This window comes from Limanda limanda, chromosome 1 (assembly GCF_963576545.1).
Source record: "Limanda limanda chromosome 1, fLimLim1.1, whole genome shotgun sequence".
In the NCBI taxonomy this organism is placed as follows: Eukaryota; Metazoa; Chordata; class Actinopteri; order Pleuronectiformes; family Pleuronectidae; genus Limanda; species Limanda limanda.
Window position 1 is genome coordinate 38,235,163 of NC_083636.1, and position 288,358 is coordinate 38,523,520.

Genomic DNA, 288,358 nt, shown 5'->3' on the forward strand with positions numbered 1-288,358 from the left:
TAGTGAGCTATAAAGACATAACATCACCTTTGACCCTGTTTAATGCCTGGATTTGTTTGCCGTACACTGTGTAAAACTTTATTTTTAATAAATGATGTTTGTTAAAGACCTGCGTGTGTGTGTGTCTGTCTGTGTGTGTGCGTGTGTAACCAGCAGAGCCATTCAACAGTCAAAGACACATTGATGATGTGATTTCAAGTCCTCAAAACAAGTTTCCTGATGAATGTTGACTTATTCATTCACCGTGACACTTACAGCAAACTGTTCGTAAATGATCCTGAATAAATTCTTGGTGGTGAAACCTCTTAGGGGCTTTCTCCACCTTGTCATTCACCTTCTGTTAGCTGTGCATGACCAGCCTGAACAGCTGATACTACCACTGTAATACTTGAAAACACAATGGATCACAGTGCAGTGTTTGAAGAGCCCAGGAGCAGGAAAGCCCAGTTTTTGCATGAAGAAGAAGTAAATCTTGAAACAAAGAAAAGGTTAATCGTGGATAATAAACTATGATAAATCAGAATAAGACCTAAAACACAGTGAGGAAGAAAATGAAAACAAAGGAGAGGAGGGAATGAGGTAAATCTAAATAATGGAGGCCCTGCGGCTGATGTAACCTGACCTGCGGTCTGTGAACTCCGGTGTCAGGTATCAGAGCTGCTGCTGCACGGAAAACACCCGCTGCTCTCTGGGAAAACTTTGCATTTTACAACACAGAGAATAAATTTGCCAAAATACATGATGTCATACTATGTCATATTCGGATATTCGGAAGGGGAATTGGCACATTCAAAGTGAGAAAGTGATTTTAGGAGATCAAATCTCAAAGATTCCTCGTGATCATATACTGATAAAACAACTTGGGTTGTCAGGATGTTTCCTAATCAGGATGTGAGCTAACAAGTTTATGGCATTTACATGTGACGGCAAAAAATTAAATATATAATGTAATATTAACAAAATATTACCATTCTTTAAAAAAAACTAAAAGACACAAAGCAGGTCAAGTGAAACTATAAGTTATATTTCAGGAAAACAGTACATGACAGAAACACATTCTACATGTATTTACTGTATTTCACGCATATACTGAAATGTTGCCTCACCATGTTACATCGAAAGTGTGTTTACAAACATTTACATTCAAAGTAAATTATATGATTCAGGAAAAGTCGCTGAGAACAACGACCAGGCTGCTGGTTCACCCCGTTAGAAACCAGGAGAGGAACGTCAAGGTCAAACCTGAAACTGAAACATCCACCAGATTTACTATATGAGTGTAAAACTGAACCTGTGATGCATTCAGGTAATCACCAGCCGCAACAGTGTGTGTGTGTGTGTGTCGTGGTGAAACTTGGTCCTGGATACACCCACGGCAGCAGGAACAACTCGAGGTGCTTGTGAGTACTTTGGCAGGCGTTTATATGTCCCTCGACCTCTGGACAGATTTTTCACCCCAATGACGTCAATGTCGTTTCCTAATTGCGCACGACACAGTTACGGATTTTAGCCAGGTGTTCAGTTGGGATTGACACGGAGGCCAAGTTTGAAAAATGGGTGCGGTCAGACCCATGAGTACTGAGTTTTCATGTAATACCGTAAGTGCTCATTGGTTCGGAACGTCAAAATGTTCTCCTGTTATCTCAGGTATCATTGCTTATGTTCATAAACCTGTTATATTGACATTATTCAGAACATAAGCTACTGAGAAGCTCACCAGTGGTATTCTTATCCTTTAGATCTCACAACAAACCATTGCTACCGGTTGCTTTAACGGAATGTTTTGAAGTAGCAAGCGGATATACAAAGTAGAGACACCAAACGTAACGGTACTGTGTGTACACAACATAAAATAAATCTAACTTATTGCCCCCAAATGGGAGTTTAGACGCTGTGGTCAACTACAGAGCAGCTTCTGTGGCTGATCCACCTCAGTGACACTGACGTAAATGGGCTAAAAGCGATAAAACACCATGATTGTCAAATTTTTTTGTTACAAATTGTCCCCGGAAGAATTTAAAACGGACATGAATCACATGAAAAGCCAACACACAGTAACTTAAATAACTCCAAAGTCGGGAAAGCACTGAAGTATCTGTGCCCTGAGCCTGACCTCTGACCTCCTGGGACTGAGGGAAAACAGAAACCCAGATGGTTTCAGTACAACATCCCAAAAAAAGGAAAACAACTGCTTCTCTAAAACAAGCAGAGAAACACATCCAGTCTGAGCTCAGTTGCTTCAGGGTCATTCAAGGCACAAAGACACAAAGTTGTGGTGTCGTAAAGATATGACAGTGTTGTTGTCTGTGAGATGAAGACATTGCAAGTTGCTCAAATTTCAAGCTGTGATGAAAATCCGACCACTAAACAGAATCAACAGACTCAAATCTGCCCACTCTTCGTCTTTCAAAAACAAAAAAAAACTTGCACAATGTTGTGTCCCATCCAAACAATACTGAGCAGGTAATTCAAGTAAAAACAACACATAGAGATAAAGATAAATTCATCGAGTCCAGTTTTTCACTCTTTGTTAGATCCATTGTTTTAGTTTTGAGTGGTAGGCAGTGGAGACCTGCAGAGATCACATGACCCTCGAAGCCCTGGAACCAAGAGGCAGCCCAGGCATATTAAAAGCAGCTGTTTTTAATATCTCCGCAGTCCCGCTGAGTTGCCAGATGTGCATGCAGCGTCAGCAAAGTCCCAGTTACTGGTACATTCATCAGAGCTGTCCAGATAATACCAGAAGTTGTCATTCCACAGCCCAGTGGCCTATATTTTCTTTAATAGAGTTGAGAGCCCAGGATCCGTGACTTCACAGGTCTCCAAGGTGTTCTCTCTTACAGGTGTTCGCCATTACGAACGGACGAGCACATCCATCAACCCTCTCTTCAGGAATCCCCCCACCTCCCCCTCTCGTCCTTACTGGTCATCGTCGTATCTGTGCAGCGCGTCCTCCAGCTTGGCCGTGATCTTCTGGAAGAAGCCGATCTGCTGGCGGAGGTGATGCTGCATCTGCGAGCGGAAGTCCCGTACACGTGTGCGGTGGAAGTGTTGGATCTCGGCCAGCGTAGCGCAGGAAATGATGTTGCAGCGGTCGTGGAGGTCGCCTTCCTGCTTCGGACAGTCTTTCACCTTGGTGAGTGCACCTGGAAGAGGACGGGTGAGGGAAGTGGGTCAAAGAGAAGGAGAGGATTGAGAAAGTCGATCGAAAACCTTTCAATTTCTTGCGTCAAAATCACTTTGACGTTTGTAATGCTAAGAAAATCTATTCTTGTGCAAGCAACTTCAAATTCCTGACATGAGAGTGGTATCAATCTTCTCATCTAACAGCCCGGCAAGAAAGTGAAGCATATTTCCCAAAATGTCAACTATGTCTTTAGCCCTGTCCCTCCAAGCTCGAGACAAGTGGCTGCATGAGCGTGAAAAGGAACATCTGTAGAGCAGAAAACAGCAAATTCAGCTGAAACATTGGAAAGATGATGTGGATTATGGTTAAAACATTTTCCCAGCAGACAATTTCACTGTCATAATCTACTTTGGTCTCTGTCTTATGATAAGAGCAGCGCTGGACTGATTGAGGCTAAAGCCCAGACGGAAAATGAAACTTTCTGGCACCAACATAAGTCCTCGGCCCAAGTCTGGTTCATACATTTTCACATATGGCCGGATTCCAGCTTTTATCCTCCAGTGTTGGCCAACAGCCAGGGGGATGGTCTATGTCTCTGCCAGAAATTATCCAGATGTGGAAGTTGCATCTGACAGTCTGAATGTAGGTCAGACTCGGGCTGAACGAGGAACCTTCAGCCAGAAGAAACTCAAAGTATTTGTCAGGATGCAGTTATATTATCTGTGGCTTTTCTGAATGCTAGGAAATGAAGTGGTTGCTGGACTTTATTTTAACCATGAAAGATCTAAAGCTGAATATCAGGAAGCAGGACGGAGAGTGAAGCAGGACCACATCCTTTTTCTGAATTGTAGGAGAGGCTAGCAGCTAGCCCACAAGTTAGAGAAGCGGTTAGCCAACAAGTGATGGTAGAACTTTGGAAAGAAATGTATAAACGAGAGAGGAAATGAAAAGGTCATAAACCTTTAAATTAAGCAATAAGCTTGTGGTTCCTATAGTTAAAACGTCTGATTACACAATTTTTTTAAATACTACAGAAATTTGCTTATTAGAACAATTTCCAGCTTCTCAGTCATGTTGTGACTCACGTTTTTTAGTTTGGTGTGATAAAGTAGGAAGTAGGGCAGCTGAAGAGGAACTAACGTTGACGCTTGCTAACATGAAAGCATTTGGAGGAAATGACGAGTCAGTGAGTTGCCTTGGTACGACTCTGCTTTCTGACCTTGACGACTTAGATCTGTATCTCACACACACGTCAAAAACCCAAAAAGAACATGGCAAAATGAAATCTACACAGACTTTGCTCTGCTCGCTGCCGGGCGATTACAGAGCTGTAATCTGAACTCTTGTGCCGGAGGCCTGTGGGAAACTTCAGGGTCTGAACGCCCCCTCTCCCTCTCTCTCTCTCTCTAACACACACCCTCCCCTATTCTTTCTCCTTCCTTCTTCTCCTCAACCAGAAGGAAGAGGAAAAAAAAAAAAAAAGAGGGAGAAGAAAAGAGGAGGAGGGGAAACTAATCCTGCGACGGCTCCATTTTGCATTCCTGCAGTCCCAAGGCAACACAGTACAAGGGGCCCAGGAATCTCTCGCTCATTCAAATCAGATGTTGCCCTCGGACCTCACAGACAGAACGAGCGAGGACGGGACGATACTGTACTCGGACATTTAGGTCAGCAAACCTGTCCGCATCGAACTCCCAGCAGTAACTTCTTTCTCCAGCTGTTGTTAAATGCTGCAACGCTACCATGCCTTTTTAATTTGGATGCTATGGGAGAACCAGGCCCTGTGCGAGAGGCGTCTGTGAGAGGCGTCTGTCTCCTTCGATGTGTTTAATTAAAAGATTTTAATTCAACAGCTTGTTTAGTCAGAACCAGCTGAGTCGTCTTAACGAGGGCCCTTCATTGAATCCACTGTTATGGAAACTGTGACTAAACCGGCCATCTTCTCTAAAAGGTGGTTACGACAGCGGTGCAGATTTTAGAGGATTTGTTCACGGGCGTGATGACTCAGTCCTATGACAGAGTCTGAGCCCGGATCTCTCAATTTCCAATGATTCTCTTTTTGTTTTTAATACATATGTCTTTAGAGCATTTCAGCAACACCCTGCCACCTCTTTAGAAGATTTGCATGATAATGAAAAGCAACGAAAAGGGATCAGGTGTGTCAGGCATACAAATAATCACTTTAACCATAAACTACTTTTGTATTGGATGTTTTTGCATAAAGCAGAGGTAGAAGCAGTTTCCTGAAATGAAAACCATGCTGTTCCCAAGAATTTCGACAAAGCTTTTTGTGCTTTGAGAAGCAGAAATGATGATGCTGTCATATCCTGTGACACAACCGTGAAGATCTGCCTTCCAGGTTAAATTTGGGTAAAATTGCTTTAGTTTGAGTCTCAATTAGTTGGTATGGGTAAAGTTGTCATTGTGTTTCACTGAGTTACAGTTATAACTAAGAACTATTAAGTCAGGCTTTCAGGAGTGAAGGAGATGCTGGTGTTCTTCGAGGGCTGCGCTACACAGGGGACATAAACCAATGTGTTATTTGTCGATCAGAAGTAGGTGTAGTTCTGTCTGTCCCAGGGACCATTGGGTTTCAGTCTGTGTCCACAGTGCAGAGCTGTGATTGTATCTAGAGACCAGGGCTCAGTGCACTATAGAATCGGTGCCTCTAGGTTTTGGCAAACGTCAGGACTCTGCGTGCCAGGGGCGACTCCCTCCTCCCAACCTGCAGCAGACTAACAAGCTAACTCCTCTGCCATGAGGCCTTTTGTACATGTCTGTGTGTGTGTCTGTGTTTTCAAAACCGAGCGAGCACAGCCTCTCACAGTATCCAGAGTGTTAACAATGGAGCGGCCACGAGTTTCAGTTTTCCACCCAGATTGACGCTGCAGTTCAGTAAATGAAAACAGATGTTGCCTTTGGTTAGGAAACAGTCAGAATCTGGGTCTTTGTCTATTGTCTGCCTGTTAATGACGTGGTAACAGATAGGGAGGCTGTGGCCTAGATGCCTTTTGGAAAAATCAATAATTACCCTTTTTAATGCAAGTTTAAATAGTTAAATTAGTGAGTTATTTGTTCCATTTAATAAAACTGCCTGTCTGGAGAGAGGCCTGGATTCAAACCTCCACCTTTCAAAGGTGGTAATGTCCTGCATCTGATTTCTTGCGAGCATGATGGATGCTTAATTCATAACTTTCTTTTGAAGGATCTGCAGGATTTCTTTTTGCCTCATGTTTAAAAGGAAATATCATAAACAGTAAAGATAGCGTCTCATCTGTCAATCATGACAGCGAATGAAAATGTATGCAACCTTTCACATGTACAGTAAATACACTCACTGTCGCTGAGGCAGATTTATGCAAAATGACAAATTATGGTTTGATCTCGAACACACACACACATTCCCACCTTTCTGTACATGGACGATGTCAGGAAAATTGTCCAGGTGTCCCCTGTACAGGTCCAGCAGGTCCGAGATGGGATCCAGGTCCTGACGCGGCTGCTCGGCGAAATACTCTCCTATCGCCTCGTAGGTCTCTCCCGTGTAAGAGATGGCTCCATTCAGGCCGACTGAGTAGGTCTGCTGGTCCAGCTCGAACGCCTGCGCCAGGAGCTTGAAGGACTGTCCCACCTTCTGGTACTCTTTCTTGAAGCCTGTGATCTGTTTGCGCGCGAACTCGTTGATGGTGGTGTTGACGACGACAATGTTCTCGTCCATCCTCTTGGTGAAGGTCTTGAAACCTTCGACTTTGCTCTCGACATCCTGGAGGTCCAGAGGAACGGCAGGCGGGCTGAAGTGGGAGAAAGAGGAGGTTATGTTTCCATCTGAATTGTCCAACCACTGGACAGATTTCTAAAAAACTTGGGATTCAGTATTGGTCAGAGAACAAGCTCCAATTTGTTTTTGTGCTGATCAGAATGAGCACATCTTCACATTTGTTTACATTTACACTGATTTTCCAGGAATAATTATTTGATCATGATGATAAAAGTCAGAGATATGAGAGTTTTCAATTTGGTTCAATTTTATTTAATTTAAGTTGGTCTGCTGGGCCTTGATGGAGTTATGTTTCTTCTAGGTTTCAGACCTTGTGGCTTTATTTTAAAAATCCTCCATGATTTCTTCTTTCAGTTATGCATGACATCATCTTTATTACACAATCATGTCAGGGCCAAATGTTTCATTCTGGTTATCTCTCTTTCAGGACACTCCCAATGGTAAAACGCCTTAATAGCTACATTCCAGTGAAACAGGGAAAACTAGAAACTAATTTCTTACAATGTTAAGTGTTCTTGTTACTTTGTTAAATCCCTTTACCTCTTTAATTTGTAACATTTGGAACGTCATGTGAAACTCATTATGTCATTTATTGTGCGGTGCTCAGTCTTTCCCTCAACCCTCCGCGACTTTATACTCCAACCAGTAATTTCCCTTTGCAATTCCCAGTGCCTGTGCTGGACATTGATACACCCAGTGCTCAACGAGGACAACAGAGCCGTGAAAGTGATAAGTTCGGACAGTCTGTAAGTTAATGAGGTCAGCAGGCAGTGGCCCATGTTGAAAACCCACTCTGTGTTGTAACAGCAACTATTAAAGTGAATGTTTGCTGATCCACTTATCTACAACAGTTACTGCTTGTCAGGCTGTTGAACGCAGGTGGAAAAAGTGACTGAATAAGGTCGAGCTCTTGGACTCTGAGTGCCTGACATTAAACCTGGTGTTTTAAATTAAACATTACTGAACCTCAACCGAGACCCACAGCCGTCTCCAGCAGCTACATGATACATTACAGGCTATGGGAGCCATTAAGAAAAGCTGCATGCGTCTGTTATTTTATTTAACTCCACCAAGGAGGTTGTGTTTTCTTTGCCATTTGTCCGTCTGTCAGAAGGATTACTCGAAAACTACAAAATTGATTTCCTTGACACTTTGTGGAAGGGTGGGGGAGGATCCGAGGAAGACCCTGTTACATTTTGGAGCCGATCTGGATTCCTTTTGTTTCTTTTACATGGCGAGTGAGATTTTTAGCCTTGGTGGAGGTATGCACTCTCTAAAAGCCCCTCAATTTAAAAAATGCCTCTCAAGGGCAATCATAGAGCTCATAACTACGCCGAGGCCAAACTCTCCCCTGATCAATCTACATTTAAAGTCAGAAAAGCTGGATTTTTACTTGGATCTGCACTAAATTACGCACAAGGCAGATTTTTTTCATCAATATCCATGAGTTACTCTCTTGGAAATTAACTTAAAATGTGACAAACAATCTGATAATGGTCGGGATCCGCATCACAAATGGGGTTTTCCCTGTTTTCCATACTTTGCAACTTATAAAAACAAACAAAGATTCTTATCGAGGATTCCAACACACAATCTCTGCACCAGAGAATAACGATCTCCAACCTGATAGTGAGAAAGAAGTTGGCCCCGACCAGGTCGTCCCTCTCCGCCTTCCTCTTGCCCAGTTTCCAGGCTTTCTCGTCCGCCCCGCACGTCAGGAAGTGCTGGAAAACGTCGCAGCGCGCCAGCACGGGGTGGCTGCTCATGTGGTTCATCCACCAGATCAGACCCTTCCTCCTCTTGGAGATGAAGTCCTCCTCGAAGCGCCCGGTGGCCTGCTTCTCCGGCAGGCGCGGCACGGAGATGACGGGGAAACGCTCCACCAGCCGAGCGTAGAGCCAGTCGAAGTGCTTGTACCTGGAGGGATGGAGAGGAAGAGAGGGATGAATGAGAGGAGAAGGACGGAGAGGGTTTGGGAATGTGGTGGGTATAGGAAGGAAGTGAAAAAGAAAGATAAGCACATGTTGGTTGGAAAAGATCTCTGTTGACAAACCTGCTGACAGAGAAACAATGTGAAGATGGATGAGGGAATCTCAGGGAGGATTTCTGAGAACCCAGTCAAGTCTGTTTTTGCTATTTTGTGTGAATAACTGTGGCCACAGGAAGAACTGAGGAAACAATTATTCTAGGTCCCAAGAGAGGGAAGAGGAAGAGGAAGAGGAGGAGCCAGGAGGAGGGCGTGTACCTGCGGTTGACTCGTACGTTGGTGTGCGTCGGGGTCAGGCCGTAGGACATGTAGCTCTTCATGCCTTTGAACTTGGTCTGCCTGATGGGGTCGTCGATGGAGCAGGTGAACGGGTACGGATCCTCCTGCCACTCGGGCCCGCTCTCCCCCATCACCACACAGATCCGGTCCCCATCCCTCACCAGAGCGGCTGCCTCCCCGAGCAGGAAGGCCTCGCCTCCGGACTTGACGAAGGTGGAGAACCTGTTGAGGTTCCTCCCCACCGTGGCCGAGCTCTTGGCCTGCTGCTGCTGGTGGTGCTGCCTGGAGCTGCCACGCCGGGCGGGTAGGGAAGTGGTCACCGCGTACAGGGGGGGCGAGGTCCCAAGACCCTGAGGGGCGTCTGTGGCAGGCGAGCTGTCATCCCAGTCGTCGTCCCAGTCGTCATCACTGCCCTGACTGGTTTGGAAGCTGCCACCACTAACGCTGCCGGCCTCGGGACCCCTCTGGGACTGGGAGTCAGTGGACGTGAAGGAGGTCTGGGTGGGAGGAAGGACTTTGGTCTTGCGGGAGGAGACCCCGTTGTTGTTGGTGTTGGAGGTGATGTGGTCCTTGAGGATCTCCACATAAGAGGCAGGGAAGAGGCCTGCCTCCCCCCGGCCGTTCTCCCCCTCCAGCCAGCCATCCAGCTCCTCCTCGCTGAACAGAGTCACCAGCTCATTCTCGGTTATGGAGATCTCCCCTGGGTTTTCAGAGTGGAAGTCGTACAGCACTTTGGCCTTCAACGCCATAATCCCAACAACCCAATCACTAATAAACTCCCCCTGGTGCCTTTCTGTGCGTCTGGCTCCTCTTCTCACTGCAAAGTTGCCTCAGGAACTTGCTCTTCCCTTCCTGGATCAAACCCCTAAGATGTCAGTGGAACCTTAAATGAGATTTAGATCATGCCAAAAGTCAAAAACACTCATAATAATAATAACATTCAGGCGTTGTTTTTTTTTACACGACTGTCAAGCGCAAACAAGCTTGTGTCCGTGCGTAAAAGAAGCAGAACAGAATCCGACACGCACCTCCTCTCTCTGCGGCTTCAGATATCATCAGCTTCCAATGCAGAACTTCATCCAGCGGAAAATAAAACCTTTACAGGAACTTTTCACGCTTTGTCGGCTGCGCTGTTCCTCCAGCGAGGAGAAGAGCCGGGGAGGGGAGATTCTCCTTTTCTTTCCCCGAGATGCTTGTAAATTGAAGGCACCAGTCCGAACACGTAGCTGAGTAATGGAGGGTGGAGCCAGGAGCAAGTTCAGTCAAGTCACCGAATTTCAGACATGGAAAAAAAACATGGCCACATTTAAAAGACTTCACATCATCTGTATAGAGCTGGATTTGGATGATTTAATCTATCATTTGTTCCATCCGTTATTAAAATGTCTTAGAGTGTGTTTTCATCCCCTTTTATCGACTTTTATTTCCTCTATTTATTATTTATTACTATTTATTTATTATCGTATTTGTGTAGCACTCTTAACAAAGCTCAAAGACACTTGAAAGCAACAAACAACTGTAAATATAAACACACACAATGAGAATAGAAGTTACAAGTCATAATTAAAAATGAATTGTTAGCTAACATACACAAGATGATTTAATTTGTCATGTATTCCATCCGTTATTAAAATGTCTTAGTGTGTGTTTTCATCCCCTTTTATCGACTTTTATTACCTCTATTTATTATGTATTACTATTTATGTATTATCTTATTTGTATAGCACTCTTAACAGTGCTCAAAGACACTTTAAAGTAACAAACAACTGTAAATATAGAACACACAATGAGAATAGAAGTAACAAGTCATAATTAAACATGAATTGTTTGCTAACATACACAAGAGGTGCTATACAAATAATAGATCATCTTTGAAAGTGCCATTAAATCAATAATTAACTTATAATTAATCAGAATCCCTTATTTATTTAATAAGAAAATTCTAGAGTTTGAAATAAAACAGTTTTTAGCAGCTGCTCTTTGTGTTTCAAAGTTCTCCTCCATTCAGAAACGTGTTAACATGATGTAACCTGGGTATTTGCTGATGCAGCTTGACCTCAGAAGCTTGTTTTCACATGTTTTTGCAGAAGGAAGGAGAGTTTGTTGTCTAATGTACAGTTTTTATAAAGGTGACTGTGAACTTCACAGGCACATGTACCCAATCGAGACTTTACAGTGAAGTAGAAAACACTTGTTTACAACTTCTGGATTTTTTAATTATCGTGGATTCTTTAACGAGTAAAAAAAGCCAAACCCAAATTATTATTCACAACAGAATATTTTGAATTGTTTAAAAATACATGTTGATGAGCTCTGTAGTCATGGTTTTATGCAGATTTTGTTATAATTTTAACAATACATATGCCCATTTTAATTCCTGTTTAAGTTTAGTATTGGTTTACATAACACTGAACAGGCAATTCAGCATTATGCTTCTTTATCCAGCTCACATATTAATGCAGTGTACTTTAATATGATCCATTTTTCATGGTCAAAACTCCTAGACTTTACTGAACGCAACAATTAATTAATAATAGTATAATATAATATAATAGTGAATTGAGACAAGAATCTCCTCCTGTCCAGCTGGTGGCAGTAGAGGGACTTTCCTGTTGGAATGTGTTGATGTTAGACCGTCGATGATTACTGTTGAAATGGTGCCAGACATTCGACTGATTGAACTGTTGATATTGAAAACAATGTGATGATGCATGAGATGAATATTTGTATCTGTAATTCATATCCAGGGCTGTGGTCTACTGAACTTCTGGTCATATCATGCGACTGCATCAGAAACAAATCTTTCAAACACGCCTCTGTTCACATTTGAATCATTTTAAAACGGTTGGATGCAAACAATCAAGTTACAAGAAACAAGTGAGAAAGGCAATTTATCGTAAAACTTGAAAGTAAGTTAATAAATAAAAGTAAAAGAAAGCTGTGATTTAACACATATAACAAATTTATTATGTAAATATCAATTACAAATGTAAAAACCCAGAGAATTTAGTGGGGAGTCGGCAACAGAGCAGGATTTCTGTAGTTAGCCGTAGAAGATTTTTCTGTAAAATCTATTCTGAATGTTTTGAAAGCTTCTCTGTAAATAAATCTGACATGCACATGGTTTTGTCTCAGGCAGGGTGGAGGCAGATCAGAAGTGGAAGGTCACGACTCGGGCTCCAGGCGCGGGATGACAGGGAGGATGAGGTTCCCGAAGGAGGAGTCCTGAGTGATGAAGAAGCCCGAGGAGTGTATGTGCGCATGCTGCAAGAGAAGAAGGTTAGTTATAATCCAGAGAAAGAAAAAATACGACAGCTCTGAAGCTTCACACCTTCTTTTGTTTGTTTAATGTGTGTTTTTCTGATAAATACTTTCAGAACAAAGACAAACTGAAAAAAAAAGTGCTGTAAATAATATTTTGTTCAGAGGAAATTAGTAAATTTTAAGATCTCACTTAGTGACATTTATTCTGCAAGATCTCTCATGATACCTCAACACCTCTTTTGAAAAGTGACGTTTTTTTAGACCTGTTTAAATGACTCAGCCTTTATGACTGTGATTTACAATAAATGCTGCCTGCATCAGAAACTGTACAGAATTACTTCTCCACATCAGCCTCAACTTTAAAAGACCGGTCAAAAAAAGAAAACTCACCAAGACTGACTGAACATACAAGTGGAAAATTTAGAAAAAACTACTTTACTATAATAATAAGAAAAATAACTTGAATTTATATAGCGTCTTTCAAGAAACAGTAAGGACAAAACTTTTATGATTTGAATAAAATGTTAAATGTTGGTTAGTCAGCAGGCTTGCAGCTGCAGCTTGATTTAAATTAAAAGCAACTGTTGGGCCTTGGCTGAGATATGAGTTCTATACTGAGTTCCTTACTAGTTTGTCATGATGCTCCAGATGCTGTGTAGTGTATCTCACCTGCAGAGCAGCTTTCTGCTGAGCAGCGATGTGCTGCTGTTCTGCGTTGTCCCTGAAATCCTTCATACTCGATCTGAACAGAAACATGTGACAAGATGTTTCTCATATTAACCTCTTATGTGACGGAATACGCTGGCAAATGTTGCTCATGCTGGAAAACCATCAAACAATCAAACTGGTCTAGTTTAATCTGCTAAAGCATGAGACACTTTCACCTGAATCCCACTTTTGATAATGTAAAACATGAATTTATCAGAAGTAGATTTCCTTTGGCTGTTGACTGTGTACTGATCCCTGCAGTTGGATTCTCATACCTGCCTCCAGCAGCGTTCATGGATGGATTCTGCAGCAGCCGCTTCCTCTCCTTCTCCAGCTCGGCCAGGATAGCAACCCGGTTAATGTTTGGAAAGGCTGCAAGAAATAAATACATTAGATAATGAAGAAAACTGAAAGAATAAAGTGAGAGACATAATTAGGGTTGCAAAGGGGCCAAAAGTTTCCGGTAAATTAAGCTCTAGAATTTTGGGAATTAAAAAAAAAAAAAAAAAAACTACGCAAATTAAACGCTGAGCAATAAAAACATCATTCAAATCTCAATTTTAAAGATGTATGGAATGCAGCACATGCTGCACGTTGAGTTTCAACCCTCCACTGTGCATTCTTCCATCACATGCACAGATAACTCCCAGCATCCTTCACTCTACAGCAGGGCTACTGAGGCCTGCTGTAGTGTGCAGGACTAGTCAGGTAAGTTTCGATGATATTACTGGTATAAAATATATTAGCATGCTGATTAAGGATTGTTCATCTGTTCATCTAGCCTATTTCCATTCATTTATCCATCAATTGTAAAATATTTTTACAGACGATTCCAATTGTTTGGCTAACTATTTATATCTCTGGCATTGCATTAGTTGTTTTTTTTTACAAAATTTGCAAATACTGTGCAAAGACCTATGTTAAGAATGACACAACGATGCAGAAGCATATAGTCAAGTGCACAAAGTTTCCTCAGGGCTCAAATCAGCCTATGACAAAACAAAATGTTTATATTTATGTCTGTCAATGACAAGGTAAATACAGTTAGTATAAATTACCCACAACATTTCCAGTTTATTCCCGTTAATTCCAGTTATTTCCCGTTAATTCCCATCCTTTTAGTCGGTACTAAATCCACTCTACTCAAAGTTGACAGTTTTTCCCTCTCAATTGACAGCTCCATAGTTTCCCCCTCCCCCCAGGTAAAGAGTCTGGGTGTCATCGTCGATGGCTCACTCTCCTTCAAATCTCATATCAACATCACCACCCGCACCGCCTACTTCCATCTCCGTAACATAAATCGCCTCCGTCCCTCCCTCACCCCCCATACCACCTCTATTCTTGTACATATGTCACCTCCCGTATCGATTACTGTAATTCTCTCCTCTTTGGTCTCCCCCAGAAATCCCTCCATAAACTCCAACTGGTCCAGAACTCAGCTGCCCGTATCATCTCCCTCACCCCCTCGTTCCACCACATCACCCCCATCCTACAGCAACTCCACTGGCTTCCAATTCACTTCCGTATCAACTTTAAAATTCTTCTTCATACCTTTAAAGCCATCCACAACCTTGCCCCTCCCTACCTGTCTGACCTCCTTCACACTGCCACCTCCACCCGCTCCCTCAGATCCTCCTCTTCCATCCATCTAACTGTCCCCTCTGCCCGGCTTACCACCATGGGGAGCAGAGCTTTCAGCCGCTCTGCTCCCAAACTCTGGAACTCACTCCCACCTGACATCCGAAACATTGACTCCTTCCCTCAGTTCAAATCCTCTCTCAAAACCCACCTTTTCAGAATTGCATTCTCACTGTAGTTGCCATGCTGTTTTTACTTGCACTTTTAATTTTAATTGTTTTGTTATTTGTTTGCTCCTGTTTTGAATTGTAAAGCGTCCTTGAGTGACATGAAAGGCGCTGTGAAATAAAATGTATTATTATTATTATTATTATGGACAGTTTCCAACTTTGAATATTCCCGGAATTTTGCAACCCTAGACATAATCATCGGCATCAGCCAACATCATTCCCTTCATGCAGTGATAGGTAAAATTTGGAGCATATGGAGATTATTATTGAGTTAATTAAGCTTTGTTGCGTTGTGACAGGTAAATCCCTTTGTGAGCTTCTTTGAATTGTATAAAATTAATTGTAACTGCAGCTATTTACATTTTTTTATTTTATTGAATTATTTGGCTTGTTTATGAATGTCTTGTAAAATAGGGACAGATTATGTAAGATGCTTCTTCTTTCTGCTCCGACTTCATTCAAGAGAGTTTGTGTTTGCGTCTAAATTGTTTTGTTTAGTCGATAAATTAAATAAACTAAAACTACAGAGGCTGTGATACGTTCAGGGACACGGATATGTAGTTCCGCCTCCATGGATTCAACACAGTTAAAGACACAGAACTTCACTTTCAACATTAAGAACAACAAACAAACAGAAATATTGACCTTGTCCTGGAGGGTTCGCAGCCATGTTGGTGCAGCAGGTGAAGATAAACGCGGATCAGCAGCTGGAAACTTTCAATAACGATACTGGAGTCGTGAGAGTCAGAGAAAACATCTGTCTCATGTCCATGTGCCGGTGTCACGTCAGGCTGAAAGATGGATTATAAAGCGAAGAGGTCTCACTCCGCTCATTTATCCAGTATCCAAAAACGTCACGAGCAAGGCTAGCAAACTAGCAACATGAAGAACAGTTGCTGAAAATAATTCTTGAATGAACATTATGAGCCTTTTAATTCTTCTTAATAAGTTCATAATGAAACATTTTCAAAACAATGGTACAGAGTTATAACAAGATAAATACAGGACAGGAAAGAAGCCAATAAATCATTCAATAATACAACGTTAAAATCAACAAACAGATTAAAAGAACAACAGTAAACAGAATTAATAAATACATTTCCTAATTAGATAAGAAGTGACTGCAAAAGTCTTGTCATCATGTGCTCAAAGGGATTTTTCATACTCTGTTTACTGTACCACTTCCATTATTATGTTCATTTTTAAGTGCAATACTCATCTGTCATTTCCAATACTACTTTTTGTATTCATATTTTAGTCTTGTGTGTCATTTATTTCTCTATATTTGTATATTCTTTGTAACTGATTTTACTTGTATCATTATATATTTAAACACTGGCCACCAATTTTCACTTACTTTGAATGGTTTATTATTATTTATTATTCTATCTCTTATCTTTAATAATATATAAATTAAATATGAACAAAAATACTAATAATTAATTTAGAAATAATACATATTTACGTCATTCATACTGACTTTGGGTAGATAAGTATCAGAGTTGTCAGTTTTCTGCCAACAACTCGCTGCTCTTGTCAACAGACGATCTTTGGGCTTTTCCCCGATGTCACTTGTCCGGTGTGTTTACTTCCGGGTGGAGGGCTGTTTAACTTCCGCAGCTGCGCAGTGGGAGTCAGCTGACAGCAGCCAGCGGATGTCTCATCTCGATCACCCGCACTGAAGAGCCTCGTCCCCGGGTCCGCTCACCGTCGTCCCCCCGCCGCGGAGAACCGGACCGTCCGCTCCTCTTACCCAGGCCTCGGCCTCCCTTCTCCCGCAGGATGAGTGTCGGTGCTCCGAGGGCCCTGGCCAGCTCGGGGCAGAAGCCCATCGCGGACATCCTCCACCCGCTGTCCGCCGCCGAGGAGCAGCTGTCCCCGGGGCCAGATGTCCCGGAGGACGTCGGAGGAGACAAGGTAGGGACCAGGGGGGGGGGGATGGACAGGGACCGGCACTGGGACCGGGTCTGAGGTGTGGAAGCAAATCTAGAGTGAGAGAGAGGGACCAGCCCCAGTGTAGTTTGTTTACTGACTTGTTTACTAACCTGTCCCCTAACCTGTCCACTAACCTGTACACTATCCTGTCTCCAGACCTGTCTACTGACTTGGTTACTGACCTGTCCACTGACTTATCTACTAACCTGTCCACTGTCCTGTTTACTGACCTGTCCACTAACCTGTCCACTGACTTATCTACTAACCTGTCCACTAACCTGTCTCCTGACCTGTCCACTGACTGTCCACTGACCTGTCCACTAACCTGTCTCCTGACCTGTCCACTGACTTATCTACTAACCTGTCCACTAACCTGTCTCCTGACCTGTCCACTGACTGTCCACTGACCTGTCCACTAACCTGTCTCCTGACCTGTCCACTGACTTATCTACTAACCTGTCCACTAACCTGTCTACTGACCTGTCTACTGACCTGTCTACTGACCTGTCTACTGACCTGTCCACTGACTTGTCCACTAACCTGTCTCCTGACCTGTCCACTGACTTATCTACTAACCTGTCCACTAACCTGTCTACTGACCTGTCTACTGACCTGTCTACTGACCTGTCCACTGACTTGTCCACTAACCTGTCTCCTGACCTGTCCACTGACTTATCTACTAACCTGTCCACTAACCTGTCTACCGACCTGTTTACTGACCTGTCCACTGACCTGCCTCCAGTGTTTATTGGCTGAATTCAGAGCAAACTGATGGAAGTTTAACAGAGAAAAACTCACATCAACACACTATCTGCTCAGTGTTTAGTATTCAGGTTGTTTTTAAGGTTTCCACTGCACGTGACTGGAGTTTAGACCCAAACTCATCCCCCTGAAATCACTGAACGATAAGAAAAGATAACAAACAACACAACCTGAGTGAAACCCCTGCACACAAACACACACAAACACACACAAACACTACAATCTCTCACTGTGAACAATGTGTTATCACCACTTTACTCGTGTTTTGGTCAGAAAATCCATTACCTGACTTCATTACCCACTCAGGTGTTTACACAGAGATGATGAAGAAGAAGATGATGAAGAAGGTGAACACGGGACAAAGCTTTTTATTCCTCCTGCTGCTGCTGATGTTGTTTTTTTTAAACCTGGGAGTTTAACCTTAGCAGCCACTGAGTGATTCAGTTAATTATTACCACGAGAGACGCTACAACCCCACTGCCCTTTCTATCAGGTCACTCTGCAAACCACTTTACTTTATTCTCTATTATTTTCTAGTTTTTCTTATTTCTAACTTACATGAACCATCCAGAGGTAAAGTCTTGATTCCTTAAACAAACTAGAATGACACTGAATAGAGTGTTTACCACTGCAGAGGCCCAACAGTCCCCTTATAAAACCACATGTCAGTTATTTACATACAGATTTTTAATTGGATCTGAACAAATATCAGTCTCCTGAGCAACAAGATCCATGAAATCTGTGACAACAACAACCTGTTTGTGTGACAGGATATGAGACACGGATTTGGGCGTGAAAGTGAAAGTGTGTGCAGATTTTGTTTTGATTTCTAGGATGCAAATTTGTCATATTTTTTAAAACTTGTTTTTTAAAGCTCCATCTTTAACAAAAGAGGTTTCTGTAAAACTCTTTCTTAAAGATGGAGATCTATCTCTCTCTCATTGAGCTGCTCTCTTATTATTAATTTTTTAAGATATTTTTAGATCTTCACACCTGACGTGATTTGGGTGGTGAAGTTAAAATGAATGTTAAAAATGAATTTAAACAGTTTTATTTTGCAAATGAGACTTATTTAAACCCATTGAGTGCTTATGTATTTGCACACAATCCTCCTCATTCCTATTCTAAAGTAGAGATTTGGTTGTTTTTCAATCATGAACGATATTTTATCTGGTTCCAGGTATAAATAATAAAATGAAGTATGGCTGAATTCCATTTAGCTGCTTGGTATTGTTCACGCTGCCTCACTAAGTCACACTGGGACACACTTTAGCGGAGCAGAGCCGTTACTAATGTTGTTAGTGAGACCTGCTTCTCCCTCTCGGAGTCAAAGTGTCTTCTGCGAGACAGAGACTTTAAAAATAGTCGTGTGGATACGATGAAACAAGTTTTTCACCCTTTCTCAGATAAAACTGTGAAAAGGCTGAATCCCACAATCCTACAATATTTCTTATTGCATTCATAAATGTCTCAGCTCTGCATGAAAACAGATCTGTGAATTATCCTCAGCTTGTCCTCGCTGCCTGAGTGTGGTTGTGTGTCTGTGGCCCGGTTGTTCACACTGATGCAACGCAATGCAATTATCTGAACTGTGATTATCAGTGCAGGTTAGCACCACAGTGCAAGAACTCGTAATGTCAGCAGACTCGATAGTGAGACATAGACAGATTGTGTGTGATCAGTGTGTGTGTGTGTCTGTGTGTGTGAGAGAGAGACAGAGTGTGTGTGTCCCGTGGTGGAGGACACTTTGTCTGGGCTCTGATAGAAATCGAAAGTTGCATCAGGTGATTTTCATAAAAACTAAAAGTGTGTGTGTGACATAAAAAGTGATTAAGGTTGAACATTAACCCATTAACTTTCTGCAGTGGAGAAGTAGTTCCTTCCTGGTGTGTGTGAGGCCACAGACGACATTAGAAACTGACGAGAAGCTTGCGAGACATCAGGAAATTAAAAAAAACGGTTGTGTTCTGGTGATGCAACCCTGCTGCTGCCTCGATGTTTCCCTCAGCTTCCTGTTGCAGCGTTAGCAACGAGGTTATTGTTTAACTTTTAACATTCCGTCGCCTGCTCCCCCTGCTGCCCAAATAAATATTTATTCTCATCAACAGTTTGTCAAATAATATTAATGAAATTTGATAAAACCAAGTCTTTTGGTTGCCCTCAGCAGGTATAAAACTGGAAATCTCTTTCCCCCAGTTGGTGTTTTCTGTATTAAGCTTGTAGATATTTATCCCTCATTCCACAAATGCTCCATTTCTCTCCTCGTCCGTCATTCGATTAGAACTGCGAGAGCCGTGTCAGATGATGCAGCCTCAACAAGAGCTTCATTGATCGCCACAAACAACTGCAGCACCGTCAGCATCCGATCTATCAGCCCTTTGTTTTACATCTGAATTTGTTGTCACTGTGGTGCCATGTTTGTCTTGTTTCACGCAGGAAGCCGTGTTGACCAATGGCACGCCGGTGGAGACGTCCAGCCCGGCCTCGGCGTCCTCGCTCCTCAATCGGCTGCAGCTGGACGACGACCTGGAAGCTGACGGCCTCGACCTGTACGTCTCCACGGAAACACGCGACCTCTTCGTCACGGTGGACGACCCGAAGAAGCACGTCTCCACCATGGAGACCTACATCACCTACAGAGTCTCCGCCAAGGTCCGTCATAGCCCAGTAATCCCACTTTTGCTCTATTTGGCTGGGTTCGATTTTAGCTTTAAAACTTGGTGGTGTGTTCAGGGCACGTTTGACATCCAGGATTTAAGAGCTGGGAGGTAAACAGCAACTCTTAAAGTCCAAAACACGTCCGTATTTTCTTTCTCTTTCCCAGTCATCCATGTTTTTATTGAACTACAAATATGGAAGTTTTCAGTTAGACAAGTACTCTTTCTCTAGATTTCCTTTGAGGTTGCATGTGCACATAATATACAGGATCCTTCCCTCTATCCAATGATCGATAAGGGAGCAGCTACGAGTCCAGACCGGTCACGATGATCCAACAGAGACAGACATGCACAAGAATGTTTGGTGACATTCAACATGTAAACACTAAATATTTGTCAGGAGCTTAGCACACATCTGTGAGGACAGCTGCTCTATTTGCTTTTCTTTACACAATAATGTACAGACTCTTCATTCCTTTCTCACAGTGCACGATGGAAAATACACTGATATGTAGTGATACTACAGCATAGTTAATTTTACCTTTGCGCTTTAGGCAGTGTTGAAATTTTAGCAACGACTTCCCGCAGTAACCTGAGTCACGCAAGAAATGAAAACACTGAAGAAACGTATGACGATCAGATAAAGTCAAGAGGCTCTTTGTGTCTTTGTGGTTGTAAAGATCTGGATGTTGTGTGGAAAGTGAAAAATGTGTTTTGCTCCGAGTCGATTATCTGCTGCCACAAACCGGAGGAAACTGGATCCCTGTCGGCTCAGAGGCCGGAGACAAATATCACAACCCAACATGAACAGAAGTGTTAATCGAGATGTGTGTGTGTGTTTGCGCGTGTGTGTGTGTGAGAGTCAGAGTGTGTGTGTGTGTGTGTGTGTGTGTGTGTGAGAGCAGTGTCAGCTGTATTTCAAGGTCAATATCCATGTATAGTAATCCAATATGATCTGAGATGAACAGTGTAGTGTATTAAGCAAATACACAATACCTGCAAGTATTTTGTTATTTATACACAGTGAAAAATAAACCTTAATAACTCATTACTAATAAACTTATGATAATAATGCAAAGCTGCTACTGAAAAAAACACCAATGACGCCATTTTACACTCTGCAAATTAACATCCCAAATGTGTGTGTTTCCTTTTCCCTCCAGACTACACGGATAGAATTTGATCTGCCAGAATACAGCTTGCGGCGGCGCTACCAGGACTTCGATTGGCTGAGGATCAAGTTGGAGGACAGCCAGCCGACCCACCTCATCCCAGTAGGTCGAACGAGACACGCAGACCACTGAACTGCTTCCTCTCCTCTGCCTCTCATCACTCCTCACTCCTCTTCCTCTTCCCTCTTTTCCCCCAGCCGCTGCCCGAGAAGTTCGTGATGAAGGGCGTGGTCGACCGCTTCTCGGAGGAGTTTGTGGAGACGAGGATGAAAGCTCTGGACAAGTTCCTGAAGCGAGTCGCGGACCATCCCGTCCTCTCCTTCAACCCGCACCTGAACGCTTTCCTGACGGCCAAGGTGAGACGGCAAAGCACTGGGAAGTGGAAACAGCTTGTCCTGGTGCTGCTGTTTCTGTGTTTCCACACTGACAACCACATAATTCACGTCCAATGCAAATCAATCAAACTCATCGGGGATCTTCCAGTAAAATGCACGACCACAAACCGCTGAGTTCCTGCCTCTTAACGTGGATGTGTCGCTCTCCATGTCTGGCAACAGTCACAGATCTTCTCTCTAAGTGTCTGAGGCACGAGACTTTATGGATCCCTGTTTGGAAATGAGGTTGTTGCTGCACTAAAATAATTGGAATCCGAAAGTTGAGCCTAAGCACACAAGGATAAAATGTCAAATGGGTCATAAAACACTAAAGGTGATAAAACAGAGGAGAAGCAGTTGTGTTGTTGTTGACGGTTGTCGTCTCTGTGTCTGCAGGACCTGAACAAGCGTCAGGGTCTCGCTCTTCTCACCAAGGTGGGCGAGTCGGTGAAGCACGCCGCCGGCGGCTACAAGCTGCGGGCGCGGCCGGCCGAGTTCTGCGCCATGGGGGAGTACCTGGACACCTTCAACCAGAAACTGGGAACCATCGACCGCATCGCTCAGAGGATCATCAAAGAGCAGTCAGGTACCGAGGGAGGAGACTTGATATATAAATACACGCCTGTGTCTTCACGTAGTTGAGACCTGGGCTGGACGCGAGATTTTTAATACTAGATTAATTTATGGAGAAACTAGTAGTGACTAGGGTTGCAAAATTCCGGGAATATTCAAAGTTGGAAACTTTCCATGGGAATTAACGGGAATAAACGGGAATGAACAGGAATATGTGGGAATTAACGGGAATAAACAGGAATTAACGGGAATAATCTGGAAATGTTGTGGGTAATTTATACTAACTGTATTTACCTTGTCATATACAGACATAAATATAAACATTTTGTTTTGTCATAGGCTGATTTGAGCCCTGAGGAAACTTTGGGCACTTGACTACACAGCGTTTCCTTCTACATTGGATGGGGTGAAATGCCTCCACACATGAGATAGTGCACGTGGCATTGTTCGGTAGAATAAGATGAGAAAAAAGTTAGTAAAAAAACACTAATATAATGCCAGAGATATAAATAGTTAGCCAAACAATTGGAATCGTCTGTAAACCTATTTTACAATTGATGGATAAATGAATGGAAATAGGCTAGATGAACAGATGAACAATCCTCATTCAGCATGCTAATATATTTTCCCCAGTAATATCATCAAAACTTACCTGACTAGTCTGACTACAGCAGGCCTCAATAGCCCTGCTGTAGAGTGAAGGATGCCGGGAATTATCTGTGCTAAACTTCCCATGGAAACTTTCCGGAAACTTTCTGGAAATTTACCGGAAACTTTCCCCCCTTTTGCAACCCTAGTAGTGACGCAAGTGGTTATAAGCCAGTTTCCTTAAAGGACCCCCTATAAACTAGATGGAAATCTACCAATTCCAGGTTTTTATTTGGATCCGCACCAAATTTGACACACTCATAAATATCTGTCCATGTTTGATTCCCTAGGAAAACGGTGAAAGCCATCTTGCAATGTCAAAGAAAGTGATGAAGAAATTCCTGGATCCTTCAAGAAATTGAATGGGTTCTAGTTCAGCCTCTTTTTCATCCTTCCACTGAGTTTCGTGGAAATACGTTCAGTAGTTTTTGCGGAATCCTGACAAACAAACAGAGAAAACCAAACCTTACCTGTTCGCTAGCAGCTATTTGTACATGCTACATTGTGCTCGCTTAGCTTTACGTCCAGTCCTTAGTGGAGTGGCTGACGTGAGCCTGTATGATTCTGCAGTGTTGACTTTTCAGTCCTGCCGTGTTTGTTCGGAGAGGAAACCCCCCCCACAGACCTTTGGGCCTTGTGATTCTTCCGTGTGTGAAGTCCTCAGCGTCACCGGCTGTTCCAGGATTTTAGAGGCGCTGCAGCTCCGGCTCTGACAAGCTGGAGCTGAGAGGAAAGGTTCTTGTGTTCTGAGTGATAAGGTGAAAAGTCAGGGAGGGGTAATCAGTCGGCTGTAGATAATGAAGGACTCTGAGCTGTGTGTGCCGTGCCGGCTTCACTCAGCGGCCTGGTGTTGGGCCATCAGCCTCTTTGGCGTAATTTACAAATATAGATTTTGCAGTTGAACGGGCCAGAGCCTCAAAACCGCCTGCAGACTTTCAATCAAATCCACAGGTCATGGAAAAGAATGTAAACGTCAGCAGAATTCAAATTGTACAGCAAACCCAAAACCCGGCTTTTCTTTGTTTCTTTCTGGACCGTCTTACCTCTTTCCTTTTCCTCTCGCTCTTTCTAGAGTACCTGACAGAGCTGCGTGAGTACGGCACCCTGTACTCCAGCTGGGCCGCGTCGGAGGAGGAGCTGCAGCGCCCCCTGGAGGGCGTGGCCAGCTCCGTGGCGACGTGCGGCGGTGCGCTGGAGGATCTGAGTGAGAACATGAGCCAGGACGTTCTGCCTGTACTCCGAGAGTACGTTCTCTACATAGAGTCTATGAAGGTGAGATTCTCTTCATTTACTTTATTATTTCTCACATTTAAAAGGTATTTTTTGGGTGCAAGTTTAAGAAAATATGTCCTTTTTAACCATAAAAACACAAACTGTTCCCTGCTCCACCACGAATCCTTTTAGCCGAGTCACCTTTTACCCTGAATTAAGGAAGTGTTATCTTGGATTTTGCATGTGTCACATCCTGTCCCCACCACTCTCCTGCCTCAGCATCTCTCTTCCTCTTTCTCTCTTTAATATTTCTCATATGTCGTCAGTCTCAGTAATAATTAGGATATCTATAAATGAGGCAGTGAGCTGCACGTCTTCTGTTTGATTGCAGAACGTCCTGAGGAAGAGGGACCAGAGCCAGGCGGAGTACGAGGGACGACTAGAAGCAGCCGTGCTGCGCAGACAGGAAGACAGGACGCCTGTAAGCATCTCCCTGTTCAAAGCATTAAATGTGATATTTCCAAATCAGGTAGTTAATTACTTTCCCCTTTGTCTCATTTCAATGTGCAGCAGTTGTGCTCTGACAGATATTACACCTCTGTGACTCTAGTCCTGTAAAATGCAGCCTTCATGCCCCCTTACACCCCCTGTAGCTGTAGTTTTCTGTCTCTCGCTGTAGATGCCGGTGGAGGTGGAGAAGTGCCAGGACCGACTGGAGTGTTTCAACGCCGACCTGAAGGCGGACTGGGAGCGCTGGCAGAGCAACAAGCGGCAAGACTTCAAACAGCTTCTCACCGGCATGGCCGACCAAAACATCAACCACTATGAAAAGGTACGTTAGGTGGTTGTCCGCTAATCACACGGGTTTCCCCAATGATTTCACGATGTCTGTTTAAAATCAGTTGTGGCGTCACAAAGTGAAAGTGTCAGCAGCAGAGCACAGTCGCATCCGAGTGGTGGAGACTTATCACAAAGACAAACAAGGGCAGAGGTGAGGATTTGGGGTCAAATTTCCAAGTGCAGTTTGGGGGCCTGGGTTAGGAAGATTGAGTTCTCCTGGAGGTGCTGCAGGTTCGATTCCGACCCGACCCTTTGCTGCACGTCCACCTCGCTCTCTCTCCCATTTCACATGTGCACTGTCCTGTCAATTAAGACAATCTGCAAAAGAGTAATGATGCAAGTGACAACATTTGGAAATGCATTAAAAGATTGAAATCAAATCTGCAGATGGTGAGCCAGAACGCATCATTTCTTTAAAAATATAAACAGGATATTTACCACTGGGTCTTTAAAAAGTCTAAAGGAATACCAACATTTTACAACTTGAAGTTTAGGCCTTAAAAAGTATATAATATGTTAAATATCATGTACATTTAGGTAGCTCTTAATTATGTTAACCTTATGTTATTATGATATGATAGGATTGTGCTTTCACTTAGTTTAAGAGAAACGTTTAATAGCTTTTTCAAAGATACAAACAAAAACAAGACCATCATGGGACTGATTTCGTTAATTGTTTGTCTGAAAAAGTTAAACTTGTTGAAACCTGCGGAGGAACACGTCCACACTGGGGCATCGCTGTCACTCTGTAATGAAACTCTGCTTCTCCCTCCCTCCCTCTCCCTCCCTCCCTCCCTCTCCCTCTCTCTCTCTCTCTCTCTCTCCCTCCCTCTCTCTCTCTCTCTCTTTCACCTCCTTCATTTCCTCCGCTGTCCGTCCCCGACCTCAGTGCCAGGCCGGGTGGGAGTCGCTCATCACTCTCCTCCAGGACAAACAGACTGACGACAAAACGAGCGACACAAACTGAAACATGGCGTGTTTCCCCCCCCCCCACGTTCCTCCCTCACACGCCCTCATGCCAAGGAAACGCAGCGACCCGGGGCAGCAGCTTGGACCTGCTGGACATCAGCCCCCTGTTCGCGTGTGAGACGTTTGTACGGGGGGGGGGGGAGTCGTCTCTCGTGGGGACCTGACCTGCGAAAGAGGTGCGTTCAAGGACAGCAGGAAACGAGGAGAAACCTGCCGTATACACAGAAATGTTTGTTTTTTTGGTCATTGTTCTTATTGAATCTTTTCTACTTCATATTTCCAATTAACAGTTAATCGCTGAGGCTGTTTGTGTTTATTTAACTGCGAACTGTTGACCCCCCCGTTGTCACATTGAATAAAATGTGAAGGAAAAAGCTCCTGATTGATGCAGAAAACATTTTTTTGAAGGCGGATACTGATAATTTGAGTTGGTGTGAAGTATCTTGAAATAACAAACTATTTGGAGCATCCCCGAGATTTCTCTCCCTTTCTTTTTGTACAATCCTCCGAGAACACAACACAAAAACTCTCCTTTCTCATCTGTACAAAGGCGTCTTATTGGCTGTAGATAAGACGCCAGTATTTTATAAACCTTTCTAATTAGTTTTGCATGTTTCAGCTCATGAAATCTTGTATTTGCCATTTTTCATAAGTGCACAAACTTTGCAACTTTTTCTGCAGCCTTTGTTATTTAGAAATCAACTTGGACAGATGTGAATTAGCTGTAGCATTAGAGGTTCATCACTCGGCCTTGTGTTCAACCCGAGGACTGAAGGAATCAGCAGCTGATGTCGGTAAAATCACCATAGTTCTACAGAAAGAAATTAGTCTTAGGGGCAAAGCTGTATTCGACAGTGATGGCACCGATGTGCATCTGGGTTGAATATCGAGCTTCCTGCTGTTTGGTGATAGATGTGATTTTTGTAGCTACGGTGCAGCGGCGCCATCTGGTGTTCAAACTCGTTCCATTCTTTTGAAACTGAGCAACGCTGCCTCTGTTAGTTTCTCGTGGTATTTGTATCCACTTCTGTTCTCTTGAAGAAACAAAAAACTCAGATTTTGGATGCTAACAGGTATTTTTACCTTATGAAAGATAAACGAAAGGCGTTGAAAGAGAAGTCTCCCTCGGTACACTTTATTTTATTCCCTCAATCAGGTGTCTGTGCTTTAAAGAACATTTTAAAGAGTCAAATGTATTTTCTTGCAGATATCTGCCTTTGTGACTCTTATTAATGCTTTGGGAACATTTGGTATCGTTTACCACACTAACAACATTTGTTTCGGAGGCTGGATATGAGCAGAGAGTTTAGAGCTGTCAGGTGAACATCTGTCTGTTTTGGAGTTGGCTGCAGTTACCAAACCCCGTCACTAGGTGCCACTAAATGCTGCACAGAGAACTTTTCCAGTAAAATGTTTGTTTCTCCAACTCTGACATATTTTGCAATTTGGTTTTGTTAAATACCCTGGAGCTCGTCTGCTCGGCTGTGACTCACATGTGTGTGTTGTACAACAGCTCAAGTGACAACATGTTTTCTTTTGCGTCACATCGGTTTCCTCTTCTCTTTCTGTTTAGCTCAAATGGTGCTGATGCGATTCCTGCCTTGAAGAAAAACTATAATTCTGAGATATTCAGACCATAGATGGAGCAAGTGCGGTAACCAGAACCACATTTACAAAAGATTTATTTTTCTGTGGCGTAGGTTTCACCAGCTGTAGCCTGGTGTGGTTTATTTGTCAGTCACATGATCATAGTTTTTGTTTGAGGAGTTTCTTTCATGAATAAGGTTCAGATTTTGGGCCCGTGACAAAGCAAAAACGCTGAGGATTTATTAAAACATTAAATGTCATTTGCTTCTTTTAAGTGGTGTCTTTATATCCGACCATTAATACTGAGCCTTCTGCTGTAAGACGGTGATGACGTCTGATTGTCGGTTTTTTAGTTGTCAGCTCTCGCTCTAATGTTCTTCGTTCTCCTTGAGCTTTGAAACGAATGAGCTACTGCCTCCTCTTGCTACCAAACGTCAGCGATGAAGAGTATTGTTTGTATTTGACTGTGTGCATTGGATGGAGGGAGCAGAAAAGCCGTGGTTCAGTGTTGAGGCAGCTGCAGCAGAGAGAACTATGGATGCACTGATGCTAAAAAAGCTTAATCACTGTATTTATATGCCAGAAAACCATAATACTAAAATCCTGTATTAAGAGCCAGAGTCGTCGGGCGGGGGCTTCTGATTAGACCGGCCCATTCACAAATACTGTAGAAGAAGAATAAATTTAAATCCTCAATCTTTAAAGGCACAGTTTGGCTCATTTTTCCTAAACTTCCCATCCTTTTTTTCATGTTAACTATCGTTATTTGATTTTTTTGTATCAAATAACTAATTCAAACATACTGGGAAAATGAGCAGTTGAACAAACAGACTTTTGAAATTTGCTCCATCTCTCATCCATTAACACGGAGGAGGTCACTGTAACCCAGGTACATCTCCATATACTGAATTGATGAAGAACTGAGGCAATGTCAGAAACATGAAAACAGTTAAAGATGAAGTGATTGGATATAAATAATAACTTCTCTTCGTCTTCGTTCCGTTTAGTTTACGTCCTGAGATCGGTCCCTGGTGTTTGTTTACTGCTTCTCAACAGAGGCGTCAGTGCGTCTGTAGCCCTTCCTGCTCAGCGTTGTGTTAGTACCTGCACCGACCTGATTCAGTGACCCGAGCACACACAACTTCCTGAAATGTCTTTTTGCTCTCACAGCAATATTCTGTACATTCAATATCCCCTAGTGCACATCTGAAGAGTGTACGCCACAGCTGAGTCTATTTTTGTACAAGACGCAGATCGTTGTTGGGTTCCAGCGAGTATGTGTGTGTGTGAAGATGAAAGCATTTGAAAAAGGGATTGTGGAAGATTTGTAATATGTAAATTTGGCACAACCAAAATATGAGGAACGAAACTTTTTATTTTTGGAAACGCCGGTGATGAGTTTCCGTCTCTTCTCTCACAGCCACTGTAAAAGCCCCTTATTCTCCTGTGTGCCTGCTGATTTCTTTTTGCACTATTTACTGTATGTTGCTGCAGCCACTGGCAGAACTATCTGCTGAGAAGAAAAACCAACAGAGAACTAAATTTTCTTTCTGGTGTCAAATTATTTTGTGTTTCAGTTTGAACGTTTTTTGCTGATTCAGGTTAAATCACCAAACAGGGACGACCACGACGGCTGCCACTGTACGAGCCCGTATAGAAACGAGAATTGTATTTTTCCTTAAGATAAAAATCCAATGTTTCTAAGCCAAATGTCCCGGTTTCTTCCTCCTGTCTTCCTGAATCTCATCTGCAGCTCAGAGTCAAAAAATCCAACCCTGTACGAAAAGGTTAAAGTTTCACAAATCGTTTGAATCCATCTTCGTTTCTTCTTCTCTCTTTTTTCTGTTCTCCTAAGTGTGTACTGTTTACGTTCAGAGCTCCTAATGTACATATGGATGTGAATAACATCTTGTTGTAATTACAAATAAGCTTGTATATTGATGTTGTTTTTGAAGCAATTTATCTTTACCTCAAATGATTTTTTGGATATATTGGACCAATAATAATAAAAACTAAGATTTCATTTGATTATTCTTCGGCTCCGGTTTGATTTTTTTCTTCTAGTCTTTTTAAGGTTTTATTTGTTTTTACTCATTTAATGTAATTTTAATTGCAAATCTCTGCCAAATAAAACAAACAAAAAAAATTTAAAACAAAAATTCCACAGGAAGGCTTGGTCTAAAATGCAATATACCTTAATTCGTAAAACCTTTTATATTTGCAGAATTAAAGTAAATTTTAGAATATGTTGCATCCAGTTTCATAAAGATAAATATAAAAAATCAGTTTTTAAAAATAAAAAGACAACCAGACATTAAAACAATTTAATTTACAGCTTGATGATACATTAACAAAAATATTTTCCCTTCATCGTAACCTTTACTACACCAGCATGAAATTTAAAAAATCTAAAGTGTAAAAACAAGAATAGCGAACCTTTTGTATTTGTGCCACATGAACCCATAAAAGTGCAATAATAAATCAATGCATACAATAAAAATAATGTTGCATCATTTTCTAAGAAGTACCATTCAAATAATGCAGTTTATAGTGCTTTACAACTAAATAAAAAATTTAAGAAACTAAAACTATCACAAGTGTGAACGAAAGCCATTTTTTTCTTTGCTCAAACAATACACAAAAATAATTTACAACAAAGCACAAACTTGGGTGAAAACAATTAAACCCAGAGCAATGCATCACAATGAAAACTGATATTCTGAAGTGTTGCTCCCAAATGAAATCCTAGTATCCATCTAGTTTTAGGCCTCTTCTTACCTTCCAGCAGGAATTAAATATATTCGATGTAAACTTAAATAAAGCGATAGTATGAGTTATATTGACTCGTTTCACAAAAGCAAACATGATCTTTCCCCAGAATAAAAAAAAGGGACTTTTCATATCTGATGCAATCCCTGAAATCTCTGTGTCATGTTGAAACCCGTGTAAGAGGTAGTGAACATGTCACGGATCCTTTTGAGGAAGTTTCATCAAAGTTTTCCATGTTTGATGAAATCCACTGATCCATGACGTTCGGCCGCATCAGGGTCGAAAGTTCAAAAACAGCTTTCCCCAGTTTGTCGTACTGGTTTGAACTCATTTCAAGTGCAGTGAGGGGGAAGGAGTGTTCAGCTGCAACATGCAACTCCATCACTAAATTTGTACACACTGAACCTTTAAGTGTTTTACACGTATAGAATCAATGTGTCTTTTACTGAACTGAAACACAACTGAAGGGGGGGGGTATTACCCATGATCCCCGGCTTCCTGAACCAGTAGATCTGCCGCTGAAACAAATCCACCAAATTTTTTTAAGAATTCTTCATATTTAATAGTTTCCTGCTGAACATTGGAGATAAACTCAGATTTTTAACGACTTCTGAGTCTCTTTATCTGATCTGCAGTTCAGCATCACCCTTGAATTTGATTCAGTTCCACACTTATCACGGTGGGAAGCGAGAAAAAAGAGTAAACATTCTGGAACCGCTGTTTTAGGGTGAAAAAGATGGACAGTTTTGCTTTAAGGTCTCGTAAAATGCTCTTGAAAAAATTAAACGTATGCTTCCTTGTGTAACAGCATTACAACAAGAGTAGGAACTCCTTTCCTGCATTGCCTCCAGTTACAGGAAGTGAGTCTCCTGCATCTCACGTTTCAGTTCCCGTCGGCCTTGTGCTGATGTTAACTCTCTGCCGGTGAATCAGTCGCCCTGAACCCGTCTGTACCGCTGACTCGACTCAAGTGACCTGCAGCCCAAGATACTGGAGAAAGGAAACAGGAGAAGTTTGTGACTCAGGGTTTTATCAGAGGATTTTAAGTAAACCTTAGATATTCTGAAGTGCAGCAGCAGTCTAACCTGATGGGTATCATCCCCAGGACAGTAAAGATGCTGGAGAGCGTGAAGATGAAGCCAGGGAACCACTCCAGGGTTCTCTGGTAGATCTTAGTATATGCAGGGATGTAGGTCAGACCGGCGACCTTCAGAGTCAGCTGCAGGGAGGTGAGAGTGGTGCCTGATGGGAAGGGAAGAGTAGTGAGGAATAGTTTGACCATTTGAAGAAATTAGCTGATTTATTTTATTTATAACTATCACTCTCATGTCTGTGCAGTAGATATGAAGCTGCCATTAACAGCAGGATCTCAGCTTGGAATAAAGATGAAGTGTGGTCCCACTAAATATTGATTTAATTCACGTGTTTCCTGTTTACTACACTTTATCTCAATAAATAATATCTATTGATTTTTAAAATCATCCTCATTCTGTTTTGGGCCTAAAACTTTTACCTCCACTAGGGATGTTATTTTTTTGTTTCCTTGATTTTCAGCACGATAACGCAGAAAACCAAAGGAAGTATTTCCTCTAACTTGGTGAAGAGACAGAATATTAGCCAAAAAACAACATATTCAATTTTGGTGTGAATCTGAATCTTTAACTTTTTGTTTTTTCACCAGTTTCCCGAGAGAATAATTCACGGATCTTGAAGAAGAAAATGTCATATTTCGATTTATTATTATTATTTTTATATCTATGAGTGTGTGAACTTTGGTCGCACAGATATGAGCTCTACTGAGAGGGAATTTTATTTTCCTTGTTTGTGTGTGTGGACAGGAAAGAGATCGGTATTTCAGGTGTGTATGTTTGCATTGAAGTGAGATCACCTCTAAGCAAACACATTGGAAATCCCCCCCGCCCCCCCCCCCCGATAATAAATAACCCTGGTCTTATATTCATCAGGGTGCGTGTGAGTGTGAGTGTGTGTGTGTGTGTGCGTGTGTGTGTGTGTGTGTGTGTGTGTGTGTGTGTGTGTGTGTGTGTGTGTGTGTGTGTGTGTGTGTGTGTTAGAAACAGGAAGCATGGCACTGACTTGTGGGTGAACAAGCTCTTTAAAATAGGTTATGATTTGAAAATAAACTGGTTTGACTGGCCCAACAGGGATATTTCCATTACACACTACTCCTCTGTGTGTGGACTACACTGCTGAAACACTCTTAACACAAGAGCTGCAGAGTAAAACTAATGGTCACTTGATTAAGATCTATATGAAAATTAAGAGATGTCTGTAGTCTGAGATCAGAGGGGTTTTACGACTGAGCTCCAAAGGCCTCTTGTCCTCCACCAATGGAAAACCCCAGTTATTCTTGCACATGGCAGCGCAGATCAATGATGGGCGTTGTAAAAGGATAATCTATTAAACAGATTTCACTATTTTGGGATGTAAATTCTGAAATATTTAGATTTGACCTCCACAGAGGAGCTAATGTTTTAAAACCGTCCCTTTGTTTGGTTTGTTTTATAACAAGATGATGCAAAAACAACACAGGATGGATTCAGTGAAACTTTGTGTAAGGATGTGGTTCAGCTCAGAGAAGAACTGACCACAGTTTTTTGGAGCCGCACCAAAAAACTGTGGTGCGTTTCCCGGGAACTGTTTTTAAAAAAAAAAACCTTTCTTTAACATTGATTCTCAGACGATAACTCATGGATCTTGATGTGAGTGAGATCTAGTGAGTAAGAATGTGGTCTGTGGCCTTAGCAGAGGAATGTGATCCAGTGCCAATTTTAAAAGTTTGTTCTGCCTCACGTCTGCTGCTGCTGTGTCACCGAGCTGCTCCTTAAACACACTTAACACCACACATTGATAATAACAATGTAGGAGGATCATTGTTTTGGATTATTCATGTGAATTTTCCTTTTTTTAAATCTACTTTCCAACCAAAGAAATAGTTCTTCAAAAATCTCTGGGTGAAAATTAGTTATTTGTCTTTTTTTTTGTAATTTAAATGGCCGGACCCTTTAATAATGTAAAACTGTTTGGAACTGTCGGTAGCAGCTGTGGCTCTAAATCCAAAACACACACACACACACACACAGACACACACACACACAGACACACACAGGCTGCAGACTCACCATATGAGGAGGATGGAACCTGCTGTGAGAGCAGGGATCTGATCGTCGGCAAGGGGATGAGAGCGAAGAGGGTGAGCGAGCGAGCTGCGGACAAATCAACACTCAGTCATTATTATTCTCTCCCCCCCCCCCTCCACAATGTGAACAAGATGCACAATATGAACCAACACTGGAACAGGTACAGTCTCTGGTTCTGGTATTAACAGATTAGACATTTAAGGAAATGACAAGCTTTAAGTGTATCGAGCGCTGGGGGAAGAATAAGATGTTTATGGCTTCTACTCACTTGCATTTCCTGATCTTTGTTCCTATTTCTAAGGTTTTTAACGACAACATAAATCCTCTTAGAACCGTTCATGTTTGATTCAGACAAGGAACAATTTGAATACACTTCCCCTTCCTTACTCTTCCTCCACGGCTGTCCAGAAACGTCTGGCTGTGAGAAACCTATAGTTACCTCGACCTTTAACCTCCAATTTCATATCAGTTTATCCTTGAGTCCATGTGGGTAATTCCAGGCATTCCTGAGAAATCACATCAACAACAATGGGAAAATGGACTGTCACTGAACCTGAAAACCTGAATGTGTCCGTCCCAACTATCACCAGCAAAGAGGCTTCATAACTCTGATTCCAGCTTCTGCAATAATTTGTTGTGGGTTTTGTAGCAAAGGAAATGGAATATATTTGGGATTTAAACTGAAAAACAAACAAACTGAAGACGTCACCTCGAACTCTGAGATTTGGATCCATTCTTTTCAATATTTTCTGACTTATAGACTAAACTTTTTAAAGTTTTTAAAGTATACGCAAACTTATGAAAAGAAGTGCTATTATTATTCCAGGATTTAACCTGATGAATCAGTATAATCTGATAAATGTTAAGGAGGTGATGATAGATAATGCTTCTGTTTTATTTATCGAAGTAAAACATAAGGCATGTACACAGGTCGCCATCACAAACTGTGTCCCGGTCTCACCGAGGTAGAACATGTAAGTTGCTGTGACGAAGGACATAAAGTAGATTCCCGAGGCGAAGGACAACATGCCGATCAGGATGAGCGAGACGTCGCTGAAGCAGCGGCGAAACAAGATGACGCCGACGAAGCTGGTGAGGAAGATCGTGCAGCCGGCTGCGTTCCCGTAACCGACCTGGAGGAAGAAAAAGAACAAAAGATAGTGAACGGATGAGAAAATATGAAAAGATTAAAAAAAACTAACAAAAATTGGTAAATGTTACCTGAGCGGCTGTCCAGCTGAGTGGCTCTTTCAACACGAACACGCCCAGTATTTCTATGGCTCCGCCCACAGCAAAGTCGTACAGGAAGGCAGCGGCGAACAGCAGAAAAATGTTCATCCTGTCGATGCCGCCAGGCGCCTCGTCAACAGCCAGGAGGTTACCATCCTCTTCAGACTCGTTGATGGACACTTGTTTAACCTTTAATCAAGATGGAGACACACTTAAAGTTTCAGTGTGTAGGATTTAGTTACACCTAGGGGTGAAGTTGCATTTTGCAGCTAAATACCCCTCACCTCACCCTCCCCTTCCAAACATGAGAGAGAACCTGTGGAAACCTTCAGTTGTCATAAAAACTGAGAAGGTGTTTAGTTTGTCCAGTCTGGGCTACTGTAAAAAGATATGGCGGCCTCCGTAGAGAGGATCCGCCCCTGATGTAAATATAAAGTATTTAAATATAAAGGGTTCATTCTATTCAAGGGTAAAAAAAAAAAACAATTAGTGCAACTTCACTAGGGATTATTTAATATTCAATTTCTGCCAATAGATCAAAATCACCTAAATCTTACACACTGGACCTTTAACATCTGCACCCTCAACATCTGTAACATCTGTACACTTCTCAGGGAAATATTAGCTCCCTGATGAATTTAGGGATAGGAATATCACAAGTCACACTTTCACTTCCTCTGTAATATAACAAACACACACACAGACACACACAGACACACACACTGACCTGCAGCAGCAGGATGGAGTGTATGAAACACAGCAGGTTCATCAGCGTGGCTATGATGAGCAGCACGACTCCGTTTCCCAGACCGGAGCTGCTCACCTGGAACAGATGACCCGAGATCAAGCTGCCCACCAGACCCGTCGCCCCGTACAGCAGCTCCACCCGCATCAGCGCCTGCACCACAACACACAGCTGGTTTCAACACCACCCACACCTCACTTCCAAACTGTACGAGTTTCTGCAAACGCTACTGAACTGATTTCCACCAAACTTGTTGGAGGACAGAATTTAACACTGCCACATTGGGCGTATTTTAATATTGTTTAAGAGAATCCTGCTTCATGGGAAGAAAATCTGCAGAAATGACAGAATAATGAAAACACTTTGTGTGATAATTCAGTTTGCTAGATATCAACTAACATCTGATTAATCTCATCCACTGGACGTGTAGCTGTGGAGTTACATTTTTGTCAAAATGTAAGAATAACGAGTTATGATACATGGAGCTTATTAAACAAACAAAATATTTATCATCATCTTTCAAAACTTACATTAAACGTATGACTTTCCCTTTATCATGCTTAGCCATTATTTATATTTCCTTTACTGTGTCGTTTTGCCATTACCTATAAATTATGTATTATTATATTGTTGTTATATTTGGTAACATATTTTTTTTCATCTTGGTTATTTTTGTTTTTTTTGACGTTTTGTATTACTGTTTTTATTTGTCATCTTTGTGATTCATGGTTGTTTGGAAAAGTTATTAATATTATTAATATTGTTTGTATATTACCTATTTTGAATAGGTTAGACAGCACCACTGTATTGTCATTAAACATTTACATTATTAAAGTTGTGTCACGCTTTATAACAAACTATAATTTAAATGTAATGACATGTAAATTAAATTTACCTTGGAGCGGTCGGAGGCGGAGGAGCCCAGCGACGCCAGCGTCATGATGCCGGGCCAGAAGGCGCAGTACCCGCCGGACAGCCCGAAGAGAACCGCGGCCCCGAACATGAGCTCCAGGGGAAGCCGGAGGACGAGCACCAGGAGCAGGGCGAGCCGGGACACCACGTACCCGGCCAGGGGCACCACCACCGGGGCTTTCCTCCAGCCGCGGTCGCTCAGCTTGGCCAGCAGCAGCGCCGGGAGGATGGGCACGAAGCGGATGATCAGGTGGTAGGTCATGAAGAAGTCCGTCATGGCATTCTGCCGGCTCGCCTCCCCGGACTGACCCGGGTCTGAGGCGTTGGAGCTCCGGTCCCGGACCACCAGCAGCAGCGCGGTGTCGAAGAAGCAGCTGCCCAGCTGCTCCAGCACCAGGATGGGCTCGATGTGATGGAGAACCGCCGAGACAGCTTCACACCAAGCCGGGACCACCATGGTTCTCTCAGGAGGAGCAGGGGGAAGTGTGTGTGTCAAGCCCGAGGAGAGAGGCTGGAGTCCGGGTTAAATCTGAAGGATGTTCCAACACATGAACCAGAGACTGTCACACCCACTTCCTCCTAATGGTTAAGCACGATAAAGTGAAACAGTCTGTGGTCCAAACTGAAAGTAACTCAACATCTGGAACAACTTTCATGGTGACTTGAAGTCTTTTATTCCAAAGACAACTCCCCTCAATACGGAGGGGTAAAATAAATTAAACGTGTGGTTTACTCAGATGAAAACTATGAATAAAAGGACTTTACTCAGAATCAGAATCAGAATTCTTTTATTTGCCAAGTATATTTGCACATACAGGAAATTGCCTTGGTGTCATTGGTGCACTTAACATAAAACAACAATATAAAAACAACAATATATAAAAAAATAGAATAAAATAGAATAAAAATATATACAGTAACAGAGTTATGGACACGTGCGGTTGATGGCCCGGAACTTTTTTCCGGAGGGAAGTCTCTGGAAAAGGTGGTGACCGGGATGTGAAGGACCAGCAATGATCTTGCCTGCTCTCTTACTGGTCCTGGAGTGGAACAGATGTAGGAGAGCCGGCAGGTCACAGCCGATGACCTTCTCAGCTGACCTTATGATCCGCTGCAGTCTGCCCTTGTCCTTGGCAGTGGAGGCAGCGAACCAGACGGTGATTGATGAAGTGAGGATGGACTTGATGATGGCCGTGTAGAATTCCACCATCACTTTCCGCGGCATGTTGAATTTCCTCAGTTGCCGCAGGAAGAACATCCTCTGCTGGGCCTTCTTGATGATGGAGGTGATGTTCTCCGCCCACCTCAAGTCCTGTGCAATGATGGTCCCCAGGAATCTGAAGGACTCCACTGTTTTAACTGGGGAGTTGCACAGGCTGAGGGGGGGCGGTTTGGGCTGGGCTCCTCCTGAAGTCTGCCACCATCTCTACAGTCTTCAAAGCGTTCAGCTCCAGGTGGTTCTGGCTGCACCAGGAAGCCAGGCTGTTTACTTCCTCTCTGTAGGCGGCTTCGTCCCCATTGGTGATTAATCCGATGGTCAAGCCCCAGGTGGTCGCCAAGCAATTCGCAATGGAGCCATCATACAGACCATTGGGAGTGATGAGGACTCTGACCTTGATATATACCTGTCTCCTTGCACTGTGTACCCTGTACAACACTCCGCTCCATATACACTTACTTCACATCATATGTGATATGTGTTCATATAAACCATATTGATATTATATATCATTTTATACAATAATATTGTCTTTTGAACACTCTGTCTACATATTCTTACACTCATAGTATATTATATTACCTATTGTATAGTCAAATACTTATATTCATACCTCTACTATATATCATATATTATATCATACTCTCTGTATATTCTTTGTATACATGAGTCTATATACACATATTTATACATGTGTACATGTTATAATTATTATTATTATATTACTATTATTATTATTATTATTATATAAACTGTTGCTGCCATTATTACTATATACTGCTATTATATTGGTATAATTACTATACTATATATACTGTACTATTTTTATATACTGTCTAACAATAACATTACAATCATATCATCAGCACTATTACCATCATCTTGCCACTGCAACTTATCTACCTATTTTATTTTATTTTATCTTGTGCTTCTGTTTTTTATTCTTTCTACCTCAATATTTTTTATTTTATTCTATTGTATTGTATTTTATTGTATTCAAATATACCGGCTGCTATGATAACTTAATTTCCCTTCGGGGATGAATAAAGTACTCTATCTATCTATCTATCTATCTATATGGACTAGAGCCACGCTATCTTAAATATGTTGTATGCTTGTGAATAATGTACCTGCAGTCTGCATGGACAATACGTCATTCATACATATTTATGCGAACCCCATGTGATAAGGGACTGAGCCAGATTTGTCATTTACTCTTCACACAGCAACATCCAAGAAACACTGAAGCAGAGTGAAGAGTAAATGCACAGAAATCATGGTCCAGTGGGCGTTAATCATTCCATGGTAAATATGATTTATATTTAATGATAGTAACAATAGCCATTATTATTATCAAGGGCCTGTTGTTTAGCACGGTGTGAATGCTGCATATGTAGGTTAAATATTTTGTTTGAGATCTGACTGTCAACTATTTATTTGTTGTGTTAAGGAACCTGTGTGTCGGATCTAGTGGCCTCTAGTGGAGGGGTTCCAGATTGCAACCACCTGAGTACACCTCTAATCCCCCCTTCAAAACGCTTGAGCCAGTGTTTGACTCGTCCTCTCTGGGCTACTGTAGAATGTGGTAGTACAACACAAGATGACTCTCTTTATGTGGACATATTCTTAGTTTCAAGTGATCTTGCACAAGAAAAAACCTTATTTATTCTTACATCCCCCTAAATTCTTTCACACTGGTCCTTTAAAACACACTTCTCTGTTTTTGATCCACGTGCATCCACTTTCTATCATCTGTGTCACTGTCGAATACGAAACATTCAACAATCCTCTGACTTTAAGTTCATTTTATAACTTTTATATGTGCTGTAACATTTAAATTACTAAGAATAATAAAGTTTAAAGTCTTTGTACTCAGTGCCTGCTGCATCTTCATTATCAGAGTTGTGAAATAATGCTTGAATAATAAAACTAAAGCAACTGCAATCAATGTGTCGTGTGAAAGGTCAGAGCCCCATTTCTTCCTGATGGTGTTTCAACACAACTGTCAATTTTCAGCATCTGTGTCTGTGTAAATATCCATAATTTACTGTTCTCTTGCACATCCACTATACAAACTTCATGATTTGAGATTATTGTCATAGCTTCTCCTGCTGCCCCCATGTGGCCAAACAATTATATCCACAATGAGTGGTCAGTTAATTCAACAACATATGAGCAAACAAAAAAAGTAACACACTGAACTGCCTGAGTTTGCCATTTATTGTATTCACAGATCAGTTCAAACCAATAGTAGTATCTACATTTTTAAAGCATTGGTTCTCCTTGCTTATTGATTCCTAAAAAAATATACACTCAACATATACATATTTTTTTCTCATTAAGTTACAATTTTACTCTCTAAATATTACAACCTTGTTCTCAAAGTCTCTGCTTTATTTGTTCATAATAACCTTTATGCAATGTCACACTAGACATTTTCCGGCACCGCGGTCACCAGCGAGATGAGCTCGCTCTGTGTTTCCGTCATGTCGAAGACTTGAGGCCCCTGTAGGTGATGCAGGCCTGCTTCGCTATCTTCTGGATCAGCGGAGTTGTGTTGTCCCGCGGCATTCTGGCTGCGGGTGCGGACGGCAGCCCGGTGCCCTACTCTCGTTCGCACGTGATAATCGCGCACGTTGCGATTAGGAAATCGCGTTTTATCATATCGCGATTTTATCGCAAATGCAATTAATCGTTCAGCCCTATTACTTAGTGGTGGTCAGTTCTACATAATTTCCCACAAAGCATGTCCTCTCTAATGCTTATTAATTTCATCGGCGGTGTTTTCTGATTTAAGTTTCTTTGTGAAAAGTGCCACATACATAAAATAAGTTGTTATTATTTGCCTGAGATTTGAAGGATGATCCGTCTTAGCTGAAAATCAAAACGTTCACAAGCACTTCTGCTCACTGTTGTCATCACAGGACAAATATGTGAGTACCTATTCATCTCATTAATGTCAAAATAAAAGCGTGTGTCTGTGTAAACGAACCACTCAGAGACCCGACATCTACATGTTTTGTTTTTAATGAGAAAATATTCATAATATGTATAGTAGGTGTATAACTGTGAGCCTTACACGTGCTATAAAATAACAAAGCAGAGTATGAGCATACAAGTGGTTAACATAGGGACAGAGGTTATACACGAATACGTGATCGATTGCTTTGTCATACACTGAAGCTCGGTGCGACAACAAGCTACCAGCGTCTTGAAATGATAAATAAATCTCCTCTGCACCGTCAATTCAAACGACAAAAGCATAATAATAATAATAAGAGTAAATCACACAGTTATGAATCCTCTGGGTGTTTGTGATGTCTGTTACCTTTTCAAAAGTGTTTACTGAGAATCGCGGCAGGTTTTTTGAAGCAGAAATTATTTCGTGTCTGTTAATAATAATAAAAAACAAATTGTGCTGTGAATACAGTTTTTGAATAGGCCACAGTAAAACAATCATTTATCACAAAGGAATTGATCCGTTTGTCATCCTGGAAATATAAGCTCACATTTCCACTATTTCTCTTTGGAAAACATTAAGAACCACAATGACTAACATATGCATTTAAAAAAAAAGGAAGATGTCTGCAAGCTTGAGTCATGTCTGGAAAATCCCACATAAGTCTTGTGCTAAGAATAGATCTCAAAGCAGGATCAGCAACATAGCACTTCCTTGTTGTACACTTTCCTTTACATTCTCATAAAAGAAACACCCTTGTCGTTTATCATTAAATACTTATTTCCCCTTTTATATATTATTAAAAGTTTATAAAAACAAGAACAAGGACGATTCTCTGGAACCAATGGGAATTTTTTTTTCTTTTTGTTTCAGGGGTAAATGTTTGCACTAAAGAGGCAGAAGTCATTAGTTTTCACTTCTGGTTGGTGAAGCAGCTGGCACACACGTTTGGCATAGTTTGCCAACTGGGAATTTTCCTTTAAATACAAAACAATACAGATTATTATTATCTATTATTCTTCTTAACATTTTGTGCAATATTACCTCAGTGTTCTTTTGAATTTCAGACATTTATTGGAGGGTTTTGTTCAGGGGGAGCAGACAGAGAAGTCTGGGACTTTGCTGAAGGACACTTGATCAAAACTTTAACCTTTGATTTACAGAAAAGAAAATATCATAATCCTGGATAAAAAAAAATCTGGATGGCTTCAAAATGAAGAGTGAAAAGTGGTTCGCAACACCGCATCGACATTTCTACTTTCAATCCTCACTCATTTACCGATTGTGTTTGCGTGTTTTGTGATTTCATTTCAAACAGAAACATAGTTTTCTGCAACGGGACATTCCACAGTATCATCAGTCTCTTCTTCGTCCATTTTAACAAAACAAGAAAATCACGTCATCCTGCAAAATCAATATATTCGCTTTGGAAAAAATCAACAACCCTGACTTGCAGTGAGTAAAATGAAGATCTGCTGAGCCCGTTGCTACTGATCGTCTGTCTGCGACTTGTCGTGTCAGGTCAGGAAACGAGTGTAACGCCATGAACACAAGCTGTACTTTTATTTTCTTAAATAGACTCAAGAGCTCAGGCCCACACTTCGTTTCTCTCTGAATATCAACATTCGCTTTTGGTATCACAACTTTGATATAAAAAGCTTTTTTTCCTCAATATATTTTTTTTTCATCAAACTTTATCCTCAGTTAGATCATTTATCAAATACACAGTCCTACCTCGGTATAATACATGAAAACAAACTGCTTACATCAGAAAAAACAGGTTCGATGAAGCGGTGAAGGTAAAATAAGTGATTTTTTTTTTTTTAAAGAATATAAAACCCTGGACCCAGCCCTTTCTTTATTTAACACATACTGACACAAACATAACCTGCAGCTAGCTTCCCTCCCCCCCCGGCCTGTCTCCTCCTGCACACTGAAGAATAGTGATTTGTTTAGATGGGGCTGTGTATTCTCTCTAACGTCTACCGAAAACGTAGTAATGCAGAATAGGAGAGGATCAAATACATCACGAGTGTGAAGCGTTCAACCTTGAGCTGACAGGTCAAAGGCAACGCTGCACCTCGATGCTCGTTTCGCAGGTTCCTCCCTGACGCTGATGCTCAAGGGCTGCTGCACACGAGAGGATTCTCAACTCTTGACTGATTTAAAAAACGTGGGAGACCACAGTCATGATCATAATCTTAGAATCTTAGAACGCATACACCTGATGATTTGTCCAGAGGCGATTTCCAGTCTTGAACTCTCACAGAAACTCCCAATATCTTCTTCTTCACTTATTTTATGGCGGTTGCAAACTTTTTGGCCACCACCTCCTGAACTTGAGTGTGAAACACTCGTGTGAATATACGTCACTTCAGAAAAAAAACAACATTTTCTCTCTCTCTGTTTATCTCTCTCTCTCATGCTATTAAGGGGTTTCTGTAGGAGCTGATTATCATAAAATATATAAAACGATCTCGAATCGATTCGAGATCATGGAGACTCAGACTCAACTGGATTATTTTGTAAACCCCTCACACTTCAGGATTATTTGAGCAGATAATCGGCACCAAGTGACCTCCAGGCGGAAATGACCCTGCGATTGTCGGAAAGGGCAAATTGGGTCTATAATCGCCCTGATCGTCCTCGAGTGTGCAGCAGCCTTAAAGTCGCCACTTGAGATTAAATGCAGGAGCTTGAAGAGGAAAGCTCAGAGCGACATGTTGTCTGTGTGTTATTACTGGGCTGTGGCAGCGCAGGATACAGACCGTTAAAACTTTGCAGGTTCAGAAAGTGATGCTTGGGTTAGAATCCTGTTAAACATCACATCCTCTCTGCAGTAGCATCAAAACCATCAAAACCAGTATCAGCATACACCCGCTCATCTACTGCATCATCTTCCCACACATTCTAAAGCTCACATTGCCAAAACCATCATTCTCATCAGGTCTCAGATGACCTGTCGTAATAAAATCTTTAGATCTTAGCCCGCATGTCAACAAGAAAGTGAAAAATCCTATGAATACTTAAGTCATTCAGCGTCTACCAGCCAGTAAAAAACCTTCTGTCCCATATAAACCTCTGCAGAACGTCCTTAAACCATGAAACCCTTTCAAAGTGTCACTCACTGCAACACTTCAAATGTCTCTCACATATTCTTCGTCTTTAAACTCCTCTTCAGTCGTCAGGTCCAAAAATCGATCTCCTCGGTGAGCGCCATCGGTCAAGCCGGCGGTTCACGTGATCATCAGAATACTATAAGTAAAATAAATACTGTTTCCTTCCTTTCTTTGTCCTTTCTCCTCCTGTTTGCATTTCTTCCTTCATCCTCCTCTATCTCCTCCGACCAAGTCCCTTCACCGTCTCGCAAAAGGAGCCGATTTACTCTTCCTCTTCTTCCTCCTCCTCCTCTTCCTCCTCCTTTCCTTCCTCATTGGTGTAGAGGCCGGCTTCCCACCTCAGCGCCATGTCGCTTTTCCTCCTGGTGACACGAGTGGCCTCCAGAACCTGACGAACACAAAACAAACAATCAGACATTCGTATTTCATTTTAGCTGCGAGCTAAGAAGTGGTTCACACCCATGCTTTGTTCCGTCACAAACAAAACACACCACAGTGACTTTAACGTGCCGTGCAGTGGATGTCAAACACTGAAGGAGCGCTTGGTTAGATCGTCCTGCAATGACGGTTTCACGTCTGACATTTGTCAAAATAAAACAGTGAAATGAAGCGCACCTGCAACATTTGACAGTAAATCAAACACACCTTCAATATTGATAATTACAACAAAAGATTCATGCTTGAACACCAGAACTGTTTCATAACTTAATCCTCAGACACTGTCTCTCCCTCTCTCTCTCTCTCTCACACACACCAACACACACAGTTTTACAAACACCCATCCTCACACACGGGGGACATTTCTCTTTTGAGCAGGATTCAGGGTGAAGGGGAAGTAGATGCGGGTAGAAGCTGCGATGCTGAGATCTGACATAACAGAGGATGATGATCTAAAATGATGGAGGAGGACGTTATATGATTCTCATTAGACTGAGTCCAGTTATGTAGCTGGAAACAGAAATAAGACCTGAAATTGATGATAACCAGATTGAAATGGATATAAAGAAGAAGCTAAAGAGAATCCAGAGCGTCTTGATCGCCGCCTTTTGGGCGGCTGCAGTATAGTTCATAAATCCTGCGTCCTGGTCGAGAAGGTAAACATTTGTGTGTGTGTTGGGGGGGGGAATCAAAGCTCACACACACAAATCAATGGACAGGCACATGCAGCACCACCACCACAGAACAATAAGCAGTGACACCACAAGCAGACCTGGGACCAGATAGAAACAGATTTAGGTTTTATTTACATTCCCATTTATATTATATGCACTAGATTCAATTCTAGAAGAGTTTGGATTTCTTACTGTTGACTCGTCTACCATGACATTTAAGTGTAAACTAAAGACATACATGTTTTCTCAGACTTTTAAGAGTCTTTAAGTTATTTCTATTCACTTAACGCCCTATTATTCTATATTATTCTATATTGTTTTGTGTTATCTCTTTGAGTCTTTCATCGTCCAGCACTTTTGCCAACTTTGGATGTTTTAAAACAACACTGTGCAACTTTTTTTTTTACGGTAAAATAGCAGTTTCAAAATTTGTTTGATGGTGGAGAATGTGGAGAGTGACACAGTGTTGCTTTAAATGTTCTTTTTATATATAAACTTAACATGACAATACAAAAATTGCCATGGAAACAACTTTTTACACATATTCAGATCACCTGGATTAATGGTTCTTTCAATTAGATGCTAGGTCTTGGTATATGAAGCTACTCTATTATGGGATTTAAGGGTTTTAACTGTGCAGAAACAATCTTTCTTCGATTGGAGTCTGGCCCAGGTCTGTGGATGTAAACAGAGTGGACGGAGTGAACAGGTCGGGGGAGCGACAGGTACCTCGGTGGTTACCTCGTTAGCCAGCAGCAAACGGGCATACTGGCCGACCAGCAGGAGAGAAGCAACAGTTACACAGAGTCAACACATGTGATGTCATCATGGAGAAACAATCAACAACAGCAGCAGCGAGAAAACACAGAGCACCGCAACATGATCAGTTCAAAATACATCCAGGAAAATATCTTGAAAAAGAAATTAACACATTAACATTTTTATCTATTTTGCAGTTCATGATTTCTTGGTGAACAGATTCATTGAGGAGAAGTGAAACTGTTGATTTTTTCACATTATGGGAAAATCCATGAAACAAGTCAATTTTGGGTTGAATCAAATTTCTTTAAATATTTACTTTAACAGTTAAGTCAGACAAATCCAACACTTATTGTCAATAGACACTTAAATCTTAATAATGACTATTAACAGACGTATTCAGATACACATTTTCATGTCCTGTTTCAGAGGGGGAGATTCCCTTTGGTGTTGCACAGAATTTGCTCATACCAATGAGTCATGGGTATTCAATATATGCTGACTTTACAGAATCCAAATGAGAGGTCATTTCAGGCCACTAACAGTGAGACAAGCTGCTTTGTGCTACTTTCACTTACAGAGAAATATTTCAACATCTAGGTGGAAGGTCCAGATTTTAATCACTCATCAATTTTGTGGGGACGTAGCAGTGTTGTTTCTTATATTTTCAAGAATAAATGACAAAAATAATGGTCATAATCCTGCAAACAAAAATGTATTTACGGTGATTTATTGTTTTTTGATGGTTGACAGTTTTGAATTTTCTATTTTCTTTAAATCTTTGATGGAATACTTACACTGTTGTCGTCTATCTTCTCCCTCCTCTTCACCTTGCTGGATTCAAAGTCTTCCATGAGCGTCTGCATGTAGTTCTTGGTTCGTGACCCCCCGGAGTCCTCGCTGCCGGCGTCGGACAGAGCGCCCTCTGATGGCGAGGGCGAGACGGGCGGCACGGGTCGAACCTTCTCGATCTTTCCTGTAAACCACACAAAAACACAAAGAGTCAGACAGCTTTGTTGAAGTGACACAATCACGCTAAGTTTGGTGGTTTTTCAAACAACTAACCCGGTGCTGTCTTCGCTGTCAGAGTGAGTCTAGTTGGCAGACTGTTGCTCTTCATCTTATCTCCTGGAGTGATGGTGGTTTTCTTCATCCCTGTCCTCACAGGGCCGTGGCCGCTGCTGGACGCGTTGCTGGAGCGAACTTTAACCACAGGCACCGTCTCCCTCTGCTTCTTCAGCTCCTCCTCCCTCTGCTGAGCCGCTCGGATCTCCTCCTCAATCATGGACAATGTTCGCTGCTTCTTGGAGCGCAGGCGGAACGGGCCGCTGGCCGCCGCCTCCGGCTCGGGGCATCGCGCCGCCACAGCCGTGCTGCGCAGCTCGGCCGCCTCGGAGTACTTACTAAAGTAGCTGAACTCCGGTTTCTCCGGGCTCGGAGGGGAAGGCGGGCGGTAGACTGGGGTCGGCCTGGAGACGGGAGCGGTTGAGGCAGGAGCTTGAGCCGGAGATGAGGAAGCAAGCGCTCTGGCGTAAGAGGACTGGATTTTGATCCTGGGGCCTCCGTTTTTGGCTCTCTGTGGGGGGGAGACGGTCTGAGATGGCGGCGGTGAAGGCGTCTGGAGTTGTGGCGGCTGAGGCTCCAGGAAGTCTGAGGGTTTCTCTGCGTGAGTGACTCTCACCTCTGGATACCTTTCTGGCAGAGGGGACGGGTTAGATGGAGCTGGACTGGAGGACACAGGCGACTGGAGGCTTGGAGCTCCACCAGAAGACTCAGGGGAGAAGGAGACTGGCACTGGACTACTGGTTGAAGCTGAGGATGGAGACACCGGAGTGCTGTACTGGGAAGAATCCAAGTCCAATGGCTGCCACTCCCCGTCGTTCTGAGCCGCCAGGGCGTTTTGGATGGCGTTTTGGACGAGCACCCCGGCGTGGAACTCCAGCTCTTCCTCTGTTGGACTGCCATTGGTCTGCCCGTTGACTGGTGTGGTGGGCTGGGGGGTGGGAGGTGACACCGGGGTCAGTGGCAGCGGGGTGGGGGGCAGCGAAGCCCCGCTGTCGGAAACATTATCCAAGCTGAACACCGTGGTGTCCTGAGAGCGGACAGACAAGTCGTCCAATCCCGAGTCTGACTCCTCGGGGTTGTAGGTCGGCAGGAAGTGACCCCTCCCTTCCTCTTCCTCACGCAGGATTTTCATGACGGCTCGTTCGCACGTGAATTCACCTGCGATTCCTTCATCAGACCAGGTCACGTGACTCTCTCCGGTGTCAGCGACGATGTCAGCGCTCCCCTGGCTGCTCCTGGTGGTGGCTTTCGAGAAAGGTTTGGCCGAATATATCTGAGGAGCTACGTCCTTCCTGGTCGTCTCCCCGAGCAGGAACTGGCTCCTGGCAGAGGAGAAGTCAATCTGCTTCTCCAGAATGTCCTCCTTCCTGGTCAGCTCGGGGTCAAAGGTCACCACTGACGGAGGGCCTGACACCTGTGGCTGTAAATAGAGATGGAGACAGAAAAGTGTCAAGAAAAGAGAGAAAGTAATCCTCATGGTCAAAGTCTGTGTGTGTTTGTGTGTTAGCTGTGTGTATGTGTGCGTATGTGTGTTACCTGTGTGTATGTGTAGGTATAATTCTGCCTCTGCTGTTTCCTCTCCTGGTATTTCTTGAGCGACTCGAGCTGGTCGGTTTCCAGCTGCTCCTCCAAAGGAACCTGGAAAGAAAAGAAAAAACAAACCAACCAAAGGAACCGGTTTGTTTGTCAGTCAGTTTGTCGGGAAGCAGCAGAATTCAAACTGAAATCAAGGATTGAACTGGAGCCCACCTCTTGAGGAGGGTTCCACCAGCGCCGGGCGATGCCTGGGTTCTTCTTCACAGCCTGGTCTTTGATCAGCTCCTGACGCTCTCGCTCCAACTCGTGAACCTGAGCAGAGACAAACATGGGGGAGAATCACCATCAAGGATCCAACAGTAAACTTTAGCTTTTCAATTCATTTGGATATGAAAGGAGGTAACACCCATGCATACTAAGTGTTAAAGTATCAATGTCTGTTCAGTCCAATATGACTCAACTGAACATTTGATCTAGTTTTCTAAAGGATTTATTTTGGATAAATGAAGTCTGTTGATTTAAAACAGTTTCCTTTATCGTTGTCCATCTTTATTAATACACTCTGTGGTCTGCTGCTCACCTCCTCTGTGGGCCGTGTCCTCGTCACTCTGACGTGCTGCTCCTCTCCGGGGGTGAAGAGCTTGGCGGGCCGCCTCTCCTCCTGAAACGCCCTCAGCTCAAACTTCGCTCCGCCGCGCCCCGACTCCTCCCCCTGCACGTGCCCGTTGGTTCTGACGGGGGAGTCGTCCTGGTGGACGAACGTTGTCTGTCTGTGCCCCTCCACGATGATGTGCTGGTGATTGACAGGAGGGGATGCTGACACACAGACAGACGGGGGGCTTCTGTCAACGCTGATTGGTGTGTGGTGATCTGACGGACACGAGGTTCCATTAGTGGGTGTTTCAGAGGCTGCGTCTAACACCTGGTCGAGGTAACGGATCTCCTGTGGACACAGCACATGGTCAGGCTGCTGCAGTGGACACATTTTGCACAATATTTGTCAGCAAACACTTCATACTGTTAGAGCAAGGGTGTAAAATGTTATTTGGATGATAAGCCATAAAAACTGTATATAATTGTGTTGTTTTATCGCAATTAAAATGTAGGGGGAGCTCCTCTACATGCATATTCACCACATTTGAGGTTGGACGTTCAGCAAAAACCATAGATTCTGACAGAACCAGTTCAATTACCACTCAAAAAGAATCTGAAAACGTCAAAGTTTTCGATGTTGATTTCTAAGAATGTGACTCTGAGGACCTGCGTACCTGAGCCACCTCGCTGTCGGGGGTCTCCTCTTCGCCGTGGGCTCGGTTGTTGGGAGTGCCGAGGCAGCCATGTTGCATCTGCTGGCTCTCCAGCTCCATGCTTGCGGGCCTGTCGGTGATAACGCTGACCGATTCCTGGAAACTGACGCTCTTCAGGGCTCGCTCTCTCGGCGTTGAGTCACTATCATCCTCGGCTGCCCGCCACGATTTCTGTGTCAGCAAAAAAACACACAAACAGACAAAGGGCGTGTGGGTTAAGAGATACAGTACAGAGGGGCTGCACACTACAAATACAATGTTTAATCAAAGACAGAATTAACAACCAGTTTTAGCACAGAAAGATCAAAATCTGATATTCTCTTGACTAACAATCTCTGTAACACACACACACACACACACACAAATACATATCTGTCTGCATTGCAGTAGCACAGTGTTTTGAGTTGAACCTCTGCAGCAGGAGTGTGTTCTGACTCGTTCCAACCACTAGAGGGAGCAGTACACAAGCTGCTGCTTTATAACTACTACGAACAACAACTGGTTCTTAAATTTAAATTCAACCACTTAAAAAACAGTCGAAACCATTTGTGTCTTCATCACTTCAATATGAGACGTGTTCTGCAGTTGTGTGTCGCCGACAGTGGAAATGTTAGAAGAGATGTTTCAGGTTCTGCAGCTGTGAAGAAGATTTTCTGTCACGCACTTTCAGTCCCTGTGTCTTCCCAGCCTCAGCTTTTCACTGAGCAGCCTCACTGGTGCGTGTCTGGATTAAGTGCCTGGCTCAAGGCCACATCATAAGCAGTTGTTAAGACGACGAGAATGTGTTTCTTCCATTTCCAAAATCCCAATGACCTTTTCTTACAATTAATCGCATAACTGCTAGACAGAGTTTTGCACTAAAACATCCATTAAAATGGCCTCAGAAATAAATGTGATCATGTTATTGCAATACACTGCGCATATTAAAACAAACAAGTGACTTTGACAACATTATATGTGACAAACAGTCACTAAATATGTTCTTATATCATTACTGAAAAGTGTGTTACACCCTTTTGAATCCCCATTTAACACAATAGTCTTCCTTCCTTTCTAGTTTCTAAATCTTGGAGAAAAAGTCAGTCTATTTGTGTCGTATTGTTATTGATGCTACTATCTCTTTCCTTTCTTTTTCAAGATAATGGTGTATTGTCAGCCTGTGTTAGGCTCTGAACATTATGTGCATGACACAATAATAAAAATCAACCGATCAATCAAATCCTTGTATTTGGTTTTAAGGCTCTTGAAAGACTCTCAGGGACTCGTGTTTATGGGTTTGGATTCGTGTTTTCTATTCATTATCTTGTGTTACCATCCTAGTGACCTTTTGTCATCCATCAAGTTGTCTCATTTCCTGTTTTATTTTGAAGCCACTTTCCTCATTAGTTCCTTCCTGTCCTTTTCCTGTTTCCTGTCCTTATGAGCACCTGTCCTCATGTCTTCAAGCTGTGTTCAGTTTTCTTAGTCTAGGTCAGTTTCCTCAACATGTTTTTGCTCCTTGTGTGTTTTTAAAAAAGCTCATATTGTGTTTTTTTATTGGCCAAATGATACATTGGTTGGGCACTTTTTGTGATTAACGCATTTTTCATCAAGACAGAAATAAAGCGTCATGTCAAAGCACACATTAGAAAACACGCTGGCCTGCAGGAATCAAACCTGTGACCCTGTCTTCTTTGTGAGACATCTGTCCGACACATTGTTCTCCAGAAGCTTCACGTGCACGCTCCTGTCTTTTATTGACTTCCCATGAAACAAACGCTCTATTGGCCTCACTGTTTTACTGCCTTGGGCTTATTACACCTCCACTCTGAGGGTGTGTTTACTTCCATGAGGACCTGTTGGCCCCGAGTCTTTGTAACATGCCAAGTGTGTGTGTGTGTGGAGGGGGGGGGGGATTTAATGAGGGTCACTTGAGTGAATAAGATCCCTGTTCAGTTAAACACACATAAGGAGGGAGTCTTGACTTTTTACATCCTTCCACACTTAAAAGATCAGACTGTCTTTAATGATGTTTATAGTGATTTTAGTTAATTTATCTACCCCTCTTTCTCTTCTCTCTCTCCTTTGGTTTTCTCATCCCCTCTATGGTCTTTGTGCATCCTTTCATTCCTCCCTTCCTTCCTCCCTCCGCTCTGTGAACTGTTCCATTGAAGGAACAGCAGTCAGAGAAGTCACATGGTGGATTATGACACCCGGCCTCCTTACAAAATCCTTCTTGTCTCTCACATACTGAGGCCACACTCTCCTCCACTCTTCTTCAGGGCTCTCTCATCCTCCTATCCTCATGTGTCCTCTTTTCTTCACAGAGAAAGAAAAGATATCGCCTCGGGCATTTTGCTGATCTGTCTGGCTCGGTCACATGCGAATTCCTCATTTTGCAAAGTTAAAACCTATAACATTTTACAGTAAAACATGAATTCTACGTTGTTGCTGTGTCATTGTTGATTCTTGTGTAAGGGATGTGATCTGTTTACAGCTTCTAAGTTTCTCTACTTGTTGTTTGAACTGCAGACGTGCTGCATTCCAGGCTATGTTTGCAGTTTGTTTGAGTAAAACCCTAAAACAGTGTTTCGGCAAGAGAGGAAATGAAAAAAGGGCCACGGACACAGACGACTAAACTAATAATACTCAGCACGGCTCGTCAGAGGTCTACAGCTATGCTTGTGGCTTTGTGGGTCTGTGTAATAATACAGATAAGTACAAGCCACATTATCACCTTTTAATTTCAGCTTGTGCCACTCCGTTATTACAGACATGGAGTTTGAGGGAGATTGAACTAAGTACACTGAAGTTACAGCATTTTTGTGGGTTCAAATTTAAACTTCCCATTGAAATTTGACCCCTGCTGGTGATTTGAGTGAATACAGTTTTCAGGGGACTCCTGCATTGGCTTCACATCCATTTCTATATGCAACCTATGCTAATGAGTGAGGACACACACGGGGTCTTCTGTCCACATCTATCTGACCCATTGTGTACATTGCATGAGTGTGAGTGTTGGAATGTGTGAGTGTGTCCAGCAGCAGGACAGTGCAGAGGGGGAGGATATCCTGTTACTGCCTCAGGAAAACAGTACTAGAGTACAGGAATGTCTCATATGTGATGCTATTCTCCTGCACACACATTCACGAACACACACACACACACACACAAACACAATGGAGTGTGTGTGTGTGTGTGTGTGCAGCAGCAGTGCATGCAAGCATGATTGTGTTCTTTCAAGTGTGTGTATTTGTTCCACAGGTGTATATTCATGTGTGTTGCATTGAGGTGAACTGACATTCCAGGCATAGCTGTCTGTCCTCAAGGTTGGACTTGTGATGAAGGACAATGTGTGTGTGTGTGTGTGTCTCATGCATGCGAATATATGCCAGTGTCCATCTCGTGCACCTGTGAATCACCTGCGTCTAAATGTCTTCGCCCTCAGTGTATTTTTAGGCTTTTCTACCTTTGACCTTGTCTTTGCTTTACCTGTATAAACTGCTTGGCTAGATACCGAACCTTATTTTGTCTCAGGGACACTTTGCCTGAGCCTGAGAGTCGTGCAGTCCAGAGTTTGTGCTTTAGTGTTGGGTTTTTAATCATTTAATGTTTTAGACGTGAGTTAAAAGCTAAAATCAGAGGTGGGGTTAAGGTCCTGAAACGAATCCGAAAGGAAATATTAGATTTCATGATTAGAAATATGATTAGGATTATATATAGAGACATTAGATGCCTACCTGGTCCTGTAATGCACAATAGCAGTTTTACTTTTGCTTTTTCAGATCCTTAACTTGAGGAGAAAAAGGGCAATCATTCTTCAACATGTACATAAGGCTGCAAAAGAATGTTAAATATTAAACTGTTGAGGTTAATATAAGGGGTGGGAATAATAAACATAGTGGAAAGGGAAAGTCAGAACTACATTAGTACAAATGTGAGTCTGTCTGAGTCATTTTTTTGCTGCTGTCTCATTTTCGGTCTGTCTTCACGTCCATCACATCTGGAAATACTTACTCTCCGACTGTGATGCACCAAAATCACAAATACACACACACACACACACACACTTTGAACACAGACACTTGGCCGCCCGCCTGAGACCGTGCGGGGGGGTAGAGGGGAGGTTCATAAGCCTGAAGACAATCACCCGAAAGACAATACACCCGAACGCTTCCTGAACGGGAAACCCACACACTCTCTTTATGTCTCACAAGCTCCATCGTTCAGTTTCACACACAAACTCATCGACCGAGCCTTTTAATATCACGTCACAGTCGTCTGCTGGAGCGCTCACTGCGGTCAGAACACATGGCAAACGTAAAGACGAAAGCCTGATGATATATACGTCCACAGAACACACACACACACACAGACACACACACACACACGCTGAGCTCCTGTTGTAACCCAGAGCAGTCTGTGTTTCCCCCTGGCTCTGTCTCCTGGCTAAATATGATCCTGTGTAGTAACTGGAGCCCGGTGCTCTCGTGTCCAAACAGCCTGGATTGTGAACCCAGGCCAACCCAGTGCTATCATGCGCTTGTTCAAGATTTCAGTGGAGACTGTTTGTAGAAGCTGAATAACAATGGTTACAACTGATAAACTAAACTAAACATGTGGTTAAATGGACACACAGGGCTTTATCTGACTGGAAGTGTCAGCAGAAAGGCAGGTGGGCTGACAGAGGGGGGGCAACAGCTGGACTGAGCAGAGGAATCGGTGTGAAGAGGGTAAAGGGCATCGTGTTGCAACCTCTTGATAAACTTTGACATGAATACTTAAACTCAACAGAAATATGACTATAAACAGTAAAACTTCTGGATTTTGGATCGGACTTTAGTGAATTCTGACACTTCCTCCTCCTTTTCCATTCCCAAGTTGCTCCCTACGTATAAAAATTTCACGGCTTGGCCAACAGATGAGGGGAAGTTTTTCCAAAAGAAACACACAGAATATTTTGCAACCTTTCTCCCATTTTTCTCATTCAAATAAAATCAATTTAATAAAAGAAAAAACTGCCACAAAATGCGTAAAACAGATGATAAATATGGATCACATGGGTGGTACTCACCTGTTGCTCTCACAGCTGGTCTATTTAAGCGACATCAGTAAATCCAATTGTAATATTCAAACGCAAGCCTCCTTTAGTTTTGTTTCGTTTTCAGAAGGTTTTATCCCATTCAGCTCTGTTCCCTTCAGCCTCGGTCCGTCCTGTTCCAGAAAGTGGGAGTGCCGGACTTTTCCCCTGGCCAAGCCTTTTCCTCCTCTTCTTCTCCTCCTTTTCCTCCCCTCCCGTCTCTTTCCTCTCCTCCACAAAGCCTCTCCTTTCTCAGTAACATTCCTGCTGGCTGCTCTGCGAGCTGTGATGTCATGGGCTGAGCGTGTGTGTGTGTGTGTGTGTGTGTGTGTGTGTGTGTGTGTGGATTTCTCCAGATGCCCTCACCCACAAAGACCCCTTCTGTACCGGCTCTCCTATACACACACACCAATAACATCCACCCTGTGACTCCCCACTCCTCCCTTCCTGTGTAGGACCAAACCCTCTTTTTCTCACCTCTACACGTATGTCTCTCGCCCCCTTTTCCCTTTATCCAGCAGCTCCTGTCAAAAACTGAGGAGACTGAGGGTAAAGGGCAGAAGGGGGGGCGATGATGAAGAGATGATGACTGACAAAAGAGGAGGAGGAGACGATGAGAAGGTCACATTTTCATCTCTCATCATCAGAGGAGGCTTCAGCCTTGTGTGAGGGTTGTATTCACCTTTTAATAAAAAACTAAATGAAATGAAAGCCTCTAAAGCTGCAAAGTATTTTATCAATAGTGCTTTTAGAGGACACATGATGCTGTTAGTGCTGTTACGGGGCTTGTTCACCTTGAAACAGTCAAACTCAATGGAGGACAAGGCAATTTTATTTATACAGCATCATTCAGACGTGCTTAGGAACCAACTATTGACTAAACCCTCAGTTTTTAACGTCTTGGCTCACACTAAAACTTCCTGCAGGTGTTGGTTCGCGTGTGTGTCTGTGTGTGTCTGTGTGTCTGTGTGTGTGTTGGGTCATAGGATCGGCCCGGGCAGAAACCAGAGCTGACCTGAGTCACGGTTCACTTTCTCGGCTCAAACATCAAGACGCAATGCAAGTGGAAACACTTTCCTCGAATTTACAAGAGCGATTAGCAATACTTTGTCAGCAGCTGCTAAATGATGGAGGATGGTGCCAGCGTGCAGAATGCATTTCAGAAATTAGAGCAATAAATTGTCATCTTTCTAAAAAGCTTAATAAGCAAACGACAAAGCCATTTTACAGTGGAATCTGACAGAAATATATATCTCTGCTCTAATTACCGACTTTCCTCTTCTCTACCGGGATGAAATATCACTTGTTGAGCTTTTCCTTTTTTAAACCGTGCAAAGAAATGAATAAACATCCCTAGATTAAATTAAATCTGAGAGGCCATCTGTGATCTGTTCGAACCATCTGTACATCTCATGTCTTATTGACAACCAAATGAATATAGAACAGCCCTCAGTAGAGTGTACACCTCCACCAAGGTCCAACGGTCCCCTTAAATTCAGTTAAGCCCTTCAGCTGCGATAAAAAAAGAACAATCATGACATCCTATTTCTCACAACTATTCTCTATTTCGTGGAAATTCGTGGTTTTAACGCATTCCTTCTGAAAACCAAACCAAAAAACACACAAAAAGACAGGCGTAAAATAAAGAGTAAGTACTGATGGAAGCAGGAGGGGACGAGCACGGTGGTCCAGAGGTCAAAGAGGTTATCCTACTTTGAAGCTGCAAAGGAAGCCACGCAAACACCAAGTGTTCCCATTATCAGCTGCCCCTCCTGTCACAGGGTAACAGATAGTACGTGTCCCACCCACTGCTTCTAAATATGATATTGCCTTTGGTGACAGTGACATCATTGCGATTCTAAAAATAAACCAACAAAAGAAAAATAAATCAGACGTGAGATGTGCCGCACCCTGTCTCGTTAAATTATCCTCGTTTCAAATGACAAATTAAAACGTCTTGGTGAGTTCCCAGGCCAGAAATAACCCAGAGCCCATATGATCAAGAGAACTCGGTCACAGACAAAATTGGGACAGTAACCCAATTACTGCAGTGGAGAGTTCAACTCCCGGATAGCGTTGTAACACACGAAGACACCAACGCCATTAAAACAGCGCTGGTGATTTACAGAGGGAAGAGCTAACGACTACAGGGTCCAGTTTTAACTGTGAGCGATGAAAAGAGATATAGTTTAAGAAAGAGTCAGAGACTGAGGGAAAACAGCAGGAGTGTGTGTGACGGTTAATTCATGGGCTTGTGTCTGCGTGAATATGTGCAACTGGGTCAACGCCATCGCATCAATACAAAGCAGCGCCCGCAGCCGTCTTACGTCATGGAATAATGATCATGATTGATCCGAAACAGCAAAGGACACAGCTGAGCACCACAGCAGGATAGAGACACATTAATGTTCAGCTGCACGACGCACAACATTCACACACAAATTAGTATATGTACAATTAAAGAAAAAGCTAAGAAAAGTCATTTAATATGTACTTAATTCGGTGAGACAGTTTTGAAACTTTTGGAACGCACCATGCAGACAAAGAAACAGCAAGATTGTGCCTTCCTCCATGAAGGAGCAAGCTATGAACTTTTCACCTTTAAAGCATTTGTCTTATAGGAGGAGGAGGAGGAGGAGGAGGAGGAGGAGGAGGAGGAGGAGGAGGAGGAGGAGGAGGAGGAGGAGGAGGAGGAGGAGGAGTGTAATTTTCTATTCAAAACAAACCAGCACTTCATTTTGATTTAGGCCGATCAAATATGGACAACTTCAGGTTTCACATTTCAAATGAAGCATAAATCTGAACCCGCCTGTTTCATGTTCTCCCACCAAACTGATTTTGGTGGATATTTGAGAAAGGGAGGAAGAGTCTGCGTTGAAGTGTAACATGACCGTCGTCTATTGTGCAGCGCAAGTTATATAATGTCTGATCTCAGGCAGACTCAAAAGACAATGTGCAACTTTTGAACAAAAGCTTCCAATGCTGAGTCCTTCAGAGCATTCAGTGAAGGCTCACACCCTCCTCAGATCTTCAGCCTCACACACACAGCTTTTAGAAACACTCCAGTCTCGCTGGAGGATAGTAACAAAATAAAAGATGGCACACTGATCACTGTTTAAGACATTTAAACAAATTGTGCTGCAGAGTAAAGGGAAGTGGCTGATTGGATAAAAGCCTATCAGAACCCACAGGTCAGCTAAACAGGAAGCCAGGAAGCTCCGCTAACTTGTATCCACGGAAATGGCCCTCGACACAGGATATACACCGAAAACTAGAGGCCACCTGCGCGGGAACACACAAAAAGACACCGGAGCGCTAAAGCATTTCAGCGGTGAAGTCAACATTTGGTTAAATACAAAGTTTGGAACAACCAGAGCAGCCAAGTTAATATGAAAGAATTGAAAAATTCACCCAGAGAGACTTCTGGGGTGTAAACAGTTGCAGCCAAGTCTTTCAGCATCAATAACGCAATCTCAACAGCTGCTGAAGAACGACCACATATACTCTCCACCCCTGACACACAACAACAACAATCATTCAAAGTGACCTCACACAAAAGAGTGAAATTAAAGGGGATTTCACCTACCCAGTGCCAGAGAGCCCAAAACAACAACCACACTGAAATCATGGTAAGTTGCCTTTTGAGCTTCGGGACTTTACAGAGGAATGTTCTGCATGTCGGGACTCATGGCAACAATTTGTGTCCTTTTTCAGAAGCTTCTCATGACACCGCTCGCACACAAGCCCGACCGTCTGAGACCCCTTCACAGAGCGACAACAAAGGGTCCGACAGGCGCTTCAGAGAGGCTCAGCAGGCTGAATACTAATGCTCCACTGACACACACACACTTGTAGTTCTATCTTTGTGAGGACAATCATTGACCAAATTGCATTCCCAGTCAATTACCACTAACCTTAAGCTAATTCTAACCTGAACGTTAAAACTGTGTCTTCAATCTCCAATTGCCAGGGGGCTTTTACACCCACTAACCCAGGTGCCTCAAACCAGGGTCTGGACCTACGGACTAAAACACAAAAAAACGAATTGACAACCTGCTGACGTCAGATACACGCCCATCTACAAACCAATTAATATAAAGTTAGACTCAGTCCGTGGAGGTACTTTCCCAAATCCTCCACAAGGGAATATAAACTATAAAACTGGTCCTTACAAAGATGGAAGTACGAGAACACAAAACAAACACTCACTTGCACACTCCCAGATGGAGGGCTCTTCTTGAGCAGAAAGGTCTGGAGTCAGAGAGTGTGACCACTTGTGTAAACACACACACTCTCAAGCCACAGGACCGAGCGACAGATTAACACTAGACCAGGACGAACTGACACAACACAGACGAGAACACACACTGAACAGTCACACAATGTTACTCCTCTTTCAAATTGGGTTCAGGCTTAAGCTGCTGCAATGCTTGTTTTTCTCTGGACCACAGATGTGCATGTGCAATAATATTTGATGACGAGTCTTACACGTGATGATAGATGCAAAACTGTAAGAATGCAACCTCACATATACATCATACAAACATTGCTTTTGGTAATGAGACATGGTGATTTCAGCCGAGGAGTTAATGTTCCCGTTGCCTGAATGTTCTGGTAAATGTCCTGTTGTTGTGAGTGTGTCTGACCCGGACTATCTCATGCTGCGTCCTTTATGTGAAAAATGAACTCGGAAAAATGTCCTGACCCAATTTTCTGAAGTTCATGCCTGAGAACAGCTTAACTACATTTGTCATAAGTTATCAGGGATATGTTTTTAAGTATTTGGAGAGAATTTTATTTCCTTCAGCCTGCCTTGTTATCTACAATTTTCCACCTACAGCAGGAATAAGAAGAATGTCACACCCTAAACTTCTTGCCAATAACTTTTTTTTTTAAGAACTGTTCCCTTTCCTTCCTTTCCTTCCCTCGGCCTCCCCCCTGGTTATATAACGGCACAGCTCTCTCCTGCTGTTAATCTAGCCAGGCACAGTACATGCTGTCAACCATCATTCCCTTTGTTTCATATCAGATCACACACATAAACACACAGTGATCACAACACAATACAAAACCAAAAAAACACTTAAACACAAGGCCTAATTCATCTTAAAGGCCTGAAAAACAAGTACTTCTTCTGTTCATCTGTTGCAATACAGTCCTTTGTAACCTTTAACTACAACACAAGCTGTTGATAACACACAGTGAGTAATTGCACAACAGGAAAATGTGAGCATGAAAAAAAACGTTCAAAATACGAAATAATAAGAAGGATTGTGCAGGAAGAAAATCTGCACTAGAGGAGGAGTAGACGACACTCGGATGACTGAGTTTGAGAGTTTCAAGTATTAAATGGTGTGTGCGTGTGTGTGTGTGAGTGTGTGTGTGTGAAGTAAAATTCACTGAGCATATAATTCTAATCCTTTCCCAGCATGAATCGGGGGTTTTCAGCGGTTCTCACAGCAGAGACCACACAATGGTTTCACAATACAATGTGTGGTCAGAGAAGCTAATATGGCCATTGGAGATTGCTGTGTTAACTTCTTCTTTTATATTAACAGCAGAGTAGTCCTTAGCTGTTTCCCATCCTCAGCCAATCACGTGCTGTTTTATCTACGGCTCCACATTTGATGTTACAGGTATTTAACTGTTAATCAAATCATCAGTTCAAAGTTAGCGTGGCCTCACATGCACAGAGTCAGTGTGGAGACTAGATTAGATTAGTGACTTACGCTGCAGCACAACGCTCACTTGGATAACAGCTGGCTATGTATAGAAAGCTGGACACACCCACCACAGCACACCAAGCTACTACAAGTGCAATACCAAATTGCACACATTCAAAAAGTCCTTTTTTTCAGCTAAATCAATATATTATCTGACAAATCAATAAAAAATCTGGACCTTTCTCCCAATGTTCTTTAAAGCAATTATTGGATCCACGCCCTGACCCAGATCTGCACCAAATGGGTAATTAATGGGTTCTTCCTTGAGTCATGATGCACCCCCCTCTACAAAGTTTCATGGAAATTGGTTCCGTAGTTTTTGGCATAATCCTGCTAAATAACAAACAAAATGCAGACGAAACATAAACTCCTTGGCGACGGTTAATATTCTGTAAAACACAATACACCACCACAGAAAACTATACTTAAACAATTAAACATTTCAAACTCAAATAGTTAAAACACAGCTACTGTGGTGAACTTATCAGAAATTGAGTCCAACCTTCTTGTCCATCACGAGCACACTCTTCCCTTGCATGAGTCGACTGATCATGTAGCTGGCTCCCGTGTGTACATGTTGATGCTGCATGGCTGAAGCTCAAACCAAGCTCACCAGCAGCATAAAAAACAAAAAAGGTTATTAATGACCTTTGGCTTTAAGGGTGTCTTCCCCCGATCATCAGTCCGAGCACATCAACACTGTCGTCCTGCGAGAGTGAACTGCTACCCAGTGGTAGCTTATAGCATTAACTAGCTCTGCTCTGCCTTGCACTGAGAGGAGCAGTGCCCTAATCACCTGTCTATTTCCGGAAGCCAGCTCATTAGCCGGCAGTATTTAGACAGAGGAAGGAGGCTGCACACAGGAAGACAACTGGCTCCAACTGCAAACAGGACTGAGCCTGATGATCACAGTCATTCTCATTTATTTCTCATTTATGCCACAGCTTGGCGCTTGTCTGGCTGTAAGTACTGCACAAATACACTGTCTCTGCTGATTTAGTTTCAGAACCTCTATCACTTCAGCTATAAAAGTCAAAATTCAAGTCTTCACCTTTACTTAACCTTAAAGGAAAACCCCTCAAACTCACGTCTGCCACATTCTGTGCATTCCACACATTACATCCCCATCAGCAGCCTGCAGGAACATCCATGAATGACCATCATCATGACACCAGCAGATACTGAGCAGAATGAAGTTTCACACGAGAGATGCTCACTGGAGATTTGCACGTAAAAGATTTTTCCTGTCTACACCTTTGCCAGCAAAACTTTGTCGGCCCCATCCAAAAGGAAATACTAGAATGGCCCTCAGTAGAGCTGCATACCTTAAATTCAATCATGCCGCACAAAATTGTACATACTCATAAATATCAGTTCCCAAATGTACCTTATTTTTATAGATCCATTTATTATTCTCTAACAAAACAATGAAAGAACTGAAAAACGCCCTGTTTCCCAATGTTAAAGAAACTTAAAAAAGTTGCTTAATCCGTCCCCTGATCTGGATCGGCCACAGAATTGAATGTGATCTTTCCTGACCCATTCTGCACATTTCCACCAAGTTTCACAGGAATGTATCCTGTTTTTTTTGTGTTTTTTGTGTTTATCTTGCTTGGAAACAAAAAACAACAAAGAAATAAACAGGGGTGAAAACATCCCCTCCTTGGTGGAAGTTATGTGACACATCTACCCCTGACAGATGTTTCCATGAACCAGTAGGAACTAAAAGTGTTTCTGACTCATTTCCCATAGTGACAAATCCTCAAGCACACTTCAAAACTAAAATAGACCCTTGAAGAAGCTGGCAAATATGACATCACCTTCTAAAAGTATCCTGACTTTGAGTGCCCACATCACACAGCTCTCACAAGATTACAAAAAAAAACCAGCAATGACAACCGCGCCCCCCTCCCGAACCTGCGCCCCCCCTCTCGTACATTCTGTAACACCTAGAGCTCAAATGGCCGGCTGACATTCCAGTCTCTGCAGCTGGAATGTGATAAAGAGACTTCTGCAGCGTTTCAGCACCAAAACACCGGGCTGTGTTGTGAGATGAGGCCCTGACATTAGAGGTCAACCTCCCTGCTGACTTCCCTGTAACTACAGATAAAGACTTTAGATTGTTTTGAATTGTACTTTGGGAAAAAAGACTAGAAGTACTAGTTGGAAATTAAAAAAAGTTCAGTTCAGATGCAGTTTGTAAATGTCCAGTTTGCTGTATTTTTTCTTTGTGTGCATGTTTGTTGTAAACATAGTAATTGTGCAAGTAGGTGGTTTGTGCTTCGCTTTGTGTTAAATGAATGACTTCTGTTGCGCGGCTCAACAATAGTCGGGGGATGTTTTGGACAATAGCTGTTGGCGGAGGTTGTGTAATGGTGGCCATCACATGGCTGCGTTGCTTTGTTGCATTTCCTGCATCCCTCCAGTTCTCTTCCTCTCTGGAGCTCAAATACCAAAACAGGACAAAATACTTTTCGGAAAATGGAATGTGACATAAAAAATGACTCCTTGACCTTGTTCAGATGTTTCATTGAACATTTCTCTGACTTCTTTTGTCCTTTTTCAAATCGATGAGTCACGACAGGATATGGAAATAAAAAGCCCTGCTGCCTTTGTGTCATTATGGGCTGGGCAGAGACGAAGGTCGAGGTAAGACATTGATGTTGACCTTTACTGTTCCAAACCCAACCTCTGCATCGACACGCTTGTCTCTGATCTTATCATATAGTCTGGTTTGGCTCCCCTCCCCCTGCGGAAACAACTGAGCCAATCGGAGCTTTGAAGGCAGGATCAAGATGAGGAGGTCACCGTCCTGTGCCACTGCATACGAAGTTTGGCATGGATGAGAATATTCTTTAGTTGACGTGGCTAAAAGGAGGAAACTGGTCCAATCAAATTAGTTCCTCCTGCTCACGTACTTCAGTGAGTCCTATAAGTTGGCATGTATGCTAGACAATATGCCCATCAGAGTTTCCAATAACAACAAACATGGCGACGGTGGACATTGTGATAATGTACTTCTCAAGAAAGAGGCATTTACTTTTCTCCTTAGTTTAATGTTTCTAGAAAAGTGCCATCATCTCTTCAAGCATTTTCCTCTCTCATGATGTCAAGGTGTCGTCTTCGTTCCGTACGATCAAAGAGGAAGTTAAGAGAAACACTTCAGCCGACACAACACTCAACTGTCCCATCATCTCTTCACCGAGCTGTCATCCACTCCCATGGGCCACACCGAAGTAGCCGCAAAGTGTCACTCACGCCACAAAGAACTGCTTAAAATTCCATCTACTTCCAGGCGTGCAAAAACATGAAGAGGCTTTGTTTTAAAAAAGACTGGGAAAATTATTTTCCAGCCTCAAGTCTAAGAGCTGGCCCGAGGACACTCACATGGTTTCCAGTGACAAACACAGCACGTGTTGGCTTTCTTGTCCACACATTGTCATCTGATAAGACCCACATTCGTGACGACATATTGTAGTTATATCATCCACAACAGGGCTGTAGTCATATAATCTGGAACAACTGAAATCAGGACAAACATGTGGATGGAGTATTGACCACATCTTGCTGTAAACCAGCATGTGGTTGGTCCAATCATTAGCCAGCCGTGTAGATAGGTCAGTTTTCGAATCTGAAATTTCTTTAGCATGACACATAGAAAAGTTATCCCTCTATTGTTTGATAGCATGCCAACTACTGTTTGCAAAGTTTACACGTAACTTTTGGGTCATCCGTTTGAGCCACTTGCAACGTCTGGAATTCGTCCAGAAACACAAGGCGGAGTATAACTCTCTTCCTGGAAATGAGCCAGTGAAGGAAAATCAACAGATCTGCCACTGAAAGGCCGACGGCCAGTTAATGTCAACAACACTTTGAGCCCAGTGAGGCTGAACAGACTTCCTTCAAGCATCCTCCTCACTCCCCCATGTTTTCCTCCACTCGCCTTTGCATCGATTGTTCAAGCTACGCCCCAAACACTCTCACCTGCACCTCCATTTGTCTCTCCTCGGGCCCATTGTCTCCTGTCAACGCGTCCATCGCTCTTATCTAGCCTCTCCTTCAGTAGCTCATTCCCATTTCCACCTCCTCTGCTCGGTCAGGTCAGCTCAGAAATGTTGGCATCATCAACCACGCTGCTGTTAGGTAACCTGTGATCGTTTGTATGCATGCTTTCTCGGAACAGGGAGTGGTTTGGAGGAAGAAGACATCCTTGATAACTTTGTTTGACCTGTCGGTGTTCTCACATAATTCACTACCACCACACACATACAAACACACACAAAGTACCTCACACACAGAAACCTTTAGGTGTAATACTAGGCGTTGACTGCCTCAATGGGACATTCAGAATGTGGCAGGTACCTCCTGTCATTAACCATCCAATCAAATCAGAGCACTGGCTGAGATTTTTTCTTTTTGTTTCTCTGTCCCCAGGCCCCAGCAGAGTTATTGGCAAACACTCTGTCTGAATTGGCAGTTTGTTGCTTTGGTTCGTTATTTCCAGAATCAGCCAGCAATTTAAAATGATGACCAAACAAAACAGCTAAGCACGGCTGATGAGCTGTTCTAAACAGAGAGGGAGAGCGGGCAATGAAAACAGACTTAAGCCTCCATGACGTTGTTTACCCCTCAGCTTCTATCTCATCTGATATGAATCCCACCAGCGGATTCTATCTGCCGGATAAAGTTTGTGTCCAAGTGGCTACTTCAAAATAAATCTTCTTCAAAGTGTCCAGACTGTGAACTGGATGCAAAACAGTACTGAGAAATTCATCATTCCTTCTGTATTGTACAGATCAACTGCACCCAAATTAAATGTCGGTATTGCAAGATTAATTTTCAATATATTTAACTATATTATATCTGTATAAATATGAGTTTGTGGGGTAAGTGGTCACGATGTACTGAGCTGAAATATCTGATTTAATCTCTGGTGCCGAGAGGACGATTAAAAGTCATTCGTATGCAGCAGGATGACGCTCGTCCCCAGTGGAATATGAACATTGCTAAACTCAAAACTTCAAGTTGCTTGGCAACAGCTGCGGGCAAAGAACAGAGAAATCTTGTGCAAACAAAAATAAAGACCAACACCCGGTTTGATCACATGCCTTTTTCTACTGTTTATATATAGAGGGAAAAATAAAAAAGTGCTTTTTGGCCGGAGTTGGGGCTGAGATGAAATCCATCGGTACTTGACAATTAAACAGTCTATATGGCAATATAATTTATAATTTTAATCAATAAGGGGATGAGGTACAACACATAAGTGGCTTTACTGTTATATGTCAGATTTGAACCACAGGAGCAAAAATCCATCTCAAAACTTTGAAGAAACAACATTGTGAGATTTATCTTAATACTTATTGATATTTGCTGATATAATTTGCCCACCCCTTAGACCCATTTCTGAAATAGATCATCATCATATTGAATCATCCTGATCTCACAGCAATTCTCACACGCTTGGACTAGATAATAAACCGAGAGGTGTACGTCATCCTAATGATTTCTCTGGTGGAAGAACATGACATGAAAACCAGATTAAGGTCATTCTCGTATCTGGGTTAAAGTGATGCAGAGGAGGAGGAGGAGGAGGAGGAGGAGGAGGAGGAGGAGGAGGAGGAGGAGGAGGAGAAGGAGGAGGAGGAGGAGGAGGAGAAGGAGGAGGAGGAGGAGAAGGAGGAGAAGGAGGAGGAAGAGGAGCAGCACAATGAGGCATGGAGGCTACACTGCAGCAGATAGCCTGGTCCAGTGACCTCCTTTGGGGACAGTGGACAGACAGTATCCTGTGTCCAACACTTTGACAGACAAACAGTGAGATTGCAGATATTACACACAGGCACAGAAACACACATAAAGCCACACACAACGGACACACACACACACACACACACACACACACACACACACACACACACACACACACCCTCCACATGCACACAGCCCATTGGATGAGTTTACTCCCCTTTTGCTAACTTAAATTAAAATCGATTTACACCAGTAATGCTATTGTTTTAATTCACTTTACCTGTGAGAGGGAAGGTGCAGCTTATCCCCCGGAGCTCCTTAACACCGACTAATTACCGGATAATAACCCGGGGACTAGTTTCTAACGGCGGAGGCGTATCCGACCTACTGACCGCTACTTCTCCTCCTCCTCCTTCTTCTCCTCCTTCAACGTGGCCGCAGATGGAGGCTGCTCCGCGGGGACGTTCACACCAAACACCCGCTCTGTGGAGCCGGAGGAGCGGATGCTAGCGGCGAGAGGAGCCGGTGACCGCAGCCTGGGACCGGGGTGACATTGAGTCTTTGCGCGCCAGCTTTTCCAACCTCTCTCTCTCTCTCTCTCTCTCTCTCTCTCTCTCCCTCTCTCTCTCTCTCTCTCTCTCTCTCTCTCTCTCTCTCCTCCCTCTCTCTCTATCTATTCCTCCCTCCCTCTCCCTCTCGTTCCCTCTCTCTCTCTCTCTCCCTCTCTCTCCCTCCCTCTCTCTCTCTCTCTCTCTCTCTCTCTCTCTCTCTCTCTCTCTCTCTCTCTCTCTCTGTCTCTCTCCTCCCTCTCTCTATCTCTCTCTCTCTCTCTCTCCTCCCTCTCTCTATCTCTCTCTCTCTCCCCCTTTACTCCCCCCCTCTCTCTCTATCCCTCCCTCCCTCCCTCCCTCTCTCTCTCTCTCTCTCTCTCCTATCTCTCTCTCTCTCTCTCTCTCTCCCTCTCTCTCTCCTATCTCTCTCTCTCCCTCTCTCCCCCCCTCTCTCTCTCTCTCTCTCTACCTCTCTCTCTCTCTCCCCCTCTCTCTCTCTCCCTCTCTCTCTCTTTTCGGTAGGCACGCGCTGAATAATGCAGGGCTGGCGAGCTCCCGGGAGGCTGTTCCGGCTGTTCTGTCTGTTCCGTCCCGTTCCAGAGAGAATCGAGCACAATGAGGCCGACCCGTGCGGATCAGGTTTCACTGCCTTTAGTTTCATTCATTCATTCATTGGGCTGCGAGACAATCTGCAGCCACTGAACCCCCACCTCCTGTCTCTCTCTCTGTCTGTCTGTGTGTCTTCCACCTCTCTCTCTCCCTCTCTCTATCTCTCTCAAATGTTCTCTGGTGGCACTTTCACCCAAACAAAAGTCAGAAAACTCCAGAACAGGTAGAACCAGATGTGGTGAGAGGAAGTAAGTTAATGTGACCTCTGGACAGATGTTGCCAGATGGGAGATGTTTGCTTAAAGGAAAGTTCACCCCAGAATAATTAAAACTCCCTCATTATCCTCTCACCACTTTGCCGATGGAGGTGGTGGGGGAAGTGTTCGAGTCCACAAAACACTTCTGGAGTTTTAAGAAGAAGTTTTGGGAGCCGTCATGTTGTCCATCTTGAAATACAGGCTATGCTTGGACCTACACACACATCAGGGGCTGCTGTGGCGTCTCTTCCCCATCTGCATGCCGAAGTGTCCTTGGGCAAGATACTGATCCCCGAATGGCCCCTCATAGAAAACCCATACATTCAATTAATTACCTGATTCGACCGTACCAGTGTGACTGCAAACTCCAGAAGGTGAAAGCTAAAACTACTACAAAAAAATCCTCGGTTGTTGTACCTTGAAGATCCTCAATATGTGATGTTCAGGATTTTAAGGAAGTCTTCTCTGCCCACAATCCCTGACCCAGCTGAAGTAGTTCAATTTATCAGCCTGAATGTTCTGAACTTCTGAGCACAGAGATCACAGACACAAGGATTTATCCAGTAGAAGAACTCTACTCTCAGCACTGCTGTTATCTGGTTCTCCTCGTGACTTCACATTTTTTCCATTATTTTCAAGGATTGAAAGCCCAAAAATACAGATAATGGGTGTTGCTGTTTGAAGGCTTGTCACAGGGTGAACAGATAGTCTCTTATAACTGCATCATGAAAGGTTTCCAGGCCGACGGAGCCGTCCCTCACTCCTCTGATGTCCGGTCTCGGTACATTATGTGATCATAACACTCTTTCATTGTCCATAAACGTCCGTACAGTCATACATTCAAAAACTCAGACACACTGTTTACTCACCATGGCAGTGTGAGGATGTTTGGTCGGAGCTTGATAGCCGTTCGTTGTTGTCAAGGCAACCTCGGGCGTTTTGATGTAGCCTGTGATAAAACAGAATTTTTTATTTATTTTTTTACCATTGTTTTCTTTGTTAATCAGCATCACCTCTCATAATAACTGGTGATCCAGCACAATATCTTGAACAGATTATTTCTTGGTCTTTGTCAAGTAAAGATCACGTTCGGACCTGCTTCTCCAAATATTGTGCTTTTTAAGAAATAGGAAAAAACATGAAAACACTCTGCACGTACGTCTTAGTCGTGGATTCTGAATCTGCTAATCTCATATTCTCTAAGCCAGGTAATATTATCAAACCTAAGAAGAGCCCAAGTCTTCACTTCACTGCAGCCTCTTCCTTGTATATTTAAAGTCTCGTCCTTTGCTGATTCACTGACCCAGTTCCACCTTGATGAGTCAAGTTCATCAGATTTTTATAACTTCTCATCCTCAACCTCCAGACTCCCACACTCACTGCAGCTGAAGACACGACGCTGCTGCCAAAGCAGAAAACACTGACATGAATCTGTCAGATCGGGTTTATACTGCAGCTACTACTGCTTTGACTAGCAAACAACCACTGATAGTATTACCTTAACTACGATACTGCTACTACTCGTGCCATAATGACATAATTATTATTATTACTATCATTACCATACCGCCCTCTATGCTGCTACTCTGTCAGTCACAGTATTTGGAGCACAAATAATAGAACTAAGTACTAGTGACAGTATTATAAATTATATTAGTAGTAGTATTAGTGGCTGGTATAGTAGCAGCAATATTAGTAGCATCAGCAATATATGTGATACTTGATCTCTTGTTGCACTGTAAATGTCCAAATGTAGGATAATTGTGCATCCAATCATAATTTAGCTGATTTACTGATTTACTTTACTTAATTTAATACCTCAAAAAGTTATCAATTTATACATCCATCCTTTGGCTTCACCACATTCACATATATGGACATTTAGACTCTTTAGACTGTGGGAGAAATCCAGAGTAAACTGTATTAACTATCACTGTGAATAAATCCAAAATATATCAAATTTGTATTAGTATTTATGTCCTATTGTTGTCACACGTCACATGAAACCTTATCAGGCCATAATGTCACATATAGTGAGATATGTTTATACTTGTTACGGCCTTGCTGTGTGCACATGCATGTGTGTTTATGGCTTCCATGCAGCCTTTTATTATCTGATGATAAACATAATTCAATTAGTGGTTGTTATCATGGGAAACACACCCATCCTGTGAGCTGGAAGTGACTGAGTGTGTGTGTTTATGTTCTCAGAAGTCATGACATCTCTCATATATTAATTTATCACCTTCTATTATGTCGTCTGGGGAAATGTGTGTCATGTTAGTGTGGCCGCCCTGCACAGATTAACAATAACACCCAGTGTGTCATCAAAGATAAACCTATCAAAAGAAAGATGATGTCGTACAACTGCTATGTACTGAGGTGCTAGTTTGCATGTACACATACAGTATGTGCCCTTTCTTGTGGTGTCAGTGAATAAATCCATGTGCATGCAGATTGTTTTTAAATCTGATGGAGGGTGATACATGGTTAATGGTTACAGTGCCTCAGTGTGGTAGGTGTGAAGTGTGAAGTTATCCCTGGTATCAGTAAAGTCAAGTTAGACGACAATGTTGAGCTGTAGCAGGATTTCTTGCAGTACCTACTATTCGCACCAAGGGGGCGCCTCAGGGCTCCTGCAAAACCAGAACAGTTGGGGTGTATAGATTCTGTTGATCTACTTTTTTTTTAATCTAAAATGTTTTCTCTTTCCTTCCCTACACAACATCCACATTCCCTTCTTCCCCTTTTCCTAAATACCTCATGAAATACTTATTTATTGCATTGTGTAAATTCATTAAATAACACAATCACGAGTCCCTCAGGAATGTTGCAGTAACATTCAACCTTTCCTTCCTCTGCACAGCTGTGTTTTATTTTCTTTTGAATTGAATTCAAATGGATTTCAACAATGGAAATTAAAGATGGTTACTCAGCATATTCCTTTGTGTCTTCTGGCCAAGTTTCTGGACTTCATTAATATTTCATGTAGCGGTTTATCAAGCTTGTATTTCATTATGTGCTTGTGAGTAAATATTATGACACCAATACTGTCCACATATTAAATTACTCACAACAAGGAAGGAGTTGCTGAATCAAAGCAGCTATTGTGCATCTCAGATGTTTTAACTCACAGTGACTGAGGTTTAGTTTTGCTCTAGTTTGTTTATGTGATTAAATGAAGTCTGATTTTATCAAGTGAAAACAGAACATAATGTGCTGGATGATAGAAAACGTTATGACTGTGCTTTGATGTGTGTTTGTGGTGCAACTTTGCAAAAAACACAGCGACCATCTTCTTCTTCACATTCAAAGTGACTTTAAGTTTTTTGCATTTCAAATTGATTAAGTGAAGATGTGGTGCATAGCTCTATAAAATAATCCCAACGTCCTTTTAACTTGTTTAGTTTATGAATGTAGAAGACACTACAGTCCAGTGTGTGTCTGTGTGTGTTTGTGTGTTAGTTGCAGTAGTATAACAGGTAGGGATGCAGTAAGGACAGCTTGTGATCTGTTTGTCAGCAGCCGATGAAGAAGTGAACGTTAGAGAGACAGATGGAAAGAACAACAAGCGAGAGACGGCAGGGGGGCACTGGAGAAACTCAGCTTTATTGACCAAAGAAGAAGATACAGACATCAGAGAGGAGGAGAGAGAGAGAGAGAGAAAGAGAGAGTGAGCGAGTGAGTTGTCATAACCATAGAAAGAAGAGGAGGAGGAGAGAGAGAAATGTGAACAATAGAAAATGGCTCCTTTTGTTTTTTTTCATTTTAACAGTCCATACAACCGTGAGGGCAGGCAGACATAGAGGGTCAGAGGAGCACTGCAGGCGTGGCAGTGAGGCTGGTAAACTCAGCAAGCCTGTTGTTCACCGACAGCTCCTTGCATTAAACAACACACACACACACACACACACACACACACACACACACACACACACACACACACACACACACACAGGCAAACTAGGTGGGTAAACCTTCCTCCTTCTCTTGAGATTGTGGCTGCATTTTTTCTTACAGTAAGTGCTTCTTCGTTCATTGCACATCACGTGTGTGTGTGCTATTCACACCTCGGGGGAAACTAACACTACACTTCCCAGAACACACTTCTCTGCATAGTAAAACGGTCATGCATTTAAAATTTGTTCCAGTGAATCGGGTTCACTGAACAGGACAATATCAGTGATTGTCCCCAAGTCTGTTTATTTTCAGATCTGTTACAGTTAAATTGAACCAAGAGAACACAGGGCTATTTCAAAAAGGGGCAGAGTGACTTTGCATTTTCCACAACTGGAATTGTTATTTAATTAATTCCAGTATTTTGATGTTTTTTTAACGTACCTGAACATGTGTCTTTGATTGACAAAAATATACCGGTCCCAGAAAAATTACACGTCAAGTGGAATTTAACATGTGACCCAATTGAATGGACAAAAATGGCTGCTGCAGGATACGCCATATATAGGAAAACATCCACACACGTGTAAAAAGAACCTTGTCGTGGGCTCCCGTACAAATCCCTCTGTATGGTTAATTAGGAAAAATGTCTCTGAACAAAGTTTCTAGCTCCTCGGATGCATGGTCAGCAGAGAGGGGGCGGGGTTAATCGTGAGACTACACACAGCAAAGCGGTGAAGTTAAGAGAATGAAAATGTATGAATCTATCATACACTCGTCATATATGGCGTAGCAGGACATCGGAACAACGTCCGATACCCAAAATAATCAGAACTATCTCTAGATCTCTCTATATATGTGGAAAATAAAATCATTGCTAAATAGAATATATAGTATTTACATTCTTTATCTACACAGGAAGTGACAGACCCCCGGTACGGCAGCAGGGGCCAGTCAAACTAAAGCTTGCATGTTCTGCAGTGTCAGCAAAGATTGGAGGTGAGATTGTATGAGCTGTGCACGGAGCCGTGTGTGGAAAGAACCTTTCAATGCTGGAAACACTATTTAACGTCAGGGATTATTGTTTTCTACCCTTCATTCTTTTTACGACTATTCCACAGTGGAGCTGTGGCACTCAAGGATGTGTTTTAGTCGATGGTTCAGGTCCAGTAAAAACAAAAGGAAAGAAAAGGCACTGCACTCTGAAAATAAAGGTTTTTGTGGCTGTTCAGGTCAGTCACTGCCCATTACATCAGGTTTGTGAAGCTTTATTCATGTCATGATGTGATTAATCACATTCACACCCAAGAAAAAATGGACATCACGACCACTGGATACAAACCTGAGCCACAAAACATCCCTTAAATCCCACTATTGTATCTAAAGAGCCTCACGGACCTGTTTTGTAAACGTGCGAGTGTCGTCTTCTATCGCTCGACTGAGCCATGTCACTTTATTGATCTTTTCTATAACCACCGGTGGCTCGCTGTAGCGTTAAATGTAACGTACAGGACACAGGAAATTAAGCAAAACTCCTAAACATCCATTATCACTCCACAGAATGAGCCTGATTACTGCTTTTGAGAGCTTTTCAATCTGAAAGCCAGCCTAGAAAATGACCTACAGTGTAATACCGTGTATATACGATGTTATAATGACACCCAGACCTCATTATTTGTAGGACCCTTGTAAACCAGGGTCTGGCAGGCGACTGTAGTGCGAGCTGGCAGTGTTGTTTTACTCTCTTTGAATTCTAAAGAGCATAATGGATCGGGGGTGGCCCTCTGAGTTTAATGGATAAAAAGGTGAACATGAATTTGCACATAATCTTCGTCGAAAAAGCTCGTAGTTGTACTTCAGGAGTGCTTGTTTATATTCATTATTCACGTCTTTGTGCCCGAGCTGTTAGTGGTGGTAACCCATGTTTTTTCCATAGCTGGAAATGTGTGTGTGTGTGTGTGTGTGTGTATGTGTGTGTGTGTATGCTCCCTTCACTGCCAGAGTGAACTCATTAAGCTGCCGTGAAGCTTCCTGTGCTCTCGAGCCTTTGGACACACTAGGAAAAAAAAATTTGGCGGCGTCGAACATACAGGCGGCCAACCTGTGCTCCACGGCTTCTCATTGGCTGCTGAGTTAGGAAGTACGAGAATAGGAGGAAGTGACCTCAGCAGTGGAATAGCTGGAGTTAGCGCAGGAGTTCCGAGTGAGAGAAAGAGGGAGAGAGAGAGAGAGATGAGGGAAAGGGGGTGAGAGTCGTGTTACAAACTACAGTGTCAAAAACCTCCTTTCCCCACGGAAACGGGCGTTTCAACAATTCAATGGCCATTTAAGTTTCCAAAAAATTTAAATAATAACAGCAAACTGAAATAAAAGTTGAATCTATCTCTAACTTTTGTTGTGACTGTCAATGTGGAAGAATGAAGAGGCACATAAAGAAACCAAGGCAACGAGTACCCTCCTCTCTGCCCTGGTCAGACAGAGTGTACGAGGAAGGGGTGTGTGGGTCTTTCATAGGTGTGGTGTGTGTTTTTGGGGGGGAGAGAAAAAAGGAAGTTGGAGGTGTCTGAGTAGAGAAATTAAAAAAATAACTGAGACTGTGTCTTATTGAATGTTTTATAAACCAGCTTATTCAAAGCAGGGGTCTGGTTGATTTCCCTTGGAGCCGAGCGCACGGTGGTTAGACAGCATGGCAACGTGTCCATAAAGCCCCCCTGCCCCCCCGAGAGGAGGTCTAGAGAACCTGGGTCTTAGCTGTGTGTGAAGAAACATTATTTTGACTCCATCTGTCTGTTGGATTTCACCGTACATAAAGCAGCATGGCGACAGCTCAGTTCCTGCATCGTGATGTGGATTTTGAATTTGTGGAACATACTGTGTGTCGTCGCTGGAGTTTCTAACCAAAGAGCAGAGATGAAGAGGTGATCATGTGACTGAGTAAAAAGTCAAAGGTCAGACAAGAGCGTGCATGTGTGTGCATGTGCGTGCCAGCCGATCAGAGTCCAGAGGAGGAGGAGGAGGAGGAGGAGGAAGGCAGGGCGTCTTGTTAGTAACCATCCAGAGACAGAGGAGAAGAGAGGGGTGTTGTGGGTAATAATAAAAGGGTGGAAGAGGGAGAAGATTCAGTCACATGAGGACGCAGCACTCGCAGCGTTTCCTCTTGTCTGTACCTGTGGCGGGGGTGAGGCCGGGCGGGGGGGCCGTGTTGGCGTCGATCGCGGGTGGCGAGGAGGCGCTGTCGGGGTCACGGGTGTCGGATGACAGTTCCGTGCTGACGGCCTCGGACGTGGCCGGCCGGCCGGACACCAGGTCGGCCGCCGTGCCGTCGATGATGGACATGTCGGTGACCGTCTTCTCCCTCAGAGACTTCTCGTCGTCCTCGTCGATCAGGACCACCTCGGCCTTCACCGCGCCGTCGAAGCCCAGCAGCCGCCTGCTCTCGCTCGTGTCCTCCACGTCCTGGTAGCCGAGGAACACCATGGTGATCGGGTGCTCGGCGGTGGCCTGAGGCTGGCAGGAGAGCTCGCCGCCCGGGGGGGCCGAGGAGGCCGGCTGGGTGGTGACGGGAGCGGAGGGGGGGATCATGCCCAGCCGGGTCTCCCTTTGGAGGATGACCTGGGCTGGTGGGCTAGAAGGAACGGATGGAGGGGCACAGGAGGGCGGAGACAGATCATCCATATCCGCCGGGGAAACGTAGGCCTGTGGGACGGCCGGGGTCACCCTCACCTGACCTCTCTCGCCATCTCCTCCTCGAGCAGCAGGCCGGGCGGCTCGCTGGATCAGCTGGTCCACCTGCAAGGAGCTCCAACCATTCTCCACACTGGTGGTGGACACGCCCCCAGAGGAAGTGACCTCGTAGACCACTTTCCTGCCGTCGTCGAAGACTTTGACGCCACGTGACGCCGCGTCCATGGGGTTCACGCGGTTGGCCGACAGGATGCGCTGCTCGCCGGTGTGGGGGTCGTTCTGCACGTTGATCTCCATGGCGAACATTGCTGTTAGGAAGGGAAGGGGGGGTGAGAGGGAGGAGAGACGGGGGGGGGGGGGGTTGAGGGGAGAAGGATTGGAAGGAAGGGTGAAGGGATGGGAAAGGAGGTTCAGTGGAGGGGGTGGGGGGTGTTGGGAGGAAAAGGTGGAGGAGGTGAAGCGTGAGGACGTTGATAAACTGCCATTTATGAGTTTCTTATTCAAAATGATGTAAAGTCAAGTTAGCAGTGTTACTTTTAGAAAAACAGATGCATGTGAGTGGATTAGAAAACAAACTCCACCTATATCTAAACTTACTAAAGTACTGAGGTTACTTCAGGTCTCCCATCTTGTGTTTTTACAGTGTGTCACTTAATGTGCTCTACATAAAAACACTTGATATTACTAAATGTTATTTAGATAACGTGTTGTTTCCCCAAGTTTGTTTAATACATTTCTGTTGACCTCAAACTCTTTGTTCTCACACTTGTCTCTGATGTGAAATCTGTCTGACTCATGTTGGCTCCAAAAAAAAGCTGAGCTTTTATTTTGTAGGGCTATCCCCCCCCCCAGTGCAAGGTCAGCAGCGTCAAATACAAAGAAAGATACTGAACTGAAACACGAGCCATGTTGTCTGTCAACAAATACTAATATAAAGTATTACAGACACTAAGAATAAAAACAATAATAATACAAATATCTAGAGTAAAACAATCACTAATATTTAACCCACTTATACCAAAATAAGGTTGTTTAAAAATACGGCACAGTATTAGTTTACAAAAGTTATATTAGTTAATCAACTAATGTTGATCATTTTAAGGATACTAATAAAGTTACATTACACTTTAAGATAAGTGATACATATGAATTAACTTGATATGAAAACTGATACTCATCAGGTTAATGTATCAATATATATTGAACCTGATACATAAAATACTTTACTTTAAATAACTACTAATTACAATGCTGATACTTATATCAGTAAACCATACTACTTCTACTATTCCTACTACTACTACTACTAGTACCACTACTACTATTACTACTTCTACTAATACTACTACTACTACTATTACTACTTCTACTTTTACTACTACTACTAGTAGTACCACTACTACTATTACTACTACTACTATAACTACTACTACTACTACTAGTAATAATAATAATAATATTTACAATAATAATAATTCATTTTAGAACCACAGTATAAATTGTAGGCTGGTCTAATCTGGTTCTGTGCCTGGTGTCCATGTGCTCACAGTGCATGTGGACACACACTGGATAGGTATGTGTCATGTTGAGTGTGTGAGTGTGTTGCCTGGGAGGTGGAAGATGTGTAACTTTTGAAGTTAACATGATATTTGACCAGAAGTGTGTGTCTTCACCTGTCCACTCTCCATTTGTGTGTGTGAGATTTAATCCAACTTGGCTGCGTCCCAAAACCTTCCTCTCCTCCCTCCCTCTCTCTCTCTCTGTCCCTCTCTCTCTTTCCTCCCCTCCCTCACCCATCCTGTCCTCCCTCCCTCTGTCTTACCAGGTCTTGGTATGGCGTGCTCTCCAGGGGCAGGTGGGCCGCTCCGGGGCTGCGTGGCCAGGCCGGGGGGGCTGGGGTCCGTGCAGTCCGACAGGGGGGCCGGCATGCAGCAGGTGGCATCTAGTGAGCAGGAGCACAGGGGGGGAAATGACACATGTTCAGGGAGGCAGAGAGGGACACACACACACACAAACAAACACACACACTCACACACACACACACACACACACACACACACACACACACACACACACACATGCACCAAGCTAAGTAGTGTGTAACCACACCCTGATACACACACACACGCCACAGCCCCCAAACAGAGAGACAAACCACACCCCTAATTGACCTTGCCCGCCCCTAGCCCCCCCACACACCCTTTAACTCTCCACTGTTTCTGTATCCACGGCAACTCTAGCACCCCAGAGGTCCAATGCTTATGCAGCAGAAGTATGTGTGTTTGCCATTGTCTATCTATTACACCTCTGTGTGTGTGTGTGTGTGTGTGTGTGTGTGTGTGTTTGTGTGTGTGTGTGTGTGTGTGTGTGTGTGTGTTTGTGTGTGTGTGTGTGTGTGTGTGTGTGTGTGTGTGTGTGTGTGTGTGTGTGTGTGTGTGTGTGTGTGTGATGTCTAGAACAAAGCTTCGGGGGCTTACAGGGCTTGTTGGTGAATAGGTGGGGGATAAAGCCAGCGGCTGCAGGCTGCAGAGTCATGGCCTTGTGTGAGTGTGAGCCTCAATAGTCTCGCTGACCCGGTGTGTGTGTGTGTGCGCGTGTGTGTGCATCTGTGTGTTTGTGTGCAGCTGTATTGTGTATGTGTATGGCTGAGTGTGTGTTGCAGGGGTTTAAGAGCGTGCGCTGGCCTGCGTCTCTCCTGTCTCAGCGAGACTATTATCCACACACACACACACTCACACACAGACACACACACACACACACACACACACACACACACACACACACACACACACACACACACACACACACACATAGACAAACACAAACACACACACACACAGAGGGACCCCATTGCTATGACAACAGGGGTAACTCAGGGGTATACACCATCCCAGTGAGTCGTCCGTTTTTAATGCATTTTGTGTGTGCGTGTGTGTTTGTGTGTGTGTGTGTGTGTGTGTGTGTGTGTGTGTGTGTGTCATTGCTCATACCTCCATCCTGGGCCATCAGACTCTGAAACCAAACAAAAGCAAATCTGTATGAGCCAAAGATCTTAATTTTTTTAATTATTCTGAAATAATTGTTAAAAAAACATATACTCATTTCTTATTAATTATACTTGTTAATAAAACAATTTTCAATTTTGAGTTTGGAGAATTTGATCACCAAAAAACATTTCTATTTTCATCTCATACTCATTGGTGCTTCTCCCCTCAACATGAAACGTCTGCAGCTAAATGACCAGTTTTAATCAATGATTTACAACGCAATTAAAACTTAACAACTCTGCTTTGTAAACACAAATCTGTCTTTTCTCCCTTAATTGATCCTGTTTCATGCACACTTGTGTTTTCAGTTAGCAGCAAAGAATCTATTCAAGGCGCCACGGCAGCTTTTATTTGCTCTAGCTAATAAAAAAAAACGTTATTAAAGTGTAATTAAACAAGCAGCTCAGAAATATACAGCAGGGGAGAGATCGCTGCTACACAAGAGGAATATCAGAGGATTTTAGTATAAGCAAACTTGTTTCAGAGTCTGTAGTTAGTCGCTTTCTGAGGTTCTGAGTAGTTCATGTCCTTTTACCTTCTGCAGGTCTTCTATCGAGCGCTCTGTCTCTTTCAGACGTTCTCGTAGAAGTTGCTCTTTGGCCGAGATCTGTGACTCTTCACTCTCGAGTGTGCCGATGTCAGACTCCAGACTGTAAACACGAGAGAGGGAGAGAAAAACTTCTGTTAGGACGACGGAGACATTGTGGAATCAAGAGGGACAAAAAAATCCTCTGTGCTCTTTGAAAATGAAACCAAAAAGTAAACATTAGGGAATCAATCGATTACAGGATCATCAGTGTTCTGTTGGTGCTGGTTTGGATCTAGATTAAGATTAAGATGTTATATTTGCACGAGTGAAAATAAACTCTGATTTAAACTGACGTGCAACATATGTCCTCTTTGCATGTTCCAGCTTTAAGAGGTTGCCTTCAGATTCAGAAGTATTTACACTGCACTGTACTGTACATCATCTGGTTCACATTCACCTCAGGCCACCTGAGTTCAGTCTGCTCTCAGCCTCTCTCGGGTGCACTTACACCAACATTTTTTCGAGTGTATAATTCTGACCTGATACAATCCAGATGTTTAAAACATGAAATGACAGAAATGGTGTACGGACATCTGGCTGAGAGCTTGGCCTGATGTTGGACATGTTGGAGTCTAGTAGTTTAATCGTGACGACCTTTGTTCAATGCAAATTAGAAATACTTTTACCGGTTAGGAAAAAATGAGGCAAAGTAATGGCAGTGAAACTCTGTAGTTCTGCATAATATGTTATTATAATTAACTGACTTGCTCTGTGATATTATTCCGACATGGAGACCTGATCCACACAATTCATCCTGCACTGCACAAATCCAACTTGCAGATAGTGTGAGTGTCATTTTGTAGTTTTGATGTGTTTCATTCATCACCTAAAAACCTGAACCAAGTTGAAGAATGAGAACCACGTCACGTCATTCTACATCTGCCCTGCTTAGAGCAACTTAAACACGACCAATCAAACAAAGTGTGTCATCTTTTCTGCAGCGGATCCTGAGATTAACACCTAAAATAGTCCCATGTACACAAAAACACACACACACAGACACGCACAGACAGATCAAGATCACACACATTCATTAGGACACAAGGACATTTAATGGATGGAAGTAGCAACAATACTAGGAAGCAGTCAGGGAGGAGGACCTTGGTTGCTTCCTCGCTGACTGCCAGTGCTCACAACACTTCAGAATATGTACACCCCTCTGGGACACAAGGAATTTGTGCGTCAGTGTGTGTGTGTGTATGTGTGTGTGTGTGTGTGTGGCCATGTGAGTGTGAGAGGGATATTATAGTTCATAACAATGCCATTAACAGCAGTCTACTTCCCACAGTGGTCCAGAATCAATAGGGTTCCCTCATCACATCAGCATTAAGCACCATGAGCGTGAACTAGCACACATTGCCCTGTCTGTGGTTGTGCTTGCTATTCAGAGGACGTTTATCTGGATGCACAGGTTTTATGTAGGAATTGGTCCAATTCATATGGCAGCTGTGATGATTTTTCCAAAGCACCAACTGCAATCTCTGAGGATATTATTGGATTTATTGGTGCTAAGAAAAGAAACCTGAAAACCTGGTGCTTTGGCGAGTTAAATCCACATGGGTCACACTTGTCACGTCACCATCTGCCATTGTTGTTCATCTCCTGCAGTGTGATGCTGGGATGTTGGACAGTTTCCTCATAGTATGGCACGACACTGCCATGTATATAACCCAAATAAGGTCATATTTGGAATAAGCAATAATTAAGACGTTGGGTATTTTGACCTTAGTCACAATAAGTAGACATGTATACGTCTAAATCTCTTTGTAATATCGACATGTACAAACATCATAATCAGGCTGTGCTCTGTAACATGTAAACAGGAATATGAATGGAATATTCCATAAGCGACTCATGCAAACATCATAATCACAATACTATCTTTTTACTGTCCATGTAAACACAGTTAGTATGTATGTCCTTAGGTATCTTAGCCAAATGCTATATTGTATACATGCACATGTCAGGAGCTGCTGTCGGCGTCGTCTGCATTAACAAGTAAAGCTTTTATTTGCTGCATCTGTCACTTTTGTTTGTCTCTGCTGAATGTTACTGTGCAGTTTACATGAGACAGTTGAATAAAGACCACAAGAGCAGTTTCTTATTATAATATTGACTTCATGTGATTCTGCCTTCAAACTATTGTCCTGACCAAAATGATCCCCACAGTCCAGGGTCATTCAGTTTACTTTTTACACATTTAAACGACAACAATTTAAAGGTCTACATTCTAAAACTACAATTAACTGTATTTGCTATTAATATAATAAATAAAGCAACATGCAGGATGACTATTGTCGAACCAAAGTTCATTCAGAAGACAGACGGTAGCTTATCAAGCTCATGTTTATAATTATTTTGTTCTTATCAATAATATACTACAGATTAAAATGATAAAACTTCTGCTGTTACTTTTTCATTTTGCGGTCTAGGATGAGGTCTGTGTATTTATATACAGTGGTTATTAATAAATACAGTAAAGCTGCACTGTACATCCTATATTTATCTCTAACCTTGTTGGTATGAGAAACAATTTCACAACCTTGGATTGAGTTGCAAAGAGCTGCAGCACAATGTGCATTCGCTTTATCTAAGTGGACCTCTTGAAATGTATTAATAGATGGATGGTGTAAAAATACCTTTAGTGAAAGTATGATGTGACAGGTAACATAGAAAAAAGCAAAAGGACTTGGAATACATTTAAGAATAAGAGACTATGATCACATTGATATTATAATGAATGTGATGCTTTCAGGGAATATTCAGAAATATCAGAAGTGAGAGAAAGGTCGAGTCCCAGGCCTGGACCTCACATTTTTCTTTTTTAATTATAAGGCATTACACACATTCCAGGCCACATGTTACATGCACAGGATGTGTGGAAGTACTTGGAAATAAGGCGATTAAATCCTTTAATATCCTTCCAATGTATTGTAGACTTCATAATGCTGATAACTTCTGAAATCATGAGGTGATTTACTTTGTGATCATTTTACTTTCAAAGTTATTTCCCAGTAAACAAACAAATTCGCCACTCTTTCATTTTATCTTTATCTGCAGGCTGCTGTTTGTACAATGCACGGGCTAACAGGCTAAATTATGAACTGAGTCTATTCCCCATCTTTAGTGGATTTATTTTTCAAGTCATGTTTAACTTTGGTGAGTTTACAAACCCACATTGGACCAATGATGAGTTGTTTTGTTAGTGTTTGCGCTTCAGTAGCTTTTCAGCAGTGTTGCATCATTCACTTCCACAACTCCTCTGTCGTAGTATAAACTGCTTGATTAAAAACAGAACGGTTCGCAGTTAAGAGGCAGCGTAGTCATTGATACAAAACACATTTTGAACGAATGATACTTATTGACTCAGTAATCAGTTTGTTTACCAGGAGCAGACATGTGTGCTGTTTAAAAAAAGTTGGAAAAAGTTTGAAATAGTACATGAGACCTTTGAGAATGTATTTGTCCCTGTTGAAGAATCCTCAGTGTTCCTTCTTCACCTTCACCTCTGTCTCTTTTCTAACCACGTCTCTCCACCGTTCCCTCCCATGTGGCTACTCTTCCCTGCTCTGCCCTATCTCATTTCCTTTTTTCTCTTCTGGCGGGAAATGGATTTTACTTCTGCTTCCTTTGAGCCGCATGAGGTCTTGCCAAAATGGACAAGAGGCAAGATTTGTGATGGCAGGAGGATGTATTTCATCCTGCCTCATTATTACTTAAGATGGCACGTTATAAATGTAGCTGTTATTTTATTGTTGTTTAAAAATCACTGACCAGGTAAAACTTCTGGTTGTAAGATATGGAACAGAGAACGAGGGATGTAAGGAACCAAAGTATGAGGCAAATATCCAAAGCAAAAGGATAATGTTCTTATTATAGGATAAAATGCAATCCTGAAGAAAGTACGTCATTATCTTATATTGTTTATAACTAGATGTTTCTGTGTTCTATTGCTTTATTTAGATCATCGTCTCTTGCAATAACTGTATTTTTTAGTTTTTATGTCTGTGAAGCACTTTGTAAACTTGTTTTTTGAAAAGTGCTCTATAAATAAAGGTTTATTACCTATTAATCCAACATCTCACAACAAATCCACGGTATCACAAGTTTCCTACAGGATTCTTACTTTCACTCAGTGTCTGTTTGTGATGGGATCACTCAGATGTTGATTTCAGATCTAAATGGGACCTTAGTCTGGATTTGATTAAGTGTGTATTTGATTGCATCAGCTCACTCGTGGTGTTGACAAAAGATGAACCCACTGGGCCATGCTTGTGTCTGGCACCCTCTAGTGATTAGAACAGGAGCACAGACAGAGAAGAAGCAACATGAAGGAGCTGCAAAGAAGTATAATGAACAGGGCCGGGTCTAGGCAGGGGCAAGAGGGGGCCTGGCCCCCTCAAATAAATGTTGTGCCCCCTCAAACTAAATCCCAATTTATAATAATAATAATATAATAAAGCACAATGCCCCCTCAAGATTTGTGGCTGCCCCCTCATACATGCCTGTCTAGACCCGGCCCTGATAATGAATACACCTTAAATCTCCTCTGTGGCTGTTTTTCCGTTTTGCAAAATAACACACATGCATGTGTGTGTATTGCGTGTGGGACTATTGGCCATGACCTCACAGCATTCCCGCTTCCTCAGAGGAAGTCTGGGAGTGTTTCAATCTCTGTGGCAATCCTGAAAGACACCCAGTGATGTCACCATCCCGCCTTGTCAGCCAACCACAGGACAGTTGCCGTGGATACGCCCGGGTGGGCAGCAACTGCTTTCCACATCACACAGGAGGAGGAAGAGCAGGCATCTGGTTTTGTGTGTGTGTGTGTGTGTGTGTGTGTGTGTGTGTGTGTGTGTGTGTGTGTGTGTTTGAGATACAGGGACAGACTGAGGGGATAAAAATATGAAGATGGTCTGAATTGTATAGACAAGTGTGTATTTATACAGTTTTACTCGTGTGTGATTCTAGTGATTTTGCTTTCTAGGAACAGTTTTTCTTGTACCAGACCAAGAGCCTCTCTGAAGATGAAATAATATACAGTCCAGACTGTAAATATTTGGACAGCTACACATGTTTCTGTCCTCAGGCTCCGAGCTGCAGCACATTTAGATTAAAATAAATAATGGATTCTAGACTAGTGCCAGGTTCCAGCTTTGATTAAAGTCCGTTCACGTCAGAAACTGCAGGTTTGAAAGAGATGCCCAAATTGAGTTGTACAGACAATCTGACACTTGAATGATTCCTGGGCAGTTTGTGTGTATTTTCAATGTCAATCTTACACAGATCAGTGTTGAGCGTGAGCTCACAAGGTGCTGGAGAATATGTTGTTCGTACCACAGCCACTAGATGGCACTGTGATTTGTCTGGTACCCCCTAGTTTGAGAGGCTCACCTGAGAAGGTAACAAGAGACAAAGCAGGAAGTGGAGTCTTTTGGTTCACTTTGTTGGTAATTATGCTTTTAATAGTATTTCTGTACAAAACCCTCTCCCATTGTTAACGCTTTAAAGGGAAATAGAAGTCAAATGTTATTTTTTGCCATCAATGGTATCTTAATTTACAGATTTGTTCATTCAGTCTAATGTTTTTAGTTGACACTTGGCGCTGAGAGGAGGGTTCAACAGGCTTATATTAGAAGACTTTATAGTCAGAGGATAAAAATGATAGAAGCCAGAATATAAACTCTCCAGTGTCCCCAAGAAATTATGAGACTTTTGTGTTCGAGGAAACGGCCGTGACGGTGAACTGTACCTTTTCTATTCCTCCGTTTACACAACCGGTTTCTCCCTGAAGATAATTGTTTTGACATCATGATAGAAACAAAATGTACGATGTTTCTGGTTTAATGGAAACGTGAACCCAGCTCCTACATTTCTTGTAAAGTGAGACTCCGGATCGGAGCCAAAACGAAACAGGAGGCTGTGTTTGATCTGATAGTTTAAAGATCCAACGTGACTTATGTTGTGTTTTGCTCTTAAATCCTGACATGGTGTGTTTCTCTGAACATGGATACTGGGAGTAATTTTACATGTCTACAGTTTATTTTCACTGCACTTGTAATTGGCTCAAGTCGAAATAGTTTCTGATGATGAGGTGTCGACTCCACAAACTACATTCACAACAAAAACTTCCATACTGATGATATTCTTAGATTTAATGGAATTATTGTGCATCATGCGAACAAATCTGCCACTGGGATAAGACAAGAAACTAAAATTTTAGGTGATGAAAGACCTTAATGGGCCTTAAATCCAAAGAAAAGTGCCAAAATTAAGCAAGATGTGCTTATTATATACTATGAAAACTTTATTTTGTCACCTTCATTAACGGTACACACAGGGGTTAAGGAAAACCCAATTCTTTTGCAGGGTTAGCACTGAGCTGAACTACAGCAAAGTGAACCGAGCTGCACTTCTCTGCACAGATAAAATCTCTGTGCTCTCACACTGCCACTGCAAAACCGAAAAGACAAATATTCTTAGAACATTATGTAACACGATACACAGCACTTCAATGAGCTGCTGGTTGCAATAAGTATAGTTTGCTTCTGGATCCCAGGCATCCTGCAGACTGCATTTGTCTCTGCAACATACAGTTTATAACTAAGAGGTTTTCTGGTCTGGTCACTGACCGACAGTTAGACAAGATTAGAGGAAATTGTTGCTGATTCCCTGTGGAGAAATAAGGTCACTGCAGTGGCAGGACTCGAGGGGAATAAAGAATAATATTCTTAGCTCACATATAAACAGAAAAAAATAAAGAGGATCCCTTTGTGATCATTTAACTGTGAAGAGCAGGGAACCGGCCAAGACTTCAGGACTTTACTCTGCTGGGCCAAGAGCCACAACCACCCACAACCATAAACCAGAGAAGAAGAGATTTGATGTGTCATAATTAAATCGTTATACCATCAGACTGAGCAAGGCTAACTGTTTAACCTCTGTTTCCAGGTCGTTATGCTAAGCTAAAAATAATCAAAACTCTTTTTTGCAAATTATAACATCAGAAAATATAAGACATAGTATATCAATAACTTAAGTTGATGGATGTAGATCTGCTTAAAGTACCTATTTATTTAAAGTGAGGTAACTACACATGATATAATGTGTAATTCATGCAGTATGCTGGATATTAAAGGGGAATCCCGTTATTTTTCAACATGGGCCCTATGTTTCTAAACTTGGTTATTAAAATTAATTGTATTTACAAAAACTTTTAACCAAGAATAACAATTTGAAGTTTTCCCTGCTGAAGAAAAGCACTTTTATGGGACTTTCGCAGTTGCCCCATAAGATTTTATTCTTAGTATACTTGCATATTTGATACTGTCCTGCTGCACTGGTCTAGTTTTTATTACTGCTGCAAAATACAACCTTAAAATACAAAGATGCATGTTTCCAATGAACCTTATTCCTAAATGAACAAAGCAAAATTATCCACATAACAGTCTCGAATGAGTTGAGAAATCTTTAGCTGTGTCTGTCCAAAAGAAAAACACTAGCCACACTGCTCCCCTGCAACGATGGCGACATGGACATGGAGCTGTCTGTGCAAACAAGCAACAATCCCAAAGTAGCCGAGTGCGGGAACGGGTCGGGTCAGTGCCACATCATGCTGCCGTTTCCCTCTCTCTGTTTACTTGACCTGTCCATGTAATGATAGGGATATCTGTAAAACTGCCACTGCTGCTGCTGCTGCTGCTGCTGCTGCCACTCTCTCTCTCTCTCATTCCTTCTGTCTGTTTGTTCTTCACACTCAGTTTCTCATCTCCTCCTTCTCATCTCCTCCTGGGCACGACCGCAGATATTTCTCCATCTCTCTATTGCTCTGCTCAAGTCGTGTTACAACAGAGAGAAGAACCGCCTCTATCCCCTCTGTCTTTCTTTCTGTTTCTCTGTCTGTGCTCTCTGGGCTCAATGACCTGAGGTTTGTGTGTGTGTGTGTGTGTGTGTGTGTGTGTGTGTGTGTGTGTGTGTGTGAGAAGTTGCCTGCACAAAGATCGCACTGTTGCTCTGTTTGCCCTTCACTTTATGTGATTTACAGTTTCAGGTCAACTGTAGGCCGGACTTACACATACACACAAAGACACTGCTGTTGTCGCCTCTTTTGTATAACGTGTTTTCCAGTAAGTTTGCATGATTGTGCGACCGGTATGAAGACGCTTTTGTCATTTTTACCTCCACCAAGGAGGTTATGTTTTCACCCCTGTCCCGTTTGTTGGTCTGTCAGTAGGATTACACAAAAACTACTTAACGGATTTCCACAAAACTTGATGAGGATCAGGGAAGATCTCAATACATTTTCCAGATCAGGGGGCAGATCCAGAAGGTTTTTTCTCTTTCTTTAACATTGTGAGTTTTTTTAAAATAATTTTTACCAATTTCTCAGGGAATAACTTATGGATCTTGATGTGTTGTGAAAAAACAACTGGACAGATTACCAGAATACTTGGTGGAAGGATGGGACATGGGCCAAGAAAGAACCCTGTGATGGGAATTTTGTATTTAGACATGTTCAAATGTAACAGATTACATTTATATAGAAAGAAGTTTACTGAAAGATGTATTTCTGTGTTTAAGACTCATAGTCAGAGTTTAGCTCAAGTTAACACTATGCATAATGCTCTTGAAGGGCCTTATAGACGTGGCCTTCTCAGTCTAGTGTGAACAAAAGGTTTCTCAACAGGGGCCAATTAAGTCTTCTGCAGCAGGGAGCTTTAAAGGCTAATAGGTGTGACCTGCAGAGACAGGAGATCTCTGAGAAACTCAAAGGGTCTGGAACAAGATGCGTTTAGCATCTTGTTCAAACTTCAAAGAGACCGCCAGAGACCAATGTCTGGTCTTCCTGTAACGACATGGAGAGAAGCTGATTGGACAAATGTATTTTACTGTGGAGAGGAGGGATCTGATTGTATAAATGGAGTGTACTTTTGAGAGCTCATTGCCATTGCCCTCACATCTGTCACCGTGATGTTTGAGCTCTGTGCCATTGAGGTCAAGTCTGTTGTCGTGACTTGACCTTTGTAAACCGTCCGCAGACGGTTTGAATTAAACATCCAGAATTGATAATTGCTTGTTGTGTCATGATATGTAATAATTTCCCATTACAACCCATAAAATGTTGGTGTACCTCCGGACAAAGGGTCAGATCGATTTAGATATAGAACTGTCATGCAGGGGCGTTGTTTTGTTGCCAAAGCCATAAGTCCTGATTGAATTCAAGGTGACTGTTGGGCCCTGGTGGAGGTTTGTGCTCTACTGAGTGTCATTCGAGTTTTCTTTGTACATTTAAAGCTCAGTTGGACTTGATTTGTTGTCCGTCGACAGTTGCAGCTGCTCGCTCTCTTTCCTTCTCTGTCCTCCAGTGCACAAGACGATACAATCATCTATAACAGAGCTGCAGCTTTGTCTTTGTCACTCTCTCTTATTAAACTGTCCACATGTGCAGGTGTTGTTGGACTAACCGCTATAAAATGGGAAGGACAAGACGTCCGGGCTTCTGTGCTTTTGGACAGTGAAGTCTATTTCAGAAATGTTTATAGGGGCAGTTTATGTGGAAATCCAGGTTTAAACATGATTGAGGGTTTGCACACGCTTCCAGTCAAACACACACACACACACACACACACACACACACACACACACACACACACACACACAAATAATCTAGTGAGTCCACAATCGTCCCAGCTATTCACCACTGTCCCTATCAGCAGTGGAAAGACTGTGGTTGCCCCGGGATACGGGATATTCTGGGATGGTGTAAATATAGATGCCACACCCTCAGCCTGCAATGCACTGGCACACACATACACACACACAAATAAAAGTTTTTCTTACCGAAGGTCAGTGTTTTGAGGTAATTTAGTTAAATCATTGTGTTTCAGATTTCAAAGTTTGAGATGTGTGTAACTGAAGCGTTTGTTAAGATACCACACACACATACGCTCTTGACTTCGTTTCCCAGCCAGAGAAGACCGTTTTCAGGGAAAGCCTCTAGAATTTAAACCCTGACAGCTGAGCTCCTCTTAAAGCAATTTCCAGCCAACATCTGAGACCCTGGTCCACAAAAGTAATTGCTTGGAAAACATTGCTGCTGCTTTTGTAGGCTGTGAACTCTTGAGAAAAGCGGCCGACTATCTGATCCCTGCAAAACGTTGAGACTGCGGAGACAGACACACATGAAGTGAACCGCAGAGTGAGTGATTGTGGTTGGTTTTCAAGATGGTGACTCATATGTAACCATTTTAATGAATAGTAAATATTGGCCTCAGTTGAGAAAAGGGTATCATTACTTGGGATTGTGCCCATAACACAACAAGGGATAGCTGAATCAGCAAGGAGGCATCAACTTCCAGAGAGTAAGACGTAAGAACGAGACATAGACTGTATCTAAGTATTGAAGAACTACCTACAATGACAGAAACCATCTTAGAATTTTCTTTTATCTTTCATGTACATTTGATGCTGGGTTTACAAGTAATACTGCAGCTAGCCACCAGGGGGCAAACAAGAAGATTTGGCTTCACTTTTGTCCATCATGTCGTCCATCTTTATTTACAGTTCATGGTGCAAACTGGTCCTGTATAAAATACAGATGGTCTGTTGTTAAGGGACAAAGCAGGACATTGACTTCCATCTCAGACTCTTTCAGTTTGCCTGCTTCTGACACACTGACCGACTGAGGCAGGATTTGGCTTCAGTTTACAGTGTGGAAAAAAAAAAGTGCAACCAGACCTCAAACAGAGTCGGCACAGTAAAGAATTATCCTTGTGGTTTGCCTTTGTAAGCAATTAAAGCCGCAAACGACACAATCTCCCCACGGAAAACAGACGTTGGGACAACAAGTCCATTCAGCGGCTGAAAGAAGCGACTCACACGAGAGCAGCTCCACAATCACAACTGTACTCGGGTCAACAATGCTCCCTCTGTGGCCGCTCACTGCCGTTCTGTTTATACCAGCGCGACAGTGTGAACCCCGGCCTTCACGTCGGCACATGATGTTGATGTTACTCCAGAGCCGGTGATACGTTACAGTCGCTGCCGGGCTCACACAGTGTCTTTCATGCACGGATTTGATAAATGAGGAGGAGGTGTGTGTGTGTGACTCACTGATGCCGAATTGACCCCAGAGCCTCTTCACGAGTCAAATTTTCTGAGCCGGCTCTGATTGCCATCGCTCAAGTACGTGAAATGTGAAAGGATAAATTCTGCATCTCATGTTGGATGATACTCCCACTGATGGAAACAAACAAGAGGCGTTTTTAGTCTGTCACTTTATTCACTCCACTAGAGAGATTTCTAAAAAGATTAAATGTAAAATATAGATTTTTCCCCCTGATGCAGTAAGTTAATTTGGAGCTGACTTTCCATCTATTCTCTTCTGTGCTTCTAGTTTCTAATCCTTTAGGCTGTGCTCTGAAAATCCAATTTTTCCCACTGTACTTTGAATTCCCCGCACATTTTAAAACCTTTTTAAGGAAATCGAAATGCAGATGCATACATTTTTAAATGTTGTTGATGTAGGAAATGAGAGATTAGCCGACAGTTCACCGCAGTGCAGACAGGATGCAATATACATAAACATACAGTGATCACACACACCCACACAACAAAGGCCCTTTCACTTTATCGCTGTAATTAATTGCTTTCGCCCTCAGGAGAAATTAAATGACCCTTCTCCTCGGACCAATCCAGAAAATCTTTCCTTATAGCAAACAATGCGTTTTGCACCCAGAGTGGAAATGTGAAGTTTCTCCATTAATCACATGGGATAAGTAAAGGCTGATGCTGGCAGATGTTAAGATCACCACTAGTTTTTTAGTGCTTATTAAATGCAACGATTTTTACTGCCCACTTTTGTTTATTCATAAAAGAGCAAGTTCATGTTCCACACAGATGTAAATAGATGAGTAGCCAAGTGCAAATGGTTAAAATAGCAAAAGGATATGAGTCATCAGGCCTGAGCCTTTATTCATTCAATGATCACATCATGTGCCAACTTCATCCGGGCAGAAGTGACTACCTCGCAGCAATGCATGATGGGAGTCAGGAAGCTCCTCCCAGGGACACAAACGCAGGAAGTGCACACGGAATCACATCACTCTCTTTTTCAACTTTCTCTTCATCTCCCTCTCTTCCTCACAGCCAGTCACACCCTGCTTTCACTCGCTCGTCTTCTCTCTTTTAACTTTCGGCTATTTTAATTTCCCCTCTTCTCTTCCTCTAGCTCTTTGTCTCTATTGTCTTTCTAGTCTTTCTTCTCCCTCTGATCTTTACTTCACTTCTCCCCTGTCAGCACTTGTCATATCTGTTTTTAGAGACTTTACACACACGTTACACACAGTAGCTCTCGGTGTTTGTTTTCAAACTAGAGCACATGAGAAATGTAGATTTTGGTCTGAGGTTACAGAACTGCTAGATTCCAGACCTCTCTCAGGTTACTGTGTGTGTTTTTGTGTGTGTGTGTGTGTGTGTGTGTGTGTGTGTGTGTGTGTTTGTGTGTGTGTGTGTTGAGCTGGACTCTGGTGTGATGCTTAAGTGGCTTCTAGTGACCTAGTTTTTTTAAAGAATTTGCAATTTAGACCATCTGGACAGGATGTAACGAAACAAACTTAGATGCAGTTTCAGTCGACATCATTTACTGGGACCTTTGCCCATGAAAATTAATCCTCTAATTTGTCCAAGTGACTGCAGACTTGAGATATCTTGTTCAAGAGGCCCAAATCATGTTCTTTGAGTTCACCTTAACCTTGATCTTTGACCAACTAAATCACTTGATCCGCGAGTCTAAGGGAGGCGCTCTTAAGATAACGTGTTAACGAGGAGAATACGGGTTTTGTTGAAGACACTGTGACCTCTGACCTTTGACCTCCAATTTCTAATCAGATCATCCTTGAGTCCAAGTGAATGTTTGTGCCAGATATGATGAAATCCTCTGTGATTTATCACATTGGCAAGAACGCGATGTCACTTCAACCTTCAACCACCAGAATCCAATCAGCTCGTCCATGAGTCCAGCCCAACGTTGGTGCCAAATTCCATTAAAGCAAATTATCGTCCTCGGAAGGATTGGACAGATGTGCGTGCTTATGGACAAACCAAAAACATAATGCCTCCGGTCACTGGCTATCACCCAGCTGATGAGGAGGAAAAGCCAAGGAAGAGAAAATATGATTGGTATTTTAGGAAATATCTCCATTCAGTCACAACTTTGCTGGAAATAAAAGCAGATGTGTGCGTAGAGAAAAACAGATGTGATTGCTATTGTTTCTCGGCTGCTCACATCTGTTCACTATCAGACTCATCGTACTGGCACTGGAAATGTATTACATCCTACAACCGACTGCAACACACTGGTCCAAAAAAGAGGAAAAAAGGAAAGACCCATGGAAAGCCATGTGCTGTACCTGTGTATCAGGCCTTCCAGCCTCTTCGCTTTTTCTTCATCCTGCTCCAGCTGTGTTCGCCGTACGTTCTCTTCCTCCAGACCCGTTCCCTGGAGGAGCCATCGCTCTCGCATGGCTTTGGACTGAGGAGGAAAAACAGAGAGACGCAAAAGATTTAAGATTACACAGGAATATATACATATATAACGGCTTTCATATCGAGAGTTGGATCAGGAGATTGTGCAACGTCACTTCTCAAGCTGCAGCTCATTGTGCTTCATGAGTAAGAAAGAAAACATCCTCTTCATCATGTGTCAGCAGCAGCAGCAGCAGCAGCAGCAGCAGCAACACAACTCCCTTCAAATCTCTCCTCTGTCCGAACCAGCTTGTGTCACAGTATTTTTAGACATTGTTAACAGCCAGTGGAGCTTTAATATGGAGACTAATATCGAAGAGATGTGTGAGGTGACTGCTGAACACAAATAAACAAACACATAGTACTCTTCTGCACAGTGTGTATGTTAGCAAGATGCACAATCTAGATTGGGCCTCACATGAGATCTCGGAACTTTTGATTCGCATCATGGTACCTTACATACATGCAGACAACCAGGGTGAGGAGTGCAAATCATCTCATCATACTGGGGTTGTTGGACATTAATGGGCTTAACTGTTTAAAAGATAAACACCAGAGACGTGTGTTTATGCCGTTAATGTCTCGTCTGTGTCTGGAGCTCTGTTTGTTAACACAACAGAGTCGAGCAAAGACACTCGGCTTCACCTTTTGGCTGTTTACTGTCAAACTGTTGCCTGGCTGTAGTTCAGGGAGCTGACAATTAACACACACACACACACACACACACACACGGAGCCCTGCAGAAATTATTCTTAAGCATTTACCGTCTACTGTCAGAATGTGGCAGCCGGATTATTTGTTTGTTTGTGCGGCTGCTGTCTGTGCACCGCACCCACCAAGCCAAGCTAACCTCAAATAGACCAGACAGAATTAACACATTCCTAAAATCTAATGTTACCACGACATTCAAGTTTTAACGTCACAAACAGAAATAGGTCACCAAAATGAAGGTTTTTGTGTAATAAATTATTCACTTATTGGATTTTAATTGGTCGAATATGGTGAAACTGGGTTTTATGCATAAAGAAAATGAAATCAACCAAACAATTGTTGAATACTTGACATCTTTGTTTACTTCTGTCATTTGCAGCTGTTTATTCATTCCCTGAATGAGCGATAACACATTTACAGCTTGAATCTAACAGTGGGAGAAGCATTGCATAAACACGGTGGGTGATAGTGTGTGAGAGACGCATTGCTCAAGACTTGTCATGTATTGAGTTTAAGGTTAAAGGTGAAGCTGAGTTCAGGTTATAAATTAGTGAGTGAATGCAGGGAATGACGATCACTCACAAAAACAGCTTAAACAAATGTGTGTGACACTCATCCATCTCTCTTAATCTACTCAATCCCTCTCTCTTCTCTTCCTCAACACAATTCCTGCCTTGACCCTAAATGTCACAGAGACATGTGTGCTGAACAGTTTGTTCTCGCTGGGTTTACACAAACATGCGTGTTTAACTGCTCGCGTGCACAAGTGAATGTGTGAGTTTCTGGCCGTCAGGTAGTCGATTCCATCTGAACGTCCAGATCTCCGTGCTTCCTGGCTGTGCAGACCTGTTAGAGCAGAGTTCCCCTCGGCTGAGCAGGACAGGTCTGGCCCTTTTCTTCTTTCCATTAAAAAAAAAACCCTAACTGCTGTTCAAACCCATAAACACATCCCCTAATGATCGCTGCCAACCAGAGCTGGAATAAGCCAAGAGCTGGTTTCAAGTAAACACAGGTTTGACGTTTCCAATGGTAAGTGCTGCGTAAACGGGGACAGAACAAATTCAATGTCTTTTAAAGCATCTGTAATTTATGTAGAGTTCTGGAACCTTTCAACGGATGAGAAATTGGACCATTGACCTCCCGCTCAAATCCCAGAAAACCACATGACCAGCGCTGTCAAGTGGAGACACACCAGATAGAGGCAACCTATACATTTTCAGCACTGATGCACCATGTCTCTTGAAATACATTCTACAAATGCTTCTCTCTTTGACGGAGAATTTGAATTGTTTCCCCAAGTACTGCACAGATGCCTGGTGGGAAAACGACTGCAGCTACCCATTCCACTACATTATACTACAGCAGCCAGTTTTAATATTTGCAATAAAAATACATTCCAGTCTCTAATTAGAGCCTTTAAACACATTTGGCATGAATGGATCTTTTAAGTGAGTCTAATTCCTGCACACTGGTGTTTTCCAGCTTTTTTAACACCCACTTACGGAAATATCAACATAAGAGAAACAACGATTAAAGCCATGTGCACAGTGTGTGTTGGGCCATTAAAGCATTGTGTTCAGTGTAGTGCAGCTATTAATGAAGGTTAAGCAGACATATGACTGCTGTACACTGGTTGGATCCCAGTCTTGAGTCCAGAATTTGTGCAGCCTGGACCCAGCTCCACAACATAAAGTAAACTAAACCTTAGTGTTGTGTTCACTGTCCTGCCACTGCTGGAATTTCCCCCTGAAACACTTGTCATTTTAACTTATATTCAACATTTTCATATATTCCTGTGATCAATGTCTTCTGTATTCTAAAATGCATGTCCTGAATATACAACTTTGTCCTTTTTGTGTTTAGTTTTTTTCATTTTTGGGCCACGCTGCACAGAAAGTAATAATCACGATGTCAAATTACACATGACATCAACTGCTGACAATTCAGTCTACTGCAGCAACTGCACTACACTTAGTCTATTAGCCTGTGTGATTTTCTGCAAGCGTTTTGGCAGTGCAGAAATTTAAAGGGGAAACAACAGTAATACATATTGACATGAAGCATTTTTCATACACATGAATGTCTGTTTTTAAAGATGACATATACCCTCTTTTTTTTGTTGTGTTTTCTTGACTTTGCAGAACTTTTACATGCACAAAACCTTATATAACACGCTAGGTGATAGAAAAACTGAAAACTCTTTTTTCTGATATTAAAGGGACTCTTACCTTTGTTGCATTTTTACACTTTTTTTGGATAAGGTTAAATTGGTATTAATAAGGTAATGACACTCTAAAATGCAAGACAGACCCACCAGGAGTAAAAACAAACAATTATTTCACCCTCATAATATTTAGTGAAAACTTCAACCAATAAAATTCTTCGGACCGAAGGACCTTATTGGCCGACAGACCTGTCTGTTTGCTGCATGGACATGCAGGTTTTCCGTCTGCTTCTTGTGGCGCATTCGGGCCCGCGTCATCAATGTATATAACTTACCGGTGCTTCTGAATCCAGATCCATTGCTTTGGTAAACAAAAACTCACGTGCGTGCGCGGAGGCAGTAGGTTGTAAGTCTGCTTGTAAATAAAGTTTCTTCAAAAAAACACCGCGGATGGGAACGAGGGGGTGGGGCATTGGAGGAAGGCGGGATGATTTGAATGTGCTGTAATTCTCAAATGCAACAAAGGTAAGAGTCCCTTTAATGCCTCTATGGATATATGAATTGATCAATAGCTTGTAGTAGAGATCAAAGGAAATGAAGAGTGAGCAATGGGTATAATAAGCAATTACTCCCTGTGAGACCAGGGACATTGTGGTTCATGGCAAGGTCTAAACTGGGAGGTTGTCCCACTTGGCTTCTGGAAGCTCCTTTTTTGGTGCACAGGAAATGACCAGCGTCTTTATCAAACTACCAAAGGCAACAGAAGAAAGTATTTGAAACTCAAAAGTCTTGCAGACAAATCTTGATCTCCTATAACCAATATATTTCAATTTCTGTACTTTCCAAGCTACACAGAGAACATTTTTAAAGTGCGACGTAGATAATCTGAATGCATCCTAACCTGAGCATGTGGGTGCTGTGCTCCACCGTAGAAAATCAAGCTCAGATCTCCAGAGCCAGTACCGCTCTGTTTAACCAACTCGAGATGCAATCAGCATCTGGTCACACAGTCCCATTTAATGGCCATTACCTCTGAGTGCCACACAGCCAAGCAGCATGAAGCCGCCTTTGTAGTCTGAATCTCCAGAGAGGAATCGTGGCCTGGGAGAGGAAATGGAGACTGGAGCCCAGCGATGTGATAAGGACCTGAGGTGCTGCCTGATCCAAGCCTCTCAGAATGGAGGCGTTGATCTGAGCCTAAAGGGCCGTCGGCGTTCTCCTCAATATATATGGTCAAGGTTTGATTTCAGTTTTCAGCACAGACCAAACACACCTTCTCTTTAAGAGCGTGGTCGTGTGTCAGAGCTCGACAGGAAATGGAAAGTCTGTTAAACAGCGTGAGAGAGAGAGCAGGGAGCCGGCTGGTTCTCAGAGGAAAAACAACTGGTCATTCACCCTCTGCAGCTTTACTCCTCTCTGCTTTGGTGACTGCTGAGATAATTATAAAAAAAACAACACGCCATTTTTAGTTTTGTAATCGCTCTTCATTTATAGATCTCAGCGGTAAAGAGTTCAGTGTCAGCTACAGGCCAGCGTGCTTGTCTGGTTCAATGTGGATTTCTTTGCTTTACATACAGAATACTGTCATGATTTTGATTTGACTTGAAGAAGATAGACTTCCCTTTTACCCAAAACTCGATACCTAATTGTACGACCATGATCTCATTGTATAGATCATCCATCACCAAACCCTTTCTTTTTCAGTTATGTAATTCAAAACTCTGTGGAAGTAGAAAACCAACCTTGAGATGTTGCAGCTGCAGCACCATGTCATCGAGCTGGCCTCTCTTGTCCTCGATCTCAGTTTGCCGTTTTCGCTTCTCCTGCACACACACGAAAAAGAAAAAGGGATGAAAATGAATCATCCACTCAGCAGATCTCATTCAAATCTGAAGGTTTCATGGTTGTGGCTTGATGTTTTCATTAGAACGCGATAGAGAGAGGAGAGAATAGAGATAGGTTGAGCACGACGATGCAGAGATGCTGTTGTATCGGCTGACGGTTTAACGTTAACTGCAGATCAAGTTTCCTTTAGGGGGTTTAATGTTTCATTAATTTGATTTTAAGAGCTCAATGCTTCTTATATCCATTTGTGTATCGTACAACTTTAAACTCGTACGGTGTCTGGGTGATAGAGGGAGGGAAATCTCCTTCTCAGCTCACTACACTGTCTCTGTATATACTGTATTCACTTCTTCATTCTGGAGAGACAGGGAGAAAAATGATCTGGGGGTGTACGCAGGGAGGAAGTGAAGTATTACAGGGGTCAGAGGTCAGGGCTTATTGAGGTTTGAGCGGGGTTAGGGTCTACAGGCTATTGATAGAGGAGGGATTAGGCCTTGAAGTCTTTAAACGGCCTTGAGGTTGAACTTGAGGTGCGGAGAACAATCCTCAGCTTCACGCTGGAGATGAATGAGGCTGATGTTTGGAGGCCGGGGCTGGGGGTGGGTTGGGGGGGCAGGCGAGCGGTGAATGAGACAAAAATACCAAACAGAGAGAAGCAGTGTGGAGCCACTGTCTTCGAATAAAAAAAAAAAAAAATCCAAGGGAACATAAACAAAGCCGGATCCCAGGACAACAACATTTAGGACTCAAGGGCATGAGACTCATCTGTGTCCCTCGCTCTCTCAGCGGGGGGGCACAACAAGGATTTCTGGGACATTTCCTGTTTGCTAAATATATAACCCTGAGGGAAAACCCCAAAATGGGAATAGATGCTCGAGAGAATGAGAGCTTTTTTTGAAAAAAAAATCTGAATTGAATAACAGGATTGTTTTACGAAAAAGAGTTGAAAACTATTTGAAAAGTTACAAACAATCAGGTTGAGGTTGAAGTGATAGTTCACTGTTTTTCGGCCCCATCACCAAAACCCCTTCCGGAGGTGCTCATGGGCGCATTGTGACCACATTGAACACACATGTGGATCCAGCTGCACCGTCAGTCCACATACAACAAGCACATGGGCCGGAAATATCTTTAATCACACACAAATGTTTCAAACCAAGCAGCTACTCCACATTGTGACCGGAAAAACAAGGATTATTACAAACAAAGTAAAACAGCTTGACTGTATCGGTCAGGAACACGTCACAGAAGCTGCTCACAGGCTGTGAAAACATCTGCACCAGACCTGAGGTCATGGCTCTGTCTCACACACACACACACACATGCGCACACACACACACACACACACACACACACACACACACACACACACACACACACGCACTGAACGACCCACACAGCAGAAGTTCCCATATAGCTTGTGAAGTACAGTAGAAGAGCCCGAGAGGTATGGACACCAGATGTCAGGGAGTGTGTACGGACATGTGGTTGAGGAATGGCCAACACACACAAACACACACACACATACGCACACACACACACAAAGGTAAATACACTGACTGTCACAATGATCTCATATGTACTCACAGATAAGTTGTGTGTGCTCTTTGTTGGAGAATCCTTGACTGTACAGAAATCCATTTAGACAAACAAACACACACACACACACACACACACACACACGCACACACACACACATACACACACACACACACACACACACACACACACACACACACACACACACACACACACACAGACGCTTGACTTCCTCAGATCAAACACGCTCTGTCTGTCTACCATTTGGCTTCTATCACTCTCCAGCAATACAACATATAGAGATAGAGTGGGTCTTCTCATTCACAGCAAAGCTTTGCTCCAGATGCAGTCAGGCCCGGGTAAACTGACAATGGCTCTGCGACAAAATTACACTCCACCAGTGACACAGCCTCCTGACTCATTTCACAAGGCAGCACAGTGGAGGGGGGCCGCCACAGAGGGATGTGGGAAAAAGGAAAAACTAGCGGAGGGGGTTCTGATTTTCTTTGCTTTGGCTCGATATATTTTCAGCAGTGCACTGCCCATCAGACAAATACTGCTCATCCAAACACTGCAGAATGCCTTGTGACATGCGAGTCATCCAATTTAACTTAATCTCAAGTATAGAGATGAAAAAGGATGATTATTGCTGCCGGTGAAACTTTCTAGAGTCGTACAGCCGTGCCTCAAAAGAGAATTAACCACTGTAGTGTCTTGGCGTTGATTATCCCTTATCTGTATAACAGCAACTTGGCATAAACGCAGTCTATGGTCATTTTTACACCTTAAACAAACTGTATACATATTCATGTCTCTTTTACTTCTTTTATTGTTTAATGCTGTCTCAACTTCCTGCAACTGGCCCAAACTATCTAAAAAAACTGAATTTTGGTCTATTGGTCCAGACTGTGGTCCGAGGCGCCTTTTGACTCGACTTCTACTTCTGAGAGTCTTACTGAGGACTAGTTGTCTCCCTGGAGTCACAGAGTTTCTATGAACAAGTGTCGGATCAGTTCATATACGTTCGACCATCAACTTCCTCCTCAAGAACAAATTGAAAAACCTTGTTTGCGACACAAAGTTCTTCAAAAGTTGACTTGAATCCCCAGTGTCCTGTTCTCTGTATTCTCCTCCTCAGGAGAACACATCCTCCTCCTCAAGGAAATATGCTGACATTCCCAGTGACACAGTCACGACTTCCCACACTCTGACTCACTTGGCCCCACTTGGCTTTTACACAGAAGGAATCGCTTTTCCCGCTACTGGTGATACCATCCGAGAAGCAGGGGCGCTAATCCACAGTTCTGGTTTCAGTGTTTTAAAGTTAATGATTTTGGCAATGGAGGAAGGATCTAAAAGTTACTGTGTCTACAGCTACAATCTTTAGTTCCACACAATCTACTTCTGTGGAATTCATCAACAGAAAAGTCAACTTTTTGTGTGGTTTACTGTTGTGTAATGTTCTTTAAACTTGTTCAACAGTGGACGGACAAACAACAATCAAACACAACTAGACTTGCAAGGAGGTGAACCAGGGTCCAAGTCATCTAGATTTCAAATGGCCTCATTTGCAACTAGACAAAAAATTGAAAAGCAAAATGCCAGAGCAAAATCTTAATACATTATCTCAAAGTTCTTCACAGAGAAAATACCTCATAGTATTTCGGAGAAACTGAACAGTTTCGACCATGACCAAGAACCTGACCACAGTGAAGAGGAAGATGTCTAAGAAAAAACTTTCATTTCGTTGTGTGTAGAGTTTGACTGACCTGAAGTGAACCTATGAATCTGAACTAGTGCATTAACACAAACTAACTCAGACGCCCGGTTGTAAACATCACCCTGCACTGTTGTGCCACATCCTCACACACCCAGCATGAGGTCACACAGACAGGATTATAATGTGGTGAAGCCGTGATGTAACCGGACCTGAGGTTCTGCTGATGCTGAGGCTGTGGACACAAGCATCACATGGGTCACATTCTGCACATGTCCACACGCCCAGCAGAGACATCTCACCGTGCAGATCATCTTCCATTCAACGAGCAGCTCAACCCTGAGAACATGGACTGACATGGGCCTGCGAGTTTAAATGTCAAGGGTTTGATTCTGCTTCTGGTGGAGAGATATTTGGATGATTGTAAATCAAAAAATCCAAATATCTTTCTACACCAGATAAATAATACGAAACTTTAGGATGTTTCTCAGGGACTTTCTGTGGGACTCGAATAATCTATTAAAATAGACCATGCTAATTTATTACGTGAACAGAAGTTCATGAACGCTACAACCTGGTGACTCCTCAGGCAGTGGCAGTAAATGCAAACCTAGCACATGCCGAAATATTTGACATATATCTCGCTCTGCTAAAACGACCTTTGCTTCACGCTCTGCATTGTTTACCGTCCAATTTAGCTCAAATGTATTCTCAAAATGATTTTTAAAACCAGCAGTGTCCACAGGAGCTGCATTCCAGCCTCTCGAGAATCTCAGGTTAACCTCGACCCCACTTTAAAAACACACAAACTAGAATGTCCAGTGGGTTCGAAGGCAGCTGCTGCTAATTTTAGATGGCATGTAATTCCTTGCGTTCCACCCCCCCCTAGACCCCCCACTACCCAACAAACCACACACCCCCTTCCTCCTCAAAATGACTTTGCCTCGAGCCCACTCCCCACCCCCCAGAAACTGGTAGAGTCCATAAACTGAGCCTCCCTAAGATGCCTATCCACTGCTGCAGGATCCAATCTGCTCTACTGGTAGATGGCAACTCCCACTTTGCCAAACTTTCCAAACTGAAGACACATTATATCTGCTTTGGTTAAAGAAATCAGTGACCTAGAGTTTGGAGCAATCTGACCCTTGAGCTTTCGTATCACAGGGCGTGACTACCTCGTTATTTGAAACCAGAGAATGAGCCGAAGCATGATCATTCCCCTTTGAGATAAAATTGCCCCCAAGTCGGAGGCTAATCTGTAACAAATGATTCACTGGAAAAACAAAGAGCTGCTTCTTTGCTCCGGGACAATCAGAATGTGTGAATTGTTTTTAAATTAGCATAACGTGAGGCCCATGATCTGGATGTAAAATTGCTACATCACGTCGAGCAGCGGAGACGTCAGAGAGACGAGAGAGTTGCACATGACTGCAGGCGGCCCAGCCCCCCACTCTATTTACCTCCTTTTAACGAAGCCCATTACCCCGGCCCTCTGCTGCATGCCACAGTCACAAATCTCAGCATCTGCCAAGGTCTGGCTTAAGCATCCGCACCCCCACTCCCTCGCCTTCACCCTGCCACATTCACTCTCCTGTGTCGTCGGACCTCACAAAGTGGATCTAGATCTGTCCGGCCTTCGGAGACGACCCTGACCTGCACAGATCACTTCACAGGGTTCAAGCAAAGGTGTCAATCTGTGGTCGAATTCAACAGAACTGTCCTTCTAAACAAAGAAGAACAGAAGGAACAGAACTTTAGACTTTGAAGTGAATTTGGCCTTTTTGAAATAAGATTTCTTGGAAAATTGTCGCTGATACTTTCTGTTTACGTTCCAGAAACCAGCAGCCATCAGTTCCTCTTTCTCTGTCATTATACCAAGCACACACACACACACACACACACACACACGCACACACACCAACATACCACCATCATCTCAATCCTCAAACACCACTTCCTTAGTCCCCTTAGACTTGGCTCCAGAAAATCTTGTGTGTATGTGTGTGTGTCTTTGTGTGTGTGTGTGTGTGTGTGTGTGTGTGTGTGTGTGTGTGTGTGTGTGTGTGTGTGTGTTTTGGGGGGCAGCTAAGAGTCCTGGGGGCTGAGGTCATCTGTGTAAACAGATCACAGACACTAGTCAATGAATGAGCACACGCACAAGCATACACTTTTGTATATGTATTTTGTCACGCCACTTGTGGTTGACAGGCCACACAGGCAACAGCTAATTAGAAAGATGACGCACTAACCGTCCATTGGCTGATTCTGAAACCACATGCAGAGCTTTGCTGAACACAAACGCATCTACACAAACACACACACACACGCATCTACACAAAACACAAAACACACACGCATAATCATGTTTTTCGAGAACCCCCACAAGGCCTCGCTCCATCCGACGGCTATAATTACATGTTAATAACATACCAATTACAGGTCTGGATTTACCAACATGACCTCACGACTGTACCCTAATCTGACCACTTAGTGAGATGGAAAGCTGTGCCGCTGGCAGCTGATGAGCCGTAATCACTATCAGACTGTGGGAATCTTTGTCTGTTTGTGTATGAGGCCGACAAGTCGACTAATCAGCTCACAGATTGGACGTTTGGCAAATGTCCGACCCTTTTTTTCGCATCATGAATCCAAACAAGTTGATCAGTGTTAAAACAAATGTCATTTGCACGACACTAAAGTTGCTTTTCGGATATGCGCTAAAGTCCAGATATTTTCTGGGGGAGGGTCTAAAAGTGAGAAAGCAAATATACAGTTCCTCTCGACATTTTCCTGAACTTTTCCTGCTCTGACCCAGATATTACCCTGCTGTACTCCTAATAGGTGAAAGACAAACTCGTGAAAATGTCTGGAAAGTTTGGTCCAGATTCATGTTTGAAAACTTAGATTGTAACTCGGAAGAAAGACATATTTTCTGCCAGATTAAATTGAGGTCAGTTATTGTCAGTTGTCTAGTCTATTAAAACCTTTCCCACTTTCTATCGATGATAATAATCATTTGGAGTAGTCGTCACATTTCTGTAATCGAACTTGAGTACAATCAGATTTTCGGTTTTGATAATTGAAACTTGCAATTACTGATTTTATGATGTGGTTTGAACAACTCTAAATATCGTCCTGATGCCGCACTTCACTGTCTCTCGGCTGCTGCTGTGATGGAGCGTTTGTTGTCCTTTCTCTCAACCTACGTGAAAAACAAAAGGGGGGTGGGGGGGGCTGGTGAATCACAGCCATTAGCGGCATGCTTTATTCATGAGCCACACAGACCTGCCTCTGCGGTAAATGAACATCTTAATGACTGCTCCCTGCCAGTGACTTCTAGGTGTGTCACAACCAATGAAACAAGGCAGAGAAGCCAATCTTTAGATCCATATTTATCAATATCAGTGTCAGACAGATGAGCTGTGTGTGTCTGTCTGTGCGTAGCTGTGTGTTTGTTTGTTCGGGCCGCTCAGGTGAAGAACCAGACCGGCTGAACTCTTGGCTCTGATTTTAGCGGAAGCGTCCAATCTGCAGGGAGATCTGCTGAAGTATTGATGAAGTCGGACACTGACAGTGATGACAATGAAATCAATTATTGATGGAATCATTAGCATGTCAGCTGCAGACCAGAGGCAGGGTGTGTGTGTGGGTGTGTGTGTGTGTGTGTGTGTGTGTGTGTGTGTGTGTGTGTTTGGAATGAACATCTCTCCAGGGGTTCAGAATATGAGATGATTCCATTTTTGTTTCAGTTTCGGTTTTGAGGAAATCACCAGCACAATTACGAAACACTTCCATTTAATTTCCATGTGACAGTCAGATGAGTTAACTATGAAGGCCTTCCCCTTTCCATGGACCTTGTGTAGCATCTGTATTTACACTGGACCCACATTGTATGGCCGTGTGTGTGTGTGTGTGTGTGTGTGTGTGTGTGTGTGTGTGTGGTGCACAGGAGATGTTAGCACTATTAGTGTAATAGTAACCCTTGTTCTATTTAAGTTCCTTGTCAGACTTAGAAGCCATTAGTGCTGTTATTGTCTCCGATTCTCACACTCAGCAGACACGAGACAGATGTTCCTCTAGAGGAGATGAAGAGGTTCCAATGATGATCGTGTATTCAATGCTTGACCCTCTTTGTGCTCACAGAAGTTAACTCCGTAGCGTTTAGCCGAAGCTACTGCAGCTGCCGACAGGATATTCTGCAGCTCTGCAAAACGAAGCTGCAGCTTTTTCTTGGCCTTGCACCAAAGCCTATTTACATGATCAAATAATCAGTGGTTTTCATAGCGTTTTGTCCAATATACAGGCAAGAATGATGCAAGGAACCGAAATGCCCGTTCCCCTCTCTGTTCACGTCAGGAGAACTTTCCACTCTCTCTCTCTTTCTTTAAGTGCCTGCCTGGTTTAAGCTCAAGCAGCCTGGTACAGCTGCCATGTTTTAACGTGGCCAGAATAGTTTCTCCATCTGCTGCCGTTCCCCCTGCTTGTGTGTGTAGCTTGTGTGTGTGTACGTGCCCCCGTGTGACGAGCGCTCAGTGTGTGTGGTATGCTGTGGTTCTTGCTGGCGCCAAATTTAGTCGCAGGCAGTTGAACCCTGGTCTCGCTGTTGTTCTGAAGCCCTATCAGCAGCGAAGCCAAAACACTTGAACAGATGCCTGATCGCGAAAAACACAACGACGAGGATTGACAACACAAACCCGAACACCTAGCACCTCTGAGATCTTTAGAAAGCAGCGAAAGATGAAAATAAACTTCTGGTCAAACAGGAAGAAAGGAGGAAGAAAAACTGATCTGATTTTCCGACCAACTTCCCTTTGTTGGTTTCCTCAAAAATACCAAAACATGGAAGACGATGAAAGCTGACATGAACAGACAGACAAACACAGCAGCAGTGGAGGCTGGTGAAGGAGCAAAGCACATTACAGTTTGTTTATTTTAGCTTTGGTTACCTTGGTTTGCATCAACCTCCCACCACAGGAGCTCAAGTGGGTGACAACCAGTGAATTACTAGTACACAGGGGACGCTGGACGTCAGTTGTGACTGTGCTTTGGCTCAGTATATGTTTAGAGTTGTATGTTATAAATCTGTTTGGCTTTAATAATCATAAAATCAACAAGTCAGACTACTGCACTTTCCTATTTAGGTTGTTTCAGTGCAGCAGTCACAGAGACGCTGAGCTCCTCTGTGTTAACGTCATGTGAATGAATTTACTAAACAAACTTGAATTATCTGCAGCAACAGTTGCAGATACTTTGTTCCCACCCTCCACATGTGAGAGAGAGAGAGACTAGATCCATTCTACCACGTTTTCAATCTAAAATGATCTCTGTCCACACAAGCTTTTTGGCTCCGTGTCAGTTTTAATCCAACCCATATCACGTGACCACTCGCGTACTCTGGGTATGTCTGTTCCGGTGTAAGCAGGAGGGCGTGTGTGCTGTTGGACACGTTTCTTGTCTCAGATTGCTCAAATAACATCTCTTATCCTATGCATTTAATTAAGCATCATCGCAAAACGCAGCATTGAACTGCACAACAGCTGTTAGCAAAGTCAAAACAGTGTCGGCAAGTTGCGTTTAACACCGGAAACCGAGGCTAATGCCGGTTGTGACCGAAAAGTCCCAATCAACAAGTGGTTGTGAGTGTCGACGCCATAGTTTCCAACCATCTCCTCTTCTGCTCGTCAGAACTAAAACGCAGCTTTGCAAACTAAAACTGGGCCAGGAGCTTATTCCAAACTTATTCTAAAACTCCAGAGTAGTTTGGTCTTGTCCGCAGCAGAGATGTAGTAATGTGGATGCAGCCTCAGGTTTCAGGGGCCGAGGGGTCACGGTGACGGCGAGTTCCCCCGGCTGCTGTTGTCACGTCACACGAAATGAATTGGCCAAACAAACTTGAACTTTGGAACAAAAGCGACAAACAACAGATGCAGATACTTTACTTTCCCAGAGAGAGAGAGAGATAGAGAGAGAGAAATTATGAAAGAGGCAGAGCAGCAGGAACCCTGTGAGATAACGTGCTGCGAGTGACAGAAAGCCCAGAAGTCAAGGTGAGACAACCCTGCTGGTTTAGAGTCAGTGGCAGACAGACACACAGACAGACAGACAGACAGACAGACAGACAGACAGACAGACAGACAGACAGACAGACACACAGACACACAGACAGACAGACAGACAGACACACAGACACACAGACAGACAGACAGACAGACAGACAGACAGACAAACACACAGACAGACAAACAGCAAAGCAAACGGCAAAAAGAGAGATGAGAGAATCCAGCCAAGCAGACGGAGAGGACTTTGACTTACCGCCAAGGCCTGCAGCCTCTCCTTGTGGAGCTGAGCCTCCTCACACGACATCCTGAGGGGGGGAAGCAGGGGAGAGGGGAGGTGAAAGGAGAGAACGAGAGGTGAGACCTGGAAAAGTCAGAGAGAGCCGGAGTCCCCTCAGCAGTGAGAAGGGGAGGAAAAGTGAGGGGAGATGAGGAGGAGGAGGAGGAGGAGTATCCAGAGGAGGTTGTTCCTCAATAATCCAAGGAGACAGTGGGAGAAGGAGCTCACACTGAGAGGAAGCAAAGATCTCTCATTCACTGGCCATGTGCCTCACACTCCGATTGCATTTTCTCTCTCTCTCTCCCTCAATCACCCACTCTTTCTTTTTTGCGCTCTCCCTGTCTCTCCTCCCATTTGTCCCCTCCCTCCCTCTCTTTTTTAGGCATGAGCCATGTGTGATTAAACAGCTGGGAGGAGCAGCTGAGAGAGAGAGAGAAGAGGAGGAGGAGGAGGGGGAGGAAGAGAGGAGCGATGGCATGAATGTGGTGGAGGGAAGAGAATGAGGAGTGAGGGAGAGAAAGAGGAAGAGAGGAATAGAACAGCAGAAGTAAGGAAACGGGAAGCAGATGAGTGGTTGCATATTTGAGACGTGACATTTGGAAATTTAACATTAACGGCTGGAAGAGAAATATTATTTTCTGATTCTATTTGAACTTAGTTTCTCTTATTTGAAACGGAGATAAGTCGTTAGATCAGTGATATTGATAACCAGTCATTAATCAGTTCTTTGCTTGAAGGGGACGTCCAATGAAATGTTTAATTAAATGGTCAGAATTCTTAAAAGGAGCCAAGATGAGGAACAGTTTTTACACTTTAACCGACTTCCTCATTTAACGTGACTAGAATAGACTTCACAGTTTCAGAACTTTTTTAATTCATTATTAACTTCAGTCCAAAGTCAGAGACACAGAATAATGTTTGAGCTTTAGACACAAAGGATGTTAAATATTATTCCTTGATCGCAACTTATCTTGAATCATTCATTCATCTTATCCTTCAATCCACTCGAGACCCAAGCTTTTGTTTGGTATGCATTGTTTTTTATTCCTTCTTGCTATTTGTCTGTATAACAAAGTTCTGGATTTGGGCTTTAGTGTCACATACTGTCAGAATGGACAGGTTCCTGTTCTGTTGACACATTCAGGAGGAGCCTGGAGAAAGCAGCCTTTCAGAATATGATCCATAAAAGGTCTTGTCTTCCACAATCTGTCAGTTTTCCTCATTTCACCTGATGTTTCATCATCAATGACGACTTTCAGATGTTTCCTCGTTTTAAGAAATCTGTCTCGTCTGAATGAATGTGCTCAGTGTGCGGTAAAGGCATTCAAAGATTGACAAGATTATCTGAGACCACAGGCGATGATGCTGCCCACACACACACACACACACACACACACACACACACACACACACACACACACACACAGACTCTGACATGTTATCAAACCAAAGAAAAGAAGGAGGATATATTGTGAACCTCGTGAATATGCAAATGAACGTCAGCGGAACATTTTTTGAAATACAAACTCTTACACACCTTTGTACACACACTCGCAAAATAACACAAAAGCAGAATGTGAGTAACTGGGTCATTGTAACCTGTGTCCTAACTTTATTTGCCCCTGGGTTTCATCCTTTCTTCTTCTCTTCCCTCACTTACACACCTTTTTTTACTTTCCTCTTTTCCTCCATTCTTCTCCCACACCCCAATATGTTTTCCTTCCATCCCTTTTTTATTTGTCCCCCATTTACTATGACCGATGCCTCCTCCTCTCTTCTCTCATTTATTTCTCCCTCTTCTTGTTTTCCTTCATGTCCTCCCCTATCTCCCTCTTATGATGCACGTCTGCCCTCCCTCCTTAATTCTTCGTCTCCTTTCCCAATCACCCCTCTTTCCTCCCACCCCATTTCCCCATTCTCTCTTTCCACTCCTTTCGTGGACTCTCATCCTCTCATCTCATCCCTTTATCCTCCTCGCCTCCACCCCACCTGTCCCTCCTCCACATGTTTCTTTCACTTTTCTTTTGCCTCATCTTCCTCAAATCATCTCTTGGCCTCTTTCTCTCCTTTCTTTCTTTCATATTTCCTCCATCCCTCCTTCCACAAGCAGACATCCTTATAAGGAGAAACAGCAGCAGCAGTCTTGGTTGAGTCTTTAGGGAATACAGAAGCATGCAACACACACACACACACACACACACACACACACACACACACACACACACACACACACACACACACACATACACACACACACACACAATGACACAACAGCCACTGCATGACTCCAAGAGAGAAAAAATTGCACAATAAATAGGTGCAGCTGCCGAGAAACTGTCCAGTGAAGCAGCTGCAGGACCAAACGAAGAATTAATCAAAAATGACTCATACTCGTCTTCAGTCTCAATATTATAGTAACATTTTTTCAACATCTAAAAATTCTTACTGACTGTAAGTCAAGTCAGACGTGTTGGTGATTTGACTTGTGTAATTGCTTCCGATTTGTTTATCGGAAGCAATAGGTTTGTTTATTAGTTTGTAATAGAGTTTTTCTACATTTTCATTATGGAAAAATAAATCTGGCATATTAATGGAAATTAAATAAATGTGTGTGTGGATTTTGATTGAATTTAGAGGCTTTGGTGGAGATGAGACAATGACTGTAACTATGATGTGCGTGGTGTCGCTAATCCAGACAAACCCACGAAGAAGCTTTACCTCACTTTGCAGATTCCTCTCTGCTTACATAGTGTTCAGGCTTTTATAGGCAAATTATTTTGGTTTTATTGTCCACATATCTGTTGTTTTGATTCTCACTCTCTCCTTTAGCTTATTTTCCAGATGCAGCTGTTTTCAGCAAAAATATCCCAATGCCCAGTGTTTGCTGCCTGTGTGTGACAGCAGCTTATGTTGTCCCGTTGTTAGAATCCAGCCTAGAGACAGTGAGAGCATCATTATTTTCTGCAAATGACATGTTTTCATGTTAAGAATCAATGGTGATTGTAGTTGTGATAGGAGACAGATGAATAATTAGACTTTTTCATGTTTTGGCCATTTGAATGCACAGTTAAGTTTCCCTGAAAGTATAATATGAACATGCTGTTAACTGTATGTTCAGTGTAATAGTTTTTTCTAACAACTTCTGGTTCCCCCTCAAGATACAAAATTGAAAACTGTAGCGTTTTATTAAAATATATGACTACATCTGTAATGTGGGCAGATGCAGGTTATAGACCGTGACCTGTTTGGAGGTTTGGTAACACACAGCTTATGAAACCAGACTCAGCTCTGCAGCTGTGTGACTTTACAGCCAGGCCAAGACTTAAGTGTGCGCTCTCTTAGAGGTTTGACCTGGATTTATATAATTTTGTGGCTGCTCATATATACTTTAATGTTTTTCTGCATCTTTTAAAACAGTTTAAATTTCATTTCCACTCGTTCTCTCTCCTCTGTCTTCAGCCCCCAACCCCTTAATTCTGGCGTCAGCTACGTTGGCTGGTTGTCGTTGGAGACAACAGCATCATTGTTCCTCTGCATCGCCACGACGACACGATGACCTCACTGCACAGCCAGCCCAGCCCCGCCTCCCACACATCCCCAGCCCAGAGGTAATAGCCTCCAGATGTGGAACCAGAGGTAGAAAAACACACACACACACATATGCTCACACAGCACACACAAATATAACTACATGCATATAGTGTGTAGGAGGCAGAGTAAATGAGCAAATATGGACAAAGCTAAAGTGTGTGTGTATGTGTGTGTGTGTGTGTGTGTGTGTGTGTGTGTGTGTGTGTGTGTGTGTGTGTGTGTGTGTGTGTGTGTGTGTGTGTGTGTGTGTGTGTGTGTGTGTGTGTGTGTGTGTGTGTGTGTGTAAGTTATGCCATGTCAATCTATTTTGCCCTGAATTTATTACACCAATATTTCAATTCTGCCTGAAATAACTGAAAAGCACAGATATAGCAACTCATCCAGTACAGTTTGGAATCTACTGCAGACGTATACGGTACTGTGTGTGTGTGTGTGTGTGTATGTGTGTGTGTTTGTGTTTGTGTGTGTGTTTGTGTGACAGAGAAAGAGAGTAAGGAGGGTAAAGGAGAACCCGTATCTCTGGCTGACAGACCTTCATCTCATTCATATTTTATACATCACTGAGGGAGATTTAGCTGTGTGTCACTCTGTCTGTCTGTCTGTATACATATAGTATATATATGTATATACATATAGTATATATATGTATATACACAGACAGACAGACATATATGCGCTATATCAGTGTATGATATGTGACTGTGCATACATTAATAACAAATTTTTAAGTGCATTTAGTCATTTCTGGCCTGAGATGCACAGATGAGAAGCAGATGTGCCTCTGGTTAGAACAACTTTACAATGTTCTTTCTTTTCTTCTGCTCAGTAGTTGGCACATTTCCTTTTATGACAAGTTTATAATTTATATTCTGGTCTTATCTTACACTCAAACGGTACATTCACCCGTTCACGCACACATTCATATAGTGCTTCCACCGGCAGTGGTTCAGAAGACACTAGAAGTGCCAGGGAACAAACCATCAACCTTCTGATTAGTGGAAAAACCTAGAAACTAGAGAACAGAAAGGTACACAGGAAGCCTAGTGAGCTTCTATTAGGAAAAAAGCATTAAAAAGCATATTCGTAAATGAAAATAAAAATATGACTGTATTACTTTGAGGCTCTTGCTATGTGGCCACCCTGTAAGAATGGATATGCACAATGCTTCCAATCAGTGTGAGCGTATCTCCCCTTTCAGACCTCGACAGTATGGATAAAAAGCAGCAGAGAGTGGGCCATCTGCCATCGTGGTGTCTCCACTCGACACGACCACAAGTGCTACCTCGTGTTTCTGCTGAATCAGAGAGAATTCAAACCGAGCTCAGGGGAAAACACAAGAGCAAAGGAAATGTCTCAGTTCTCCCAATTAAAACCATTAACTATTGATGCAGCAGCTGAAGCAGGTTCATGCCTCGCTGCACATTCTCCGCCCGCCTCATGGGCGTGGCCCTGCAAGAAGAGTCGGTCCACAACTTGTCACTCAAACTGACAAGAGCTGATCAAGACTCTCAGATCGACAGTAGGCTGCGAAACACCACGTCGGGTTATCACTCCCTCCAGGTGTCAGGATCCTCTAACATCTGCAGGGCTTTCAGACTTTTAATCCATAACTAAGGATGTTACAGGATGTGGGATCACCATGACAATAGAACACAACCTGCAGACACTGTGTAAGCGTGTATGCACGACTCATCAGCAAAAATACCATCTTCAGGCTGCACAGGCCTCCAAAACACACAGATTAAGCTGGAGCTGCATGAAATCCAGATGCATTTAGTCCCTCATCCCTCAGATCACTGATTTACTGTAGATATTCACACTTCATGTTGGATTTTTGTGTTTCTTCTGTTAAAAGCATATGAGTTTCTTTGCCACCAGTGGTTTCAGAATACAACACAGTACACCTACAGCTATGAATAAAAAAAATCGACTCCCACTCACCTGTTTGTACTACAGCATCACAGTCATAACTGCTCTACACATTGGTTCATATATCCAGCAGCTGAACGCAGGAGCAACAAACATCTGTCTGTCATGCAGCTGCTTGATTATTATTCGCCACAGAGATTAAGTTTTTGTTTGATTGCTTGTTACTGTCAGTGACACCCGACTGTGTCCACGTTGCTTAAGAAAATGTTGATGAACCACTTTCCATTTGCATTCCTCTGTGGCAGCAAACAATGTTACATGAGCCTGTGAAACCAACCAACTAACTCCTGCCACCATTGTTGGTGCAAGGGAAAATAAATGAGTGTAGCAATGTAAAGGCTACAAACAACCCATAATGCAACTGTCTCTAAAAGCAGCACATTCATCCTGTCACACCTATTCGGAAATTTTGTATTTTCCCTATTTTCTTCTTATTCTCTTTTATTTTGATGCCGTGGAAATGAAATACTGGGAACCGCAGCTGAAGCTTCAGATTGATTTGAATAATCTGCTGATTCGGTGCATTTCTGTGTCTTGAGGGAAGAAACATCAAAGCCTTGACAGTTGGCGTCTCATCAGCAACATTTCTCAGGAAGTGACTCGACTCTCAAAACATTTCTGGTGATTTTACTGTGACTCGTCTTTCCTGTGATTTCAGAGGATTTTAGTTTCAAATCTTTCAAAATTTTCCGAAATCAAATGTCACCAAGTTAGTTTTTAATTCATTATCATTATGGCTTTTCATGTGCACACACACACACACACATAATCACACACACACTCATGCACACACATACATGCATGCACACACACACACACTTGCAAGAAGAAGGGGTCTGCAGCATGGCGGACACAGAAGGTTGCACTGCAGTTTTTACATTGACTATGCTGAAACATGCCCCATTACACACACACACACACACACACTCACACACACAAACAAACACACACACACACACACACACACACACACACACACACACACACACACTGGCAAAACGACGAAGAAGGAGTTCAGGGCTGGTTTTTGAGTGAGAGAGTGAAGGCGTGAGGGGTGAGAGCTCTGCAGAGGGAGTTTGAGTGAAGCCAAGAGAGACGGAGAGAGAGAGAGAGAGAGAGGAGAGGAGAGGGAGGAGTGTACACCATGTACCGCGTGTCTCCTCTCCAGTCATGACTGAGCAGCAGCCTCACCATGACGGAGCTCCGGTTCCCATGACAACCCAGCCTGTCAGATGGAGAGGAGAGAGGTGGAGGGATGCAGGCAAGGAGAGGAGCCGATGGAGGGAAAGATGGACAGAAATAAAGATAGAGAGAACATTGACTTACGGTGCTGTTGCCGTGCCGTTCCTCTGCAAAGGTGTGTCTGACATGGCTGCACCACCCGAGTCTCCTCCTGCTCTCCTCCTTCCTCGTCCACCTCTCCTCGTCCGGCTTCCTTTTAACAGAGTTGTGTCCCCCTCCTCTTCTTCTTCTTCTTCCTCCTCTCCTCCTCCTCCTCCTTTCCCTCCTCCTTATCTTCTCCTCCTCCTCCTCTTTCTTCTTTCCTCCTGCCTGGTCGGTGTGTCCCCGTCACGCCAGGATGTGTCAGAGCAGATGCTGCAGCCGCTCCTGCATCGCCCAGCACTGCCTGCAGGAGGGGATGGGTGGAAGCATGTTGGCGTGTGTGTGCGTTAGAGAGAGAGAGAGAGAGAGAGAGAGAGAGAGAGAGAGAGAGAGAGAGAGAGAGAGGTCAGTTATGTATTTGCATGTAAGACGTGCAGGTTTTCTGTGTGTGAGAATGAGAGGATGAGCAGTAGGAAAGCCAGGAAGGTGAACAAGCGAGTGATGGGAGAGGAAAGGAGGGTGAGAGAGCAGAGGATGGCAGAGAGACAGCAGAGAGATGGAGAGATAGAAAGCCTTAGGGGAGAAACAGAATAATGAAAGGAGAGGCCAAGCTGCCTGGCTCCGGCTGCTACCCTGAGAACAAGCCTTGCCCTCTGAGACCAGGAAGGGATTCATTTAAAGAGGCAGAGAGGATACTCAAGAAGCCCACTTCCCTCCTGAAGCAGGCGTCATCAGGACAAATAAAGACCCCTGAGCTCAGATCAGTTAAAGGCCTTTGATGGAGAAGCATCAAAATGAAAGTATAGGATAAATCTTCATCTCATTTTGGTCTTCTTGTGTCTCTCAGTGGTCCTTTTTGCATCTTGGTCGTTCCTTTGTGTTTTGTTGTAGTCATATCGAGCCTCTGGTCATTTTCTAGTTTCATTTTTAATTATATTTTCGGCACATTATTAATTGGACAGAGTTTAAGAGGGAAGGAGTTAAGGGGAAGACCTTTTTATAAACAGTCTACGGGGAAGACATGCAGGAAAGGCCGTTGCAGGGTGGTGTCCACTCAACCAGGTCAACTGTCCGTTCTCCATCCTTTTCTATGACTTTCAAACAAAACCCACAGGCCTGGGACTCCCCCGACCTCTGGGGACCTTGGCAGACCAGTGATATAAAGACCAGCAGTGAGCGTAATCAAATATACTGCAAGATAAACGATATATGATGAAGATCCAGCTCATCCACAGTAATACATTCCTGGAGGTTGTGGTTTCACTCATGTCCGTTTCTTTGTGTGTTGGTTTGTTTGTAAAATGACTCAAGAACTACTGGAGACATCACCTGAGAGATTTAGGTCATTTTTTAAACATCTTCCTTGATTTCTCAGAGAAAATGTCATGGATCTTGATTTAATAAGAATCTGGTATACTTATGAGTGTGTGCAATTTGGTGCAGATCCAAATATAAACAGGATCGTGAAGATTTCAATGGGATTTCAAGGGGGCACCTTTGGGCCTTGGCAGACATATGCGCTGTACGAGTCCTTCAAGTTCAGTTATTCGCTGTCTTTGCCATTTTAAATCACTGTCCTGTCTGCTCGCTCTCTTTCTAGCGTTCCCTCCTCCCTCCTCCCTCACCAGGCCCTTGGCGTAACTTTTTATTGCCGTCTCTTCATCGTGCATTTCACTTTGTCGACTCGGTGCTGTGAGCCGCGACAGAACGCTCATCATCAGATGTGTGTAGCGCGACAGATCTTTCTCTTAAAGTGGTATGGGATTTTTATACGACTTTAAATAAAATCCTTGACAGTCAAACTGTGAGATATATTCAACGTGTCAAGGGGAGAAGCCTGGAAAAGGTAGAAGAGAGAAAGAAAGACAAACACGAATAAACTGCACAGACAAAGAAGAACAGCAGTTTAAATCTAAACAACACACATGCAGATTCCTTTTTTTTGTTCTGAAAATGGTTCGTGTCAGAAATGACAAGAAACCAGTTGCTACTGTGAGAACTGTTTAGTCTGTGGAGACTTTCCTCCGATATTTATCCAAACAAGAAGCTCAGCAGACGTTTTATTGGGTCTATAACCAATAAAGAGGTTTTAACAGCAGTGACGGAAACAAGACCTGCTCTTGTGTCCGTCGTTTGGATTTCGACAATTCCTCCATCCCTTCTTATCACATTTAAGTTTCTTTCTTTCCTCTTTCTTTATTCCCCTTGCTGTACCTCAATCAGTTTGCTTCTCTTCCTCTGCTTTTTCATCCAACTTCTTCAAGCCCTCTGTCCTTTTTCTCATCCTCCTTCTCCCTCCTGTTTTCTCCCTTACTCATTGGTCGTGCATGTTTCTCTTTAGAGACATTAAGTAAATATTTATATGTTCATTGTTTAAAGAATAATTAGTCGACCTTTTTAATTTGTTTTGATGCATAAACTTGATTCATCACCGCAGAAATGTGCAGAGCGGGTGAAACGAGGAAGGAGGGAAAGAGCTGCAGATTTGCAGATTTGTAAGAAAAGAAGGGAAGCCAAATGAGATCTATAGGAAGAGAAGAAACGAACATGACAACATAGCACTGACGGAAAAAGAAGCTGCATCTCTCGGTCGATGTTGTTTATATTACTTTGTGCGAGATGTGGAGGAGAAAACATGTGATTCTCAGGCTCAGAGGAGAAAGTGAAGGTCACATCTCTTCAAGTGCCAGAAGGTTTTCACATTCCTGGCTGTCACACATTTAGATGTTTACACTTGTAGAGAACGTTTCTTCTCAGCTTATCAGCCTCTCTCTCTCTCTCTCTCTCTCTCTCTCTCTCTCTCTCTCTCTCTCTCTCTCTCTCTCTCTCTCTCTCTCTCTCTCTCTCTCTCTCTCTCTCTCTCTCTCTCTGTCCCCCCCCCTCCCGTGCTAACAGCTCATGTTGAGCCCCTGGTTATCATGTTGCTCGGTATGCCAGTTATTCCGGAGCTGCTCCTCAGGTTTAGGTAGTGACCTTACATGGACATCACAGATGCAGCGATGTACCCTCCCTTACTCTCTCTTCTCTCACCCTGCAGGCCGTGTGTTTGTGTGTTTGAATAGTTGGACGTTTGTATTCGATCACACTGCTCGACCTGTGGCGTTATTATATATGTGAAGGGAATAACACATCAAAGGGTTGGGTGAAACAAACATTTAGACAAGATGAAAAGGCTCTTTTCAGTCAATATCAATCATTATAACGATAAAATTAACTTTATTATTCCGAGCTTGAGGACAGATTTTTGCTCTGTGAAGGTTCTGTGGTTTAAACCCTTTTTATTTCCAAATCTGAGAGAAATTATTTGTTACGTATATTTCCACAACCTGCTTGTACAAAGCAGAAGCAATATATTTGTTTTATTGCTATAGCCAACCGTGGATCTTGTTTCATTCCCCAAACATAAGACATTGCTATTACAGACTGATCAATTAGTTTGATGTCCCCTAAAGTAAATAATGAAACAGGCAAGTCCACTGTTTAAACAGGACTCTTTAAATAACTTATTATTAATATTGTTTAATATTAGATGTGAATGTAATGTAATGGTGTTTGAGATTAACGTTATACACTGTTCCTTAATAAACTACATGGACAGTGTGTCCTGTCTAATAAACCTGTGCTTCATGTGGAATCCATTCTAACTGTGACAGACACTGATGTCTCTTCGTGTATAGTTGAGTATACTGCCATCTGCTGGATTAAGGAAGCCAATTGAAAATCTATGACCAGTTATTGTGTTAAATAAAACACAAAAACAAATGTACCTCGATCTCTGTCTAAAAGCATATTGAGAGTATTACTTATCAAAATGAATAACATTTGACCCACTCAGATATAAGTGAACACAATCACTTATATAATTCCCCTGCGCGAACGAATGAATACAAAATGTCCCACGTATGATATGAGGAAACATATGACACATGTATGTAACGTTTGCGCCACACGTGTGAATAGTAATACGGAATAATACAGTCAAGTGTCTCTGTGTTTGCACTGCCAGAGGACATCCAGTAGAGGGCGCTGCTACTCAGACTTTGATGAGGATGTAATATATATGACTTTAAGTTTTTACCCTCAATGATTTAATAAGGAATACGTGGAGAGAGCAGTAACAGGGGGGGTTAAAGTAGTGAGTACTCTAGTTTGAGAATATTTAACAGTGACTTGAAACTAGTAAGAAACTGATCTTCCCATAATTTCAATAATTAAACTGATATATTACAAACATTCTTCATTGAATTTTTATGTGAAGTGATTATTTTAGTATTTCTTACATATCTTTCAAGGTAAACTCTTGTTACATTCATCTCAACAGATGTACGGTTTTCTGTGTTTGTCTTCAAAGCTGTAAAGTCAGATTCCTGCACGTACACAGACAGACAGTCAGACAGTAACACACACTCTGTAAATGTCGACACACAGAGTGAGTGGGAGACACTTTCTGCTCCAGTGGGTTTTGGTTGTTAATCCAGAAATTCTGTCAGCTCAGATGAACCAGTGATACACTTGGAAACCACATCTGGGATTCACTCTGACCCACTTCAGAAGTGCTCCACATTGTGTTAACACAGCACTTTTTCCTGTATGGGCGACAAATGGGGGGCATCAAACATGTGAAAACATTTTGACATAAAAATTTAATTTGAAAAAGACATCGCATTGTGTTTATTCAAATTGATTTGTTTTCTTCTTTACTGACATAAATCAATTTAGATACCTTTTTTCATTTCAACCATTACAGATACATATATTTCCCTGTAAGTGAAAATCAAGTCAATAAACATGTTTAAACTATTGGATGCCAAACAAGGATTGTGTCCTCATCGAAGCCAGTTATCACAAACACATATATCAAACTTGAGTGTGTCTGCGTGACCCACTTAATTTCCTCTAATTTGTGTTTGCCACAACAGAGGTGATAAACAATTCATTAGCATCCTGGGGAGGATCTGGACGAAGATGAAGGACGATCACATCCGTCTTGTCGGGGCAAAGCTATTAGAACAAATGAAAAATTCAACAAAAGAGTTCCAGTCGAGCTGCGGCTCCCAAATCCTCCTTTTCTGTTTGATTTTCATATCAAACTTGATGAGAAGTACAGTATTTCTCAATGTGGTATGTAATAAATGGTATAAAGATTCAAGTTCATAGTATGTGGGAAAGTTTAAAATCTAACTATGAAATCCATTAAAAAATCAATCTTTAAGGGACCAATTTAAAACGTCATTCAATCCACCTGCCACAGTTCACTGACTCTGCTTCACGCTGTTGGCACCAATCTATTCCTGCTGAATTTGTTCAGGTGAGCGAGTCACAGTGAACTCAGCTCCTGAGATGAAGTGTGAGCTTTTATCCAGCGTCAGCATCAAGCTGCTTTCCACTTGCAGAGTGAGAGGAGAATTTTTATTATTTTCCTATTCCAGTCCAGTGACTGACCAGCCAGCATCTGTGTGTGAGTGTGTGTGTCTGTTGTGTGTCTGTAAGAGAGACAGATATTAAAGAGATTTGTGCTCAGGGAGGAACAGATTAGCATTTAACAGGGAAATCCCAGCCACTGGTCTGGAGAAGAGGGAGGAGAGGGAGGAGAGGGAGGAGAAGGAGTCGTGTGGGAATCATTTTCGGGAGACCCCTGTGATCAGACGGATGAGGGGTGTGGCTTTAAATCCACACTGTAGCCTGTAGATGTGTGTGTTTGTCTGCATGTGTGTATGTGTGTGCATTGTGCAGGGAAATGTTTGTTTAATGTGATTTAATTTGTGATTTCTGCCGGTCTATTTAGGCTTGTACGTGATTGTGTGTTCTGGTATGTGTGTTCTGGTATGCGTGCATGTGTCTATGTGTGTGTGTGTGTGTGTGTGTGTGTGTGCGCAGCTGTGGCACGCCAAAAGAAGGCCAGGGCCCCCGAGACAAACGTGGCCGCTTACCCGCTTGGTTGCCATGGCGACAGGGAGATGGGAAAGGCTCTGTCGGAATTGCCATTAAAATGGAGAGCAGCACACCACTGCATGCCTTCACACACACACACAACACACACACACACACAAAACACACACACGCACGCACGCACGCACACAAAGCATTCAAGTGAAGACAAAGCAAGCAAATTCCTTCTCACGCACAAATTTGAATGTTAGCATGTGAACATACAGGATGTTAGGGTTCTATCAGTGGCGTTGTTGTTGAGTCGCTCAAATGAAATGTGTTGTGTTGAAACATGTGGTCGAACGACAACTACAACATCCATATGGGAAGTGTGTGATTGTGTGTTTGTGTGTTGTGTGTCTTCTTTGTGAGTTCCCTGAAACTGAGCATGTTGGAAACTGAGTCTTTAGACCTGAACTCACTCACTCACTTCTTTAAAGAAGTTCTTAAAGATGGACAAACGTACATGCAGCCATGTTCTATCATCTCCAGCGAGCTACCGTATTATGCTATCGTTAGCATCATTAGTGGGTTGAAAAAGCTGTATTCTCCATGATTCCTGCATTTATTATCCTGTGCTTAAAGTCAGAGGCCAAAGCCAGAATGTCAGTTGTTGTAGATAGAAGCAATGGAAACTGCCTTGCTTTCTTATTTCAGTCGAGCTGTATTTCAGTCAGTATGATGTAAGACGACAGAGGTAAGATTTGCTCTTTATTGCTCGTATTTGCAAACTGGATTTCACCGATAATGTTCCAGGATCTGTCCCTGAGGAGTTTCTGTGTTCTGTCTGTGTGTGTGTGTGTGTGTGTGTGTGTGTGTGTGTGTGTGTGTGTGTGTGTGTGTGTGTGTGTGTGTGGTGGGGGGGTTTCCTCCAGATACTCCGGCTTCCTCCCACACTCCCAAAAAACATGCAGATTGGGGTACGGTTGACACTTCAAATCATCTGTAGATGTGAACGTTAGCATGAATGGTTGTTTGTCTCTATGTGTTGGTCGCTGTGAAAGTCCTGCTGATCTGAGGATTGTCCCCGGCCCCCCTGTGGCCCTCAAAGGATAAGTGCTATAGAGATAATGGATGGATGCGTGTCAGAGTGGAATACTCTGGAGGATTAAGACTCAGTTTCAGGAGATCCGTATCAGCGTTCGGGGACAAAACAACCTGCGATCACTCTGGTGGACGGACTTGTTGAAAGTTCAGATTTGCCGAACGCAGCCCAAGCTCAAATTCTGTAGCATCCAGGAGGTAGAACAGACGAGGAAGCATTTTCAACTGACTCTGAAACAGATTGTTCTGGTTCTGAAGATTCTGTTTTTGGAGAGCTACGGTTGCACAACAGCAAGCAATCGATGCTGAAATGGAAAACACCGGCTGAAAAATAGCTTTAAACTTCATCAACTCTTGAATGTGAAGTTCGAATCAATTTTTAGGTGTTTTTAAATCAGAACTGCAGGTGTCTCGTCCCTCGTGGCAAATCCATTACACAAATGAACACATTCATGGGCTGTGATGCTGCAACCAGAGTCATTTTAACCAGTGATTAATACAAAAGTGAGCTCAATGCATTACCCTGTGGTTCCCTGCGTCAGTCAGTGTGAATGACACCACTGGACTCCTCTGAGGCTTGAATACATTAATCTCGCCGTCCTCAACGCCCGCTGCATAGAAAGGTTAAACTAAATGTTGTCGTAAACCTCAGGGGTGAACGCTCGGCTCCCGTCTGACCTTCATGTTTATTATATCAAGATAACACATTGAGGAACAGAGGATTTGGTTGGAGGAGAAGCAGAGTGGTTGTAGAGTGTGTGTCCATGACGTGTTTAACACAGTTTATAAAGGATAAATACTGTAAATTATGTTTTTAGCGCCACAGTAAGTAGGCTTCTCTCTCTCTCTCTCTCTCTCTCTCTTTCTGTATCTGTGTATGAGTGTGTGTGTGTGTGAGTGAGTGTGTTCTTCAAGGGGCTGACATAACTTCTGTGCTCAAATTCACGTTGTTGCCAAAGGCCAGAGCTGAGAAAAATATGGTTTCATAATACTGCTGCTCTTCCGACCGCATGTCTAATCCTTTACTCCCTTTTCCCGAACTGCCTTCATACATAGTTTTGTAGTTTTACTTCTCTCTACTTTATTTAGGCTGCATGTTTCTCCCAATTCCCTCTCTCCTGTTCTCATGAATTCTTAAGGAGAATTTATACAGTAGATAAATAGACGCACATCTCAGCCAGACGCGGGCAGGTGCTGCGACAAAAAGCGAACAAACACTAAAGAAAGAAAACAGCTTGCTCACTGCGGGACTCCAATTTTCAATTATTTATTACAACAAAAAGCCAGGTGACGTTTGAGGCAGCCAGACGTTTCTCTTCATCAGCCGAAAATACAATGCGCTCGATGCCGGCCGCATGCTGAGATCACATGGACGGGGTCTCTAGCAGGCCGTGCATTAATTTCACATTATATAAGCCAAGATAATAGGCATGTATAAAACTGGACATACACCATAGTTCACTCTGTAGAGTCGGGTCCTGAGATTCAATGGTTTCAGTTGACGACCACAAAAATAAGAAGTATAACCTTATTATTTCATTATTGTTATTGTTTAGTATTTATTTATTTATCTATATCTGTATGTCGTGTTATCTAAAACCGTTCTGGTATATTATACTGTTGTTAAAATGTTTGAAGATCTCTGGGATTGGTGGGATGGGCATGGGGTTATACGAAATGGAAATGAAATTGTCTTTGATTGTATTGTCTATTGCAAATGTGAAATCAATAAAAATGTTCGTAAAAAAAATAAAAATATATATATATATAGCATTTAGTCTAAATTCATGTATATTTTATGTATTTTTGTCTGATAAGAAGCAGTGGGGCCTGAAACCTTAGTCACTTTATCATATTCATGTTTATTTGACATCAACATGGTTTGATATATCACTCGTACAGTTCACATGCGTCTGTTGAGCTGAGTTCATTAGAGGATAGAGGAGATGATGGTGAGACATGAGCTCATCCAATCAGAATCCTGCACAGCAGAGCTCTGCATCATCAGTGTGACATCACCAGGAAACCCTTCGACTCAAGATGACTTCACATTTTGACACAGTGGACAAGCGTATTGCACAACCGGGTCCACACGTGCTCAGTCATGCGACATCTGAAAATCAGATATCTCCTGTGTCAACTGTCTCAGTTTCTACAAATCACTTGACTTTTCCCTGTAAAGTATACGATTCACAATCACTTCTTAAGCTGCTAATTAGAACAGGAAGCCATCTTTGCTCGCCGTGAGGAGGAAGCCGGTAAACAACGAGGCCTTGGTGGACTCATTAATCAACCGAGTACACAATCCCTTTGATGTCAGGCTCATCTTCAAAGCATCCGAAAAACAAAGAGATTTCGGAGAAAGCTTGACACTAAAAACACGAGCTGCAGGTTTGTCAGGTTCACTTTTAATTGAATTTATGCTGCGTTACCTTGTCACATCATTATCTAGACCTGAATTATTTTTTTATGTTTTAAAACAGATATAGAATCAAACATAATTTGCAGCCTGGTTCTATTAAAAAGGTTTTGATCTCAATGGCTAATTTCCCCCTTCGTGACAACAGGGGGAGGGATTTTTATTCACCCTTTTAAATTATATAAAAGTTTTAAATTATGCATCATTATAACGTGCGTTGCCTGTTTCACCTGAATTGATCCCAGTCATTGAACTTACGTGTTAGATGATAGTGTCTGTGCCTGGAGGAACATTTTTAAAACACATGAATAATATGGAACGCTTAAAGTCATAGTAGTTTTTGCAGCAAGCTAAATTCCAGTATTACTTTGTTAACAGTGATTAGCAGGTATCGACGTTTGGCTTGTTAGCTTAGCTCTGCTTTTCCCTGTCACCTCTACGGCTCCACAGCTCCATGCAGGCTCCACTGATGACACCCACAGCTGAAGTCATCAATCCACTGTGAAGTCTGCAAATCAGTGTTTGAATTCTGTTCCATCTTACCTAAAAGACTTTGTTTAAATAGTTCCTTGCAGGATGTTTGTGATTATGAATATGAACTTTTCAGAGTTAGTGCAGAGGTCGGAGTCATTTTATTCGCTTCAACCGCACAGTTAATCCGTGCATAATAACTTACACCCCATCTCACACTCATTTCCTGTAATTGCAACAGTGTTGACATTTGCGAGAGACCTAAAACTAAAAAATGTACCACTGCAATCAAACATTATGTTCGTATCAGTTCACAGCGTTGGTGATGATGACACAACACTGACCTTTGCAGGGTGCATTCCAGCCACTGAAGATAAAACCTCAAAGGGTCCTGTATGATATTATACTGTATTGCATTGTATACCACTGTGACTACTGTTGTTAGATTTGCATCAGATTTGTACTTATGCCGTGTGCACTGACCTGTGCGGCTCTGTGAATGGAGGAGAGGCGACAAAACACGAGGGGAGAGGAAGTGGAAGGGAAGGAGACGAGGAAACAAAAAGCTCCGACATTGTATTATTCATCTCCTGCAGATGTTAGTCTACATTATTCATCCTCGTGGGCAGCACATTTCTGCTCTGGCCGGCAATAAATTACTTTCTTGGTGTGGAGGATAGTTTATATCACACTTCCAGTCCTTTTGTGTGGGGGAGGCATTCTATTTGCTTACAATGCAGAACTGAATCAAAGAAACTGCAGCGTATTAAGTATTTGGGCATTTGGATATATTCACATTTATATATTTCTCAGCTGGACACTTCGCTGCCCCGAGCAAACTCCATTACTAATGTGTGTGTGTGTGTGTGTGTGTGTGTCTGTCTGTGTGTGCTTGCGTGAGCTTTCAGCCCATCTGTGTGTCTAATGGAGATGAATGCCGCCTCCTCTACCTTACAACACTGATTTAATCAAATAAATAGGCAACGCAACACACCGTTGTGTATCTGAACCTTGTTCGTGTTTGTCTGTGTATGTGTGTGTGTCTTTGTAATCCTCAGACCACACGATGCAGAGTTTCAGAGGGAGCCCCCTAAGGCCAGTATGTGTATGTATGTGTACTAAGGTGTGTAGTTGTGTGTACTTGTCTGTACTTGTGTGTACTTGTGTACGTCAGGATGGGTTTAACACATTTCCACACTTATTAGGACAATGTCCTCAGAATGCTGGGAAGCCTGAGAGGAATCTGTGAGCTGTGGACGTCCTGCTGCACCTCCCAGGTTTAGGGAGTTATTTTTGGGTCAGACTCTTTGCAGATTACAGATTAGAATAATGATTAATTTGCCCGAGGTTTTGTTAAAGCATAAGTGAGTGAGTTTATTAAAAAGATAAAATAACTGCGGGTTGAGGGTTTTAAATTGAGGCATACATTATTGAGGCTCAGTCTGAATTCAAGCAGGAAGTGTTGGGAATGAATTCAGGCCGTAAAGAAAGTCCTCAGAAAGTTTTTGTTTGTCGAGTTTAATCAGCATTGCCATGGCAACCGTTTGAATCCATCCGACGTCATAACCTCATTCATCCGTCTCAGAGAAGATCTGCTCCCATTCAGGTCAAATAGGAGGAGAGCTGATCGTCTTCATCGTCAGCGTGGTTTGATTCTGCAGCACAGACCCTATGTCAAGATGTAAAGTGAAGCCGAAACGTTACATTCGCCCCCTGGTGGTTGGTATAGGTCATAAACCCCTCCTCCTCCATGTTAGCAGATGAGACACGGACCAATCGGATGCTATTAAAATCGGGTGTTATATCATGATTGGGAGCTGAGACTGTATCACGATTGATAATATTTGATCATTATTTCTGGATAGTGGGAGGAAGTGGAGACGTGTTGACTGCAGTTGGAAAAACACGTTTCAGTGGAGTATCTTTAATAGACCAAAGTCAGCTTTTATCTTTATTTGGCTTTTTAACCGTCCCTCATGAAGGTCATAGCAAGTACAACATGTTTATCATGGGAATTAATATGCAAACACAGCCCATGGTTTGTCAAGCCAAACGCTCCGGTAAAAAAATCGCTGAATACCCAAGGACGAAGCCTTGTCTCCTGTTTCTGCTTCTTTTCAGTGTGAATTATTTATGTTTTCTAAATCTGTAATTGACTATTGACCGCTTTGAACTTTGTATTTAGCAAATGTGGCATCAGCAATTAGAACTGGCAAACATTGGCTTTACTAAAGGAAGCAAATAGAATATTCTCCTGAATCAAATGCTCCCATATTTTAGTTGTAGTTCTCACACTGCACTTAAAAGAAGAAATCTGAAATGTCAGATTCAGTAGCGGCCTGCCTCTCTTACTCCCGTTGTTAGAGAAGTCAGATACACTGAGCTGTAAACCAACATGGCTCTGAAGCCAAACTTTTAGCTTGATTGTATTTGTCTTGTGTTGCGAGAAGAGAAGGAAGAAGTAGGATCTCTCGGGGGGAAATCATCCTTCACTGTCCTCCAACGGAATATACACAGAGTGGAGACTTCGAAGGGGAGAAGTCGGAGAAATGGAGAGAAGCTGATAAATGAAGACATGCGTTGAAATGGGGGAGAAAGCAGAGGGGGGGGGGTTTTCTTCCGACTCTCTTTATGATCAAATGGATAAATGAAGTAGGGCAGAGAAAGAGAAACACCACAGAACGGGCTGTGATGATTTATGGCTGATGTGGATGAAAAGCTTCAGCTCCCTTTTCGCAGTATACACCAGGCTTTTGTCTTGCCTCACTAATCCCCTCCGCTCCCCCCTTCTCTCTCTTCCTTAAGCCCACATTTTCCCCAAACGTCCTCGGCCCCATCATCCCTCTCGCTGCTCACGTCTCTTTTCACACTTCTGCCCTTCACTCCCCTTCGACCCCTCCTCTCTAATTTGTAAACGTCTCCTTCTTCTCCGCTACATCCCTGCTGCCCTCTGCACCCTCCTCGGCTCCCAGCTGTGACCCCCCACCCCCCTCGCTCCCTGTGATCCTGTGAAAGCCTCCTGTCAGCATTAGTGTGTGTTCACACAGCGGCGCACCACATATGAAGGCAGACAGCCGTCGTGTGGGTACGGCTGTAGGAGGCAGACATGAGTCTAGGTCAGTGCCTGCATCGGTCCGGCGTGGCCAATAAAACGGGAGGAGGTAATGGTTTGGGAATCGTGTTCGAGCAACCAGGCCTTGTGCTTTTTTCCGTAAATTGCAAATTGGGAAAAGAACATGCCAGCGTGGCCTGAAGTATGTAGACAACATCTATACTGCTTATCCTTTAAGGGTCATGAGATGCTGGAGCCAGTCCCGGCATCCCTGGACGGGTCGCCAGCATTTCACAGGGCCGACATACACAGAGAAACAACCATTCATGCTCCCAGTTCTCAGTTTAGAGTCTTTGGACTGTGTGTACCTGGAGAAATCCTGTCCAGAAATGGGGAAAACATGCTTCCTGCTGTGCCACCCACACCCATAAGCTGAGTATCAGTCAGTCTGGATTCAGCCACTAAGGAATAAGTCAGGTTGGCACTGAAGTTTCCTTCGGGTCAGGTCAGGTCAGTCAAGTCCTTCCACCCCAAACTCAAAACTCAAGACTTCTGTAAAGTCATCTTTTCCAGCGCATTGTCATGCTGGAACTGAAAAGACTGAAACTTATTCTTTATTGCTTTCCCAAGACAAACTGTTATTCCTATATCACATTGAGGTGAAGGCAGTAAGGTGGTGCAGTGGTAAGAACTTCTGAGTGGTGTTTGCATGTTCTCCCCTTGTCTACATGGGTTATCTCTGGTCCTCCCACATACAAACACATGCACATTAGATTAGCTGAAGACTCTAAATTAAAAATTGTGAATTTGATTTGTTGTCTGTGTCTGTGTTGGCCTTGCAATACCCCAGTGACCTGTAGGGGTGTAATCAGCGACCCTCTGTAAATATGATGGATGGATGTTGAGGTGCATTTCAATATCTTCATAAAAAACACTGGCAGCAATCAAAGGACTCAAGGGAAAATCTAGTCTGCTAACTCAGCAGGAGAAAGGTACAGGAGGCTCTCCAAATGAAAACCAGCGTAGTTTATGAATGATATTCCAATTTGTTTTACCAATTTTAGGTCATATGACAACATTTTTACAAAATACTGACAAATATTGTTCTGTAAAGATTCTCGTTTCCTCTCTTCTGTCACATTTTCTCCATGCTTCCTTCTCCTCTTCCTTCCCCCTCTTCTTATTCATGCCCTTCACTCTTCTCCTCACCCTATGGTCTTGTTCTCATTCCTCCTGATCTTCCTCCAATCCTGTTTCTCGCCCTCTTTCTGATCTCCATTGTCTTTGCTGTCCTCATTCTTTTTTACTTACTTACTGTTTCTTAAGGAATCTTTTCCCATCCCTCCCTTCGTGTTCACGTCCTTCCCTCTTCTCTGCTCGTCCCTCCGCTGAATGTGCTTCCTCTTCCAAGGAGGAGAGCCTCCCCACCGTGGCATCAGTTTGTTGGTTGCCACGACAACCTCCTCAGCCAAGTTATTTATAGCAGCAGATCAGCGTGACTCCCACTCAATACGGTCGGTGTGGATGCATGTTTTGGTGTATTTTTTCTTACATATAATTACAATTAAAATGATTAATGATAATAACAATAACAATGAAATTTCAACGACCAACGGTACCAAAGAATATTTAGGGTTAAAGTTGCAATGAAGTCACTATGATCGCTTTATTTTATATTCACTTCATTTTACTTGACATGTCCTTGGTCCCATCTGCTAACATGGAGTAGGCTTGGTCTATGTTCTATTTTGCATCCAGCCACCAGGGAGTGATGGAGACATTTTGGCTTCACATTTGATGAGCTGTCCATCTTTATTTACCGTCCAGTAGAGTTACAAGTTGGCAGCGATGCAGACAGAGGTGTCAATGGAAGAGGATTGTGGTGAGTCCGATGGATCTGACACTCTTGGAAGACAAGACATAAACAAATAGTAAGTATCGGGTATCAGACCTCAGGGGATAAATTCCCTCCAATATGATATCTAGTGTAGTCTGTAGTTTCTGTTTGTGTCAAGCTGGAAGCCTGCATAGTTTAATAAAAATGGACTGAGGGCCCAGTGATGTGATGGATCTGTTTTCTGAATCTATTTCTCAATTATTTCATGCTGTGAAAATGAAAGAAGGACATTTCTACATTTACAGTTGGGTGTGTGTGTGAGAGAGAGAGAGAGAGAGAGAGAGAGAGAGAGAGAGAGAGAGAGAGAGAGAGAGAGAGAGAGAGTGACAGAGAATGTACGTTTGTATCATCGTCTCTTCTCCAGAAGTGCCGATCACAGCCAAGGCCGGTGCTCCGCGGCCAGCCTGCCACGTTGCCATGGAAACGGGCCCAGCGCTTAGGAGCCGCCGAGAAACCAAACACCCTCCGATCAATAAGCTTCTTGAATAATGGGGCCGTGGGCACACAGACACACACATTTACACAAAACACAGACATATGGGGGCTCGGTGCAGCTCGAGCTCCATTGATGGCCGGGGAGAGTCGGGCGAGTCCAGCCACTTATTCGGATGGAGTAGAGTTGCGGAGAAAGAGTGAGAACGAGTCTTTTGAAACCCACTGAGACACTTAACTGAGAGAGGAATCATGGCCGCCGGAAGAGCTGCTGAAGAGGGAGATCTGGAGTGTCATTTGTTTCAAGAGACTTTGAAATGCAGAGTACACACAATGGACATTCATGATGTAAAGATGAATAGATTTTGACGTAAATAGGATTATGTTGCAGTAATATGAACATGACGAACCAGATTCAGTTACTTTAAGGTCTGAATAAAATTGAATTTGTAGGTTCTAGTACAGTAAGTAGGTTGAGAAGCTGTAACTCCTTCATAAGAAATAATTCACTTTGGTCCGTACATTGTGTTGTTTTGCATAATTCTGTGACCCATTCAACATCCTTCTTTCTTTTATCATATCAGAGAAACTATGTTGTTGCATCAGAGCCGATGATCTTCTTTGGTAGATGCAGAGAATAATTCAGTGTATGAGATGACAAGCGTGTACGTACGTTGTGTGAAATCGGATATTCCTTTCTGTGTGTGTGTCGTCCCCAGAGCGAGCGTATGGATGCAGAACAAAGGGTCGGAAGAAATCAGATGACTCCTGCAGCTTGACTCCTTCTTGCTTGCATGCATCCAACTATGGACAATGTTAGGAGCAATTTAAGGGGGAAATGCGGATAAATTTACAGTTATTCCAATTTCATCAATGGCTTTAAAGGATAGACCCATAGTTTCATGTAATTTGTTTCATGTTATCACCCTGTTTGTTATGACTGACAGCCAGTGTTGGGAAGGATACTTTGAAAACGTATTCCGTTACAGAATACAGAATACATGCACAAAAATGTAATCTGTAACGTATTCCATTACATTAACTTATCTGAGTAACGTATTCTGAATACTTGGAATACTTCCGGTTTGTATTGCATTTTTTAAGTGTATGATTGCGGCGTTTTTATAGTCAGGGGAGCAGCAGCAGTTTAAACTCTCTCTCCACCGATGCTGCGGGCCGCTGGATGTCCGGCTCCCATCCACTCCCACCTCTGTGCCGGTCCCACCAGAGGCTGAAGGACCCCCCCCTGTGCCAAGGCTGCCTCGCGCCGTGCTACGATCGTTTCGGCGTCGAGTCTATTTTAGTTTGAGCTTGACGCGAGCGTATCGCTCCAGGAAACACACTGAAAAATGATTTTAAACGATATTGATGACATATTTTATATGATTTATAAGCATGCATCCCATAGTTTGTATTCCCCTTCTGTTGTCCTGGAGTTTTAAATTTACCAATTTGACCGATCACATTATTAAATGCCCCCCTCTGCCCCTCCATACAGACACACAAGCAGTCATAAAGATAAAAAGAGAGGGGGGGGGCGGAGAATACGTAATTTACCCTCCACACCCGACATTGAATGGAGCAAACAGCGGAGAAGTTCTTGAAGATGGATGACATTAAATTGGGACGCTGTTGCAGTTAATGTTGGAGCAAGAAGTGACTATATGCTTTTATACTACTGGGTCAACGGGTGATATTATTTTAGCGTCGCTTCAGCGTCCGGTGTGAACCCGGCGTGCCTCGCTGGCCTCCTGCAGAGCCATGACAGCAGAGCTCTGGGAGCGCAGGTCGGTCTTCTCTCATCAGGCGCAGGAAGGGCAGCTTGCGGATCAGCAGCTCCGTAGATTTCTGGTAGCGACGGAACTCTCTCAGAGCCTCGGTCCCGAGCCGGTCGCGGTGAGGCTTCTTCACGCCGCCGGGGTCCCGGGCGCTCATACGGCAGCCCTGGTCTCCAGCTGCTTCCTGGGGGCTTTGCCTCCGGTGGATTTACGAGACAGTGATTAAACTCGTGAAACAGAGAAGTACCGTCATGTAATCCACTGATTTCAACAATGTAACTGTATTCTGAATACCATCTATTTAATTTGTAACTGTAACGGAATACAGTTACTCATAATTTGTATTCTAAATACGTAACGCCGTTACATGTATTCCGTTACTCCCCAACACTGCTGACAGCTGTAATCTTCAATATTTCTTGTTAAAGAGTCAATCAAATGACACAGAATGACCCCAAAAGATCCAAAGCAACTATAAAAACACACAACATGACCATAAAGAGACGTGGGATGACCACAAAACATGCAAAATGGCCACAAAGAGTCACAAATTGATCATAAAGAGACATTTAATGACTACAAAGAGATGAAAAATTATATACCGACCTCAAAGAGACTTAAATTGAACATAAAGGGACCCACAAAAACATCCTTAGAGACAGGATTTGATAAAAAAGAGACAGATAGATGCAAATACCCAAAACTGATAAACTGACCACAAAAAGATGCACATTGGCTGCAAAGAGACATGAATCAATGGCAAAAACATGCTAAATCAAATGAAACAGTCAAAAGTGATTGATGAGACACGAAACAACCACAAAGAAATGTTAAATGTCCACCAAGAGACCACAAAAAGACATTGAAAGACTATTAAAAGATTTGAAATGAACATAAACAAACGTAAGAACCAAACAGAGATGCCTGATGACTAAAGAGGTGCAGAATGGCCTCAATGAGAGACACAAAACAAGCAAAACCTGTCTCTCTGAATGGGGGCGGGGGTCTTTACGTGCTGGGGCTCATGCTCGACATCCTCATGTGAGAAACTGAGAACAAGCTGCTATTCGATTGTTAGTGCAGGAAACAGTTTTCACCTCTCTGCTCTTTCTACTTTAAAGTGAGTGAGTAGCGATGCACTGGAACTGCACTGTCCATTATACCGAACTGCTTGTGAACATATGGTTTCCCCGTTTGTTTGAGTAACTCTCGTCTGACCTCTCTTTAGTAAACAAGCCTTTTCATCCCTCTCAGGACCACAGCTGACTGGAGGACTTCTCTCCCAGTTCTTTTCCTATCCAGAGCGAGGACAAGCCGGAGATGCTGGAACATCTGCCGCAAGAAATTACACTTCTTCCTCATCGGTTCACAGTCTATAAAGCAGCTGAGCCCTTTTAACCCCGTCCTGCTCATAGATTCTTTAGTAGCTTAATTTGAAGGACTCAAACAAGCAGAATATATAGATATATACGCTTGGTCTCATTGAATCCTTTGGCACGACATCACCAACGGTATATCTCACATGTACAGTATATGGGACATTTTCCACAAATCAACCCACAGGAACAACATGATAATTTCAGCGTGGGAACACTCTGCTGAGATTGCCATACAAATATTTGTAAACATAAACAACTTGATGATTCTTTTCCATGACGGAAATTCCTCTGGGGGATTTCCAAAAATAAAACTGCCCTCCCCTGATGAGACTGAGATACTATGAGAGGGAATTTGGCTTCTTAGTTCCAAAGTATTGGAAAGCATATCTATTGATGGATGGATAAGTATTATGATTAAAGATGGAGACTATACCATGAACTCAGGATCATAACCCTGGTCTCTGGAGTCCTGCACTTTGTACAACAACCACGTTCCAGCTCCCTTCAACTCGCATGTACATTGAGAATTAGACTTACCAGCAATAATAAGGAACACTGTATGTTAAAGTACTTTTCTAGACGTTATAAAGACATCTAATACCTGAGTGAACTCAAGCTCTTATTACGTAATCCTCACGTGAGAGAGAATAGGCAGATGGAGAGTGTGAGCTTCAGAGGGAAAATACACATTCATCCTGCTTTTGACAGGAGCTGCTCATTAGTTGTTGGAGCATCGTGCTGTTGCCAGTGTTTTATCTCTGATTGGTCTTTATCGGGCCAAAGATGGATTTGGATCGGGTCTGAATATCCAGTACAAATCAGATCTAAATGTTCCCTTAAACCAAAACATGCACAGTTTTGAGCTAGAGTTTATTTTCATGCTTCAGGTCTATTTGTCTGTGTTTCATTTTTGCAACAGTGGTTGTGTAGGCGGCTCTGAACGCTTCCAAAACACAGGTCACCTACAACCTCCCAATGCATCTGGAGAGGAAACACCGGAGCTGCTGCTGCTGCTTCCCCAACAAATGGATCATGTTGTGCCACTTCTGTGTCGACGCAGTATCGGCCAAATTAGCGGTGAAGCATTTTGCTAAAAAACAAAATCACTTTGGCAGCTGTTCCAGTTTGCTTCTGTCTCATTTACTCTGATAATATTCCATCAGATAATCTTGGATTTAACGCCAGGCAACCCTCTGGTCCTGAGTGTGATTGTCTCCCTCCAGGCTACAGCTGCCCTCATTTAGATCCAGCACAACACCCCGAATCTGGAACCACATTCAACCCTCCCATCTTCAGACCACTTCAGCACTCTACCGTTAATTATAACTTGCGCTGAGTGCACATTTTACGATTTTACAGTTGCCCGATGCCCCTTTTTTCCACTCAGTTTGCTTATTGTGAGTGAGGGCCGCGGAGGAGAGACGAGGGGAGGAGGGAGAGAACTGGGCTGAAAAAGCAGAGGATTGGAAGAGGGGGTGCCTGAGTGTAATGTAGCATGCTCTCTGAATCTAGTTCACTGAACACACCAGTGTGTCTTTGGCTCTTTCCTTCTTGCAGACATGGGCACCGTGGTTACACTGGCCCTGTCCCAGTTTTGGTGTCGTTTGCAGTGCTAACGCTACGGCTAACCATGTCACAGAGGTGGGGCGCTACATTTAGACAGTCCTGTGAGGAGAGGGGTGTTACGCAATGAGGCCCAGCAGCGACTCCATGAAGATGAGACGAGCGATGGAATAGAGAAGACGTTTGGAGAGATCCATCGGGAACAGGCCCTTAAATCCTGAGTGGGTGTGCAACACAAAAGTGTCTTTTGTATTTAAACCGTTTGTACTGTAGCTTGATTTGACAGCTGAAGAAATCCTCTGTGATAAGGAGGTTTTACAGCCTGTGTCCTGTTGTGGTCGGGTTCATTCTCTGTCCAATTCAACCTCCGGATGAGTCAGAAATCCTGAAATCTTTCAAATGCAGGAGTTATTTTAAAATCTAAAAACAGACCAGAGAGGTAACCGCTGGTATGAAACCGAGCGAAAGTTCAGGAAGACTTTCTTCTCGTGCACGCCCACCACTTCCTGCTGTCTTGAAGCTCCACCTACTCATTTGATCTCTGAATCCAATCCCCAACTCTCCTTGAGCCAATCACCTGTGACCTGTCAAAGTTTTAAAATGCTCTCTCTCCCTCCTGTCTGTCAGCTGTCTGTACAGTACCAGGATCAATGAGGGACCCCCCCTACACATCACCTCAACACTGGATACTCCACCACCAGCGGCTACAGGGGAAAAACTCCTACCCAAAACTCCCAGTTCATAGGACTGCTTCCATAGATTCAAAGTCGAAACACCAAAGTCTTATTCTCTTTTCACAATTAATTGTATTTTATTTTTATTTACTTATTTTCATTTAGTTGCGCCCTCATATATATATTCATTTACATATATAATTATAAAAGGGGACATTAACTAGCAAGTCACAAGCAAGTTTCTCAATTATTCAAAGTGTAGATTAGAAGTCAAACATTAATGCCAGAATCTCTTGGATTTCACTTTATTGAATTCTTGTTCTTATTCAGACTTGATTGGACTTTGTATCTTGTATTTAAAATTGCATTTACAAATAAAGCTATTATAATTATTTTAATTACCACCATCTATCCATTTAGACTGTTGGTCTCAAACTGAAAGAAATAATTATTGGAAACACATTTCTTGCTGAACTAAATTTTAATTAACATTCTAACTGACCAACATCTTCAATCAAACGCATATTTCATTTTAAAGCCCATCTCATGATATCACATTCATAATATCACATCCACAGCTCTTCCTCCCTGTGCATGTGACAATGTGGCAGCATCGTGAGGATGAGGAGAATAATGAAGAATAGAAGCAGTCGTTCCTGGAGGATGTGGAACTCTGTGCAGGGGGGGGTGCATGGCTGCATGGGGAACAACGAGGGGCGAGACAGGGCGACTTGCTTTCAACACAAGGTCTCTACACACAATTAACCACGCTCCACTGGAAACCAGTATACGCTGCTCCTTGTCCCCGCCCCCTCCGACAAGGCACAGCATCCATCCTCACACTCACACACACACACACACACACACACACACGCTGCGTGATCCCCATCACAAACCCAGAGAGCTGCTCGGAGCCCATGGAGTAGTAGTAGCCTGTTAGTATCTCTCCGCATTTCTTCTTCAATGGATTCGCCTTTTCACCGGATTATTGCCTCATCACACCGCGGTAAGTGGCGGAGAGACACAAGCAATGGGAGTGTGGTGTGTGTGTCTGTGTGTGTGTGTGTGTTTGTGTGTGGCCATTGTCTGTTGCTGAAGCAAGTTCGGACCGTAATCAACCCCAAAGCGCACCGGTCTTGATTTGATTGAACGCAGCCACGCGTGTGAAGAGGACCGGATCCTGTGCGTGGATCCGGTTCCGTCCTCGGAGAACCTGCGGACACTTAACGGTTGTAGAATATGTCGATATCGGTATTTTGAGACAGACACCTGTCTCCACTAGCAACAGTGACCGCCCTTATGTGCGTTTTTACGCGTAAATGTGACTTTTTAATTTTTTTTATCTAATTCGATTATGCGCCTCTACTCGTGCATATTCGTCTCCAAATCACGAATATTTGTGCAAACGTGTCGCCGCCGTTCAGCAAACATGTTTCTACCCATCTCCCCGCCCCCCCAGCCTCTGAGGCTGGCTATTCCTCCTCCAGCAGACCCCCCCTCCCCTTCCTCCTCCTCCTCCTCCTCCTCTTCCCCAGACATGCACCGAGCAGTGGATGGCTCTCAGATCACTGAAACACTGAGTCCCAGGCTTATTACGGTTCCTTGATGAGGGTAACCTTGAAATTAATTCTCCTCCTCCTCGGACTCACTCTCCGGTTATTATACTCAGAGACAAACGGTGCTGTGCATGTGCAGCCTGGGCTTCAGCTGGAATATCACAGCTGGATATGAACCTCCTCTTCCTCCTGGTGCCCCTGACAGAAGAAGAGATACTATGAATTGTCTGATTCTTATCTGACAGAAATGAGGGTGAACCTCTTTCTCAGCTGCTTCCTGGCGTCATATAATATATATTCTACTGCCAGCTTCAGTTTGTGTGCATGAGGCTGCAGATTTGGCCCATTAATAGTCACAATGCATGTGATATTATTTTCATATTTGCAGCTTGGAGGCCTTGCAGATGATCATGCATTGTTGCAGGATCCTAAATGAAGCAGAAGTCGGTGTTGGCCTTTATTTCTTGGTGAGAAGTGCTGAATACCTGCTCTCTAATGAGTGCACAGTGCTTCCTGTCTGCCTACGCCCCAAAGAAACAGGCAAACATCGCTGCTTTTACTTCCATTCTTCCTCTCTGCTTGTGTGCATTCAGTCCCCCCCCCTCGTGTCCCTCTGCCGAGAGCTGGAACTAAGACGCTGTCTTCCACCCAGAGGCGAATCCGAATCCTTCCACTGATCATTAGGAGCTCGGACCTGCGAATTTGTGCAGTTTGTGTGTTTTTTTTTTGCCGATTTGACAGTTGTATTCATGCTCGTCCCTGTGGAACTCGGTAGCAGGCAAATGGTTTTAGTTAGCAGACAGATGGCAGGTGGCTGGGCACCAGGTGAGCCCCCCCCCGCCCCCCCGGCTGACAGCAGGGTCGGCTGGACGCAAGACACCTCTTGGCACCCACACCCACAATGCATTTCTACATAAAGGCCCAAGTGTGGTGTGTGAGACGTGAGTGTGCACACAAGGTTTTGCTTGTGCACAACAGAGGGTTGTGTGTGTGTGTGTGTGTTTGTGCGTGAGTGTGTGTCTTCCCTTAAGCAGTTTACGTCACTTTTGATCAGTCAGATAAGAAGACAGACTGAGGTCGCGATGACATCATCACGCCAGGCAGTGATACACTACTGTGACGTTCACCTGTGACATCATCGGCAGCAGTGATGACACTGATGTGGGACTTTTTTCTAATGTCAGCTTCACATGTCATCAGATTTATCATTATTCATATTTTGATGTATTAATTTTGAAATAGTAGTTGAAAATGTAGTAGAACAGTCACTCCCTGTCCAGATTCATATAATTAAGTCACATTGAAAACTACAGTGAACCAACTTGCTTTATTTTCATGGCAAAGGAAGGCAACTCAAGTCTGGATTAAAAAGAAAGAAAGAAGTAAGGTGTTGGAAAGTAGAATTTGTTGAAAATTAAACAGTAGAAGTCAAAGAAGTGAAGTTTAAGAAAGAAAAGACGGAAGATAAGTTACAAATACTGTGGAATGATGATAGGCACAAACAGAACCATAAGGCTGACCAGCTCTGATTAAGATATGGATTTGTTTTGGTCATTAAAAAGCACAAGTTGTGTTCCTTCTGTGTGATGACGTGCTGGAGACCCACACGCCTAGTTTATATCAAACTGAGATTGTATAGCAAGAACATGCCTGTGTTGTGTTCCAGTTAAGTCTTCAAGTGATGGAGCTCCGGAGGCTTTATTCCAAACGCCCGGGGCGTCCCGTGAGATTTGTGGAAATTAAATTCAACTGCGGTGTCTGACGACTTCCTCACGCAGCAATTGATGAAAAAACACACCTGTGAAATTCCTCTCGAGCAGCGGTGAGGAGGTGCTCAGGGAGAGTGGACACACAAATGCGTGTTGTTTCAGGAGCAAACTGCTCTGTAGCTGCAAACACACAAAGCTGTTTAGGTCCACTTTAACACGTGGGGAGGGGAGGAGGTGGAGAAAAATCATATTAGCTGCAAGAGGCTGTTTTGAAATGTGTTACAGACGACAATAATGAAAGGGCGGGGGTGGAAACACCGGCCGCTGCGTTGTGTTGTGGAAATAAAAACATCAGGCAGATTTATAGTAGTAGTAAGGACGCAGGAAGCAGTGACCTCTGACCTCTAACGCCTCTTCTACTCCCACACACACAGACTGGCTATTGATCACATGCACACACACACACACACACACATACTCATACATACATACCCACTCAGACTACACACACACACACCATCATTGGTCCAGTGCAGGTATTTGATTACCACTAGATGTGGCAGGGGTGTTATTAGTGCGGTGGGGGGTGCGTCCCAATTGGAGCGGTAGATCTGTCACCGTGACGTCTCGGGGGGGAATGATTGGCCCCTGGGTGAGATAAGACCTGCCTCCAGGAAATTGAGCGGCCCCTGGTTTTATCAGCAGGAACGACCGATGCATATTCGGGTGATAAAGTGACAGAGAGGCAGGAGCGATAACAACAATAAGGCGGCGGCTTCATGAATATTTCTGTCGGGGTTTTTTCCAGAGGCAACGAAAGAGAGAGAGAGAGTGGTGTGAAATTTTGGCTGAGCGTCCACACATGTACAAGGAGGCTTGATTAATGTTGTTGCGTGTTGTCGGCTCTAATGTGTGTTTTTATAGCGAGCCAGAACACGGCCGGAGCTTCTCAGCGAACACTCGTGTATATAATTAGTCAGGATGTGAATGGGAGCTAATGGGGGAATAATTCAAGTTGTAGCCAAATATGCCTGCTGGCTGTTTGTGTGTCAGTGTGTGTGTGTGTGTTTTAAGTATACATGGTAATTGACCATATTTAAGGCTGCTGATCTTATTTAGATGTTTTCCATTATGTCATAACATAATATGTACAGAATTTAATGATCTGTTTAAGGAGGAGGTTGTGATTTCACCCCCGTCCATTTGTGTGTTGTATTTCTCCGTTTGTAAGCAATAATATCCGAGTACATCAGAGTGGAAATCTTGATGCCGGGGCTGGATTCAGGATTTTCCCTTTACGTTTATGAGATTGGAGCGTTCTTCAACATTTTCGTTATTTTCTCAGAGAATAATTCATGAATCTTGATGGGAAAATCTGGCGTGTTTAGGGAAAGGATTTATATGAGTTTGTGGAATTTGCAGTTACTGTATGTGCTCTACTGAGTGACATGCTGGTTATAGTGACTCACTCGTACTGTTGCTAGGTAGTACAACTCTTTATGTTTATCATTTTTGTGATTATTGAATGGTCCTTGAGGTCATGGAGCCCCAGCTCCTTGAAAATGTGCAACTAAACTGCAAATGGATGTCAGACATACTCAGATCAGGCATCAACTCCACAACCTTTATTTTAGTGACTTCTGATGTAAAGTTGTTAGAGCAGTTCCACCTTTCTTCATGTGTTTCTATAACCTACACGACCAGAATGAAATTACAGACATGTTTGGTTCAAACTCATGTACGATACTGTGATGGTTCTGATGTTTTTTGTTTTATTGGACTGAAAAACAGCTGAACACTCGCAGACCAAGAGCTCGTTTTTTGATCTAAATATAGACGGAGATGTTGTGAGGCAGCGTGAGACCAACTCGCACAGCATCACTCAGCACACAAAACCAAAACACAGACACTCACACACAGAAGCCTGTGAGCGGCCTGTGAAACTGCATTTTTTCAACTTTAATACATATGCAAATGTACCTGAAGCATTTGAAGATGTCTGCAAATGAAATTAGTTTGGAAGGAAAACAACAGCCAAGATTCCTGCTGGATTTATTCAGTGTTTATATTCAAGCAGCATTTTAAATAGACATCTTATTTTAATATTTGAAATAGTTATAAAATCTAATATAAGCCACATGAACAATCAATAAGTCAATAGGAGTAAATCGTAAGGAGAAGGAATCTCAGAGCAGAAAGGCTCCAACCTCATGAAGATGTTTATTTACCATTAGCCCACTTTCAAAGGGAGAATTTTAAAGTAGTAGCAAAGCAGCCGATAATAAAAACGCAGTGTTCTCGTTCGGTTGGTGAAATGAGCAGAAAGAGATATGACACTGCGGAGGAAACGATCACGACTCTGGCAAAGAGCTTAAAAGAGTTTCAGAAAAAAATCCCCACCACTGCTCTTTATCTGGGAGAAAAGACACGAGGGTGAAACTCAGGCCAGCAGCCGAGACAGAGCCTTGGATATTTGGAAACACAAACATGTTGTAGAGTAACTTTGAGGTCGTACGTGTTGCTCTTTACCAGCATCTGAAGGAATGAGCTTCATATTTTTCCTCTCCTCTTTGCTCCTCATGCTTCTTTATGTCTTCAAATCTTTCTCAGGGGAAGTTTTCTTTTTAAAGAAGTTCAGCTTCTTGAAAAAGGCCTGATCATGATTTACTTTTAACTTCCTTCTGTCTCTGATCTCAAGTTCCTCGTCTTTTGCATTTGACATTTATACGTCCTCTGCTGTTTATTGTCGCCGGGCGTCGGGTCGACTTTCCAGTAAAGCTGAAGGATATGAAACTCATTTCCCGAGAGAAGTCATTTCAAATCCAGACTGTTCCTCGTTGCTCCTGGTTTTTCTTGGCCATGTTTTTGTAGATGTTAGTGTCTTCACTCTTTGTGATCTTTTGTCAAATTGTGGGCAAAACACTCTTGCAACATTTGAGCACTCAGATGTACTTTTGTGCATCGACTCTCTTCGTCATGATCTTTAAAAAAGATATTTGAAGACATCAGTGGTTTTGTGTCTTTTGTGTTGTTTCTGGTCCGTGTCAGACTTTGGATACACAAACTATGTCTATGCAACAATATGATCTTCTGGGTACAACATCCTTGTTTTGTCTCAAGGGGTTTATATTTTATAGTTAACATTTATATTATAATATTACCATTGCAAAGGTTGGTTTAATAGCACAGGCCACAAAAGATAGAGTGAGCATGTCTGCAGTAATTCTTCGTGTGAGTGATCGCTCCGTGTTCCACACAAAACAACTTCGGTAACAACAGGACTCGTAGCACAACTGCAATTTCCTCATCCTCCCTTCACCCGTCTGACAATAACAGAGTTTGGCTGTTTACCAGAATGTCTGTTCAGCTGGACGTCCGCAGACAGCTCACTGTCCCCGGAGTTACTGTCGTGAGTCACATCCTCTCTTACTCTCCCATAATTATTTTCTCTGACAGTTTGCAGACTCCAGCCTCTTTGAGCTCATCATCTGTGACAGAAGTTATTCTCCGTCTGTTTGACGGATTTCTGTCTCTGGTTCCTTTCTGCAGTGAAGACGCATGATCTTTTCTGTGGCTGCAGTACACGTGACGGAGAAAACTGAACTATAGCAAACAGTTTAAAGGTCGATTAATCCAGAAAGAAGCATTAGAGAACACTCACTAGCCATATAGCAACATTAAGGCTTCAAACAACCCATAATGCAACTCCGTAACACCTGGTACTTGCTCTTTTCAAGCAAAATATCTACTGTATAGAAATCTTTATACAATCTAGGGTTAAGAATAATGGATATTCAGAATATTGTAGCAAGAGAACTCTCAACATCTGTGTCTCAGTTTTAAAACGGTAGAAAACGGTAGATCATAGTTGCAGCAGGTGCAGCAATCCCAAGGCTGTGTGCCATTAGTAAATATGTTTTTCTCAGAGCACTGTTTTCTTTGCTCGCTCTTTATTCATTCTACTGTTGAAGGTTTCTTCAGCGTGAGAATAAGAATCTTGAAACTCGTATGTTGAGTGCAGACAGTAGGTGTGATGTGCGGAGGCACCAGGAACTGTGGCAGCCAGTAAAAGAGAAACCATTTATAAGGACTTTGCTCCAGACTCCCACTGAATATGACAAGCAGCATTTTCCCAGGAGAAGTTCCCCCCCCCCCCCCCCCCCAATGAACCACCTGCTGAAATGATTTCACTCGATCATTTCTCTGCCTCCTCTGTAGTTTCTCCTCTCTTCGTCTTTCCTGTCTCTCTCTGTTCCTTCTGCTCTGTCCTCTGTGAGTCCTCGTCCCGTTCTGATGTGAAGCTCTGCAGGGAAATGCAGCGGGAAGTTATTTTATGTTAACGCTTACTTGCATTTGTGCAGATCCTTTACCAATAAGCAAAATCAAGAATCATTTTATACAGTACAAAATACAGAACGCTCTGCTGTGCAGGAGGAGAAGCTACGGGACAGTCCTGTGTTCATGGGAGAGTGTGAGGGGTTGATCAGTCAACAAACGAGATTTATACACATAGTTTACCATGAAACATTCCATAGTTTAGGAAGAAAAGGCTAATTTGGTGTATTTAATGTGAAAATAAGCATTTGATAATAGCAGGGGCATAAAAAAAAGGCACGGCAGTGGAATGTAGAGTAGGACACATGGGGAGTTGGAATCTTTCCCAGCAAACGTGTTCCTCAGTTCTTAGAAGAACTCAAAATAGCCCCATGTGCACGGAGCTTCAATAAGCCAGATAACAAGAGCACTCATAAGAAGTTCTACACCTGCCTGTAGAAAGAAGCTCTGATGATTCAGTTTGGTTCCAACCTTTGCAGGGATTCTGTGTGGAAGTTCAAATTGTCCAAAAGTGCAGTTGCCTTTTTGCCGCAGTTTGAAGCACTTTGTTGTAACGGATGATCCTCTGTTCAAATCACTGATGGTCCTCTGTTCAAGTGCAGAGGCAGAGAAGGTCACATGCGTAACTCTGATAACTGCAGGAGATGGTTCAATGCTCCACGGCCAGTTTGTCTGACTCGCAGCTCCATCACCGACCCGGTCGCAGTGACCGTTTAGTCACATTCAGTTAGTCATCGCGACCTAAGCTCACTCGGCTGGAGACCAGGAGATGGTCAATCCGAGGATATTTCCAGGCTCGATACTTCACACTCAGCTCTCGCCGTCTGAGCGGAGAGAGGTTCTGTCTAGACCGAGTCATCCTGAGCGGGGTGGAGACGCTGATGAATCCTGACAAGGCCTGTAGGCTGCTCCTTTCTTTCATGAGCTCGCCGCTGTGAAGACAATCTGATCACCTTTCATCTGACTGTGATTAACTGGCTCCCTGGAATTGGAAGAAAAATGCTCCTTGGTTCTAATCTTTGAACCACCTTTTGAAACTCGTCTCATCGGGGCTGGAGAAGAAGAGAAATCATGTCGAGACTTTTCCTGTGACTAAGTCCGATTGTTCGCCGCCGATCTGTGGGGCGGCTCCGAGTGAGAGAGAGAGAAATGAGTTAAGTGTGAGGTCTTTGCCACCGAGCGTTGCCCCATTAAATTCCCTCATTTAACTCATCTGTCACGGAGCGTCCGAGTCAAATCGTCAGGCTCACAGTCCGACTGCTAAATTGCCTGAGTCTTCGCTCTGCATGACTCAACACAGAACAGGACGGAAACAAAAAGTGTGGACCGTTTATATATAAAAATAGTCTGCGTGTGTCCAAAGGTTTAAGGTTCGGAGCCACTCACAAAAAATAATTGTCATTTCAAGCAATTACAAGTTGTGAGATGCTTGTGTAGAACTGAAGAAAGTTACTTCTTTGATTAGTTTAGTGACGAAACAGACTTGTTGCAGTTGTTCTTGCAAGATATTTCACTTTTTGATGCTGATGTGATTTGAGAACAGGTTGTTGTTATAGTTATACATCTGATTTCTTAACACCGAGGGACATCTTGCAATCCATCAAATACAAACGCAAGAGTAAAGAAAGTAAAAACGTAATGTCAACATCCACTAAGAGGCACAGAAACCTCCCATGTAAAAACACAACATTTAGGGGTAAAGACACAACCCTCCTCCCCCTGCAGAGCCAGACAGCTTCACTCTACAGCTACAACAGTTATCTCAGGTCGCACAACCACAGTAGTAGGAGGGCGTGGACGTTGTGCAGTGGCTGGAGCTGCAGAGAGAGAGAGAGAGAGAGTGAGGCAGAGGTGCTGCGTCGATAGCTCTGACAAATTCCAATTGCAGACGTCCATAATAGGCCCCGGGGGGGTTTCGCCTTCCTGCCACAAACGATTGCTGAGCCTTACGAGTGTCTGGAGGGGAAGAATCTCCCAAAGCCCGGCTCCCTAATTAGAAAATACAAGGTTTAGCAACAGTAGTCATATCATTTAGTTTGTGCAGTTCCTCTTAGATAACTAGGGGGGGTTTCATGCCTTTCTGTGTATTGATTACAAACAAACCCCACAACTAATTGATATGAACCTGTAATATCTTCAACATGGACCATTACTGTTAAATGATCCTTCAGTGGATGCTGCTTATATCTCCTCTGGTTTCACAAAGAGCTGATGGAGGATTTAACTGTGGATGAGTATGAGCAGCTGAGCCTCATGAGGACACACCTGAGGAATCTGTGAAGTGATGAAGACGACTCACTGTGTGTAATGAAGGACATGCATACACGTTGCTATAGTTACTAAATTATCTTGTATTGTTTGTGGAACGCCTGTGGCAAAGTGGGTAAGATGCAAGACAGATTCTATGATAACAACATAATTGATTTGGGGCTTTTGTTGAATGTCATCTTGTAATTTATTTTCTATTTTTTGGTATTGGAGAGATTTTTCTTGACTTTTGACTTCTATAAACTCACAGATGTATTATCTTCTCATTTATGTTTTTGACTAACGACTCAACTGCTGTGGGAATTACTTTATTGCTTTTATTTGATTGTGCAAGTTAACATAACTTATATTTCTCTCCGCTTGACTAATATACTGTTTGTGTTGGAGGCTGTAAATGATATTGAATTCATATAAATCAAATTTCCCCTTGATATCAAATATATTACAGGCTGATAGAACCCTGGTTCAGTGGAGCGAGCTGCCGACGTGATGATGAATAATTGATTTCCTGTTGGTGGTTGTCGAGAAGTGTTTAAAAAGTGAGCGTTTTGTGGGGAATCAGATGTGATCACAGCGTAAACGTGATTAGTGTGGTCATTTAATTCTCGGAGCTTTAACCACATTACAAACACGACTCTACTCTGTGGCTGATGCCTCTCCACCTGCAGTCATCTGAAGAGTCACTAAGTCACCGGAGGCCGATTACAGCGGTAATGCGCGGCGTGATCGATAGCAGGGGATGTTCAGCTGTAGCTTTCTTCCTTATGGGTTTACAGAAAGCAATTAAATCTACACGGCATGTACGACTTTCTCTGGTAGGTGGCTGCGGTTCGAGAGGAACCGAAGAGCGTCCATCAATCCTGCCTGACAGCCGCTCACTCTTCTTAAGTGAACTCTGACACCAGAATAAGCTCCACAGCCGACACTCGAGTGGAGGTTTGAGCTGATCCTCCTGCCAGAGGAGAGACAGATGAATTTTTATATTTTGTTTTTGCAGCCGAGGGAAGATCGGTCACCTGCAGTGATGCAACGTTCCAGACATCACGAGGCAGGATTTGAAGCCTTCGGTGTGTTTTTATTTACAGACACGAGCAGACTTTGGTTTTGCTGAACCCTGAGTGAAGCTGGTCAGATTGTGCACATGTTGTTTTGATTAGCCCGAGTGTTAAATGAGATTGGATAGAGACACTCGAGGACTGAGAAGAGCTGCCGGCCTCAGTGTCTCCCTGTGTCTCAGCCCTGCAGGGGGAGCCTGAAGAGTTTGGATTCTAATGGGCTGAAGAGTTTGGGTCAGTGCAGCTTCATGTGTGCAGAATGATATTTGCAATCTGCACTTATAATACAGCATCTACTCATGCTTTCACGATATCCTGTGCGTAATAATCTGTGAGCTGAACTAACACTTTATGATATGCAGCAAGTAACTTGTAGAAAGGTTAAAGGCGTCTTTTGACTCACTGTAGTTTATATTTTAAATGTGAAGATGCACATTAATATTTTCCTGGTTCAGTTGTAAAAAGATTGTTTCAGTGAATGTTAAATGTTAAATATCAATAATCAATGTCATGTTTTGGGATTCATTGATCAAATAGTGACTTCTAACAGGTAAAATCCATATATATAGATATATGTGTGTATAAGAGGCTATTTCAGACTGAAACACAAGCAGCATACTTTTATTTAATATTTATTGATAATAAATGATGCATCAGTAAGACTGACAGGGCCGAACAGACGTTAACAGTTGTGTCGTCATCATCAAATCTGATCTGCTGTGTGCATTGTAAGCCAATAAAGTCAAAGTGGCTGCGCACCATTAGACTGTAGTTTCTCTTTTGGATCTATTTGGTTTTGTGTCACATCCCCATTGTTGTGTCTTCTGAGACTTTGTCCAGTGTCAGAGTGAATTCTCTGAGATATGTTGCACCTTCCTCCAGCTGCTAATCTCTCTGACCTCCCCCCCTCAACCTTGGGAAGAGGGAACAGATAAATATGTTTGTGTTCGTCCAACATCATTTTCCTGTGTCATGTGGATAAAAGAGGCCAAACAATTAGACAAGAGAAGAAGAAACCAAACCAGACCTTATAGTTGGAAGTAGATTTCTGTTGTTTACACGGCTGTTGCCCCTGAGCTGTGAGAGTCTGACTGCTGCTGCTGTGATTCCTCTTATCGACTCGACTGTTGACTTGTTGTTGAACTTTGTGCTGCTTCGTTCAGATAAGAGTGTTGCTGTTTTTTTGTTTTTTTTTATCACAAAACTCCAACGACAGCCCATTTTATTTCTATTCAAGAAAGACGGCAGGATGTAGAGATGTTTGTGACGAGCAGAAGCTTCGCTAGAAGACGATAAAACAAGATGATGGAGGAAGAGCTCTGTGATGATAGATGATTTCGACTTTATCGCCACCTACAGGCTTGTTTGAGCATTTGTGTCGTTTTTTGTGTTTTCATCTGGTGATATTTTGTAAAACGAAGAAGATTATTTGGTAAAAGGAGGTGAAATTGTTGAAAATAGTAGTAGTATGTAGTAGTATGGCACACTCGCCCTCAATCCATCCTGAACAGCTCTTTGCCTTACAGGTGGTGAACTCAACGGGATATTAATCAATCTATTAATCAATAAATAAGGTGATAAACAGCTGCAGGTGCAACTATCAAATGCAACAGAATCTTCCAGTCCTTCTCCCTCTGGTGATTTAATCAGCCCTTTTGACTGAGAGGAGACTTGGGTCATATCAGAGCACCTGAATCCTTTAAACGCTTTTGGGATCCATCAGAGGGAATTCACAAAGAACAAGATAATTCATCTCTTACGCTCGTTCCTTTTCTGCCTCTGTTAACTCAGGATAAATGGAAGATGATGAATGGTGGTTCTGCCGTGTTTTTCACAGATGTATGCTGATAATGACGCGCCGATTATCTTTGTGCAGAGTAAATGAGCAGATTCGTTTTCATTCGCACATCCTGCTGGGTCGGGGGAAAGGAAACTTCACCTCCCTCATTATGTTTTTTGTGTCTTTGGTTGCAGATAAATGGGCAGGACAGAAAGTTCATCTGTCCTTGAGATATAATCATGTGTAAATGAAAACGACAATCTGTGTCTGTAGGCGACAGGTTTCCATTAACAGACCGTGTCGGTGCCGTTAATAATCCACTGTAATAGTTTGAGATGTCAGTGGTGCGTGTGTGTGTCATGATCAGATAATGAACGCTGACAGTTGATGTTCCCGTCTCCACAGAGTGAGCTGACGTGAATCCTTGAGAGGACAAGTCTCCCCGACAGGAGACAAGATGGCGTCCAACAACACCCTGCGCAGCTACTCCATCATCCCATGTTTCATCTTCGTAGAGGTGAGTCTGTGTGTGTGCACAAGCGTGTGTGTGTGTGAGTGCACAAGTGTGTGTTTGAGTGATAATCTGCACTCCTCTGTTTAAAGTAGAACATTCATGCATATGTGCATTTTAATCCTGTTTTTTGGATTGTACATAATGAGTTTGTGTGTGTGTGTGTGTGTGTGTGTGTGTGTGTGTGTGTGTGTGTGTGTGTGTGTGTGTGTGTGTGTGTGTGTGTGTGTGTGCGTGTGCGTGTGTGACAGCGAGAGACTATTTAACTGTTAACAAATTACCTCTTGTGGTAAATTATACACAGCTAACCAGAGCGTAAAGTGTTGGAATGAATCAAAAGCCAAGATAATGTGTGTGTGTGGTTGTGTGTTTGTTTGGTGTGTTTGTGTTTGGTGTGTGTGTGTGTGTGGTGCCGCTCCCTCATACTCCATATTTAATTACCATGTCAGCTGAAAGTCCTTAATCAGAGAGAAGTCTCTGGACGCGTTGCCTCAGCCTCTCAGATGAGCTCGCTCTCAATGTCTTCTCTTTCTGCCTCCGCCTTATCTCTCTTCTTCTTCTCCTCCTTCTTCTTTTTCTTCTTCTTCTTCTTCTTCTTGTTCTTCTTCTCTTTCATGTTCTCCTTCTTCGCCTTCTGCTCCTTCTTATTCACTGACCTTTGTGTCTCGCTCATATCGTCTGCCAACCATCCGTGATGAGAGCTTTACGTCACCGTGATTTTGAATGTTGCACATAAATGATCATTTCCACTTTGGTTCATGATGTTTTTTGCAGCAGCCTCAGTGGATATTGTTGTTTACTACATTATTTCTTATGTAAGAGTCTCATCAGCACAGTTTTTTTACACGTGACCCCTCAACTCAAGACCCCCCCCCCCCCGACTTATTGATTGGTCAGATTTTAATAATTTAGATGGATGGTTGATGACAGATGGCAACGGCCACTAGATTATTTATTTTTAAATTGATTTAAAAGTTTCCCGGCTCTGATTTCCATCGCTGTATTTTCACGTACTCCCCCTGTTCATCCTCCAGTTCTCAGAGGCATTCTCTCAATCTGCCTCCCTCCCTCCCTCTGCCTGTCCCTGTTTTCTCTCCCTCTCTTTCATGTCTCTGTCACATCCTCACGCCTCTTCCTCACTCTGTCTTCTCCTCTTTCTCACGGTGTCCCTGAGGCTCTTCCTCCCTTTCCACCACCTCTCACTCCGTCGCGTTGCCTGTCACTCTTCCCCTGCTTCTTTGTTTCTTCCTCTTCGTCTTTTATCTCCCTTTCTCTTACTCACCCTGGCCTGTCACGAACAGAGCGCTGTCACGTGACTGAAAGGCAGCGCCCTGATTGGAGCAGTTCGGCCCTGTTAGTTCAGTGCCGGAGGCAAGTCTCACAGGGAGGATGTTTATTTATGGTGATTTGTTTATTAAGTCACGTAGCTTGTTGCTTTCCCCCCCCTAACCTCTTGAGCTTCGTCTGTTGTTTGTGGGAGTGACTCTGGGATGGAAAACAGGACTGTGGGAAGAGAGGGGATTAAAAAAGAAGAATATGATGAGAGAACTGGAAGTGAGAGCAGCAGAGAAGGTGGGACACATGATCGGATGGGGAGGATGAAGACAGTAAACCAGGAGGGGAAGGAACAGTGAGAAAAGGAAGGCAGAGGTGTAAGGATGAGAAAAAGGAACGAGAAGAGAACTGAAATGTTCTTCTCCCTGTGTGAGATAATGTATTACACAAACCAGGCTGTCATCAATCTAACTATATCCACCTCCACTATTCAGGTGTTGTGTCTAAAAATAAAAAACACGCTCATATCCCCTGTGCCAGGCCGCAAATAAAATGATCTTCTTATCTTCTCAAAATTATGTCTTTAAACCTCATATATTCAAAAAAATGTATTCCCATTTACTAGTGTGCTGTAATAATGTTCGAGGAAGTAATTAATTTAAAAAGAAAAAAAAAAAAGCTTTTCCCACAGGAACGGTTTCTGTTTGATGTTGCTCCCTCACTCTTCTCAGCTGCACTGATGCAATGAGATTTTTTTTTTCTTGGGGGGGAAATTAAACAAGCAGCGTATTTTTTTAACGGGGGGAATCAATCACGTGCTCAATTTATTTTTGGAACAGCACGCACGCAGCCCAATTAAAGCAGCCACACTTTCGATAGGAAACGTGGCTGAACATCACACATGCTCTGAATCATTTTATCATAACGTAATGTGATATTAGATTGTTTTGAATATTGTCCTTATGTCACCACAAGTCTAGTTTCTGGTTTACAAAGGCTGCATCACAAGTGAGATGAGTTTAATCAGATTTTCCATCTTTTCTCCCATGCTCAGTTAAACATGAGAGTAAAAGGTTATTACTCATGATGCTTGGTCTAGTTACAGTGTTGGTCCAGTAAGAGACGAGGGATTTCTGAGAGAAACGGAAAAGCGATGGAATAAAATGCACAAAATACACAAAGCTTTGGGGTTTGAGAATCACATGTGTAGCTGAGACTTCACAAAGACGAAGTGGAGGTGATACAGCTGATGTTAGATGACTGCTGCAGCATTAATCCTGCAGAATACATAAACATGTTGTATCCACCTCTCAATGACAAACAGTAAGCTTGTAATTCCAGCCTGGTGTACCTGCGTGATTAATATGCCACGTGCACATCATTAAAAAATTAACAGGCGTGTAAACACGGGTGTCGTCCCAGAACAAAAAGCACAAAAGCTTTAGAAAACCTGGCCTCAGCTTTAAGACGGACCTCACACAGACTGGAAACCCTGAATGGCACAAGATGCTGCACTTAACATATTAATGAGCCGGGATGAAGAGACAAGCTGTCTTTGATATAACTGGGAGTTTTTTTTATTTTATTTTATTTAAGCCGATTTAATATGGTGGTTTGTAAGTGTTGTTATTATCAGGCTGTGAGTGGAGCAGGTCATGTGACTGAGTAACATTTACCTCACCTTCTTCATTCTTTATACGGCCAAAAATATGTTTTTCAAACCTTTGCATTATTAAAATGCTCAATGAGTTTCTTCTTTTTTAAATCATATATATGTAATTTATTTTTGTAACCTCCATCATAATGAATTTCAAAGGGAAATCAAGATTGACAATAAAGTAATAAATAATATAAATAGTAAAAATCGTAGCGTATAGTCATATGCACTTTGCCTTATCGCACTTCTATTAAATCAAAATTAAATTATCAAGAGTTAGCCTAATGCTAAATGGAATAACGTGTGCGGCCCCTCTGTTAAAAAGACATAGATACTGCTGCTTATAAGTAATCCAAATGCTTCCTTTTCTCTTTTTTTACCCAAAATGCAGCATGAAATGCGGCCTGTTATAACCTAACAGAGGCCGACGGCCGTAACCACAACGCCTCGCCGAATAAAAGAGGAGAAAAGCGACCTCCAAGGAGGAGACATAATGGCGCGCTGCAGAAACTTTGTGTAACCATTTTTACGACAGCCACTCGTCTCAGTCGGCCCTTCACTCAGCTAATGCAGCATGACGCCGGCTGTGAAGTGAATATAATAGAGCCGTGAGTTTGGAGGCTTGTCCAGGTGTAGAACTGTCACAGAAGAGTCGGAGCGTGGAGCCGCCTTCGGGGATTAGACTGCACCTCTTCTTTCTCAAAAAGAGAAAATAAAATATTTGAAATATTTGAGCTCTGTAAAGATCTAGAGGAGAGAATGTGTGTCGTGTGGAGAAGAAATTCTCCAGGACTTGCGTCTTAATCTGTCGCTTTTGGCAGCACCCTTAAAGCAACACTATGTAGCTTTAACTGAGCAACAGCGCCCTCTACAGCCACATGTGGGTGTGACCATCCCGTTATGACCTATGGCGCCGAAGTAAAACAATCTCTAAAAACCGAAGCGTTGTTTAAAGACGACCGCCTTAAAGTCCACAATTAGAATAATTTAAAAGTTTCCTCTTTGATAATCTGCATTAAAAACTAACTTTTTTAACTGATGTACAGTTCATCATCACTCTTGCTAACTATCAGTCAGTTCCATACTTGCATAGAGACATTCAGGCTCAGTGGGAATGAAGAGGAAACATTCTCCTTATTCCAAGTCATCAAACCATCCAACTCATTTTGAAGCTGCTATTCTCAGGTGAAAAGGAGTTCATTTAAATTTGGAGGCTGCTGCAGAATGAAGGCTGGTGAATTAACAAAAACTGTGATTGCTCCTGTAAATGAGTCAGGCAAGCTGCTGTCATTTTGATTATTTCAAATGCAAATAGGATGAAGGTCAAAGTAAATTAAATCCCAGTAATAATAATAAAGTTGTGCACCCTCTAGCGTTTATGTCTGATCCCTCTCCAGGAGTCTCCATGTAACCGTGACATCCTGAGGTGTTATGTGGTGTTTTCATATATTTAGAGGAGATCTATGAATAAAATTGGTAACAGGATTAACCTGCTTGAACTAGTTGTGGAACAACATGAAAACATGAAAGTCTTTTGGATGTAGAGTGTGGACAAGCTGCTTAAAGATGGAGGAGCAGGAGGATTTCAGGGTGAGGGGCTTTACTTAGTTAGGATTGTAACCGTGATGTGTTTAGGTGCAGTACAAAATTTTGGTTCCTCATATCCGTGGTTGTTTGTGCTGCACAGCAGGGTTCCTTTGTGTCAGGAGACAGCAGAAAATACTGCTAACTAAGAGTTGGCATAGAAACAAATAACACACAGACACACACAACACACACACACACACACACACACACACACACACACACACACACACACACACACACACACACACACACACACACACACACACACACACACACACAGACACACACAACACACACACACACACACACACACACACTACCTGGAATTCTTCACTCCACCATCTGCTCCTGGACTAGATCTGCCAACATTTCTCTCCTCTTCTCATTTGCTCTCTTGTACAGTCTGAATCCCATCAGCCATGTTGTGCTGTCTGGTTCACAAACACACCCTCCATGTTTTCTGTCTATTTTGCACTAAAGAAAAGTTCATTCTGTTTAGTTATAATTGCTCAGACATGATGCATCAAGTACCCAGGATTATATTTTAGTCATAAAAAGGTCACTGTGGTGTCGAGGGAGGAAAAGTGCTCTAGCTGCTTTTTACAGAAAACCAACAGCTGAGAGCTTTACTTTGAAAAGTTGCTTCCTTAAAACACAGAAGAATCATCCGTCAAACTAAAGCCTGTTTGGTCTAATGGGGAAGATTCACTCATGATTAGCATCTGACTGATTCAGGACAGAACACGTAGACTCTTATCAATAGGTCTGCAGAACCTCTTGTTTAATGGTGTCAACTGAACTTAAACTGAGGAATCTGACATTTCTCTAGTCAGTAATACTTTCTGCAATACACACAAGTATTTATGATATTTCTTCAGGCTACTTTTTGTAGAAATAGACGAGGCTGTTTTGTTTGAGCTTGAAGTTGTTGTCACTAACATCTAGTCAATAAGCAAACTTAAAAGTGGAATAATGATTCTGGGTTACATGTGGGATGTTCTATCGCGCATTACCAACAAAATTAAGTGTATATACACCACTTTAATATATTCAATACCTAAAATATTAGCTAGTGTACTACTGTTTTTATTTTTTTAAGTCTGCAGAATATGTTTGAATCAACTTTGTGTCAGAAAATGTCACTTTTTCTTAATAAAAACTGTCAAGTCAGGATTTGTCATCCTTTAAAGAAACACTGACTCTTTTGCAGTAGCACAGTGACACCTGGTGTTTGAGTGAGGTATTACACAGGGCTCTGTGAACCACTTGAACTATTCATATTCAAGGCATCACTTCTATATGATCTTTTAACAAACACAAACTTTTAGCAGATAGCAACGACCCCACACGAATTCTCCTCACATTGATTTAATACTCTGATGCTTATTAATCCCTTTAGAATGAATAAAGCATGTTTTTATTCTCTTCTTTCCCTCATTTCTAAAAGACGGAGAATTCTCTGTCACCGCTCTCTCAACTTATCCCTGATGTGACTCATGTTTAAATGCTTTAGCATGACTAACACTTCATATTTCTTCCACTTCTGAGGGGCATTTAGAGGCCTGTCTTTTCTTTGGCAGACACAGCCGCATTAAAATATAAAAACATCTCATCTCATTTCCTTTTTTTACTTTGATATAAAACCCCAGCTCAGCGCCAGAAGGTTGGTTATAGACTCGAAGTATTATTGGCACATTAGAGGCTGAGTGATATGCAGATGATTTTCCCAACCCCCCCTTCTTCCCATCAAAAAGCCTTGCTGAGCAATGTCTTACATTTTCTATTCCGGCGTCGGTTCGTCATCAGTGACTAAAGAAACCATATACAGGGAAAAAATAGCCTGCAGCCAGTTCTGGAAAGAGAGTGAAAGGAGGCTAGAGACAAAAGATTCTGTTAGAGGGATAAAAGCATGAGAGGGTGAGGGAGGAAAGGAGGTGGTAAGTGATGGTGGTGGTGCCTCGTCGGCGGCGGTGGTGGTGGTGGTGGGTGCTCGTACACGACCAGATTTAGGATGAGAGAAAGAGAGAGAGAAAGAAAGAGAGAGAGAGGAGAAAAAGAGATTTGGAGGTTTTGGAGGATTTATGCGGTTGTTGTTGTTGTATTCAAACCTGTCAGACACTTCACAGCTGACAGCGGAGCGCGGTGATGTTCAGGGATCAGCCGCAAAAACGTCTCGCTTCGGGAACCCCCCACTTTTTAACCTCCTGAAACGGAATCACCGGATCTTCCACTAACCCTTCTCCTTCCTCTCCTTCCTCCCCTCCTCCCTCTCGCTCCACCATGTTCTTCTTTCAGCTCGTCATCATGTCCGGCACGGTGTTGTTGGCCTACTACATGGAGTGCACGGACCTGTTCAGCGTGCACGTGCAGGGCTTCTTCTGCAACGACGCCGAGCTGATGAAGCCGTACCCCGGCACAGAGGAGGCCAGCTTCGTCCCCCCACTCATCCTGTACTGTGTGGTGGCCGCCGCTCCCACCGCTGTCGTGAGTAACACACTTTCCTTGTTTCTCAGCCGTGTGTAAACAGAGGTGATACAGATGTGGCCACATGTTCACTGCTTCTCACACCTTATTTGCTTCTTTTATAAATTAGAACCAGCAAATGTAACCATATGAGAAAAAACCCTACCTCACAATACTCCTGATATACACTAGTGCAGTGTTCTTCTGTGTGCTGGTTACAGTTTTTCTTTCTCAAACTGTAAAAGTGATCCTGATCCTGAAGCCGCTACACAAAGAGTTGTTCACCTGTTTATTCAAAGTTCAGAGAAGCTCGACTCAGCTCACAGAACCTGGAGAATCATTTGTCACGCTGATGAGTTCCAGCCCCTGCTGCTACAGAGCTGGTTGCCTGTTTATACCAAATTTATTAATATTGAACCAAATATTGACCAAATCAATCCTGCACTTCTCTGTGCCGTAAAAAATACACATAGGGATTGTAAAGCCGAAAAGATGAATGGTTCTTGAGTTACACAATGAAAAAACGGAGGTGTAACTTGAATGACTCAGTGAAGCTCATACTTCTCATACAGAAAAACATGAATGGATCCACTCTTCAATTTAAAGTGTTGTCCCCAGGCCAAGGTCCCATCATTCCTATAATAACCTCCTCCTGAATAATAATAAAATAAACAACCATTAACAATGACTGTGTTCCGTTGATGTGCCTGCATACAGAACACAGTGTTCACTGGTGCAGCTGAACGAGTGCAGTCCTCATTCATTCATAACATGCTCTCCTGTCACCTGCTGAGAGATGTGGGGAAAAGATCTGAAATCTTTATCTGACACTTCCCGTCTGAATGTCTAAGCTGCTAATTTGAAAAGCTGCGTGACGGCTTTAGATGAATCTGGGACAGTGGCTCCAGATGCTGCTGCAATTCCAATGTCACAGAGAAGTAGCACCATTCAGCCACCAGGTGTCAGTGGTGCTCCGTGTACAATGTGTCTCATTATGAAACCTGCCGTTTGCAAATTATGATGAATGAAATTTAATATTTGAAACAGAAGCCAGAACGCAGCTCTGACAGTAAAATGGGTCAGTTTGCTTTAAAAGGCCGTTTACGTGATTCTGTTTGAAATCCTGCAGTGAATTCATGTTAAAGGGGCAGGTCGTCTGATCTGAGTAAATGACGTGATGATACTGAGCAGCTTGAAGTGATGAACTGGACATAAGTGGTTTGAGACTGAGTTAAGGATCCAAGCAGAAATACCACATGTCTTTTGTCATTATCATCATAATTATAACCTAATTATCAGTTGTACTTTGAAGAAAATTCACCCGCATCAATGTCAGATTTGCTATAATGTACAAGATTCACATTTTGACTTATTTAACGCCAGTTCACTTATTTTTTTCAGATCCACTATAGCTCATTCACTTTAATTATAAATAATCTGAATGAATTTTAGTCTTTAAACAATCTTAGATATTTATAAATATTATGTACTAGGTCTTAAATGCATGTAGATGCATCTTAATTATGTTAAAGTTAATTTACCGGAACCTTTAAATTATTTGGTGACATTTATGTGTCATTGAGGAAGAAGTATAAAAATGACATATTAGTAGATGTAAAGATATTCTGTTACTCATAATATTCCTTCATATATGTCCTATTTGAGTCTTTGAAACCTGTGGAAACCTGTTGTCTCCGAGGTCTCTAATGGTGAGTCCACAAGACTGTTTGGCGTTTGAAGCAACACAGACAGGATTAAGGATTTGGTGGAGTCTTTCCACGCTGCCAGTTTCCAGCGTGGCGTCTTGTTTTTGTCTGCGGGACCCTGAAGCACACACACCTGCTCCAGCACCGACTCAGTTAGAGGAAAACTCTGCACAGAGGAGACTCTTAATGTTTTGTGATCTGTGTCTTCTGAAGAATGAGGCGACCGGAAGCGGTCAGCTGAATCTGTCTGATCCGATCGGCGACCTCTCCCCCCCAGTCACTGCCCTCAGTGCGAGCCTCGTGTGAAGCTGCATTCGCCTTCACATCCTGTTTGTGTTTTGCTTTATATAACTCTAATGTGTTTTTAATCTACCAAGAGCCTGACTCACTGCAAGGAAAGGAAGCAAATAGTCAAAACACAATCAGGCACGAAAACGTATTCGGTTTGACGGCATTTACGTGTCAAAATATGGTTTAATTCTCTTCCTGTCGGGATACCTTCTGTGTCCAGTGCTCTTTATAATGATCATCCTCCAGGATGCAGAGAAGTTGTCAGCGATAATACCTCCGCAGGCTTTTAGCCGTGCATTGTATGTGTTCCTCTTCCATTTCCCAGCTTTTACCTCCTTCCCGATCCGACAGGCTTACGATTTCAAGAGCCACTTAATCAGGGACGTGATCGTTAAAGACGTCTCACTCCTGGACGGACGCCACCCATCCATCCGTAACCAGATGAGATCTCAGCGGTCTGACGTCTCTTTGTGCCTCCTGCTCCAGTTGTTTATTATCCGGAACGTTTTGTTCTCTGCTGTCGGGCTCTAGACACCGAGTGCTACACAATCTGAATTATCGCCACATTTACAGAGGAAATAAAACACGTCTTCCTGCCGCTCGCGCTCCCGTCCTGTGACGAAATAATGAGAAGGTGCATGAGTTTCAAATCTGGAAGAGTGCTCTGATTGGACGGGAAATGCGGCAAACAATATTGTGCGTAGGGTGATTGGGTTGGAGACGCTTCTACTCTGATTACTTCACAAAATACATAAATAAATGTAAGAAGCCAAGTTAAGTGTCTTCTTACACAATTAACATGTCAATTGAATTATTTATTATATTGGCTTTTCTCAAACTGTCTCTGCTGCAGATCGCCGGCCGCCTGTTTGTTCCAATTTTTATTAACACCCAACGTATCACGTTCTTATAACACACGTTCTTTGGCCTTTAACAATACTTGTGCCCAGTTTGAAGTCGAGTTGGTCACGTTCCTTTGTCTCTTGCTGTGACAGTTGAATTTCTTATGTGGTGTTTTACATAAAACTCATTAAATCCTAATACGATTAATTCTCTCTTGTCTATGATCTCTCACACACACACACCCAGTGCTGTTTGCTGTGTCAGCACTTTAAGTTTAGTTTAACGCTGCCATTTCACCTCCATCGCTTCCCATCTTTCCCTCTTTCCATCTTTTTGTATATGTGGCCTTTGTCTCTTTATCCGTCGCCACACTCGCCCCAAACTTTTTCTGAATCGTACCCTTTGAGAGTGCTGCGTCAGGCGCTCGGCCGGGCGCTGCGCCGTAAATCGCTCCGTCTCCGCATGCGTCATAAACCCGAGAGGTGCATTCTCCAGCAGGCACAAAGCAGCATTGGAGTCCCTGTAAAGTCGTGTTTCTGTGAATATTGGTCCAAATTTTACTCTTTTAGCTCCGGTTTGGTCTCCACACTCTCACGGGGGGGAGGTGTCATCAACTCACTGCTCCACCTTTCAACATGTTCTTCTTCCTGTTTGATTACAACCAAGCAGTGAAGTTGTTTGACCAAAACAAAGAGCTGAGTGTGGTGACGTCTGTGGATCACTACACGTCTTTCATTCAAATGAAGTGAAGTTATTAACATAGTCAATACCTCTCCATAAATATTATAGAGCCTGAGTGATATGGATTTCCAAGGCATATGCCGATATTGGGGGGGGATTTCCATTACAATACATTGGATAATACATGTATTATATGTATTTCAAAATATTGCACTACAGCAATGTAATTAGGGCTTGATGTTATGAAGTAAAAAAAACAAAACACAATCTTTCATATGCACATGTTTTCTGCACTGCTAATTCTCTAAATTAAAAGTTTTCATATCGGCACATAGTGGAAACCTAAATGCAGAAACCAACTTGTGTGTGTCAGCTGATTGTTCTCATCGATATACTGAATACATTTGGATTCTGGACCAATCAGGTGGTTTGAAGTTGTTCTACTCTCTGGGATTTTGCGATGTTAATCATAGTTGTTGTCATAGTTTTTTCTGGTTGCACAAAGAGCAGTAAACTTAAATACGAGCAACAAATCTGAGCCCCTCTTAGCATTTATTCACAATCTGTGGACGCGAGTTGCTGCAGTGATGAACAGATGAATTATTAATCAATGATAATCATGAATTAAAGGTTGCACGGACGGAGAGAAATCCTTCCGTCTCGAGGGTAATTATCCACTCATGAGTTTCTGAGGGCTGCTTATGTCCAAGAAAAAAAACCTGACAACGATTTATTTTTAATGAAATTTGAGAAAATCATCCAACAATCTAAACAGCTTGTAAACTACAGCGTGTGTTGTGTTTTTGCCGCCTCAGGCTGAACAGTTGATTGTTTTCCGATCAGAACTGCGTCAGCTCTTTGGCAGCCAGGGGAACGAGTCGCACCATGAATCATTCATAGTTCTCCACAGGGCGCAGCACTCACTTTTAATGTTTGAGTGACAGAAAGCTTCTCCATGTGACTCTGTCATTTCCACGTCCCCGGTAAAGTTTTCTATCTGGTGAACTTCCTGCAGTGTTGTGGACCTGAGCTCCTGTTAGTGTGTTACAGTGGTGAATAGGTCAGATCCTACATGAAGCAGACGTCTGCTCTTTTGGTTTCATGTCGAGTGGAATCCCCCAGAGAACGAGGATCTCTGTGAAGCATTAGCATGTTCTCTCTTCTTCGGAGTCTTGTTGTTTGACCTTTTCACTTCGTGCTCAGACACGACCCGGTTGTTTCTCAGTTTTCCAACGCTGAACGTTCGGGAGGAGGCTTGTTTCCTGTCAGTTTTCCTGACATTTGTATAAAGGAGGCCGGCAGACACACGGGTCGATATGAGACAGTTAGTCAGTGCTGACTAAACTTTTCAGTGCAGGAGAAATACGCTAGTGAGACAAGTACCTCAAAGCAACGCTGGATAGGAAATGCCGCCAGGCCTTACTCCCCCCCCCGCCAGGCTAAGCGTTGCATGTTTTTTTTATTTAAAAAAAAAATAAAAATCCGTCATACGCGCACATCAACAACACTTCACTTCCTCATTGAGCCCCGATCACAGACATGGCCCCGATCCCCAAGCAACCATCCTATTGGTCCAAACAGTCACATGTCCCACCCAGACGCCTTCACTGACCCTCGGACAACAGAATGCTCCTTTAACACAGTGTTTTACTGAACATACGTCGCCTTCACTGATCCTCAGACATCAGAATGCTCCTTCAACACAGTGTTTTACTGAACACAAGTCAAAACCAAACATAAACCTAGTCCGTTACACGATTAGGCTGCAGCTATTTGGTTTTATTTATTTAAAAATAGGGTACTTCTTATTTCATACATTTTCCACAAATATGAGGAGGACTCAAATTGACCATTTCAATTCAGTTAATTTTATTTTGATAACAACAAACTGTATGTCACCATATAATGCAGCACAAAACAAAATGTAAACAAAGGCTCAAATATTAAAGTGCAAAACTGTAGGTTTAAACTAGCAACTCCAACGTGATAAAAATAAATAAAAAAGAGGGCTTATAAGTTAAGTCAGCAGTGCAACTCAAAAAGATATCAAAGTATCTATTTAACCCCTTATCAAAATAAAAAAGTTAGGTGTGCATATTAAACAAAGTGCAACATGTTTAGAGTATAAGAAACAATGGTGTCCAGCTCAAAATCCGACTCAACACCGTTTCGTGATCTGTTGTTTTGAAGCCACGAATATGGCATTTTGTCCAGTGTCATCTTGGTTTTCTTGACAACACACAGACTTCGTCATCAGCTCTTATCAACACAAACTCTCCTTGGATCTTCATCTTTCTCTTCTACGTGAACGACACTGCTTTTTTACCAGGAGATATTAGGCCAGGTGGATAAAGTCCATAGAATCTGCGGAGCGTCTCACTCAGACATCTTCTCACATGCACCTCCTCTGGAGAACACGTGGGAAACTGCTGAGTTGCGTGCATGTCTGAAAGCAGCTTCATTCTGACCCCATCCCGGGACACATCAGCCACATTGTGATGTTATGCGTTTGTACACGTTGTACTGGTGATCTGTTCTAACTGGCCTTTACCAAAATGCAGTTTGATTTGTCACAACCGCTGCTCAGCCCTAATAACCCACATGCTCCAAGTTGCCTGCCCTTTACAGTTTCCCTCTATTTGAAGATAAAGGTCTTCTCGGCTCCGTTGGCACGACAGATGTTCCTGCGTCATTAAACATCAAACGGTGGATTTCTCAGTCACGATGCATTTGATGATAGCTCGCGCTTCATGATTTGCATGCTTTATGTCACTCATCACGCGGCAGAAAACAAGTGTTTGAAAATATTAATTCAGCCTCTTTCATGCTGACAAATCCCGACTTGACTGGATCCAGTGCAAAGCTTTAAAAACCTTCATATCCAGTTTATGTGAGAGATGTCAGCTCCTCTTTCTTCTCCTGTTCCCAGCATCTCCTGCTGCTCACAGCCACAGAGAAAGAAAAAGGGAAGAGTTTTGTTCTGAGAAACATGTTGATGATGGAAATAAATAAATAAAACAACATTCACATGGGACGGAACAAAAACAAAAGAGTTTTGTCTCTCGTCCTGGGGCTTTAAACACACTCTTACAGAAACAGACACAAAGACAAAACCAGATGTGTGTACACGTGTGTACTTACGTTTTGCACACACACTCACACACTCGTAGACACACACATGGTTTTAAAGCAGCCTGTATCACCCAGGGCAGCGGGGGACGAGTTTCATTTTGTTTGTCCGGCAGCAGCTTTTCCATTAGACCTGATGTAAGGTCCACACTCTAATGGACCTGAAGAAAACCTGCATGAATACACAGTGGCTCGTGTTCACGGGTCAAACAGTAGCAAATCTATTCCTCTGCTTTAAACTCCATGATTTTTTGTTTTCTTCCTGGTTCCTTGTTTGATTTTGTGGATGTTTTTCCTGTGTGCAGATTTTCATCGGAGAGGTCTCCATGTATGTGATGAAATCCACCAGAGAAGCTCTGCTGGCCCAGGAGAAAACCATCGTGACGGGAGACTGTTGTTACCTCAACCCGCTCGTCCGCCGGATCGTCCGCTTCATCGGTGAGAGCGCTCTCATGTCCAATACTCAAAAGTACCAGAATATTAATGATCATCGTCCTCAGCAATATGTGATAGATAGCACGGGTACAAATCAGGGTTTGGTATCATTTGGGCTTTTACAGATAAAGGTGTTTAATTGATTATTTTAAAACAGTTCCGAAAAACAGTTTTTTGTTGCTAAGGCAAATTGGAAGTTGAAATTTACACGTATACAAATATAATTTAAAAATGCAAACATTTCATAGAACAAAATCAAATAATAAATAAAACCGCAATAATTCAACACTAGAAATAGTTTCAGTGTTTTCTCGGCTGCAGACTCGACTTCTGTAACTTTTGCACAAAGAGCCACAGGACAGCGAAGGACAAGGAAAATGTATTTCTGAACGGTTTATCCTTCAGGTGTCGCTGGGATAACTGGAGCGAATCCCAACTGACATTAGGAGAGAGGCGGGGGGGAACTCCCTGGAAAGGTCGCCAGCGTATCACAGGGAAGACATATGAAGAAAAACAAACCTTTACACTCACAGTCAATTATTATTCTCCGGTGAACCTAAACCAAAACCCACTGTGGGAGGAAGCTGGATTACCAGTAGGAAACCAAACCTGGCCGATTCCAAGACTCAAACTGGGAAGCCTGTTGCCGTCCGATGGGAAAGCCTGAAAAACATAATGTGCACTTTCTTTTTCTGCAGTTCGAGCACTGGATTAATGGCTCAGTAACTCCGACTTCTGCAACATCATAACTGTCCCTGTGACTTTCACAGTCTTTCGATAAGTGTTTAGGAGGCAGCTCGCTGTATATCACGGCTGACAGCTGACTGCGGAGGATGCCAGTCACCTGTGACTGCAGTTTCAACAGTAAACGATGATTCAGGACTTTCGGGAAGTTGGTGTTTAAGATAAAGTTTTTTCACATTTTAGACATTTGGCTTCGCACTCAGGAGAAAATCAAGGCTGCAAACGATTTAAAGAGTGGAGACCCGGCCGGAATCATCAAGCTCCGGATATATGTTTAAGTGATATTGGCGTAGGCTCAAAAAACCGAATCCGTATATTACTGTTATTCTCTTGGGCGATAAGTTCCGATAAACAACGATCATGACCATCAAGCAGCCAAAGTTCCTCAAACACATAATTTAACACAATCCAATTTTCAATATTATAAAAGATTGCCACTCCTATGAGAAGCGCTGCTCTGTCTCTTCCATTGAAGCAGGACGCCCGCCGGACTTTGCATACTCGGAAATGTATTGTCTCCCTCTTTTAAATAATATCCCCTCACTATTCAGAACACTCATCAGAAATTCATTAGGCAATTCATGTGATTTATATTTCCGTCTGTTCCCGAGCAATCTGTCACATTCAAGAGATCACCGAGGCTTTTCTTTTTTTCCACTCCCTCGCTCCCCGCCCAGCTCCTCTCCTCTCACCCTAATCCCCCCCCTTCTCTCTCCCATCCTCCCTCCTCCCTCTCTCTCTCTCTGCCCTTCACACAATCATGTCCCTGTGCCCCTCACAGGCCCCCCCACGGCCCTGCAGCCCCCCTCGCATGAGAATACAAAGCAGAGTAATTTCATGGCTAAGCAGGCCAGATAATCAACAGTCATATTTCACAGTAAAAGGAATTCCGACGCTGGTCAGGGTCGGCGCTGGAAGTGTCGGCGCAGTCATTAATTTCAGATGCCCCCCCCTTTTTTTTTCTCCTTTGTGTTTTTGTTGTTGTTGCTTTTTCTCTGTTTGCCGTCCACCGCATAGGAGCTATATGAACAGATTTAAATGCATGGCACAAGCCCATGTCCAAATCTGCTTTTGCATAATCTTGCTTACAGTCGTAGAAAATAACATAAACTCTTTGGCACAGGTATTTAAAAAGGGCCATTTCCTTTTGTAAGAGAAGCTTTTTTCAGGAAATACTGTTTTGCTCAGCCTAGCAGATCAACTGCATATGTAGGTGCATATTGATATTTTGATAAAGCACCTTAACGTGTGAGGCATTTAACCATTTGCGGTCATGTGTGGTTATTTGAACGCCTCCATTTAAATCCTCATTGTGCCCTCAGGTGTGTTTGCATTCGGCCTGTTCGCCACGGACATCTTCGTCAACGCAGGGCAGGTGGTGACGGGAGGTCTCTCTCCCTACTTCCTGTCGGTCTGCAAGCCCAACTACACGGGCACAGAGTGTCGCTTTAACCACCAGTTCATCATCAACGGCAACATCTGCACCGGGAATCCCATCATGGTGGAGAGCGCCCGCCGCTCGTTCCCTTCCAAGGACGCGTCGCTGAGTGTTTACTCCGCTGTTTACCTGACGGTGAGGAACAACCACCTGGCACTATTGAACCTGCAGGTTTCTAAATGCTGAGATTCTCTTTCACTCGCAGTAGGAGGTTCCCTTAGAATCCTTTATTCCCTGTGAAAAGATAATCCTTTGGTTTTGATATTTATTTCACCGATCTGATGAACGTTTTTGACGTATTTTTGTTTTGCTAATCAAGGGGAGCTTTGTACTGTTATGAAATAGTCAAATGTCTGACTGAGTTACTTTGCATGAGACGTGCTTCCCTCCCTGTCCAACTAAAGAGAGTCAGAAATAAAACACAATCTTTTGTATTTTCACATCTTTGAGTTTGATCTCCCCACTCTCCTCTTTTCCAGATGTACATCACCAGCACCATCAAGACCAAGTCCAGCCGCCTGGCCAAGCCCGTCCTCTGCCTGGGCACGCTCTGCTCAGCCTTCCTCACCGGCCTCAACCGAGTCTCGGAGTACCGGAACCACTGTTCGGACGTGGTGGCTGGATTCATACTGGGATCGTCCATCGCTCTGTTTCTGGTGAGAACAGCGAGCTAATGAAAAGTCCCGGGGAGGCGTGGGATCGGGAATAAGAGGGGAGGAGACCGAAAGAGAGGGTGATGCTCGCAGGTGGATTCTGGTCGTGAATTATGCTCAAATTATAATAACAATATCCAGCTTCCTCTTGGATCTGACCCAAACCTGTAATTAAATGATTAATTCGTGCTGCAGCGGCCTGGGTGTGGAGGCGTTTTAAAAGTCAGTCCCCATACAAATGTTAGTCCAAGAATTAGAACTGCAGCATGTTTTATTTGTAGTTCTACAACGGATTGTTAAATGATACGTTTTGATTGTAGAAGACATGGGGAATTAAGTGAGCTGGTAAAGAAAGTAAAATGAGTATGTCAGGAAGAGGTGATCGAGAGAGGATGAGAATCGGGATGAAGACGGGTTTAAGATGGGCTTGGAGGAGGTTCAGATGCAGGTGAATTTGGAGGAGAGGGAGAAAGTTGAGGATGACTGGGGGCGGGAGAGGAGAAGAGACGACAGGAGAGAAAGCACATAGGTGACACTTTGGTTTCTCCTGAGAAACTTTCAAAAGAGAGGTGAAGAAGAGGTAGAAGCGCCACAAGAGAGAAGAAAGTTTTTGGTTGTTTGGTTGTATTTAACTCAGAGGTGACGGAGGGAACCAGAGATCGTATTAATCTCTTTAAACCACATGTCACGATAATTAATAAACTGCAACTTGGACCTGTTATTTTCCAAGTGTGTTTAGTTTAAAGTCGAGCTCAGTCTCCTGTGATGTGTTGTCAAACAGCTTCCACGGAAAATTAAAAAGTCTTTGTCAACATCACGGTTTATTCAGAGTGGTGATTATAGCCGAGCCCCTCAAGTTGTTTTGGGGTTGAAGCGGGAAGCCCACTGAGGAGAGGAAGGAAGCCCCCCCTCCCTCGTCCCACACACACACACGCAAACAAATCAAAAAAAGAGAAATTTATTGAAGTGTCTCTGAAGCTTCATTACTTGTAATTGCCGATGGGCCCGTGTGTCAGAGCAGGAAGGAGTGTGAAGGAGAGGAGAGGCAGGAGGAGACGTGGAGAGAAGAAATCACTGGTTGGGATTTGAGCGTCGGCTGCTGGCGGCTAATGTGATGACTTATTGATTCGTAGAAAAGGAGCGATGTGAAATGCATTTACAGGAAAAAACCTGATATCAATCACAATTTAGTTTGTGGATGTTTTATGGGAATTTACAGCAGAAGCCACAAGTTACATGACAACAGCAAATTAATCTATTAGCAAGTTTTTTGACCAATATATCATTAAAACTTTGCTGTTTTGCGCATTTTAAGACAGTTGCAATTACCACACCTACTCGTTGGAAGCACCAACGGATTTATTTCAATTAGATTCTGAGAGATATCTGACATCAGAGTAAATAAAAATAGATTTTAACATTAGGAAATAACACCAACACAAGGGGATTTGCACGTAATCAACCTCTTCCTCATGATTTGTTGCATTAAAGCCAGTAGGTGGCAGTAATTAGTTGTTTGTGGTCACAAAGCTAATATCTGATGAAAAGGAAACAAGTCACTACAGTCCCTCACTGCTCTTTACGACTTGTATCCAGTAACAACACCTCAGGGGCTGTTTATGTTCTGGAATTTTCCCAAGTGTTGGCTACTTAGCGAGTGGGTAACTGCTGCTGGTGAATGCTTAATTTTTAGTAAATAAGTAAATAAAGTTATGCATATCTTGTTTCTAAGGCTGCAAGATTCTGGAATAAATAAAACATGGTGTTCTCTTATTCTGCATCACATGGGGTTAATGGCACGTTGTCATTGGCTAAGAGCAAAGATTTCTGAGGTGCTTTTGGATTTCCACCTAAAATCGAGCAGAATCGTTGTCAATTTGAAATGAGATCTTATATATTGATTTAAATCAAGATCACGACTTTTATACCACAAATCTTGCAGCCTTTCTAGTTTCTAACCCTAATCCCTTAAATTCAATGGAGGATAATCGGTTCAAAGTAGTTAAGGGTTCGTTGGTTACATTCACCCATTGTTAGAGATTTGAGGTTACAACTTATTGTTTGCTTAGAGGTTTGGACGCTGTGTTAAAGCAATTTTATATGTTGCGTGGTTTTCTAGCCCTCTGAGCCTATTGAATACCAGGCCTGAGTTTGCACAGACTGTAGACATCGTAGAGAACCCTGTTGAATGTTTAGAAAGTGAAGAGCAATAAAAAGAGACAGACATCTGGACTGGATGGGGAGGAGGCGTTCATGTGTTTTGCTATTTAGAGGACAAATTCCTGCTGGACCACAAAAGATGTTCAGATAATGGAAGATTCAGATTCAAAGTTGCTTTCAGGTTCCCTGTCGTGTCCTTTTTTACCTGCTCTTTGTCGTTTTGTTTTCTACTAAATTGGTTGTAAGGAGCTAGAAGCCAGTGATCTTCAGTGTCAACGTGGAGCAGCTTTGTCCTTGAGACTCGACGAGGTGGAGCAGCCAATGCACTCCACTCTAATGAAGATTATCATTTTCCAATGATTGACCTATAAAAATTGACATCTTTTGAGGCAGTGATCTACGGGGAGAAGAAAACAAGGAAGTCAGTCATCGCCTCAGCAGTTTTCAACTTGCTCATTTCCAGCGAATTAGCAGCAAACCATGAACCCAAGAACGGCTGCCGCTCCCCCTACACATGGACCTAATGGTGCTGATGAAGCCCATCAAGGTCTTGTCATCTGAGAACTGAGGCGGTTTGATGGACTGCTATCTTCAGGGAGACGAATTAGCACAAAGACGAGTAGAAAGCAGGTATAGCTCAAATCCCCGGGATGGCAGTGCTCACAGAGAGACAGGATCTCTGTGGGCTCATCAAACTGAAACTGCCATTAGTCTTATCAGAGCTTTGTTCTCCGCCCGCAGATTGAGGGATCAGGTCTAAACCGAGGGTCGTGGAGCTCCAGGATGATCCTGAAACCTGCTTGATCCCTGACAAATTAGAGGTCCATGCTCTCATCTGAGGCTGTTAGACCCCTTTAAATTTAGCATCCTTATCAACTTTAACTAGCAAGTTATGTAAAACTACCATTTTATGCAGGTCAAAAACATACGCATGGGGTTGGACTCAAGCTGGACCTGATAATATGGTGCAGGACTGGATCCTTTGTCCAGACAATTTGCAATTTGTTATTTCAAAGCTCAAAACCACTTTGTCAGTATCTCCATGGCAATAAGCTAATTTTACTTTGCTTTTCCCACCTGAGACAATAGATTCCAGATCGGTTGAGTCCGTCTTAGCATGAGTGACGAGACACAAGGAACGGAAAGAAACCAGTCATCCATGAACTTAGGCTGAAACCCAGAGAAATGATACCAGGATGTAACAGGATGGTTACGGCACAAAAAAGATAGGTCGCATCCCAAAGTAGATGAGAACAGTCTGGGGGGGGATAATGGAAATCAGTGTCAGAGTAGAGTCGAGCACAAAAGCCGGCCCCTTGAACATTTCCCTCTCGCTCATGCTGAGTCATTCTAATCAACTTAAAGTGTGGATTCAGTGTGACAGGGATTTTCATAAAGAATTCATATGTTTTTTTTGTGATGTGCAGCCTCTTTTGATTCACTCGTCTCCTCAGCGTCGGAAGCACTAGAGACACAAACTGCTGCAAACATGGAAACCTTGAGGATCCTCCAGCGGTGAATCGCCCGGCTTCATTTCCTCCTTTGCTCCTGCCGCAGGGCGTGATTGGCCCGGGGGTCGGGAGTCGAGGGTGGGAAGGATCTCCTCAGGCAGTGTTTTTTTGATTAGCTAGTCTTCGGAGGGGACTTCAGAAATGCAGCAAAGAAACTGACTGATGGGCAAAAGAACAAGAATTTACAAGTGAATGTAATTTACACGAAATTTAACAGACATATAAATGAAGAAACATGTCTGCTGGGCACAGATCCACACGGCGAAGACGAACAACCCAGGGCGTCTCCTGACTGCCTTAAATAATGGCTGATGTTGGTCTTAACACCATGTATGAACTCACAGTAATAGCTGTTGTAAAAAGTATGGACATATCTCTCCAAAAAATGTATCAGTTCCCTTTAAAGGGAGCTGAATATCTCAGTGGCACTGGAGTTGTTTGATTTAAATCACATTTTAATTCAAATGGATTTTTCCATTAGCCACAGTTTGAGGGGATTTTTTTTTTTATGGAACAAATAGCTGCAGAATGATTTGGCTAATTAGCAAATGTTTAATGCTAATACATTCAAAACTAAGAGGGTTTGCAAGTTCAACATTATACCAGCTATACGCATCTTAGCCTTATCATTGTGAGCATGTTAGCATGCTAATGTTTGTCTACGTACATTAGAGCCATTAGCATAGCTGTGAAATCCTCTTATAACATTACATTATTATTACATTACATTTCATTTAGCTGACGCTTTTATCCAAAGCGACTTACAATAGGTGCATTCAACCCCGAGGGTACAAACCAAGAACAACAAGAATCAAGAAAGTACAATTTCTTCAAAAATAAAGCAAAACTACAAAATGCTATCAGTAAGTGCCATTTAAGTGCTACTAAATTGTTAGTTTAAAAAATTGTTAGTTTTTTTAATTTTTTAATTTTTTTAATTTTAACATGTGGATGATTTTGTCATTTGTCAGTTTGGTCCATGTCCTGTCCACTAACACATGAGGAGACGGGATCTATGACTTATAATGAGGCCATAAAGAAGCCTGGCCTTACTTTCACGTCCTCCATCTTTATATCCAGTCTACCTCTGAAACTGACCAGGGTTCGCTTCTGTCATTCTCAACCTGTCTCACTCTTACAGTTGAACTGTCTCCACAGGGTCTATGTGTGGTGAACAACTTTAAAGGCGTCCACAGCGCAGCGGCCAAGCAGAAGCCGGAGGAGTACCGCGGTCTTCCTCTAATGACTTTCCCCCGAGTGGAGAGTCCTCTGGAGACCCTCAGCGCACAGGTAGCTAGAAACACTTAACCCGGGAATCCCAAAAAACTTTAATCTCCACAGTGTGCATTATCTTTCCCCATTAATTGGTAGAGCTCCCTCGAGGCCTTCAGCTTAAAAGACCTCCTCCCCCCCACCCTCCAGATACCTTTAATTTAGTCTAACGGAATTGGGTTTGTTCTGTAATTTGTTGTAATTTACTTTTTCTGCTTCAGTTGGTTATTTCTTAGAATTCCTGATAGAATTAATTGACTCAAGAGAGGGATTCAATATCAATCAAATATTTAGCTCACCATTTGTGTTCTTTCCTTCTATTCTTTCTTTCTTTCTATTCTATCCTTCTATTCTTTCTTTCTTTCTGTTCTTTCTGTCTATTCTTTCTTTCTATTCTTTCTTTCTATCCTTTCACTCTTCCACACAAAGCAATGACACACGCCCAGATGAATATACAGGCATGATATTTTGCACGCCCACGCTGTCCTCCCTCCCACACACGGACGCACATGCAGTGACCTCACACAGTGATCTCCTCTACCTTCTCCTCTCCACTCCCTTTCCCTCTCCTGTCTCCTTTCCATTTCCTTTGTCTCCCCCTCTCCACCTCTCCTCCCCCTCCCCACGTCCGTTCTCAGAACCACTCGGCATCGATGACGGAGGTCACATGACTAAGGGGGCAGCACCGGGTCACGTTTGCGTCTCCACAGCACTTCCAGACACAATGACGAGGACGCATGCCCACGTGGCGCCGATTGCTTGACAAGAAAAACATAAACGAACACTCCTGATATATCTGTTTCATTCACCTGGGGGATAGAAGACACCATGTTTGTAATGGTTCTCATCTAGTTGGGCTTTGGCCCAGTTCAACCCGCCGCGGCGCCCTGAGCGCATCCAAACTATCACAAGACAAACTCAAGCACAGTTGTTCTTTTTTTTTTTCCAGATATTTAAAAACCATTTGAAACATGGGATGTGTTTTCCCTCCATGGTGCGGTTTGTAGTTAGAGGACAGTGTTTTGTACATTTTTGTATGAGCGAGTGCTGTAGCCTCCCCTGACGGTGTTAAACCTGCACACTTCCTGTCAGCTGACTCACTCTGTTTTACATCACATCCTGCCAGGTCGTCGATCACCACATCTGTTCCTCTGAGTCTGAAAAATGTGCTATGGAATATGGAAGAAAAAAAAAATGTTGATGTTGTCGTTTCCGTGATGTTTGTCCTTTGTACAGGAAAAAAAAAGACAGAATCCTTCTTTTTATTATCTCTCTCTGTACATTACTTGACCGTGTCAGGTCGCATTTTGTAAAGATTTTTGTTAATCTGTATGACTATTATGATCCATTTGGACCTGTTTGCCTGCTGTAAACCTGGATATGTTATGGTATCAGTTTAAGTGTTTTGGGGGATGATCCCCCTCTCTCTCTCTCCTTCGGAGGAAATGACAAGGAAGAGTCAGTGACGTCCTCTGAGTCAGAAAATGGGGTTTGGCGCCCGCTGTGCCACGTTATCACCGACGACCTATGGAAATATCATCTGTTTAAATCCTCTCGATGGGTGTGTTTCACCCCGATTTCCTGATTCACTGTGATGTTGATAGAAATGTGCTCAGCAGAGATGTGGGCGGGGCTAGCCTGCACCAGATCTACCTGGAGTTTCACTGGTGCGGCTGTATGATTAAATTTAAATCCCGATGGAAGACGTTCTAATAAAATATATGTGGAAAAGAAAAAAAAAGGGACTGAAACTGATTTACTGAGGCGCGGCTAGCCCTCCTAATGGAAACCAGGCTAATGACTCCTGCTTCACTTTTCCTCCTGGAGGTGCCCCCCCCCCCTCCCTCCCCCTCCTCTTCCCTGAGCCACCAGTGGATTGTGATGCAATGTTGTGACTCCATTTCCTATTGGAAGATAACGCCCAGCATGAAGAGAGAAGTCAAGATGTTTTATAAATATTCATGATTTGAATTCTGGTCATTATCATTATCAACATCATCATCAGCGTCATCATTGTGATTATAATCATCTTTTCCTTTGAGAACAAAAAGAAAAGCGTTTCATTTGAAATGCTGCATATATTTTTTTCTTGGTTTTGTCCACGAATTAAATAGTCAGTAGCAACAACGTGTCATTGTGTGTTTCTTTTTATCATGGGTCGGAAATTCACCAACAAGCAGGATAACAGGTAAGAATCATATAGAGGCAATATTGTAAAAACGGAAATAACCAAGAGTAGAGGAAAGTCTTCGGATGATTCCTCACTGGTGTTGATGTGCAACTTTATGAGCAAATTCAACTGAGAAACCTGATTCTTGCATCTTAGAGCAATTCAGGAGAAAAACATGTTTTTTCTGCAAGCTTGTATTTAAACAGGCCTTCAAAGAGTCGTGTGTGAGTATGAATTCACTCTGTCACATCCTGTGAGGCGGCTCCTGCTCTCCACACCCGGTCCAGACACACACACTAAACCCAGACAAGAGATCAAACACGAGCGGAGATACGTAACAAAACCACAAAGCTCTTCTTTAGCTTTTCTGTTGACGCATCCTGTTACGACTGAATCGACTCCGGTGATGTTTGTGCCACCGCCGAGCGAAGGTGCACGGACACACACGTGCACACACAGGCTGACACAAAGGAAGCTGACGGCTCAGCCGGTGCTCTTTTGCTCCGTCAGGTTATTCATTTCAGCTGTGACAGCCTGCGCTTGCAGACACACTGGCTAAATAGATAGGTGTCGCTTGTGTGCGAGTGTGTGTGTGTGTGTTGCAGTAGTATTTGACCGTGCTGTGTGTTTTCAAATCGTCTTCCTTGGCTCCAGCGAGTTGGCCTCCCGGTCTAAATTGCTGTCCTCGAGCAACACGGGTGAAAAACGGTGCGACGACCAAAACCAGGTTTCAGGTGGTGTCCTGGTTATGAACGGCTGCAGGGTGTTTTTTTAAAAAACGTAATGGAATCGTTTTCAATGAGAGGAAAAGTACAACTGCAGGTGAATAGCAATGCCTCCTCCCTCCCCCCACAAAAAAAACATTCAGCAAATACATCCAGCACACGGTGTAATGTGATTGCTGTGGCCTGGCCGACAGCCATCGTCCCTCTGGTTCCACTGATTCATCTTTGTCTGACTTACAAGGGCTCATTACCCATCAGTGGAGGCAAATAGCTTTAATCCTTTCAAAAAAGTCCTGATAGGCGTTGAAATCGTCAAGCCTCTGCTCTTCATTGGAGTTGCATTAACTTCCTTTCATTGCCAGAACAGAAAGAGTCGCTGCGTACCCACCTGTCCCCAGTTGCAGAGGCGTACTAATTAAAAACAGAACTCAGGCTCCACATTTTAACTTATATACATATATATATACACACAGGAAATCGTGATGCTCATGTTGACCAAAGAAGAAAGGCTGCGATTTCGATTAAGTGCAAAGAAGAGAGGTAATTTTTTTAATAACGTAACACATCCAAACCCAAACAGAAAAGATGCAAGAGAACAGATCTCAGCACACAGGGATTGTTTCAGTGAATTCAGTTGTGACTTATTCATAGTTAAATAACCTGCCAGAGTTCAACGAGAGGTCTGCGTTTACATTAAACCTATAATCTCTTATATTTGACGGTAGGGTTGTACCAGAAATTAACTGGCAAAACCAAAGACCACAGGTATCACAGTAAAAGCTTTGTTTTGCTTTGGTCCCTGATTAAAAAAGCTGTCGTTTTCCCATTTCCTACCAATTTGTACCTTGTTACTTCTCCAGATCACATGTTGCTGGTCAGACTCTGACAGGTTAAATGATGCCTTGTAGGTGCTGCTTGTTTCGTGAAATACTCGAGGTGCATCCGTGAGGTGCAGGACAACATTGTACAGTGACCCATAAATAAGGTTTTGTATAGCCCACCACACGATGCCAACCAGAGGTGCTTGATGAATACAGAGGTGTCTTGCCATAACTTTATATCTCTTTTTCTTTTGTTTTTCTATTTTTCTAACAACAGCCCCACCAACCGATAAGAAATTAATGCCCAAAGTCAAATGAAACACTCATTGTAAAAGGCCAGGGACACTTAAACGTCAATGGTAAAGTCAACCAATCACCAGCAGTTTGTCTCTCGCCCACCGAAAGATACAAGGTTTAAGCAAGACACGGGGACATTAAGACTTAACTGGCCGGGTTCAACCACAGGTCACTTACACTCTCAATGAGTCTCGACGTAGGACTCAAGTGAATTAGCCCATTAAGCTTAAATACCAAAGTGTCTTCATATCTATGATCAAGGTATCATCACAGCAAGCAAATCTGTGCCCTTGAAGAGACAAAGCTTAGAGGGAAGGGATGAACGGGACAAACGTTAGAGGTGGAGAGGGGGATGGAATGGAAAAATCAGCAGGGGTTCGGGAAAAGGGTGAAAAGAAGGTGAAGACAATGGAGGAAAAGGATGTTGAGAAGAGGATGGGGATGCACAACTCTTCAGCCACGAGCGATGGAGATCAAATTTGGTTCGGGATCCCTGGTTCACCTTTGTTCAGTGCTTCTCGTCTTTTTAAAACACAAATCCCAGAGGTCAGGAAATGTCCCAAATGGAGATACAGAGCAGGATGTGACATCCTGGGGGAACATCTCAGTCGAGTGTTCAGGGGAACCACAGAACCTCGGGGAACATTTAACCTCCAGGAATCTGTGAAGGTTCCTACTCCAGAACTCAGGCGATTATCCGAGTAACCCGGTTCTGGAATCTCGTCCTGTGTCTAACCGGGTTCCTCTGGGGGGAAAAACACACCGAGGCAAAAGCTTCAGAACTCTGGGAGCGTGTTTATGTGTTGGTTAGTCTGTTGGTGGGACTGGGTATACTGAGCAAACTGGTTGGACTGGAGAGTGGAGGCCGGACTGGGCGCAGTCTGGTTTGCTTGCTGGTTTTCTGACTGGTATTGTTCTAGCTCTCTCTTCCTCCTCATGGCCGACTGCAGCTGCTGCTTGATGATGAGGATTTGACCCTCCAGTTCTGACAGCTCCTGCACCATAGGGTTCCGGCCCGCACAGTCCACCAGGCCCAGACCCCGGCACTGTGCAACCCCCTGGCCCGAGCCCCCCTGCCCGGACCCCATCACCCGGCCTAACAGATCGGAGCGCCCGTTACTTGTGGTCACTATGGGCATGCGTTTCTCCAGGAGGGGGAGAGAATGGTGAGACAGGGGGGACGGAGGTGGTGGATGTGGGAGGTCCTGGGAGGAAGGGTGTTCCAGGTCATTCTGCATCTCTTGTGTTAGGACCCGTCGCCTGTTGCAGTGGGACGACTCTGCAGGATTCCAGGACGCTGACTGGTTGTTTCCCTCGTTGCACCTAGAAATAAGACAAATAAACAGAGAAATGTAACAATGAAAATACATTTAAAACACAAGTCTTCCAATGTGGGAGAGATATTTATTGGATCTGAATCGGATGAATCCTACATGTAACCAGTACCTCAGATCTCCATGACTACTATACAAACATAGAGATGCTGTCAACCCTGCACGAACTATGATTATATATTCTATGCATGTTGACAAAGTGCAATGAATCGGGACCAAACAATGAACAAGAGAAGTGAGGTGGAAAAAAAGTTCCCTAAACTGTTGTTATTGTTAAAATGCTCACGTCGAAATGATTGATGGAATGCAACCATCATGATTACGTGCCAACAAACGGTATAAATGTTCTACTAAATGTGCCATTAAATGACAAATACCTCCTTTGTGTGTCCTGACGGTTATTTCCTGCCATTTTTTGTATATTCTATGAAAAGTATTTTCAAGTAATGTTTTGTCCATCGCTGCAGACTTTAGTTTTAACCAGAATCCCACCTTATCTTGTCAAAACAGCACCAGTTTAAATGTGTCCTCCACTTGTGTGGCAAGTACTTTGTTGTGATGCCACCTCTGTTAATATTAGCAAAGCTAAGTCCTCTTCATTTGATGGTCATTGGCTCCAACATGACATTTAGCTGTATTTCTGTAAATGATCGGTGAAATATAATGCAAATAAACACAGGATTTTAGATTTTTAATGAATAGGGCTCCACAAGCGGGTAAAAAGGAAAAAGAGGAAAAAAGACCTTGACTGTCGAGGCCTACAGGTGGAAATCAAATACGTGTCCAATTAATTTCCTCCAGCGCCAGTCCTGATCCCACCCACCTTCTTCTTTGAGCTAATGAGCACCAGCAGCAGTAGCATGGGCTGAGGGGGTGAGAGCGTCAGTGTGACACAACATCATGAATGTCATGTTCTTATTCAGGATTAAACGTATATCAGCCGACACTCAGGATCAAAACAAACCGTTCTCTTCACACCAGAGAGCGACGGAGGAGCCGAGTGATTCACATCCTCTCTCCATTGTGCAGCGTTTGTCCTGCCACCTCCTCAAATCATTTATTCTGCTTAATCCGGTTTCACAGAAGCACCGCGAACCAGGAAGGAAAATATGTGAACTTTCAGCTACTTCACTCGAGTTTTAGAGTCAGACAAACTGGGGGTGTGGGGGGGTGAAAGCACATGTGTCAGTTCATTTGAATGCTTTGACCATGAAAATGAAAAGATAACAAATTTAAAAAACTCAGACAGCGCTGTGAAAAGAGGAAGGTCAGAAGCAAAGTGGCATCTGCAACACATGATTGGTTGTTTCATGAGGCTGGTGTCAAGGTTTAGAGAGACAGGATTTATGAAATGTTTGTGCTTGAGTCTGAATAAAGTTATGACTGCAATGTTTGTCTTCTATATTCAATAGTAAAATATCAAAATTGTGAGGTTTTGGTTGGTTTTGATTAAATGTAATATTTCCTCTATGCACATTTACAGAGAAACAGACTTTTTATGGATATAAGTTTCTTACATACCCCAGTATATAAAGACCAATATGATATAATATATACTTTACTCCCTGTTAACTTAATGTATTCTGTATACTGCTCGTGATCTGAACTTATTTTTATTCTTTTAACCTTATAACACCATTTATATTCAATTATATTCTTGTAACCCTTCTGTCATCTGATCATTTAAATAATTTCATATCGTTCTAATTTATGCATTTATTACTTTGCTGTGTATAAATAAGTTTTATTATTATTTACTCATTATTTATAGGATAGAAAATATCATATTCATTTCTTAATCACCAAGTCAAACGAGGCACTTCAGGAATGAAAGGGCCTGAAAACTGAAAATCAAAAAACAAGAACATAAAATAATCTTTAAATCATATTTTCAGCTTTTGACACACACACGGCAGCTGTGAACAACAGCTTATTATACTATATAAATGTAGTTTACATTATCTGTTAATAATTCTGCTGAGCGTGACCTCTGCTCACGTTTCTCACGCCAGGTAAATCCCTCCAACATTCACACCTCTCAGATTCCTCCACCTCATTTCCAGATAAAGCTGCTCCGGCCGACTTCCAATTGACGGGGATGACAGACTCCTCTCATTAGAATATTCCAAAGGCTTAATTTACATTTTCATAAATATTGATTGGCTCCATATGCAGTTATGCACGTCCTTGCGACCAACGGCAGACCCAGACCTGATAGAGGCAAACCAAATACAGAATCCAAGGCTACCCAGAACTGCCAATAACTACACATACCTTTATTGCAGCTTATTTGCCACATTCTAAGAATTCAATTAGCAAAGTTTTACCGCTGACTTCTATTTCCCAGTCCATCTGTCGGTACAGATGTTGCCGGCGACAGTCAAAACAAGACGTGGATGCGGCTGCAGCCTTGTGAATAGAGAAGCTGTCCTTCAAAGAGCCGGACACAGGTGCAGCACACAGATATGAACCCTGCTGAAGTGTCCTCCGGTCTCCAGCAGCTGGGGGCTACAGATTTGTGCAGCTTCTTACCTGACCTCTTCATCACCCCGTGTAAAAGTTCAGTCTTCTCATATTAGAAATTGTTAAATATATTATTCGGAAGCTCTTATCTGATGTGAACACCTTAACACAGAGTTTGATACTAAACCAACGTGATCCCCTCGGCCGTCAGAGTGTTTCAGGGTATCGCAGACATTTTGTCTACATACTAAAAAATGAAATATGGTTCCATTGTTAATATCTGGTGGATACAGTGCTGCGACGGTAGCACTGAAACCCAAAGGACCTCTGGTGTATTTTCCCCCAAGCAGGATGAAATCTGGTCCTATTTGAGAACAGTTTGCAATAAACAGCAGGTTTCTGCAGGGACATGGATGTGGCTCAGGAGGTAAAGTGGACGAGTAGAGTGAGCACACAAACCAGATGGTTAGAGGTTCAATCCCAGTCTCCCCCTTGTGTCGAAGTGTCCTCGGGCAAGATACTGAACCCCAACATTTGGTGAGAGATGCAGTGTATGAATTTATGTGTAAATAGAAAAACTGTATTCTGAAGTTTTTGGAGTAAACAACACTGGAAAACGCTATAAAAACACAAACTATTTACCACGGACAATATGACACTGATAAGTTGTGACTAGCAAACAACGTGCAGCCATGACTCCAACGTGCTTTGCCTGAATATGCAGGAGTGGGTCATCTATCCTCATTACCACCGGCGTCCCTCACACGGCCTCAGCTCCATAATTATTACATGTACTTAATCCCCACTTTGAGTCCTCCACCTGTGTGTCCCCTCTGAGCGACCGCTGCTAAGCAGGAATATTGGTGAAGCAATTTCTCATGGAGGGTAATAAAATCTTCCGCTCAGCAGAAGGTGGAGGGTTGTTTTGATCTCTCTCCTCCGTAAGAAACTAGTCCCTCTGCTTCAGAAATTCTCATTCGACAAAGAGCAAGCTCCAGAGTGATGTTGGGAAACGAGCGGAGTGTTGATGAAAGTCGGGTGGGGGGAGGGGTGACACTGAGGGTTTATGTAACTAATCTGAATACATGCAACATTTGAAAAGTCACAGAAACTGCCCCAAAAAGAAGCTTTTTCCTGATTTACTAAATCTCCGGCTCACCCGCCCGCTGTGCCGAACAATACTCTGGAACATCAGCGTGAGATTATTTCCCCCGACTGATAATTAGCTTCCAGCTGATTCGACCATTCTTCCCAGTCTCTGATTCAAGCCGGGGCTTCTCATCCGACACCCGGCTGCTAATTGATGTCACTTCTTAGCCTGATGATTTGGCCGGTGGCCTGCTGTGAATGCCGGAGTCAATTTGCAGTGTGAATGGAGGCTACAGGTTAACATGTGATTCATAATGAGACCCCGTGATTCAGCAGAAGGATTTTACTTTATTTTTAGCTGTGAAAAGTGTAGTTCTTAATAAAAGTTTCTTAGTATTTTAAGTGCTATTTTTCAGGCAACATACAAACCAACCAAAAATAACACAGACAAGGGTGAAAACATAACCTCCTCCCTGGAGCTTATTAGAACTTCAAACAAACCTCGGTGTCATGAGAACTAAATCTTTGAGAATAGATACTTGTGACCTGTGCTGCACCCAGCCACTAGGGGGCGATCAACACATTTTTGCTTTACTTTTCGTGGTGGTGGGGGGGGCCTCATGTCTTCCACACCATAGATATAAACACTAGATGACTCGGCCGCGTTGCCGGCCAACGGAGGCGAACGTCACCACATGGCGGCCATCTTGCATCGGGCAGCTCGCTCACCCATAACATTGTGTTGGTAGCGGTAAATAACCATAACTTGCTCAATTTTCAAACGATTTTGAAACGGTCTGGCTTGTTATAAACGTCAGACCGAGACCGTTTCAAAATCGGTTGAAAATTGAGCAAGTAATGGTTATGGTAGGTGAGCGAGCTGTCCGATGCAAGAGGGCCGCCATGTGGTGACGTCCGGCTCCGTCGAACGAGACATCTAGTCTTTATATATATATCTATGTTCCACACACCCATGCTGTAGGTCCACTGGTGCAGACGCCTTCACCTGGTCTGAACCCAGAGCTGAGTTTAATATCTCATTCATTACCACTGACACCTCATGGTTCGGCTCAGGTTGTTTATGCTGCTGTGGCTTCACTGTTTCACTTTCATGACAAACATAAATCTGTATTCCAGTTTGCACTGTCTGTGTATTCACCTCGATGGGATATTCATTTATTTATTGTCAGGGTATGTGCAACTTTTGTGTATTTGTTTGTATTTGATCAATGTTTGAGTTCTTCTATTGTTTCTGTCGGGCACATTTTTACCACGTTTTCACCTTTTATTTGAAATATGATTGATTCCAGTGATTAAACCGAACCAGTCTCTGGCTTATTTAACTCTAGTGGTTTGAAGTGGTGTTGGGCTGTGTCTGATATAGAATATCTTTCACGTACTGGCCCACTTCAAAATGAATATATATAGCTTTCCTCCACAATTTATTAGTTGTTTCTTTAATGTATGAATGTAATTTCCCAGATCCTCAGAACGCAGCAGTGGACGTGTTTAACTCAAACCTGGTTATAGTTCTTCACTTTAGTTGAAGGATATTTCCCTGGTGTCTAACGTTCAGTGTCTCACCATATGTTCACCTGAGCGTGATCGATAGTTTTGAGTCACTTCTCACATGAGACTGGTTTTCTCAGCATTCGAGGGGAAACTGCAACGCGCCTGTTGCATATTCAGGAAGGCAGACTTTAACGCTCTCCTGCTTATTAAGCAGTTAGCAGTCATTTTGTTTTGGGGGGTGGCGGGGGGGATTAGCTCTCTCAGCAGAATCTGCACAGCTTCTTGGATTCGTCGAGGCCTCCTCAGCCAAATCCAACTGTAAAACCATTTGCTGTAAATGGTCTTTGCAGGTAATTCTCACAGAAGCTGATAAGACCCAGAAAGTATCCAGGACAGCCTTATTTGGCCCGGAGATATTAAATTCACACAAAGAAGAGTTTTTTTTCCGTGACGGTGACATTACCTCTTCTCCGGCTTGGTTACAGTCGGTATTTTGTCTTCCGTGAAGACTGTGTTGAGGGCCCGGTGTAATCTCTGGAAAACAAGCAACACGTAGCTGTCAAAAACTTAAATGTAAACGCGTAAATAGAATAAATAAATGTATTACTGGGTGTAACTGTAAAGACTGTGTGTGTGTGTAAGAGAGAGAGACAGAGAATATGTATCTATACGTTAAGAACTTCACCAGTACATGATGCTACTGAGATTTTGGACTATAACTGTTAGTGGAGCACTTTCATGTTCTCTAACAGTGATGAGTCCTCTGTGCTCGGCCGTGGTGTGACCTGTGATGCGTGCAGGTTCCTACCTGACTCGTGTGCAGCCAGTACTTGAAGCGCGGCTCCTTGACCCTCGGGATCACCAGCTTGTACACGATGTGTTCTGCTACCGTGGTCACCAGAGACATGGCCACGCCCACGCACAGCATCACAAACAGACCGGAGAAATGCTTGATGCCCATCTGCAGCGTCTGGGGGGAGAGAGACACGAGAGTTTTCAGATTTCGGTCCATTGTCTTCAATGGAGGAATAGTTGAGTGAAAAAGTTGAACTGTTAACTGGTAAAGCAGGAAGGTAAGCAGACAAAACAAAGTACAGGGAAACTGACACACTTGATTATTAGTTTTAATTCATAATCAGTCAATATTCATAATTATCAGGTTAAATGCCACATTATCACAAGATTAAAGACATATTTTCTCGTTGTGGTTTTAAACTCTTTCCAACAAAATGTGAGATCGACCTATTATCTTCTGTCCTTCCTCACTGTGCCTGTACAATGCATATTGATTTATATACATTGGACTTTTGTTGCATTGCTATTGCTATAATTATTGATATTGTTTCATTGCCGAGCCTGAGATCAAACCCCTAAATATCCCCATGGTTTGTGTATTTTCCTGTATACAAGCAAAACACTTGCATACTTGCAGCAGTCTAAGCTCAATGAATCCACGATGGCAATGACACTGAAATGTGCAGGAGTCTTATTTGTGTTTGTACTGCAATAAAAATAATAGAGAACAATACTGGGCCACAGCCTTATCTTCCAGAAGCAGATGTTTCCCATGGCAGGAGCTTTAAGTTCCTGTCTACAGAATGACTTCCGCAGCAAACACGGATGATAACACTACTGTAATTGTATTATTATAATTTTTTGCCATTATGTGTGAACCTAGTAACACGTTCACCACAGTCGGAGCGGGAGTCATGGGCAGAGATTGTTTATAAAAATAGCAATTACAATTTAAAAACAGCTTCCATCAGAGGGAAAGCTGCACCGAATTACAAATGTAAGGTGTTGTGGTGTTTTTTATAACCGTAGCTGTAAAAGATGAAACTTTGGATTCTGAAAAAGCGTTTTTTGTTTCCGAGGTTAGCTGGACATGCTCATTTCCATTTATTCTCAAACAAGGCAAACTGTGATAAAATACATACCACCAGACCATACAAAGAAACCATGAATAATACACAGTGGCAATTAGCTTGAAAAATGCATTAAAGTGGAGTTAAGTCCAATTAATATGTCAAGCACCGATTCGGACAAGGCATTGGACGACTAATTTGTACATGTGTGAATTCTAAAATTCAAAATCAAAGTTATAAGACACGTTTCTCGGACGTATAAATCAAAAATTTCCCTTAAATTGCTGACATTTTGACTATATGTTCCATCTCCTTCTCAAATCCTGCTTCGAAGAAAAACCCCTCACAGCCTTGTCCTCTGGGATATCACACTTCTCTCTGAGATTATGATTCCTTCCTTCTGTTCTGAACGCACCACTCACAGAAACGTGTTTTTCAGTCTACAAGTGTAGTCATCTCCCAGTGTAATATCACACTTTTCATAACCGACCACTTGCTGCTTGTTACTGCAGATGCACAGAGTTACTGCAGAGTCGGTGTCACGACAGCGCTCGCTGCAACGATTGCATTATACAGTCGTGTCGGAATGGAATACATGATGGATTCCAGACATCCTCGCAGTATTGTTGTTGGCGAGCTTGGGCGGTAATGAAATTTTGCGTGAGTGGTAGCTGATGATTCGTGGGAAGTCGTGCAGACATTAGTACCACTGACGTATTCTTATATGCTTATATATATATATTTTTGTTTTATTTTTATATATATATTTTTGTACTATCCACTCCAGCAGCACAATAACATTTTCCTACTGTACACTGACACAATCATTGCATTCTGTGCCATAGGGTCAGACCCATTCCCGTATCTGTATTATGTTCTCCCTATGTATATGTGATTTATGTATGTATGTCGGTGAGGTGTATAAGTGTATACGTGTATAAGCTACTGGATGACCTAAATTTCCCACGGGATTAATAAAGTATCTAATTATCTATCTATTTGACGGCTGGAGAATACAAACTGTATTGAGATAGGAAATTAATTACATTACAGTTGTTTCATCCTTTTAACAGTTCGCTCAAAAAAAAACATTTCTCACAGACTAGCACATTTTTGAACACACACACTCCCCATCTCTTTTTAGTTAATTGGTTAATTGGGAAAAATCTGCAGTGAATTCTTGCATAAATCCCACAACACACCTCTGATCACAGTATATTTCTCAGTGATGTCACGTTTGGCCCTTCTAATGATGGCTAATTGAATAACATTTCATTTATTAGTATTGATTGTATTATTCAGAATGGAATCAACTCCTCTGAGGGGGGACAGAGAGCTGGCTCTGTGCCAGCAGAGTTTGGCTGCCTTGCTGAAACCAATCCATCAAATATCTTTTTTTTCTTCCTCATCTTTTCAGGATCGGCTGCTGCTGCTGCTGCCGGTGTAGCAGTCAGTCATCGGAATAAAAGATTGCCCAAAAGAAAAAATGCTGAGCAGGACTAAAGCGAGCCAACCTTGTCAGTAACTCATATCCTGCTTTTATCACATGAATTTCCCGGTCATGTCCACCAGTGTTCAGTTTGACAGCTCGTTGTACCAGATATTCTACTACATGTGCAACACTTTTGTTTGACTTTCTATGTGACAAGGAAATGTGTGTGTGTGTGGGTTCCTCTTCCATTTCTATTCAAGAGCCCGGTGGCTCAGCATGAGAGCAGGACGTGATTGATTTCAGCTTCAGATTTTGTTTTGCTTTCAGTCGAAACCTTGTGCTTACACTCCAATAGGCCCTGCTTGTGCTTAGATGTGCTCTGATTTGTGTTTTGTTGCTTGCACCAATTTGGACTTATTAAATTGCCTCGGAATCTCAACACCGCTTCGAGACGTCGGTATTGAGCCTTCCATCCCTACTTAGGTACATACGTGAACAGAAGAAATGTGAGGAATAGAGCTGGAGCACAGGAAATCTATCAAAGCAACAAAATATCTGAGGGCAAGTGCACAGTTTGAGCCCAGGAATAGCAAATACAGGCTCTCAAGAGAGGAAATAAACCCATAGGTGTTAGGACCAATTTAAATATTATTTTATGATGCACATTCAATCGATTCCTAGTATCTTTTACATGAGAAATAAGAGTAAGCACAGACGTCCTACTGTGATTTCTGCAAGGCAGTCATCTTGATAGAAAATTAAATTACACTACACATGAAGCAATATACCTGGTGAGCAGCTTTCTCTGCCATCGCTGCCGTCATAATGCTGCAAAATGAAATGTACCTGGAGCAGTTTAAACGTCTGCAGCTGCATCTACAAGCCCGTCTTGCTACACAATGGAAAATGATTCACTTCAAATCGTGGCACTGCGATGTAGCACTTCTGTTGCTCTTATGAGCCTCATAAGTTGGTGATTTACATTTATGTGCCGGGTGCTTGGACGACGCTGTCATTCAGAGGCACACACCATGAGTGCTTCCTAATTAGATGGGGGTTATATTGCCTGTCACACCGTAGCTAAGAAAATAAATAATAGAGAGTAAAAGTAAAACCCCGGGAAGAACACGGGCCAGAGGAGGGGACGCGAATTTACTTCTCAACTCGGGCTTGAAAGTGGAGAGTTTGCAGTATGCGCTGAGCTCAGAGACACTTTTGGGGATTTCAGAGTCACAGCTGGGTGGAGAGATGGCCGGGCTGCTCGGAGAGCTGAGTGCTTTGTAACAGCAGTACGGATTGGACCACGGGGCCCGGAGTGCTTAGGACGGATGTGACGAGGACACAGCTTGGTTAGCAGCTGGGGGGGTCAGGGGCCAGGGTCTGAATTAGTAGGGAGCAATTACTGTACATAGAGGGTGGTGCAGGCGGCGAGTCGAGCCAGAAAAATGACGAGTCCTTGGTGTTTGAAGGGCTTTGTACAATAGACCTCCATCATAGAAAAGATAGCATGGACATGAAAGCTACTTCTATGCTATTATGAAACATTTGAAGAAACCAAGAGTGCATTTTTCGTGTAATTGGTGGCAAATCTCATTTTTTGTAAGGCTCCACTTGTTACTTTTATAGTTGAATCATATTCAAGGCTGGTAATGGAAAAACTAGCTGTCAAAACCCTGACACCCTCTGAAGTCTCTCCATCAAAAGAGAGAATACATCTGCCTGTGACGTGTGGAGGGTGTGGTGTCGTCCTACCTCGGTCACGGCGAAGCTGCGCTTCCCGCAGGGCACGACCTTGTACCACTTGTCATGCAGCGTGTCCATGAAGCCGTCGGACTTGTACTGACTAACAAGCTCCGAGAAGTTGGAGGTGAGGGGGGAGTTCTGCGGGAGGCCGATGCCGTAGCCTGCCGGTGGAAACATAAAACCACACAGTCAAGACTCTTCAGCAGCGATTCCTCTGTTACAACATGCACTGCAGCTGGTTTACTGCTGTGCACAAGAAAGGCTGATTCCTGCCAAAAGAAGCTATTTGAAAAAATGTCAGTGTATCTGGGGGTTTCGCAGCATGCCCAGAAAGTGTGACAGACTCAGCAACGGCCAATTACAGAAGTAACTGGCCTTGGAAGGAAGCGCACGGATTGATTTGAATTGTATCCTGGAGGCTTAAGAGGTGCATTAAGTAATTAACAACAATGCAGGAAACTGGGACTGTGGTGGCCTGTAATGGAAGCTTCCACCACAGGGGACGTTTTCACACGGAGAAGAAGAGGACACTCGCTAAATGGACCAGACGTTTAACGGTTGGCAAGGGAGACCAGTCGGCTTTTGAAAGAAGGCAGAAGATTAACTGACCTGCAAATGTTGAGTGAGTGATATTGTTAAAAACGCTCACGGCAGTTGTTCTGCAAAAATACCTCTTCGAATCAACACTAGAACATATTTGCAATGCCAGAAATCAGACTACAGTTTAAGCTTAAGTTAAATAAACATGTATAGTTTGACCCTAATGCTTGATAAAGAAACTAGTCTGACTTTAAACCATATACAGATAAAGGAAGATGGAATCTTGGCCCAGATATCTGCTGTTGCCGCCAAAGGCTCATTCGTCATCAATAGTCGATAGGCCCTATAGTAACCGATACTCTATTCATCAGCAAGATACATATTGAATATCATTATAGATCGTAAATGAGCAAATGATGAGAAGCTCTCACGCGTTACCTTCGATGGCAAAGGGTTTTCCAACCGTCAGTGTTTTGCACTCTGCGTCGATGGAGACCTCGTAGTCCAGCAGAGCTTTGTCCATGATGAACGCGTCCAGCCTCTGAGGGTCGGCCCTGGAACCAGAGACAAGCACAGTGCAGTGGGGGTGCAACACAAAGTCACACACTCCGCCTCATGCACTCCAGACCACAACAGTCTGGAGTGCATGAGAGATTTAGTAGAGATTTAGTTGCATATTCTGTTGTCATGCTATTTGCAAAAAACAACATTTCAGGCAAATAGGGGGTCTTTTATTTTGTCTTCAAACTATTGTAATGATGAAAAAGAGGCTTTGACCTGAGCGACCGTGTAAATGAAATGAAATCAGATCTGACCTCACTGACGGGTGACGTCACGCATCGCGGTGACAAATATAACCACAGCACTAACACAAATTGTACCTTCTGGGAATGAGCCACAGGGACACGCACACATTTTCAAACTCTAAAACTCACATGAAAAATTAACCTTTAACACCCAGGAGACATAAACTTAAAAGAACCTGTGCTTACTGCCTCTTTCCCTCCTGGGCTGCTACTCCTAACGTTTCTCTTGCTTTTGTCCTCACATCACTCGTTTCTGCGTCGGTTTGATTTTATGCTTTCCTCTTCATCAACACGTATTGAAGACGACTCGACTCAACATGAGGGAAACTGAAAGCGTGGGATGAATTGTTTTGCTTTGCGGCGGCGAGCGATTTTAAAGGACTCTTTCAGACGGGCACTTTGCAACAATAACAGGAAAATTAGATGCAAATGATTCAGTGAATTTCTCTTTTCAATATTTCTCCTCGTCTGAACCTCATGTTTCTCAGTCTCTCGTTTTCCTCCCGATCTCGTCGTATGTCATTTAAATTCCTGACAGCTTTTTGGCCAATTTATTCATAGTCTTCCCTCCCTTCACAGCAGAGCCTGTATTCAGAGGTGAGATATTAAATCAGAACGCTGTGAGGATCACTAACATACAACCAACAAAAAATGCCTTGACTGCCTGAAAGGCTACAAAGATTCTTATTTCCCGATATACTATATTTTTAGTTTGTTATCAAGGACGTATTTTAAGTCTATATCTTCTACCCACGAGCTCGATGTTCGTCATCACAGCTGGAAGGAGCGAGCAGCTTCTGACCTTGGTCTTTCCACCGAGTTTCGACCTGGCTGTGTTGGGTGTTTTATGATCTGCACCGGTACCCTGACATCAACCGATTTACGAATGTGATTAAAAACGCTCTAACCTTCTGCATCATCTTCCTGCAGCAATGCTTGAAACAGCAGTGAATGTGTGTATCAGCATCCCAACTGCATGAATTGAAAATGCCTCATATGACAGGGAGACGATTCTGTAGCGCTGCCGTACTTTATACACGGCGATGCAGGACGCAGCAGCTCCATTAATCTTAAATCTTTTGGAGTTGATCGGGGGAAAGTCTTCATCATGAAGTGAGACCCGTACGAAGCCAAGTTGAAAACGCTCGATAGTAAATTTGGCTTTGTGTTCAAGGCTGAGCTGTGGTGTGAGGAACTCTACGATGGAATATAAGAGCGGCGCTTCCTCCAATATCTCCTGCTCCACTTTAATGAGAAAGACAAAACGCTACAAGAGAGTTGGCTGATGCCTGATAATGCACCAGTCAGCACTCTTTCTCCAAATGCTCTAATTATCCAGCAGTTGAAGTCAGTTAGTTGTAGCTGGTATTAATTGCTGTTGTGAACCTTTTAACTTTAAATAGATTTTTGATTCTTTCTTCCAAGTTTCGTGGTAATCCATCCAGTAATTTGGGCGTATTCCTGCTAACTAACAAACACAGTTGAAACATGCTCCTTGGCGGGGGTAAATATTTACTAGAGTAAGGATTTGAGCTCATATAAAACTATGAAATGATTTGAGTCTGATTCACATGATACATGTTGCTCTCTGTATGATAAAGTAAGTGATAAATAAAGCCTGGTCCCTCTGGGAGTGAAGTGCAGAGTATTCAAAGTGGCGCCGGGCTACACTTGTTTGATGTCTTGTTCTCTTATGGTAATTTCCCAAAGATGACACTTCTCCTCTAATCAGCAATTTTACAAGCTCAGTAACAAAACCCTGTTTGATCCATTCAAATTGGGTCCTAACCAGCCTAGACCAGCATTCCAGCTGCCTGCTCTCACTATACTCTTGCTTTGGCTCCACGGGGGGGGATGACGGTTGAATGTTGAAGCAGCTTAAGGAGGATGACAGCCACGGCAGAGGAAGGAGGAGGCTGAGATCTGAATGTGAACGGGCAGAGTTGCAGCGGGAACGACTACAGAGAGGATGCATGTTTTTGTCAACCTAATTTTGACTATGTGCAACTTAAAACAGAAAGATCTAAAATGACGAGAGATCATTTGTGCAACCAGAGAGAAGATGGTTTTTAGGGGAATGGCGACAGCGAGAGAAAACTCTTTCAGAGATTCCCACAGTCTGATCTGTGGTGGCGGCTGCCAGTGGGTGCCGAGCAAATCGATCTGCCACGCAAAGCTTTACCATAAAGCAACAGAGCAAGACACTTTATGTTATTATGAAAACTGTCAAAGTTTCGGTTCGATACGGGACTCTGGTGAAACAAATTAGAACTTCGTGCATTCACGCAATTAAGGAGAAAATCAGCTTAGACGAGTTACTGAGTATTAGCGTATCAGAGTATATAAACCGCCATCTTACTTGAGGTGATGGATGCCGTCTGGCGTTGCCGGGACATTGTATCTCCTCATGTACTCGTGCATCTCGGGGAAACTTTTCTTGAGGTAGTCCTCCGCGCTGCTTTCTCTCACCGTGGCGAATCGGAATCCCTGAGAGGGATGGTGCAACTGCAGGAAAGAAGAAAGAAAGTGAGGTGCTTCTTCTAAAAACGCTCTCGACAAGCATTTAATATTGATCAATAGCCCGACTTCTTCTACTGTTCTGGCCGGTTTCTCGTATTTTCAGTCGGTGTTAAATTCCCGAAAGACTCCAGACTAATTTCTTTCCTTTCACCCAACTCTCAATATTCCTGCACTCTTGTGATTCAGAGAGTCGGTGAGCGGGAGAAAATAATTAATTACCTTACCCCACTTGCCCTAACGGGGTCGGTTTAATTAAAGGATATATTTTCTGTCTGATGAATCCCACACAGTGAGAAGAGTTATAATGGCTCATTAATGCTCAACATTAGATGCGTATATGGATATAAACAGAGCCTTTTCTCTGTACTCTGGAGTAAATTTCTTCCATATCTATATGAAATCTTTGATATAAAATAATCACAACTGCAGTTCTAGAAAAAGAAGGGAATCGAGAAGTTTTTTTTAAGGCCTTTCAATCTTGCACCTTTCTGACTTCTGTACCTTTGGGTCGTGAATCCCTGAAAGTTGTTCGTAGGTCTTCTCCCCGACCATGACGGCGGCCAGGTTGGCGGTGTAGGTGGACAGACAGAACAGACAGAAGATGGCCCAGAGGTTCATCAGCAGACGGCCCGTCCAGCACTTGGGCGTCTTGATGGCCACGGTCCGCCCGAACAGAATAGCGTAGCACACGTTGAGCGCCGAGGAGAAGGAGAAGACGCGGTGGCGGTTGCGTCCTCGCGGCGTCAGGCCGAACGGGCTGTGCCACTCGTACAGGGTGAGGAAGACGGCGGTGACGTGGAGGGAGACAAAGATGCCGAGCCACATGGACCAGTGGAGAGGCCACATGAAGGCTCCGATGGGTGCTGCTGTGTCACGAGTGCGAACCTAAGTGGGGGGGCAAAGGAGTGAAAACCGTATCTCTACCTGCTACAAACAGTATTAACATGGTGTAGGGTTAAAGAGTGAGAGTATGTGTTGCTGTTTTTGACATATTTGTTCATTAAGAGGAAACCTATGGTGAAATGGAAATAGAAATAAAAATACGACAGATAGTAGAGCAGACATCTACTGTGAATAAAGCTGTAATCAGAGGAGGAGAGTGTGGTTTCCACCGGCTCTTTGCCTGTCAACTGGTGGGAAGAGAGATAATAATTGCAGCCGTAGAGTCACATCACAAAGCTGTGCAGTCAACGGTTAGATTTCAGAAATGCAGGGTTTGCAGTGATTAACACCGACCACAACCAAACCAAGCGGAAAGAGTTGAGGTCAGTGACGGAGAACTGAGAAGGGATTGGGCCAAAGAGGAGAAGACGAGGGAAATAAGAAGTGGGGAAGAATCTGCATCTAATGAGGAGAAGAAGAAGCGAGACAGGAAGAAAAAGAGCAGCACTGACCAGAATTCCCAGGCTGGTGGAGAAGAAGGGTGAAGTGAAGTCGATGACTTGGCTTCTGGCTGAGTTGATGCTGAAGGAAGTCACGGCCAGCTGGGCAGCGCCGCTCAGCAGGTCGCCCACCAGGCCCGTCCAGCGACCGTTCTTGAACCCGCCATACTTCCCATCGCCCACGATATAGAGGTCGAAGCTGAAGCCCATGTCCTCCGCCAGCTTCTCCAGCAGGTCAACGCAGTATCCATAGCAACACTTCTTCAGCTCGGTGGGAACGGTGCCGTTGGGTCCTGCGAGGTTGTGGAACAGCCCTTCCAACACGGCAGACTCATTGCTCAGTGGGTCGAGGCACAGCTGGCCGGCGGGACACAGCCCGTCCCCGTCCACCTCGCGGGTGAACACAAACGGGTGCTCCACCAGCGTCACCACCCGCATGTGCAGCCGCGCGGACCGGCGCCAGTCGCCTCCGACCCCGGAGCCCGCGTGGCTCGGCCAGGCGCCCTGGTCCATCAGAACTCTGCCCCGGCGCCAGCGTCCCAGGCGGGTCCAGGTTGGCTGGCCTAGAGGGTCCAGCTGGAGGGACCAGATGTAGTGATGGGCCTCGGAGACCACATTCTGGCTGTGACGTTCTTTGGATATAAAGCCGCTCTGGCCCTCGAATGTTGTGTTGGATATGAATCTGAAGGGAATGAATGGGGAAGGAGAGGAAGGTGGTTGGAAGGAGGATGGGAGAGACAGAGGAGTTAGAAGAGATTATCCAAGTTTGTATCTATAATCTAGAAATGAGTGAAAGAAATTGTTCAGATCAAATAAAACATAAAACATAATTATCTTTAGAGTTTTAAAGGAACATTTGTCAGAGTTGTATTTGGGGTCAAGATCTTCAAGAACTCTTATAGACTTGACTCGGTGACAATGAGCTCGAATACATGCGTTGTTAAAACTGACAGCACAACTCAATCAATAACCATCTGTGCTCTACACTAAATTCAAAGTACTAAATAATAATATAAACATGGTGGACTTCAGACTAAAGTAGGCTTCTCTCACACCCCATACTCTCAATAGAAAATAATACACAGCAAACCAGATGCCACCAGATGCCTTGCTCAAGGAACAGTAGATTCACATTTTTACTCTCTTGCTAGGATTTCTTATCCTCGTTAACCTACAAGTTGGTAACATCTTTCATGGTTAATCAGCTGATGACGGTGAGAGGACTTTATTCACTACTTGATTCAGGCTTCAGAAAGACCAGAACTTGTTGTTTGGGTCAGTGGTCGTCGCTTAAACTAGAATTATTAGGTTAGAGTTGGTGGAAGTCTGTGGTTCTTGCTGATGGGAGGGAAGCAGCTGCAGACATCCCAGGCTGGAGATAACCAGTGGACCATGGTGACCTATGTGTGTGTGTGTGTGTGTGTGTGTGTGTGTGTGTGCATGCATGTGGACACCTAACACCTAAAGGAAGAAATTCTTTCAGGTCTTTTACGACACTTGAATAAATAATCTGTCTTTTTTCTGGTGAAGACGGAAAGAAACCGAAACGCTGATCACAACTTACAACCTGATAATGCTGACCTTGCAGTGCTACCACGTACTGTTCTCATATCAGAGTCATTTTTAATAATGCTTCATATTATCAAGTCTTGCATTGGTGTGTGTGAATACTGTATATTAAGGCTCAAACTCTCACCTTGTCTTTCTATTTAATGAGACTTTCAAGAGGGTGAGTTCATGGAACACAATTCAACTCATGCAATCAAATTAAGTGGAAGATGCACAGCAGCTAAATAACTTCTCTGCTTGCTTGGCTTGTTCGTTGTCCAATAAAATATCACCTATTCCACCTCTTTTTAAAGTTTTGGGGTTTTACAAGCTTAAAAATACGATTATGTTTTACCCTTGGTTAGTTTAAAGGGAAATTTCGGTGGACGTTGGCCAGCGGCTTACAGTCCCATCACATATTGTCACAACTACCTTAAAACCAGACCAGACCCGACACACTGCGCGTTGCCACTTCTTAGAAATGACAGAACCCTGCAGGATGTTGTTGATAAATTGAAGGAGAGGAAAAGGCAGACATGGCATTTTAGGCAGAGCAACGTGGCTGGAAAGCAGGAGTTTGCCCGGTGGAGGTAGGCTGGAGGGGTTTCCCTGCTGGGAATCCACGGACAAGCCCTGTGCCAGACCATAAAACAAACACCACACACTGCAGAACGCTGCAGCACATGGCTCTAGATCAGGAGGGAAGATCCCAACTGGGCCCTAAGATGCTTGGGACACGCATCCAGGTCTGATCAACCTGCGCTGGACCCGCCTTAGATAATGATGTCTCTTGTGATTAAAAGGCTGATGACGCTACTGAAGTGATGTCCTTAACATCCGCTGGTGGCTGTTAACACCGGCTCACATCTACTGGTAGTTGGAAATCTAATTTGTGCGGAAGTCCTTAAAATGTACAAAGGATATTCACCGTCTTGTCCTAAATTCTAAAATAGAAATATACTCAACTTCCAATTTAGTGTTGTTACACCAGCACCGGAGACATTTATTATCTTGGTAGACCTCAGTGTGTGTGTGTGTGTGTGTGTGTGTGTGTGTGTGTGTGTGTGTGTGTGTGTGTGTGTGTGTGTGTGTCAGGATAAGACAGACCACACTCCAGTGATCACGCCATCTCTCTCACTGAGCCATGCTACTGGCTGTCTAAGGGTGTCAGATACTGGAGCAGACACACACACACACACACACACACACACACACACACACACACACACACACACACACACACACACACACACACACACACACACACAGTTAGAGGGAACACATGCATCTATTCAGTGCAGGTAGATGAACACGGTCTTCCCTCTGCCTTCAGGAGGTAATGATTTAAATGATGTGACCTTTTTCCCAAAATGTTTTTTCAGTGTCACCTTGCTCACTTGTAAATTTCCTCCTCTCCACCACTTTGTCTCTTTCCCTCGGTCTTTCTCCGGCTTTGAATTGACCTGACAGTGAAGGTCGGAGTCTTCACTGTAGCTTGTGGTTATTAGGCCACCTAGGGAGAGAGTTGTTTTTCTCTCTCTGGTGCACAATGGAAGAGGAGTTCTCTTGCACGCCTTTAACGATGCAGAGTGTGTAACGTGTTAGAAGGGAAATGTCCCAATTTAGAAAAAGGCCACATATTAACAGTTAATATTTTGCGTAGGGACACAACATTGATACGATTTCAGTGTGTGTTTGGATGCAAATTCCAAAGTTGAACACATACATGCTACAAGTCGACATGTTGTTTTTCTCATTTCTCATTTTCTGTGAGCAGGGAGCAGATGAGAAGCTCGGTGATGAGCTGGATCCTGATTGGATCTCCTCATCAAGAGACATTCATCTAATTGGACCTTTTAGCAGAAGTCGTTATTCATTCAAATTCTCTGTTTGACTTAAAATGTTGTGATGACATGAGGACCCAGATGCATTGAGGGAAATGATGAGCTTCTTGTTTCACTGCTTTTTATTTTCTAAATACTTTATATCCGTTAATATTGTATATAATTGATCACAGGTCTTTTATTACTTTTGCTTTATGCATACTTTTTATCTATATAATACGTTATATTTTTACAGCGCAGTGATTGAAGATACAGATCTTTCCAGTTCCTCCACCACTGATAATGTTCAGTTAGTTTTGACTGTTTTCTGAGCTTGTTCTTTTGATGATCTTTGTTATGGTAGTTAAGTTTCTTATCACATAATGAAATCGGTAGTTTTGGTTGAGATGGTTTTCATTTTGCATGAATCTTAACAGATGGCCTGTGTGTGTGTGTGTGTGTGTGTGTCTGTGTGTGTATGTGTGTATAATATCTGTTGGTTGCATCCTCTTTGAAATAAACTTAACTCGTTGGCTATTTTCGAGAAGCGAATCCCCGTGAAATGTAACTTTTGCTGAAGTTTACTTTGCTTTCAGTGAAAAACTATAATTTGCTTTGGAAAAGCTTGAACTAAAAAGCAGTGACTGCCCAGGAAGCTGAAATGAGGACAGGTGCTGACATCTGGAGCTGCTGCAGAACCCCCCCACGCTCCGAGTCACGACTGCAGACGAGTCGTGACGGTGTTTCCAGGCTGAGGAGTGATGTCAGGGTTCATCGAATCTATCACACAGCAGCGCTAACTGGATTTCATGTCTGCCTCATGTGTTCGCCTCATGCATCAAGTTAGAGGACAATGTCGAGGATAACCACAATCTGCATTATGTCCACATCACTGGTCATAAAGCAGAGTGGGGGGGGGGAAGCAAAGTGAAGAAGGAGATGGAAATTCAGCTTAAAATGTATTATCTTACACAACTTGCATAATATTCCCTTATATGATTATGTGCTGTTTTTTAAGTAGGTATCAGACATATTATTCTTAACAGCAAGATGCAGAGAAATTAGCAAATTCATCTGCATTTTTTAGAATCGTTAAAGCGTCTGCCAGAAGCCGTTCCCCTTGTTAAAGCTTCCTGAAGCAAACAGAAAGTGTTAGCTGCAGAGGGGCCGTTTATTATAAAGCTATCTTCCATCTTCAAAGCTCCGCTGGCTGGCACATTCACGGGGACTATCTTTGGCATTGGTCGGCATACATCAGTTCAAAAATGAATTTTTATCGAGGGGGACTGAAAAAATACACCTGCTGAAGTTTGTCCTGACTGTATCTTATCTGTTGATACGGAACAGTAGTTTATCTCTGTGTGTATCTCAAGGATTCACACAGTACGTATGTGAATATGTCCCTCTCTCTTTCTTTCTCTGCTTCCTCTCTCTCTTTCTCTTCCGCTGTGTTGTAATCACATCTTTTGTTACTCCCTCCCTCAGCCTCTCAGTCCGGTGGCCAAACCTCATCAGTCCATCTCACTGGCTCATGTTAGATGTCACATGTCGATACTTAACGTTTCCTCCAGTTGCGATTTCACAATTATTCCCTCACAGTTGCAACCTCTCGAAAACCAAGGAAGTCTTATCTGCTATAAACAAAGGTAAACATCTCTTGATCTAACCCATGGTCTGGGGTCATGATACTAAACTTACATTGTTCTTTCAGGTTATTTTTATTAAAGGCCACGTTTGATGCTTTTTCAGTTTCCTTTTCTCAAGTGTGTTATGTAGGTTTTTTGTATTTAAAAGTTAAAAAGCCTGAATTCTGTGGTAAAGGGAGAAAACACTGCTCCCTTGTGATGTCACGTGACATCAATGATTCCCTATATGTACATCAACCAACCTGAATATGGACATAACATATCATGTATGTATATGCACCTTATATTACCATGCAATACCAGCCTGAGCTCACACATTTCTGTATTATAATGCTATAGTGGAACTGAAATATTACAGCTATAAACATCTCCATGCCTTCCACAAACCAATGAGGAGCTGATCTTGGACATGCTCTCATCAGCACAACATCATACACAGCCATCAATTGCATATCAACATGGGTCCTATGTATTAAATGAGGCTGCTGCAAACATAAAAAACTAATCCAACCAGAGACGATGGTTTCTCGAAGCAGATGAAATCCGTTAAAGCTGCTGATGTCAACTCGTAAGACAAAGTCAGCGGTCGCAGGCAGGAAATGAGAGTCCCGCTGCCGTCTATCACCGTCTGACATCGAACACGTGTTCGGCACAAACACAGAGTGACAAACCTGCCGCTGCCATCAGGATTCGCTGTGTATGTGTAAACGCTTATGCATCTTTCTTTGATCAAAGCCTGAGGAAATAAGTGGAGAGGATAAGAGGAGAATGAAATCAAAGTATAAAACCAAGCAGAATAACCTGCAGTGACTGTCTTTGACGTGTGCTGACAGTTTAGTTTGTAAAGAACACACACACACACACACACACACACACACACACACACACACACACACACACACACACACACACACACCCTCTCTGAGGAGTTCAATTAAGGCCGATCATTAAGTTAAGTAATGGCAGCCAACGAGACAAACCACTTCCAGCACGTTTGTCATTTTAACTGTGGCCAGCGACGCTCTGCAGAGAGAGAAGCTGCAGCTGAATCTTTTCCACAGTGAATATCTTGTGTTAAAAGATTTCTGCTAATGAGTCGAGTAAACCTGAACATCCTTCTCCATGTCATCATCCATCAGGTGGTATTGAACATACTGTCAAACGCCTAACTCCAGGCTGTAATTAAAATAATCCTAAAATATTTACTGTGGCTGTTGAAGTCCCGTATCTGACACCTGCTGTCATTTTATCACACAGCCTGGAGGGAAACATCTGGGTGAGAATCTGGCCAAATGTTATTGTGATCATGTTTCTGCTTTTTGATGTTTGCACAGTTGAGATGAGGATAGCATTCCTGCAGAAATAGTGGGAGGCCTTGTAAGTCGGACCGGTTGTGTGGTCCTTCATTCTGCTTCACCTTCACCCACCTCCAAAACAATATTCTCAAGTGGGAATGTTTGTGGTGCGGTGGTTAGTCGCCTCAGCTCCCTGGTTTGATCCCGGTTCAATCGGCTTCTTTCTGGAATATGCATGTTCTGTGTCTGTGTTGGTTTTCTCCAGGTTCTCCTGCTTCCTCCCACAGCCCAATGTCGACTGGGGTTAGGTTAATTACCGATGTGTATATGAGGGTTAATGGTTGTTTGTCTCTGTACGGTAGCACTGTATAATGCTGGTTTACTCCGCCTCTCGCCTAATGTCAGCTGGGATTGCCCCCAGCTCCCCTTGTGACCCTCAAAGGATAAACGGTACAGATGGGAATCATCGACATACGTGTAACGTCAAGTGTCCTTTGTCTTTTCCTCGTCCTGCTCCCAACACATGTCTCCTTTCTCGTTTGCGAACACTGAAAGTGGTTTGACATCCAGCGGACGCTGTCTACAATCCGTCACCTGCCACAACCCCTGACGATACAGTTTTCTGGTGACAAACACTTCCATCCATCATCAGCCGCGGCCTTTCCTGACTGCTTGATTGCTTGGCCAGCAAATCGGCTGCAACCATAACTCCATAATAATCATGCAATAAATCCCCCCGAGGCTTTCATTGTGCCGCTCGAGAGCTGCCACAGCCTCTCAGCTGCTCATCTGTCACAAGGTTTCTGGCTTCAACAGCACTGTAGTGACAGCGGTGCCCCCCCCTCAGGTCAGCTCATCCACCGAGCACCTGATACCACGACTCTCGGGTCGAAGGCTAAGACCAAAGGCGGTTCTCTCGCACACGGAATCTAAAATGTGTTTGCATGACTGCAGGTTTAAAACTGACGAGGCCAGTGGGTATGAACATGGAACTTTGTCTAATTTAACTATCTAAGTTTTAAAATAGATATTTTAAGAAGAACATTGTAGTCTCTACGTAGCGCGGTACAAGTTGTAGATGTATGGAATCTATGAGTGTAAATAGAAATGATTATTTTCTTTAGAGGTCAACAAGAAGGGCAACAAGCTCTTCACTGAACAGTAATTTATCTCATTATGATTATTAAATGTAAATCCAGTGCTTGTCATAGAAACTAGTAAATAGGAAGATAGGAGGTGGAGTTTAACTGAAGCAATGTTCTTAAGAATATAAAATAAATTCATAATGGTGCCTACAAGCACAATTACTCTGTTTTTAAACATTTAAGGGAAATTAAACGTACTAATAATGGTGAGATTGGTTGTATTTATTTGTTTGCATGTGGATTAGGTTTGTTCTGAAACTATCAAATACAACATAAAGTAAAATATAATTCAAACAGTGTCTGACCTTGAGTCTGGTTCATTGATGATTTTCTAATTGCGGCGTCCAAGTACCTCAGTGATTTGCTGTGTTGCAGCAGCTCTGTGTTCCCGTGGCAATTTGCTGGGACCAGGTGGGGATTTGGGAATCAATAGTTTAACTCCCTTCACTCGTGAACACGACAAGAGCAGAAGTACATCAGAACACGACTGTACGGTGACGACATGAACCGAACTGCCTGCTCCTCACAGACCTCTGTGTGGCAGCTTGTCCTTTCCAAAGGCTCCTTGGACCTTATCTGGGTGTTAACATGTTTTTTTGAATTACAGCAGCTGAAGGACAAATCTAAGTTGTGCCGAATGTTTTAGTTGAGTTGTAGTTGTGCACATTGAAGGATCCTTGAACAGGTGCATGGGGCAGAACTTGTGTTTGTGTGGAAGACACAGATACCACAGAGATGCCAAATGACCACAAACAGGCAGATAACAACCATGAAGTAGTGAACCACAAAAAGATTAAAAAGAAAGTACTACAAAACAGACTTTGTTGTTATAAAGAGATGAAAAAGGACCTTATAGACACAAAACAACTGCAAAGTGCCTCAGAATGAAATTAATTGTAATTTAAATAGACATTTTGTCCATTATTATTTATTCTAAGAACCTGTATGTGTTTGTAGTTCCCATCATATCCATTATATACCTCCACCTAATCCTCATCCAAAGATTCTCACTTAAACTCAGACATAACTGAAACTGTAGAGTGCATACCAACATATTGAGATCAGCAGATCGGCTCCAATTTGTACAAACTCATAGATCTCAATACTACAAATGTGTTTTGTTACAACAATATCAATTTACTGGGAAATTCATGCAAATGCTGCTCATCTTGCAAGTGATAAAAAAAATATTCTATGTTCTCTGATCCATAATTCATTCATTGAAGTTCAGTGCCTATCATTTCTATATATTGTCTGTTTTCCTGCTGCCAAATAAACAGGTGAAAAATCCTCCCTGGCAGAGGTTATGAAAACGCCACTGTTCTGGAGGGATATCTTACTATGAGGCTAAAAGTCCAACAATCCAGGAGCAGCAGAAAAAGTCAAAATTGCTTTACAAATATCTTTCGTCTGACTTTCAGGAACTTTTGTTGTGCAAATATCAGCTTCTTCCTCGAGGAAGTTCCACTCTGACCTTTGGCCACACCCTCAACTCGCTCATCTCACTTTCCCTGCCGGCGGTTTACAGCCCATGATCCCTCCTTCACTCTGTGGAAGATTAGGACTGAATACAATAATCTGAGTGTTGAGCCAATATATGGCTCGTTGACGATGCCTGTCAGGCTCCCTGGAAGAAAATGGATGCAGAGTCAGTGATGTTGGTCAGTTTGTTGTTTAGTAAAAAAAAAAAGAAAAACAGAAAAAGATCCGAACATCCACAGGAATCGAATGAAACAGATAAGAACAGACTCTTGAGTATCTGACCACAAAAAAAACAGACTCCATTATCAGATAAAAGATTATTTCAAGAAGAAAAGAGAGGCCAATAAAAATATTTGACTTCGCACACAAATATACTTCAAAAGAGGTTTTATAGATGATTCTGGATTCTGATTTAATCCATCTTTATAACCTAGAGAAAAAATGGAATCTAACAAGAACTGTAAATCAATTTGTTGATCTCTGGAGCAGGAATATGACGATCAAACAGTCCCTCAGCTTTATAAACATTAAATTACCAAAATGAAACAGTATTTCTCGGAGAACACCTTCTTTTCTAAAGCCTCTACAGCTGATTATATAGCATATCATATATTACAGTCTAATATTTACAGATTTCCCTGTGCCAGGAATATGCTAATTCCCCATTTGAATAAAACCCAATATCCAACATGTAAATCTGAACACGTTCAGATAAATACTCTTCACAGGGTCAATGACGGGTCTCCTGTGAAGCCGGGGAAAGGCCTGTGACACCTGTTTTTGTTCAGTAATATGTAAAACACTGGTCGACTAATCAACATTTCATAAGCAGCTTAAATCAAAAAACCCAAGGAATGTAAACACACAATCCCGAATCTCCCTCCAGCTCCTCTGAGCTCGTGCTCGTGTTTAAAAAACTCCCTTCCCGGGGTTGCTGGTCCTGCTGATTCAGGTGTTCTGAGGAGAATCCCGGTAGGAAAGGTCGAACTCTAATTGTAATGCAGCGCTGTGCGATCACACGCTCCTCCTCGCTCATATCTCGGCAATATAAAGTAGAGCGGCCCCGGCTGCAGAGTAAATGCGATGCACTCCTGCTGCTAAATGCAATTCATCACATGTTAACGTTTTTACCACAGGGCTGCAGTTATCGAGAGTACGCGGTGAGCTCTCAGATATGCCGGGCGCTTGTGAGTGCATACGCTTATGCAGATGTGCGTATGAAATATGTGTCTGGCTGGCAGAGTCCACACTGACGTGGCAGCTGGCCTGTGACCAAGAATCTGCAAGATGTGAGAGAAGTAGATTCTCCCACAACAAGAGGATTAGAGAGGAGACAAAGCTGAAACAACAGGACGCATATTGACAATGAGGGCGGTTCGCTGGAGATAATCAACTCACTATAGAGACTTATTAAATCTGCGTTTTTATGGTTCACTCGTTTTCCCTGGGAGTTGTCAGGAATTAGCGGTAAATGGACTTTACAAATATCGCAATTTTCTAGTCAATCAAGCTCTCAAACCACTTCACACACCAAATCCTCATTCATACAGAATTTTCTACCACACGTCTTTCACGCATTGTTGGCACAGCTGTCAGGGCCTATCTGTTGGTTCAGTGTCCTGACTTACATTGGATTCGATTTCACAAGGTGACTGAGTCTATTTGCTGTGAGTGTAAAATATTTACCATCTTGCCATCAACTTAATGGGAAATGTCACTGCTGTGTTCAAAGTTTATTTTTGGCTGCTTCATAGTGGCCAAGAAACATTGCATGTTCCAAATATATATATATATTTTGTTCTTTCTGCATTTGAGCTTAACAACTACAGGATAGCGACGATAGTTTTTTATGCAAATAAAATCATACCAAGAACAAAAAACATGCATTTTCATTTCCAAGTCCAAAACGTAGTTTAGAAAATTGTTAATTGTAATATAAAGTGTGCACCTAGTAATTGGGGTAAATCTTGCTACCTGTTACTATCTTTTTCTATCATGTTGTCTTTGTTTGACATGTTTCTCTTAGCAGAAGTGAAACACTTAAAAAATCTTCATGTGGAAACCTAATAATCACAGTATTCACGTCCAAAACATGCAAATCTCTGAGAAGATTTGATTCTAACTAGAGTAAAGACTTGTTCCTACCTTGACAGATATTCCCCGGAGCTCACGTTAGTCTCTTGTACATCCATACAGTTCGTGGTCCCAGGTATGAGCGCCATGGCGGGATTCTCCTGGGCCGCACTGCCCACCGCCCGCGCCACCAGCTCCAAAGAGTCGTGGACGTAGTGATCCAGGGAGGGGGACCCCATGACCCCGTGGGCCAGGAGCCCTAGGGGCAACCCCTCCGTCCGCAGCTCAACCACATTCTGGATGTCGCCCAATATCCAATGAAAGTCTGGGAGCATAATCCGAGTGGCTACCGTCCAAAGCCGGCGCACCTCCCGGATATCGCACCCAAATGTCACCACCCCTCTCGTGGATGAAGGCTCCCTCAGGGCCTCCAGCTGCCGCATCAGTGCCTGCTGCTGGTCCGTTTTGGAGGAGGAGGAGGATGATGAAGCAGCCGAGGCCGAGGCAGCGGATGAAAAACGTGTTAAAGACGTCGATAAAGACAAATCCTCCGTTCCCGTCTCTGCACCTGGTCCCGATCCTGAGGATGACGGTGGAGATGAAGGCGTTGATAAGGTGGAAGCGTTGGCTGACAGGTTAACAAGAGCGCCCAGGTGGAAGCGGGTGTTGTTTTTGATGAGGTTGAGGAAGTGGCTAATGTCCCAGGCCTGGCAGAGCACAACACTGATATCCCACCAGCCATTCATCATCAGCAGGGAGTAGAGGAGGCGGGATGGCGGGGCCTCCATGGTCCGCATCGCCATTTGGAAATGAAGAGGATTCTAGGAGGAGAAAGTCAGTGGGGAAATGGGTGTAATGGAACATAAAATGACAAGTGGGAGGAAAAAATAAAAGTTTACACAAAGAGAGAAGGAAAAATTGAGGGATGGAGGAGGATGACAGGGGAATACGGATACAATTGAGAAAGGTTAAAGGTGAATTCAACAAGGAAACAAGGTGAGGAAGATTAAGGAGATTGATTAAAGTAGATGAGATAGAGATGAGGGCCAGTTAAACAAAAAATAAACAGGAGGAAATTGGGTAATGAAAACAGAAGCGTGTGATAAACAAGTGGTGATGGGGAAGATGAGAGGTTGGTCGGGGTCAGGTTCATTTCACAGAGGGCAAAGTGACGAGTCAAGTAAACCCAGATGGATGGAGGTTTGGAATAAAGGGCAGATTGCGAGATATGAGATGTAAGGAAAATGGAAAAATGAAATGAGGATAACAGGAAGTTGGTGAAGGATGAAGTGGAATGCAATGTGAAAAAAAAGGAGTAAGATGGAGGAGCCGTGAAAAGTGATGAACAAATGTAGTAGAGCGGTAAAAGGACAGGAGAGAAGAAGGAGGGACGGAGAAGAAAGAAAAACAGAAAGGTTATAAATCCAGACGGTGGAATTACTTCTATCCTAGAATTCAATTTGTTTCTAGAATACAAACAGTCTGCTGGATATAATAGATTCCATCCTCCACTTACCTGCTCCCATGAATAGCATTATTCACATCATCAGGAAAACAGTACATCTATTTTTATTTGTGCTTTCTTTATATTTCTGTATAAACTGCACCTAAAACCAAAAGAAACACAAAAAGTCCCGTTTTCAAAAGTTTCCCTCACATGCATTTGTTATTTTAATTGAGATTGTGAGTCATAGATTCATCAGCTGATTAATGAGGGCTGGACAGATCAATGAAATGCACTGGAGTGTCGGGTTGGTTACTGAACTGACTGAACTATGTTGGAATTACTGATTCAAAGGAGCCTAATTTGGGTTTGTCAGAACACATCTGGCTGAGAGAATAACAGAGCAGGGAAAACAAGAACAGGATTAACATAAATCCATCCTCCAGAAGGAAGAAGAAGCACTAGCAGTGGCACCTTCAGCTGTGTTTATAAAGTGAAATGCAAAGTTTGCCAAAGCAACACTTCCAGTGGCGTGATGGTAGATCATAACTGGGGATCTGGATCGTGATGGTGGATGGTTGATGTCATTTGCTACTCAAATAATCTATTTCCCTTCTGTCTATCCTTGGATTCCTCGCATGTGGCTCTCTCTGAGGTTTTTAAATTTTTCCCCCCTGTTAATAGTGTTCTTTGTCAGTTTTTCCTGACTCTTGCTGAGGGTTTCGAGCAGAGGATGTCGGACCTTTCAATCCCTATGAGTCACATTGTGATTTGTGAATATGGGCTAATACAATTGGATAGATTGATTGATTGGTTTCGATATGGCCAAGAGGACGGCATCTTGCATGGGGCGCACACCAGCTGCGACAAATGTGTACAGTCACGCAATTGGTTTTCTATCGCTCATTGGACTGTCAGGTCAATTAGATAATGTCACAGTGTGGGTCAATTCCTCTCGTCGGAGCGGGGGGGCCCACAGGTCTCTGCACTGAAAGCCTGAGGTAGCGGAGAGCGGCCCTCCACAGCAACACATTTCAACATCAAGCTCACAGGAAGGGTTCACTCTGAGGCGTTAACAAAGACCAGACAAAGCCACCACACTGGTCCACTGACCCCCCCGCCTCAGTGGCATCATGATCAGACCAGTGCAGATCTATTGTTGCCCTCACATCCAATGCACTGCACCAGCAGAGTCACAGTGAGCCGGGAGATCAGGCCAGATATGTTTCAAAGCTGAGAGTCATCCCTGCAACGCTTCGGATCAAATTAATTCAGTCTGCACGAGCTGCCAGTTCTGCTCCAGTGTACCTTGGCATACTGTACCCAGCCTGCAACATACCAGTCACTGCTAATCAATCAGTCATGCACGTGTGCTCGCACAAACACACAAACACAAACACACAAACACACACGGAACTGCACAACTGAAAAATCCCCCAAACTGTTTAATTTACTTTACAACTTTTACACAAGCTTTGCACAAAAAGTCCATTAGATCAGTCTATTGGTTGGTTTTATTTATCCCATTATTCACTGTATCCAATAGGCATGTAAATAGGACCATCATTATTCACCTGCTTACCGCATATATACGAATGGATTATTGACGCGGACAAACAAACCAGGCGAAAGCAATAGGACCTGTTTTATTCCAGATTCAGAAGTCCTGTTTAAGGGAAATAAATGGTAAACGTGTCCACATCACGGCATCACACTCGCACCTCCTCTCATCCCCCGGGAAGATTGGAGGATTTATTGTCCGCCGCAGAACTTCTGCTCTGTGATCTCCATAAATCTGTAACCCTCTCTTTGTTCCTCATGTAAATAAAAACAGAACAGAAAAAATTGCTGGAAAGTGCGGCTGCCTGCTCTGTTACATAAACACAGAGATGTGCTGCTGTCGATGCATCGGGAAATCTCAGGTCTGACAGTGACGGTGGCAGCAATTCACAGTTTTAGACTTCTAATAGGATGGTTGTATATTGGTTTTTGTGATGGTCACCATGTCTGCAGAAATTGCAATTGGTCTGACTTTAGAATGAGGGAGACATTCAACAATGTCACTCTTAACTTATTTTTTAAAACTCCACTATCAGCAAACTCCTCTCCTCCATCTATTTTCATTTCAGAGAAGCTCAGGACATAATTGCTTCAATCTCCTCATCTACAAATTAATTTACCTGGAGGTGATATAGGCTTATCATCATGTGTTTGTGCATGTTTACAAAAACGTGTTTCTTAATCTCCACATTACAAATATCATCTCCAAGTTATAGCCAAGAAACAAAACACCTTTCTTATCTGGTTGTTCAGTCAACAGCTCATACACCTCAGGTCAGTCATGTGAGTGTTGTTGAGTTTTAATGTGTAACTATCCTGGACATTGACAGTTTGTGATCAGCAGCTTCAGTGTGATGCAGTTTTGAGGCAACGTTTTTCCTGATTCCCCCCAAAACTGGAACGCATTTACACTTACTGCTCAAACTGACTCGGTCCAGTGCATCAGTGCTTCATCATAAAATATTAACATCAGATTGAATCAATACTCCTCTGACACTGATTTCAAAAGGCGAACAAAGTATTATTATTCTGCAGAGGTAGAGTTCACTGCAGCGTTTCTTTTAGAATAGATTCCACTTATCTGACCATGAACTATTACAGAGGCTTTATGTATGATTAATATTGGACATCTACACATTTCACAAACAGTTTGTACCTCTCCCTTTTGATTCTATGGGACCTGTCACAGTTCCTCTGTGCCTCCAGTGCCCCTCCCCTTCTTGTTTCCCTTTTCCCGCAGGTGCAGCACATCTCGGTGATGACCCGGCTCTCCAGGCGCACCTGCACTGATCATCTCCGGGCTTTATCTGCCCTGGCTGTGCTGCGAGTCATCGCCAGTTCGTCCCCGTTGCTACAGTGGTAGATACTCGTTCTCGGCTCCGTAACCTGTCTCTGGATGAGACCCCTTGTGCTAACTCCCGTGTCTTCCCTCTGTTCACCAGGACTGAAACCTTGGACCCTCGCGTCTACATCCACGCTGACGACCTCACGGAGATCTCAGCCGACCTGTCTACCTCCACGCTGAAGTCCTCACGGAGTTCTCAGCCGACCTGTCTACCTCCACGCTGAAGTCCTCACGGAGTTCTCAGCCGACCTGTCTACCCCCCCGCAGAAGACCTCCCGGAGAGTCCGCGGACCTGCCTATCTGTTCTCTCCTACATCAATAAACTTCCTTGAACGCACCACCCCCTCTGGCTCTGTTTTGACTCTGCTCTTGGGTCCCGCTCGAGACCTCAGTCGTCACAGGACCAGTGCGACGTATTTTAATGCAAGTACCGAAAATGTATTCATTAGATTGTGTAGCACATATTTACCAAAGAGGTTCGGTCTATTTGATGGTTTGTTTGTTTGTAAGCAAGATTATGCAAAATCTGTTGAACAGATTATCGTAAAACTTGGTGGAAGGATGCATTGTTGCCACTTTCTTTAACATCATGAGCTATAGGATTGTTTTTTCAAAGTGATTTGATTGATTTCACTGAGAATAAGTAATAGATCTTGATGAAAAATCACATGTAGGGGACTGATATTTATGAGTGTGTGAAATTTGGTGCATACATGGGGTTTCATAAGGGGAACTGTCAGGTCTGAGCAGTATTATGCACCACATGTGTTTCATGCTGTCAGTGTATCTCAGTTTCCTACTTGCTGGAGTGTTGAAGGCCAGTATGAGATATATTTCCATTTCAAAATTAGGTCCTCATATCAAAGACAACTGGTCTTTCCCCAGGAGTTTGTCAGTCCCAGGACTTTTACATTTTCAATCATTTTCTGCCTCTTAAACTCCTCTCCACCCATGTGCCAGACTCCCGTCCCTTTAGTTATCTTATGGTCCATGGTTCACATTCTCATGCAGCCTCATTATTTTGACACTAGCGTAACACACTGTGGACAGATAAAAAGTCACTCGCCAATTTATTATAATATACATTTCTTAACTGTGAACTTTGATTAACCTCAGTTATTATAAACCCTGTGAGGATGAACTAGGGTCTTTTAAGGTCAGCGAATAAAAACGCTAATGAGATATTGTCGAGACATTCAAAGTTTTCACAGTTTGGGAAATTGCTGTTGGACAAACGACTTGCTGCTCCAGCAGCAAGTCGTTAAAGACTCTGCAGCTGGTCCAAAATGCCGCAGCACGTGTCCTGACGAGAACTAAGAAAAGAGAGCACATTTCTCCAGTATTAGCATCGCTACACTGGCTTCCTGTTAAATCTAGAATAGAATTTAAAATTCTCCTCCTCACCTTCAAGGCCCTTAATGATATGGCACCTCTTTACCTTAAAGAGATGTTAGTTCCATATCAACCTACTAGAGCACTCCGATCCCAGAACTCAGGTTTACTTGTTGTCCCTAAAGTCTCTAAAAGTAGAGTAGGAGCCAGAGCTTTTAGCCATCAAGCCCCACTGCTGTGGAATAATCTCTCACTTTCAGTTAGGGAGGCAGACACGCTCTGTTCGTTTAAAAGTAGACTCAAAACCTTCCTTTTTTATAAAGCTTATAGTTAGAGCTAATTTGTGCGATGTTCCAAATTTGATTAAATGGCAAAAACCCCTGATGATGCTAAGACGCACAGGGAATTTATGACACAAGACACACGGAGCTTCTCTTTCCTGCTTCTCCTTCCTTTTCTCCATATTTATCACATCAAGATAATTCTTATCTCATCAATACATGTTACTAACTTGACCCCTTTCCCGGAGTTTCTGTGCCTTAGCGCCCGCGGATGCAGGGCCACAGCTGTGGCCGCACCATGGATTATGATTGTGGATCGCGGTCGGTGTGGATTGGAGGTCGCATTGGTGGATCCAGTTCGGTGGATTCTGTATCGTGCCAACTGATCGTCGTTGTAATGGAGGATCCTTTGTCGCGTTGGCATCGGATGATGAGGGACCACGACCGAGGCGGCAGCTGATAATGGATTCTAACTGGCGGCGGTGGACAATGACTGTGGATTATAGTGGATCCCATCCTGATGCTGGATCGTGGTCTTGCTGCTGGCCAGAGACTGTGATTGCAGCGAGACTGCCTGACACATAGTATTGAAAAATGTTTAGCCTAATGGATGCTGCTAAAAATCCTGATGATGTTTTCTTACACCTGACATCTATTGCACTTCTGTCCGTCCTGAGAGAGGGATCCCTCACATGTGGCTCTCTCTGAGGTTTCTACATATTTTTACCTGTGAAAAGGGTTTTTAGTAGTTTTTCCTTACTCTTGTTGAGGGTTAAGGACAGAGGATGTCACACAATGTTAAAGCCCCATGAGACGAATTGTTATTTGTGAATGTGGGCTATACAAATAAAACTTGATTGATTGATTGATTGACTCTGGTCCGGATTTGAAAGTGAAACTAGATTGAGTCAGAGGGAAGTTAATCCATTTCTCACACAGTCACACACGAGCATCTGAACAATCTGTTTCTACGACTGTTTCATTTTTTTTTCTGCCCATTCGTCCTTTTCATCCTTCCAACCAATCATCTCTCCATCTGGGCTACATGTTATATCTCTACCTCTTATTTCACACTCACAACCCGCCTGGACTTTGGACACCTGTTCTCCCCCCTCGCAGGGAAATGCAAACTTGTGCACAGAGCAGGAAATGAGATATTACACTTACACACTGACACACACACACTCTCACACACACACTCTCACACAGTAGCTCACTGGGTGGCAAATGTCCCAGAATCCTTCAGTCTAACTAATGGTTCGGATGTGTGTGTCTCTGTGTGTATTTGTGCAAGTGTTGACAAAAACAATGGTCCTCTTTGCCCCTCCCTGGGCGGTTGGAAAGTCTAACACACACACACACACACTCTCGCTGCTGGTCTGCACTCATTGATATGCAATAACTATCCTGTTAGTGGCACCTTATTAAAGTGGTTTACAGTGTATAGTTACACTAAATCACGTGTCTACGTGCACTTGTGAGGAAGATATTCACCTGTTCACACAAAAACATGTAAACACACACACACAAACACACACACACACACACACACACACACACACACACAGGGACAGGCTCAGTGGGTGTCTCCTCTACAGGATGATTATTGATGAACCATCTTTGTGATGAATTTAGTGTATTAATTCCTTTAACACAGGTTCTCTCTCTCCTTCATGTTCCAGCTGATGCTGATCGTCCCCAGCTGGTGTATTCGGCACAAGAGTATTTTTCAGGTCGTGAGACTCACCAGTCAGAGCTGGTTTTAATTAAACATGAAGGGAATCTGTCCTGAATCTTAAATCAAACTCGTACACTTTCCCAAACTGTAAATCTGATTCTGATCTGGAAGTCTATAATAGTTATGTTACGAAGATAATATTTGAAGCTTTAGGTGCTATAAGCTGCCTCATGATTCCTAAAAAATACGTCAGATCTGTAGCAACTCAAAAGATTCTGAAGATTAAAGCTACATTTTTAAGGATTTTCTGGATGGGGCCTTTTTCGTCATTGATTTTCTCCAGATACTCCATCTTGCGTCCACAGTCCAAAGACATGCAGATGGGGGTTAGGTTCAGTGGAGCCTCTAATTTGTCCGTAGCTGTGAATGTAAGCACTGGTGATACCGTCACCCGCCTCTTGACTAATGCCAGCTGGCGTTGGCTCCTGGTAACTCCTGCATTGATGGATAAACTGTAGACGATGGATGGATTGAAGGTTGTCTGTTGTTTTTCAACCTGACGTCAAAGGAGAGGTTTATTTTTAATGCAAAACGTTAAGTCATTGATAAAATGCATCATGTCACCATTTGTCTGATTGTGATGCTCAGTCTACTATACTCAGGCACTTGGTTTAATACAATTACAACAGTGATGCCTTGAAATGATAAAGCCACATGCAGACTTAAATGATAAATGACTCATAATAACTGGATGTTCTCCTGCCAAGTGGGCTTAATAATAATAATAATAATAATGTTTAGTGAAAGAATGCAAGGTTTAGCCAATAATGAAGCAATTTAGAAAACAGGTGGTGCTGAACAAGTTCGACCTCATTGTGTAAGTGTGCAAATGCAAAAAAATCTGATCCAGATTTGCTTTCATGTCTGGAACAGGCCAACTTACAAAAGTAATTTATGCTGTATGCTATGTATAAGTTATTATAAATTTACATAAATTACCTACTTGACGATACCCGAGGGCCGAAAGTCAAGGATTTCTTTCAAATTAATGGTGCTGCTTTCAACAGGTATAAACCATAAGAGTCTCTGGACAGTTTGATTATGAGATGTGTGTATGATACTGAATTCATGAATAGGTAGAAAAGAGTATTTTATCATTTCTTTGTTGAAAGACGTCAGATCAGGGACTACAAGTTCACTGTTGAGCTCTCCGCCCTAGATGCTGAACTTCTGCTTTAAATAAACACATTGGGATAGTGAGCATAAACAAAACCTTCCATTATGCATATAGAGAACGCCTGAGGGTTTCTGCCTCTAGGTCTGAACAGCCTTCAACTCAAACAGTTCTTGTAACCTTGTGGATAAACGAGAAGAAAACCTATCTCTCCTCTTGTTTCTCTGCACAGAAACACACAGTGTGCACAGACTTCAGCACCATGGACAGAGCCTCCTGCTCCTTAATCACAGCCATCAGCTCGTATCACACATTATTTTGCCAGTTTGACCAGTTTGACCGACATCTGAGCTGATGGAGGACATAGAATGAGAAGGAACATGATCCGAGTTTCCCCTGAAAGCGTTTCTAATGCACAGCAGGAGGAGGAGAGGGGGGGGGGAAATAGATCTGGAGCAGGAGGAGGTGTCTCCCCCTCCAGCTGCTGCCGGAATGTGGGCCACTTGGGGAATCAGGCCTCGTGAATCCACCTCAACTCATTTCACTCAGATCTTTGAACTGAGTGAAATCTTATATTTTCTATATAAATTGACCTGGCTCCTGTTCATACATGTTTCTTTCTGGACATGTGATGTTGTTTATCACATCAGCTGCAGCTGTTGTTGCCTTTGTCCCATGAAATAACCAAAACTTACAAACAGTTTAAATAAAATGTACAATTAACTTTTTCTCTTTACCTCACTGCCGCGCGTAAATTCCCTCTGCACGACGCTCACCACCGGCACCCGCAGCGCCAGAGACACGAACTCCAACTTCACGAACTCGTCCCGGTTCCGTGGGAAGGCGATCATGGCTGAGACCCCCTGCACGACCACCGTGTGGCACACGCTCTCCAGGAAGGACAGGGGGTCCTCGTCCTCGGGGCTGCCCGTGGAGGAGAAGGAGAACGCGGGCAGCTCGCCGAGTCCGGAGCCCACAGCCATGACGAGCTCCACGGACAAATTGTAGGGCAGCAATCCGGCCCGGTTCACCGCCTCCACGGCGAGCAGCACCGAGTCCCGGGGCGCGAACACCCGGTTCTCCCTGGAGCTGGTCTCCTCCCGCTGCCGAGCCTGGCTCTTATTCCGGTTGGCCCCCCGCTGGGTGTTAATTGCGCCTCTAGTCCTGAGGTTTGCGTATCCAGGCGCATTGGCACTTGTTCTGAGCTGTTTTTCCAACTTCATCCTCCGCTCCCCGGTCCAGCCTCCCTCGGTGTCCCAGTCCTCAGAACCAGACCCGGTTGGGAGCAGGCGAGGCTGGACGTGCAGCGCCCCGACCCGAACCGTGTGGCCGATCCGCTTCAGCACCTGGCACGGCTGCGGGTGAGAGAGGGCGCCCGGCGGGAGGAGGATGAGAAGGCACACCAGCAGACATACTGGTGGCGAAACCCCGGTGCTTGCTCGAGCTGTCGGGCCATTCATCATCATCATCCTCACCACCGTCTTCATCATCTTCGCTCCACAGCGACGGAACACCGGGGCTGCTCCGTCGGTCCCCCTCCTGGCGCCCCACGTGTGGCCCTGGTGCGCAACTCAAACCAGCTGCAGATCCAGATCCAGTACCAGCACCAGTACCAGTACCAGCTCCCAGTCCGGCTCCCACTCCGGCTCCAGGTCGAGGCAAACTTGTGCGTTTCTCCACGGACACGGACAACAGGCTGCTGAGGCAGGAGCCGCGCACAAGCACAGCACAGTGATCCCCAAAAGTGCTGTTTTTCATCTCAAAAGATTTTCATCGTTCAAGCCCTTCGATTATCAAACAGATCTTTGAATCACAGGGTAAAAAAAATGCACATATTCCAGTGGCACGTGTAGAGCATGGAGGCAAAACCGTCGTAGAAAAAACAACCCGTTATTGCGCATCAGACACATTCCAAAGGAGGGAAATCCACATCTGGACACATCTGGTGGCTCTGCAGGAACCAGATCCCAGTATCACCCGGAGCTCTGGAGCCAAGACACCCCCCCCCCAACCTCGTCCCGGTGGTCGCGATGAAAAGGAAATGTCCCTCCTTGCGATACAACACTGGACTAGAAGCTTTCCAGAGGCGCCCTCTGCACTGACACTTGTTCCGGGGAGACCTCCGGCTCCTCTGCTGTGCACGTTCCAATGTGATTCAGCCCCGTCCTCACTCAGCCCCCACCCACACACCCACACACACCCAGCAGCCACCTCCGAACAGTGTCCGGGGGAAGACGGTGTGTTAAGGGTGGATGGATAGAAAAACAGCAATGAACAAATGAGGAATATATAGGAAAATGAAAAAGGAGGATAAGAAAAATAGTATTGGTGATTCACATGGAAGGACTTCACATTACAGGTGACTGGATTATAGGCTAAAGATTTAAAGAATTACAACATTTCTGCATCTTGGCAAATCCTGAACTCACCACAATCACACTGATCTCATTTTATACACATTTATAGGAAATGCTTATATTAGTTTGTTAACTCTCGTCTCTCTATTAGTTGATTAAACTCATGCATTCTGTCTAAGGTACTTGTTTTGCCTAAAACTGGCTAAAAACTAAATGAACAAAATAACACTATAATGTACAAATGATCATATCACCTGTTTACTACTTGTATAACTTTATAATTGCACAGTGTAAACATACAGAGCAGCTGGATTTGTACAAAACGGAGTCATCGTGTTGTCATTTCCCATTCATCACTTTGGGTAATTATTGTCTATTGTTTACTTTAACAGTATTCTTCATCCATCACTTTTCATATATGTTGTCTATTGTGTATATTGGGGATTATTCCTACCATGATTTGCACCTTTAATTTGTTGTATGTAAGAACATTGAGAACAATACGGAACCGGAGTGAAATTTCCTGTATGTGAACACAAACTTGTCCAAAAAGAAGAATTTGGATTCAGGTATTGTGGTGTTTTGGTGGTTGATGGTTGAAGCCTCCAAGTTTGCTTTGAAACAGTGATGTAGACATAAGTGAAGTTGCTTTCTCAGTATTCAAGTTCTTTATTTCCCTTGATATTCTCAAGTTGAAACAACTTGACCAAAAAACAAGTGAATGCATTTAAGTTTCTTACACTTAAGACTTATTGTTCTATCTACTCTCCTTTCTCAAGGTTTCCTATATATTTTTTTTTAATCAAAATCAACGTGTTCAATTTAACAGTGTAACATGCAGTATGTGCTGATGTGTCCTTTTCTCTCCCTGTTCAGCTTCTATAGTTAATTAGATAGTTTTATTTAATCATTTCAAAGGACACCCAATTAGATCATTAACGGCTGCTGAAGGATCTCCAGAGGGGGTTCATGTTGCCGCAGTAACCCCACAGGTCAGAGGTCACCATTGACCCAATCAGCAGCCTCAGTTTAAATAGCGTTGCAGATTAATGATTTGTTAATGACCCGATCAAGATTAATGATTGGCTAATGGTCTGGCTCAAAATGAGAAGGGGTACGGAGATATTGGAAAGTCCAATGACCCTGATTGATCTGATCTAACATGACCCTGAATGGGTGGGTCAGGACGGAGAAGGCGAGAGAGACGGAGGAGAGGGATGAAGAGGAGGAGGTTACCAGAGGGGACAGGAGGAGAAGAAGGAGGATAAGAAATGATGGAGAGCCTGAGGGAGGAGATGAAAATGTGGTCGGTGGGGGGGTCTTTGGAGAGAGGAGGGAGACAAAGAGCAGATGATGTGGAAGATGTAGAAAAGTGATTATTTGTGAGGAGAAGAGAGAACGAAGAAAGGATGTTTGAAAATAAGCGATAGAAGAGTGTGCAGCCTCTTTAAAGGTCGAGTGTACATCAGGAAGGTGTTTCATTCAAGAGGAAACAAACACAAGAGGGAGAAACGGGAGAAATTGCATTGATGGTGAGATTCAAGGTGAAATAGAGTGAATCTTTGAAAAGACCCATCGGAACCAATGGATTTTTTAACCCTGACATTTTACACTGTGTTGTGATATCAGAGAAACGCTGCACACGACCTTCAAAAAGGCTTCAGTTGATTCGGATTTCCACAAACATGGTTTCCTCTCAGGATGAGATTCAAACATGAAGGGATTTTGTAATATGATTCATGTTGTTGAAACGAGGATAATCAATTCTCTATTTTATGTATGTTTATGTTTGAATTTGCAGAATCTTAAGTCAAGGGACAAGACGCCTGAAGCTTCTGGTTTCCGTGTCCAGTTTGACCAATCACGTTTGAACAGACTTTGGTTGCCTGCAGCTGAACAGTCTGTGTGAAGAGCAAAACATCATCTGCATCATCTTTTTAATTAATCTGCGTTGATATGCACAAAACTGTTAAAGGTGATTCGCCAAAAATACTGACAAAACGTATCACTGTTTGTTGTGTGTGGAGAAATAATCAACTCCTGTGATAAGAGAAAATAACCAAGATTCTTCAAGCTCAGTTTGTGTGTAAAACCAAATCATCTGATCCCTGTGATGATTCATGAAGGTGTTTGTCAGAGTTTTCCTCGTCTGTCCGTGTCATTGTTCTGTTTTTCTGCTGCTATGTTTCTCCGTCCACATTGGATTTCCTATTTTTGTAACTTCCTTTGTTCCTCTCTTTGACCGACCCCCCCTAGTTGTCTTCCTGCTCGTCAGTTCATCTGATTTGTCCTTCTTATACATCGTCCCTCTCACTTGTCCTTGTCTGACCCGTCTCACCCCGTGTCCACCTGGTTATTCAAGCATGTCTCCAAGTTTCTGCTTTGGTTGAACTGATCTGCTGACAAGTTCCCTCACCTGTCCGTCTTCCTGCTGATCCGTCCACCTTCCCGTCTTCTTCCTCTGTCAGCACCATTACGTAACTGTCCCCTGCCCTCCCTCCCTCCCTCCCTGTGACTCTGCTCCCTGTTAAGTGACGCTGCAGACTTCGCTGACCCCTTCACCCCCCAAACCAAATTCCTCCGTGGTTCAATTCTCCCTCCAGCAGAGCAAACAGAGCAGATAAAACCTGCAGGCAGGGAAACAAAAGGTCAGAGCACTTTTTAAATATATACGCACCTGATCACGCAGAGGACAAAAACTTTGTACAGTCATGTGGAGGCCGTTGCATCTGTCTCTTGTTACAATAACGCACTCACAGAGAGGACAGATATTCAGCCAAAATAATGATTTGTACATTTTAAGGTCACATATTCATAAACAGTGAGAGTTGATTTCTTTTCCTGAAGTTATCTTTACACATTTGATTCTTTTTTAGATTCAGATTGAGTCCCAGACACAAATGGATCGTGATGGATGTTCAGCTGAAGTGTTTGACTTTGCAGCTTCTCCATAAATGAACAAGTCGGCCTTTGTTATGACGCACACACAACTGTTTGTATTACTGGGGTTTGCGTGGAAGCCTTGATTCAGTCGAGGCAGCGCGAGCAGACGTCTGATATTAATAATTGAATCCCCGTCAGAAGTCGACTTTCACAGCATCAAGCTAATGCTGTAATATTTCATGAAATAACCCTATTGTTCCCGAGACTCGAATATCGCAGTGAATATAATTTAATACACTTTTATCTTTTGATTTGTGTCTGTAACACATGAGTGATTAAACATAGACGGACATACAAAGCACATTGCAAATATACAACAGTGGGACAAAAATGTTGAAAGGGAGACTGGAGCATGAGACAAAGGATGAATCGAGAGGGCGCATGGCTTTTTAAAAGAAAGAACAAAAGAGAAAAGAAAGAGTTGTTGGGTGTGATGGGTTTTAAAGGCACCAGAGCAGAAAGCAGGAGGAGGAGAGGGGTGGGGGGGCAGTGGTGAGTGTCTGGGGGTAGAAGTCACTATCCACCATGGACTGTACACAGCACAGGGGGGTAGGAGTTTTTTTTGTTGTACGTATTAATTTAAAAAAGCACCTTTGCAGTACCTAATATTAGAGGAATGCATACATATAATCTGTCTTGTGAATCAGGTAATGCAGAGCTTCGCCTGTTGTGCTCATGCTCCAGACTCTTGGGATCTGTTCCTCAGGAGAACGGATCTTACCACACCTTGAACTTTCCCCCCCTTGATGCTCTGGGGGCAGGGTCTTCTTTCTTGACATCCCTTCGAGGGGGGGTTGTCTGCCAATCATTCCTTTCCCCCCATCAGGAGGCACTCACCCTCAACATGTGATGGACACGGACTGGTTCCAGTCGAGACTCGTATATCGAGCTGTCTCTGTTGACATGTGTCCTGTGATCCGGCAAGTGACACAACAAGGATTTCCTCAGTTTTAAAAGATTTTTTAAAAACAACGAGTGAAGTGTTCCTATATTTAGTTGGGAACTTTAATATGGCTGGGCAGGCAGAGTGAAGGGTACAGTGTGAGTCTGCAGCTGGAGATAGTGGAGAGCTTGTTGGTTAGTGCCGTGCAGAGGAACTGAACCGGTGGCAGGTCTAAGTGACGCAGAAATAATTGTCTCTTCTGCCCAAAGTGCGTCGTGAACGGGAGTCGGTGTCAGGCGATGGCGTTCTAAACATGTTACCTGGGGGATGTGGGCTCTGTGGATAGTTTTAGGTTTTAATGGTCGCGGAGAAGATGTTTTATAGATTTGTTTCCCAAGCTCAGGGTGGAGGGTCAAACTCATTTCCCATTTTGGAGTTGGGAGTGTTCGAAAGTATCTGAGGTGGATATAAGTTTACGAACTTTCGAGTTCAGTTTTTTTTGAGTTTTAGATTTTATCTTAAAAGGATGTACAATGCTTTGGTTATGGTAATTGTTTTTTCGATAATGGATTTATTCTAATTAACCCAAAAGCACAACTACGATAACCCACAGCTCGAATTAGCAGTACATAAATGCACCATAATATGAATCATCACTGGCACCATGTAGATACAACACCAACTCATACCAAGCTTGATGGATTCTTCTGCTACTAAGAAATAATTTGGTGTATCTGTCAGAGAGTTTAAAACATTTGTGATGTTGAAAGCGTAGTTCTTGTTTTTTGGATTTTTCTATGTAAAACTGAGTTGCAGCTGAGTCTAGGTCTTTGAACCATTTGTCGATGGGGTTGATGGGAATCAGTGAAAACAAATAATTAATCTAAAGGTTGTTCATTTTCACTTTGGGGGTTTTGCCTGATGAGAGTGAGTCGGAGCTGCAGGTCCAGAGATTTTAATTTTTTTTGTTTTTAGATCTGCTTTTTGTAATTGAGGTTGACGAGCTCTGACAGCCCAGGAGAAATATTAATCCCTAAATATTTCATGTTGCCAATGTGGAGTGGGAGAGGGGAGTCTGGTGCTGTAGATTCTCAAGGCTTATTCAGACAGTACTGTAGATCAGTTCGGGTAAAATCTGCATAAAGAGAGTAAATATCTTCATGCACACTAACAAACACTTTATCCTTCGCTGTCTTCTTCTTTCCATGTCAAGTTGAAGAATTTGTTGTTTGCACTGAATTGGATTCGGCAGAAATCAGATCAATACAAACAGGAAAATATCTCAGCGGTAAGATTTTTACCCCCTTCACTCACAAATGTTCCCAAAAAAATCAGAAGAAAATTAAATATGTAAAAGACTGATGCTGTCAATCAGTCTGACTCCGTGTAACTTTAAATCTTTTAAAACACGGTTCAGCATCTGAGATCAGAACAAGAGAAGAGAATACATTTATTTCCAGTAGTTTGTGGTTACATTTGCACATGTGAAGCTCATGTGGTTTTTCTGTAAAAGGAATCACTGCTCACCCGCTTTCCATTTGGTGCCATGACAGGGTCCTAATGATCCAGTTTCGGTCACAGAAGACAGAAAGCTGATAAAACGATAAACACATCAGTAGATTCTCTGCAGAAGCGACTGTCATCCAAAGGGAACTAGACAACACTTTAAGACCCACATGTAAGATTGGGGTGATTTGGATCCCGCTCTGTAACCCTGAGAGATCTGCAGTGAGTTGTGTGCAGCTCCTGTGTTCGTGTGGAGGCCACAGACTGAATGAGAATTCAACCTGACACGATGTAAGGAGAGAAAAAATGGAGAAACAACCGAGTTGAGGCAGCGGCAGAGATGGAGAAAAACACACGAGAAAGCCTCTGAAAGAGCAGGAGACCTTTCTTTAAACAGTTTCTGCTGCTTTCTAATCAGTATTAAGTCCTTCACTCCAAAGCTCTATTTTATCTAACAGACAGGCAGTCTCCGTCCCTTTGGACCATCGCCCCAGATAACAAATTCCAGATTTGGCAGAAGAGAACAATACCCTTATTTTCAGCGGGCCGCCCAGAGGACAGCGTGGTGCCACACAGACCAGGAATTGTCTTTTGCCCCTGCCTTCCCCTCTTTTCCCCATTTTCATCTGGGTCTTTCAGGACCTGCCATTTAATCAAAGGAGCCAAAACAAAAAAAGACAGAGCCAAGAGAACACAGACTCAGACAACATAACAAATACCACAGTAAAATGACTGGTAACTGAGAACAGCCTCACTTACAGAAACAGATATTACATTAAATATTGAGAAGTACAAATATGTTTAGGGTACTAGGAGACGCATACCAAGGCAGATTAGCCCTTTTATCACCATGTTGTACTTCACAGTTTGCTTCAGATACATGTATATTCTCTAAACTACACTGAAAATAATGTTTTTTGTTATGTGTTTCAGTCATTTTAAATTAATTAAAAAAATATAACATACAGTAACATACTTAAATCCATTTAATAAGCCAGATAACATACAACATATACAAAGTATCAGAATCCGTTTTTTTCCAGTGTAGTTGATTCCTACAAATATTTTATTTTGATTCACAAAATCCAGATCAATATCAGAAGTGTGAACCAGAATGTAATAGTTTCTTCCCTGACCTACACAGCATCCAGTGGTTATCTGTCCAGTCGTTTTTTGTGTTATCCTACCGACACACAATATATAAATGGAAATGAAAAGCATAACCTCTATGGCACAGGAGACATTTGTTAGATAATAATACCAGAATCCTGATAAAACAGTGAGTTGTTATGTGTTGGGGGTTTTCCAGAGTTTATTCAGACACACATGGTTTTACTTCTCACAGGCAGCACGTTGAGGGGAGTTAAAAGATTGCAGGAGGGTTTAAAGCTCTTTGATTCGATGAAGATAAGAGGGCACTTCATATATTTCTCTGACTCCAGCAGAAGCAAACGTGGTGGATTCGGGGGGGCGAGATAGAAAATGAGACCGATGATTCATCTCCAGGCAAAACCATTTACACTGCGATGATGTGGGAATCCCAGAGCGGAGTCAGAGATCGTCTGCAGAACGGAGAGCAGAGTCTGGGCGTTCTCGAGCTCGATCCATTTCTTACCCTCGCCCTCAGTGCTGACCTTTCTTATCTCACTGATTTAGCCCTAAGAGAGATCTCAGCAATGCACTTAAACTCAAACCCCTCGCAAATATAATAACTCTAATAGTATAGTGATGTTCCTCCATGGGAAAAATGAAGATGCACAAATTATATTCACATGCAGATTATGACCTAATCCATTAAGTGGCAACTTTTGCCAGTTTAATACATTTTAAAATACTTTAAAATTAGCTTATCGTCTTTATGCTACTATTAATTTGAATGATTTTGCTTTTAATGTTGTTGAACAGATGATTTAATCTAGACGTCTCCTGCCGATATTAACATGTCAGTTTGTGTCCATGCTGTAAATCGGCGATTGATGTTTTTGTGTCATTTTTAACCTGCAATTCTGACAACTTGGGGAAGAAAAATCATTTTTCTTGATTCAAGTAAAGCGTTGGAAATCTGCAGTCTCATCTCGAAGGCTGCGTGGTGATCCATACTGCGTTAGGTAATTGCTTCATGCAAACACCGGCGATGCCCAATCAATAGCCCTCGCTCATCCCAATCAGATGCTTATTACACCAGCTCATGTGCACTTTCATTTATCCGGCAGATGACACTGGCAGGGAATATAGAGAATGCTAATATTGACACAGACCAGAAGCCGTCGTCTATTTGATGCTAATCTCACGCCGATGTTAGCTTGATGCTAATCCCAGAGGTGTCTCTCTCCATTACAAAGAGGGCAGAACGGTTCTTATGAGTAGAATGCTGATATTGAAACTACATTTTAAAAAACTTTAATGTGCATGAATGTGCAATATGGTGCCCATGGAACTTAGAAATGTATATTATATGGGCTTTCACCCTTTGTTTATAGAGAAGATGCTCACATACTTAATCAAATAACCTTCTGACAGTCCCAGTTTTCTTTAGCTGCCATTTTCTAGAGGAACCTTTTTTCAGTTTGAGTGAGTCCTTGGGCAAAGGCTTAACAATCTGATCAAAAGGTCAATGCGCTACAAAGCTAATGCCCAATTTTTTAATGTCAATGGAAGTCAAAATTAAAAAGTCATGGATCTACATATTTTTTAAATGTCATTTCGTGGCTCATGTGCATTTTAAAGATGCGGCTCTCTCCTGTCTAACGTAAGCAGCACACACTACATTACTGTTTTCTGTTGATAATGAGCACATGTTTATTCAGACTGATTGTCATTGACAATAAGCTCAATCCCATCAGATAGAACCAACACAGCTGCCTGAGACTGTGGATCCAGGAACATGTCAACCTCAATTAGAGGGAAAACACCAGCACCAGACTTTTCAGTAGGTTGGAGATTTATCCTGCGGTGGTTTCATTAATATAAAAGGAAAACAAGAACATTCTAAAACGCAACAGCACCAAGAATAAACATTTTTGTGAGAAAAATGTCAGACACAAACTCCCCCGGGTCCCGGGCCAGACAATCTGTGTATTTTTCAGCCCCCCAACTTTACCACATCTCTATCACACGCCTTTCATGGCAGCCAAAAACTGAGCGTTGCCAAAAAGGATTCGGCGAGTTGTGCACCAGAGAGCAACTGCACCGAAGCTTTTAAATGGAGAGAAGCAAAGTCGATTTTCTACCCCAATTTCTCATCATTACACAAAGTCATGGTCACCAACAATAGATGCAAACCTGAAAGAGCACAGAATTTCACAGACAGACACACACACCTACACACCGACACACAGACACCTGCACAGACAGACAGACACATTGACCCAATCAATAGACCTGACTGGTTAGAGCCTTATCCTTCCTCACTCCCACTGTGTCATTGTGTTTTCTCAGCCATCCTGTGTGAATGAGTCCAAGCTTGAAATGCAGTCAGTCAGTCAGATACAGATTTAACAGAAAATAAATAGATTTGCAGAGGTGCTCCGGAAACAGCCGAAATGATGAGGTAAACAACAGGAGTGAGCTTTAGGACCATAAGCTGCAGGTAAGCTGTGGAGGCTGGCAGCTAAATGACTTTGGGCAAATGTGAACACGATGAAAAACAAAACTGTAATTTATAGACTTTGATTGTGTTTGAAAGGTATTTTAAACTAAATCGTATATCTGAGATACGTTAGACGGTACATGAAACACAAATATTCAAGACAAATCATTTTACGAAACATACCAGGACGGATGTTGCTAGAATGGAAAATAGTTATATAATGAAATACAAGGGTTGTGTGTGTGTGGATAGTTGTGTAGCATCCATGTGTACATATTTAGATTTTTCAAATGTAGTGTAAATCTTAATTCACATTTATAGATGAATAAACTAAACATATTTACAAATCTGATCTCACACGGATTGAGAAAGTTGCACAAAAAAAAAGATTTCTCAAATAATTTAGCAGTGACTGCACATAGAGGGGCATATGTAACTCGTACATCAGTGACAAATCCTGCTTGAATTAACCCAGCTCACCAGGAACAGCTGCTGAGGCAATGGTGGGTGACAAATAAATTTGCACTTAAGTAAATGAAGTTTTGCGAAGCGCATTGGAGAAGTTAGCAATGCACTGAGCAGTGAGCACAAGTGAGTCATCGCTCAGGAATCTCTGCAGAGCTAAGAACTGCTCCGACAAAGCGGGTCACCGTGTTTGTTTGTGTGATTAGCGTCAGTGGCTGAACACTCACACACACACACACATGCCCACACACACACAAACACACAGAAGGCAGGCTGCAGGTCTTTTCATTCACACAACCTGGTTTTCAGCCGAACTGATAATTGAGGGTATAACAGCAGCGTCTTTCATACACAAAACAACCAATTACATTTGATCGTTTTCACCGATTCCACGTTTGCCTGTTGCCATAGTTTGCTCGCTCCAGGATAGAGTTTCTGGGAAAAATACCTATTGAATGAACAAAAGCACATGAAAAAGATAAAAATCAAAGACTGCGATGAATTATTTGAGAGTCCTTGTGTTGATTTTCAATAGCTTGTAAAAAAAAAAAAAAACTGCTCCATGTGTATAAAAAGCAAACATCACCAACAAAAGGTTCAGCATGTTCTCTTATAATTCAGAGGAGCAATTTCTGGCAAAGCAAAACCAATTCTTACAGTCCATTCAACAAGTGACAGAAATGTTAATATGACTATGTGTGGCATTTGCACAATTTTTTGTGCAGTGCGTGTTTCAAAAGTGCCCGTTGGTGGGAGATGATTTTCTTGCAGCTTTCATGAGATTGTCATCCAAACAACTTGACACCCCATCAAGTCTAATAGCAGCTATTCATTTTGTTTAGATTTCTGTTGTCACACACTCTTCCATTGACTTTACACAATGATGATGATGTCACAGAGACATTAGCTATGGGCAAGACCTGCATCTGTAAGGCTGCTCTGTCAACTCGACATACGGAGGCCGTGCAGGGTGAAGCAAAATGAGATGTTGTGGTAAAGGATCACCTATTCTATCCTTCATTAATTGGGAATGGAATGAACTGATCATCAGGACTGGAAACACGCCCAACTCTGAACCTGTCTGAATCTTGGAATAACAGTTAGGACAATTTTGCCCAAGGCTCCAACACCTGAGCCTGACTCTAGTTCCAAGATCCCCTGTATCTGACATGGAGCCACTTCACAGGGATCTGCACTGGAGGCCAAATCATGGTTTATGCATCCAACTGAAGTTGAGGGTGTTTCTAGGTCCGACAATGCATCTATCTTATTCTGTAAATATCTCTTTGTAACCCCAGATTTTGAGACCGTACCAAAGTATGCTTACTGCTACAATATTCAACTTGATACTTGTTTTATTCATGTACCTGAATTTCCCATCCTTTGCCCCATTTCTATTCACCTGTCACAAAGCTCTCTTCGGTAAACAAACAAAGTTCCACTTCCTCTTCCTGTCATCGTGTTTTCTGGATTATCATCAAGACTTTACATCAAAGCACATGGAAGTGATTATAAGTCACCTACCACACAAGTCTTATCTTAATCCTCTTCCTCTCTGGTGGTACGTAAAGTTTCCACTATCTTCCTCCATCGTCCTCTCTTGTGCTGCTGTGCCTCCCCCCAAATTAGATCCATCTTTTTTAACTCAGCTGTCACAGTTCAGTTCAGTTTGTTTTAGCCGCGCTTCCCTTTCCCCTGAAGGAGTCGAACCCGGTGCGACCTTTGGGATTTTATCCCGATCCATTCTGAAGACGAGCCCTGGCTGTCGAATTTGGGATTTAATTTCCAGCACCGCTCTGTTGCACTCCATCTTGTACAGATGATCAATGGAGATCTTCCCAGGCCTTAAGATGCAGGATATTTATGCATCATACATCATAATTTCCTGAGGGATGCATTGTAGAAGGCATCGATCATTCTGATGTGGAGTTGTCACTTGATCCCAAGCCACACGACAACACAGGAGTTACAGAGCTGTTGGAGGGTCGGACTCTTCGGCTGCGCTGCTTTGACTTCCAGATCGGCAGCAGCTTAACAAAAAGCCCTTAAAGCCGTCCCAAGTCTTTTCTGTCCCGCTTTGTCTTTAATGAGAAGACTTCTAAGGAAAATTAACTCAACATAGCCGAGTGCCGTCATTCGCTGTGATGATGATGATCCTGATCAGTTGAGAAAGACCTGATGCAGGTGGCAGAGCTTTATCATGACACTTTACAGTTTATGGAGATTGATATATCCTCAATCGAGGGAAGTGTTTCTTCTTTGTGTTTTTTAATGGACAGTTTGTGAACAAGATAAAAAAGTGATGGACAAAAGGGAAAGAAGTGGCATTTCCCGGTAAATTCATGTTTGAGTGTACCTGGTTCTTGTTGTATTTGACAAGCACTGAGCAGAGCTGAGTCAAAAGAGACATTGATATTAAAGTAAACAAGTTCTGGAGAGCAACAAAGTTATGTGGAGCATATCTCCACCATCATATTCTCTCAACCCACTAAAATTCTAACGATTGTAGACTTAATCACAATTTATATAAATGCAGAGAAATACAAAGAAATACATTGAAGTCACTTTTTTAGATGCATAACTGGATGCTTAAAGAGTCAGTTTATACCTAAGGCACTCACATTGTCTTTTAAGGAACCTTAATAGCAACCTACACTCACTTTCAAGGGTAAAATCTCTGATGATCAACTGTGACAAATGGAGTATAACCTTGAGATAATTGTACTTATTCCTAAAACTTTCTGCAGTATGGCTGTTAGGTGATTAAGACCTAGAGAAGAAACACAAAATCTGGAGGGATGGAGCACAGGGTTATTGTTGAAGTCTGTAATAATGTGCTGCAACACTGGTTTTAACAAACAAAGAATTGAGATGTTGTCACAGTTTTGTCAACCGACCTCCAACTCGGCTAACAGGTTTGCCCTACCAGAAAAACTCAGTGGCTTTCTCGTAGCTGTAAGTTGTAACAACTCTGCAGGTCCTGTGACCAGCCAGCCATTGATTGCTGGAGCTGCGGTAAACATTATATTGGGAAGAAAGTTCTCCAATGATTGCCTATATGCCCCAGTGCGACCGAAGCCCAGTCAGCCATAGCTTCACCTTCACCCAACTGCGATTCTCCTGAGAGCATTACAGCATTATGTCCCCAACACACATATTAAAGGCAAGAGGCACTTGAGCTGCCTAATGTCTCACGGTGATTATGATATACTGCGCTGGCTATAACCAGTTATGGAAATAGAGTAATTAATTAATTAGAAAACACCTTTTATGTCAGGCTGTCCTCACGCAGTCTGTATCGTCAAGCAATTAGCAGTTAGAGGAGTTCCGACACAATCGTTGTTTCCTTCTGATTAATATGTAAAATTATGCAACAAGCTGCTCCAAAATCTAATCAGGTGTCTAGTAAGGGAGCTTGTGTTGCCGGTGTGTTGATTGTGTTCTTCTTTAGGTGTTGTGCGGAGAAGTCGTTTCCTTTATGGAGTCAACAGAGAGTGTTAAGATGGGACTGTCCTGCTGGGAAATTATAATAATAAGACCACATTAAGAGCCATAGTAATGTTTTATTGTTGGGCAGTTGCAGTAATTATGACAGGAGCAAAGGCGGAAGTCAAGTGACTCAGTATGAAGAGCTGCATTAGGAGGAGGTGGCGGTGGAGGGGTGAGTCGACGAAACACACACAAGAGACCACTGTTCATTTCCAATTTAAAACTTTATTCTCGATTCTGCCATATGTGCGGGACACAGACGGGATTGAAATGTTGTGTCTCAACATACAAGTACGCAGAAACAGAACATATAAGTACGCAACATAAGAAGTACTCAAAACATAGTACACAGTACGACATAGTATGCAGGCACATGGTGGATATGATGAGATTATTGCCAACCAGAATCGGGCAGAAATGGATTGAGAGTAAATATACTTTAAGGGAAGTGATGTAGTAGACAGCAGTTAAAGATGGCAGCAGTTGAAGCATTTACACACAAAGAATGACTACAAAAAGTGACCGGTGCATGTTTGCATTGAAAACACTAAATGCAGTGTTGCTGGGGGGGGGGGGTCTGTCTAACATCCCTGCCCGATGGTTCCCGGCTGCAAACAGTCCAACACAATACCAGGAAGCAGGTCATAGTGGAGCTGTGTTCACCGAACAAAACCTGCAGTATCGGCCCGTCTCTCTGTGAAATCAGCTAAATAATCCAATAATATTTTGGTCCCTCTCATTTCCAAGCGGCACTGGAGTCAGCATTTAGTTCATTCCTCAAACTTTCTGTTTTGTAGAGGCAGGGGATTACCGGCTCAGCGGGGGGGGCCCTCGCCGAGGTATTACACCACAAGCTGCCCTGGAATGATCTGCCTCTCTTTTACTGCTGGTTTTTCCTCTCTTTTTTGTTGAATCCCCGTCCCCCTGTTCCTTGGTGTCACTCTGCCTGTCTGTCTCTGAAATTTATGCTGCCATATCTCTTTTACTACCGTTACTATGTTACACTGTATACCCTGTCCTCGCCATAAATCTCCCTCTCCTGCATCCTTGCACCATTTATATCTCCCTCGTTCACTCTGCTCCACTCCTCTAATTTGGTCATGTGAGTACTTTTGCCATCCATCCCTCCATCCATCCATCCATCAATCAATCAATCCATCCATCTATCAATCCATCCAAGTTATGCATATTTTTATGTGCGTTTGTTTCTTGTGTGTGAGCACGAGTGTGTGCGATCACTTTAAACGCGTCGTGACGCTCGTCATCCATCATTGCAACAGTTTAAAATTACGAGGACACTTTAGCAGATTAATCCATAGCAGATTTCACAGTGATCCGTTTTGATTTCAAAGACATGTGAGATTATCATAGAAGAACAAAAATGCAATTTGTGACAAATGTCACATTTTTTTATGAAGTCATTGCTCTTGTGTGATAGGGTTAGGGTTAGGGTTATTGTTAGGGTTAAGGGCTAAGTGTGATCGGGGGGTGAAAAATAGTTGAATGTATTTTTGAACATGTTTATTTTGGCACGTTTTGCAAATGGGATGTTTAAATTTAAATAAGATTAAAATTTCTTCTTAATGTGTCATAGTTGAACAGTTATGCTTTAATTTCTATTCGATGGTGTGGTACCTTTGTGGGGCATAAAAACATTAAAATGTATTTTCTCTATAAAAAGAGAGAAAATTACTGGATGGACTAACCCCTCTAGATTAAACATTATGACATGAGCGCCGTATTAATTTTTGAAGGAATAATTCATCATTTTCTGAGGAATTAATGTGTGTAAACCCCGCGCTGGTGGGCTGTGTCCAATCTGCGCTAATGGGCGAGGACTGTTTTTTTTTTAAGACTTCCTCGACCTTTGCGTGACATCGCTTTCCTAACCGTCAACACGAGGCCGTTCTGTCCCACTGTGAGCACGAGTATTCACAGAAGAACTTCCAGATGATTTTGACACGCAGCCTGTCTCTTTCTCCGGCTCCTGTATATTCTTCTCTCCCTGCAAAATTCTCTCAGTCACACTCCCTCCTCCATTCATTTGCTTCGAAAGCCTGTTGATCCATAACATAAAAGACAACCCTCAGAGAGCTCAGGCAGTAATGACAATTTTTTGATAAGCTCCCAAATCTTTTTTTCTGTTCCGCTCTGTGAGAACTCTGAACTGTAGTCTGCTCTCAGTTCTCAGCTAAACGAACCTCGACGGGCTCTTGATGTGGTGTCAAACGCTTTTTAGTTTAGATTTCAAAATACGCCGCGGCCGCGGTTAGAGTCGGCACCGTCAACCCTTTGTAATTTGCTGTCAGTGATCACTTCATGCCTATGTGGGAATATACATTGTGTTGGGATTATTGCCGATGCCTTGACCTAGGAAGGCAATAATCAAACTAGCCTCTTGGGGCGAGAGCCAGTATTTGGGGACTTCGGGTTTCCAGAGCAGCAAAGACTCCCTCTTTCTTCTTGATAAAGCTTTCACAGCATCTGTTTGTTTTGCTGTGGAAAGTTAAAACATGCTGAGCGGCTCACTGGGTTTATGGTAATGCCGTGGCCATGGGTGAGCGAGTCAATTCATTCAATTAACCAAGAACAATTCATTAAGTGAGTGGGAAATATGGAGATTTTACAGATGTCTGGTCAGAAGAGACATTAGCATAGTGGCCTGTGGAGTCTATTACTTGAGCAACTGACTGTACGGACGAGCTGGAGTCACGTGAATCATGCTGATCCTTACAATATGATTTAAACATCTTATTCTTGTTATTAGTTCTCGTTTCTTACAATAATGCAACGTGAACCAACTGTATATCTACATCTTATGTTCTACCTCAAATTGCATGCTCCAAATTTTCATTGAGATATTAGATTAAATTGTTTTGTCAATCACGTCATATTTTCCTTTCCTACTTTAACATCCCTATCCCTGTGTCTAACTCCCATCCGTCAAAAATATTATCACGCTTTTCTTCTGTCTCCCTCACCGGCGCTCCTACAATCCATCTCTTCTTTCCTGGAGGGATAAAACAGTGGGGGGCTCCCTTTGGTCAAAGGAGATGCGGGTGAAAGTCTAGTCTTACTTTATCAAAGACTTTTATACTCAGGCAGCTACACAGACGGTTTTGTGAAGGTATTAGATCTCTCTTAACCACGTGCCTTTGACTCAGCGCTGCCAAAGATAGAGACAAAAATGAGGGAAACGGTTACAGATGAGGACGCAGTGGATGAGACAAAGAGACCGAGAGAGGAGCGTGTGAAGGAAGAGTGAGAAAGTAACCTGAGACTCTCTCACCGCTGTGTCAGAAATGACTCAATCGCGTCTCTGCTACGCACAAACCATCCACTCCTTCACCGAGAACTAACGTTTCAGACAAGTAGCCCAGCAGAACTGACAGAAGAAGAAAAGAGGGAAAGTGGAGCAGAGAGGGAGTGAATGAAAAGGCAAAAAGTTGACACAGATGAAGCTAAATGCTGCAACAAGAGTGAAATGTTTCAGGTATAATAAAAAATACTGCAAAGCCTCCAGTGTTGCAGCAATTATTCAAAGGTTTGACTTCATTAAAACTACAAACAACTCAAATGTAGTCAAAGTACCACATTTTTACAAGTATAAGGGTAAAAGTATGTGCTTTTAAATATACTTAAAAGTCAAAGTACTTGCAGAGTGTATAGCCTATGCCGTAATGCAGCAGTCGGTGTTGTTTTTATGATTTGTGTTTTCAGCCTTAGCCACAACACAATTTGGAAACTCAGTATTCAGACATACAAAGGTGCAACGTAAACACAAAGGTCAAATATTTACTAATCTGCAATTACATCAACACATGGGGTTAGCCTATACAATTTGTGATCAGGTAATTTATGTGAACACCGTGATCTCTCTGAGGTGAATAATGTTATTGTGAGGTTCATTTCTCCAAACACACCAAAAGAAAGAAAGAGAGAAACAAACAAACAAACAAACAAACAAAGAAAGAGAGAGAGAGAGGTAAACAAAGAAACAGATGTGGAGGTTTTCTGCTTCTCATCTGGATGCGGGTCCAGCCAGCAGCTCTTGGCTCTGGCCTCTCATTCAATACAAATGTGTTCTCCTCCACACAGCCTGTTACTGTACGGACACGTTATGTGTGCTGAGGCTGGGGCGCACTGATAACACACCGCTGCTGTTCTTGCTGTTTCTTTCCCTCCGTGATACACATGCTGCTCTCAGTTCTTTCTGTTCTTTCCCTTTTTTCAGATTCTTTCGGTGTTTGTGTCTCAAACTTTCTCAACTCAGATCAGATCAGACTGATTCTAGACCAAACTCGGATGACGTCAACTGTTTACAGGATATTTTAGCTTCATTTTGTGCAACAGGATAAAGTGCAGATGCGTCATCTCTCTGCATTTAAGGTGTGAAAAGTCCATTAAGGAGAAGATGGAAAACCTGTTTCCGTGCACAGAGGTGAGAAACACAAACCTGTGAACACGGCCCTAAAGGCAACTTGGCGCTCATCTTATAAAACTTCCACATTTTCAACTTGTAAGTCTTGTTGCTGAATTAGGAAGCATGAAAGCTCCAGGACTGTAACGCTGAGGCCAAGTGTCCCTGTAGTATTGATTTTTAGGACAGTAAAACACTTAGGCTCCTTAGGCAGGTCACACACACACACGCACACCCGGTGTTAAAACTGTCCTTCATCTATATTTCAGCTTCTCTCTCCATGACAGGGAGGACTGATGCTGAGTTGTTGAGCGTGTTGTGTTGAGGGATGAGGTAGAGACACACGCAGTGAGAGAGATGGATGACTACTTGCACCCTGGCTGCAACCAAAAGTCCAAACCAACAGTTTCAAGTCTACAAAAAGGTAGCACACAAGTCAAAGAGGCTGTTTTGTGTTGTTTGCAGGTGAATGTCGTCATCTTTTTATTATTGTTTATTTTTCTTCAGCGGTTAAACTGAATTCTACATTCGACGAAATACCAACATTTTGACTTTTGGTATTTTGCTGCAACCAGAGCTCAGGAGGTTATAATGAATAAAATATACAGGGAACATGTTGTTGTCTTGCACAGGAACAAAAATAGACAGATATTTAACTGCAAACTTTGAGCAAAAAGGCAAGTTTTCAATTACAAGATAATCACAAGTTTTATTGTAATTGAGAAATGTGTTTTCAGAAAATCACCAGTGGCAACCCGTCATCCTCCTCAGCCGTTTGTGTCCCCTTGAATTATGTGACGAGGATGAGGCAGTGTTGCTTTTTGTGCCCACTCAAGGGCAAACATGGCACATTCCGGGTTTCCAAAGCGCCTTGATTAATTTGCCATTAGGAAAGAAGAAGTCTATTCATCTGACGCTAAATGTGACTGGCAGATAGCAACCGAAAACTGCACAAACAAGTAAACAGCATATAATCACCCACCAGCCAGTGCAGCAGAACAGAACAGCAACAGGATGAGAGGGCTCACTCACCACGTCATGCTTTGCTCCTCATGGTCAGGAACTCTGTAAGACCTTTTGTATTTCCTTTTTTTTATTCATCCTTAACTTCATAAAACTATTTCTGTTTTATATAACACATCAGAGCCATCACCCTGGTTTCAGATCCCAGAGAGAATCCAACCCACTCTCGTCCAATCGTGTACAAAGAACATGGTTTTACACTTTGAAACTATGTGCAAGCTGAAGACAGATTTCGCTCGCACTCCAATAGGATTCTTGGACACCAAGTTTGTCTTTTTTGGACACAACTGTTTCAATCATGCTTATGTGTTTGGCTCTGAACTTTTCGATACCAAATCATCAATCAAATTTTATTCGCTCTATTCACAAATCACAGTTTGCCTCATAGGGCTCAACAATCTTTACAAAGTGCGACATCCTCCACGAGGGTGAGGAAGAACTACAGTTTGCCTAATATTACACTTAATAAATAAAATAATGTAAATATAACTAAGCAATTCGTCATAGTTTGTCTAGTGAAAAGGTGTTGAGCCTTGGCTGCGGGCTTTTGCTTTGTTTTGTAGGGCAGATTTTTTTACCACACATGCAGTGCGGCTTGACTTTACTTATCTCCGACACCATACTGCTGACCTTTAATCCCTGGAGCCCTTGTAGATCCGTCACTGTTCCTCGGGGAGTAAAAATAGCTCAATGAAGAGTTTAGGTCTAAGTAGAATGTCGGGACACGACTAGCTACACCACAAACTGCACATTGAGGGAAGGTTTTAAATGTTCAGATCTGGTGGTTTTAAACCTGAGTTTCAGATATGACTCAATGTAGCTTGTTTAGTTATTAAAAACTTAGCAAATTAATTATATATATATTTATCACAATTCAAAGTCAGGACAGCATAGACGAGCCCAGTATCCAGATGTGAAGTTGTAATGAAGACATAATGAAGTGCAGAATTTCAATTTCTACACATTTTAAATGACTCTGTTGTTTAAAATAGCAACTATATGGAAAAGTTCCACCGGAGTTTCCCTAATGATGATGAGTCAAATGTGAAATTTTTGAGCTATGTGCCTGGCTCCGAACTTGGCCTGAGGCATATTTTTTAAACCTGGCAGGATCAGCTCTGAGGTCTCTCCCTGTGTGGCAGTGACGGTCATTGATATTCACCCCACACCTGTACGGATGCCAGGACAGTGTGTAGTCACAATGACCTTTATGAAAGGGGTTTCGTGTAATGAGGACATTGTTTCTTTTTTTTTAACAAAGATGAGACCTTTTCATGCTAATCGGTTCCGAATGATGTGGAGGTGGATTCAAAAGTGTTTCGGAATTAACTCCTCGTCGCCAAATGGAAGTTTTGTTCTACTGAGGAATGGACGTGGAGCAAATGCAGATCTAAGCAGGGCTCGCTGGTGATGTCATACCCTGAGATGTATTTTCCAAATGAGTCCACCCAATAAAGTTTTCATGCTGAAAGCTCACGGTGCAAAAGAGACAAGAAAAAAACAACTTAATGGTGTTTTATGCCCACTGGTCTTCAGTCATTTATATGGATGGATTTGGGAGAACCTGTGTAAAGAGAGTGGTGCAGTCATTTCTATGAAAGTTGGCCACTAGGCAAAAAGCCTTGAACGGGCTCTTGCTCTTGGTAAGAAAATTTTCATCGTGCATCATACGGCAGATTTTCTACGCGTCATAGAACTGAACAGATCAAATAGTTGCACTAAAAAAAGAGTTCAGGGACTTTGTGAACTCGAGAAAAATGCGTTCACTGTTTTAGACCTGCTCCTCTGTGATAAAACCTTTCTCTGGGCCAGTGTGATGAAGAGAGAAACTGAAGTACCAAACGTAGCTACAAGGCCATGCTCAGTTTGCTTTATCTCGGATAGGTTCATACAGAAAAATTGTGGCTATAGCTGCTTTATTACACATGAATAAGAGCTTTGCACACTTCTGTAGCAGTAAAAACACCATATGGGTTTGTCAATAACTGTGCTTCACTTAATATTAAGGGCTGGTGAACAGTACATTAACTTCACCAACAGCAGGACTTCTGTTTCCCAAAGACACACACACACACACACAGACACACACTCACACAAACGCTTGAGAATACAACAACCTGGACGTTGGACAATCCTCACAGATGCCATCAAAGAAAATCTACATTGAAAGCAGATCATCTCTTTTACAGTGTTCTCCCCATTTATTGGACTTGAATAAGACTTGATTTTGTGTGATCTGTGAAAGTGGCTAGCTGTTCATTTAAAGGGGGTCGTAACCCGGGAGTGCTGCACTTTTGTTGAGGAGTGTCAGGTGGTTTACTGTAGCTCTTCAGGTTGATGGTGCATTTTATTCGAGCATCTATAAACTGCAGTAAAACCAGCTGTGAACGGAGAGCAGCAAATGTTACAGCACTCCGACAGGGCAAAGAGGAGATCACAGAGGAGGTGGAGAGAGTTCAGGAGGAGGACTAGAAATATGTAGTGATAAAAAAAAAAAGGACAGAGGAGGGATGGAAAACAGATACACACATAATGGATGTATACAAACGAACAGAAAGGAGAAAATCCAACTGACTTTTTTGTTTCTGGACGACGGAAGGAATATAATCATTTATTTGAACGAAAACCATTACAGTTCATTGTCATGCATTCTCGCAGCGTCCACATTACAGCGGGTGCGATGTGATTCACTGTTTGGGAATCAGAGCCAACAGCTGAAGGTTCTGTATTTCAAAGCACATTGGCTCATTTTGATTCCATGCCACTGCCAAGCCAATGTACCATAGCTGATCCACTTGTATATTTTATTCAAATGAACAAACCCATGCATCTGCAGACAGTCGCAATGTTTCCTAATGTAGGAGCTCCATCTCATTGTGCTGTTGAAAGCGGCAGCTACACAAAGTCGTTTGTTTTTGGCTCGACACGTTTTGTGCATTAATGTCGATCTGGAACTACTTCCAGCTTCTTGATCAACTTTGGGAGCAAAATGAAAATAAAGCAATTCAAATAATGGACCGAGATCATGTAGGTAGAATTCAATCACACAGTCCAATACCGCTACTGGGTTACCTTGAATCTGAGACAATCCATCATAAGTTTGCACAATAGTGGAAACTGTTGACTTTGGCCGCTTGGTAGAAGTGAAAATAAGTTGTTTAGAGCGAGATGTGTTAGAGAAAGCTCGGTGTTATATTTCTATGAGTCTGTGATCTTCATCTAACTGAGACAAAGCTCCACGTGGGGAAACTCCTGCTTGAATAAATGTCAACGATGGAAATGCAACCAATTGAATCCGGCTTTTAAAAGGGAAATGAAGGAACTGATACCGTCCCTGACCACCGAGCTCGCCATCTGTTCATTGCTATTGGTTTATGCCGGCATTTTAAATCTTAAACCCCCCCCCTCCAGAGTCGTTTACCTGTTTAATCAGTCCACCAGCTCCTGTGCAGCCCCACAAAAACCTCTCTCCTCCTTTTTATTTTGTATAATATCCCATTTCTTTGCAGCGCAGACCTGCTTACTGTGCAATGTCCACATCCTAATCTGAGACCTTGCACTCTGTGGCATTTCCACACCTTATGCTCCACATTTTAAGCGCCTTTGATTTATTTCCTCCACCTAATTCTTTCAGGTACAACACACTGGACCATGACCCTGAAAGACCCTCTGCACTTTAATCACTACAGTCAAGCAATATACACTCAGAAGAGACTTGGTGTGTACACTGAATTGATCAAACCTTTTCTTATATAAATGTACATATACCTTCACTTTTTGTGTCACTAGGCATTGTTGATCCTTGGATCTATACTACTGGTTCAAGGTTCAAATATCTTTACTATCTCCAAGGGGCAATTTGTTATTCAGCATGCAGTAAACAATAAGTACATTGCATAACAAAGAGTCATTTGAAAGGCAAATGACAGAAGGGACCAATTACCTCGTTCCATCTTGGCAGTTTGTATCTTCGCTGGAATCATCCAGGATTGTTTTGGCCGTCTTTAAAATCTTGACCTTGCAGATAATGAAGGTCGCGTTATCAATCGGAATCAATCTCGTTACTTAGTTACTAATTAAAAGAACTGCAACTTTGGATTTGCAGGCACAGACTTAAAGACGGTCCCTGGAGTCGGCATTAACATCGACCCTGGTATTCACCAATGAGACAATGTCCTTTGCATTCACACAACCCTCCGTAACATAGATTAAATTCATCCAGGTTCTCCAGGTTCCCATTTGAATTTCCAATCTTGCAAGCAAGCCATTAACCTGCATGTCAATAAAATCGTACTTAAATTACAAACAGCGGGTTTCGGAGCCGGGGAGGATGCTTTCCAGGAACAATAAATATTATATGACACACACAAAATGACAAAAAACACAAAAATTTGAAACACGAATCATCATATTTTCATTTGATGGTCGACAGGCAGGACACAAGCTGGACGGGTCCCCAGTCTATCACTGAGCCGACACACAGAGACAAGCAACCCCTCACACTGTCAGGTTCTGTCATTTTAGTTTGTTTATTTCAGTCTCAAAGTGTTTTCTGTTTTAGTCAATCTCTGTTGTGTGTGTTGTAATTGTTTTCATGTTTGCACACTTTGTTTCTGTTTCCTGTTTTATTTTGTAGTCTCTGTTCCTTGTGTGTTGTTTCCATCTTCACTTCCTGTCTTTGATTGCCTGTCTGTGTTTTCCTTTGTCCTCTGTCGGATCGTTTGTTCTTCTACCCCCTGTCTTCCGTGGTGCTGTCCTGATCTCCTGAGTTTCTTCGTCTTTGAATCCCCGCCTAAGCTTTGTTGTGTTTTGTTGTTTCTAGTTTGTTACCTGTTAAGGCCAATTTATGCCTCTAAGTCTTTTCTAAAACGAATAGATAAGACCGACATCAGACCGACATCATTTCCGTATGACGTCATTTCCGTATTTCACATTTCCGGACCTCAAACTTCCTGCTTCCTTCCCTGTCACAAAAAAACAAACACAACTATGATTCTACGATTAATGTGACGTGTGTGTTAAGCCAGCGGAGTTGTCCGGCTGACGGTGGCTCGTTAGAGCACTGACGGCATGTGTGCACGGTCACATACGGTTATAACGAGCTTTCATAACGGCGCTAGCGTGCTAGGCTAGCGGGCTAGCACCATGCTAACTGCGGTGGTAGCGGTGCAAAAACCCGCCGTCACGACTTTAATTCCACTTCTATCATGACATTGTTTCTATAATACCGTCAGGTTAGAAGCAAAGACTGGGCTAGTCTTCCGTTGCGCCACCTATGGGTTTGGCGGTGAATTGTTTTCAACGTACAGTCGTCGGATAGGTAAAAATCAAAAAGACTCTCCGCTCTCCGTGCAACCCTCTCCGAGAAACGGATACGTAGAAGCATAATGGAGCCTTTAGTGTTAATGTTTTGTTTTGTTAAAAGAACTCTCTGCATCTGGGTCCATCTCCTTCTGTAAACCGTAACACATACTTGTGTTTACACCCACGGGGAATTTAGAATCTCTAATTTACCCGTGTGGTAACAGACGATGACTGAATCCCAACCCAACGGTTCAGTCTGTGGATGTTGCCCTGTCCTGTCAATCAGCACGACTTTGACACAGAATCCCATTAATGCCGTGTCCATGACGATGACCTGTCATTGTGTCAGGCTAAATGTCTGGTGATAAAATGGAGGGGCCTACACACAAGATCAAAGTGTGTGACTTTTAAGTGCTCGTGTGTCTTTGAACGCCTCGTCTCTGTGATAACCTCCTGTTCTCTCAACTCAGACAGATTCTAATCCTGCGAGACACACGCCACGCCCCCCCGTGCCCTCTCGACGTCTTTCACCCGATTATCTCTGCCACATCTCTCTCCCCTCCTCTTCCTCTTCCTCTACCCTCCTCCGCCATCATCACCTTCCCACCCGGGCCGTGCACCATGAGATGGCAATTGCAACTCTGTTGACACCATGACTCCACAGGGGCCTTCGCCTATTTTTTCCGTCCTGCAGCCTCCGTCTCTGTCCGTCTCTCACCACCTGTCTCCCCCCCCCATGTCTGCATTTCTCTGTCTTGCTGCTGCAGACGCACAAACACAACCTTCCGCCGACCGACTGTCTCCCATCTAGATTCCCTTATTATTCTCTCATCATTCGTTGTTTATCTTGTCTAACGAATTCCTTCAAGAGCGGCGAGAGCTTTTCATTAGGTCACTGGGATAAATGGTATCGGTCCCAGAAGCCCAGTCAAGTTACAACCGCTGGTTTTATGATGTGAAAACAGCTTTATTTCTGCTCCTTAGCGGAGTGGGAGGTTATATAGGGACAGCCCATAGATTTAAAAATGACATCAGCGCGTGTGTGTATTTGTCCGTCTGTGTGTGAGTGGGTCTGTGGGTATGGGCCAAGTTAGTTGGCAAGAGTGTGTTCGGTGTCAGCTTTTATTGAAAATCACGGAGTGTGGAGAAAGCGGTGCTTTTAGTGGCTCTTATTAAATGTGGATATAAAACACTATCTTGAGCTGCTGCTGTATGTGGTCCTTTGATATCCATGTAATGTGGTTGTAGAAAACGCAGTTGTGTGTGTGTGCGGGCAGTTTACACCTAAGTGCATTAAAGATGATGCAAATTGCTGCTGTATGTGTTATAAATTTCATTGAGGAATTACAGAAGGAGAGAGGGGGGGGGGTCTGTGGAATTTAATCCCTGTATTCAACACTGTTTTATCTTTAGTACAAACATAACAACTTGTAACATCATAAGGAAAATAACTATATCATCGTATAATTAGGAAAATTGTAGGAAAAAAATTGACTGTGATTACAGTACAAGTTATTTTTGTTTAACTCAAAGTGATACCAATAAGCTTTTATGTTTATCACTTGTTTGCCATTATAAAAATCTCAGGGCTCGATTAGACCAGCATGTATGTTCATTAAATTTCAGAACATTAAGCATAATATCAGAGAATAAAATTCCTTGTGCTCATGATTTGTAGATTTACTTCTGAGGTCATAAATTAAGGCACACATTTCAATTTCTAATCATTAACATGGACACTTTTACAGTTGATACGGGCCAGAATTTGAAAGAATTATTGTGAGTTCTTTGATTCACATTTTGTGTCGATGATAATAAAGGCATTTATTTCACGGCGCCTCCAAGGACACGTTACAATACATCATGTACAAACACATGACTAATTGAATAAAATGTATTAAAAAACAGATTAGGTGACAAAAACACCTATCAACACCAGATATGTGACACAAGAATAGTTTATTAATCAGATTAAAAGATGTAGACGACAAAACATCATATAAGTTCCACTCCCAACATTAAGCACCAGTGCAAACCAGGCAGGAAATATGGAGTCATGGTTGGGAGGGTTGATGGGAGTGTAGCACTTCTGACTTTTATGCCTAGTCATGAAAAGAAATAAAAGAAGAAAGATGCAAAATCAACATTTCTGTCCGAGATGGCGAGAGAGCCCGACTTCCAAAATATATATAAAAAACATCATCATCACATTTGTTGTCCTGCACCAGGCAATTTAATGTAAATGTAACTCTGACAGACAATAAACTGCTTTACAAAAATCATATGGTAAATGGTAAAAAAGAAAAATTTACACTTTACTTTGAGGGTTTGGTTACAGAAAAGAAAAAAGTCAACTGAGGTCACTGAGCAGCCTCATTTCAAATGAATGCCCATCACCAGCCTCTGATGAGTGGATCTGCATCATTTAGATAAACAGACTTTGAAGAGATTTATCTTCTAAAAGCAGGAGAATAACATGTAACACAAATAAGCTGAATCTGCAGTGGGGGTCTCAGACTCTTGGAGCCCACCGCAGCTTCCCACGCTCTTAGCTTGTTTAGCTGCCATTTCACTGACATTTACCCAATCCCATCATTCCCTGAGTCATGGGAGACAGTCATTATGTCGCTGCCACTATTGAAAACCCTTCTTGTTCTCATTTCTCTGCTACAGGTTTCGGGACACTGCCCCCCCGGTCTCTGCTGCCCTATCGCCAGCCTTGGCGTCTGGAAAAACCTTCAGGGGGGGGTGAACACGTCCAAACGCTGCCAGTTTTAGATCCTCATCTTCCCGTCTACATGATTTTTCACTCTCTCTTCTGCGAATTAACAGTTAATCGTCATTGGAATCGATACAAACAAGATCTAATTGTGGGACTGTGGAAATGGTTCATTCACTGGGAGGAGGCAAGGCGTGGTGTAATCTAAAAATCTTAAACTCAACAAGCTCGTCTGTGATGCTGGCTTGGTGTAGATCAATAATAAATGCGTTGTGCGCGGTCTTGCCTCTCACTTAAAATTAATCCACCATATCCAATAACTGAGATCCCAACACTAAGCTCCAGATTGCGCCTCATTACCAGAATGTCAGGGAAGACGTTGCCCCTAATCAGTTGCAGGTGTGGACTGAAATGAATTAGCGGGAGACACGCAATCACTGGCGTAAATGTCCTAATATTAGATTTCATATCAGCGCGCGCATCAAAAAATAATGGATCCCAGATCAAACGTTACACGAGATTACATCAGAGACAGTCGGCAGGAAAGTGATAGACTGACTTAGCAAGACAGAGGAGAGGAAATGTGCTGAGGAAATAGAGCGGAACCGTGTCTTCCCACTTTTGAAACAGCTCTGGTTCCAGTAAGTACATTTCACCATTCATTTTTCTCAATTGACATTTCAGAAAATCCTTTTAAGAACAGTTTCAAGTCTGGAATCAGGTCGACCAGCTTCAAGATGAATCTTGGCCTTAAAACAGAGAAGAAAGCAAAGTGTACCTCATTTTTTAGCATGAGGAAACTACGCATCCCATAAACCATTGGGAATTTCACCTTGTGGTCGTGATGTTTACCCTCTTAGACTCTTCTTTTCCTCATCTGTAAACAACTGTAGCATTTCAGAAAGGATGAATCATGTTTGCTCTGTGGTGAACTTAATGTAATTCAAGCCTTGTGTCTTCTACAGGACGATGTAACATTATGGCATCAGCTTGTAGCTTGAGGCAGGTCTACCTAGGATGGTTAAAATATTATGGCTGAAAAGCAAAATCTCTATTCGGAGATTTTTAACTCTCTTTTGAGTTCTACATTGAACACAGAAACTCATGTACAGTACGTGGTGCATCAATAATATTTTCTGTGTGTTTGTGTATTTCAGCATGTCAGTGTGTGTCTGTGTGTGTTCCTTTGTTTTGGACCGCTGGGCACAGGGAGCCAGAGGGACATGAGGAAGCTGCTTGATGTCATCACCGTGTGTCCTCTCTGGTTACCCTTGGCTCTAATCTGTGCTGAGACACTGTCTGAGTCCCTCATTAGTTACTGGTAACTCTCTGTACTGTACTGTCAACCTCCAGGGGCAAGGTTAACTCGTGGAATGAATACTAATGGCAGCGGACACGAGCTCCGGCAGATCGACTCAAATATGTCGGCCACATGAATAAGAATAATAAGAACATCAGTGATGGTAATGGGCTTTCCTTGTCTGTGTGTGATCCAGTGGGTTTCCATATCTAAGAAAATATTGTGAAGTGCAATCTTTGCTTTTGTATGTTGTTTCACATTAAATTACACAATGTTAATTCTAAATGGAAGTGGTGCAAATGTTTGTTCATCATTGTTAGGTTTGGGTCTCAGATGTTTCTTATTCATGAAGAAATGCATTGTAATTAGATTGTTTTGGCCCAATAGGGATTAGAGCCCTTACATCGTATGAGGTCGTGACCCACCTCTGTGAACCACGTGTTGTTGTTGTTTAACCCGCAGGCTGTGTAATCATGTTCAAGTCAGGTGGGACTTGACCCAACAACCTACCAGTTGCCCGCTCTTCTATCAGCAGAATGGAGGTGCAGCCTGAGGTCACTAATACCCAGCGTGCACACGTGAGAACAAAGCAGTCGCAGAGGCACAAAGGAACAAATATACATTTATAGTTTTCTGCTCATTATCCACATGTATTGTGTGTTTTAAGGTACAAGAGAAGTGGCCGTAGCTTTTAACTTATTTTGACGTGCATGAAAACACACCTAGCACACCTGCCCTTAGGATCTTATTCTCATGACAGTGCACATCAAGTGCAATGACCTTGTGCCAGCAAAACGTTAATGTCACTGCGAGCAGAGGGATTCATGCTTATTTTGAGTCTCTCCATGGCGTTTCTCATGCCAAATATCTGAGGTATAGACAAAACAGGGTGTCGGTACAAAATAAAATTCAATCTCAGTGCAGTTGTATTTTAAAAACCAAAGATATCTTCTAATCTGTGTTAATTCAGACCCACACTAATCTAGACAGGTATCGTGTTTTTACAAACTTCTCCTTCATGTAGAAGTAAATATGCCACCATGGAATAAAAGTTTTAAGTCGGCCACGAAGGTTATATTTTTACCTTTGTCTGGAAGTCTGATTACAGAAAAACAACAGAGATGATTTCCATGAAACCTGGTGGAACGATGCCATCTGTGTCGGGGAGGAACCCAAACAATTCTGCTGCCGATCCGGATCATTGAACTAATCCAGGATTTTTATTTTCACTTTCTATAAGATTGGGAGATCAGGTGTTTTTCAACATTTTCCCAGGAATAAATTCATGGATCCAAATGAAATAAAATCAGGAATATTTCGAGAATGTAATCTGTTTGAAATTTGGTGAAGCTTTAGAACCATTCCAGTTTTTAAGGATGCATTTTCTTTAACTTTATTTGTTTTTTTTACTGATGTTTCCCTTTGAAAATAACACGTGGTTATTCCTGTTTAACGTTGGTGTTTTAATCCTCGCCATTGAAACTGGGCAATGTCTTTCACGGAAAGCTCCAAGGTCAAAGCAGGTTTTGAATTCCTCCGAGCAGGAACAGGTTAACAGACCGATTAGGCCTCCAGGATAAACATAATGCATTTTGATGAATGGTGTTTGCAAAAAAAAGAACTCCACAGGGTCCCTCAATTTCCTGTTTGCATCTGGTTCCCTCAGGTGAGTCTGTGGTGGACCCCCCCCCGGCCTAAGAAGTGTGCCGGCGCCCCACAGTGAGGTGTGTGTGCTGCATGTGAGCAGGACCAGGGCAGTTGATCTGATTGGCCTCGATTGAAGCCAGCTGCTATCACAGCCACCGATAATTTAATCCTCCTAATCCCGACACTTTTTACCAAAGTGCTGCAGGGGCTCCGGTTATGGAAATCTGCCGGTCGCACCCAAGAGAGCCGGCGCCACCTCCTGCACTTTGAGTGATAAAACTGGGGCCGAATCCAAGCGCGGGTGCGTGAGTCATAGAGGAAACATACGGAGGCAAACACGGCGCCACATAAAGAGGAGATCGAACAGCTTTTAGAGGATAACACACGGGTATCAAAGCCGAGGCAGTAATTTAGGCATCAAACTGAAGAAGGGTCACACCGAATCAGAAGCACTCTTACAGCACGTCAACGATAATATTCGTCAACTAAATTTGTAAAACATGTATGGCCCAGAACAAGGTGAGGTGGAGGGAACTGGACGCTTCCCTGTGGCAAAGCAGCAGAGGATGAAAGTGCACCGGCCGGGGTCCCGCTGTTCAAAAAATCCCCCCCAGCCAACAGACCGTATTAAAGTCCATGTCAAAGTTGGGTATGAGCTTCTGAGAACATGGAGCACTGTACAATTACAAGCTGTGGAAAAGTCAATAAAAAACAATCTGGCATGGTTCTTCCTCCTTCCTCCTGATTCGCTCTCCACGCTCCCTGACACCCGGGTGGAGTCAACATCCCGGCGTCCCGAAGCAGGAGAGATCCGCTTATCTGTAACCAACTGTGGTGCGTTTGTTCGGAAAAACAAAATTACACGATTTATAATTAAGATAATAAAACCCCTTTTATTTATGCAAAGAAGCTGTTTTTCCAGAAATAAACGTGTATTATTGTCTGCATGCACCAGAGCTGCTCTCTTTATCTAATTCAATACAAAAAATGCCATGCCTCAAATAGCATATGATTAATAGTTTATTTATTCATGAGGTTGGAAAGGCGTGTTCGGCTTGTTGAATAGAGGAGAGAGCAGGCAACTCACTGTAGATGACAGAAAAGGTGGAGGCTTCATCTTATCGTTAGAAAAACTCCCATGAACCCTGTGGAGTGAAGGATGGAGGAGAAGAGGAAAATAATGGATGAGTGACCTGGAAAGGTAATTGGGAAGTGGATGGACAAGAGGAAATGTGTAAATTGACAGTGTGAGATGCATTATGCATTTAACATGAATGGAAATGTTGAGCATGAATGGTTTTTTATTATATTGAACTATTATTAGTTTACATTTTTCACAATTAATCGGGATCCTTTGTCTTGATTCTCCCCAAAATGGAATGGATCCTTTCTTAACCCTTGACCCATCCTTTAAAAAACATTCATGGGGATCTTTCTAATGTTGTCTATGCATTTCTGATCACAAACAAACAAACGTTGTTAAAGAAAGTAATAGAAAATATCCATGGATCTGCCCCTTTGTCCACATCTGGGCCAAAATTGTTGGGGTAATAGTAATTTTTTGACTTTGTCTCATCTGTCCACCAAATTTCGTAAGAATTAGCTTATCAGCTTTTGCACAATCCAGTTAACAGACAGACATACAGGGGTTTTCCATGTTTCTTTTATTATGTCACACCATGAAACTAACAAATAAGAAAGAATAAAACTATTGGAAATAAACTCCAAGTTAAAGGGATAGTTCACCCAAATATGAAAATTCACTCATTATCTACTTATCACAATGCCGATGGAGGGGTGGGTGAAGTGACCACAAAACACTTTTGACGTTTCTGGGGTAAACAGTGTTGCAACCAAATCCAATACAATTGAATTAACTGGGAGACCAATTCTTCAAATGTATAAAAACAACATACAAAGCATAAAATGCCTCGTTGCTGCTCCTGTGGTGTCATCCAAGTGTCCATAAATGTTATGTACACCATGTGTTTAGACTGAATATCTGATATCCTCCTAGTTATGGCTGTAGTGGGTGAACTATCCTTTTAATTATCTTGTACAGTGTTATGAAGCACTGGACATTTCTCTCCTGGTTGAATAACATCCAACTCTTTGCTCTCACACTCCTTGTTCTAGTTCCTGCCGTCGCTGCAATAAAGACAATTCTGTTCCACTCTGATGAAGCCAGCGTCTGAGGAGGGAGGTGTGTAACCAATAGATGAGAAACCTGCAACCAAAGGGTTACACAGCAGTTTTTAAGACCCAACTAAAAGCTGACATCATGCAGTAGGATGATGTGTAATTTTATTCTCACCCTTAAAATAAGAAGTAAATTCTGTACCTGCAACTACAAGCACGGTTTCAATCCAGAGAGGAAAGAAGCGGTGCCTGGTGCCTGCAGCGCTGAACATGGCCTTCAGAGACGCATTTCCACATCAATGGCAATTAATTAGGCATGAAATGATAAAACAACATTATTTGTAAAACATGTAGCTCGCCTGTGGAGATGTGTGCTGATCTCAGCAACGCAGTGTTTTTAGTTAAAGCCAACAGATGGAGTTTTAAATATGTAACGAGCCACCGGAGACCTCTTGCATCAATTATATATCGTCTTTATTTTATCGCAGCGTTGCAGGCGCTATTGGAATATTAGAAGAGTGCATTAGCACTAGAAAGCTTTGCCTGTGTGCTAAATGCTGCTGTTGAGAACAATGTTATCGTTAATAACATGACCGGGATCACAGGGATAAAAGCTACTGTGTTGTTAGCATAGATGTTACGCAGCATGTGTTCATCAACATCTCAAATGTGTTTATCATAATAACTGATTGTGTGTGACTGATTTATAGATTTTGAAATATGATGTTTACTTGGCCAAACATTAAAATACAACGTTATATAAATGGGAAAAAAATATCTAGTCTGCCTGATGCTCTTCTGCTGTCGTGGAATTTAAATATTTAAGTTTTTGTTTGTATTCCTTAACTCCAAAGGGACATGTGTGTTTCATTATTTCGGACTGTTTTTTGAGAGCCAGCTGCAGGTCAACATCTCAAGTTGAACTTTCTCTCGTTGAACAATTTATATTGGTCAATTTAACAATGAAGAAAAATAACGTTGGTGTAAAGTGATGTTTTCTGTTGTTTTGGAAAACAGTTGGGTTCAAACATAATATTTTTCAGTAGACAGGGTCACTATGTATTTCATGCACCAGCATCTTTCTCTCAAACCATCCTTCATGATGTCTTGCAGCTGTTCAGCATTTCCTCAGTGAGGTTATTTATTTGTCCTTCTTTCCTCGCGGATGCTTATTAATTCTCCTCCTGCAACACACCACTAACATATATATATATATATATATATACTCTCTGACTCTCTCTCTCTCTCTCTCTCTCTCTCTCTCTCTCTCTCTCTCTCTCTCACATACGCGTAGTCAGTGAAGCATGGAGAAGAGTCTGACTCTGACTGTGGTCAAACGAGTCACATGGGAATCAAACATCAATCCACCTGTCAATACAGGACAGCTGAGCCATTCATCCTGGCCAGACCGCAAACGCAGCAGGCCAGTGTGCATGTGCATAGTGTGTGTGCATAACAGAGATTGTATGTATTTGTTTATGAGCGTTTGTTGGACACACAGAGAGAGAGAGAGAGATGAAAAGATATTTCTTGTTTTGACAAAACTGTCGGATTATTTATGTTTTCCTCCTCATCACCTATACCTCATTCTCTTCACGTACTGGGCATCGTTTTCAAATGGTAAACATCCAGTTCACTATATCTCCTCTGATTATCGTGATCACACTCTTTAAACGCCTCCGAGCACGAAACCGTGAAGGTTTAACACGGTGACTGTGCAGGCTCCTATGGAGAGTGATCACAGTGTGTGTGTCCATAAGAGATAACGGAAGACAAAGGAAAATATGCTGCATAATGTGTGTATGTGTGTGTTCTTATCTAATATGGATCTCCTGTAAATACATGGAAATTGTGTGCGTGTGCGACCTTGGGTTAAAACCTCTGAGGCAAAACGCATTCACTATATGATATGAATCTTCCCATTTGCATGTGTGTGTCTCACCAGTTGTACACAGCCTGAAGGCATCGTTACACAGAGGTTTCACAACGAGAATATTCATCACCCTGATACTATCACACACACACACACACACACACACACACACACACACACACACACACACACACACACAGACACACACATGCATGCTAGAGTTATAGAAAATGCTGTTGCTTCTTGTATTTGTCTCTCTCTCCTTCTCTGGTTCTTTTACCTGGTCGTGTTGTTGTTTTTTTTGTTTGTTTCAGAAACGACAGGTCATCTAACAAACCGCTCTCACCCCCTGTGTCTCGGTCTCTGCTCTCTTTGCCGTCTTTATCTCCACTTCACGCCACCCTTCAATCTCCCATTGCCACAGCCACGAGTGTCTGCTCTGCTCTCAGGTAACACTGGTGGTCTCTGTGTGTTTGTGTTGTTATCTGTCCTCCTCTTTCTGACCTTATGGAGCCTTGTTTTTGGGCATGTTGGATAAAACGGAAAGTCAAAATGTTTTTGTGCACAACAAGAGGATACATGTTGATTTCCAACACTTTGTGAACGGGATAGTTTTCCTTTAGAATAGAGAAGTGAACTTTAGAAGTGACTGCAGAGTTGTGGAGTCATGGATGTATGAGTCAACTGAGCTGTCAGGAATTTGATGCTTGTCTATTTAGGGTGTTGCAGTATTTGCAAGAAAAGGAAGAAGGCGCCTGTACTATAACTCCTTTAATAGACAAGCATCAAACTTTATGCTGTAACTGGCTCGACAGCTCTCTTGACTGGAGAAATAAATAATCGACCTCAGTAAGAAAGTGCTTGTTTCGTTTTCAGCATCTATTTTTGCTCACTTTGGTTGGGATTGTGTTTCCGTTGTGTTGTGGCTTTTATGGGCCTGTGTGAGAGGTCTCAGCCACTGTACTAAGTGTATCGTTAGTTGCCTTGTTAACACAACATCTCAGTGTGAGAGTCGGGGTCAAACAAACAGCAGCTAGGAGGAAAGCAGCGATGTGAGTCTCTCTCATGACAGTGCTGGACACACAATCCCAGTGTTTTTTAATGAAGCACTGGGATGGAACTCTCGCCATCGCCCTGCCAGCTCTTCTCTTTCAGACACAAACACTGTGTGGATCCACTCCCTCTGTCTGGATGAGCTGCTTCTCCATCTGCAGGCACCGCTCTGTCTGACAAGCTCAGTTTTAACGAAAGGTGAACACAGCAAGTCAACTATTTGTTCTACAACACCGGAAACTGAAAAAGAACCTCTGAGTTCACGTCATCATCAGACCTTGGGGTATGAAACCCAGTTAATTAGCAGTACCAAGATGACCTGAACTGAACTTCTTCACCTCCTCCCCTGGTGTTTGTGTCATCACCTTACATCTGCAGTTCCTGTTCTGTTCCAAGGTCAAATGGCTGGACCCAGAGATACAAGTTTACTGTAATTAAATATGCTGACGAGGTGGAGTGCTGCTGACTCAGGCTCACGACATCAACAAGAAGAACTTGGATAAACCCAGAGTCCACAGAGATCTGTTTCGCAGGTACAGAGAGTTCCAGGGTGTTCTGTGGGTTTGAGTGCAGGTGAGGAGTGATGGGGGGGAGCTGTCTGATCGTGGCTTGTTGGCAGAGGGCAGAAGGTGAACCTGAGCAGAAGGAACAAAACACAGCAGCTGAGCGTCGATAGCACGAAGGCTGTCGGACGACCTGGCAGTGAAGCGGTGGTGGTCGAGAAATGCTGCTGAGACTTTTTGTGGTTAATGACCAGTTCGGTACAGAAATGTTGGCAAGAGTTACAGATACAGAAAAACGTTTTCAAATCAAATCAATCAAATAAAATATACTTTATCGTCCACATTAGAAAACATTTCTTGGGCCAACGAACTACAGCAGCTACAGAACAGTTCACTGTACAACAAACAATAAAAAACGCTGAGGAAGGCCAATGTTCGAAACCAGATTGATTCTAAAACCTATTATGATTATGATTGTGATTCTTATATGATATTTCAAACATCGCTGCCAATATTTGCCAATCTCAACAAGTCGCCTGCCAGATCAACTTAAATTCATCCCACTGTAGCTTGGTTGAAATGATCGAACAGACAAATAAACATCTGATAATTCAAACTTTATTAAAACAGATCAATGCAATCAGTCCTACTCGTTAATTTGTACCTTTGTAGTTTCTAGAAAATTACTTTACGCCCCTGCTGCTGTATTCACTTCATCACCTTAATTAGGAGCAGTTCTTTAAAAAGTGTTTGGGTAGTGAAGGTTCTTCATTATGCAATTATTACTTTTAGGTTAACAAATGAGATCACACATTCAGAACAGATAGATAACAGATAAATCAGTAATATGCCCCAAGTCAAAGGGGTTTAGAGCTGCAGCCTTGAACCTTGTCCTCGTGCCACCGTGCCGCTCTCCTCCTGCGCCGTGGAGTCAGCGTGAGTAATGTGCTGCTTGTCATGAGAATGGATGACAAAAGCAGGCGATGTCAATAGCGGCTGCTCGCTGAGGAGTGGTTTTTCATTGCTGGCTGTCATAACAGAAGTGTCTGGCCATGCGTCTCTGTGACTCCACGCTGCACATCACTCAGTGCACTGTAAACACACACACACACACACACACACACACACACACTCCGAGACACAAACACACTCCCAGGCTCGAAAAAATGAAGGTAAACACGTTCAACATTTTTCAGTGTGTGCAAGTGCATTATATTCAATAACGGTCATGGTGAAACGCATGTGTTTCAGTTAGCCTGCCACAGGGAAGCTCTTATGTTACCACACAGAAAAACAGGCTGAGGGAGAATCACAACAAATCGACAAGTGCAGGGGGGGGGGACAAAACAAGGCAGACAGAGATGGACAGACAGAAAAAAACGAGAAGTCAAAAGAAGATAGACAAGACAGAATCCCAGAAAGATGGTAGCAAACAAATAGATTCGGATGGAAAGACGGAGCGAGGTGTAATTGTTCCCAGGGTAGAATCAGAGAAACGTGGCTCCGCCGGCCTTATTCACAAAGAAAACTTCGATCCAAGCTTCCTCCTTTGAGGGTGTTTACAACCCCCCCCACCTCCACGGCGTCTGACACCACCTCTGCCCTCCTTTACCTCAGCCCCCCCCCCCACTGTCCCTGTTCACCCCCCTAAAACCTCATCCAACGTGTGCATAGGAGAGGAGACGCTCACTCGCCCAAAAATCTATAGCTGGTCATTGTCTGTCGTCTGGGTGTCTTCTCGATGTTTGTTTGAAAGACAGGTGAATCAGCTAAACTGCCAGTGTGTGTTTGTGTGTAGGCACGTGTGTGTGTGTGTGTGTGTGTGTGTGTGTGTGTGTGTGTGTGTGTGTGTGTGCACGTGTGTGTGTGTGTGTGTGTGTGTGTGTGTGTGTGTGTTTTATGCATGTTTGTGCACAGATATTGATTTTGAGTGCATGAGAATCCATTTTTGCTGAGACCTGTCTGCGTACATGCATCTTTTCTTTAAGTAAGTAAGACCCTGGCTCCTTCTTTGTGTCCGTGCACTTTTTTTGCAGCAGTGCACGTGAATCCAATTCTGTGCGTACGCATGCGTTTTATAGGCGTAATAAAGTTTAGAGTCTCATTGATTTGGACTCGGTTCCTGACTCACAGCCATCAGCTGCATCTCCACACTGACCCGCATCGACCTGATGGATTCCGACGGATAATAAAATGTAAACTGTTCCACTGATCACCGCTCTATGACTTAAAACTGATTGTTCTGGATCATCGATGTGGAGGAGGAGGAGGAGGAGGAGGAGGGGGAGGAGGAGGAGGAGGAGGAGGAGGAGGAGGAGGAGGAGGAAAAGGAAAAGGAAAAGGAAAAGGAAAAGGAAACGGAAGAAGGTAATTGTGGTCGAATCAAGTTTAAACAAAGAGGTGCATAAAAGTAAAACTGGTAGTTAAAAAGCTTATCTTTTCCTCTATAGTTTTTATCTGATCCTCCTGGTCTGACATAGATTCATTCATGCATGTGAGAGTGGGTCCTAAAGGGTGATAGAATCAGGACGAAGGAGAGAGAAGACACTAAGGACGGAGATAAAACTGTTTAAACGACGGAGATAAATTAATTCTAAGTGGGAAGATGGAGGGAATATAAGGGCGGGGAATTCCAGCGGGAAAACGAGCGGCGATGAAACATTTAACATCCCCACACTATGGGATGAAACTGTAAACTGATTATTAATGCGATGGGGAGTAGGTGAAAGGGGAGAAAGATGTCAGCGAGAAGGACGTATAAGAAAAAAAGGTGGAACAGGCCGATAAAAGTTCAGATGGTTGTTGTTACCACTGGCGGAAGAAACAAAAGAAAAGATGGTTGGAGAGAACAAGTGATAATTTGGGGACTGACTACACGAAATGATGCAGAGCCAATTTAGTCCGACCAGTCTACTACCACTTAATAACTTTAATACCTCTCTTATTGAGAGTGCTTCATTCACACACTAAGAAAAGAGTCAATAGAGCCGATGATTAACTGCACTTTGGAGCTGTGTGACCAGAACAATAAGAAGTTTCTTGGATCTTTATTTTACCTGCTATATATATATATATATATATATATCCTGAGCTTTATATCATTCAAGGACTAGACTATTGCATGATCGCAATATTACACATTCTTTTTGAAAGGAGAATATCAGTGTCTTCTAAAAGTGTTGAATTGTGGGTTTCTTGTGATTTCGAGTGCGTTGTCAGAGTGTGAGTCATCCCTCAAGTGTTTCCTTCGCACAATTTGGATCTTAACAGCGAGTTTGCGGCGTCTTTTACTTCGGAAATCAACCAGTGAGACAATCTGTCAAACAGCAGAGAATTACAGCTGTCAGCGGCGATGAGAAATATTATTCTGAAAGCTTCAATAACCCCCCGACAGGAGAGAGTGTGAGATCGGGACTGATGAACAAATGTGGATCTGGGGCCTTTTTTCTACACCTAGAAGTCTGAGTTTACATTTATGGTTGCACATTGTACTTTAGACAGTGGACTACAGGGGCTGTGTCTACCTGTACTCGACGTTGATTGGCGTCTAATGCTAATTAAGCGTCCTCATCCTATCGTTTGATGCTGCCTCAACTTCTCTTTGAGTCGGACTAAATCTCGGTCTGTTGGTCCTAGGCACCGTTCACACCCTTTGTCCAGACTTAATTGAAAAGCCTGAAGATCCGAACTGTAGGAGGCGGGTGTGAAAGCCTCCTGAGAGTCAGACGGGATTCGTGACATTTACTCTATTTTCTTAGCAAGAATAACCCGACTGGTCCAAACTGTTGATTTAAAGGAGGAACCATTTATTTACAATAATACAATCCACAGATAACCTTGTAAAAGTATGCACCATTTGATTCAAAGCACGGGAAGCGGAAACTCAATTGTCTTTGCTGTTGCTCTGTAGGAAGATGCTGACAGAGATTCCATATAAGGGATGAGGAGGAGGAGGAGAGACTGATGGTAACAAACAAGACAGGAGGCAGATTTAAAGTTATTTTATATTTCACATTCACTTGATAATAAACAGAGGAGGACGGGAAAACACAAACTGCACTAAAGAGATAAAGAAAGGCAGCGGAGCGACGAGGGGAAACAGTGAACATGACAAACTGAGACACACCTGGGAGGGAAGAAAAGGGGAGAAGGGATAAGGGGAGAATTTAAAAGGCTTCACTCATCTCCTCAAACCAATTGTAGTCGGCGGAGGAAAAGTATTAGAGTCGAGTAACAGGGAGAAGGTGGAAGACAGGAATGTTAATAGAGAGATGGACCAGGGGGGGGAAATAAAGATGCTGCACAATAATTATTTGAAACAGCTTTGTTTGGCTGCGACCAGGGGTTGGATGGATCCGGGTGGAGAGGTGGGAGGAGAGAGAGAGATAAGATCGACCAAACAAGACGGGATGGAAGAATAAACATAAGGTTTTACTAATACTTGTGCTGTGGTCTCTCTCCTCGGGTCAGGAGGTTAAGTGGAGTTTCTCCCGCTCCGTTGCACAGCAGCAGGAAGACGGAGAGAAGTGGGAAAAGATGGGGTGAGAAATAAAAAAGATGCATCGGTGTTAGATTCAAAGAGGAGGGAGAGTTTTCATTGATCTCAGGTTACATCACCATGAGACTGATGCTTTTTATAAAATTGCAAAGAGGTGATTCGAGGATACTGATCTCTCAAACAATTGATTATTTGACTTGAAATTCACCAATAATCGTTTTATTAAAAGATGAATTAATCATTATGTTACAAACAAAATGTGCATCTATTTGTCGGGTTCATGGGTTCCTTTGGATTTATTTTAGTTTTCTCTGGTTAATGTCATAGAAAATTAATATCTTTGTTTTTCATTGTTGGTCAGACACAGTAAGAACTTGGATATCGGACAAATATTGTTTTAGTATTTGAAAATTATAATATTTTTACGTTATGTTCCACCTCTACCAAGGTGAACACCTAATATTATTAATAACATATTATCTGTTATTGTGAACACGTCTGACCCGAGAATCTCATGCTGCTTTCTTCATACGTGCAAGAAAAACGCATTTTGTCATGTCTGAAATTGCTTTTTACAACAAATGAATATGTCACTTGAAATAAAAGATAATAAAATAATTGATTCCCCCCCAGATGTCAAACTGGGGCGTGAGGGTATCAAATAATTTGTGTTTGCTTCTGCTGTCCATGAGGAAAAATAAGACGAATAAACACCAAATAGAAACAGGTGGAAGAAAAGATAGTGGGAGTCAGGGACAGTGATGATGATTGGGACTGAGTTTGGTGGGGGGGAGGTCTGGAGCGTGAAAAGAAAATGAGAATGTGTATTGAAGTTTTACAGGCTCGCCTCGGTGGGATTTACCTGAAACCCCCCCATGAATCACCCAGTTTCATTGGGGAGGCTCTTAACGAATTCCTCCACCGAGAGAAATATATGAGGTGAAAAGATGAGGTCCACAAAACGACTGGAGCTCGGTGATTTCCCTTCATGGGCATGTGCGCTTTGGGGTGGGCTGTGCACGTGCATGTGCATGTGTGGGATTACATGTTGGGGATTTGTGTGAAGAGTGGGATAATACAGGAGGATGGTTCCCTGGGTGAAACTATATAAACTTAGAAGACGAGACATTGGATCTTAAAGGGACTCTTACCTTTGTTGCATTTGAGAATTACAGCACATTCGAATCATCCCGCCTTCCTCCAATGCCCCACCCCCTAGTTCCCATCCGCGGTGTTTTTTCTTTTGTTTTTCCCCCTGGGAGCGGCTGTTTCAGTACGCCGTGGACCACTTTGGTCTGCCATCGTCAGTCGCTACGGTCGATACGGTCGCTACTCGCTACTGTCTGCCGTGGAATCAAAACAAACCCTATAGTTGAGGACGCGCCTTGATGACGCGGGCCCGAATGCGCCACAAGAAGCAGACGGGCTTCCTGTCTGTTTCCATGCAGCAAACAGACAGGTCTGTCGGCCAATAAGGTCCTTCGGTCCGAAGAATTTTATTGGTTGAAGTTTTCACTAAATATTACGAGAGTGAAATAATTGTTTGCTTTAACTCCTGGTGGGTCTGTCTTGCATTTTAGAGTGTCATTACCTTATTAATACCAATTTAACCTTATCCACAAAAAGTGTAAAAATGCAACAAAGGTAAGAGTCCCTTTAAGACAAGTTCCCATTCTTGCCGATGCTGTTATCACCACCTCTCAATTAATATCCTCAGCATATGGTGTTTGTGCCATTTGCATACGTCTCTGTATGCCTGCATCTAAATGTATTTTGGTATTGCGTGTTTAGATCTGACCCTGGTTCGAGGGGCCGTGTCCCCCCCCCCCTGAGGACATCGTGCTCACCAGAACTGACATTGAAACAAAAAGGATGAAAGAGTTTAACATCCTCTGCTGAAGCTCATAAATCTCACAGGCAGATGCACAACGGCTGGATATGAAAAACATGATATTATGACAGTTTTTCTTTTTGTTTTCATGTGACACTAAACCTGTGAACTAAATGAGTGTTTCACTTCAGCATTGATTCTCAGGCCTCTCAAAGTATTGAGAATAATCGTGATGTTGGATATAACCAGTGAGGATGGATGTGCTTCTATTTAAAACAAGCTGTCCCGTTAAAACAGTTTTTTGATTTTATTCCAGCGAAGTGGCAGCCGCCTGTATATGAATGACCCAGTAATAAATTATTAAAAAGGCATTTTGGAGACTTGCTAGATGCTCTGATGACTTGAAACAGGTTTTGAAGTCTGATTGGATCTGAAAGAGTTTCCTCCTGCTCCAAGAAATAATGAACCTGAAGTCTTAAAAGCTTTGGTGACACTATAAACATCAGAGATGAGACATAAACCAGCATTAATGGCTGAAAATAATTTCCCCTTTGTTTTGTAGGTTATGGGAAAATTCTGCGTCCAATAATGAGAGCTACAAAACACCAAATATTTTATGTTGTCTCCTTGAACATCTTCTCCCGACATTAAGACATTAGAAAATATTCTGCTTGGAATAACACGTCTCTGCCATGTTTAATTTACACACAGGGTTAATTAGCTTGTTAGAGAAATTCTTAGATGTTTTTCACCCTTGTCTAAATTGCAAACACGCAATATATAAACGTGTTGGATTAAGATTTAATCGAGAAACTCTCTGCCCTCAACAGACGAGTGTGACAGCAGGGAATGTGTCAGACTACATTCTGCACAGTGAGGAATAAATATTGAAGTGAAGCAACAACTAGAGCGCAAACCTCTGCCACAGCACAATAAATACTTTAAATTGAATAAAGCTGCACCAAATTGCACACAATCATAGATACAATACTGCTAAATGTGCAGTTTTTCCTGAATATCTCTGAATTATTCCCTGACAAATATCCTTCTTTTCCTGTCTGTGTTTTTGTCAAATGTTTGTATTTTGTGTTCTTGCACATTCACAGTCATTTCCTGTTTTATTTTGTTAATTACCCCAACCTTCCTTTCCTGTCTTCATTGATAACCCACAACGCGTTCATTAGTTTGCCCTGTGTCTAGTTAACTTTGTGTAGTTGTGTAGTCTTTGTGTTTCCTTTGTTCGGGGCTGTCTGGTCAGATCTCTGTCAGCGTTCCCTTCTGTTCCTTGTGTCCTCTCTTGTAAGTCTGTGACTGAGCATTGTTTTTTGACCTTGCCTCTGTTTTTTGGATCTGTCGGCGTTCGGGTCCTCACCTTGCTCTCGTTGGACACCTGCACTGCAGCGTTAATGGAATGCCAACAACTCGGATACAACCATTTCCTGGATCTGTGCCCAAATCGTTATAGGTTCTGTCTTAGCTCAAATTCCATCCTTCCACCAAGTTGAATGGAAATCAGCTCTGTGGTTTTGGTGCAGTTTTGAATGACGACAAACCAAAGAACCGACAAACTAATGCACTAGGTCAAAAACTCAACCTCCTTGGCAGAGTTAATAATAAATAGATAGGCCTAACTAGTAATATATATACTAGATAATTAGCTTGTCTTCACTGTCCCTACACCAGAGCCTGAGTGGTGACGCAGCTCAGCGGTGATGACAGGAGCAGATGTGCCGAGCCGGTCACATGCGCCCTTGTCTCCTCTCTGTGTGAGTGAACTTGAATGTGATGTGTTTGTGGGAGAGCGGGCTACACCAGCGGCCGGTAATCATGAAGATTATCATCACGTCAGCCGCACAGTCACCGGCTACATGATGGCATGATGCCCCCCCCGCGTAACGCCTGTTACTGACAACTGATGACCAACCAGCGACTCCAAGCAAATCCCCCTGTTGTCAAATGCAATAGAAGCCTTGAGTTGGTGTTACTCAAAAAGGTCAAGTGTACATCGTGTCTATTATGCAACGTCCACATAACCGGCTGTGAATTATTGATATTGCATTATCTAATCACTTAAAATTAAATTAGAAAATCAGGACTTCACTCCACCCACAGAGTGAATGTGCCGAGTTTGGCTCGTGGGCGAAGCTTATGTAATTATGAGGCATAATTCATACCGGTCCAATCTGACCCTTGTGGTCTGTGGGCGTACTGCGAGACGGATAATGAAAGGCCACTGCACATGGAGGAAAGTTCACTGATTTTTGTGCGGCCGTGACGCTGCACTTGCTCTTTCTCCAACTCCTCGTGCGATCTCAGGACGAGTCTCTGTACGACGACGTGAGTCAACGTGATGAGCTGCTTCACAATAACACGTAATGTGTGTGTGTGTGTCTGCCTCTGACGTCAAACCGTCTGCTGATGCAGCGTGTGTTGTTTTGTTTGTAAAGTGCCAGACTAGAGTCCTTGTGTTGCCAATAAATGAAGACTTGTGTAATTGAAAGGGAATGAGGAGGATCTGTTAAAGCCAGAACTCTGTGGTGTCAAGACACACTTACTTTTTAATTAATTATTTAGCGGATGTGAGGATCCTCTTGGCCCACAAAAAAAAGGTGGAACTGAAGTCACAGTGGAATTTGATTTACTCATAAAGTGAAATTAGGGGTTTAACGGTACACATATTAGATTAGGGTGGCCGCAATTAACTTTCCAAATCTGAAGAAGAACCGTATCAGACCCGAACTCCTCAGGTAATTCTGTATTTCGTGATCACAGGCACAAGCTGTGTTAAAAGCTCAGCCAACATATCAAAACCCAAACCAGAATATCATTTCCTATATTTGTCCATATCCATATTCACTCTCTAAACAACAAACCATTGGTGATCTCATAGCAGAGGACAAGTGAACATACTCTGCTGCGAGAACACAGGTTTTAGAGACGTGCTGAAAGTAACTGAGCCCTGTTTACATTTGTATTTACTTCTGCAATTGTACTTTATTAGTTGATTGCAGTTTGTCTTTTCTTGTTTTTGCAACAAGACATAAAAGAAATATCATCTTTACTCAGAGCACCAACCTGAAGCCCATTATGAACTAGTCTCACGTCGTTGTTAGTCAAGATGCCAAGTCACTGTCGGGTTAAATGAGCGCAACAGAGCAATTTGCTGTGGTTGATGAAGTTGGAAGTCTCACACTCTCCCAGCAGGACGGCTGCAGCCTAACAAACCTGATGAATTTCTAATACTGCTCCAACCAGAGTGAATACACTGAGGCTGTTTGCTTCTGAGGCTGCACAGAGGATAATAAAAGGTGCTTTTTCTGCTGTGTGAAGAATCGGTAATGTTAAATTCACAGTGGCCAGTAACAATTTATTTGAATATACATCTTGGAGCTGATCTGTACTTTGTAACACGGTGTTATACAAACTGGCTTTAACCCAATTTCCCATGTACTCTGGTGAAATGGGCAATATAAAGTCCGTTTTTGATTATATTGCAAATAGATACTGTACTTACAAGACACCCGGAACTTTAAGGAATCAAATCCTCTGCTTTCTGCTGAGTTATTGGTTGTAATTCGTGGCAAAAGGCAAAGTATGGGCCGGGTCCAGAGCTGCTGGCGGCCGGGGATTGTTGGCAGAGCTGAGAGCTGCTGAGAAATGAGAATAATCGGCAGAGAAGAACAGGACTTACCTGAATGTTCTGCAGCAGACGCCAGGTGATTTACTGCAATATCATAATGTTTCGGTAAATCTCTTGAAATTACAGGAATTCATGTTCGAACCGAACTGATTTCCTCTTGGTACTTTAATCTACACACTCGCTTTAGATCAGCAGATTCTAGTCAGTCTGTATTGTCGCCTACAATTCACTGTATCATCTCATATTTTAAATTCTGTTCACATATGACTGGCAGCTTAACTGCTCCATCCTGACGTTCTGCAGATGTTTTAAACATCAGGTCTGAGGTATCTTCAAACCACTCGTGCTGAACAACTGCTTCCTTCATGCAATTTTCACATTTTTCTAAGTGTGTGTGATTTAAATCCATCGTGTATTTCATATACAATATTATTTTATTGTTTTGTGAAAACGCCCGTCCAACAGCTTGATCACGCTGTACATGAGAGACTCTTTGTTTTTTCCACTATGGAATATTGCTGGATATTGGAACTCCTGTATATTCTGTGTTATGAGAAACAGACAAGATACTCCAGCTAAATGGTTCCTGTTTGTGTTCAGGCCTCATAAACAGGCTTCTGTATGCAAAGCTACTCTGGAGGCAGGAATACAGAAGTAAGGTTAAATGAAACATGAGTGGAGTCAAAACAAATATTGACTAATACTTTGATCCAAAGGAATAAAATCTGAAGCGAGTGAGAACACATTTGCTTTAAAAAACGTGTTCTAACCTGCATTGTAATGCTTCAAATTTGCCGCAGTTGAACCATTAGGTTATCAAAGATTATTATGGTATTAGCAAACCCATTCTCTTAACTCACCTGTTGTCATTATACTGATATGTGTCACATTGTCTCCATCGTCTCTGTTGTTGAGCAGCGAGAAACTTCCACCGTGAAAATGTCCACTGTTTGTTTGTTGCGATGAAAAATAAGAGTGCTGCATATTAAAACAAAGTATAAAGGATGTAGAATTATATTCATAACACAACTTGGCATGCAAAATAACTTTAATACTCGCAGTGCAACGTTGACAGATGTGGAAAACGCTGCATTCCAGGAGGCAGAGCTCAAAGGGATATTTCACCTTCGCCGTGCCAAATTCAAGCTGCCTGTGTAAAAATGGTAAATGCCGTGAAATTAGAACCTCAGTTTAGTGTGAGAGCGACAGACTCATTAAATCAGTCAAAGCTGGAATATTCAGACTTGTTGACCATTTGGAGGAACAGCCCTTCCAGTGAGTCCCACCGCAATTCACAACGTGTCCTCCTGGAATGTCCCCGTGTTCTGAAGTGTGTGTGTGTGCACAGCATGTGGTGTTTAGTACATGTGTGTGTTGTGTTGTTGAGCCGGAGGGACGGCAGACAGAATGACAGAAAGGAAGATAAGCTGCTGTGACCTCCCTCCTCTTCCTCTTCCTCTCAGCCTGTTTAACCTTCCTGTCGGACTCGGGGGACGTGTGGCTGCTCCGCCTGCTCGCCACACTTTGAGAGTGCCAACACATTTAAGCTGCAGGTGCTGCAGGTGGAGAGCACAGTGTGTGTTGGCAGGTATTGTGTTTTCTCATCAGTGAGGGCAATGAAGTATTTTCACATATTTCGTTTGATTCTGTTTTGCATTGTGCACCAATATTCTGTTTGACAATCAGATTCTGTTTATTGTGAAATAAAGGAAAAGTTTTGCCAGAATCCAGTCCCAACTTGTGACATTTATAAAAGTAAATATCTATCTATTTAAATTTGATAAAGACTCACAAATGTTTTCTCAGTAGTCTATATTTTGCAGCTTTTTTAAATATATTTCTGGATCCTTGTCTGATGTGGACCCTGAGGAAATCTTGACTTTTATTGAATAACATTTGTCATATACTTGATACGGTGGCGTTCTGGCGGAATCCAATATTTACATCAAGATAAAAAAAATTGGAAAAGGAAACAAAAAGCCTCAAGGTGCTGTGGAGTCAGTCCATTCGCTGAATTACTTCAAGTCACTTTTAATGATTCAAAAAGAAAGCTGCCACCAGCATTACCACAAAACCAGTATACAACCAATTGGATGTTGCAAATGTTTTCTCAGCCTTTGTCCATTTCTGGGTCTGGACTGAATAAATTCGATATAGAAATCCGGCCCATGAGGAATTCCACCTGTTCCTCTGAATCCTTATATATTTGCAGAAAGTATTTGGTAGTATTTGTTTGTCATTAGAGTAAAGAGCTCTTTACTCTAATGACAGCTAGGGGGTTTATCACATACAGTATACGTTTGTTTGCTACCTGCACAGATATTATTAATGCATGAAAATATAAACATCATGTCAAAATTAATTCAGGATGCATCCCCCCCGACTTCTGGTCCAAACACACTGCTGCAGGGTTTAAGCCGGAGGTGGGAGGAGGGCGATGGGGAAGCTGTATATATTTATGTTACCTCTTTGTTATACAGTTTCGGGATCAGGTGGGATGCATTGAATCATTTATGCCGACAAGCCAGACAATCTTCTGTTCAGCCACTCCATGAAAACATCCTGTCATCATCACTGTGAGGAGGAAGCAGAGAGAGGGGGGGGTTAAGAGAGTCGCCTCCGGGAACAAATTCTAATTCGGAGAGTTTTTTGGCCTAAATGATACAACTGCAGGATCTGAGAATTTATCTCCTGATATTGTTATTAAAATAACACTGCCACAGAACAGGAGGTGGTTATTTAACGTATATTCTACATGTGGATGGAATCATGGCAATGTAACTCTCAGTCTATGATTATGAAAAAGACCCAGAAAGACACACATACACACACACATGCCTAGAGACAAACAGCAAGTGTGATTGATGTGTCAGCACCGGTAGCTGTTCCCTGGTAAATGATGCACCAGCTCTGGTGTTCTGCATGTGTGTATTTATATCCTCTGGACTGCGGCTGTCTTGTTAGAAGAAAGATTTGAAAATGTTTCTGCTGCAAAAACCTGTCACTCAGTTTCTGTCTACCTGTTTTTTTGTGACTATCCCATGCTGGGCACGATTTTGTCATACGTCTCTAAATCTATTTGTTTTTTTGTGGGTCTGTGTGTATGTAGGAGTGTGTGTTTGTGTTGGTACAGGTTTGCAACTTAAGCTTTGATTTACTTGTCAGACTCTACAGTGTTTTTAACAGTTGTGATCGTTTGGCTATGTGTGTGTGTGAATATGTTTGTCGTATCAGCTCCTGTTTCCATATAAATAGGTGTGTGTGTGTGTGTTGTATTGTTTAACTGTTCATTAAATAGAAAGAGAGAGAGTGAGAAAAAGGGTGGAGAGTTCCCTTCCATGCACACACATACACACACACACACACACACACACATACACACACTGACGGAGACAAATAGCCTTACAGACAGAGACTGAACACAGTGAAGCAGCTCCATCACACAAGCAACTCAATACTCTGGTTACAGTGAATCACAATAAATACTGTGATTATTAATCACTTAAGTAAATTAGAAAACAGTTTTTCCACTTTACTGATTAGTTGCGGTACTTGATTCATCAGCGCAGACTTCCACTGATCTCCTCTCGCTCTCTTCCTTCCATGAAGCAGAGCTCGTACTTACAGGAAAAGTGGAGTGAGTGATAAATATATTCTAGCTCGTTTTTTTTTTTCTATTTGTACACAAACACAAATGTAAAAACAACAATCAGTGTGGATTTGGCAATAGATTGAAAAGTCACTTAAAATAAATTGTAGGTAGATTTATTGTTATGCTGCTGTCACCATAGCGATAGATTTAGGTTGTAGGTTGTGAATAATATATAAAAAGGAGAATTTCTATGTCAACTGTATTTAACTTTTAATACCTTATCAAGTAAAGCGTGCACCAATTGGCAGAGTCCTTCAGAAACACATTTTCTCCTAAAGATCCAGATTTATGCTCCTCCATTAAGTGCTTTATCTGGGATGGTGACTTGTTCAATAAGTGGACCAATTCGCTTTTAATCTTTTTTATTTCATCTCGCGAACCTTAAACATAATGAACGACTCGGGCGAATTTGCATTTTTTCAATCTTCAAGGCCACATTTTAAAAGGCTGACATAATTAAAACGCCTCACGATGGCGATTTCCTGTTTTTTACATAATCCTCAGTGGGCGTCCGGTGTATCGATGACTCATCGGGTTCAATACGAATGATTCAACATCTCACCCACATTTTGACGCCGTGTGACTCGATGAATCACATCTTCTTTGTATGTTCTCATATTTATATCACTTAGCTCAAGGGTTAATGAAATCCACTCCAAGCACCTAAGTCAGCTGTATTTTTACGACAGAAAGGGCTGAATATATATATATTTATTTATTAAAGACAGTGTGTGGCTTTGACTTTCAGACACTTAATCTCCCCCCCCCCGCCTCTGCAGCACAGTATCAGTTGTTCACTCATTGCACTAAATGCTTCACTTGATGGCTTCCCCGTAAATTCTGTTCTTTTTAGGCACAATATAATCCCGGTTACTCACGGCTTTACAAGTGAAGCCGAGCGGGTTTTGATTCTACAAGTATTTCTCATCATTACTTGCTGCTGAGTGGTAAAAATTATATTTGTGTGCTCATGATGTAGAGAGTGCAGCCGTGGGCACATTAGAACAGAAAGAATGGTGTTTCTTAGTATTATTATTACATATTTTAGAGTTGAAGCAATTTTAGATGATAATTCTTCTCCATAAATATATTTACACACAAATGGTTCATGACTGTGTAGGAGCAGCGTCTAATCCCACACTCAGGATCAGTTTTTCAGGCTTTACAGACTTTACGAAGGATCTTATGAGATTTGCTGTTGTGCTGCCCGTGTGTCTGTGTTATTATTTTTGTGTAGCTTTCTTCTGCTTGTCTGTGACACTTGTAACCCACGTAAATCTACCTGCCCACTTTACATACACACACAGCAACACACGGTAAATCTGTCATTCTGTCTCAACCTGCATCTGCTGCTGTCGACTCGTAAACTACAGTCGTAACCGCAGATGTACGCATGTTGATTTACTGCCCTAAGGTAGGTAAATGACATCCATACACATGTAAGGCACTCACACACAAACACAGAGACACACACACACACACAAACACACTGCACAATGGATACAGAGCCAACATTCAGTGCTAAGAATAAACAACCTTTTCTGACAGGTGAATACTTGAAAAAAGCAAGACGTCATGTACTCGTGTTTGTAAACGATCAAAACTCGCACAGTATATTGAAAATGTTCTTTTATATTAAAGTACAGTAGCACCGTAAAGATGGACATTCTGTTGGTAGGTTCATCACTTTGGTCTCAACTGAAACATTTAATCAGATATCATGTGGATTTTTAAAAAATTCAGACTAGTATTTATGGTCCCCAGATTATTAATCCCAATAACTGTTGAGCACCACATTTTGTACAGAGATTCTTAGTCAACAGAGGATGAATCTTGAAGACTTTTCTCGTTCTGCCACCAAGAAGCTGACATTTGTTGTCGTAATTTAAATAACTCATAATTTTTAGGATAAATTTGCCATGAAATTTAGACATTTATGTTCCCCTGAGGATGAACTCAAATCCAGTTTTCCTCTCGACGCTTCATCTTCTTCTTATTTGCATTCAACTTTGGTTTAGGATCAAATACTAATAAAGTTTTTATTTCATGTATATTACCAAACATTAGCTTCCTAACAAACACATCAGCACATTAGAATTGTCATTGCGAGCATATTAGAATGCAGGTTTTAGCATTTAGCTCAATGTGTAGTCAAAATAATTTGCAGTTTAATCACTGGACATTTGAACAAAAAGAAAAATATTTTTGGCTCATGATCTTATCTGCTATTTAGTCCGTCTCCATTCCGCTCGCGTGCTTCTCTGCTTTGAACACAACACCATCTTCTTTGAGCTGCTTATCACAAATTGAAATGCATACGGTTTGGGGCATAAATACAGTTTTATTTTCATGCATAAGGGAGGAAAATGGAAAGATAAGACATTTAATTTTAAAGGTATATAGGTTCCAAATGAAAAATAAGACGGCACACTATAACTTGCCGCGATGTAAGTTGCTATTTGCGGCCAACTTGTGACACATCACTCCAACGTAACCAAGAAAGAACACAAATTGTTGGGTTGTGTGGATACAGGAAGTGGAGCGGTGTCAAGAAGACATGCAGATCTTTAACATCTAATTACATTGTTTTTTGTCTATTTATGTTTAACACCCTGTACATTTAGTCTTCTTGCTCTGAGCGCACTAACCCACTGCACCGTTAAAATAAAGACATTATTAATATTTCTGATTTTTGCATCTGCTACCAAGCACGTTTTCCTACACATGCACACACACGCATGCACTCAGGGATCAAGCAGGGACTCGGGCAACAAATAATGATCCAGACACATGTCAGCACTTTTTCCTCCCTCGCTCGCCACCCTGAATCAGTTCGATTTACTCTCCTCCGCTCACATCCTCTTTTTTCATCCTTCCCTCTGCTCGACATCTCACTTATTCCGTTTCCCTCCGATTCCCCTCATCCATCCCCATCTTCCCGTCCTTAATTTGCTTTTGTTTGCTCTCTCTATCGTCCCTCGCCCCTCCCACCCTCCACCTCTCTCGGCCTCTCTCTCTCTCTCTCTTTCTCTTAGTTAATCATTTTGATTGGATTGATCAGTATCAGGAAGCCGTGTTGCACAACAGAATCATTCCTCCTGTGTGCTCACGGCCTCAGCACAACAAACCCTCAACTCAATTAAGAAGCAACGTGATTTTCAGTGTTATTCTGTCCCGGCACACAGGTGGAGAATGAAAGATGCACGTTGAATTTTGTTGTTTATATCTAAAAGCGACACGAATCAGGATTAAAACTCAGCTCAGGAAGACGATCAGACCAAAATCCGACACAAGTGAAAAATCATTTGGAGAGCAGGACCCTGCAAGCTTCTCGAATGTGCTGTTGCAATGTCAGCCACAGGTATATATTCTATCCAGGCTATATGTAATTAAGCAGCCTTCTGGTGGTGCGAGTCACTTGATTATTTCATATAAGTCTCCCGGGGACGTGACGTCTGTCGCTAACCGCCTGCTGTGAGTCGGGGGCTGGCTGACACACCCTCCAGAAGGATGAGTCTCAAGTCACAGAGGAAAACAGCCTGGATGTTATTACCCACATCCTCCCCACCCGGGAATATTAACTAAACAAATTTATCTAATCTACCCCGGAGACATGAATGTCTGAGTGTCTGGGGGAAAAAAACCCTGCTTCCCCAGTAGATGTTTTTTTATCTCGTGCATTGCAGACATACAATTGTTTTACTATCCACTCAATGAATACACGATTTATAAACGTGTGTAGTGATCTGTGGATGGTTTATGATGTTCACAAATACATTCTCCCATGGGTCTAATGGGTTTTACCACCTGCACACGAATGGAGAACAAATCCAACACTCAGACGTTGCTTGAGGCTTTTTCCCGGCGACGATTCACGGAGATGGAAGGAGACGACCTCTGCAAAGGCACGAGGTTAAGTGCCCGACTGGTATTTGTTCTGTTTTATTACTTTGCAGTGCAGAACGCCGATTAATCATGTTCACTGTCCAAATAATCTCATTTCTCATTTGACAGGTTTTTCTGCCCTGTAATTCCAGCGATATTCTGCCGTTTGCTTGTTTTTCGAAGCTTCATTCTTGCCGGGATCTGCCCTTGTTTAGTTTCAGCTGCTTTTGATGGAACTGCTCCTGTAGGTGTGCTGACATTTGTGAGAGAGGAAGGAAAAGAAAAAACTCTTTTCTTCCCCTTCTGATGTTCACACTCTCATTATGCCTGGGAGTAAAATACCTTTCAAAAATAGGCGAAAAAGGGAGGTTAAGAAGGGAGAGAGAGAGAGAGAGCGAGCAGGCAGAAGGGGACAGAAATGAAAGGGAGAGAGATTGAGGCACATGAGGAAGAGAGAGGTTTACATGAGGGAAAGGAGAAGAGAGAGAGAGAGAAGAGGAGGAAAGGGGGGGCAGAGAAGAGGAAGCACTAACCGAGGCAGAGAGCAGGTTTCTGGCCGAGCTCCAACGAGCTCATTGAAAAAGACCCTGCTGTCAACTTGTATCAGTGTGACAGACAGAGGAGCTGCCACTCAGGGGCACACACACACACACACACACACACACACACACACACACAGAGACATGTATGTGCACACATTCACATGCGCATCTGTACATCTGAGCACACACACACACACACAAATTTGCCCAGTTTGAAAAACACCAACAATTATGCATAACTACACATGCATAGAAATGCCACTGCCGTCCAAAATATGTTCTATACACACACACACACACACACACATTCCTACTGTTTGTGTGTATGTATATGTACACACAGACATACACGTGAGTACACATGTAGGGTAGTAGCTAATGTAGAGACCAATGCAGACATCAACACACACAAAAACACAGACACACAAACAAACAAACACAATAGCATTGAAACCCATAACCCTAAAGTGAAGTGTTTACCATTAAACTGTATTTTGAAGTAAGGAGCAATGTGAATGTTTTCATTTGACAAAATAATCAAAACACTCCTCACATAGCTTATGACAAGCTAACAACAAAAAGAATGAATAAATCAATGGAAGCATGAAGAGACAACAACAATCATTAGTCGGCTCATTCATGGATGTCACTCCTGCAGCTTCATAATACAATCTCCCTCTGCTCAGCCCTATGTGTAACACCATCCCACGAGAGCCATCTGTCTGCAGTCACCGTGATAGTGTGTGACTTTGTGTGTTTGTGTGTGTGTTCGTGACATCCCCCCATCACCCCTCTTTGTCAGTGGTGACACCTCTGACCTCCCAGATTCCAGTTTGCCCTCTGAAGCTGTCGAACCAATCAGAGCTGGAGTTTCTCTCCGGGAGGGAAATCTTGTTAGAACCCCGATCGAGCAATTACAAAGCCTGATGGGAACTTTGGTGGAGTGAGAGATGGGATCCTGGTCACCTCCTCAGAACAAGCCACAGGGACAGAAATAGTGTTTTTTATTACGGTGGCTCCTGTTGTGAATGTGCTTGTCTATCATGTGAGAGGTGAGGTTGAATAGAGGTCGATCACCCACCCGGACCTCCTCCTTGCAGGACCAGTTATCTGTCATCCACCGCTCCAACTTCATGCCGTCTGACGTGAACTCAGCATGACGCCAGATTTTCATTATTCACTTCAGGGCTGTTTCTTATTCGGTCATACGTCATGTACGTGTGACGAATGATTCCAGACCTCTGACCTCATCAAGACTATCAGAGGAGAAACCTCGTCTGGAACCCGGGTCGGTGGTGATCTTCTCATTGGTCGGCTCAGACTACCTGGTCATGTGAGGGGTCACTCTTAAACCTAGAAACCAAACTGCCGCCAGAGTCATTGAGGATCATCCAACAAATGTTGAAATGTAGGATTTAAAATTGGAAAGAACCTTCTGAGCGAAACCAACGAGAGAGAAGAGTCGATCTTTTGAAATGGCGACCAACAGTTGAATTTGAGAAAAAAGGCTTTTGTTTGTTGACTCATATTAAATTGACAGTTAAAATATCACCTCCAGTTGTTGCTAAAGAATAGACACAGGTCATGTCTCTGCAAACATTTTCTAATCCCAACTTGTTTCTTTGGCTTTTGTTTTATATCACTACATAGGTAGTCGCACCATGCCAGTCTCCATCTTCTCCATCTTCTCCATCTTCTCCATCTTCTCCATCTTCTCCATCTTCCTCATGCGATCACATCAATGAGATGTGTTATGACGCTGCCGTCAGGAGAGCTACCCTTAAAAAGGTTCTTTAGTGTGTTATGTGACATAATGTTATTGTGTCTGTGTGTGAGATTATAGAGAAGAATGTCTGTGAAGATTCTCCTGAAGTGCACAATGCAGTCAAGATTTTAAAAGCTTGAGTTTGATATCAACCAATCACAAGGAAAACACAATGAGAAAGTATCTTTCTGTGCCAGTATCAAAAATCACTCCTGGGAAAACTAAAGAAAACAAGTGTTGCAGGATATTAACGCTCCTGCACTGTTTGTACGTCCATTTCCACAAATGGAAACACATTTCTTTGATTGAAACCAATGGTTCCCACAACCCTAACCTCTGACAGAACTGGAAATAATGCTGATGGAACAGAGACATTAAACTATGCTGATGGTAAAAGAACAACCCGGTGTCTGTGAATAATGTGGTCACAACAAACTGCCAGCTCAGTCTGATTATCAGGGAAATGGAAAACACTTTGCGGGCGTCACAAATAAGTATTTAATTGTGTTGCACGGCAGAAGAGAAAAGGGGTGGAAGCGTTGAAAGCATTCAAATTGTCATTTTTAGATTGTGCCTTTGTTTGCTGAGCCACCATTAGAGTCGAGAGGACATATATATGTAAATATATTAAAGAGAGATGTTTAAATGTTTTTTGTGTTCCTTTGGATAAACAGCGAAAAACAGAGAAAACACGGAGACACGGAGACGGTTTCGGTTTTGTAAATGAGGAACGGCAGCGGCCTCGGATTTGACTTTACTCATATTGTTGATTCTCCCGAGGCGACGTTGTTGTGTTGTGAATTGTTTTTCTCGCAAGAACATCTGCTCCAAACAATAATTGGATTGTTTTAACCGATACTCACGTTCCCCTGTGTGCTAATTGAAATTCCCACCTGTCAGAGGAATCAACTGTGGTCGACTGAACATTAGCAGGTGCCCGTGTCCGCTGATAAATTCACTTTCTCCTTATTCTGCTTATCCTTGTTGTTGTTGTTGTTGTTGTTGTTGTGTCTCTGTCTTGCTTATTCAAGCTCAAACACACACAGTGAACATTCTCCTCCTCCTCCTTCTCCTGTCAGGCTGTGATTACCCCGACAGCAGCTTTCTTTAGCAGGGATATAATAGTAGCTGTCGGGCGGAGGAGAGATGCCATCTTATCTCATGTGTTGCTCTGCTGATTAGCACCACGCGGCCTCACTGAGCTGTTCCATGATCCCTCTGGGAAACTCAACCCTGTGGAAATGATTCACTCCTTCTTCAGTGTTTTTTATTTCTCCGGCTGATGAGGAAACATGGACAATAACGGGCTCGGGTCAAATCAGGCTGTGGACGGTGAAGACTTTAGGCTAAATGACTGAAAGTAATAAACTCAGGGTTGGTAATAAATACAGGTGAGAGAAGTGAAAGAGAACAAGCCCCCCTTCCCTCCCACAGCATCTACTGTTCAGGCGCCCTCCAGCAAGGCATTAAATTAGAAAATGTGTTGGTGAGGTTACGCTGGCCCACAGAATGTTGTGTGACTGTGGTTTGTTTGACTTGGACAGTGTCAGTCACAGAAAATCTTGTGATGTGTTTTAAATTTCCCCTCACGACTGAATCTGCTTCCAGATCAGAAACACATTAAAGGAGATTGCTCAGATCCATAATTCAGGGTAAAGACACTCAGTACATCAAATGTGTTGAAATGTGAATATTTACTGATTAATTCATCCATTTTATCAATTGATTGCCAACATTATTATATCTTTCAGGATTCTGGCCGGACATTGGGGACATTCGAGATCCTCTGAGTAATAATTAGATGCTGTTTCATATAAAATGCAGTTTTGAAACATTCATTATCTGCTTGGACTGCGGTGTTTGTGATTGCAATTGAATGATTTGTAAAGCGGCGAGTGTCCGACGTCGACTTGTCGTCTTCTTGGCTAACATCTTCGCTAACAATTTGGAATAAAGTGTGTGGAGAAAACGAATGAACCTGTTGTGTGTGTTAGTTTCATTGCCACTGGTATTACAACCAGCAAAATGAAGGCAACAAGCATTCCTGCAAACTTCTTTTTCTTCTTCTGTTGTTTAACGCCTTCTCACTTCCTGCACTTGGTCTGAAAGTCTGAACTATATAAAGATAAAAGTATGTTCACGCTGTAATCGCTCCGAACCCAAGGCTCAGTTTGATCTGGACCAGGACCACGTCTTTGTTCAGACTAAACGTTGGTCCTTTGGTCTGAGGCACCGTTCACACCTGGTACTTTGGTTCAGACTTAACTCCAAAGCAAATCTCCCCCCGACATGATGAGTCTGCACCGTGGAGCGGAACCGTCTCCTCAATGAAGCTGCAGCTCTGAACTTCATCTTTTATTTGATATTTTGCTTTGCAAGGTCACTATTTCAAATAAATAAAAATGCAATAGATGCTCCAGCTTAAGGCAAAGGAGAAAAAAAAATGCATTGTGACCTCTGGGTTTTGCCAGCATGTCCTCCTCCGATATTCATGTTGCATCTCTCTCTATGTTTCCAAATTGATATAAGCTAAAAGCCCAAATCACCTCAAATGCCCAAAGGCTTTTGACTGATGAGTCTCCGTGTCGCTCCTCATCTGCTAAGTGATGCAGCACTTCTTCTTCTTCTCCTTCTTCTTCTACTTGTTTCTCCAGCTTTTTGCAGCCTCGTCCACGAGAGCCTTGAATAGTCAATAAATTGAAATGTTTTGCAGGGAGCGTGTCATCTCCTCTTCACACCTAACATCTGCACCGTGCGGTTCCCCTTCCCAGTCCCCAGCCCCTCCCCCGTGTCCCATCGCTTTCTGCAGCTCAGCTGGCATCAAAGACTGAGAGCGAGGGAGGAGGGAGGAAGGAGTGAGGGAGGTAGTGAGGGAGGGAGAGCTGCCCTGAGTGCCAAGGCAGTTGGATAGTGATGAGTGATCCACGATGTGTTCGGCATACCAAACACTAACACTGGGAATTTTAATCCTACATCTGGCCCTTGTTCAGAATCCACGATTCTTTTTCCTTGTTCTGTTTTCTGTCTTTTTTCTACTTCCATCATCGCTCTTTCAATCTTTCTCTTCTTTTTCTGCTCAACCTTCGTTTTTTTTGTGTATTTCAACAGTTTTCTTTTCTATATCCACTTGGTCATATGAGAGGGAGACTCTTACACCAAGTACACCACAAGCCCTGAGCAAGTAGCTTTTATAAACCAATCAATATGGCACCGGGCCACAGTTACACAAGCACACAGGCCTGAGAAATTCTTTCCATTGCTATGATCAACAAAACTTCCACCAACTCCGGTCGTCTTCTTTTTAACCCTCGTAACTTTTCCTCGATACATTTCGGTTTCAAGCTGTCGTTGCTGAATTGTACGAAGCAGAAGGAAAAGATGCATTGTGGGAAATACAAATATTACATATGTAATGTATGTTTTTTGTTTCCTGAAATGACACATGTAAGAAGTTGTCTCATCACTTTGTACCTCACTTGTACTTTCCACTGATGTGAAGCTACATCAACACATCGAGAAATAAGATGCGGAATAAAAACACTAAAACAAGAACTCCTGACACCTGAAGGTTTTTTTTGAAGAGCTGACAAACATGTTCATTTCTCAGCCTCTGAAGCAGATGGAGACATGAAATAAACAATACAAATCATTGCTTTGTCTTCTTCTGAATCCTCCGCTACCACTTTCTGTTTTCGTCAATAAAACACTGTGTCATTATGCATCCCTTCACTTGGATTGTCAGCCATTGTCTGAAAAGCTACCTTGAAAACTTTTCGCAGGCTAAACATGCTAACAACCAATTACATTCGCCATCATTCATTCTGTGTTTCAGCGACTCTCGATGTATTTCATTACTCACGACAAAGGGGACGAGACACACGTCTCTCATCTGGATCCAAAGGGCGAAGCATTCAAACCTCACACCTGCTCTTAAAGGTATACACACGCAGATCTTGCATCCGATCTTAATGGGTTGACTACATTTTGTTGGGTAAAGTGTCTCAAAAATCTTATTTTGGAAAAACAACCCCATTTTTGTAAAAACAATCAAACAATCAAATCTGTCTAAGATAACTGCTGATTTATTTTTTCTCGTTGTGTTCGGCTTCTCTTGTCTTGTTGTAGAAACAACAGATTTATGAAGTGGTAATTGAAATTGACTGGTGAATGTTTGCTTGGAGAGAGAGAGAAGAGGAGGAGAGATGGAGGTGAGGTTATTTACAGTAAAATCAAGTTTCTGCTGCAGCCTTCACCTCATCAGCTGAGGGCTCTGCCTCCTTGCACTAAGAAGCCGGTTTGTTGAACTAACAGCAACCGACAGATGTGCAGAGGCAGAATAAAATAAAAATGCTAATACATAACTTGCAGCTGAAGTAAAGCTCTCAGCTGCGGTCGGGATAAAGTAACAGCTCGTCCTTTATCTTCAAAATAATGAGAGAAGAAGCAAATGCTACAAAAGTGTTTTCCCTGTAGAGTCTTAACTTCAACCATCAACACAACTCACAAAAACAACAACAACAGAATAAATTGTGTTTAAATTGTGATTCAAGTAATGAAACTATTGCACAGTTTCCTCACACTATGTCCTGAGTGCAGCTGTGAATCTCTGTGAATCACTGATGGTGTGGCGGCAGCATTCCTGATGAGATGAAGGAGCTTTTCATGGGCCTGAGCCGAGGTGACCTTCAGTAACACACATAGAAAATGAGTGGAGCCCGAACAAAGCGATAAGTGGAGCCTCCTGCGACACGTTTGCATATTTAACGTAACGTCCACTATACACGTGTTTCATGTAAGGAGAAATCTAAATGAGATAAATAATATATTCAACACTCATTCAATGTATTATTCACTTCTTTCATTATGTTCCCTGTTCTATGCAGATGGCCCCGTGATCTGGGATGTAGCTTTATTTTTGTTCCCATCTCCAAGGAAACCATGAAAAGATAAGAGGTCCTAAAGTTGAAAGACAAACAAAAAAGATATGGTTGAAATTTAATGTTAATAAAAGTTTGACAATTGAGAACAAATTATATTTAACTTCTCCCTCCCCTCTTGACGTTGCCACACCTGAACTCTCCTCTCACCTCTCTTCCATTCTGCCCTGCCATCATTTCAAGTCTTGCTTTCTCTTTTCTCCCCCCCCCGCCCCTTTTCTTTACCTCGCTGAGACCCCACTTGTCAGGATGCTGACCCTCGAGTCCTCTCCAGGAGGATGTCTTTGTCATTCTTTGCCTTTCCCCCCACCCGCGCGTTTTTATTTCCTCTTTCTTTCTGACAGAAATCCATTCTCTGAAGGCCCCATCCCTCCCCTGCTCTCATCCTCCTCTCACCTCCTGCTTTGTGTTATTTGAAGGAGCTCTTTTGATTGCTCACATCCCTGAAAATCTCAGATCCAGAGCAATCCTAAAAAAAAATACTCATCCAGGCGTACCATACTATACTCAAACTCATCCAGGCGTTGAACGATTACACCGGAATGTACACATATGATTGTGACTGAGGTAGAACATCCACATCCAGTGATGACTTTAAAAAGAATATTCAAAGGATTAGAGCATTTCCTCCTGCGTATAATTACTGAATGCAAATATAAAGAGAGGAACTGTTCAATGAAATGCTCTCTAGTAAGGAATGTCATTGAAATGTTATTTCCATGAAAGAGTATCCTCCTACTCTGCCTGTGTTGTCATCAGACTGACATTGCACTTGGCTCTTGAGACCTGAGCAGACCTCTGAGAGAGGATCAAAAATTCAGGATTGCCATTTAAATTTTAGCATTCCCTTTGATGGAGCTCACAAGGGCAGCGTCACCTGAGTGACCCGCGTTTCCCCGGAAGATCCTCCTGTCCGTCACAGTCAATTTCAGACCTGTCAGTCTTTTCAAGTTGTCTTCAATTATATATACGTTCGGTTTTCACTGTAACAGACAAAACAGCAGGTCAACCATGGTTTGAATAGTAGAGAGCAGGAGGAATGTTATGATGAAGAGCATGTAGCATTTTGTTGTTTGCTGTATTTTTGGGGTTTTTCAAATGTCTTAAAAGATGATTAAAGCTGCTAAACCTGTAGAGGAGGACGTGGGAGGTTGATGTTTGTTTCCTATTTCACACCGACAGTCAATGTGCCAGCGATCTCCCCCTAACCTTAACTGAAAACCATGTTTTTCTTTCATTTAAAAATGTATTTCCTTCCTTATCCAAGATTTTTTTTAAACCCCAACCATGACATTTCACTACAAGGTAGGATTTATGATTAAATATATCCATTCACACCATAACCATTGAGTATAATCAGGTAAATAATGTTGATATATTCAGTCCAATTAAACAAGGACATGCAGTTTAAGGTAGGTTTCAGGTTGTGTGAGTCCAAGCCTTCACAGTGAGATCTGTGAGGGATAATATCTGTGGGCACTTGCCAGTTAAAGCTATTGTAAAATGAACATGTAATATAAATGTATTTATTCACTCATGACTAATTTTGAACTCACTTTTCGTGATTAAGAATCAAAATGTGTTTCCTTGGCTGCAGATTTCACAGCATTTGCAGATGCCTGATCCTCTGGTTTATTGTAAATAGACTAATAAGTGTATGTTGTTGTGTTCATGGTGTCATTAGCAGTGTTTGCTTTTCTCAGTCAATTCGGTCCCACAACTCGATTGTATATTTAATACATTGATCTAAATAATTTCTAAATTTCTAAATAATGGAAAATCCTCTTTTTGGGGGGAATAATTGTTTGTTACTCCTCTTTCCTTCCTGCTCGGTCTCTGATACTCAACAACATGGCAACAGGAAGAGTTCCACAGGCTTTAGGAATAGTGACTGTGTTTGTTTTTTTGTAACACATTATTTAATATAGAGCCTGTCTATCTCTGCCCCTGTCTGCTATACACTCACACACAAACACACAAACAGGCTACCTTGGTGTCTATCATTCCTTCCCACTCTCTTACCTGCACCTTTACCTCATTTCTTTATTTTCTGCTCATGTCTCTGCCTCCTCTCCCCCGGCAGCTGTCTCTCCGACCTATAGGCTGCGCAAAGTCTATTTAAATTTGGCTGGTTCTCCCACCGGAGTTATTTAGAGCCGCAAACAATTTGTCTCGTCGCTCAATGTTAATCCATAACGTGTAGAATTGAGAATTTACTAAGGTCAGGGTATAAATTGGAATATATCAGCTTGTTCCTTTTGATTTAATCAAGGCTAAATGTGTGTTCCTCATCAAGCTTTATTTTACGAGCACTTGTAAGCACTTGTGCCCATTCGTGCAATCATAATCAGCCAATCCCGTGGCAGTATTTCAATGCATAATAAAATCATGCAGATACAGATCAGGAGCTTCAGTTAATCAAACATCAGCAAGATGTGACCCGTGTGACTTTCACCGTTGATTGTTGCTGCCACACGGGCTCATCTCTAGAGTTTAGTCAAAATGGTGAGAAAAACATCAGCAGTTCTGCAAACAGAAATGTCTTGTTGCCATGGCTATGGTAACTCTCTCTACACCTGTGCCGGGCAGTTCTCAGAATCAGAATACGTAGAACCTTGAAACGAAGGTTCCACAGCAAGGAACAGATTCACCAGAACCAGACTAGAAAAATGTCTATGTTTGGTTCAGAATCTGTGATCAAAGACAATCCATGGACCAAACTTTCCTTGTGCCACCATGATGGTTGTGGTGTAATTGTGAAAGATCTTAATTGTGTGCGTCTTAATAGAGTTCCACCATGATAATACAACAGCTTCAGTGGCCCAGTCACTGGATCTGAATCCAATAGAACAACCTTGTGGTGATGGGAGATTTGCAGCCTGAGTTCATGGCTGCATATAAAGTGAGATTGAATCGTGTCAACATGGAGCAGAATCTCAAAGGAACAAACATCCAACATGTAGTGGAACCGTGCCATGAAGAAATAAGGCTGAAGGCAGAGGGAGGAACAACCCAGTGTTTGTGTTGTGTGGTTTCACCTGGATACTGTTTGTTGCCTCAGCGGTGATGTTGTAAGTCCGTAGAACAGAGCGATAATTTATGCATGACCCTGTGCGGTGCAGGATCAGAGGGTCACGACCTAAACTGCCCCAAAGCTCAAACTTTTACCCGCCGAGATTATCGGACTTGAACATATTGTTGAAAGAAGAACTAAACTACCCAGAGGCCCAGTAATACGCAGAATAAACCCGTGAGCAAGCAGAGCTAAACCCCAAATCCTCAACGCACACATGGACCAGGCCACGTCTGAAATGAGAACAGATCAACCGTGCTATCGAATCCTGCACAAGACCCACGGAACGCATCATGAACTAAGCACCCAGCGATCGGGTTGTTTGAATTAAAGCTTTAAGACCTCTTTAGTAATTTCCTCTTTCATTAATGATGCACAGACATGTTATACAGATGGCAGACAAGCTTTTACTACTGACCACGGCATATTTGAAATATTTTTCATTACATGCATCAGGTGTTCATCCATCCATTTCTATTGTAAAAACCTGAGGCCTCACACAAGAGTTAGACTGTTTGTCATTCTGTGCAGCTCTATCTCGAGTTTTTTTATTTGAGTAATTTTAATATAATTTAAAAGACAGTGCTTGTTATTGTTATTATGCATTTGTTATCTCACTAATTTGTAATGTGTAATGACATCAACAACAGAACCTAAACTCATAATCAGAAAAAACAGGATCACAAATTCAAAAGGAATCGCTATGATTACTACAGGCGTGGTGTATTGTGCTAATATTTTATATGAGTTTCATCTTAGGGTACTTAATAAAATGAGTGAGTGTAGATTAATGAAACCACTGGGCCACAGAAACTCTTTCTCTGCAGTGTAGAGTCAGTACATTTTTCAGCAAATTACTCAGCATAACAACAAAAATGGGTTTGACGCTGATTTGTTTAGTCACTGGTATAATAAGCAGTTAAGAAAATCACAAAGGAAAACTTTCTTTCAGAGTCTTTTATTTAAATATGTTAATGTGAGCCATTTTCTCCCTTCTACGTGGTCGTTGAAAGAAAATTGAAAATCGTAACGACCGAATGTTAGATGAGGCATGGTGGAACATTACACTGTCCAGGCTCATATGCACTGCTGTGATCAGCCGCTCCCTCACCTCAGATGATCCCGCGTACGTTTCTGTGTTTGTTTCTCAGGCTCGGAGCAGGTGCAGCCACCTTCGAGTAGTGGAGGCATCACTCCGGCCCTGATGTACTTACACACTGTTGTTTCTGGAGAACTGCAAATCCAAAGAACTGTTGACACCGCACATCGTTGGGATGCTGTCGAGAAAAATCTGACAGACATATAGACAGCTTCTCCCTTTTACGGTCTGAGATTAAACTCTTTTTATCTAATGTATCCGATGTGATATATTTGACAGGACTGGAATGGCTATCGGCTGCTTTGCTGTTATTTGACTTGACACCTGACTTGATGAAAAACAGCTAGATAACTTTTTAAGGGTGTGAAGATTAAACTGCTCACACACACACACACACATACACACACTCACAGATATACTTACATGATAGTCAGCCCTGTTATCCCTGAAAGTTATATGTTAGACAAACACCTTGCTTATGTCTGACATTATCGGTTTTGGCAGACTCCTGAAATCGTCAACCCGGCCGTTGCCCTCTGGCATTAAAACTCCCACCGACAGCAGTTTGCATCCCCAGACGAGCCCGTCACATTAACACGGGTTCAGGGGGTGGCTGGAGAGGAGATTCAACGATGTCACATTGTCTGTGGCTCTCTCCCTCTGCCAGGTCTCGTGGAATTCGTACCTAATTGGATGAATGCTCACTATCACTCAATTAATTCACACTTTTTGCCCGATTTGGACTGACCAGCGCCCCCCCCCCCCCCCCCCCCCCGTTCACTGCAGCTGTCATCACTTGTTATCTCCGTGGAGGGTCTGGACAGCCACGCGTCTCCCCTGATGAACGCAGAGTTGACAGCTCCTTCTTTGCACCTGACAGAGTGGAGCCTCCCCGGGAGGATGTGACGCAAACACGGGCTCATACTTTCTCCCCGGATCCTGTCACTCTACCCACAGGAGCTCCGGCCGAGCAGCCGGAGTCGCCGGCGCCATGACGAAAAGGTGATCCCTCATCAGCCTACCACCTGTCATCGCTGTCGGGTGCATCTAATGGGGCGCTGACTTGATGGATCGGAGCTTTTTCCTTTAAAATAGTTTGTATGATTTGTCAAGGAGGCCGCACTTTGTTGTTTTGTCACACTTTTGTAATCACACTCATCATCTCGTTGTGGATGGTGGTGTTTAAAGTGTTATTAATATTCCTGTAATGATGTCTTGCTGGTTAGAGGTCGTTGCTGTATTGTTTTCTCACCGTCCTTCGTACAGATACATTTACTGACATCATATAATGGAATGATGCCATATTTTTTTTTTTTTTAAACTTTGTTTTTATTTTTGTTTTGCATAGTTATTTAAACAGACATGTAACAGAAAAACAAACACAAAAAAAAAAAGCACATACATAAAATGGGTAGAAAAAAGGTCATAGAGTCACTTTGTTATTATATAAGTAGCTTGGGGGAGGGAGCCAACCAGAGTATGTGTACATGTGTCCAGGATAAGAGGTAGGTCCTCTTGTTTGACCCAACAATGAGTATCACGGGGGCATTTCAAGAAAAAAGTCTGAAGTGAAAGTCCATTGTCCACCGGAATTCCCGACGCCCGCCGAAAGGGGGCGCTATATTCCACAAGCATACAAAAGGGCAGCAGACCTTTGTTTTTATCTGCATTACAGATGGATATACTTACATGCATACATATACATCTTCAAGAATTCACACACATTTTTATACATTTATACCTTTATCAATACCGTAGCTGTATATTATCTAAACGGATCCAAAATGAGTTGACCATTTTCTCCATTTATTTGTGAATTTGTCCATGCATAGGTTTAAGGAGAAAGTCAGCCTTTCCATATGATACATTTCTTTTACAGTTCCAATCCATTCCCCTTTTGTCGGGGGTTCTTTGTTAAGCCACCTTCTTGTAATGCATTTTTTACTAGCTGCCAACATTATTTTAAGCAAATACTTGTCGCTAGAGTTAACTGTGGACGGGATATTCCCAAGATATATTGTGCAAAAGTCATGTTTGGTCTCGAAACCCATTATAACGTTAATTTTTCCTACTATTTCCAACCAGTAGGGTCGGATAGTTGGGCACTCCCAGAATATGTGGAAATGGTTCGCCTGGGTGTCTCCACACTCCCTCCAGCAATGCCCATACTCTGGCAAACCCCTCTGAAGTTGCTTTATTCTTGGAGTGATAAAAAATCTAATCATATTTTTCCACACAAATTCCCTCCACTGGCCTGAACTTGAAGTGCTCCGATGGGTTTCGCAAATGTTCAGCCAATCCTCTTCAGAAATAATTATTTTAGATTCTTTTTCCCATTTTGATTTAATATAAAGTGTGGAAGTTCCTTTATGTGACTGTAAACACGAATAAATTCTAGCGATAAGTTTTCTGTTGAGTTTAGATTTATGTGCATCAATCATGATAGTTATTAGGTCCGTGTTGCAATTTTCTGTTGTTTTATATTGCTATTAAAGTGAGATCTAACTTGAAGATATCTGAAGAAGTCTTGCTTTTCTAGGTGGTACCTATCACTAAGTTTTTGAAAGTCAACCAGCAAACCACCATCCAAAATAAGACAGTAAGTGGTAATGCCTTTAAAGGACCAGTTTTTATATCTGCCATCCATGTGGGAAGGCCTAAAATCTTTATCGTTTGCAACCCATCTTAGAATTTTGATATGATTTTCCAATTTTAATTTAAGACACTCACCAAACCAGATGTTTAGGGGAGTTTTTGTCCAGCAATTTAATTTTTCCTTAACAGATGAGTATAAACTTCTGTCCCCAAGTAATGTTTGGAGGGGAATATCCAATTGACTCAGATCTAAATTTTTCCACTTAGCACTGTAACATGGGTTGCACCAATAAATTAAATATCTCAGTTGGGCTGACTTGTAATAGTGCTCCATGTTCGGTAGAGATAGTCCCCCCTTATCTTTGGGTAATTGCAATGTAATATATCTAACTCTAGGTTTTAAGCCTTTCCAAATAAATACAGAAAACATTCTTCTCCACTCGATAAATTGTTTTGAAGGTACTTCTACAGGTATTGATTGAAAGAAAAAAAGTAATTGTGGTAAGATGTTCATTTTGATTATGTCTATTCGATTATGCAAGTCCAGAGGTAATAAGGTCCACCTATTCAAATCTGCCTTTATTTCTTTGTTAAGTGGTAAGTAGTTTATAGCGTATATATTGGATAAATCTTTTGGGATGCTGATCCCGAGATATTTTACAACATCCTTGTCCAAATTAAAGATAGACGGATTAAGTAGTTGTGCTGCGGGTGTATAATTGTATGACAATATTTGTGTTTTGTTTATGTTCAATTTGTAACCTGAGTAGTGACCAAACGTTTTCAAACAGGAAAATAATTTAGGCAAGCTCAATTCGGGCTGGGAAAGAGTAACCAATACATCATCCGTGTAAAGGCAGGTCTTATATTCAGTCCCTTTAATCCAAATTCCTCTTATTTCATGATCTTCTCTAATTGCTTGCGCTAGTGGCTCTATGAATAAAGCAAACAAGGCCGGGCTTAAGGGGCATCCTTGTCTACATCCTCTTTCAAGCTGAACGGGGTTTGATAGACTACCATTTATTTTTATTCTGGCTGTAGGGGAGTGGTATAGGTTTTTTAAAGATAGAATAACTGAGCTATTAAAACCAAATCTCTGCAGGGTTAAGTATAAGTATTCCCAGCTGACCGAGTCAAACGCCTTTTCTGCATCTAGGCTGAGAACAATGGATTTATCTTCATTTTTACTCATATGCTCCATTAGATGTAAGGCCCTTCTTATGTTGTCTTGTGTCTGTCTGTTTTTTAAGAAACCTGTTTGATCGTCATCTATTATATCTGGAATTATATTTTCTAATCTTTTTGCAATTATTGAGGCATATAGTTTGTAGTCTATGTTTAGAATTGAGATGGGTCTATACGAGCTACATTCAGACTTGTCCTTACCCGTCTTTGGGATGACAGAAATAATTGCCTGTCTCCATGATATTGGTATTTCTCCCCCCTTCAGCGTAAAATTAAAGCATTTCAGTAGTACCGGTGCTAAAATCTCTCTAAATGTTTTGTACCATTCCGCTGGATATCCGTCCACACCAGACATTTTATTTGTTTTAAGTCTCGAAATGGCACTGTCTAGTTCTTGTTTTGTTATCTCACATGTCTTTATACTATTCTGTTCCGTGCCAATGGACGGCAGGTCCAATGAGTTCAAAAAATTAACAATGCTTGGGGATTCTGCACTATCGGGTTGTGTGTACAGACCCTTATAGTAATTTTCAAAGCATTGTTGTATTTCTTTCAACTTATGACACACTTTGCCAGATTGTGTATCTTTAATTTTATGGATGGACCTTTCATCCTGTTGTTTTTTTATCCTCCAGGCTAATAATCTTTTGGCTCTTGGCCCATTGTCATTGTATCTTTGTTTAGTGAATTTAAGTTTCATCTCTTCTTGACTGTCATATATCCTATTTAAATTTTGTTTAGTCACTTTTATCTGATCTAATACTTGGGGGTCATTAAGTTCCATATGTTTGATTTCTAAGTGTTTTAGTTGTATAAGTAAGTCATTCAGTTGTTTCTGCCTTTCTTTTTTTTTAGTAGAAGACAACATTATGAGTTTCCCCCTGATTACAGCTTTGGAAGCATCCCATATGTTACTTGGAGATACTTCATCATTGTCATTGTGTTCTAAATACTCTTTAAATTCTTTTTCAATATATTTTTTGCACGATGGGTCATTTAATAGGCTAGTGTTAAGCCTCCAAGTTGTGTTTTTAATTTCGCCACAGGTGCAGCGGTCTCTTCACCAGGCGACAGAATCCCCCTCTTCAGCATGTCCTCCGCTGCCTCTTTTGCATTAGTGTACGTCGTCGGTCCCTCCTCATAAAAGACTCGGAGCCTTGCAGGTGCGGGTGTCTGGAACCTCAGCCCTTTTGCCTTTAATACTTTCCTCAGCGGGGCATATTCCTTTCTTTTCTTCATGGTTTCCACCGGGTAATCGTGGTCGAAAAAAACTCTCTTTCCATTAAGATGAACCTCCTTCTTTCTCCAAGCAGTGCTCAGCACCAGTTCTTTGGTGCTGTAGGCGAGAAAATAGGCGATTATGGATCTCGGGGCGGCGTGGGGAGGTGGCTTCGGGCCGAGAGATCGGTGGCAGCGTTGTATTTTAAGGTCAACGTCGGGGAGCGACAACTCTGATTTGATAAACTCCTCTAAGAACGCACAGGGATTGTCGTGCTCCTCTCCCTCGGGGATTCCAAAAATGCGGAGATTATTTCTGCGGGAGCGTGCTTCTAGGTCCACTAATTTGGATAGAATGTGCTCTTGTTGCTGCAAAGTTTCAAGCAGCACGCTCTTTGCGTTAGCGTCCCATTCTTCCACCTCGGCCACTCGTGTCTCTACTTCGTCCAGTCTGACCTGTGTATTATTCAGCTCCACACCGATCTCACTCAGCTTCTGGTTCACTTCTTCTTTAAAGTTCCCCAGCTCTTCCTTCATGTCTCGCTTAATTGTCTCGCAGAAACCATTCAGTTCCCTCTTCAAGTCGGCATGTCCTGCCTTTATGTCAGCGTGGATTGCCTTGATGCTAGCTTGCAGAGTGTTCATGTCCACGCGCTCGTTAGCTTCGACCGTGTCGACATCTACATCAGCTTCTCCACTCGCCATTTCCTCGTGTTCCGATCTGTTTTGAATAGTGACGTTCTTAGCCTTCCTTAGTTTATATTTCCCCATTAAATTTGTAATAAAATAAGCCGGAATAATTCTCTAAAAATGGGGAAATTCGTGGACCAGTCTGGGAGCTCACAAACTACTCTGCTGCCCGCCTCGCCACCATCACCGGAAGTCGGAATGATGCCATATTTAAAGACTTATTATAACTATAATACCAATTAAGAAGGCTACTTAAAAAATGTGTCCTTTCATACCCAAGAAACAAAGGAGGGTGGATCCTATGATTCATTGCACCTCAGTGATGAACCATCTTCCAAAGAGGTAACGGCGCCTGGAAGTGTCGAGACGTCCAATGCTTGAGTTTCACGCTTCAATTCAACCGAAGAGCTAGTGGTACGCATGTTGCAAAAACTTATTTCGTGGACCGAACAGAATGCGCCCTCTGAAGGACGCTGCCCATGGATTAAGACCTATCTCATGATTAGCAAAAAAATTTAACATAAGCAGCATGTTAACAGATCAGCAACAGCTTTGGGTCACGTGTGTATAACATGAATGAAACACAAGCCTTTTACAGATGGACAGTTTTAAAGAAATCTTATCTGCTCCGTCACATGTGTTTAAGCAGTCGCAGCAGATCTGTTGTGTGTTTCGGGAGTCATCACATCACTGGTCCTCACGAGGTTCAACATGAAGTTATCAAAGGCTGTAAATATCGACACCAGATTGCTGAGTCATCAGAAGTGGGCCCATCCCCTGGGTACAGTAATGTTAGATTAAGGACTGTATTCTCGTGGCTCCACTTAGATTTAAATCAACATGTGATATAATTAATGTGTCAGGAGCAGCTTGACCTCTTAAAATGTTACTACAAGCGCAGCACAAATGTGCAGAGCATTGGGGAGTGAGTGTGTGCGTGTGTGTGTGTGTGTGTCTGCCACTGTAGTGGACCTGCTGATTTGTGTCTGTTAATGTGTCTGTTGTACCTGTTTACCGCTCAAATATATTCATTCTGTGTGTACTTGTACTTTATATCTGTGCTGTTTGAGGGTTAAGACTTTCTATAAGGGTTAGAATTAGGTTTAGGTGATAGGGTTAGGCTTAGTTGTGATTGTTATGCCAAAGAGTGTCCTTGTTAAGATAGGAGTACAGTGTGTGTGTGTGCCTGTGTGTGTGTTTGGAGGTTGGAAAGGGTCACTCTTGGTGATAAATGTAATCAGAATAAGTCTTTGATGGGTGAAATCTCATTAGCGCTGAAACCTGATAACATGAATCTGCTTTACCCACATCCGTCATTGTGTTTCCTCTGTTTCAAATACACACACACACACACACACACACACACACACACACACATACCATATATACATGCCACATTTAATGACCTCATATAACAGTGTTTGCTCGTATGATTTAAATTCAGGATTAAAAGGACCTCCCGTGAATAAACCAAAGTTAATTCTATAAGTTACTGGCTACTTGAGGTTTATGGTGTTAGGCTTGATCAGTATAGAGTTCTCAAAGGCTTAATTATGTTTCAACTCCACTTGTTTAAAAACAACAATATTATATATTATATTATATCTTAACAAAATATACTGTTAAACACAAATGCTACATCGTGCATTTTCTGTGTTGATTGTCTGTTTCACTCAACTCATAAATAAGTCACCCGAAGCAGAATCTTGCTTTTTGACAAAACTTTAATTGATAAATCCTTAAAATCTTTTTGGGGGTTGAATATTTCTGATTGCAACTGTACATACATCCTACTCTCACTGCTGTAAAAACTTAGCCTACTGTATACAAATGAACTCAAGTCTATTTGAGTTTACAGAACTCAGCTGTGGCTCCAACATAAGAAACCCTAACTCCAGCATAGAGAGGCTGAGTGAATGTGGTCTGGACTCTGTGGAGGAGAGTCATGGTGTCAGAGACGCTGTAGAAGGACAGAACACCTGCACTGTGATCCAGGTACACTCCTACTCTGGAGGACCAAGGACCTGAAACTGGAGTGTTGATTCTGTTGTAAAAAAATGTATAACTGTTTCCAAAAGATAATGACCAAGATTTATCATTGAATCCATATAGACATTCATGTGAGTTTCCTGCTCTCCTGATATTCTTGTATGTGACTGCTACACGAACTTCTCATCTCCCCGCCACCCCCACCTCCACCTCCCAGTAACAACGTCCAGTCAGACTCTCTCTACTCAGGACCTGCTGCCAATAAGTGAATCTGTCTGGGTGATTAGAATAAGACTGATCTTCTCTTATACGTGTTACTTTTCCGTTTCCCTCAGATAATAACAGATATATGTGTGCTGTGTTTGGATCCAGTGTGATTTCCTGTGAATATTTTAAGAAGCCAGCTCTGGTCTCTGGCTCTGGTTGTGGCAGTAAAACATCCACTTGAGACACAATCTGTAAAATCTCTGTCTCTGTCTCACTCAGAATGTCCTGTAGTCGACCTCTGACCTGGGACACAGCTGCTGTCACGTCCTCAAAGTACCTCAGAGGACGGATCCTGATGCTGGATGAGTGTGTAGATTCACTGAGTGGTGACAGTGAGGGGTAGTTGTGTAGAAACTGGTTGTGATCCTCTGTGTCTGACAGCTGCTTCAGTTCATGGTCTTTCCTTTTCAGCTCAGTGATCTCCTGCTCCAGTTTCTCCTGAAGCTCTCTGACTCGACTCACTTCATATTCCTGCTGGGATCTGATCTGCTGCTTCACATCAGAGCTTCTTTTCTCCAGCAGACGGATCATCTCAGTGAAGATCTTCTCACTGTCCTTCACTGCTTTATCAGCAGAGCCATTGATGGCCTCCTCCTCCTGTTGAAGCAGCTTCACATCTTTCTCTGTGTCCTGGACTCTCTGCTGGATTGTTTGTCTCCTCAGCCCGAGCTCTCTCTGCCTCTCGGTCCTTTCTGCTGCAGCTGTAACTGTGTCGTGGCCTTTATGTTCATCCACAGAGCAGAGATAACAGATACACTGCTGATCAGTGAGGCAGAACATCTTCATCACCTCGTCATGACGAGAGCAGATGTTCTCCTGGAGCTTCTCTGAGGGCTCCACCAGCTTGTGCTTCTTCAATGGAGCTGACTGAAGATGAGGCTGGAGGTGGTTTTCACAATAAGAGGCCAAACAAACCAAACAGGACTTGAGAGCTTTCAGTTTTCTCCCAGTGCAGACATCACAGGCCACATCTTCAGGTCCAGCATAGCAGTGATCAGCAGGAGCAGCTTGGAGTCCAGTCTTCTTCAGCTCCTCCAGTGAATCAGCTAACATGGTGTTTTTCCCCAGGACAGGCCTCGGTGTGAAGGTCTGTCTACACTGAGGGCAGCTGTAGCTTCCTCTCTCCTCCTCTTTGTCCCAGTGGGTGTTAATACGGCTCTTACAGTAGCTGTGTCCACAGACAGTAGTCACCGGATCCCAGTGTTGGGAGTAACGGCGTTTAAGTATAACGGCGTTACTAACGGAGTTCTTTTTCAGTAACGGAGTAATCTAATTAATTACTTTTGTCATCGTTACAACGCCGTTATCGTTATTGATAATGTAAAGTGGCGCGTTACTACAATTTGGTTGAATGAAGCGGTCAGTCGGCGATCTCAACCGGCAGCGACTCCGCAGTCGCCGACCGGCCAGGGCTTACTCAGTCTCTCTCAGAGGTCCGCTCCTTAGTTTCGAGGGTTTCCACTGCCTCTCTTTCACTTCCTCCGCTATAGTGGTCACGCTGTTTTGCCGGCTTCCTCCGCACTTCCGCTTTCTCCTGTCCCTTGCGACTCCTTCTCCACCAATAAATAGGCTTGACGTCGCTCGCTACGTCATCATCCGGCGACGGCTGTCAAACAACACTCTGGTGGGGGGGGGGGTCTCTCGATCCGTTACAATATTACACCCCAGCTGCGTGGAGAGAGCTGTCTCACTGCACGCTCTGACTACAGCTCAAGACAGCGACAATGGCGACGAGCCAGGGAAATTCAAAAGTAGCGTTCAATAACTGGAAGTACCGGCACTACTTCTCACACTACTTAATGGCCAGATTTTCCTTTGTTTCTTTTTACCCAAGTTTACATTTGCACTTGAATTTTATTTTCAATATTTATTTTTATATGTTTTAATTCTATGCATCATATGGCAGGCTGCAATCTATTGAGTTCAAATAAATACCAAATGTTCTAAAATACTGTATATAGTGTTTTTATTCTTCAGGAGAAAACTGGAGCACAAACTGGAAGACAATAACACCAGGGACGTCTGGAGTGGGATGAAGGAGATCACCGGCTTCCAGAGGAGAGGTGGGGGAGCAGCGGGGGATGAGGGACGTGCGAACGAGCTGAACTCTTTCTTCAACAGGTTCAACTCCAACCCCCCCACCCCCAGCGGACCCTCCACTGCCTCCTCTGCTTCTCTGAACAACAACCCCCCACCTCCCCCCATCACCCCCTGCCCCCCACCCCCCCGCTGGCCTTCACCACAGACCTTCCCACACCTCCCACCCCCAGGACATCCTCACATCACCCACAGCCCCCCACCACCTCCTACAACACACACCTCTCTGCACCACCCTCATCCCTTCCACCCTCAAACCCACCACTGACATCCCCCACCCCCCAGTCTGGACTCCAATTCACAGCCAGCCAGGTGAGGAGAGAGCTGGAGAAGCTCAAACTGAGGAAATCTGCAGGACCTGATCGCATCAGCCCTCGTGTGCTGAAGGGATGCTCCAGCCAGCTCTGTGGAGTTCTCCAGCACCTCTTCAACCTGAGCCTACACCTTCAGAGAGTGCCAGTGCTCTGGAAAACATCCTGCCTGGTCCCAGTGCCCAAAAAAGGACCTCCTGCTGCACTGGAGGACTACAGGCCGGTGGCACTGACCTCTCACATCATGAAGGTCATGGAGAGACTGGTCCTGGCACACCTCAGGCCGCTGGTGTTCCCATCACAAGACCCCCTGCAGTTTGCATATCAGCCCCATGTTGGGGTTGATGATGCAATCATCTACCTGCTGCAGAAGGCTTATTCCTCCATGGACAGACCCAACACCTCAGTCCGGATCATGTTCTTCGACTTCTCCAGCGCCTTCAACACCATCCAGCCCAGACTGCTGAAGGCCAAACTGGAGGGCACGCAGGTGAGTGCTCCCCTCATCACTTGGGTCGATGACTATCTGACGGGCAGACCGCAGTTTGTTAGATTACAGAACTGTGTGTCTGGTCGTCTGATCAGTAACATCGGGGCCCCCCAGGGAACTGTACTGTCCCCCTTCCTCTTCACCACATACACTGCTGACTTTCAGCACTGCACTGAGTCGTGTCATCTACAGAAGTTCTCTGATGACACGGCCATTGTGGGGTGTGTTGAGGGCGGGGGGGAGGCTGAGTACAGGGACCTGGTTGACCGCTTTGTGAAGTGGTGTGGGGAGAACTGCATGCAGCTCAACGTGGTGAAGACGAGGGAGATGGTGGTGGACTTCAGGAGGAACAAGCCCCTGCCCTCTCCTGTCTGCATCGGTGGGACGGATGTGGAGGTGGTGTCGGCATACAAGTACCTGGGTGTCACACTGGACAATAAACTGGACTGGTCCACCAACACACAGGCCGTCTACAAGAAGGGCCTGAGCCGGCTTTACTTCCTGAGGAGGCTCAGGTCCTTCCACGTCTGCAACAAGATGCTGCAGATGTTCTACCAGTCTGTTGTGGCGAGCACCATCTTCTTTGCTGTGGTGTCCTGGGGTGCGGGCATCAAGGCAAAGGACGCCAACAGACTGAGAAAACTCATAAGGAAAGCAGAGTCTGTGGTTGGCTCTAAGCTTGTCACCCTGGAGGAGGTGGTGGAGGACAGGATGCTGGCAAAACTGCTGGCAATCATGGACCATCCCTCTCACCCCCTCTACAAAGCCCTGGACAAGCTAAGGAGCAGCTTCAGCCACAGACTCATTCAACCCCGCTGCTCTAAGGAACGATACAGGAAATCGTTCCTCCCAACCGCAATAAGACTGTACAACTCATCCACCTCTGTCAGAGCCACCATCACAGAACTGCACTAAACCTGTCTCCTTGCACTGTGGATCCTGTACAACACTCCATATACACTTACTTCACAGCATATGTGATATGTGTTCATATATACCATATTGATATTATATATCATTTTATACAATAATATTGTCTTTTGCACACTCTGTATACATATTCTTAGACTCATAGTATATTATATTACCTATTGTATAGTCAAATACTTATATTCATATTCATACTTCTACTATATATCATATCATACTCTCTGTATATTCTTGTTTACGTAAGTCTATATACACATATTTATACATGTGTACATGTTATAATTACTATTATTATACCGCCATTACTATTATATACACTGTTGCTGCCATTATTACCATATACTGCTTTTATATTGGTATAATTACTATCATATATAAATATATATTATGTTATATTATATACTATATATACTGTACTATTCTTATATACTGTCTAACAATACCATTACCATCATATCATCAGTACTTTTACCATCATCTTGCCAATGCACCTTATCTATCTATTTTATTGTATTCTAACAATACCATTACCATCATATCATCAGTATTACCATCATCTTGACACTGCACCTTATCTACCTATTTTATTGTATTTTATCTTGTGCTTCTGTTTTTTATTCTTTCTACCTCAATATTTTTAATTTTATTGTATTGTATTGTATTGTATTTTATTGTATTCAAATATACCGGCTGCTATGACAACTTAATTTCCCTTCGGGGATGAATAAAGTACTCTATCTATCTATCTATCTATCTATATAAACATCTTTGACGTTAAAGATGTTACAGAACGTAACAGCGTTATAAAACATGAAAAA

General features: G+C 42.8%; 7 protein-coding genes across 8 annotated transcripts; 2 read left to right on the top strand and 5 right to left on the bottom strand.

Moving 5' to 3' along the window:
• Positions 1-1,067: 1,067 nt before the first annotated feature.
• LOC133006756 (sorting nexin-18-like) lies at positions 1,068-10,261 on the bottom strand. Its single transcript, XM_061075687.1, has 5 exons — positions 10,200-10,261; positions 9,151-10,054; positions 8,529-8,822; positions 6,536-6,918; positions 1,068-3,146 (listed from the first exon to the last, which is right to left on the bottom strand). The coding sequence occupies exons 2-5, from the start codon at positions 9,918-9,920 to the stop codon at positions 2,920-2,922; spliced, it is 1,674 nt and encodes a 557-aa protein (XP_060931670.1). The 5' UTR covers positions 9,921-10,054; positions 10,200-10,261; the 3' UTR covers positions 1,068-2,919.
• A 1,851-nt stretch (positions 10,262-12,112) lies between these two features.
• LOC133026040 (SOSS complex subunit C-like) lies at positions 12,113-16,451 on the bottom strand. The gene is made up of 5 exons (XM_061092897.1): positions 16,432-16,451; positions 15,597-15,742; positions 13,419-13,515; positions 13,105-13,177; positions 12,113-12,435 (listed from the first exon to the last, which is right to left on the bottom strand). Exons 2-5 carry the CDS (start codon positions 15,619-15,621, stop codon positions 12,337-12,339), a joined length of 294 nt encoding a protein of 97 aa, XP_060948880.1. The 5' UTR covers positions 15,622-15,742; positions 16,432-16,451; the 3' UTR covers positions 12,113-12,336.
• Positions 16,452-16,576: 125 nt separating this feature from the next.
• On the top strand, positions 16,577-29,713 carry snx30 (sorting nexin family member 30). Its single transcript, XM_061092779.1, has 9 exons — positions 16,577-16,868; positions 20,085-20,300; positions 21,469-21,579; positions 21,675-21,833; positions 22,248-22,437; positions 24,145-24,344; positions 24,676-24,765; positions 24,964-25,116; positions 26,014-29,713. The coding sequence occupies exons 1-9, from the start codon at positions 16,734-16,736 to the stop codon at positions 26,089-26,091; spliced, it is 1,332 nt and encodes a 443-aa protein (XP_060948762.1). The 5' UTR covers positions 16,577-16,733; the 3' UTR covers positions 26,092-29,713.
• A 506-nt stretch (positions 29,714-30,219) lies between these two features.
• On the bottom strand, positions 30,220-36,976 carry LOC133009440 (solute carrier family 46 member 2). Its single transcript, XM_061076949.1, has 7 exons — positions 36,478-36,976; positions 35,565-35,735; positions 34,829-35,026; positions 34,569-34,740; positions 33,590-33,673; positions 31,535-31,691; positions 30,220-31,439 (listed from the first exon to the last, which is right to left on the bottom strand). Exons 1-7 carry the CDS (start codon positions 36,949-36,951, stop codon positions 31,379-31,381), a joined length of 1,317 nt encoding a protein of 438 aa, XP_060932932.1. The 5' UTR covers positions 36,952-36,976; the 3' UTR covers positions 30,220-31,378.
• Positions 36,977-40,724: 3,748 nt separating this feature from the next.
• On the bottom strand, positions 40,725-106,850 carry LOC133010336 (PALM2-AKAP2 fusion protein). Its single transcript, XM_061077883.1, has 15 exons — positions 106,546-106,850; positions 96,875-96,955; positions 92,143-92,264; positions 78,680-78,794; positions 78,088-78,109; positions 76,920-77,039; positions 74,581-75,405; positions 68,386-68,465; positions 49,532-49,741; positions 48,844-49,206; positions 48,477-48,575; positions 48,264-48,365; positions 46,728-48,147; positions 46,460-46,638; positions 40,725-44,179 (listed from the first exon to the last, which is right to left on the bottom strand). The coding sequence occupies exons 1-15, from the start codon at positions 106,594-106,596 to the stop codon at positions 44,054-44,056; spliced, it is 3,915 nt and encodes a 1,304-aa protein (XP_060933866.1). The 5' UTR covers positions 106,597-106,850; the 3' UTR covers positions 40,725-44,053.
• Positions 106,208-171,187, top strand: plppr1 (phospholipid phosphatase related 1). Of its 2 annotated transcripts, XM_061077895.1 has the most exons (9): positions 106,208-106,280; positions 110,029-110,205; positions 147,158-147,269; positions 154,078-154,266; positions 161,201-161,333; positions 163,397-163,647; positions 163,992-164,168; positions 168,995-169,126; positions 169,538-171,187. In XM_061077895.1, the coding sequence occupies exons 3-9, from the start codon at positions 147,210-147,212 to the stop codon at positions 169,541-169,543; spliced, it is 948 nt and encodes a 315-aa protein (XP_060933878.1). In that variant the 5' UTR covers positions 106,208-106,280; positions 110,029-110,205; positions 147,158-147,209; the 3' UTR covers positions 169,544-171,187. The 2 variants fall into 2 exon arrangements, with proteins under 2 accessions (XP_060933878.1, XP_060933886.1); XM_061077903.1 differs by lacking the exons at positions 106,208-106,280; positions 110,029-110,205 and adding an exon at positions 134,933-135,055.
• Positions 171,188-172,583: 1,396 nt separating this feature from the next.
• On the bottom strand, positions 172,584-211,120 carry grin3a (glutamate receptor, ionotropic, N-methyl-D-aspartate 3A). Its single transcript, XM_061073935.1, has 10 exons — positions 210,371-211,120; positions 200,892-201,640; positions 189,820-190,489; positions 188,927-189,310; positions 188,265-188,410; positions 185,538-185,653; positions 184,569-184,720; positions 180,328-180,489; positions 179,983-180,053; positions 172,584-174,444 (listed from the first exon to the last, which is right to left on the bottom strand). The coding sequence occupies exons 1-10, from the start codon at positions 211,118-211,120 to the stop codon at positions 173,898-173,900; spliced, it is 3,747 nt and encodes a 1,248-aa protein (XP_060929918.1). The 3' UTR covers positions 172,584-173,897.
• Between the last annotated feature and the right edge of the window lie 77,238 nt (positions 211,121-288,358).

Coding starts and splice junctions, on each gene's coding strand:
- LOC133006756 (XM_061075687.1), bottom strand. CDS start 9,920: ATGGCGTTGAAGGCCAAAGTGCTGTACGACTTCCACTCTGAAAACCCA. Junction 8,823..9,150: donor AACGTACGAGTCAACCGCAG/GTACACGCCCTC, acceptor CCATCCCTCCAG/GTACAAGCACTTCGACTGGC. Junction 6,919..8,528: donor AACTTCTTTCTCACTATCAG/GTTGGAGATCGT, acceptor CTCCCACTTCAG/CCCGCCTGCCGTTCCTCTGG.
- LOC133026040 (XM_061092897.1), bottom strand. CDS start 15,621: ATGGCTGCGAACCCTCCAGGACAAG. Junction 13,516..15,596: donor TGCGAACCCTCCAGGACAAG/GTCAATATTTCT, acceptor TATTTCTTGCAG/CCTTTCCAAACATTAACCGG. Junction 12,436..13,104: donor AGCAGAAAGCTGCTCTGCAG/GTGAGATACACT, acceptor CTTCTCTTGCAG/CATGCGCACATACACTCCTC.
- snx30 (XM_061092779.1), top strand. CDS start 16,734: ATGAGTGTCGGTGCTCCGAGGGCCCTGGCCAGCTCGGGGCAGAAGCCC. Junction 20,301..21,468: donor CCTACAGAGTCTCCGCCAAG/GTCCGTCATAGC, acceptor TTTTCCCTCCAG/ACTACACGGATAGAATTTGA. Junction 22,438..24,144: donor GATCATCAAAGAGCAGTCAG/GTACCGAGGGAG, acceptor CGCTCTTTCTAG/AGTACCTGACAGAGCTGCGT.
- LOC133009440 (XM_061076949.1), bottom strand. CDS start 36,951: ATGGTGGTCCCGGCTTGGTGTGAAGCTGTCTCGGCGGTTCTCCATCAC. Junction 34,741..34,828: donor TCAGCTGGACAGCCGCTCAG/GTAACATTTACC, acceptor TTCTTCCTCCAG/GTCGGTTACGGGAACGCAGC. Junction 33,674..34,568: donor AACTTACATGTTCTACCTCG/GTGAGACCGGGA, acceptor ATTTGTCCGCAG/CTCGCTCGCTCACCCTCTTC.
- LOC133010336 (XM_061077883.1), bottom strand. CDS start 106,596: ATGTCGTGTGAGGAGGCTCAGCTCCACAAGGAGAGGCTGCAGGCCTTG. Junction 78,795..92,142: donor CTGGAAGGCCTGATACACAG/GTACAGCACATG, acceptor TCGTGTTTACAG/TCTGGAGTCTGACATCGGCA. Junction 44,180..46,459: donor AGAAGATAGACGACAACAGT/GTAAGTATTCCA, acceptor TGTGTTCGTCAG/GTTCTGGAGGCCACTCGTGT.
- plppr1 (XM_061077895.1), top strand. CDS start 147,210: ATGGCGTCCAACAACACCCTGCGCAGCTACTCCATCATCCCATGTTTC. Junction 147,270..154,077: donor CATGTTTCATCTTCGTAGAG/GTGAGTCTGTGT, acceptor TTCTTCTTTCAG/CTCGTCATCATGTCCGGCAC. Junction 161,334..163,396: donor CCGGATCGTCCGCTTCATCG/GTGAGAGCGCTC, acceptor TTGTGCCCTCAG/GTGTGTTTGCATTCGGCCTG.
- grin3a (XM_061073935.1), bottom strand. CDS start 211,120: ATGAAGACGGTGGTGAGGATGATGATGATGAATGGCCCGACAGCTCGA. Junction 185,654..188,264: donor GACGGCATCCATCACCTCAA/GTAAGATGGCGG, acceptor CTCTGGTTCCAG/GGCCGACCCTCAGAGGCTGG. Junction 180,054..180,327: donor ACTGGCTGCACACGAGTCAG/GTAGGAACCTGC, acceptor CTTGTTTTCCAG/AGATTACACCGGGCCCTCAA.